At 39.2% G+C, this 288,358-nt stretch overlaps 2 protein-coding genes, 1 non-coding gene and 1 pseudogene across 11 annotated transcripts; 1 reads left to right on the forward strand and 3 right to left on the reverse strand.

Annotated features, from left to right (window-relative positions):
• Window positions 1–32,687: 32,687 nt before the first annotated feature.
• GOLM1 (golgi membrane protein 1) lies at window positions 32,688–93,243 on the forward strand. Of its 6 annotated transcripts, none has more exons than XM_057725049.1 (10): window positions 32,688–32,746; window positions 43,593–43,742; window positions 46,323–46,502; window positions 62,078–62,132; window positions 66,769–66,871; window positions 78,034–78,163; window positions 83,893–84,052; window positions 84,701–84,979; window positions 86,590–86,703; window positions 92,365–93,243. In XM_057725049.1, exons 2-10 carry the CDS (start codon window positions 43,614–43,616, stop codon window positions 92,439–92,441), a joined length of 1,227 nt encoding a protein of 408 aa, XP_057581032.1. In that variant the 5' UTR covers window positions 32,688–32,746; window positions 43,593–43,613; the 3' UTR covers window positions 92,442–93,243. The 6 variants fall into 6 exon arrangements, with proteins under 6 accessions (XP_057581032.1, XP_057581030.1, XP_057581034.1 ...); XM_057725047.1 differs by lacking the exon at window positions 32,688–32,746 and adding an exon at window positions 33,000–33,148; XM_057725051.1 differs by lacking the exon at window positions 32,688–32,746 and adding an exon at window positions 33,000–33,148 and having other exon boundaries at window positions 83,893–84,043.
• Window positions 82,905–82,977, reverse strand: TRNAW-CCA (transfer RNA tryptophan (anticodon CCA)). Its single transcript has one exon. It is a non-coding gene; the product is annotated as a tRNA-Trp (tRNA).
• Window positions 93,244–99,905: 6,662 nt separating the features above from the next.
• Window positions 99,906–198,376, reverse strand: NAA35 (N-alpha-acetyltransferase 35, NatC auxiliary subunit). 4 transcript variants are annotated; one of them, XM_057721309.1, is made up of 23 exons: window positions 198,214–198,376; window positions 197,227–197,355; window positions 185,904–185,937; window positions 180,493–180,607; window positions 179,569–179,643; window positions 177,539–177,706; window positions 159,796–159,862; window positions 159,673–159,716; window positions 158,417–158,467; window positions 157,667–157,750; window positions 156,679–156,793; window positions 130,622–130,800; window positions 123,982–124,041; window positions 120,552–120,658; window positions 112,504–112,570; window positions 111,038–111,136; window positions 110,220–110,398; window positions 106,703–106,839; window positions 105,773–105,840; window positions 104,394–104,534; window positions 103,749–103,871; window positions 101,112–101,192; window positions 99,906–100,295 (listed from the first exon to the last, which is right to left on the reverse strand). In XM_057721309.1, exons 2-23 carry the CDS (start codon window positions 197,348–197,350, stop codon window positions 100,236–100,238), a joined length of 2,178 nt encoding a protein of 725 aa, XP_057577292.1. In that variant the 5' UTR covers window positions 197,351–197,355; window positions 198,214–198,376; the 3' UTR covers window positions 99,906–100,235. The 4 variants fall into 4 exon arrangements, with proteins under 4 accessions (XP_057577292.1, XP_057577291.1, XP_057577294.1 ...); XM_057721308.1 differs by having other exon boundaries at window positions 198,083–198,375; XM_057721311.1 differs by lacking the exons at window positions 110,220–110,398; window positions 112,504–112,570 and having other exon boundaries at window positions 198,083–198,376.
• Window positions 198,377–272,638: 74,262 nt separating this feature from the next.
• LOC130844371 (2-acylglycerol O-acyltransferase 3-like) lies at window positions 272,639–273,890 on the reverse strand (annotated as a pseudogene).
• Between the last annotated feature and the right edge of the window lie 14,468 nt (window positions 273,891–288,358).

Genomic DNA, 288,358 nt, shown 5'->3' on the forward strand with positions numbered 1-288,358 from the left:
AACATATTTTTAAACTGTTTTCAGATATCATATAGTTGGTAGCATTGCTATTTTGGAACTCGTTTCAGTGGGTATTATGGGATAAAACAAATAGGCAAGTATATGGTATTCCAAATTCAACGTCTTCAGAGTTCTTAAGAACCAGGATTCTCAGGGTCAAAGAGAAGGGATACATCCGTAAAACAGGTAAAACTCTGTAGTCCTACATTTGAATTGGAAACATCAGTTTGAAACTACGATATATTTTTTTTATAAAACAAAACACTTTTTTCCATGTCTTTCCTCTGGAAAAGCTTTGAAAAAAATGACAATTCCAGTAGCAGTGAGGACTTTCAACACCTAGATTATTCTCCAAATCATCTTCCACTAAAAGGAACTAGGTATAACATAGGGAACTCTACTGCATACTCTGTAATGACCTATATGGGGAAAGAACCTAATATAAAGTGGATATATGTGTATGTGTGATTGATTCACTTTGCTATACACCTGAAACTAACACAACTTTGTAAATCAACTATACTCCAATAAAAATTAAAAAATAAAAATAAAAGGAACTAGGGCTCCTTGGAAAAATCACTGATTACAAGTCTGAGATAGGAAATGTACAAGATAAACCTGGACATCATAACATATTAGAAAGCAAGGAAGTTATCAAAGCTACAGGAGTCACATCTGAATGACAAGAAGCCAACTTGAAGGGCTCCCATTAACCAAAAATAGCTTAATTTAACCTCCTCCCCCTGCCTCCCAGCCCTCAGTACAGGATTCCCTCTAGTCAAGAACCATGGAAACTGATTCCTATCTCAATAGAAACCTCCCAGCTCCTGTGCTGAATATGGTACCATGTGGAATGCCAAGTTTGAATCTTTTTTAGGCTGTAGCTGGGGGAAGAGGGCACTAGCCAAAAAGGTTTCAGACTGACCCAGATCTACTAGGTTTTTCTATTCCCCACCTCCTCAACCTCACCACACCCCCCTCTCGCTCATGGCCATCCACTCACCCCCTCCCTCATTAGAAAGGCTTTCTGCATTCTTGCCAGGTGAGAATGGCTTTACATGATATTCTTTCCTTATCCTCTCAATGGCTAAAGTGATCTGAGTCAACGAAGTCTTGCCACTTCAAGGGATGGTTTTTGAAATTCAGAAAGACCTTTTATCTCTCAGCTGAGCCTTTCAACAACCATTGATTCAATGCTCAGGAAGTCAGAGGGAAACCCAAGACTTAAGAGTCAGAGAAGAACAAAAGGTTTCTGTCTTCAAACCTCTTATTCTTCAACTCCTGGGCCCATTGGTCCATCTCAGAATCATTGAAAGTAGATCAAGCAGATATTATGTGCTCCTGATAGGATGCAATGTGACTTGCACAGCACCAACTATGAAGCATTCATACCTTAAACTTTGAACCTCAATCTAATCCAGCTTTCAGTGCAAAGGAAATACAAGGGTGGAACAAAAGTTAAATAACACCTTGAAAAAACAAACAGATAAGTCATGGAACATTCTGAGGGACAAAAGCATATATAAAAAAGGAGGGGGGTAGTTGCTACAGATTCAAAAACTTAAGAAATAAAACAACCAAATTTAACATGTGAACCTTGCTTGGGTCCTGACTCAAATAAATATTAGAAAAATACATTTTTAATGCAATCCCTGATTTTTTTATGCAATTAAGAAAATTTGAATACAGATTAGATATTACCCAATATCAAGGAATTACCAATTATGCTGTTAGAAGTGCTTTTTAATAGAAAAATGTTCTAACGTTTTAAAGATTCATATTGAAATATGTTGGGATAAAATAATATGATATTATGGATTTATTTTAAAGTAGTTCAGGGACTTCGCTGGTAATACAATGGTTAAGAACCTGCCTGCCAATGCAGGAGACACGGATTCGATCCCTGATCATGGAAGATCCCACATGCTGTGGAGCAGCTAAACCCGTGCACTACAACTATTAAGTCTGCGCTCTAGAACCTGCAAGCCACAACTACTGAAGCCCGCGTGCCTAGAGCCTGTGCTCTGCAACAAGAGAAGCCACAGCAATGAGAACCCCGCGCACCGAAACAAAGAGCAGCCCCTGCTCACCACGACTAGAGAAAGCCCATGTGCAGCAACAAAGCCCCAACGCATATTCCTGCCACAAAAAAAAATAGTTCAAAAAAAAAATTCAATCTAAATGTACCAACCTGAGAAAATGTCTATAATATAGTAAATGCAAATGCAAGTTGAATATAAAAATATAACAGTTATATTTCACCACTATAAAGTTTTGTGATTAGATGATATACATAGAACTGGCCCTATACACGTGAGTAAAATTTAGGAATAAAATGCACAGAATTTAAATAACAGTTACCTTGGGGGGAAGGCCTTGCTTGGAAAGAAAGAGGACTTTGAAGTATAACTTTTTATAATTGTTTACAGTTGTAATGAATGAATATTTACTTTTTGTTCTTTGTTTTAATCATTTGTGAAATAAAAAATTAAAAACCTTAAAACCACAAACTTAAAATTTAAACCTATTCTATTAATTACATACATAGAAAAATGAAGAGCAAACATCTGGAAGGACAAGAGTTAATGGTGATTACCTCTGAGGACTGGCATTTGGAGGAGTCAGCCAGACAACAAGAAATTTCACCCTGCAGACTTCAGTACTGATTGAACCTTTTATAACAAGCATGAGGTAAATTCACCACTGAACAAAAAAGAAATAAAAATTACTGCACAAACTCAAAGCCTAGAGAAAACTAAACCAAACATCTTTTTATATACAACCCATCAACTTCTTAAGAATACATATTTCATCAAATATTTGCTCTTAAAAAAAAAAAAAGAGAAGAAACACTAAAATGTTACCAACTGGTTAAAAACAAACACCAACATGGGTGTGATCAGCTTTAGGTTTAAAATCCTGGATTTGAATCCCGGAATTGTCACCACAACTGTATGACAGTGGCCAAATTACGACCGACCTCTCTCTTAGCCACATGTCAACTATGAAAAGGGCTAAACAACAGGAGAAGCCTGCACCCAAATCCTTGCTCGGCCATTTACCATTGTGTGTCCTTGGCTGAGTGATGGCTTCCCCATGCCTCAGTTTTCTCATCTGCAAAATGGGATTACAACCTCCTAGGATTGTGGTGGAGTTACATACAGAACATTTAGAACAATGCCAACCTCATATAAAACCCTCAGTAAGTGGGGTTATTATCACCTACCACACAGTAACTACAAAAACTTAAATGAGGTTCTGTACATTGAGCAGTTTGCATAGCACCTTGGTAGCTGTTCGTATACTTATCAGTCCAGGATTAAGTGTATTTTTTTATTGGAAAAAAAATACATAAACTATTTCATCTTAACCATTTTTAACTGGACAGTTCAGTAGTGTTAAGTACATTCACACTGCTGTGAACCAAATTTCCAGAACTTTTTCATCTTGCAAAACTGAAACCTTGTACCCATTAAAACAATTCCCGTTCACCCCTTCTCCCCAGCCCCACCGTTATACTTTCTGTTTCTATGAATCTGACTATTTTAGATACCCCAAACAAGTGGGATCATACGGCATTTGTCTTTTTGTGATTGGCTAATTTCACTTAGCATAACGTTCTAAAGGTTCATCTGTGTTGCAGCATGTGCCAGGATCTCTTCCTTTTTGAGACTGAATAATATCCTGTTGCATGTACATACCACATTTTGTCTATCTATCCATCCACTGATGGACACTTGGGTTGCTTCCATCTTCTGGCTGTAGTGAATAGTGCTGCTATGAATATTGGGTGTGCAAGTATCTCTTCAGCACTCTGCTTTCAATTCTTTTGGATATATACCCAGAAGTAGGATTGCTGGATCATATGGTAGTGCTATTTTTAATTTTGTGAGGAACTTCCATACTATTTTCCCTAGCAGCTGTACCATTTTACTCTCCCACCAACACTGTGCAAAGGTTCCAATTTTATCACATCCTCTCTAACACCTGTTATTTTCTGTTTTGTTTTAACAGCAGCCATCCTACTATCAGGTATCAGGTGACAACTCAGTGTGGTTTTGATTTGCATTTCTCTGATGGTTAGTGATGTTGAGCATATTTTCATGCATTTACTGGCCATTTGCATTTCTTCTTTAGAGATATGTCTATTCGAGTCCTATTTTTCTTAAAAAAGAAAGAGAAGAAACACTAAAATGTCACCAGCTGATTAAAAAAAAACAAAACAAATATGATTATGATCAGCTTTGGGGTCTCTCTTTCTCTCTCCCTTTCTCTCTCACTGTGTCCCCACATGGCAATCGGAGAGAAAGAGAGGGAGACAGAGCTCTTTGGCATCCCTTCTTATAAGGACACTAATGCTATCAAATCAGGGCCCCACCTTTAGGTTCTCATTTAACTTTAATTAGCTTATAAAGGCCCCATCTCCAAATACAAGCACATTGCAGGTTAGGGCTTCATGAAGTTGGAGGGGGACTCAACTCAGCCCATAGCACTGAGTAAGTGCATCCATGTTCCATAGATCTGCTGTGGCTTGTCACCCTTGCCATGAACTTCCTCAAGCCATCTCATGATGCCTGTATCACTGTAATCATCACCCTCACCTTCATCCGTATCTTCAGCAAATTGTAGTTTTCTTCTCAGGGAGATTATTTCAAGTCCCTTGATGGAACTTTAGCAAGACAAATGTCTAGCATTTCAAGGAAACAGTCTTGTGGACTTTTACAGTAACCAAGAAGAGGTGGATCCACTAGGCCTAAATTGAAATTCTTCAGTAACCTGGGTCCTCAGCTAGAGCCAAATTTTCTACTGCCAAGCTGCTCTCCTCTTTGAGCAGGGGGCTGAATACTGAAGGTCATAAAAAATTCGACAGGTGCAAGTACTGCTCATGAACTCTAGTAATTTATTTTGCGTTCATGGTGCATTTATGATTTATAGGACACTGTCAATAAATTGTGATGTGCATTTATGTTTATGAATTTATAAGTATTGTAAATATTGTGATAATTACTGAAAGGCATATTGCCAAATCTTACTGATTACCAACGTTTAAATATGTCAGTTTTGTTTGAAAGGCAAAAACTGTCCATACTTTGTAATTCTCAAGGCTCTTATCTCTAAAGTGGATGCATGTCTAGAGATTATCAAGTAAAACAAGATTCCAAATATGAAGGAAATGGTCCCCGTTCTTGTGACAGCTACTTAATAAAGAAATAGGGGGAAGGGGAAGCTGGGACATAGTGGGAGAGTAGCATTGACATATATAAACTACCAAATGTGGAATAGATAGCTAGTGGGAAGCTGCTGCATATACAGGGAGATCAGCTCGGTGCTCTGTGATGACCTTGAGGGGTGGGATAGGGAGGGTGGGACGGAGGCTCAAAAGGGAGGGGATATGGGGGTATACATATACACATAGCTGATTCACTTTGTTGTACAGCAGAAACTAACACAACATTGTGAAGCAGTTATACTTCAATAAAGATGTATTCTAAAAAATTAAAGTAATAAAACAAAGGTAAAAGCTAGACAATGTATAAAGCTTACCACCAAGAAAATAAGTCACAAACTGAACACAGCATTTTCCTCCAGGCTAGATGTTACATACATACACAGTATCGGTTCCCAAACCATTTTAGAAGAGACTCGGAAAACCGCCCTCACTCATCTGTAGTTTCCTTAGCTTCAAGGGTCCCACTTGCAGTGGGAAGCTGACCCAGGTCATGCCTATTTCACAGCCCTGCAAGCACTCAAGGGGCCCAATTAAAAGCCACAGGCATGATGGCCGCCAGGCCAGGAGACCCAAGGGCCACTCAAATATCTTGACGGAGTCAAGTTAACATTGGTTGTTATGGAGACAGCCAGCTTTCTTCATGAATGAACAGCTGTTCCATCACTCTGCCCAAAGGAACACTGCCAATGTCTGGGGCCCAGCTGGCTCCCAACAAGTGCACATATTGCCAGAGACGGGGCTCAGAGGGAGAAGTGCCCCAGCCTCCTTTGTCAGTCAGTTGAGCTCTGCTGTAGAAAATGCTGCACACAGCCTGTTTTCTCTCCACCCCACCCCCAGCACAAACATGGCTTGATTGTTAAAATGACCATGAATAACTATGCCTGGCTTTTTGCCCTGTTGGCGGCTGCACATACCGATTTTTCTACAACTTTCAAAATCCTTTCTAAAGGGTGTTGTGAGGAAATTCTAGAAGACAAACACTTCGTATAAATGAACCCCCAAGCAGAGGGAAGGGTGTCGTCACAGACCTCAAAGCAGCCTTTCAAGTATGCAGGGTTTGTCCGTAAGATACCATCTTCTCACTAATTGAAAGGATGCTAATTCTTGCTGAGTCCTTCTTGCTTACTCTACAAAGTTGAAGCTGGTTGATGTAAACCTTGCGCTGTGTTCTCTCTTTGTATCTGCTCTTTGCAGATCCCTGCCCTCAGTAAATTCACAATCTCTTGGACCCACAAGTCAGCACACAGATGGGGTGGAATAGAAAAGTGGCACCTAGCTGACACCCTGCCTGCCAAAGTCAAGCCTGTGTCATCACACACTCCAGAGCTAAGCAAATGGAGGATGGATCACGTACGTGCACAGCCTTAAAGCGCTGAGGTCAGAACGGTGCAGCCATTAAAGAGAACACGTCCAAGCCACACGTGCTGACAGGGAACAAGCTCAGAACACACTGGACACTGACAAAAGTAAGGAGCAGAACAGTGCCTATGACCTGTTCCCATTCACATGGGGCTGGGGGGGAGGGGATGGGGCGGAAGAGTATGTAAATATGCAGAGAATACACACGGAAACGTTCCCAAGAAACTGGTATCAGAGATTTCCTTTAGGAACAAAACCTGCATGGCCAGGAGTTGGGGTGGGTGTGAGTGGGATGGGACATACTTTTCACTATATTTTGAGTTTGTTATAGTATGAATGTATTATCTTTCGATTTTTTTTAATTTGACTTAAAATAATTTCTAAATCACCTATGGGTAGCATTATTCATTTGAGGTATAGAGAAGCAACAGTGTGTGTGTGTGTGTGTGTGTGTGTGTGTGTGTGTGTGTGTGTTTATTCAATGCAATCTCACTCCAAATCTGAGCATGCCTTTTTCTGATTCTAAACTGATTCTAAAATTCACATGGAAATGCAAAGATCCTGGAAGAGCCAAAACAAGTCTGGAAAAGAATAAAGTTGGAGAACTAACAGTATGTGATTTCAAGAAATATTATAAAGCTATGCTATTTAAAACACCATTGTATTGTTGTAATGGTAGGCAAAATGATTGATGGTACAGAATAGAGTGCACATGTGTAAAACACTCTAGAAGGATACACAAGAAATTAATGACAGTTATCTTCTTGCAGGTTGGGAGCTGGCTGGCTGAAGAGAAGGAGGGGGTACTTTTCACTGTATACACATTTAATGTGTGAATCATGTGAATGTGTTACCTATGCAAAAAATGAAATTTGAAAGCACTTATGCCACTTCTTAAAGTACAGTTTATGCTAATTTTCCAGAGCAAATTATCAGGAAGTATTGCAAATCTTCCATTTTGGTAAGCAAAAAAAAAAAAAATCAAATTGTTCATCAGATCAATTTAAACCATGGTTTGGATCTCCTGGGGCTATTGGTGTTTCCAAAAACACTAAGTCGTTTCTGAGACCATTAGGAAAGGTTGTGTCTGAGCTAGGTATTGTTTAACCCTATGCTCTGGTCACATGTGGTCCTAAAAGCCAAGAGACTGTTTATCAAGAAAAAAGCCAAATTTCTTGTTCCCTCCTCCATCTGAGATCTCAGCCAACAAGAAGACTTCTTCCTTTTCCTTTTTATCTTTTTTTTAATTGAAATATAATTTTATGAAGTTGTGTTTTCTTTTTAAGGCAGTTTTATTGAGGCATAATTGGCAGACAATAAACTGTACACACTGAAAGTGTATAATTTGATGTTTGACATATGTGTTGAGAATTGCAAAGACTGCATACAACCCCCAACACTGAGAAACTTGATCAGACTCTGACATGGCTCCTAGTAGCCTAAGGCTGTGTCCCTGTGTTGACCCAACGCCTCTAAGTTCTGGCCTGGAGAAAGCCCAGGGTGCCAAGAGAATTTACTGTTTGTTCCAGCCAAGACCTGATGAGTCCCTGACCTCCCTTTTTCTCGAGCATTTACTCTAGAAAATCTGCAATTGTAAGTCCTTCCTCCTGTCTCTTTGAGATTTATATGGATCTTCCACAATCCCGGAATGTCTTTCTCAAAGGGAACTTTTCCTTTGAAATGTGACCATCAAAAAGGATAAGGCCCCTGTCATGCAGTCTTTGTGGGAGGGTAGGAACCAACTTCAGTAAGCATTCAGTTAGCAGACACAGATGGCCTATCGCATCTCTTTAATAGACATTTAAAATGTTTGAAGATTTAAGTTCTAACTTTTCATGAAGATGCATTATAATTACAAGGAGTTTACAAGAATTATCTTCCTATTAAACATCTCCTAGAGGGGACTTCCTTGGTGGTCCAGTGTTTGGGACTCCATGCTTCCTCTGTAGGGAGCACGGTTTTGATCCCTGGTCAGGGAACTAAGATCCTGCATGTTGCGCAGTCAAAAAGATTTTTTTACATAATAAATACATAAATAAACATCTTGTAGAAAATACATATTCCACTGGGACTTCCCTGGTGGTCCAGTGCTTAAGACTCTAAGCTCACAATGCAGAGGGCCCAGAAACCAGATCCCAATGCCACAACCAAGACCCGGCGCAGCCAAATAAATACATAAATATATATATATATATTTTTTTTTTTAAAGAAAATATCCCACTAAAGGAAAGATTGCTAGCTACCCTCCAAAGTATGTGCTATTATTTTATTTTTTTATTTTTTTTAATTTTTAAATCATTTTTAATCATTCACTTTTTATTTTCATATGTACTTTCAATAGAGTATGTGTGTGTATAGCAAACACACATACAGCTTTTAGCATATATCTTTTTTTTCTCTTTCAATTGGTATCTTTTTAGGCTCTTTATTGGAATATAATTGCTTTACATTGTTGTGCCAGTTTTTGCTGTACAACAAAGTGAATCAGCTGTATTTATACATACATCCCCATATCCCCTCCATCCCGTGGCTCCCTCCCACGCTTCCTATCCCAGCCCTCTAAGTCATCACCCATCATCGAGTTGATCTCCCTGTGTTATGCAGCAGCTTCCCACTAGCCATCTATTTTACATTTGGTAGTGTATATATGTCAATGCTACTCTCTCACTTCATCCCAGCTTTCCCTCCCCACCCCCGTGTGTCCTCAAGTCCATTCTCTACACCTGCATCTTTATTCTTGCCCTGTCACTTGGTTCATCAGTACCATTTTTTTAGATTCCATATATATGAGTTAGCATATGGTATTTGTATTTCTCTTTCTGGCTTATTTTGCTCTGTATGACAGGCTCTAGGTCCATCCACCTCACTATAAATAACTCAATTTCATTCCTTTTTTATGGCTGAGTAATATTTCATTGTGCCATATCTTCTTTATCCATTCATCTCTTGATGGGCATTTAGGTTGTTTCCATGTCCCGGTTATTGTAAATACTGCTGCAGTGAACATTGTAGTACATCTTTCTTTTTGGATTATGGTTTTCTCAGGGTATATGCCCAGTGGTGGGATTACTGGATCATATGGTAGTTCTATTTTTAGTTTTTTAAGGAACCTCCAAACTGTTTTCCATAGTGGCTGTACCAACTTACATTCCCACCAACAGTGCAGGAGAGTTCCCTTTTCTCCACACAATCTTCAGCATTTATCATTTCTAGATTTTTTGATGATGGCCATTCTGACGGGTGTGAGGTGATAGCTCATTGTGGCTTTGACTCACATTTCTCTAGTGATTAGTGATGTTGTGTATCTTTTCACATGTTTGTTGGCCATCTGTATGTCTTCTTTGGAGAAATGTCTATTTAGGCCTTCTGCCTGTTTTTGGATTGGGTTATTTGCTTTTTTGGTATTAAGCTACATGAGCTGCTTGTATATTTTGGAGATTAATCCTTTGTCCATTGCTTTGCTGGCAAATATTTTCTCCCATTCTGAGGGTTGTCTTCTTGTCTTGTTTATAGTTTCTTTCACTGTGCAAAAGCTTTTGTTTCATTAGGTCCCATTTGTTTATTTTTTATTTTATTTCCGTTATTCTAGGAGGTGGGTCAAAAAGGATCTTGCTTTGATGTATGTCATAGAGTGTTCTGCCTATATTTTCCTCTAGGGGTTTTATAGTGTCTGGCCTTACGTTTTGTGCTATCATTTTAATAATGTACTCTTTTATTTTAGGAAGAAGCTCATGAAGGAGAAACTTCATTTCCCCTTCTCCTCTTTTGTTTTCTCCACAAATTGTCTGTTTGTAACAAATACATCCATAATTATCACCAGTATAATTGCCCTAGCTTTTGGCATCCTCCTTAATAAGCACGTCAGGATGAAGAAATGCTAAGAAAGGCAAACCTTTGCCTGGAATGGCATTAGCTCTAATCATGTCTCAATGTCCTCTAGGACTTTTCCTTAGTTCACTCCAGGGTTTATTTTTAAATTTAGTTTAATTTTCACCTCGATGTTTAAAAGGCCCTCCCGACCTTCTCCATCCACTCCTCAACCCCAGGCAACCACTGGTGTGCTTTCTGCCCATGTAGATTAGATTGCATTTTCTAGACTCCCTCCCCCTCCCCCAGTTTTATTGAGATAGAGTTGACATACATCACTGTATAAATTTAAGGTTGTCAATGAAAATTCAATTAACTATCAAGTTAGGAGGGGAAAAGGGGAATTTTATTTGAACCAAACTGAGGATTATAACCCAGGAAGCAGATTCTCAGAGAGCTCTGAGAACTGTTCCTCCTGTTAGAAGTCAAATATATTTTCGAGACAAAGGATCACACATCAAAATTACATACTGATATTTTGCATAAAGTTCACCAAGAATACATAGTGACCCCCCACAGAGCAGGGAAAGAACTGCTATTCTTTAAGAAGTTACATTGCTAGCATCAGAAGAAAGAAAAAGTGATCTTTACGGTTGATCACCTCTCCCATCTCTGAGGAGCTCTGGTTAATATGTAATGCAAGTGCACATGCACATTAGGGAAGGAGGAGGCCCAAACAGAGACGCAGAGAATTTTATGTTTAATTTTTTCTCATCCTGTCTTAAAGTATAAATTTTATTTCATCAAGGCGCACAGTGTAATGGCTTCATTTACAGATATTGCGAAATGATTACCACAATAAGTTTAGTTAACAGCCATTATTCCACGTAGATATGATAAAAAAAAGAAATCAAAAGAAGAAAAAAAATTTTTCCTTGTGATGAGAGCTCTTAGGATTTACTCTTGTAACAACTTTCCTGCGTATCACACAGCAGTGTTAACTATAGTCACCATGCCGTACATTGCAGTCGTGGTAATTATTTCTCTTGCAACTGAAAGTTTGTGCCTTTTGATCACCTTTTTACAATTCCAATTCTAAAAAATGTAGGCTTTTAAAATATATGTGGGTAAGTCAGAAAGAGAAGGACAAATATTGTATGCTAACTCACATATACGGAATCTAAAAATGGTACTGATGAACTCAGTGACAAGAACAAGGACGCAGATACAGAGAATGGACTGGAGAACTTGAGGTATGGGAGGGGGTGGGGGGTGAAGGGGAAACTGAGACGAAGCAAGAGAGTAGCACAGACATATATATACTACCAACTGTAAAATAGATAGTCAGTGGGAAGTTGTTGTATAACAAAGGGAGTCCAACTCGAGGATGGAAGATGCCTTAGAGGACTGGGGCGGGGAGGGTGGGGGGGACTCGAGGTGGGGGAGTCAAGGAAGGGAGGGAATACGGGGATGTGTGTATAAAAACAGATGATTGAACCTGGTGTACCCCCCCCCCAAAAAAATATGTGGGATCAAACAATATTTATTCTCTTTTTGTCTGGTTTCTTTACTCAGAAAAATTATTTTGAGATTTATCCATGTTGTTGTGTGTGTCAATAGTTCTTTCCTTTTCATTGCTGAGTAGTTTTCTATTATGTAGATATATCACATTCTTTCTTATCCATTTACCCACTGATGGGGGTAGTTTCCTGTTTTGGGCTATTACAAATAAAGTGGCTATGAACATTTGTGTACAAGTCTTTGTATGGGTGAATATTTGCTTTTCTTTGGGTTAAATATCTAGGAGTGGAATGGCTAGATCAAATAGTAGATATATGTTTAGCTTTTTAAGAAATGGCTAAATTCTTGGTTCTAGTTTTTCGTTTGTTTCTTTTTTCAAATTCTATCTGACTTTCTGAAGGAATGTTCTAATTGATGCATGCCTGCAAATAAAGTTTTACTTGTTCTTTTCCAGTCTGGATACCTTTTATTTTTCTTGTCCAGTTGTACCCCTAGCACAATGTTAAATAAAAGCGGTGAAAGAAAACATCCCTGTCCTATTCCCAGTCTTAGCGGGAGAATACTCGGTCTTTCACCATTAAGGATGATGTCAGACAGGTTTTTTGTTTGTTTGTTTTTTGTTTTAATTTTTGGCTGCATTGGGTCTTCATTGCTGCTCAGACAGGTTTTTTGTAGATACCCTCCATCCAATTGAAGAAGCTCCCTTTTACTATTAGTTTGCTGAGAGTTTTTATAAGAAATGAATGTTGGATTTTGTCAAACACTTTTTCTCCATCTATTGAGATGATCATATGATTTGTTTGTTCTTGTTTTTTAGCTAATATAGTGAATTATAATAACTGATTTTCTTCCCTTCTTTCTTCCCCTTTCTTTCTTTCTTTCTTTCTTTCTTTCTTTCTTTCTTTCTTTCTTTCTTTCTTTCTTTCTCTTTAATCTTTGGTCATGCCACATGGCATGTAGGATTTAGCTTCCTGAGTAGGGATTGAACCCATGTCCCCTGCATTGGAAGCGCTGAGTCTTAACCACTGGGCCACCAGGGAAGTCCCTATAATAACTGATTTTCAAATGTTAAAATAACTCTATATTTCTGGGATAAACCCCAGTTGGTCGTGTTTTATTATTCTTTTAATATATTGTTGAATTCAACTTGTTAAAATGTTAGAATTTTTGCACTGACTTTCATGAAGGATATTGGTCTGCAGTTTTCTTTCCTTGTGTTAGCTTTGACTGGTGTCAGAATCAAGGTAATGCTGGCCTTGTATTGTAGAATGAGTTAGGAAGTCTTGCTTATTCTTCCTCTTCAATTTTTGGGGAAGAGTTTGTGTAGAATTTTTATTATTTTTTCCTTAAGTGCTTTTTAAAATTCACCAGTAAGTCCATTGGGGGTTGTGTCTTAGTCCATTCAGGCTGCAATAACAAAGTAGACTCAGTGGCTTATAAACAACAGGAATTTCTCTCTCAGAGTTCTGGAGTCTGGAAGCCTGAGATTACAATGCCCTCATGGTCGAGTTCTGGTGAGAGCCCTGTCCTGGTGCACACTGCTGACTTATTTTATCCTCCTATGGTGGAAGCAGCAAGAGAGCGTTCTCAGGCCACTTTTATAAGGGCACTAATCCCATTCACAAGGGCTCCACACTCATGACCTAATCACCCCAAAGGTCCCGCTTCTTAATATCATCACCTCGGGGGCTGGTTTCAACATTTAAATTTTGGAGGAACACAAACATTCAGACCATAGCAGCATGGAGTTTTCTTTATGAGCTGGTTTTTAATTACAAATTCAATTTCTTCCATAAATACAGGGTTACTCTGGTTATGTATGCTTTTCTTCAGTGGGCTAGGGTTTATGTCTAGAGTTTCTATCTCTCAGGCATTTTCTCATTTTATCTAAGTTGTTGAATTTATTGGCATTAAGTTGTTTCTATTATTCTCTTGTTATCATCTTAACATCTTTAGCTGTTGCCCATCTCATTCCTGATCTTAGTAATTTATGTCTTTTCTTCTTTCCTTGATCAGTCTGTCTAGAAGTTTATCAGTTATCAATCTTCTCAAAAACCAGATTTTCACTAATTTTGTCTATTGTTTTGTTTTCTATATCACTGATTTCCACTTTGATATTTATTTCCTTTCTTCTGCTTCATTTGGATGGAAGAAAGTTGAAAGAAAGTATACATCCCCTCCTTTTAAGGATATGTCTCAGAAACTATTATACATCAGCACTTTCCCTTACATCCCACTTGCTATAAGTAACTTAGCAACATAGGCAGGCTTTGCTTCCAGGGAAGCTAGGAAAATGGGGAGTATATTCAGGGTGGTCACATGTCCCACTGAAACTCAAGGTTGCTACTGCTGAAAACAAGAGAACAGATAATGGGGGACAATGATTAGTCTCTGCCATCTGTAAAACTAAATTCAGAGCAAATTCTCAAAAGAATCTATTGCTATGGGGTTAGAGAGATGATTCCAACTGGATAAATGGAATCTAACTGGGAAACCTAGCACTTCTCAAACTTTAATGTGCAGATTAATCACCTGGGCATCTTGTTAAAAATGCAGTTTCTGATTCAGTAGGTCTGAGGTATAGCCCAAGATTCTGCATTACTGACAGCTCCTAAGTGAGACCAGTGCTGCTGGTCTGAGGATCATATTCTGAGTAGCGAAGTACAGAACGTGTAATGGGGTGAATTGTGTCCCCCAAAAAGCCCTAACCTCCAATGCTCGTGAACGTGACCTTATTTGGAAATAGGTTTTTTGCAGGTATATAACTAAGACATAAATTAAGATGAGGTCCTGCTGGATTAGGGTGGGCCCTAGATCCAATCACTGGTGTCCTTCTAAGAGGAGAGGACACACAGGCATCCACAGAGGGAAGAAAGCCATGTGAAGAGAGGAGGCGGAGACTGGACGTGGAGTAGCATAAGCCAAGGACTGCCAGGAGCTACCAGAAGCTAGAAGCGGCAAGGAAGGATCCTCCTTTAGAGTCTTCAGAGGGAGCATGGTCCGGCCTGCAACTCGAATTCAGATTTCTAGCCTCCACAGCTGTGAGAAAATATGTTTCTGTTTTTTTTAAGCCACACAGTTTGTGGTAATTTGTAATAGCAGCCCAGGAAACTAATACACACCCGTTGATTTGGTGTGTGTGTGGGCTGGAAGACTCTCTCAGAGTTGCACATTGTCAAAATTGTGTCATACTTCCTTTCTTTCACTCCCAAGGCAACATTTCTCCAAGCATAGAGTAATGACTTAGGATCTTCATTTAAAATCCAGATATATGGGCACCAGTCTAGCCACGGAATCAATGTTCCTAAAGATTGGGCCCAACATTAGCTTTTCAAACAGGCACCCCAGGTGATAGCCTCTGTGGCTCTTTCCTTGAGGTCCTGCAATGTACACAGCTTCATCATGTGACATGGATTCAAGGTCAAGATGCTGACAGCTGCCTCTCCATTTAAGGTCTGCCCTGAAATCTCACTGTGAAGACCTCAGTCCTTCAGCTTAATGGGTAAAGGATTAAAAAGCAAATGCCTCATTGTTACCAACCTCAGTTCTTGGACTCTTTAATCAATAGAAATTGATAAGAGGCCAGGCAGGATTTCAGGCAGGAGGGAATGAAAACAAGTAACAGGTTCCCTTACTCGCTCCGGGAAGGGGGTCAAGCTGTTTGCTTAAATGGGGTGAGGGTAGGGATGAATCGGTGGGCTGGGCCGGAGGGGGCCCTCAGGTGGTCTGCCCACCCCCTTGGTGGTGCTGTGTGCAGGGATCAGGCATCATGCACAGGACCCTGCTTTTGCTCCCTGCGTCTCAGAAGTGACACTGGGTTTTGGCCTTTTTGTATCTTGTTGTTCATGATTTGTCCCAACTGTGCATGCATGCAGCTGTTTTTAGCCCCTTATATAGTTTCTTTGTATTCTGTTGCTTGAGGTGATGTTTGTCCAGGTGCAAGCACTGCAGTAAGGAGTTCGGGGTCCCAGGTCCCAGCCTAGCGCATCATCAGTTGACCCAGGTGTTTTCACTGTCTTCCCAGAGAGGCTCTATCTTGCATTCATCCAAATTCTTATAGCTCTGTCTCAAATCACTTGATGCAAATACAAATGGATAGGTCTCTGTTTTGAGAGATAAACGGCAGGACTTGACTTGGCTACCGGTCAATGTTGGGGTCTATTCGGTGACAATGTCTAGTGCAAGCTATTATCAGCTGTTTAAACCTGCTGTGTGAGCAGGCGTCTACTGCTTAAGCCATCTGAACCTCAGTTTACTCTTCTGTGAAATGGGACTGTAGTACTTGCCCTCCTACCTGGCGGGACTCTTGTGACCACCACAAGGCTACAGGGAATAAGAAGCTACTTCTGATGAAGGAGGAAGGTCAGGAAGATAGAATAGGAGCAGGCTGGCCATCTTGGGTGAGCCTAGATCCTGCACTGGCTGGTGGTGTTTTGGAAATAGCTGTTAATTAACCGTGGCTGACTTGGTTGGCTGCCCTTTTTAGTTATTTTCTTGTGGGTGACTCTTTTGTTCTATGTAAAATTAGTTTAAGTACTCAGAATAATCAGCCTCTATAGATTAAAAAAAAAAAAGCACACTATGAAGTGCAATTTTCCTTCCTTATCTTTCTTCCTCAATCCCCAGAACCACTGACCTTTGAAGGAGGTTGATAATGATATAACAAATGACTTAAAGTCCCCTGGGAAACAAGTGCAAATAAATTTAAAAAAAAAAACAACAACAAACAACCCAAGTGGAAAAAAAAAATCAGAGCTGTGGTTTCCTTTCTGGGATGGGCAGGGATTGACTGGAAAAGCTGTGTGAGGGAAACTTCCGTGACAGTAATATTGTGTGTCTTGATAGAGTTTTGTGGTTTACACAGGTAAGTGCATTTATCGACCCAACAAGTGTCTGTGCACTTCAGTGTATCTAAATATTCCATACAAGAACTTGATCTACCAAAAGTTTCATTTCTACCTCGTGAAAACACCACTTTTGACACATAGGAAAACAATACCATGCTACCAAATGGTGGCCCAGGCTTGAATTAGGAAGCAGAGCCTGACCCAAATTTATGATTTCTGGTCACCAAGAGGCCTTGATCACAAAGGCTGTGGCTGGTGTCTATGAACTTGGAGCACCATCAGAGTATGAACTATGTCCAGTAGAGCACCACAGCCGCTCGTCTGGCTTCTGGAGCCTGAGGCACCTGGTGTTCCACCCTACCTCTGCCACTTCCTATGACTGGAGCCAGTCACTTAACTTCTAAGCCTATACTCATTTGTAAAATAAGAATACTGATTGTATCTATTTCATGGAGTTGTTGCAGGGAGTAAATAAGACTTGAACACAGTATGTGATAAATAGTAATCACTGGGAATTGTTGGCTATTGTCACAGACGTTTGCACTAGTATTTATCAGGCTCCCAGGTCTGTGTTCCTTTGAAACTTTGCTATTTGTTTTTATTTTTATTTTTTATAAGAGCAGAGCTCGCGACTGCTTGTTTTAGCATGAAGGGAAAGAATTATGTTTATTTAATTCTATGTTGCCACAACCATTTTCAGAAAACTGCTTACAAGTAACGAAACAGCTTTATTTTACAAACATGTCATGGGCTGAATTGTATTCCCTTAAAATTCATAAGTTGAAGCAGTAACGCGTAGCACCTCAGAATGTGACTGTCTTTGGAGACAGTCTTTAAAAGAGGTGGTTAATAAAATCAGGTCATTAGGGTGAGCCCTAATCCAATATGACTGATGTCCTTATAAGAAGAGGAGATTAGGACACAGACAGGTACAGAGGGAAGACCATGTGAGGACACAGGGAGGAGACAGCCATGTATAAGTCAAGGAGAGAGGCTTCAAGGGAAACCAACCCTGCAGACACCTTGAGTTCAGACTTCCAGCCTCCAAAACTGTGAGAAAATAAATTTTTATTGTTTAAGCCACCTGGTTTATAGTACTTTGTTATGGCAGCCCGTGCAAACTAATACATGTATATTAATAAATAATTCATATAAGGATGACGTATGATTAAGCACCATTTTAATTATGAGTACAACCTACCATTTTTTTATCATTATTTTTAAGACCTTATTTTAAAGAGCAGTTTTAGGTTCACAGTAAAATTGAAAGGAAGGTACACAGTTTTCCATATACTTCCTCCCCACCCCCGTCCCATGCATTGCCGCCTCCATTAACACCTGCATCCGTGTGGTACATCTGTCACAACTGAGGCACCTACAATGACACACCATGCCGAAAGTCCATAGTTTACTGAGAGTTCATTCTTGGTGTTATACATTCCATGGGTTTTAAAAACATGTACCCGAGTGAGTCAAAAATTATCCGCACTTCACTTATATTAAAACTTCTGTTGGCTGCGCTGTTTTATCAGCGCTTTCCATTCAAGGCTACCGTCTCCCCAGTCACTGCTGTGCAGGTGTGAACATGTTACATCCGTTCATTTGCAACTGTGGTACGAGCCAAAATGGATGCCCCACTTGTGATTTGCATGAAAGAGCGGTGTGCAATGATTTGTTTTTTGTGGTCTGAGGGTGTACCCGGTGCTGTTATATCGAAGACCTTGTGTGCAGGATGGGGGAAGTGTTTTATCACAAAGACGTGTGTAGAATGGATAAAGAAGTTCAAGGAAGGCTGCACAAGTTTTAGTGTTATTAAGGAGCAGGATTCACTTCCAATGGAGAAACGAAGACAGCGATGCATCCGTGGCTCGCAGCTCAGCCTAAAACACTTTCAATGAGGGACTACAAAAGCTTGTTGACAGATGGACACAGTGTATTGAAAAGCAAGGACAAATTTAAAAAAGAAGGAAAAAAAAGCAAAGAAAAAAAAGAAAAGCAAGGAGATTATGTCGAAAAATGATGTATTTGTCCTTTCTGTAGTTAATTAAAATAAATCCTACAGCCAGAGTGCCGGTAATTTTTGACTCACCCTCATATGACATGTATCTACCATTACAGAGTATTTTCATTACTCTAAAAATCCTCTGTGCTCCACCTACTCATCCTGTCCCAATCCCAACCCCTGGTAACCACTGATTTTTTTTTTTTTACTGTCTCCATAGCTGTCTTTTCCAGAATGTCATACTGTTGGAATGTAACCTTTTCACAGTGTGTATGAAACCTTTTTTCAGACTGGCTTATTTCAATTATATTAACAAGGCATTTAAGGTTCCTCCATGTCTTTTCATGGCGTGATAGCTCAGTACTTTTTAGCACTGAATAATATTCCATTGTCTCGTATGTACTGATGTTTATTCATCCTTTCACTACTGAAGGGTACCTTGGCTGCTGCTAACTTTTAGCAACTATGAACAAAGTTTCTACAAACACCCATGTGCAAGTTTTTGTGTGGTCATAGTTTTAAACTTCTTTCAAGTAAATACCAAGGACCGTGATGGCTGACTCCTGTGGGAAAGGTATATTAAATTTTGTAAGAAAATGCCAAACTGTCTTCCAAAGTGCTTGTTCCATTCTGCATTCCCTCCAGCAATGAATGAGAGTTTCTGTTGCTCCACACTCTTGTCAGCATTTGGTATTGTCAGTGTTCTGAGTGATTTTTTTCCTTGTCACTAGTCCTGGAATCTTAGGCAATTCACAAGCCCATCTTCAGCAACCCCCTCTCCGTTCTCTCTTCCTCTTCCTTCTTCGCCATACGTGCCCCTTTCTAGCTGCCCCATCCATATGTGAATGGTGCTCTATTCTGCTGGAGGAAAAGAAAAAGATCTTTTTAAAACTCTTAATTATCAAATGTCTTCCTGTCTTGATATATGTATTTTTCATCTCTGGAGGATTTGCTTAAAAATACGCATAGTATTAGGGAGAGGATCATGTAAACACACAAGGAGACACAGTATAAATGGTGCAAAATCAAGCGTCTGGAACAGTTTGGCTTTTTCAGGGAGAAAGTTGGGGGCAGGACAAGCTACTTCTGAGCCTCTCAGAATGTGTCCCTTCTCCTGTCCGTTCTCCTCCTCCCGAGTTAACCTGGCCCCACTGTTGTATTTCTCCCACCATTAATTCAAACCTTCCTGTCTCTCTACTCAGACTCCTTTCCAAATGTCAAACTGTAGCCCTGATTTATCCTTTCTTTTATGAAGGTTGCTCTTTCTGACCAGCTTGAAAAGCTTCCACGGCTCATTACCATAGCAATAGGAGCACGCTGCTGAAATCAGCAATCAATGAAGAGGCAGAGCACCTGCCCCCACACAACTGCAGATCTGGGATCTCAGCCAACTTCAGGCCTGCTAAAGGGGCAACTCCGCATTTCCTGACTCATAGACATTAAAAACAGGGAGAGATTAACTCCTGGGCAAATTACTACACACCTCCAGAACTCTTTCCTCTCTTGGGTATGATAGAGTTTTTCCTCTAACCCAGTGCAGAGGAAAACCTCAAGATGGTTCCACTTAATATCACTCAATACAGGGGTGACCCAGTCTGTAGATCAGGGGCCCTTCTGTTTCACAATGTGTCACCCCTCTAAGGGCTTAGACCCACCCTACAATTCACAAGGTTTATATCCTGGGCTATTGAAGGGGGAAGAAATGGGTTGTTTGGAACTGAACACAATCTGGTGGCTGACACAGGTAGCTAACAGGGGGCTACTGGTTGCAGAGGAAGGAGCCCTCACCCGTCTCTGAGAAGGTAGACTGAGGTGAGGCGGTTCTGTGGCTCACTCGGGTGGAAAGCAGGGGGGCTGCAGGCTGGAGAAGCCCCATGAACCCTCCTGGATGTCAAGAGGAGGCTGATGGCCTCTGGAGGTGACTTCATCAGTCTCACCCCTGGGTCCAATCCCCTCCCCCCCAACGCAGGGACTCCCTTCCAGATTCAGGTACAGAACGCTTTACTTCTTTCAAGGCATTTCTTCCAAAATACCTTTCTCCATGCATCCCTCCATTTCTCCCCAGAGCCGGGGCTTGGGAAATTCAAAGACCCATAATTGAAACTTTTTTTTCTGGTTTTCCTGTGCTATTCAAAGCCTTAGGCAATGAACAGAGTGCCTAGATCAGGAGTCTATGGACCTCTTCTTAGAATAAAAATGTTAAATGCATGAAAATAAAAGAAAAAGAAACCAATCATATTGAAATACAGTTGTTAACATATTAAAAAACAAATGTGTGATATAGTAATATATGTACTTGTTTAATACACCAATAAGATCAAATAACTTGATTTCAGGGTTGATGTGCATAAATGTTATTCAGAAATGTTTGATACAAATATGATATGTTATGAAAACATCTGTGTTTTCTATTGGTTACACAGTCATGGGTACTGTGAATGCAGTGAGGTCTACTGCTACCTTAAAATGGAAGTTATGTTGAGTCTTAGTTAGAGGTTATGTCAAGAACTGTGAAGGGCTGAGGTTCTGCCCTCCTTGGAAGGGTACAAATTAGCATGTCATAGTGCCATGGATGCTCATAGAAGACAGGAGACTGCTGAGGCAGAGTTGGTTAATCACAGCCAGAGCAGTAGGCAGAGGTATCAACACTCATGCCAGTCCCCTGAGCCCCATTTCCCACAGGGTAATATGAAGAGTGCCAGATGACACTGCACACACAGTGGGTTGTGTTATATTATTTATGTTAACATGTAATGAACTTACTGTTTTTAAATAAAGTAGTAAATATTTTTTAATTTCTAAAACATTGATAGTGGAGCTCACATGATCAAAAACTCCCTGGGGTCATCAAAAATTTTTAAATGTGTCTACTTAAAATTTTGCGGTCCTGAGCCTGAATAACCAAAAAAAATCTTGAGAAAAAAGAACAAAGCTGGAGGTATCACGCTACCTGATTTCAAACTATACTACAAAGCTATAGTAATTAAAACCATATGGTACTGCCACAAAAAGAGACACAGATCAATGGAACAGAATAAAGACCCCCCAAATGAACCCACATTTATATGGTCAATTAATCTACAACAAAGGAGGTAAGATTATACCATGGGGAAATGACACTCTCTTCAACAAATGGTGCTGGGAAAACTGGACAGCTACATGCAAAAAATCAAACTGGACTACCTTCTCACACAGTGTACAAAAATAAATTCAAGATGGATTAAAGACTTGAATGTAAGACCCGAAATCATAAAACTCATAGACGAAAACATAGGCAGTATGCTCTTTGACATTGGTCTTAACAATATTTTTTTGATATATCTCCTCAGGCAAGAAAAACAAAACCAAAATAAAGTGGCACTACATCAAACTGAAGAACTTTTGCACAGCCAAGGAAACTACTAACAAAATGAAAAGGCTGCCTGCCGAATGGGAGAAGATATTTGTAAAAGATATAGCCAATAAGGGGTTACTATCCAAAAGATACAAGAACTCATATAACTCAACATCAAAAAAAACCACCTGATTAAAAAATAGACAGAAGATTTGAATAGACATTTTTCCAAATGGCTAAAAGGCATATGAAAAGATGCTCAATATTATTCATCATCAGGGAAATGCAAATCAAAATACAATGAGATATCACCTCATACCTGTCAGAATGGCTATTATCAAAAAAAAAAAAAACAAACCACAAATAACAAGTGTTGGCGAGGATGTGGAGAAAAGGAAACGCTTGTGCACTGTTGCTGGTAATGTAAGTTGGTGCAGCCACTATGGAAAACAGTATGGTCCAGCAATTCAACTTCTGGATATTTTTCCAAAGAAAACAAAAACACTAGTTCAAAAAGATATATGTACCCCTACGTTCATTGCAACATTATGCACAATAGCCACGATATGAGAGCAACCTAAGTGCCTATCAGTAGATGAATGGATAATGAAGATGTGGTGTAAATATATACAATGGACAATATAATTTAGATTTTGGATTCTTGTCTTATTTCCAGTCACAGCCCCTTGGCACACATAACACTTTTTCCTCCTTTTCTTTGGCTCCAGCTTCCTCACTTTTTTATTCACATCATGTGGTTTCTTCTGGAGGTACTGTGTGATGAATTAGTGCCACCAAGGCTGATGTTGGAAGAAGATGCCCTTGGTGATGAAGAGCAGCTGCACCGCTTTCTAAGCAACATCCTCTCTCCCTGCAACCTCCACCCCACCCCCACAGCGCCCTGCCAGGCCCTGATTTACTTTGTGCTTATATTTCCCCTGATTGATTTCCACTCGCTGGCCTCAGGAAAGAGCTGGAAAACCAGTCAATACTAAAGTGTCAGTGTTCTGTAGGCTGTTCTGATTATATATTGCTGCATAACTAACCACCCCCAAGTGCAGTGGCTTAAGACAATAATCATTCTGTGATCCTCCCGAAAGCCCCGTGCTGACTGGATGCAGCCTGGCACTCCTTGCTCAGGGTCCCTCCTGGGGTCACAGTCAGATGGAAAACTCAACGGCTGTCTTAGTCTGTTCAGGCCGCTGTAACAAAACACCACAGACTAGGTGGCTTACAGACAATAGAAATGTATTTCTCATGGTGCTGGAGGTCAGAGGATCAGGTGCCAACACGGGCGGATTCTGGTGAGAGCCCTCTTCTGGTTTGCAGACTGCTGACCTCTCATTGTGTCCTGATGTGATGGAAGGATGAGGGAGCTTTCTGGGGTCTCTTTATAAGAGCACTAGTCCCTCCCAAAGGCCCCCTCTCCTTATACCATCACCTTGGGGGTTAGGTATCTGGTGGTGGGGCATATTGAGATCACAGCAGTGGGTGACTCCAGAATTTGAGGGGGAATCATCTGGAGGATTCTTCACTCACACATCTGGCAGTTGCTGGCTGTTGCCTGAGATCACAGCTGGGGCTGGTGGCCAGACATCCACATGTGGCCTCTTCACATGGCCTGGGCTCCCTCACAGCATGGTGGCTGGGTCCCAGCAGCAAACATCCCAGAGGGAGCCAGAGGGCAGCTGTGTCACCTTGTATGACACCAGTTGTACTGTACTCTATTTGTTGGAGCAGTCATAAGCCCCCAACCAGATTTATGGGGAGGAGACACAGTTCCCAGTCTGTCAAAGAATTTGGGGGCCAAGGCAAGTCAATACTTTTTTCTTTCCCTACTTAGTCAATAATGATGTAGGTTATCTGCCTTACTAGGAATGACAGAAATTGATAGCTGTTGCTAAACATTGCTTCTTCCTTTTCTTTTTCAGGAAGAGTACCCACAGCTGGGCGCATGGCTACCCAGACGAGGAGCCTCTATTCCCCAGCTACCTTGTAGCTAGGAATGGACATGAGACAAAGTTCTGGCCAAGGAATGTAATCAGAAATGTCATATGTGACTTCTCAGAGGTGTCCTCAATGGGAGGGGACAAGCTCTTCTTTCTCCTTTTCTCCTTCATCTGGGTGGAATGTGGAAGTGACAGCTTCAGCTTAACAGCTGTCTTGGGCCACGTGGATGAAGGCCACACCTAAGAGCAGTGGAGCCCAAGTCCTTGCTGACTCTTCAGACCTGCCACTTCAGCCAAGACTGTCTACTCAAAGACTTATCTGTGAGAGAATAAAACTTTGTGGACTTAAGCCACTATTATTTGGGTTCCTTGTCACTCGCGGCTGAACCTATCCTGAGGTGATAAACAAAGCAAAGCTCCCTTTCTGGGCTTGAAGTTCATGTCCCGTAGGGTGGAACTCTACAGGGAATAAAGATCTTTTCCAGGACCCTCCATAGGGTGAATATCCTTGTCCTACTCACTGGAGCATCAGATTCTCTGTTGAGACCAGTGTTTCTCAATTGGGGGGGCAGGGGGGAAACCCTATTGACATTGGGGGCAGGAGCATTTTTTGCTGTGTAGAATTCCCAATTAGAGGTCAAGAGCAGACTGCTCCCCCACCCCCACGAGTCGTTAAAAAACACACTTATAAGCAAGACTGATTATAATCATCAAACTTGCTAAGAGACTAAACTTCATTATTCCAACCACTAAAAGGAAATGATAATTACAAACCATGATACAGGTGCTAAGTATCACCACAACGGCAATCGTGTTACAATATACAAATGAATCAAAGTAGCATGTTGTACACCTTACATTTACACAACGCTACATGTAAAATATAATTTAGGACATCAAAATAAGTCCCCTCACATTTCCAAATGCTCCCTCGGTGCAGGATACCACCCTCAGCTGAGAACCACCGCTCCAGACCAAGCAGACTGACCCACCCACTTTAGACGTTCTTTCTCCCCGAAGACTATTACTGGGCACGAACCATCCCATACCCACAAGGGTATGACCTCACTATGTCACCCTAGGAGACACCAAGTGGTTCTTAACGCAGGTTGTGAAAAGACCTTGCTGGGTGTGGAGAACTTGCCAGATTTGCTAAGATGGAAAGTCAGTGGGAACATAAACAAAGCTAGGACAGCAGAATCAGATGCATGTACTCTACTCCACAGTGCTTAACTACATGCTTGTGTGAAAAAAAAAATTCACATCAAAACAAAGGGCAGAAGCCACTGAAATTCGATTGACATTTCAAACCGTATTTTCAAGAAATAGCCTTCTTTCTCAAACATCATTGAAAAATAAGCAACAGTGGAAGAGTCACTGAACCAGGCAACTTTTCAAGTTTGTAAGTCTTACAATTGCTGCAAGGTTAAAACAAACTGTGAATCCTTCATTCTAGATATACAAGAATGAATAAAAAATTATCCACACCTCAGTTATATTAAAACTGTTGGCTGCACTCTCTTACCAGCACTTTCTGTTCAAGGCTACTGTCTCCCCTATCACTACTGTGCAGGTGTGAATGTGTTACATCAGTTCATTTGTAACTGCAGTGCAAGCAAAAATGGATGTTCCACTTGTGATTTGCACAAAAGAAAAGCAGCGTGCAGTGATTTGTTTTTTTGTGCTCTGAGGATGTGCACATCCACACACTCTGCCCACACTGTCAACACTCTGCAAAAACTTCGTTTTGAGGTGTTAGAGCATCTTCCCTATAGTCCTGATCTTGCTCCATTGGACTTTCACCTGTTTGGTCCTCTGAAAGCAGCCCTAACGAGGACAAAAATTCACTTCTGATGAAGAAGTGAAGACAGTAGTGCATTCATGGCTTGCAGCTCAGCCTAAAACAGTTTTTAATGAGGGAATATGAAAGCTTGTTGACAGATGGACAAAATATATTGAAAAGCAAGATTATGTCAAAAAATGATGTATTTGTCTTTTCTAAATTTAATTAAAATAAATTCTACAGCCAGAGTGTGGATAATTTTTGACTCACCTTCGTATGTCTCAAGGTTGAAGAACTAATCTACCTCAGAAGTCGTGAAAGGGCGTTTGAGAACCAAAGAGATGCAAGCAGTAGTAAAGCAGAAGAACCTTCTTTTCTTGAACAACTGCATCTTAGTGCAAAAAACACACAACACTATTTCCATATATACTGCGCTGGGGTACTGTTTTAATAGATATATATACACCAGATTTCATGCCCTCAGACTGGTCTCCAGATTTCAGGACCCCCTCAGCTTGGCCACTTTTCTTCTCACCTGCTTAATGGGCATTGCCTGGCCCCCTCCTCTGCTCCTCCTGCTGGGTCTCCCATAATCCTTTGTATTTGGACCACGCTCTAACAGGTGCATCACACCAAGCAGAGGAAGCTGTGAAAGCAGCTCTGGGAGAGCATCAGTTTTAAAGTATGTTGTAGGTCTCTCAACACACTTAGGCACCTTTCTACTGCTTTGCTCAGGCTATTCAAAACATAATGTTTCCTTCTCAACTTCAAATCATATTAACGTTCATGAGGCTATGAGGCTATAATCACATTCTTTTCCAGTCCCAGTCAATACGGGAGACTGAAGATAGTTATTCAAATGCCTAAAATTACAAGAGGCATCTATTTAAAGATTATGCCTACCTTCCTTTGTACTATAATAACCCAGCCTTTCAAAGGTTTCAGATGATCAATAAAAAACCTTCTTTCAACACAGGGTTGCCAGACTCAGCAAAAGACAAAAACTCCCCAAACCAAAAAAAAACAGGATGCCAAGTTAAATTTAAATTTCAGTTAAACGACAAATATATATGGCTATGGTATCAGACCCATGCAATATTTGGGATAAACTTACACTAAAAACTTATTTGTTGTCTACCTACAGTTCATATACATCTAACAGCCCTATGCAGGTAATGAAAAGACTCTGAGCGAATTCTTTGGGCTGCTTGCAACAGAAACCCAGCTCATACTGGGTAGAATGGGGTATTAATTGGCTGATATAACTGAAAAGTCCAGGGATAGGACTGACTTCAGATATGGATGGATCCAGAAGATCAAATGATATCATCAACACTAGATTTTTGTCTCTGTCTTTTTCAACATACTGGGCTGACATCTCCACATGGGGACCCCAGGGAGCTCTAGGCTTACCTTTTCCTAGTATGGGTTGTCTTAGTGGGAAAAAAGAGCTTCTCTTTCCCAGTAGCTCCAGCAAATGTCCTGTAACAGAGTTTCACTGCACTACCTGGGTCATGTGCCCACCTGTGAACCAATCACTATAACCCCTGGAATTGGACACTGTATTAATTTCTAGTGGCTGCCGTGACAAATTACCAAAAGTGGGTGGCTTAAAACAACAGATGTTTTATTCTGACATGATAGTGAAGTAGGGTGGTGCTCTCTTCCAAGGCTCTAGGGGAGATCCATTGCTTACCTCTTGCAGCTTCTGGTGGCTCCAGGCATTTCTTGGCTTGTGGCTACACTGTTCTAGTCTCTGTCTCTGTGGTCACATAGCTTCCTCCTCTCTTCTGTCCAAAACTCCCTCTGCCTTTCTCTTATAAGGACACTTGTGACTGCATTTCGGGCCCACATGCATAATTCAGGATAAGCTCTTCCTCTCAAGATTTTTATGTAATCACATCTTTTGCCATATAGAGTAATGTTTACAGATTCTTAAGATTAGGACATTGAAACACATCTTTGGGGGTCACTGTTCAGTTTACTACAGACATTTAGGACTGAAAAGTCAGTGAGAAATAGTTCTCCAAACAAATGATGATGCTGGTAGCTGAAGAAGGGAAAAATGGATGCTGGAAAGTGCAGACATAGCAAGAGGTTTATGACAAGGACTTTCTATCCCATTCCACTGATTTCACGTATTTAATATCTGGAGAGTGCCTCCAGGGTCCTGGGCACTGTGCTGCCCTGAGGAGCTTGTAGTCCAGTCTGCAGTATTTACCCAGCACCCATCACATAAGTGCTGGGGAGGAAACCACGCTGAGGAAGCAGAGTCCCTTCCCTTGGGAACTTTATGGACGTTACACTGAGGGCAGAATGAGGTGGGTGCTATGAGAATTGGTTCTGACTGGGCCTTTTGGGCTGAGTTGTGAGAAAGAGAAGGGGAAAGGGGGACCTTCTAGGCAGGAGAGCAGAGCAAAGGCTGGTCTGTGGGGAGCAGAGGATAGCGGCCTGGAGTGGTTTGAGGAAATTTGGACACATAGCCTAGAATACTGAGATTCTATATAGGCAAGGAAAAGCCATGGAAAGTTATTAAAGGGAGGGGTGATGTGACCAGATTTGTATTTGGGAAAAATTACAATATTGTATAGAACGATGGGTTGAGTCTAAGGTAGAACTCATGGGCCTACCTTTCTATCGTACTACATTTCTATCTTACCCTCCCATCTACAACGATTCCCCAATCCAAACCAGTTCCCTTGCTGTTCTGCTTCATGCATTTCTCTTCCTAGGCTTGTCCTCATGCTGGCGTATTTCTCCACCCTTCCAGGCCTGTGTCAGGCTCCTGCAGCGCGTGGCGTCCTCCCCAGCACCCAGCCCCTGCAGCACACGGTGCCCAGTAGCAACCAACAGCAGCTTCCCCAGGCACCTGGAGTAGTTTTCTAAGAGAGCACCTCCAATGAGAAACCAACCCATGAACAGCTTTCCTGGGCAGCTTAGAAGATGATTTCCGGAAAGTTCCAGAGGGCAGATTTTCAGCAAGTTCTACTGATGCCACAGCAACTTCTCTGCCATTCAGGGAGCCACAGCCCTCTCCACGGAGGTGTCAACCTCATTCCAGGGGCCCCGTGGATAGACAGGCAGCTCTTCCTCAGATGCTCTATCTCAGCCCCAAGGGGTAGCAGCTACTCAGAATACCTTTCGTTCCTATATTCTTTAGAGTCCTCTCTCTCTTTTTTTTCCCCCACACTCTGTGGCTTGTAGGATCTTAGTTCCCTGACTAGGGATTGAACCTGGGCCCTTGGCAGTGAGAGCACAGAGTCCTAACCACTGGACCGCCAGGGAATTCCTCTTTCGACTTTTTTTAAATATAAATTTATTTATTTATTTTATTTATTGGCTGCGTTGGGTCTTCGTTGCTGCCCACGGGCTTTCTCTAGTTGATGCGAGCCAGCGCTACTCTTCATTGTGGTCCACAGGCTCCTCATTGTGTTGGCTTCTCTTGTTGCGGAGCACGGGCTCTAGGCGCGTGGGCTTCAATAGTTGTGGTACACAAGGCTCAATAGTCGTGGTGCACTGGCTTTGTTGCTCTGAAGCATGTGGAATCTTCCTAGAGCAGGGCTTGAACCTGTGTCCCCTGCATTGGCAGGCAGATTCTTAACCACTGTGCCACCTAGGAAGTGCCTCTTTCTACTTTTTTAATGCAGCTACTGGAAAATTTTAAATTATATATGTGGCTTGAATTCTATTTCTATAGGACAGCCCTGTCCTACACCCATTTTCTGTTCAATCTTTCCTGATTTTCCTAAACAGACATAACTTCTGCCTCCTCCACAGCTCTTTGAATTTCTCAGGATATTTGTGGGGAACATTTGTTAATTATTTGCCTGCCAGAATCCTATCTCCTTATTTTATAGGCATCTCAACCGCCTTTTGTGGAATTAGCAGCCACATCCAGCTAGAGAAACCAGAGTTGTCCCTGCTAGCCTGGGAGACAGGCATAGAACCAAATGCCTCCAACTGGAAGCTCCCTCCCGACACTTCATATCTCGAGCAAGTGTTGCAAACAGTTGGGGTCAGCTGGAGGTCCTCTCTCTTAAAAGACGCAGCAGCGTGGCACATATACTATCTTCACTCTATCTGCTGTGTCACTTTAGCAGTGATTTCTGCTGCCTAGCCCTCTGCAGCATCTAGGTTTCCCAAATTGATTGAAAATCAATATGATTTAACTGATTCTTACCATTGACTCTCTGAGACCCTGACATTTGTCCGATCAATTCCTTTTCTTCCCTTAAGATTTACAAAGGCTGTATCTGTTGTTTGCAACCAAGAACTCTGATTCTGCACTGTATTACATTTATTTCTAGCAAGTTCCAGCTATGGGGAAAGTCTCAGAACTGCAGGATAAACTGAAAAGTCAGGCTTTGAGAAACACAGAAACCAGCCTCACAGACCTACATGCCAAAAATGATGCATGCCACCATTAAGATAAATGCACCTCGATCTTTTTTAGTCCTTGGGTCATCACTTTGTTCACCCCAGGAATAGAGTGTAACAGATCAGCTGTGGGTAGGGGTCTGTAGTAGGCAGAATAATAGCCCCTCAAGATGTTCATGCCTTAATCCCTGAAACCTGTAAATGTTACCTTAAATGGCAAAAGGGACTTTGCAGATGTGATTAAATTAAGGACCTTGAGCTATGGAGATTATCTTGGATTATTTGGGGGGGACCAATGTAATCACAAGGGTCCTTAAAAGTGAAGAAACTTTCCCAACTGGATCTGAGAGATGTGACTATGGAAGCAGGATTAGAAAGATGTCACTCATTTGGAAGATTGCTAGTTTGGAAAATGAAGGAAGGGGGTTACCGGCTGAGGAATGCAAGTAGCCTCTAGAAGCTGGAAAAGGCAATGACATGGATCTTCCCAAGAACCTCCAGAAAGGAATGCAGCCTTGCTGACACCTTGGTTTTGGTCCACTGAGATTTTGTACCAACAGAACTGTGTTGTTTTAAGCTCTAGATTTGTGATAATTTGTTAGCGCAGCAAATAGAAAAATAACATCAATACAAAAGTCTATCCCTTGAGCTGGAGACGACATCACTTTGACAGTCCGACCAAGGCTATCCTTTGGAGAGCAGGAGGTAGGTTCCCGTATGAAAATTGGGTGCCATCAGCTAGTGAGGGAAAGAATGCTGAACATATAAAACGTGGGGGCCTGAGGCAACCAAACACCACAGCCCTTTGCACACTGTTTAATCAAAACCTACCCTAAATCTAGTGAATTTTTTAGGGCCAGCAACCGTTAGGTTAAACATTCTGGGTGAGAAGCCTTGAGGAAGTAGAAGAGAACTTTAAACGAAATGTAAATCCAAATTTACATATGCAACACTGCATATATAAACATTGCATCTTAAAAGAACTTTAAGAACTACATCTTAAAAATTCCAAATTTTGTCATAAAGAGTCTTATGAAACTTGGAAAGGACTGATTCCCCCTGAGTAAAGATGTAGTTAATTCAGCCAGCTTCCCTAGTACCTAGACATACGGACCTTGTCTATAAAGTGTTTAAGAATCACTGGCTTAGTCACTGACTAATTAGCTGTTGATATATCACAGACAATAATGGGAACATACTTAGAGGCAAATGAGATGGAAGTTATGGCCCACGGTCTAAGAAGGCAAAATATTGCTAGGAGAGCTAAAAGGAGCAATAAGGGACGTTACCATGCCTGTCCTAAAACCCTGATTGTGGTTACTGAAGGTCGGGAGAAGATCAGAGCCAACGGATGCAAGTCAAGTTTATAGAAAGCCAGGGAGATGGCCCAAACACACTCAGCTCTTGAACACTTAGTCTGATCAGGTGGCGTTCTAACAATGGGTAATGAAAACATCATTTTGGAAGGTACTAGAAAATCACTCTAAAGGGGTCATTACTGTCAGCTCATGATTCAGGTAAAAGGTTTTGGCTCATAAAGATACCTTTCCTGCAGTTAAGGCGATCCATGCTCAGGTAGTAGTAAAAAATCTTGGCCACCTTTTTGAAGGGGAGTCTGTTCTGGTTGAAAACAGTTTAGGCTGTGAGTGTTCCCTCAGGAGTTTGCGTGTGTTTCTGCTTGTTTCTTGGTGTTGGGGTTTGGGAGGGGGAGCCAAGGAGCTCTTTTCCCAGACACTAGAGCTAGGTAGGTTCGAAAAGAGATGATTCGAGGAAAACTCTTCTCAATCCTGGCCATATGTTAGAACTATCGCGAAAGCTTTAAAACAAAGAAAAATACCAATGTATGGGCTCAGAAGTCCAGAGGTGGGACCCCGGTATCTTAATACTCTAAAAGTTTCTAGATAATTCTAAGGTCTGGCCAGTGCTGTCAGGGTTAAGAACCACTGCTTTAGAATTTCGTAGTATGGTTATCCTATAGTCACCCGTTTTGTGGCATCTTCTCAGTGCTTCTGAGTGTGGCTCAACAGTGCTTCTCAAATTTCCGTGTGCCCAACGGCCACCTGGGAGCTGTTTAAAATTCGGATTCCCAGGCTCCATCCTTAGAAGGTCCTAGAGGACCCCGCCTGCGCAGCGCCCAGGAGTCCTCCTCTTCTCTGTTGCAAGCAGTCGGAGGGTCGCAACCCGACAAATTAAGGCCGAGAGATAACAGCTGTGGGAGATCAAGACCAACTGGGAAGGCCGAGTGGAAGAAAAAGGACAAATGTGTGAGTACAGATCCTTTAAATACGTTTTTCTTTGGCTCCTCTACTCTGGGCAGTTTCGGCCAGGACTACGGAGAAGGAGACGTGAGTATGACCAGGAGTGTGGTGCTGGGTGTGGTCGACTGTGGGTTCCCGAAAATTCCTTCGGGGCGGGGGCGCTGAAGGACGGGGGTGTGTCTCCCCGGGCCCCTTCTCTCTGCCGCCGCTTGCCACCTTACGCGCCTCCTTCGGAAGCATCGGGACCGCTCGCCCCGCTCTCCGAGCCGCGTGCAGGAGGTGCGCTGGGAGCCGCTGGGGGGAGGGCAGTGCGGGGACCGCGGGGGAGGGGGCGCGGCGGGGGGCTTCCGGCTCCCGCCGCAGGGCGGCCGCGGGCCCGGGCGCGCGCACCGTGGGCCCGGGCGTCCGGGCGCGGCCCCGGCCGGGCGTCCGGGCGCGGCCCCGGCCTCGCCTCCTCGCGCTCGCGAGGCCGCTTCCTCCGCGCGCTGGCGGCGCTGCCCGGGGGCGGGGACTCGCCGCCGCGGAGGCCGGAGACGCGGCGGCGCTGGACGTTGCGCGGGGCGCGGAGCGCGGGACGCGGAGCGGGCGGGAGCGCGAGGCCGGCGGCGGTGGAAGAGCGGCCCGGGAGGCCTGGGAGCCGGGCCCCGCAGCGCCGAGCGGCCGCCGGAGCCGCGGCAAGAGGTGAGTGGGCGGCGCGCGTGCCCGGTGCGCCCTCCGGCCGCCTTCCTTCTTCTTGTCCTTCCTCGGCCCCGGGCCCGCGCCCAGGGACCCGGCGCCGGACCCTGGAAGCAACGCCCGGCTTGCGCCCGGACCGCAGCCTTTTACCGAAGTCGACTCGGGACCGACCCCGCACCTTCCCGCCCCGGAGCCTCCTTCTCGGGGCCGCCCCGACCCGCCGGGTTCCGTCTCCCGGGCTCTCCTCCTTTGCTGGGCTCCCCTGCGGAGGCTGGTCCGGGGCGATGCGGGGGCCTTTCTTTTTGTTCTTAGCTGTGGCACGCGCGTCGGCATCCAGAGTCAAAAGCGAGCATCCCCAAAGTCGCGCTCGTGCCAGCCGTGCGGGCGTGATTGGCAAGCGGGAGGGATGGCTGGCCGGCCGCGCCGCTCATCTCTTCCTCCTCCGCCCCGGGCGCGCTCGGGCCGCCGCGGTGCCCACGTTGGCGGCGGTCGCGTCCTGGCAGGTGACCCAGAGCTTGACGCCGGGTCCTCGGTTTGCAAGCCGCCAGAGCTCCCCCGAAGCCCGTCTCAGGGATGCTCCGGGTTTCCTCCTGTACCTGTGTTTCCCACCTTTGGCGGCGTGGAGAATCCACGGAACTTTTGCTCTGCTGTTAAAAACAGTCTCTTGGGTTTACATATTACATATTCTTTATGTGTCACACCCTATTTAATATTTTTAATGGTTTTTTTTTTGTTTGTAAAACAGAATAGGCAAAATACCTATTTTGATGAGTGTTCTTTTTAGCGGAATTTAAGAATCGTTCTATTAGGCAAGTCATGGTGGTGCTCAAGATATCCCGTTTCCAAATTTGCAAAACCAAACTTGTGTGGCTTTCACGGTTTTGAGATTTCCTTTGGTTTGTGGTCTCCAAGGCCCAGTTGCCCTAAATTATGCAAATACTGAGGGTCATTGCTAGGAGCAGAGTAAGATGTCCAGTAGCCTGATGAAACATTTAACAGCTCTAGAGTGACTCTGTTTCGTTCATGGCCATCAGATTGACTCAAATTTAGGTAGTTTTAGTATTTCTGAGTTTTTTTGTAGCATGAGACCCGAGAAGTGGAATCTCTTGTTAGTCCTTGTGGGTCTCCTAGGGCATCCGTAACTCCTACTTGTGTTAGGGAAGATTAAGCTAAGCTTTTGCTATTGGGAAGAATAATTTTACTTTATTTGTAAATGGAAACCAGTAACTTGCTAGGACTTGCTGTTCTTAGGTCAGAACTCAATTTTTAAGGTGTCAGTGGTGAAAAGACATTGAATTCTTAGGATGTTTAAGGAAAACAGGTTAACTCTTCAAGATGTATTTTGTTCTCCTGTGGAGATGTCACCTTTTTTTCCCATTGGTTTTGCTCAGAAATGAAAGGCCAAGGATGAGAGGAAAGAATGCTGGAGGGGTGTCACATTTCAGGGCATTGCTTTTAAGAGCTAAGGATGCCATCTGCTTTCTAATTGCTGGCCCTAAGTCCAGTTATTGATGGGGGAATGAAAAGATTTTGCATTTATGTTATTTTGAGGGGTGGGGCCGAAACACCGTATGTATGGTTGACCATGTCAGGATCAGGGCTACCTTCACTCCATTTATATGGCCACCTTCCCCCAGCAGGAGGGAACTGCTAACCGTACTGAAGATCCTGTGAATGTTGCAGGCTGGCTTTCTGCATCCGAAGCACAAAGAATAGCCAGGCAGAGCGGGGGAAACTGCTTCTGCAGGGAAGAGTTGGAAGGTAGGATGTTGATTCAAGGTGGCTGTGCTGGGAACAGGATCCCATCATTGGCAGTTTAGTGAAGGCAGGGTGGTCCCTGAAGACCAGCCCTGCTTCTAAACAGCCCTGGGATGGCCGTGAGGGTGGAGACGCAGGGACAAGGATGAGAGGCCCTGTGATTAGGGCTTTAACTCAGTTGTATTATTGTTATTGTTGCTTTTGTTTAGAAAAAAATAAGGTGGCTTAGGAAAAGATTGATTTCTTTTTTAATGACCTAAAATGGGAAATAACATCCATAATTGGGATAAGAAAAAAAAAGCACTTTTCTTTTGTTCAAAAAAAAACTTGGTTAAAATTATTTTCTAAAAATTTGCAAAAGTGGAAAGAATGGTCTTGATATGCTCATGCTTTCACCTTAAAATGTGAATGGCATTTCACTTGCTCCCCCAAGATGGTCCTAGATTGCATTTGTTTTCTTTGTTTTCAAGTTACTGATGAAATTACATTGAAAGAGAGACTTGGCTTGAAGTTTAAGGATTATTTCCAAAATTCTCAGAGAGTCTACTTTGCTTTGCAAAGAAGTTTCCCGCACTTTCAGGGGGAAAATGCATGCCTTCAGATTTTTACAACATTTTGATCTTATTTTGCTTCAAGTCTGCATTAATGGAACTTCCTCTCACTAAGATTTTGAAGACTAATTAGTGCCTGACTGGAAGAACATCTTTGTAAAGGTACTATATAATAGGATTATAGTGATATATATTGTAGTTTGCTGTGGTTTCCAAGCTGTTTTGCTCATTTTTAGCACTCCTTTGTATGTGTTTGTTACTTAATTATAAATTATATACATGTGCCATCATTGTTGTATCTCAAGACCCAATATACACGTAGGGCTGGATTCATTGTTAATGACAGTGGAGGTAAAACCCTCTTTCAAATACTCCTTGAATTTTTAGTATTTTTGGCCTGGCTCTCGTCAGATCTGAGTACATCATCATTGTTTTTACTTGGTGATGTGGCTCAGGTGAAGCTGCCTCAGGGCAGGAAGTGTTCCCAACCTCGGGCTTGTGTTCACCTGGGCTTGTGTTTGTTAGTAAAGCTTAAATTTGTGCTTTCTATAGGCATCTTAAAGCTTCATGTCCTCTGTGAGGTTTGGTTTAGTTATAATTTGTCCATCTACCTCATTGTGCACTTGCCCAAGTCAAAGGAGTGTGTCAGGCAGCTCAGAGGACTGGTGACAGGTGACTCTCGACAGAGGGACTTTGTGAGGATGCAGTCAGTTCCTGCTTTTATTAGCGCTGTTAGTATTTCATAATAGTATAATTAGTACAGTGTAACACAGTGTAAAATGATTATTATATACATAATATATTTAATTTGTATGTAGTATTTATATTACTGAAACATAGTTGCTGTTCTACTTTTTGGATAAAAATAAATGTAACTTCTAGAATTAACCGCCGCCCAGGTGGAGCATCTTTTACACCTTCTGGGATGCATGTGCCCTGCTGGTAGACAGCTGGTTCTCTCACTTTAGCCTCAGATAATTCTTTCATTTAATCCTCAGAAGAACCCCACGAATGCAGGTCTAATTGATCTCACCTGCCCTTTCTTTAAAATGAGTAAACTGAGACTTTAAAAGGTGAATACCACGCAGTTCCTTTCAGTTAAGTATTTACTTGGTGACAAGTAGATGTTCTCATTTAATTTTCACACCAGCCTTAGAAGACAAACCCCAAGGTTATCCCTTTACAGATGAGCCCAGGAGGTTGGGAGGAGATGAAGAACTGCCACATCATCAAGTCAGAAACGGGTCCTCACACTGCCCTGCATCTCCTTTCAGTTACCTGCTCAGTCTCAAGATGGGGACCTGGGTCTTCTTCGTGTCCCCAGTGGTAGGGTCCAGCACAGAAGGGAGCCTTGGAGTGTGTTTGAAGGAGTTTGTTTCAGTTTCTCTGCTTCATAATATTGATACATACATATGATATCATTGTTTTGAATTAGAAGAAGCTGTAAAATACTGATTTCATCTGGGAATGCTAGAAATACAGCTACAAAACTTTCTAATGTTACCATTATATGTCTTCCTAACATCTTAGGTTTTTATTGTTACTGTTTGCCTTTTGTATTAAAGATATGCTTGTTGAGGGAAAAAAAGATGGTATAAAGCAAAAAAAAAAAACAAAAATGAAAGCTTCATTCCTTCTCTTCCTCTATACATTCTGCTCCCCTACTACAACTTGTAAATATCCTTCCTTATAAACATTTACTGTACATTTTCTATGGCAGAAAAATATGTTGATTTATGGAGTGTATTTAAAATTTTTTTCCAGCAAATTTGGGATATGATAATTACTATTTTGTAACTTTTTTCATGTAACAATTTGTATTTTGATCATCTGTTGCTCCATAACAAATCATCTGCAAGTTTAAAACCATCATTTTATTATTGCACCTGATTCTGTGAATTGACTGGGCTGCAGTCTTTTGAGGCTCTGTTGGTCTGGAACTTCAGGATGCCTCATTTGCTATTAGCAGTTTTTTTTTTTTTTAAAGCATAAATTTATTTATTTATTGGCTGCATTGAGTCTTCGTTGCTGCACACAGGTTTTAGTTGTGGTGAGTGGGGGCTACTCTTTGTTGTGGTGCATGGGCCTCTCATTGCAGTGGCTTCTTTTGTTGCGGAGCATGGGCTCTAGGTGCTCAGGCTTCAGTAGTTGTGGCATACAGGCTCAATAGTCGTGGCTTGCGGGCTCTAGAGCACAGACTCAGCAGTTGTGGCGCACGGGCTTAGTTGCTCCTTGGTACCTGGGGTCTTCCCAGCCCGGGATCAAACCCATGTCCCCTGCATTGGCAGGTGGATTCTTAACCACTGCACCACCAGGGACGTCCCTATTACCAATCTTTCCTTTGTGTTTTTTGTATCAGTGAGGGAGGGTCCTGTAGAAGCCATGTTGCCCTGAAATTAGTGATCACTTCTTGTAATTAAAGAGGAGATACCTTCATCCACAGGTGAACAGTGACTTTAATTGTGATGCCCAAAGAGAGAAAGGACCCTAGACTGAGAAGTTACTTTAAATGAAGTCCATTCAGGGTTACTCTTCACCTCTTAGGGAAGTAAAAAGAAACCTTATTTCTCTGGAACACACAGTAGTAGATAGGTTTAGGGAAGATGTTTACAACTGCAGATGGGAGGTGTGAGACAACAGAATACAACCGAAGGCCAGAGGCCGAGGAAGAGCCCGGGGCGGGGGAGAAGAACTCAGACTCAACCTTTAAACCGTAGGGAAATACACATATTTCTCCGAAGTGAAACGACGCACCCCCTCCAACATGCCTTTCTGCTTCTTGGAAATAAGAGTGCGTCCAGAACAAGATTCACCTGTCAGACGTGTCCAGTGAGCTCGGAGAGGACAGTGGTTCTCAGCATTGACCGGCACCAGCATCACCTGAAGGGCTTTGAAACACAGACCCCGACTCTCTGACTCGGTAGGTCTGGGGTGGTGGGCCAGAACATTCGAATTCCTGACATTCCCACATGCTGCTGCTGGTCCAGGGGACACACTTAGAGAACCATTGAGCTACAGCAGGGGTCAGCAGACCTTGCCTCTAAAGGGCCGCGTGGTCTTTTAGGTTCTGGAGGCCCTGTGGGCTGTGTCACAGGGACTCAGTTCTTGTAGCCTGACAGCCATAGACAATACGTACATGAATAGGAATGGTTGTGTCCCAATAACACGTTACTTAGGGACACCGAAATTTTAATTTCACGCATTTCAGTGCTTGTCATGTCATGAAGTATTATTTTGATTTCTTCAGTGAAAAAACTTAAAATTTGAACTTTCAGGTAGTGTACAGAAACAGGTGGCCGGCAGGATTCAGCCCTTAGGCTGTAGTTTGCCAACTCCTGAACAGGGGAGGGATTTGGGAATGCCTGCCAAGGTGTAGTCTTGGTGTCTGTAGGGAAGGTGGCCCTTTTTCAGAAAATCAAGGGCTGGAAGAAACACAGTGGAATTTGGTTCTCCTCATTCATTTTCACGCATCCATTTCAGTTTTTGGTATTTTCACTGTATAGCCGTAAATAGGCAGATGAATTTTTAGTTTTTCTTTTTAAAACATTTTATTGAGTATAATAGATATAACATGTTAGTTTCAGGTGTACAATGTCATGATTCGATACTTGTATATATTGCAAAATGCTCACCACAGTAAGTCTAGTTAACATTGGTTACCATACAGTTACAATTTTTTTTTCTTGTAATGAGAACTTTTAAGATCCGCTCTCTTAGCAACTTGCAGATGTGCAATATAGTATTATTAACTATAGTTACCATGCTGTTTTTCTTTCTAAACTGTTAGCTTCTAGAATTGGGAGGAAATTGGGGTTGGGAGAGTGAGAGAAGGATAATCTATGCTACTTCCTAGAACGTTTTTAAAGCAATTTAAGGAGAATACAATGGACTTGTCATTTAACCCTGATGGTTTAGAGCAGGAGGTGACAGACTTTCCCTTAGGGACCAGATAATAACTTTAACTGGTTCAGTCTTCGTAATAACTATGAGTAGATGAGTAGATCCCCGTTTCGACTATTCAGGAAAGCAGCTGTGGGCAGTACTTCGAGGGCTGGGCGTGGCTGTGTTCAGCAAAACCTTATTTACAAAGCAGGCCCCCGTTGGCCCGTGGGCTTGGTATGCTGACCCCTGCTTTGGAGACGTTCTTCGGACAGAGTAGAATATCTTTCAACCCTCCAAGACAATGTTGGTGACGACGTCCTTCAGAGGCCCCAGCGCTGAGTGGGGCGGCGGCCTCCGGTCTGTGTGCTCACTGTGGTGGCTTCTGAACTCCGTGGGGGGCACCTCCGGCTCCGGCCCCCCACCATCCTGGTGAGGCCATTTCCTCTGAAAAGAAATAAGGTGCGGTCCCCTGCTGTTTGGAGACGCTGTGTTGTTTCTGCAGTGATGGCATTGGTCAAACAAGCTAATCTGATTTGGTTGCTCCCGTGTATTTATTTGCCTATATGATTAGAAACCTCTGTGTGTAAATAAGGAAATGAAAACATTATTTAACTAGGAGGTTTAAGTGGCCAGTTGCCCATTTTCTTATGCTTTTTCTTTCTTTTTTTTTTTTTTTTGAGATAGAAGTCTGTTCTCTTATAAGAGTGTATGTTTTAAAAGCAGATGATAATTTTAACTAGTAGATTGAATTTTTTAAATTAATTAAGCCAATAGAATCTGCAGGTTTTGTTTTTGTTTTTTTAGTGACTTGCAATTTACCAAGAAACTTTTAATGCAGACACATACCACTTTCTTTCACTCCAGGGAAACCTGGAATTTCATAGAGTTTAGCTGATTTAGGTTAACCTTTTTCAGTGTGTCAGGTGACTATAATCAAATATGATACAAAACACATTCTGAAGCCTAAATTATGACTGTTAATCTATCTGACACAGTCTGTCCCCCACCCACTTCCATCACCCTCCAGCCCGCGTGAATTCTAAGGTGGAGGAGAGGAGAGCATTTGAAATATTTGACAGCTTGTCAGCCTTGGCTCTGAATTCCTGCACTCAGTCTTCCTCAGGCTTTGGCATTTCCCACTTGCATCTGTCCCTGCGTCTTCAGCAGCAGGGTTCCTGCAGTCCTGACAGTCTGTGGTGAGGCACGTGCAGCCCAGAGGCTCACTGTTGGCCTTCCCTTCCTCTTGGTCATCTTCTTACCTGGGCAGCCCTCTGTCCATCGGGAGCCCAGGGCTCTCCTAACCATGCCCTGTGGCTGACTGCACACTGGCCGACCGGCCAAGTGCCGGCCAAGTGCTGGGTCATGGCGAGGGGCTTCTGAGAGTGTACTCAGCTTCCCGGAACCTCTCTTTTACATAATACTGTCTTTGTCTGGGATGTCTGCTGCTGCAGCGGCATCCGTGAGTCAGTCCCAGGTGATGGCAATTACTGCTGCTTCAGTTGACAGCAGAGTCAAGGGAGGAAGGCAGATGGCTGGTTCCTATGAAGTAGAAATATTGAGGAAGGAAAACACTCATCACCTTTTTAAAATGGGAGAAGGTCCAGGTCTGGAAATGATTCGTTATTCCTCTTTCCATCTCTAATGATGCGAGTCAGCATTTGTGGAGCAGTTGGCCCTATGCACCTGCTGTGGTTCTACGCACTTCTCACATCTTCACTCATCTGTTCTTCACTGTAACCCTCTGCGGAGGACGCAGAGGCACAGAGGGGTCCTGTGGCTCCGAAGAGGTGGAACCAGGATCCAGCTCTCGCCATCGGGTTCCAGAGTTTGTTTTCTTAACACTGCCCTCAGCTTCCTGGTGCTAACACAGCACCTGTCCCATAGTAGTTGTTCATTAAATTTTTTATTGACTGACTAAAGGAAGGAGAATGTTAAATGATTATCTGTGCACTTCCTTGGAGTGAGAATTGAGTTATATTGTCTTCAAAGTTATAGTACAGACACCCTGACTTACACCTGCAGGAATAACAAAAGGTCAGGTGAGGGTCAAGTGACATCATCTAAAAGTTTATTGTTAGGGAAATAAGCATATAACAAAGATGGCCTTTCAAAGAACTAAGTAAAACTAGATTACTCAGTAAAGGATGCCTAAAGAACTGGCTGGCCATTACGGAAAAAAAAAGTTGTTTTCTTTGTATTTCCTTACTCTTTATGTCAAAAAGGAATTACAAGTAGTGAAAGATTTAAATATAAATATGAAATCATAGCTATGTTGAGAGGAAATATGGGTAATTGTTTATCGTAAGTTAGAGTAGGAAGTATCTTTCTAAATATGAGCAAAATCTACAAGTAATAAAAGAGTGATGAGATTACATTATTTTAAAAACACCGCCAACAACCAGAAATTATGGGCAGAAAATTTCACAGAGAAATGAGGAGTGGTCCCACTTGTTGGTAATTTAAGAAGTGTCCTAGGTTACTCTGATGCCTTTTGAAGGTTAAGAGCAGCTGGAATAGAAGGATACAGCAAGTGGAGTGGGAAGAGGAGGACTTTTAGTTTTATACTTTACTGTGTGTGGTTTTTCTCCACAATTGTATTTGTATTCTTATATTTTAAAAAGGTAAGAAGAGTGTGTATAATTGACTCACTTTGCTGTACAGCAGAGATTTACACAACATTGTAAATCAACTGTACTTCAAAAAAAAGTTACAAAGAGAAAAAAAAAGACTGTTTCATGGTCAAAATCAAACCTGAGAAGGCAGTGGAGACACATTTTCAGCAGATCTATAGAATTTTCTAGAACTTTAGGATTTCTGAGTGTTACTCTTCGTTAGTACATACAGTGCTTGCTGATATCAAGTGACAGTTGAATTTAAAACTTTTTTTCCTCTTTCATCCCGAGAGACCAGAAGCTGGTAAAAAAGGCACCAGCCAGCGGAGGCTGGACTCAGCCCTCGGCTCTATGCATGAGAATTCTGGGGGTGCTTTGTTTTAGGTGATTCCCTTAGATGACTCATTCATCCCCGTCTAGGCTCCCACACTAGTACCTAAAGGGAGAGGGTGTCTCCCAGGCACACACTTAGCTGCAAGTACCACCAGGGGAGAGCCAGCTCTGTCAGCTCTCCTGTGTTCTCACTCGCAGGAGCTTGACTCAAAGCTGAGTCCCCGGTGGTCTCTCCCCCCGCCCACCTCCTCTTCCTCCTTCTCCATCGCTGGCCACACCTGGCATAGAAGCACATCCGTTCTGAGGGAGACCATTGATAGTGTTTATTGTGGGCACTGCCCTGCCTCTGATAAGGTCCTGTTGATCTGGCGCAGCGAAAGCCCGTGGGAGAAGTCCACTTCCCTTGTCCGTGCTGACCAGGGCCGGGATCCAGCCAGGCCTGACTCCGGGCTGAAGCCCATGAGCAAAACATAGCCCTTTTCTGGTCAGCTGTGCTTCTTTCCAGAAGCTTGATGCTGCCCGCAGCGCTTGAACTCTCCTGAGTCTACGGTGCTGCACAGATACGGGCGTGGAAGGGAGAGAACAGGGTTCAGAGGAAGTCGGGCGTGGAAGGGAGAGAACAGGGTGCAAAGGAAGTCGGGCTTGGAAGGGAGAGAACAGGGTTCAGAGGAAGTCGGGCTTGGAAGGGAGAGAACAGGGTGCAAAGGAAGTCAGGTGAAATCCTGTGTCTGCCGCAGGCGGGGCACCTCTGGTCCTGGCTTCACACGCCTCCAGGAGGCTTTCCTGCTTCGCTCAAGAAACACTTCCCTTGGGTGACATTGGCAATTCTGTTAAAGGGTAAAAAACCCTCTCGTTAGGAATCAGATCAAAAACAGTTCTTTGGGGAATAATGAGAAATGGAGTCTGTCTTGTGTGATGTAGAAAGCACCAATATTTGCTGTTGCCGTTTACAGAGATGATGGTTTCTCAGACTGGACCGGGAGGTAGGAACTAATTATCCCCACGTTTCAGACGAGAAAACTGAAGCTTCAGAGAAATTGTTACCTGCCCGAGGTGTGGAGCCGGTGTGTGGTGGGTTTCTTGCTCCCACAAGCACGTCCCAGGGACCTGGCCACACTGCCCAGGGCACACACCGCTGGCTCTGGGCTGCTTACAGGGTCTCCTCCGCTGACAGCTTCGCGTTTCAAGGAGAAAAGGCCAGCCCGTGTTTCGAGGCAGGATACCTTCGTCTGATTTGTGATGAGGGATGTGGTGTGCCTGGGGCATGGTAGTACTGGTGGTACTGAGGCCTGTGTCTTTGTTTTTATTTGGCAGATTCTCAGCCCAGCCTTTGAGATGATGGGATTGGGAAACGGCCGTCGGAGCATGAAGTCTCCGCCCCTCGTGCTGGCTGCCCTGGTGGCCTGTGTCATTGTCCTGGGCTTCAACTACTGGATTGCGAGCTCCCGGAGCGTGGATCTCCAGGTGTTCTGTTGGTTTTGTTTGTGCGGGTGGCATGGAGGGTTTAAAGCTGCTGGGTGGTGGGTCTGAGGGTTTTGCTGTGTATTGCCTCTTGAGGCGTTGCACTCCGCGGTGCGTGCTGTAATTCGCCTGCAAGGCTCTGCGTGTCCCCACACCCAGCCCCGGGCCTGACTGCACACCAGCTCTGCTCTCGGGTGGGAGAGGACCCCCTTGTGACTTGCAGAATTGCTGCCTGGACATCCCTCTCTGTTCTTCCTGTGGATTAACAATTTTCCGTCCAGCCTTTTGGGCCGGTTCTGGGACGACAGCTTCCTTAAGTACGCTGCCCACAGCCCGTTCTGGTCCGCCAGTCCACACTCAGTATCAAAGAGTGGCATTGACAATGTATTCGGAGAATGGGTGTGAGAAATGTCTTTTTATTTTTTAATTTATTTTTTTAATTTATTTTTTAAGTACCAAACTTAAAAAAAGATTTTTATTGGAGTATAGTTGCTTTACAATGTTGTGTTAGTTTCTGCTGTACAGCAAAGTGGATCAGCTATACATATACACATATCTCTCGTTTTTGGATTTCCTTCGCATTTAGGTCACCACAGAGCACGGAATAGAGTTCTCTGTGCTACACAGCAGGTTCTCATTCGTTATCTGTTTTATACATAACAGTGTATTTATGTCAATCCCAATCTCCCAGTTCATCCCCAGCCGCCTTCCCCCCTGCTATTCGTATGTCCATTTCTACATCTGTGTCTCTAAGGAATGTCTGTTTAGAGGTACCAGTCTTTATCACCAGCATTTGCTGATAACAGTAACTTTATCGTCCCCATTCATTGCTGCCCTCCGTGGGTCAGGCAGTGCTGAGCAGTGACAGAGACTCTCCTTGACCACAGTTTAGCCTCCGAGGAGCCCCCTTCCTGGTCCCCCGTCCTGTTTTTGGCCTGCCCATTCCAGGCTTAGCAAAGAATCCCTCTAACTCGTCCCTCCACCCCTGATATCTGAGCAGGCTGCTCATCCCTTATCTTCAATGTCTAGCCCCGGGCCTGCCTTTAGCAAAACTTCTGTTAGGCCATTTAGCTAGAATCCCCCTACCCTCTTAGTACTTTTCCACCTTACTCTGCTCTTTGACTATAAACTCTCATCTGTCTTGCTGTACTCAGAGCTGAGAACAGTCTCTCTCCTGACTGCAGTAGTCATGCCCCGTTGCAGTAGCCTTGAATACAGTTTTCCTTATCATTTAGCAAGTGTCCGAATAATTTTTCTTTAAGGGTACATTGCATACATTACCTTCTTTTGTATAAAGACTGTCAGTTTGGGATTTTATGTTGCCCATTTCACAGGTGGGCAAACTAAGGCTCAGAGAGGTTAAGGAAGAGGGCAGCCTGGATTCCAACCCAGTCTTTCTGATGGCAGAGTTTGAGCTCTTACCATGGAAATCCATCCCATAGGGGTGTCTTGTCCTCCTGTTGTGCTTACCTCTCCATGGTTGTAGTGCTTTTGTCTGAGCTTCTGCTGGACCCGTGTTCTCCGGGCAAATGGGGTCATGGTGTTCAGAGAACTGAATCTGTTTTCAGAGATTGTATCTTATGAAGAGTGTTTAAGTGCTCTGTTAGTGAGGAAGAAGAACTAAATATTTGAGCACCAGCTCATGTCAAGTAAAGCATAAGGCATTTTATTACAGGCAGACCTTGATGATATCATGAATTCAGTTCCAGACTGTCGCAATAAAGCCAGTAGTGCAGTAAAACAAGTCACGTGCGTTTTTGTTCTCCCAGTACATATCAAGTTATATTTACACTATACTGTAGTCTCTTAAGTGTTCCATAGTGTTATTTAAAAAAAAAAGTACATACCTTAGTTTAAAAATACTTTACTGCTGGGACTTCTCTGGCAGTCCAGTGGTTCAGACTCTGCGCTTCCAATGCAAGGGGTGCGGGTTCCATCCCTCGTCAAGGAACTAAGATCCCACATGCTCTGCAGCACGGGCAAAAAATTAAAAAATAAAGAATAAAAACACTTTATTGCTAAAAATGCTAACCGTCAGCCTTCAGGGAATCGTAGTAGTAACCTCAAAGATTATGATTACGGGTCATCATAACATATAATAATAATGAAAAAATTTGAAGTATTGTAAGAATTACCAAAATGTGACACAGAGAAATGAAGTGAGCAAATGCTGTTGGAAAAATGGTGCTGAAAGAGTTGTTCCAGGCAGGGTTGCCACAAACCTTCAATTCCTAAAAAACACTGTATCTGTGAAGCTCAGTAAAATGAGGTGTGCCTCTGCCTGCCTTATTCAGGCCTCCCAAAATCCCTGTGAGGGGTGTGGTGGTGTTTCCATGAGATACGTCTAGTGGAGAAACAGATGCTCAGAGAAGTGAATTCTACCATTTCTCTAGAATAACCTGTGGGAGCATCTACACCACTGACCTAAAAGATTGAGCCCTGGGGACACACCGTGTGTGAGTGAACACACTGTGACCACACTCGATGCTGGCTGGGGGCCCCGGCGTGGTCTTGCTGAGGGAGTGCAGGCGGTCAGGTCTGGGGTTGCTTTGACACGGTCCTCGTGCTGTGTTGTCCTTGCAGACGCGGATCGTGGAGCTAGAAGGCAGGGTCCGCAGGGCAGCCGCGGAGCGAGGGGCCGTGGAGATGAAAAAGAACGAGTTCCAGGGGGAGCTGGAAAAGCAGCGGGAGCAGCTGGACAAAATCCAGTCCAGCCACAACTTTCAGATGGAGAGTGTCAACAAGTTATACCAGGATGAAAAGGTGAGACTGGCTTGGTTTTCCTCTTAATTCTTGTCTAAATGCCATTTATACCCTGTCGAATTCTCAGTCGGAGGATAAGCAGCTGTGTGTGTCTGTGTGTAATGACGTGGAATGAGCATCTTGATCAAGCTTTGGGCGTCTCCCCATCTCCCCATGAGCTCCTGGCTGGGCTTGTCGGAAAACCTTTTGCAGTGGTGTTAAACGGGAGAAATGCGAAAGAACTGTCTTAGCAGCAGATTCATTCTCCTGTTACCTTTTTTTCTTACTTTCTACAAACATGCATTGAGTACCTGCTCTGTGCCAGACGTGTATCTGTGTCTGGACGCTGGTACTCGCAGAGGAATAGCATTTGTGCCCTTAAGTATCTCACAGTGAGAGGAGATGCAGACCTCCTAATGAATACTAACAAAGTAGCAGACCCAAAAGTGCTGGTTTTGAAATTAAAAAATATCAGATCCTGCACAGATTAAAGAAGGGGGCTTCCTGTTAGTGAGCATATCTGAGCTTTACGTGTTTTGCTTTTTCTGGTTTTCTTGGAACTGCATGACTCCACTTTCCTGTTAAATTGTGTAACAGTGCGAGTTACTGATGTCTCCTAAAGTACATCAAACTCATGACCATTTATTTCCTCCAGGGATTTGGTGCTTACTAATCCACGTGCCTCTCTCTGTGAAATGCTTGATTTATTGGAAGGAGGTTGTATCCTGAGATTTGTTATCTTGAAGGTGGACTTGGTTTTATTTATTTTTAAAAATTTTATTTTTTTAAGGATTTGTTATTTATTTATTTATTTTTGGCTGCATTGGGTCTTTGTTGCTGTGCTGGCTTTCTCTAGTTGCAGTGAGCGGGGGCTACTCTTCATTGTGGTGCACAGGCTTCTCATCGTGGTGGCGTCTCTTGTTGTGGCGCACGGGCTCTAGGTGCATGGACTTCGGTAGTCGTGGCTTGTGTGGGCTCTAGAGCACAGGCTCAGTAGTTGTGGTGCACGGGCTTAGTTGCTCTGCTGCGTGTGGGATCTTCCTGGACCAGGGATTGAACCCATGTCGCCAGCATTGGCAAGCACATTCTTAACCACTGTACCACCAGGGAAATCCCTGGACTTGGTTTTAATAGGGACTAGCACCTAGCACTTCACCAGATGTTGAATCATTTCTAGATAGACTTTTCCTGTGTAACTGGTTTAAAAGGTGAGAAATATCTTTTTTTATTGGCAGAGTACTTTCTCATATTCACAAATGTGTACTTCTCTGGTAATTGTTCCACTTTTAAGGCTGTTCTAGGAAAGTGCTCCCTAAGTTTTCTCCCCTTTTCTCATATGTGGGTGACACTGTGCTCCCAAAATTCCCTTTAACTGAGTAGAATGGGGCTTCGCCATGTCTCACAGTGCGTACACATTCTTAACCCCTCGAAGCATGTTTTGGGAGCAAGTAGTGTTTATTCTCAAGGGATAGAGTTGGCAGAAACTCCATCTGGGGTTAGCAGGATGTGCAGAGAAAGTCTCTGGCACCCTGGCCCTCTGCCCAGTTAGGAAGGAGGCCTGTGATGGGACCTGGGGAGTGTTAGGCTGGGCAAGTGGACCCAGCAGAGACCGGCAGCCTTGTCCCATTGGGCCTGGGCTGGACAGGGCAAGGTAGGAAGGACCATTTGTGCTGGTTTAGTGCTTCTTCAGTGCCCAGCTATGGTCTGGGACCCCCAGAGCAAGGTTTTCCCATCTGCAGAGAGGGAGGCGAAAGGAGGCTGTTTTGTGTATCTGTCTGCCTCTCCACGTCTGCGTGTAGGTGTATCATACCCTGAAAATTCAGCTCTTTTCCCTTAGGGAGAACTGTCCTTTAGTTTGAGCCTCTGGCCTTTCCACATTTTGTTTTTAATGTTTTTTCTTTTTGAGATGGTAGTGATAGAGGATAGAAGGGCTGTGTGTGTCTGCGTATTTGGTTGTTGCTTTTAACTGTCCTTGTTTTCTTAACTCCATCAGTCTCCCAGATGCCTCTGAAATTTTACTGGCTCATGAAATCCAAAATTCTGGGAATGGCTAATCTCTCTTTTCATACTCCTCTAAGCTTCTGGATATTTTTTTGCATTGCACAAATTATAGGTGCCTGTTTGGGGTAGAGAGAAGGGAAAGAGGTGGCAGGGTAATTTCTGCTCTTGGGGCCTTCTGCCTCAGCCTGTGTATGCTGAGAGGCTCCAGACTCCTATAGAACAGGCTGCAGACAACTGGGCTTCCCGTATCATGTGGGCAGAATCCTCAGAGAGCACACTGCACAGAACTATTTGTTCTAACGAATTCACAGTCACACGGTCAGTGACGCTTCATCACCACAGGCAAGCCCTAGACATAGAAATGCTTGTTATTTGAGTGTGAGCTGTTGTGGAGATAAGATTACAAACTTGGAATTCTTTGAAATGTGATTGACTGTTTCCTAAAAACACCTGCCTGTATAGAAAGAAGTGAGAGGGAACATCTTCCAGCCAGAAACCAGGAGACTGTTACACCATGTTTCTGAATGCTTCAGTTTTACGGCATCTTTCATTTTTTATTATTTTAGGCTGTGCCACACAGCTTGTTCCCCGACCTGGGCAGTGGAGGTGCGGAGTCCCAACCACTGGACCGCCAGGGAGTTCCCTTATGGCTTCTTTTTAAAAAGGGGGACATAATGCAGGATTGTAGCCCTCCTGCCCCACCCCCAAGTTCAAGAACTGTTTGAGCATCCAAGGGGAGGGAGGCTCTCGTAGTCACAGCAGACGTCCTAACGGTGGATGTTGACAGTCGAAGAGTCCCAGTATAGAAGGTCAGGTACACATGGGAGAGTCAGACAGCCACTGGGAAAGGGTGAGTGTCCCTTTTCATTTGGAGTTTTAAACTTTTAGGATATGTGATGTAAAGTTCTTTCCATTTGGGGGTGAGGGTGGGGACTCGTTTCTTAACTCCAGTGGCAATGAGTGGCATGAGCTGGTAGGCAGCGCTAGGTTTGAATCCTTGTTTTTCTTAACTGCATGATTTCAAGCAAGTCAATTATGTTCTCTGGGCCTGTTTTCTCAGCCGTCAAGTGGAAATAACAACAGAATCCCCCTTGCAGGGTGGCTTCAAGGATTCAGGGAGATAATACTTACAAAGGGTTTAGTATAGTGCCTGACGTGGAGCAGGAGCTCAGAACACAGTAGCTAGTATTATTACAACTAGCTGTCGTGGTAGTAATAGTAATAGCATAGAAGTAGAGGTAGCAGTATATCACAGCATCAGTAGTGGTAATGTTATTGTTATTTTTGTATGGACTCATTTTTTCTTCTAAGTTAAAACCATGAAACCAGATTGTCCTGCCTTTAAGAAGAGATTAAGGAGATGCTGGGGTGTCTGTTAGAGCCATGACTGAACAGTGCAGCTGAGCTGTGGACAGAGTACTAACGAGAGCCACCACAGCAGCCACCAGAGTGCATGTTTTTCACGTCTCTGCCGAGCCAGAGTTAAGCTCAGCATTACAGGGGGATGGTTTCCTGTCTTCCTCTCAGTAGCCTCACAAGGTTGGTGCTCATTGTGCAGGGAGGGAACTGAGGTCCAAAGGGAATTAGTAACTGTCACCTAGGATGGGACCTAGACCTTGGATGGCTACCAGCAGGACCTCCATCTCTGCCCCCGGCCTCTCTCTGCTCTGTACAGACACATCTTCTCTGGGCCGCAGGGGGCCTCTCCAGAGCTCTCCATCACCTAAATCACGCAGGGGACTGCCTGAGGACACAGGGGAAAGCAGCCTGGCCCAAGTCACTGAAGCTGGGCGATGGGATCACTTTTCCGTCTCCTTGCTTCGAAAGACTGCTGTATTGCCAGTAGCTCTCCTTTGTCCCCAGTTCCACATTCAGAGGCAAAAATACCTGATCGTTTCAGTCTGGCTAGGAAGTCCCCAGAGAAGTCGGGCTGGTCTGTCACCCCAATATTTGACTCCTTCTTATCCATTTTTTAATCTTAGGAAGTTAGCACGTGTGCTTTGAATTGGAATGAGGCTCTTTTTCAGAATTTTAAAGACTCTTCCCTTGGTCTAACACTGATTCTCGGTTGTGGGAGGAGCTGGCTTGCTGGCATCTGTGGGTGCAAATCTCACATGACCTAGAGAGTTCCAGCCTCGGCCAGCACCCCCACCGCAGGCCGGCACTGCTGCTGTGGGTGGGCATCAAAATCCCCAAGTGGGGGCCTGGGTAGGAGTTTCAAAGCCAGACCTATCAGGGACAGCGTGGTAATGAAATTCATGCTTCGTTTGGGTCACCACTAAGAGAATTCCCTGTGATGGTGGAAACGGTTCCTGTTTGTGCTCTGTGGTGCAGCAGCTGCTGACCATGTGTGGCTGTTGAACACCTGAAATGCGGTTAGTGGGACTGAGGAACTGAATTTTGAATTTTATTTAATTTTAATTAACTTAAAATTAAATAGCAAGATATTGGACAGCTCAGGTCTGGATGATGGAGACAGAACAAAAGCAAAAATAAACAAATGGGACCATCTCAAACTAAAAAAGCTTTCGCATAGCAAAGGAAACTATTAACAAAACAAAAGGCCGCCAGATGAATGGGAAAGGATATTTGTAAACTATGTATCTGTTAGGGGTTAATATCTAAAATTTACAGAGAACTCATACAACTCAACATCAGAAAAACAACCCAGTTAAAAAATGGGCAGAGGATCTGAATAGACATTTCCAGAGAAGACATACAGATGGCCAACAGGCACATGAAAAGATGCTCAGCATCACTAGTCATCAAGGAAATCAAAACAACAGTGAAATGTCACCTCACAACTGTCAGAATGGGTGTTATCAATAAGACAATAAATAACAAGTGTTGGAGAGGATGAGGAGAAAAGAGAACCCTCTTGCACCGTTGCTGGGAATGTAAATCGGTGCAGCCACTATGGAAAACAGTGTGGAGTTTCCTCAAAAATATTAAAAATAGAACTATCATATGACCCAGTAATTCCACTCCTGGATGTTTATCCAAAGAATACAGAAACACTAATTTGAAAAGATACATGCATCCCTGTGTTCATTGCAGCAGCATTCACAGTAGCCAAGATATGGAAGCAACCTGAGTGCCCATCAGTAGATGAATGGATCATGATGTGGTATATACATGTTGATACAATGGAATACTACTCAGCCATAAAAGAGAGTGAAGTCTTGCCATTTGCAAAAACGTGACTGGACCTAGAGAGTATTTTGCTAAGTGAAATAACTCAGAGAAAGACAATTACTGTGTAATTTCTCTTACGTGTGGAATCTAAAAAACACAACAAACGAACCAAGAGAACAGAAACAGGTGGTTGGTTGCCAGAGGGGAGAGGGGAGGGGGGTGGGGGGAGGAAAGAAATAGGTACGGGAGATTAAGAGGTACAAACTTCCAGTTGCAGAATAAATGAGTCACAGGTATGAAGTGTAGGGAGTGGCGAGTAACTATGTAATATCTTTGTATAATGGGAGGTGGTAACTAGACTTACCATGGTGATCATTTTGAAATGCATGGAAATATTGAGCCACTATGTTGCGTGACAGGAACTTACATCGTGTTGTAGGTCAATTATACCTCAAAAACAGACAAAATAATAGAAAAAGAGATCAGATTTGTGGTTACCAGAGGCAGGGCTGGGGGTGGGGGGGAGGGGGAATTGGATGAAGGCAGTCAAAAGGTACAGACTCCCAGTTATAAGGTAAATAAGTACTAGGGGTGTAATGTACATGATAAGCATAACTAACACTGCTGGGTGTTGTATATGAACATTATTAAGAGGAAATCCTGAGCTCTCATCATAAGGAAAAACTTTTTTTGTTTCTTTAATTTTATAAGATATGATGTTCACTAAACTTATTTGTTAATCATCTCATAATGTATATGTCAGATTATTATGCAGTACCCCTTAAACTTATACAGTGCTGTGTGCCAGTTATATCTCAATAAAACTGGAAGGAAATAATTAAGTAGCCAAATATTGGACAGCACAGGTTTGGATGACAGAGCCAAAACGCATGTAAAACCCCAGATTTTTTGGCCTCTGAGTTAACAGGCATGTTCTGTGGGGGAGCAGAAGGGCCAAAGCTGAGTCTCCTTTGCTTCCGTGATGCTTTTTCCCTTTCTCTGTAGGGTTCAGAATTGGGCGATGAAAGATGAGGTCACCTGATCAGGTGGCTGTGCTCCCCATCAAAGCCTCTGTCGCTTGCTAGAGTTCAGTGGTTCAGAATCATCGTTCAGCTTATGAAGGCGGCTGGTGTTTATGCCTCATCTTGGGGTTTTGAACCTGCTGGTTATGGAATTTGTTTCAGAGCAATCACTCTTCGGCTGGCTGCCCATCACAATCCCTGGGAGCTTACCCAAGCGATACAGAGTTTTAAAACACACTAGGTCAGGAATTCCTTGGCAGTCCAGTGGTTAGGATTTGTGCTTCCACTGCAGGGGCCGTGGGTTCGATCCCTGGCCGGGGAACTAAGATCCTGCATGCCGCTCGGCTTGGCCAGAATAAATAAATAAACAAAATAAAATAAAGAATCAATATATACTGATAGATAAAATATACTAGGTCAGAGTCTCTGAATGTTAGGCCTCAGAAGTACAGAATTTTTAAAAGATTGGATGCACTCGCACGTGTGCACACACAAGATGGTCGCCATGCTGGCAGCTAGTCCAGAGATGCTGATGGAATAAGATGTTTCGTGGTATTATACTTTAAAAAATAAACTTGTGTTCTCAGGTTTCTCTTTTCATTTTTTGACCCTTCCTCAATGAAATGATTTTAAAAGTAGAGGGCATTATAAATTGAGATATCATTCTTTTAAAAAAATTGTGGCAGTGCTGTTACAAAGTAATTGATGTTATTACTTTCTCCCCCTAAGATACGTTTTTCATCTTCACCCACATTTACTGGAATCTTTGAAAGTTTTTAGGAGATAAGCCAAATTGGAAAGGTACTGCTCACTACTGTTTTCCTGAGATCTCTGTCTAGCCCAGATTTGGGACATAGGTGTATCAGGTCCTCAGGACTGAGACCAGCTTGCTCAGATGTCCCTTTAGATGTCACCAGGAATGGGGAGCATGTGGGTAACATCTCGTGAGCTTCTCAACAGCTGCACTACAGTGATGTTGTGACACTTAGAACAGTTCCATTATGAAATAGCTGGACGTGCAGAAAGGTCAGAAGAATAGTAAGTTAATACCTCTGTACTCCTCACTCAGGAATTATTTAAAACAAAAACATTATAAATAAAGTTGTGGTCCCCTGTGTTTTCCTGCTCAGTTCCTTCCCTCTTTCCCTCCTGCTCAAAGATAGCCACTGCTGTGAATTTTAATGATTGTGGTTTATATTTCCGAACTTTTACTGCATACGTTCACAACGGTGCATGTTTTTTTTTATCTTGCGAGTTTTTAACTGTATCTGTTTGGTTGCTCTCTCACTCTGTAACTTGCTTTTTACAGTGAAGGTTGTTTCTGAGGTCTCGGTTGGTTTATATAGACCTAGTTTGTTCATTCTCACTGCTGTATCCTGTTTCTTTGTATAAATATACCAGTTTAGCCACACCCTGCAATGGGCCGTAAGTTGTTTCTAGTGTCTGGCTGTTGCAGAGAATGAGCTGCTTCTGCAGGGCTTCCTTGGCACGTGTGAGTTTCTCCAAGCTTGCAGTACTTTTCCGACTACAGTTTGGGACCCATTAATGAGCTGTGAACAATAATTTATTAGGTTATGACACACATTAAAAATTTTAAAATATTAGAGTATTATTATATCATTTTGTATTGTTTGCTGAAAACATTGTCAGTTTATATATAAAAATACATGTGTGAATGTTTACAGTGTATTATAAGGTAAAATTTGTCATTGTGGGTCATGGTCAAAAGAGTTTTAGGGATAAACTTACAAGCTGAATTGCTGGACCATAAGTCGTACATATATATTATTACATTTTTATTAGCTGTTTCCAACCTTGCTCACCAAAGGTGGTCCAGCCGTTGTCTTTATTTTTCCTTTCTGCACCTTCCTGGCCTGTTCCCTTTTCATGGAGCCACCACCCGTTGGATGCAGGGCGAAGCCTGGACGGCGAGGTGCACCCAATGCCAGGGCACTGGCTGATCAGTCAGCGTCTCTGTCTTGACAATTCGAACCAAGTCCCACAGACGCTGGTCTCTTGATGGTAAAGGCTGTGGCTGATTCTTGGAGATTGAACTGTCATTTTCCTGTTCTTTCTTTTCTGTATTTCTGCCCGTTGCATAAATAGGTGTGGTTAAGATGATTTGACTGCAGAAATGCGGTCATGCAAGTTCATGTGTATTTATATAGCTGGGTGGAAGCTCACCTCCTGAGTTGTATGTAAGTAGGGATATTCAGCTTTGTTTTCAAACAAAAATTGATTGTGTATAAAAAAGTCAGCCTGAAGTAACTTTCAGAAAAGTTGTATTTTTCTTAATTACCAAAATATTGTTACTGTAGACAATTTTGGAAATACAAAATATTTCCCAAGTAAAATATAAATATTTATTATTGCATAACAAGTTGCCCCCAAACACAGTGGTTTAAAACCATGACAGGCATTTATTTCTCTCACTGTCTGCACTTTGGGAGGGCCCAGATTGAACAGCTTGTCTCTTCCTCATACTCTACCATCTGGGGTGCTTTGAAGGCTTGGGGTGGAGTCACCTGAAGGTTCCCTCACATGTGTGTCTTGTGGTCGGTAACCTGAGACCCGGGAGGGGCTGAGGCCACAACACCTACACGTGGCGTTTCCGCGAGGCCGATGGCTTCCTCGGGCACAGAGGCTGGGTTTCCAGGGCGATGGTCCTGACGGAGGGAGGGGGAGCAAGCCATTCCAGAGAAAGTTGTCATCTTTTGCAGGAGTTTCCCAGGACTGCCGAGACAAATACCACAAACTGTATGGCTTAAAAGGAAAGTTTGTTCTTCCGTGGTTCCAGAGGCTGCAAGAGCAAAATGAAAGTGTCAGCAGGGCATGCCCCCTCAAAGGCCCTAGGGGAGGACCCTTCCTTGGGTCTTGTAGCTTCTGGTGTTCGCGGGCAGTTTTTGACATTCCTTGACTTGCAGATGCGTTCTCCAGTCTCTGTCTCCGTCTTCCGTCTGTGTCTCTGTACCTTCACCTCTTCTCCTCTGTAGCCGTGCTGATTCGGGGCCCCCCTCTGACTTCATGACAGCTCACGTCTGCACAGACCCTGTTTCTAAATGAGGTTGTTCACAGCTTCATTCACAGGTCCCGGGTGGACATGAATTTGGGGCCACATTATTCAATCCCCTGCATCTCTCCCTGGCTAGGCCGCAGACGTCCACAGGCTCGCTTCCTGTGCATTCATCCTGGTCACTGAGGCCAGACGGATGGAGGGGGTGGGAATTAGACTCTATTTTGGGGAGCGATGTCAAGAACTTGAGGGGGTATGTATAAACCACCACATTTGCGTGGATACAAATAATCCTCACGTAAGCGCCCGGTGAAATACTGTTTTCTTTGTACAGGTGTATGTGTGTGTGTGTGTGGAAGACAAGTTTCTAAGGGTCCTCCGTGGACACAGAGCCTCAGGCTGTAGTTAGCTTTGGCAGAAGCCGATGGAGAGTCACTTGGAAAGGTCTGCATCGCCTCCCAAGGGTGGCACAGGGTGATTTAATTCATTCTTTTACTCTGTTGTCAGAGTACCAGTTAACGTTTGTGGGTCTAAAGACTTACCGAGATCTTGGGTAGCCTCCTGGCACGTTGCCCCGTAGCCACGTGGTGGCCCTCAAAAGGCGTTTGAGGGACTGTTACCTGCTTTCTGAGATGGCTGGGGGAAGAGTCTGGGAGACCCTGAATTACTGAATAGCACTTTGTCCAGGGAAGGTTGAGCTTCCCGCCGTTCCGTTTTCACTTGCCAGACGGGAGAGTCAGAAATAGCTTCATCTTCCATAGTTCTGTTGGCGACATTCTTTCTAGGCTGGTTTCTTGCAGCCGTTTATCTTATTGAGACGTTTCACTTCCTTGTTAAAATATGTAAATGAAGATGGAGTACTGTAAAGAAGATCATAATGGTTCATTTGTGGTGGAAACGCAGTTCTGGTGTCATTGCTGACCTAAAAGAAGAGAGATGGCGAAGTGGAAGGATGGAGGAGGGGGCGCTAGCAACACGTCACCTGTTTTGTGTCCAGGAGGAGAAAAGCTGAAACAGACGAGGCAGCTGGGAGGGCGGAGGGAGGACGGCCCCAGTCCACCTGCCTTGGCCCCACGTGGTCGCTCACCTTGGTGACCTGCGCCCTCACCCAGGTGGCCTCTGAGCGGCAGGTTCGTCTTCTCCTGCACGGTGACATGGGGCACGAAGGGGCTCTGGAAAGCATTATTTGAGGTGTGCGGCATGAAAATATCCTGCGATTCTAGGGCTTTCCTGTTGTAAGGGACGGGTAGGAGGCGTTTCTTTCTGGCGGTGTGGGGCGGTGAGGGTCAGGAGAGCCCCAGGCTGTGTGGCTCCTGGGTTCCTGGGCGCTGTTTGGCCCTGGGGTGGGGCTGCTCCCCTTGGGCACAGCAGTGTTGGTTTCTGTGAGTGACTTCCTCTGTAAGAGTCTGCCTCTTGAGAAGGAAATGGCAAACATTAAGAAGGCTGGCCATTTGTCCTGCTTTAGCGTTCTCAGAATGCTTTCACACACGTGAACGCATGTCATTTCTCAGCGTCCCAGCCTGGGAGACAGGCATGGTCACCTCTGAGGTGGAGGCGAGGACCGAGCCCCTGAGAGAGAACCCGGCTCTGGAGCCTGCAGAGTGGCTGGTGGGGGTGGGGTGGGCGGGCAGGGCTGCTGGTTCTTTCCATCCCTCTGGTCTCACCACACTGAGTTTTCAAACAGCAAGATACAGTTCTGAGTGTTCCAGTTTCTTCTTTCTAGGCCAGCCTTTCTTCCATACCTGGGAACAGTGATTATTTTCTTCTGGACAATGGGGTTTCTTAGGGACCCGGCGTGGGCTTGCACAGATAAAAGTAGTTTTTTTGATTGTTACCGCCTTTTATCCCTGTGGTTGACTAAAGGATCAAGGGTTCTAAAATAGCTTTTCTGTTTTTATTCCCATTAATTCTCCACATCTAGTTCTGTCCACCTGTTTGGTATTTATTCTGCCCGGCGCTGGACTTGAACCCTGTGGTGGGCCAGGCTGGGCCCTTTGTGCACTTCCCATCGATGGCAGCAGAAAGAGGAGTTAGTAGGTCTATAAGGGTCGATTTTTCAGCAGAAAGGATTTAGTACAGGGAAGCAGGTGCCTATAGGAAGGTGGGAGGGTCTGGAGGAGCAGTCCTGGGCCAGGGACAGCTCCCGAGGCACCAGGCAGGACTGGCCCCAAGGGCGTACTCTCTGTGCCCGACCCAGAGGCTGGACAGAAGGCTGCTGCTGCACCCCTAGTTCAGAGCCAGGGTACCCACGCCTGGCTGCATTCTGCACCTCCAGCCACCTCACTCTGTTTAGCATCCCAGTCTCAAGTGAATACCTCTGATCTCAGTCCAAGTGCTGCTGGGAATGAATCTGAAAAACGTGCTTTACAGTTGGAGCCTTTGTGGTTCAGGAGGGCACAGGAAGCGCTGCGCGCCTCACACACCTAGTGTGTCCTCCACAAGGCAGGCAGGTGGGGTGTGTGCACGCTGTGTGAGTCACTGTGTAAGGAGAGCCGTCTCAGGTGTCACCTGGAAGCAAGAGGTGAGTGTGTCCCTCCCAGGGTGCGGGAACAGCGCCTGGTGGCTGGGCGTGGAGAGAGTGGGGTTGGGAGCAGAGAGTAGAGAGGGGTGCAGGGGTCCTAAGAAGAGGATCTTTTAAGTCACTAAGGAGTTTGGACTTGAGTTCAAGGACAGGGGAACCATCACAGGGTTCAAACCGTAGGTCAAGGCTGTCAGGTCAGATCTTGGGGTTTAAGAGGCAGGCCCTGGCCCCTGAGGAGCCTGCTCGGGGTAGGGAGCAGGGCAGAGAGGAGGCAGACAACTCAGGAGGCTCTTGAAATATTTGAAGCAGATATTATGTTGACCTGAATTGGGGTAGGAGTGGAGTGAATTCTGTGAAGTGAGCGTATTCGAGAGACAGCCAGGAGGAGGAGTGGACAGGCCTGGGTGCAGGTGGGATGGGGAGAGGTGAGGGACAGGTCTGCACAGAGGCAGAAAGGGAAACCAGGTGAAATCATTCCACCAAAAATCTGTTTCCCTGAAAAAAAGTGTGTTTCAGAGGACTCGCGGTCTCTTCAGCTTCTAAGTTCTCTAGTTTGCTGCTTGAGTATAGCCTTCAAAGACAGCTTGGTAATTAAATTCAAGTAATTCACCCCCCACATTAAAAACAATAGTGTTTGTTATGGGAAACAGCAAAGTGCGTTTTCTGTGCTGTCCTGCGAAGGTGCCTGAGGTCTGTGGTGCTTGGTTCTGGACGTCAGGACAAGCTTACTTGATTGATTCGTGGCCTGATGAGATGTCACAGGATGTCCTGGGTTAACTCTTGCCTTCCCGTGTGTGAATCGCCCCTCACGGCCTTGGTCAGCAGACGGGCGTGTGTTTTCTGTCCTCTGCTCTCCTGTGTCCACAGGAAGGGAAACAAGCCCCAGAGGTGCTCGCCGGCCACTCGGCTTCATCCTCCGGGAAAGAGCCTTTCCGTCCTCATCTCTGTGCTCTGCGGGCCTCCTGGGTCACTTTTGTCTGGTTCTCCCCTCCTTATAGTTCCCCGACCCTCTGTTCTTCTAAGCCAGCACCGCAGGACAGGCGTTTGATGTGAGATACAAACAGGCATTTGACCTGGCTCTTGTCTTTCCATGTATTTCCCTTTGGTGTTGACGAGTGAGCTCTGCTGTTTCTTGTGTAAAGCAGTGTGGGCTGTGTTAGGAGCGCTGGCTGCGGGCCTGGATCCGAACCCTTCGTTTCTCTTTAGTCCCCAGGTGTCTGTACACCCGTTTGTAGAAAGTCAGGGCTTCCCAGACCACGGCTTGTCCCACAGGGGAGGGCGAGTTGTTGGGATTCCCAATTGGGAACAGGAAAACTGGCGCCCACGGAAGGGGCTCAGCCTGGCTCCTCCTGTGGCCTGGGCGGTGGGTGGGTCAGGGGAGGCTGGACCCCACGCTGCCGGGGGCGGGGCCACTTCCCAGCCGGATGAAGGACAGCCAGGGAGCGTTCGGATCGCTGATGCTGTATGTGCTGCCATCAGTGTTTTTCTTCCTCCAAAAACAGGGGTGAAGACTTTCCAGCTCCAGCCCCTGCGTGGGCATCTTTCCAGCGATGCCTGTCCTGGTGAGGGCTGGAGCGTGGTACAGAGGAGGGCACCCCGAGTGGGCTGCTCCAGGGGAAGGGCCCCAAGTCCCCTGGCAGCTGATGACAGACCGTCGGGAGGCCTTCTGCCTGAGAGCCAGCTGCTGGAGAGGCAGCAAAGAACCATCTGGGCTTCCCACTGCCTGCCCTGTTGGGGTCCTCCTGGGAGTTCTCTGTGACTCAGGTCGCGGTGGGTTAGAGGCTGGGGCAAGTGTGACCTTGGAGACGGTTCCTGCAGGTTCTCATTCAGGGCAGCCTCGGTTTGCCCCCCACCCCTCCTCTCCTCCTCCTCCCCTCTCTTCATCTTCCATTCTCTACCCTCCCTTCCTCCCCTCTCCCTCCCTCCACCCTCCCTCCTTTTTTTTTTCTTTTTTAAATTTTATTTGATTTATTTATTTGTTGGCTGTGTTGGGTCTTTATTGCTGCACACAGGCTTTCTCTAGTTGCGGCGAGCGGGGGCTACTCTTTGTTGTGCTGTGAGGGCCCCTCATCGCCCTGGCTTCTCTCGTTGCGGAGCATGGGCTCTAGGTGCGTGGGCTTCAGTGGTTGCGGCACACGGGCTTAATATTTGTGGTCACAGGCTCTAAAGCACAGGCTCAATAGTTGCGGCACATGGGCTCAGTAGTTGTGGCTCACGGGCTTAGTTGCTCCTTGGCATGCGGGATCTTCCCGGACCAGAGATCGAACCCGTGTCCCCTGCATTGGCAGGCGGATTCTTAACCACTGCGCCACCAGGGAAGTCCTGTCCATGCATTGTTGAGGGACGCCTGGATTGCTTCAGTTCTTGAGTATTGTGAGTAGTGCTGCTATGAACATGGGTGCAGATACCTCTTCAAGATCCTGCTTTGTGTTCCTTTGGATATATACCCCAAAGTGGGACTGCTGGGTCCTAGGGCGATCTTTTGCCTTTTTAATCGAACACACGCAGGCCTTTTCTGAGAGTAGCAGGAGCTGCTAGCTGTGTGAATCTGACTCCCTGCTGGCCCTCGTAGAATATCTGTAAATACTCCTCTTGGTGATCTCTCCCTGAGAGATTAATTGTACAAACAGTACCACCGTGACTTCTTTCCTGTCCTGTCAGGAAATGTTGCGCGTCCTCAGACCTCCTGAGATAAACACCATAGTCATTTGGCAGGATTTCATTTCTAAGCACACACTCCTGTATACGTAAACACTTTCCTTCAGAAAGCCCTATCCAGGGCAAAGAAAGAGCGAGGGCTGCACAGAGAGGTCTCAGAGGAAACAGAGGCACAGAAGGGCAAGGCGGCATGGTCCCCATCGTTCTCCTTTACCCAGCAATGGGACAGAAGCCTGTCTCCAAGTCACGGCCGGCAGGTTGACAGGACTTTGTTGATTATGACACAGAAGGAGGCTTTCACACTGTGGCCCAATACACACCTCTGTGTGTGTGTCCACAAGACCTCGCTCACCTGTGTGATGCGCGCTGGTATTTAATGTTCTGGTCCCCTCTTCTTCAGGTGCTTGTTTGCTTTAGCACCGGGCGCGGTCACGGGATTGCTGTCCTGCTGGGGTTCAGACCCCGAGTTGGCACGTATGCAGTGAGGAAGAGCTTCGTGTCTGGGGTAGGCCTGCCGGGCTGGGGCTTGGCCTCTGCCTGTTTGCTGTTGAGAAGGCCGCGTGACCGTGAGTCTCTAAAGCCACCTGTGCCTCAGTTTCCTGTCCCCTAAAGTGGGATCATATCGTGCGCCCTCACACAGCGGGTGTGAGGAGTCCCGGGGCCGTGGGTGTGGGGCACCAAGGGGGGCGCCTGCACCAGGTGGTGACTCCGTGCCTCTGGGCTGCTGGTTGCAGCCAGCCTCCCACTCACGTCTCTTACTTTCTGCGGTTTTTGGTTGTTATCCCGAGGCCTGTGTTGCTTCTTCCTCCTCTGTTGTCAGCATTCCCACCTTGTGTGATAACTGGGGTGACCCCTCCGCTTGCGGGGTCTGGGTAGAAGGAAGAGTGTTGGACGTTAAAGCGGATGAGGAGGCTCCGCAGGTGGAGCGGTGGCTGAGCCCCCGTCTGTTTTCCCCATCCGCCAGGCTGGAATCGAGTTTGATTTGTGGCTGAGACGGGGCCGTACCCGGGCTCCCCCAGAGGAAGGGCGCGTTGCTGCTTTGGCTGGCAGGGAGCTGAAGCAGGGGCCGAGGAGCGCCCGCCCCTTGCTCGGGCTGCAGGCCGGTGCTGGGGCGCCCTGCTGCTCCTTCCCCGGCAGCAGGCGGCTCGGCCCCGGGGTGCGGAGGGCCGCCCGCCACACGTCTTCTCAGGGCTCTTCTGCGTTGTCAGGTTGCCAGGGTTTCACTCTGTGTTTATCTTCCTTGCAGGCAGTTTTAGTGAATAACATCACCACAGGCCAGAGGCTCATCAGAACCTTGCAAGGTGAGTTCCTCTCCCCCCTTTACACCAGACATCCAGCCCGTTAGGGGACACCCACTTTTCCTCTGTCCTTTTCTGGGGTCTCTTAGTGAAACCTAGCGATGGGTGGTATTGCGAGGAATGGGGTAATCTTTACTTTATTCTTTTTGCCTAACTATGTTTCCTTAAAGAGCTTTACCTGTTAAAAATGTTACTGAATACACTGCAGGCTGTTATGTAGAGATTCAGATTCTCATTTTGTGATACATTAAGAAATATGTACATACATGATGTGTGTGATGTGTTTTATATATATATGGCATACGTATGCTCTTTTTTTCATTGGGTCCCCCTGAATTCACATTTTCTTCATGAAATTTATATAAAAATGATCCAGCCCAATTTAATTCCATTTCTTTGCTACTTTCATTCAGTTTGGCAGCCAGATTTTTGGGGGGGGGCCCTTCTGAAGCAGTGGGGGGAGGCAGGGATGGGGTGTGGTGTGGCTGGAGGAGTCCAGTGCAGCCTTAAAACCTGGTGAAAGGAGCACTGTGTCCTGTGATCCCTGACCTGACCCTAGTCTCACCTTTGCCCCCAGTTAGGAAACTCCATCAGCGTCCTCAGCCTCTGTTTCCACCTCTAAGGTGGGAAGGTCGATCTAGAACTGGGTCATCCAGAGTGGTAGCCACGAGCCCCCTGTGGCCAGTGAACATTTGAAATGTGGTTTCAGGGTGGTTTCAATCCAGATAGAAGAACTGGATTTTTAATTTTTGTTTAATTTTCAGCAATTTAAACTTAAAACTGATACTTGACTCAGTTATTGGGAAAGTTAAGTATCTTTCGGACAACTTGGGTATCTCAGTATCCTTTTTAACTGTAAATTTTATGAAATCTAAATTCAGATCAAGAATTCCCAGTTCCTGTTTAACACCTGCATTGAGATGTGCCGTGACTGTAAAATACACACCAGGTTTCAAAGACTTAGTATGAAAAAAAAAGAATGTAAAATGTCTCATTCATAATTTTTTACATTAATTCTATGTTGCCATGATAATATTTTGGATCTGTTGGGTTAAATGAAATATATTATTAAAATTAATTTCATCTCGTTTTATTTACTTTTTTTAAAACTCTTTATTGGAATATAATTGCTTTACACTGTTGTGCCAGTTTCTGCTGTACAACAGAGTGAATCAGCAGTATTTATACATATATCCCCATATTCCCTCCCTCCCGCGACTCACTCCCACCCTCCCTATCCCAGCCCTCTAAGTCATCACCCATTACCGAGTTGATCTCCCTGTGTTATGCAGCAGCTTCCCTCTAGCCATCTGTTTTACATTTGGTAGTGTATATAAGTCAGTGCTATTCTCTCACTTCATCACAGCCTCCCTCCGTGTCCTCAAGTCCATTCTCTACATCTGCATCTTTATTCTTGCCTTGTCATTGGGCTCATCAGTACCATTTTTTTTAGAATCCATATATATGAGTTAGAATACAGTATTTGTTTTTCTCTTTCTGGCTTACTTCATTCTCTATGACAGACTCTGGGTTCATCCACCTCACTGCAAATAACTCAGTTTCATTCCTTTTTTATGGCTGAGTAATATTCCATTGTATATATGTGCCACATCTTCTTTACCCATTCATCTGTGGATGGGCATTTAGGTTGCTTCCACGTCCTGGTTATTGTAAATACTGCTGCAGTGAACATTGTGGTACATGTTTCTTTTTGGATTATGGTTTTCTCAGGGTATATGCCCAGGAGTGGGATTGCTGGGTCATATGGTAGTTCTACTTTAGTTTAGGGAACCTCCATACTGTTTCCCATAGTGGCTGTACCAATTTACATTCCCACCAACAGTGCAGGAGTGTTCCCTTTTCTCCACAGCCTCTCCAGTATTTATTGTTTCTAGATTTTTTGATGATGGCCATGCTGACCGGTGTGAGATGATACCTCATTGTGGCTTTGACTTGCATTTCTCTTATTTACTTTTTAAAAATGTGGTTGCTAGTAAATTTTAAATTACCTCTGTGGCTTATATTATAGTTCTGTTTGGCAGTGCTGGTGTAGAATTCTAGTTCCAAATCAGCATCTAAGAATATTAATAGGGAAAATGCAGAGTTACACAAAGTTAAACTGGTTACTTGATTGCCTTGGGCTTCTCAGAGATGATCTGCTGGTGAGTCCTCAAGTAGAGCACACGGCCTGCAGCCTTTCTTATACTTAGTATTTTTACACAGCTTTAATCAGGTATAATCAACATACAATAAACTGCACATATTTAAAGTGCACAGTTTGACAAGTTTTGACTTCAGTGTACAGTTCAAGAAACCAGCACAAAAGCAAAACAGTGAACATACCCATCACCCCAAGGAGTTTCTTTGTGCCCCATGGCAGTCCTCAGCAGGCCCCCTCTGATCTGCTTTCTGTCCCTCTTGGTTAGTTTGTCCTTTTTATAATGTTGTCTACGTGGAATCAGATGGCATGTACCCTTTCTTGTCTGGCTTCTTTCACTTGGCATGATTATTTTAAAATTCATCTGTGTTCTTGTGGCTGCAGTAGTTCATTCCTTTTTTTTTTTTTTTTGTTATCAATGAAACAGTTTATTGGCTTTAAATATACATCAGTAAATTTTTAAATGTTTATGTTTTATGATAAAAGAATACTGAACCAAAACATCAGAGAAAATGGAGGCTCAGTAGCATGATTTCAATATATTTTCCTGGATAAAAAGATTTTTGTAAAAAGTATATGACTTTTAATATAAGAATGAAAGCTTCTTAAGTTCAACATTTTGAACTGGATTGTTTGTGACTAAATTAAAAAACTGGAGCTCATAAAATAAAGAAACAGTGTAGGCAGCAAGAGAAAAGAAAAATAGGGAAAAATAGATTTTAACATTAAGTATAACATCAGTCGGCTGCTTTTGTTTGTTTTTGTTTCAGTCTATTTAAGGCAGGATTCTCTCTCTGCAATCCTGCAGATAAATCCTAGTGTTTCAGCTATAAGAAAGTTTTCAGAGTTCAGATATACAGATAAGCCAGTTTAAAAAAAAAAAACAAAACCCTTTTCTTACAGTATTCTAAAGGCTTTTGAAGCATTATATAAATCTTTAAAATTCATATCACCCACATTTTAAGAAATAAATCTACACTTTAATAAGGCACTCTTAAGATATAAAACAGCTTTGAAGACAATTACATTCTACGCTAGGACTAACCCATTCTTTTGCCATAGGGACAGAGGGGACCGTCTGCCTGAATCTAGTCAATCTCTGCACCAACACAAACAAGCAGGTGCTCAGAGCATTCTGAATTTACCTAAATAGCTTACTTTTATCAGTGAGACTCTCCCATCCACTGAGGAGAGAGTTATACTAACAGAACTGCCCAAATTTAATGGTGAAATTTAAAAACAACATCCCCCTCTTTCTAGAAATGCTTCCTTTGAACACAGAACAGTGACTTCTATTAGCTCCCGCCCATAAAGGAAGATGGAATGGAAGAGAACCAACTGAGTTATTCCATTGCTCCATGCTTGGTTTGATTATGGAATTTATTTTTTTCGGTTTATTGAAGTATACTTTACAGACAGTAAAGTTTACCCTTTGTAGTGTACCTTTCTGTGTGTTTTGACACGTGCACGGTCCGCTAGATACCAGAATCAAGACACCGCTCCTGTCCACCACTCCAGGAAGACCCCCGCCCCGCCCCAGCCTCCGGCAGCCAGCGCCCAGTTCTCCACCCCTGTAGTTTTGACTTTTCCAGCCTATCATGTAAATAAATGCTTTGGGGAAGGATCTGTATTGCTGTGTGTATCAGCCGTTCATTGACTCCTTCACTTGAATTTTATCCACACCGCTCCTCCCCGCTCGCCTTGTAGGTCTAGAATTGTGAGGACAGACCTCGGGGAGACTCAGGTTTCTGTCCAGGGCTGTGTTCCCAGCCCTCGTTGCTGCCCTCGGCCCATTCTGCTGTCACCTTTGTGGCAGCTTTTCCTTCCACCCCCAGCTTGGTTCTTGGTCAGTGAGCTGCTGCTTTTTTCTGCAGAGTTTTCGTGAGCTGAGTCATCAAGGCAGCAGCCGTGGCGCTAATGGATTTCCTCAAAGAAAGCCGTGGTTTCCCAGATAGGCGGTTCGGGTGACTAAGTGCACACGGGGCCTCGGGAAATAACTGGGCTGTGACCAAATGACAGGAGAGGGATACTGGCAGGTTGCCTGGCGGCTGAGGACAGGGGTTCAGCTGGAGTGGTTGCTTATCTGCCTAGATGTCAACAAAGGACACGTCTGCTGGGGGCAGGAGACACGCTGATGTGTGTGCCCTTGTGGGACAGTTCAGGGTTTATGATGTCGAGGAGAGAAGTAGGCGCATGGAGCCTTCCGATGCATTGTGGGCCAGAAAGGAGACTTAGGAGAGAGGTGTGGAAAGGAATCAAGGTGTTGCCTCCCGTAGGATCGCACATCTTCTGAGCTGCTTCCAGGGCTGGGGTGGGGAGGCTTTTGGGGAGGGGCTGTGCTCTCATCCCTTCCTCTTTCCCCTCCTCACACTCTTGGTGCCACGGCCCATCATGTTCCCATGGTGGGTTTTGGTGTGTCTGCTGTTGTCAGGACGGCTGTGCCGGTGACCTGTGTCATTTCGTGTCCTCCTCTTGGTTTAGACCAGTTAAAGGCCCTGCAGAAGAATTACGGCAAGCTGCAGCAGGATGTCCTCCAGTTTCAGAAGAACCAGACCAACCTGGAGAGGAAGTTCTCCTACGACCTGTAAGTGTGTCCACATCGAGTGCGTGCCGCTTGGGGGCGGATGTGTTTTAAGCGGAGGGTGGTGGACGGGGTGCGGCAGAATCTCCATGGCCTTTTCTGTTGTAGAGCATGCAGGTCTCTGCAGGAAAGGTCCAGTCCCCTGTGGAAATCATTTGCTTTAGAAATAATGCATTTTATTTTTTAAGTGTCAGCAGTGCTTCAGAAAGCCCTGGAGAAGTGTTAGCCAGTGGGTTCATCACGCAAGAGGGCAGTTCTCCTTAGCGGGAGATGACTTAACTCAGCGGACCGTAAAGTATGTAACTGAGAGCTCTGTGAAGCTCAGGTGTGCTAGTTAAATCCACAATCTAAAGCCTTTAAAACTGTGTTCTGGAAGTGCTCAGATGTGACCTAAGTCAAACTCATAGACTGAAAGGAGTTTGGCGTAATATTAATATAATTTTTTGTGGGCATTTTGTTTTCTTCAGACTTTTAAGTGTCTTTCCAAATTTCTGCAGTGAGAATGGAGTACTTTAATTTTTTTAGCTTTATTGAGGTATGATTGAAAAATAATCATTGCATGTGTTTAAGGCATAAAAACATGATGTTTTGATATACATTTGTGAAATGATGCCCCCAATCAAACTAATTAACGTCCATAATCTCTCATCTTTACCTTTTTTTGTGTGTATGGTGGGAACACTTAAAATCTACTCTTTTAGCAAATTGCAAGCATAAAATACATTATTATTAACTATAGTCACCATGCTGTACATTAGATCTCCAACGTATAGCTAGGACAGTCTGTTTTAAGCTGTTGACTAGTCACATACAGAAACTCTATACTTTACATATCAGAGTACTTTTATGGTCAAAACAATAAACTTTAAAAAGTTTAAAAAAAAAAAAAAAGTTTAGCTAAACCCATTAGTAAGATAGTAAAACCAATTTAGAGGGCAGAGAATAAAATTGTGGTCTATGTATTTTTCTCCCCTTTTTTTTCTTCATAAAAACAATAACAAGCACAGGAAGTTTGGGATTCAGAGACAACTAGCCACCCTTGACCCCAGCCCTCTTTTTCCTTTGACTTCTCTTTAGTCCATGCCCAAGTTCATACAAAGTTTTTACATAATTGTAGTTGCCATTAAGATTTTGAAATTTTTTTTACTTTCTTGCATTTGTGTATGTAAAAATCCATATTGTTTCAAAATATTCAAAATATTAAATACACTGTAATGTGGAGATACCTAATTTAATTCACCATTTCTCTGTCGGATATTTAGGTTACTTCTGAGTTTTGGTTATTATAAAATGGCCTGACATCCATGCATATAACTTTTAGAAGTTTATTATTTTGGATTGTCTCCTTCTAAAAAAAGACTCAATTTTAAGTTTAGTGTGTCAGTTGGCATAAATTGCCAAATTGCCTTCTGAAAGGATTTTAGCCACCTGGTCCACAGCGGTGTAGGTGACCGCACACCCACTCCTAAGGATTCTGATGCCTTCTACTCACCAGAATATCTTTCTGATCACTTTAAAGCCAAATACTACTCAAACCAGGAAGCCTCAAATACTTAAATGTGCAAAGGACATGTGCAAACAATGCAAAGGAAATGTCATTAGAAAACATGCGTGTGGACCCTTCTTCAGCTAGGCCAGTGGCTCTCAGCGGGTGGCAGTTTTGCTCCCAGGAGACCCTGGGCAATGTCCCAAGACATTTTGGTTGTCACACCTCAGAGGAGGTGTTACTGGCATATCGTGGGTAGAGGACAGGAATCCTACAAAGCACAGTCCTGCTCCCACAATAGAGTTTCACCTGGCCCAGAGCACCGGTAGTACCTGAGTTAGGCTGGTGATCACTGGAAGGCATTCAGACCAACGTGAAGTGCTCCGTTCTTATTACTATTCATCCTTGAAAAACACCTCAGTGCATGTTATTTCCCTTCCATTGATTCAAATACAAGAAGCCATTAATGGCCTCACTTGATAAATGCTGACCCAGAAGATTTTGACCTAGCTGGAAATCGGCCAGGGCCCAGCGACCTGGAGGGCAGCTCTCTTTCCACGTGGGAGCATTCAGACAGGCAGTGAGCAGAGAGCTCAAGCCTGATGGCCACGCGCGCAGGACGCACCCATTTTCTCCTAGGAAGTTGGTAGGTAAATTGAAAACTCTGACCACACCTATTTGACTAGTTGTGCCCCAAACCTTGTACCAGATATAGGATGCTTCCCAGGGGTGATTTTTCTTTTTAATACTTATTTATTTGGTGGTGCTGGGTCTTAGTTGCAGCAGGCAGGTTCCTTAGTTGCAGCACATGGGCACCTTAGTTGTGGCATGCAAACTCCTAGTTGCGGCATGCATGTGGGATCTAGTTATCTGACTGGGGATTGAACTCGGGCCCCCTGCATTGGGAGCGCATAGTCTTACCCACTGCACCATCAGGGTCGCCCCAGTGATGTTTATAAAATGTTGAAAGCTGAAAAGAGTTAGTTTTTAACTTTCTCTGGATTAGAGACCCTTTTTGAGAATCTGATGAAAGGTGTGGATTCCTTGTTAGCAATTTTTTAAATGGATACGTACACAAAATTGCATATTCAGTTTGAGGGACCCCTGAAGCATACCTGCACGCCCTTTGTTAAAACACTTTCTCTAGTCTAATCCTTCTATAGAAGGCAGTGCTGAGAATGAAAAAGGTGATGAGAAGGCAAGGTCTCCTGCTGCACAATTTAGTGTTCTTTCTTCAGTATCAGAGCCAGCGCGCAATCCCAGTTCTTACTCCTGCATCTGTGGCAGACATCACTGCGTGGTCACTGTCTTTGGTCTAGCACAGCCTGCAGTCTTTCTCCCCAAAGCACTTAGAGTTGGTGTGTCACATGAACTTGCCATCTCATCCCCCTGCCACAGGGAGGTACTGGAATCTAATAGTAATACAGGTGGCCCTCCACATCTGGGGATGCAGAAGCCGCAGGTTCGCAGGGCTCACTGTACTGTGCCGCTTTATATAAGGGACTTGGGCCTCCTCGGATTTTGGTATCCTCAGGGCCCTGGAAACAATTCCCCATGACACCGAGGGTTGACTGTGCTCTGGTCATCAGCGTCCTGGATGGTCAGGTCAGCCATCTCCATAGACTCCTGTATTGAGCACCTTCACCATGTACATGTAAGGAAAAGGCAGTCTGAGGCCTTTGGGAAGTAACACTGTTGCAATATGAATGATGGTGTCTCAGAATTTTAGCATCTCACTGAGGTTGTTTCCTTGTTGCTGTTGATCTGGAATGTGGAAAGCTGACCTTCATCTGCAAGGCTTTTTGTACTTGATTTTGGAAGAGCTGAGAGCAGGTGAAAACAGTATTTCCCTTTTGTAGATTTACAGGTTTGGAAACGGCTGTGCACCTGCTGGTTTGCCAGTCCTGAGCTTCTGGGAATTTGTTTGGTAACAATGAGTCGTGCACATTTCATTCTTGCAGTATACAGACCTCTTTTCATTTGCTCCGTTTAGGCTACTGTGCACTAGTCTACCCCTTGTGGCTTGCAAGTTTGCGAGAATTTTATTTCAATGACTTTTTCACCAGGTCTTCTCCTGATCTATATATAAGCTGTCAGAGGTCAGGAACTCTATCTTCTGTTATTTCTACAGTAGCTGATGCCCTTCTGTGTGTGTAGGACTTTGAGATCCAGTAAGTCCTTTGAACTAAAGGGTTATTACAAGTGTTAGAGTTTAGTACACTTATACTTGTCTCTGAAAAGTCGGCAGATACAGAAGAGACAGCTGTGGGGTAGAGAGAGCACTGCACAGTCAGGAAGCCCCCAGTCTGGCTTCAGATTTCAGCCTTATCACCGTCTCTGTGACCCTGGTCAGTGTCAGTCAGGTCACCTCCTAGCTTCCTTATTTGTGTGTGTGTATGTACGTATATATTTTATTTGCTCTTTCTTTTTTTCTGGGAATATTTAAAAATTTTTATACAGTTTTTAGGTTACTTTCCATTGACAGTTGTTACAAAATACTGGCCATATTCTCCATGTTGTACAGTCCATCCTTGAGCCCGTCTCACACCCAGCAGCTTGTGCCTCCCACTCCCCCATCTCTGTATTGCCGCTCTGCCCTTTCCCTCCCCACTGGTGACTCCTAGTTTGTTTATATCTGTGAGTCTGCTTCTTTTTTCCTGTGTTCACTAGTTTGTTGTATTTTTTTAGATTCCGCATATAAGTGATATCATACAGTATTTACCTTTCTCTGTCTGACTTATTTCACTTAGCATAATGCCCTCCAAGTCCATCCATGTTGCTGCACATGGTAAAATTTCATTCTTTTTGTTATGGTTGAGTAGTATTCCTGTGTATATATGTATAAATATATTTGTATATCAGACTTTTTTATCTGTTCATCTGTCGATGGACACTTTAGGTTGCTCTCACATCTTGGCAATTGTAAATAATGCTGCTATAAACGTTATTGGGGTGCATAAATCTTTTTGAATCAGTGTTTTTTTTTTTTTTTTTCTGGCTGTACATCCAGGAATGGAATTCCTGGGTCATATGGTTCTCTTTTTAGCTTTTTGAGAAAGCTCTATACTGTTTTCCACAGTGGATGCACCAATTTGCATTCCCACCTGCAGGGTACAAGGGTTCCCTTCTCTCCACATCCTCGCCAACATTTGTTATTTCTAGCTTTGTTTGTACACGTGGGTAATTTTCTCAATTACAGCTGACACGTGAACTACTCATAAAATACCAGGCAGGACGCTGAAGGGATGTCTCAAAATATCTATAATTGGGAGCTCAGGCTGAATTAGTTGTATCTATTTTTTAAAAATAAACTTTAAAATTTTGAACAGTTTGAGATTTATAGACTTATTGCAGGGAGAGTGCAGGGCATTCCTGTATCCCCCACATCAGTTTTCCTGTGAACACTTTACATGCGTGTGAAGTACGTGTCACAATGGATTACTCAGTACAGATACATTATTATTAACTTGACGTTCATACTCTGTTTCCCTGATGCCCTTTTCCTGTGCCAGGTATACATGACATTGATGCACCATCTTTCCTTAGGCTCCTCTTGGCTGAGACACTGTCTCAGGCTTTACTTTTTTTTTTTATGATCTTGATAGTTTTGAGGAGTGCTGGTCAAATATTTTATAGAATGTCCTTCAGTTGGGATTTATCTGATGTTTTTCTCATGGTGAAACTGGGGCAACACATTTTTGGGAGGAAGACCACAGAGGTCAAGTGCCATTCTCATGGCTTCACATCAAGGGTACATGCTATCAGTATGACTTATCATTGTTTTTTTTTTTTTTTTTTTTTTTTTACTTTTTTTGTTTATTTTTTATTGGGGTACAGTTGTTTTACAATGTTGTGTTAGTTTCTACTGTACAGCAAGCGAAGTGAAGTTGCCTGTGCTATACAGCAGGTCCTCATTAGTTATCTATTTTATACATATTAGTGTAGATATGTCAATTCCAGTTTCCCAATTCATTCCACCCCCCTTTCCCCCTTGTGTCCATATGTTTGTTCTCTACATCTGTGTGTCTATTTCTGCCTTGCGAACAGCCTCATCTGTACTATTTTTCTAAGATTCCACATATATGAGTTAATATATGATATTTGTTTTTCTTTCTGACTTACTTCACTCTATGACAGTCTCTAGGTCCATCCATGTCTCTACAAATGACCCAATTTCGCTTTTATGGCTGAATAATATTCCATTGTATATATATATATATATATATATATATATATACACCATATCCTCTATATCCATTTGTCTGTTGATGGATGTTTAGGTTGCTTCCATGTCCTGGCTATTGTAAATAGTGCTGCAGTGAACATTGGGGTGCATGTGTCTTTTGAGTTATGGTGTTCTCTGGGTATATGCCCAGTAGTGGGATTGCTGGGCATATGGTAATTCTGTTTTTAGTTTTTTAAGGAACCTCCATACTGTTCTCCATAGTGGCTGTATCAATTTACATTCCCATCCACAGTGCAAGAGGGTTCCATTTTCTCCACACCCTCTCCAGCATTTATTGTTTGTAGATTTTTTGATCGTGGCCATTCTGACTAGTGTGAGTTGATACCTCATTGTAGGTTTGATTTGCATTTCTCTAATAGTCAGTGATGTTGAACACCTTTTCATGTGCCTCTTGGCCATCTGTATGAATTCTTTGGAGAAATGTCTATTTAGGGCTTCTGCCCATTTTTTGATTGGGTTGTTTGCTTGTTGATATGGAGCTGCATGAACTGTTTGTATATTTTGGAGATTAATCCTTTGTCCATTGATTCGTTTGCATTGTTTTCTTCCATTCTGAGGGTTGTCTTTTCATCTTGTTTATGGTTTCCTTTGCTGTACAGAAGCTTTTAAGTTTCATTAGGTCCCATTTGTTTATTTTTATTATTATTTCCTTTACTCTAGAAGGTAGGTCAAAAAAGATCTTGCTGTGATTCCTGTCAAAGAGTGTTTTTCCTGTGTTTTCCTCTAAGAGTTTTATATAGTGTCTGGTCTTACATTTAGGTCTTTGATCCATTTTGAGTTTTTTTTTTGTGTATGGTGTTAGGGAGTGTTTTAATTTCATTGTTTTACATGTAGTTGTCCAGTTTTCCCAGCACCACTTATTGAAGAGGCTGTCTTTTCTCCTTTGTATATCCTTTGTCATAGATTAGTTGACTGTAGGTGTATGGGTTTATCTCTGGGCTTTCTATCCTGTTCCATTCTATATTTCTGTTTTTGTGCCAGTAACATACTATCTTGATTACTGTACTTTTGTAGTATTGACCTATCACTGCTGGTCACCTGATTGAGGTAAGGTTTATCAGGTTTTTCACTGTAAAGTTACTCCTTGTTTTCTCTCCTTATGCTGTAATCTTTGGAAGAAATTCACTATGCTTAGGCTACGCGTAAAGACTGGGAAGTTATGACCCACTTCCCTAAGGATAAAGTGTGTACATAAATTGTTTGGAATTTTCCTGCACAGGAGATTTGACTCTTCTTCTCATCTGTCTGATTATTTATATCAGTATGGATTCATGGATATTTATTTTATACTTTGGGTTATAATCTAATACTATTTTATTTTTTTGCTTACATTTTTCCAGCTTTGGCCCTTGGGGACGCTTTCAGTGGATTCCTTTATCCAGTTGACATATCCCTGATACTGCGGGTTTGCCCCCCCCTTAAATTACTTTTTTATACTCTGGCACCAAAAGATGCTCCAGACTCATTTTCGTATATTTCCTGTCCTAGTCCTAGAATCAGCCAGTCAGCTGTTTCTCCAAGGAGCCCTTATTCTTTTTATTGGAGAATGGTATCAGAAACCAAGATCTGGGGACTAGGTGTACTTGTTGCTAGTAGGCCCTCTCAGATGAGAGAGCAAAGAGATATATGTGTGCATATTACTAACTTGTGTTATATATAGATACTGATAAATATTTATGTATGTATCCATCTGTATCTAAATTAAGTTAAACATGAATTCGTACTGCTGTCTCCACCTCTAATCTATTTAAATTAACATAATAGTATGTAATTGGTTATGTTCTCAGCCTGGGACACCATTCAATTATTTTATCGATGTTTTGTCACTCAAAACACTTGGAAACTGCCTATGGCGAAGACCAGTCAGTGCTTATCCAAATCCCATTCATCTTTTTGCCCAGCAAAAATACTGTTTCTGATCCTTCCTTGCAGTTAGGTATGGCCAATGGGGAAGGGAAACTGTGGGGTGGGACTTAAACGAAGGCTTCTGAAAATAAGGACAGTCCACTGCACATCCCTTTCCTTTATCTTTTCTCCTCCCTCCTTCCTGCTGCCTGGGCTTCACACAAGATGGCTGGACCACTAGCAGCCATCCTGGATCATGAGGTAATAATCATGGGGATAGAAACCAGTGCTAGAATATTGAAACAGAAAGAGAAGCCTGAATTATTTGATAACTCAGAGCTGTCACACTAACCCTGGATCTCTTTCATGTGAGGAAAAAATAAACTGCTATCTTTTGGACTTTTTGTTTCACCTGATGCTAACTTATATACTTTTTGAAAGTGCCTTTAAATATTGTTTCTTAAACTAGATCATTTTCATCAATGCTCAAAAATCAATACCCCCAAAAAAGACTTCTTAGGAAAGGCCATTTAGAATTGAGTCCTAAACAATAAGGAGTAGAGAAAGGAGATTAGGAGATGTTAGGAAAGCGGGGGGAGGGGGGGGGGAGCGCAGAGTGATCTGGGTGGGGCAGATAGTATCATATGGTCATGGAGGGGAGTGAGTTAGATTAGTATCTTGAGGATGGGTGTGGAAGTGACTAGTTATGTGGACCTTGCTGGGAAAATCTTCTCTTTCACAGATTCTGATGATGTGAATGTTAGGTCTTTTGTAATAGCCACATAGGTCCATGAAGCTGTGTCTTTTTTCTTTCCTCAGTCTATTTTGTCTCTGTGTTTAGATTGGATAATGTCTGTTGTTCTGTCTTCCAGTTCATTGATTGTTTCCTTCTCTGAGTTTTAAAATTTTGGTTCTTGCATTAAATTTCCTTTTGGTTCTTCTTTATATCTTCTGTTTCTTTGCTGAGGCTATTTAGTTTTTCATTTGTTTCAAACATGTTTTACTCATTGAAATATTTTTCTTGTGGCTGCTTTAAAATCTTTGTCAGATCATTTCACTTCTCTGTCATGTTGGTTTGGTATCTGTTGTCTCTTTTTGTTTAAGATCTTCCTGGTTCTTGATATAATGAATGATTTTTTTTTTCCATTTTATTTATTTATTTATTATATTTTTGGGGGGTACACCAAGTTCAGTCATCTGTTTTTATACACATATCCCCATATTCCCTCCCTCCCTCGACTCCCCCCCACCCTCCCCATCCCAGTGCTCTAAGGCATCATCCATCCTCGAGTTGAACTCCTTTTGTTATACAGCAACTTCCCACTGACTATCTGTTTTACAGTTGGTAGTATATATATGTCTATGCTACTCTCTCACTTCGTCTCAGCTTCCCCTTCACCCCCTGCCCCCTCCCATACCTCGAGTTCTCCAGTCCATTCTCTGCATCTGCGTCCTTGTTCTTGTCTCGTCACTGAGTTCATCAGTACCATTTTTAGATTCCGTATATATGAGTTAGCATACAATATTTGTCTTTCTCTTTCTGACTTACTTCACTCTGTATGACAGACTCTAGGTCTATCCACCTCATGACATATAGCTCCATCTCGTCCCTTTTTATAGCTGAGTAATATTCCATTGTATATATATGCCACATCTTCTGTATCCATTCATTTGTTGATGGGCATTTCGGTTGCTTCCATGTCCTGGCTATTGTAAATAGTGCTGCAGTAAACATTATGGTACATGTTTCTTTTGGGATTATGGTTTTCTTTGGGTATATGCCCAGTGGTGGGATTACTGGATCATATGGTAGTTCTATTTGTAGTTTTTTAAGGAACCTCCAAATTGTTTTCCATAGCGGCTGTACCAACTTACAGTCCCACCAACAGTGCAGGAGAGTTCCCTTTTCTCCACACCCTCTCTAGCATTTGTGGTTTCCATATTTTGTGATGATGGCCATTCTGATTGGTGTGAGGTGATACCTCATTGTGGCTTTGACTTGCATTTCTCTGATGATTAGTGATGTTGAGCATCTTTTCATGTGTTTGTTGGCCAATGAATGATCTTTGACTGAAACCTCTGAGCAGTGGTGGTGGAAGCCCTGGCTCTTCCTTGACATCCTCTGACACCACCACCTGGGGAGAGGGAGGGGGACCTCATTAGTGTCAGATGGGGATGGAAATGCAGGCTTCCCACATACTCTCCAATGACACCACTGTGTTCTAGATCCTGAGGTCCCTAGCCAGTCTGCCTCTTTCAGAGTCTTCTTAGGTTTGTTTTATTTATTTATTTATTTTTATATGTTCAATTCTTGTGGCAGACAATGTTAGTTACCTACCCCACTCTACTTCCTTTTTTTTTTAAATTTTTTTTTTGGGCTGCACTGCACAGCATGTGGGATCTTAGCTCCCTGAGCAGGGATTGAACCCACAACCCCTGCATTGGAAGCGTGGAGTCTTAACCACTGGACTGCCAGGGAAGTCCCTGTTTGTCTTATTTTTTAATTTTTATTTTATAAATTTATTTATTTGGCTGTGTTGGGTCTTCATTGCTGCACGTGGGCTTTCTCTAGTTGTAGTGAATGTGGGCTACTCTTTGTTGTGGTGCACAGGCTTCAGTAGTGGCTTGAAGGCTGTGTGGCATGTGGCATCTTCCTGGAGTGGGGATTGAACCTGTGTCCCCTGCTGCATTGGCAAGTGGACTCTTAACCACTGCACCACCAGGGAAGCCCTCCCTGTTTGTTTTAAACGTAATGTCCTGGGTCTCCTAGGTGGCACAGTGGTTAAGAATCCACCTGCCAATGCAGCGGACACGGGTTCGAGCCCTTCTCCAGGAAGATCCCACATGCTGCAGAGCAGCTAAGCCCGTGCACCATAACTATTGAGCCTGCGCTTTAGAGCCCATGAGCCAGAACTGTTGAGCCCATGTGCTGCAGCTACTGAAGCCCACGCACCTAGAGCCCGTGCTCTGCAACAAGAGAAGCCATGGCAATGAGGAGCCCATGCACCACAACGAAGAGTAGCCCCCACTCACCGCAACTAAAAGAAAGCCCGTGCACAGCAAAAAAGACCCAACACAGCCAATAAAATAAATAAATAAATAAAATGATGTGCTTTTTAAAAAAAAATGTAATGTCCCGAGTTCTAGTTGTGCTTGGTGGAGTAATAGTGAAAAATACATCTACCCCCCCTTCCCAGAGTGGAAGTCCAATCCAATTCTGACACTACCCAGAGTTAGCACGAACCCCACGTGTTATGGGGCTCAGGCCCACAAGACTGCCTCTACTTTGGATGCCAGCCGTAAGTTCTCGGTGGCCCCAGGCCACCTGCACTTTTTGCCTTGGCTGGCTACACATTCAGGGCTTCCCCAACCCCCTCAGGAGCAGTAATTCTCTAGGACTCACAGAACTCAGGAAAGTTCTGTACTTACAATTGCAGTTTTATTATAAAGGATGCAGTGTGGAAAGCAGGAAAGAGATGAGCTGTGTCTCTTTGGGAAGTGGATTTCACCGTCACAGCAAGGACAGACTTGCTGTATAGACCATCTCTAAAGAGCTGTCCTTTCATTTGCTTTCTTTCACTTTCACAGGAATCAGTGCATCAGTCAGATGAAAGAGGTGAAGGAGCAGTGTGAAGAGAGAATAGAAGAAGTCACCAGAAAGGGAAATGAGGCTGTAGCTTCCAGAGACCTGAGTGAACAAAAGGACCAAAGCCAGCAGGTAATCCTGGGTTTTTTCCTGCCAAAGGTCTTCCTACGCTCTCTTCAGGCATTTTCTTCCTTTATCTGCTGTCTGATTTGCTCTAGTTCCCTCAGACACAACAGCCTGGTCCTGGGATGCAGGGACTCTGACCAAGTGTGCTGGCATCCAGACCTGGTCCCCGTGTTCCAGGCTGTAAGGCGATTGCTTCATCACCCTGGGAGAGAGTTGTTGTTTTCCTGTTTTGAGGGCTGTGAGGCCCATGGAGATGGTTAGATACTGCCCCAAGGTCACAGCACCTGGTCAGTGATGGAGCTGATCAGAGCCATGCTCTCAGGCTGCCTCCCACATAAGCACAGCTCATGGAAGGGCTGTTCAAAGCCTTCTGGGGAATCATTGTTTTACATATGGCAGTTTTATTGAGATGTCGTTCACCTACCATACAGTTCACCTATATACTATTTACAATTCAGTGGGTTTTAGTGTATTCACAAAGTTGTGCCATCATTATCACAATCAATTTTAGAACATTTTCTTTACCCCCAAAGAAATCCCATACCCAATAGCTCACTCCCCTTTTACCCCCAATCCCTGGAGCCTTAGACCACCTCTGATCCATTCTCTGTAGATTTGCCTTATCTGGACATTTCACTTCAGTGAGATCATACTGGTTTTCACAGAGCATAAGGCTTTCAGGAGTCATCCATGTTGCAGCATGTATGAGTACTTCCTTCCTTTCTATGGCTGTTCCACGGTGTGGACGTACCACATTTTGTTTACTCATTTGTCAGTTGATGGGCATTTGAGCTGTTTCCACTTTCTGGCTACTATGAATAACGCTGCTGTGGACATTCATGAGCACATTTTTGTGTGAACATAAGCTTTCATATCTCTTAGGTACATACCTAGGAGAGGAATTGCTGGGCCATATGGTAACTCTCAATGTACTGAGAAATTGTCATACTGTTTCTGAAGGTGATCACACCCTTTTACGTTCCTAGCAGCAGCGTATGAGGGTACCAACTCTCCACATCCTTCCCAGCTCTTGTCCTTATCTGTCTTTTTCATTACAGCCCTCCTAGTAGGTGTGCAGTGATTTCCCATTGTGGTGTTGATTTGCATTTCCCAAATAGCTGATGACATTGAGTATCTTTTCATATGTTTCATTGGCCATTTGTATATCCTCTTTGGAGAAATGTCTGTCTGTATCCTTCGTCTATTTTGAAATTGAGTTACTTTTATTACAGTATTGAGTTGTAAGAGTTCTTTATATACTCAAATGAAGATATTGAAGATATGATTTGCAAATATTTTTCCCATTCTATGAGTTGTCTTTTCACTTTCTTAATGATGGTCATTGAACCGCAAAAGTTATTAATTTTGATTGTCTCGTTTATCTCTTCTTATGTTGCTTGTTCTATTGGTGTCATATCTAAAACCGCTTTGCCTAACGCAGCATCATGAAGATTTACTCCTGTATTTTCTTCTGAGACTTTTATAGTCCTTAGCATTTAATTCTTACATTTACTGCTATGATTTATTTTGAGTTTATCTTTGTATATGGTGTGAGTATCCAGGTGTCTCAACATCATTTGTTGAAAAAAAAGAAAAAACTATTCTTTTCCCCACTGTGAGCTGCCTTGGCATCCTTGTCAAAAAACCAGTTTACTATAAATATGAGGGTTTATTTTTGGACTCTCGGTTCTGTTTCTTTGATCTCTTTTGCTGTCCTTGTGTCGTACTACACAGTCTTAATGATTGTTCCAACTGTGTTCTTTTTCAAGATTATTTTGGCTATTCTGCACTGGTTGACTTTATGAATTTTTGGATCTGCTTGTCAATGTCTTCAACAAAGCCAGGTGGGATTTTGACAGATTATAGTCTGTAGGTCAGTTTGGGGAGTGTTGCCATCTTAACAACATTCAGTCTTCTGAGGTGTGAATGTGGGATGTCTTTCCACTTATTTGAGTCTGTAAAAAATCTTTTTCAAGGGAACCCTCCTGCACTGTTGGTGGGAATGTAAATTGGTACAGCCACTATGGAAAACAGTATGGAGATCCCTTAAAAAACTAAAAATAGAACAACCATATGACCCAGCAATCCCACTCCTGGTTATATACCCTGAGAAAACCATAATCCAAAAAGAAACATGTACCACAGTGTTCACTGCAGCACTGTTTACAGTAGGTAGGACATGGAAGCAACCTAAATGCCCATCTACAGATGAATGGATAAAGAAGATGTGGCACATATATACAATGGAATATTACTCAGCCATAAAAAGGAATGAAATTGAGTTTTTTGTAGTGAGGTGGGTGGACCTAGAGCCTGTCATACAGAGGGAATTAAGCCAGGAAGAGAAAAACAAATACTGTATTCTAACTCATATATATGGAATCTAAAAAAATGGTACTGATGAACCCAGTGACGGGGCAAGAATAAAGATGCAGATGTAAAGAACGGACTTGAGGACACGGGGCGGGGAGGGAGGTGAAGGGGAAGCTGGGACGAAGTGAGAGAGTAGCATTGACATGTATACACTACCAAATGTAAAATAGATGGCTGGAGGGAAGCTGCTGCATAACACAGGGAGATGAGCTAGATGATTGGTGATAACTTAGAGGGGTGAGATAGGGAGGATGGGAAGGAGTCACAGGAGGGAGGGGATATGGGGATATATGTATAAATACAGCTGATTCACTTTGTTGTACAGCAGAAACTGGCACAACAGTGTAAAGCAATTATACTCCAATAAAGAGCTTAAGAATGTTGAAAAAAAAAATCTCCCCCCCCCCAAAATTTTTCAGTAATGTTCTGTAGTTTTCAGAAGTCTTGTATTTCTTTTGTTCAGTTTATTTCTGAGTATTTTTTGATGCTATTATAAATGGAATTGTTTTCTTAATTTCCTTTTCAAGTGTTTATTGCTAGTGTGTAGAAATACAGTTCATTTTTTATATTGCTCTTGTATCTTTCAACCTTGCAGAACTTGTTCGTTTGAATAGTATTTTTTGTGATTCCTTATGATTTTCTGTATGAAGATATGTCATCTAAAAATAGAGTTTTACATCTTCCTTTCCAGTCTGCATGCCTTTTGTTTCTTTTTGTTGCTTAGTAGCCCTGGCTAGAACCTCTAGTATAACGTTAAATAGAAGTGGTGAGGGTGGATTCCTTGTCTCGTCCTTGATCATAGGAGGAAAGCATTGCGTCTTTTACCATTGAATCTGATGTTAGCTGTGCCGGTGTACCTCGTTTTATTGTGCTTCACAGATATTTGTGCTTTTTACAAATTGAAGGATTGCGACGACCCTGTGTTGAGCAAGTATATTGGCTCTGTTTTTCCAACAGCACTTGCTCGCTTCATGTCTCTGTGTCACACTGTGGTAATTCTAGCAGTATTTCAAACTGTTTCATTATTATATTTGTTACAGTAATCTGTGATCAGGAGTCTTTGGTGTTACTGTTGTAATTGTTTTGGCATTTTTTTAAGTAATAAAGTATTTTGTAATTAAGGTAGTACTTTTTTTGACATAATGCTGTTGCGTACTTAATAGACTACAGTATAGTGTAAACATAATTTTATATGCACTGGGAAACCAAAAAATTTCTCTGACTTGCTTTATTGCAATATTTGCTTTATTGCAGTGGTCTGGAACCAAACCTGCAATATCCTCAGAGTAGGCCTATATATTTTTCTTAGATGCCCATTATAATAGAGGAAGTTCCCCTCTGTTCTTAATTTGTTGAGCGTTTTGTTCAAGAAGAGCTGTTGCATTTTGCCAGTGTTTTTCCTGCACTGAGATGATCATGTGTTTTTGTGCTTTATGCTATTAACATGGTATTATTACATTAATTGATTTTTAGATGTTAAACTAATGTTGTATTGCTGAGAGAAATGCTATTTGGCCATAGTGTATAATGCTTGTGTATGTTACTTGATTTGATTTACTAGTATTTTGTTGATGATTTGGGGGTCTAGATTTATATCAGGTCTATAGTTTTATTTTCTTATAGTGTCTTTCTCTTTGTTATCAGGGTAATTACTGGGTTCATAGAATGAGTTGGGGAGTATTCCTTCTGTTTTTAGAGGAGTTTGTGAAGAGTTAGTATTATATGTTGGGTAGAATTCACCAGTGAAGCCATGTGGTACTGGGCCTTTTTTTTGAGGGGTGGTGGTGTTTAATTACTACTTCAATCTCTTGTTCTAAGTCTGCTCAGATTTTCTACTTTTTCTTGAATCAGTTTTGGTCTTCCTAGGAACTTGTCTGTTTCAACTAAGTTATCAAACTTTTTGGCAAACAGTATTTCCTTATTAAAAAATTTAATTTTTATTTGTATAAGGTGTTAGCCTGTTTCATTTTTCAATATTTTTAGTTAATTATATACATTTTAAAATTTTTATTGTAGTTGATTTACAATGTTGTCTTAGTTTCAGGTGTACAGCAAAGTGAATCAGTTATACATACACATATTTCCACTCTTTTTTAGATTCTCTTCCTACATAGGCCATTACAGAGTGTTGAGTGGAGTTCCCTGTGCTATACATATAGTAGGTCCTTATTAGTTATCTGTTTTATATATAGTAGTGTGTATATGTCCATCCCAGTCCTATCCTCTTTCATTTTTTAAAAAAAAAGTATGTATTTATTATTGATATTTATTTGGCTGCACTGGGTCTTAGTTGCAGCACGTGGGATCTTCGTTGCCATGTGCACGATCTTCATTGTGGCGTGCGGGATCTTTAGTTGTGGCATGTGGGATCTAGTTCCCTGACCAGGGATCAAACCTGGGCCCCCTGCATTGGGAGCATGGAGTCTTAACCACTGGACCACCAGGGAAGTCCCCACTTTCATTTTTGATTTTAGTAATTTGAGTTTTTTAATTTTTATTCTCAGTTAATCTAGATAAAGCTTTGTCTATTTTGTTCATCTTTCAAAGAACGAACTTTTGGTTTCATTGATTTTCTTGTTTTTCTTTTCCATATGTCATTAATTCCTGCTCTAGTCTTTATTATGTTCTTCCTTGCTTTAGGTTTAATTTGCTCTTCTTTTTCAAGTATCTTAAGGTGGGAGATTAGGTTATTGATTTGAGAGCCATCTTTTTCTTGAGATAGGCCTGTAAATTTCCCTCTAAGCACTGCTTTAACTGCCTTCCAGAAGTTTGTTGTGTTGTGTTTTCATTTTAATTTTCCTCAAGGTATTTTCTAATTTTTCTTGTGATTTCTTTGGCCCATTGGTTATTTAGGAATGTGTTGTCTTATTTCCACATATTTGTGAATTTCTCAAACTTCGTTGTTATTGATTTACAATTTCATTCCATTGTGATTGGAGCCCATACATTTGTATGATTTCATTACATTGTATGATTTAAAATTTGATGAGGTTCGTCTTGTGGCCTCTGTCTGTCCTGGAGAGTAATCGTGTGCACTGAAGACGTGTGTGTATCTCGCCCTTGTTGGGTTGGGTGTTCCATAGATGTCTGTTCAGGTGGTTTGTCGCGTTGTTCAAGTCTTCTCTTTCCTTGCTGATCTTCTACCTACTTGTTAATCCAGTATTAAAAGATTTTTCTGGGAGATCTGGACCCAACCTCAGGTCTTCTGCTTTATGCCAGGTGGTAGGGCATGACTGGGGTAGAGCGTGGCATTTCTCAGGGTCTTACTCATCAGGAGGATGTAGTGGTCCGTTGCATTGCTCAGGGTTGTTGAAGTTATGGTCACAGAGCCCCCGCCCTGGCTGCTTGTGCTCCTGTTTCAGCTCCGAGCCCCCAGCGAGCCCCAGCCCAGGCCGCAGGAAGCAGTCCCACCCCAGGCAGAGGTGCCACAAGCAAGAGGAAACGTGCCCAGCCACAACGAGCCCCAGACACCAGCCCCCAGTTCGGAGGCGGCTTTGTATTTGAAGAAACAAGGTGAGAAAGGTAAGTGAAACTTGGCAATGACACGTTTAAGCCCTCTTCAGGGTCCTGTGCCAATAAAAAGTACAGCCGCGTGTCATGCCCTCTGGTCCACACAAATACACAGGGCAGAGTGTGCTGCTGGTGGCGGCTGGGGAGCTCGGCAGCAGGGCTACACGTGGCAGGTGAGTGTCTCTCTGGGCACCTGGACGTGGGGCCACGGGCTTTTTCTCTGCCTTACTGATGTCTCACACTTGTAAGTGCCAAAGGAAGGTCCAGGTGGTGCCTTAATTCAGAACAGTGGTGGCACTGTGGGATTAAGGGGACACGGCTGAGTCCTAGGCAGCTGTCATGGGCTCCCAGGCACTCGTCTCAAATAGGACGATCAGATAACCTCAGCAGTTCAGCCTCCTCCACTTGCAGGGTGTCGCTGCAAGCCAGATAACTTAGTCTGGAATTTTTTTCTAAACCATTTCCTCTTCCTCGTGGTTCTGAAGATGAGCTGCAGGCATAGAGAGGCCTGGAGTCTGCTGAGGCCACAAAATAAATGATCCAGCTGCCCCATTGGTCCACCGTCCTTGGGAAGGCTCTGGGAGTTGAGTGGTACAAGGGTTTTTGTTTTAATGAAATTCATTGCGGGTGAGGTCACAACCAACTATGTTCTTTGCACAGAGGAAACCAAGGAGATTCAGGTTGTCAGTGAGGAGGAGCTTCAGAGGGACAGCCTGGGGCTGCCGAAGGAGCCAGGGCGAGAGCAGGTCGTGGAAGAAGACAGACATGTGGGCAGAAAAGGCGATGGAGAAACCAGAGATCTGGGCCAAACCCCACAGGTGCCAGCTGCCCTGTTGGCAAGCCAGGAAAATGAGGAGGCAGAGGGCCCTGAGCGGGACCAGCTCGTCATCGTCCCCGATGGGCAGGAGGAGGAGCAGCAGGACGCCCCTGACGACGAAGGTGGGTGAGAGGCTCCCTGGGCTGCCCGCTGACGCCTGTCCCTCAGGCACTGGCCTCCTTAGTCTCCTTCCTGATGCAGGATGGGCAACCATGAGGATCACCAAACAGCAGGTCACCGTTTGGTGGTTCATTTTGTTTGTTTTGTATCTGTTACCAAGCAGGAGGCAGGTCAGAAGAGCCATGCACTCCCAGCACTTGGAACTTTTACAAATAATACTTACAGGGAGTCTGGGGAGCTTTCCAGATACCAGACCTTGGGATGGAAGCTGAGCATCAAGTACAGATAGGTCATAGGTCCCCTGCCAGGCGGACCGCACGCCTTGTTTTTGTCACTCCACTTCTGCATGCAGTGTCACCAGCATTGCATGGTGAACGGACGGAGGGAGGAAGGAGGGATGGAAGGACTGGATAGATGGAGTTTCACACATGTTTGAGCATTGCAGAAATGTGATGTGGGAATCCCACCTTTCTGGTTTGGTTGACTGTTTTTTAAAGAAAAGTGTGGGAAACTGAGATTAGCAGAATATTCTGGGATGTATTTTGGTCTCTGAAAGATGGGGAAAATTTCAATCCTAGCTAAGCCAGGAGTGCTTAGACAGAAGACATCTGTCTTCTGAGCCTGATCAAGTAACAGAAGTTGGGGAATGTACTTATTTGCAGAAGTTATCCTGATTCTATTTAAATTTAATTTTCACTCAAGCTTTTGAAGAGTGTGATCTCACAAGTTTCCAGTTAAAGAATGGGGAGGAAAAAAGAAAAAGAAAAAAGGAAACTCCGGGGGCCGATCAGATTGGCACTCAAGTTTCAGACCATTCAGCAGCTGGTCATCAAGTGTAACAGCGACCAGTAGGCCTGAGCTAACTGCTGGGACTGTGTGTCACACCGCATCCTAGGTCAGCTGTCATGGGCTGATTAGTGGAATAAAGCTACAGGGCACAGAGGCCTGGGCTTTGTTTCCACTTCAGGCAGTGAATGCCAGGAAACAGAATTAGAGCTGATTTTCCAGGTGTGCTTTTTTAACAAAAGATTTTGTATAGCTACCTATATACAAATATAAAATGTTTACATTAAACCCTGTGTTTTTTGCATTCTGTCCTGATCTTTTCTGGTTGCTGTCCTCTCCAGGGATGAATGCAGTGAAGAATGATCTAATTCTGTATGCATGATGGAAAATTTTATCCGTTGGCTCACAGCAGCCACTCCATCTCTCAGGGCGATGAACAGAAGGAGGTGACTGCCATTAACTGGAAACCTGTTTTCAAAACAGTGGTGCCTTCCTTTAACCTTGAGTTGATTGTCTCTTTAAAAAACTGGGATTTTGGTTTGGTGAGCTAGTTACCCCGTTTCCAGTCTGGAATATAGCCCTTTATTTAGGGCCATATTTTGTATAGATTCAGAGCTGGAGCAGGGGCATACATAAGTAGAGAGCTCCTGCATGGTATTCACTCTGGAAGCAAGCACGAGTCCCTGTCGTTTCCAGAGAGGAAGCAAAAAGACTGGATTGTTAAACCAGGACTGCAATAACCCCAGTACCTGTGCTCTGGTGCTCCCAGGGCATCAAGGGAGAAATGATGTAGTGTATGTTTTATGGCTCTGTGCCAACTTTACAGGGCGAAACCAGCAAAAACTGGCAGCAGATGATGGCTACAACCTGGATGAAAATGAGGCAGAATCTGAAACAGACAAGCAGGCAGCCCTTGCGGGGAATGACAAAAACAGAAATGGTAATTAGCAGTGGTGGTGGTGGGGGTCACCTTTCATTTCCGCTTTGTGGTCCTTCACTTTTGGAGTGACTATACACCGATTCCCAACAATAATATTGTAAACAATCCATTATTAGAAGACTGTTTTCTTCGGAAGCCTGAGTGTAGGGGCAGTGGAGGGAGGTGAAGGGTTGAAAAGGCCACGATGGAGACCTTTCAGAAAGTCTGTATGTGTGATGTGGGGCTCAAACCCTCAGGGATCAGTGAGGATTGTCTTCAGTGACATTTAGGGATTTCCCAACAAAATGATAGGTGACTGCTTCATCACTCCACGGCACCAATCTTAAAGCCCTGAGACATGCACAGAGCTTCCAGGCAGCTTTTTAAAGTAGCACTTTGTGTTGTTGTTATTTTGAATTTTTGAAGAGTCCAGGCCAGCGGGATGATCAGATGATGGATTTGTCTGTCTCACTGTGATTGGATTCAGGCTGAACATCTTTATAGCTGCAGTTGTGTTCCTCTAGCTTCACACTAGGAGAAACGGAATGGCAGGTTAACCCTTGGTTAAAGTGGTGCCCACCAGGTCTCTCTGTTGCAAAGGTCCATGTTCCCTATGTAACTAATACATTGTCTAGAGGGGGATGCTTCGAAATGGTGTGGCTTTGCCATCCACTGAAAACCATGGTCCGAGTGGGCACTCCTCACATTTATTAACTGCCATTCTTTTAAGGACCCCCTCACCCCCAGTGTGTATACATGCACACACTCGCTCTCTCCCCCTCCCCCCACTGCCCCCCTTGTTTTAGTGTCACTGTGGACTCAAGGTTTCCTTTCTCAAAATTAGTTTTTCCATCAGACTCTTGGTATTTCTTTCTGTTTTTAAGAGTTCTTTATATGCTGGGCAGGTTGGCCTTTATCTGTGATTTAAGTTGCAAATACTGCCTGGCAGTGTGTCTTGGTTTTGCTTATGGTTTTTTGCCATGTGAAAGTTTTGGAATTTTTTGTCTTTTCTTTTATTGCCTCTAGATACTGAGTCATAGTTTTCTCATCTAGAGTTGAGATAAGAAGCTCATCTCATCTAGAGTTGAAAGGAATTCACACATGTTTTTGTTCAGTATGCTTTCAAATTTTTCTGTTGGTTCTATTATGAAGTAGAACAGATTCAGAAAACCACACAAAACAAATGAGTTTTTAGAAGGTAAACACGTTGTAACCTCCCCTGCCTCCGTGGTCAAGAAATAGAACTTGGCTGGCCCTTCAGAGGCTCCTTCTCTGCTCGTCCTGTCCCAGCACCTTCCCTCCCTGTACTAGAAGTGCCTACCCTGACCTTTCCAGTTGGCGTTTTCTTGAATTTCTTTTTGGGTTTATCACCCAAGTGGGCATCCCTGGACACCACAGTTTAGTGTTGCCCATTTTCTTAAATTTGGTGTGTCTTTCAGTAAGTCTCTCAATCTCCAGGTACCCCCTGCATTCCTTTCTCTTTTTTTCCCCAGTCTGTTACAGAGCCATAGCCATTTGACCTGGGAATTTCCCACAATCTGGATAGCGTTGTGTATTCATGGTTCGATTTAGTGTGTTGTTCCCTTTCCTCCCTGTTTCCTGCAGATCGCCAGCTGATATCTAGAGGTGGTGTTTTAATTCAGCCATTCCTATTTCATTTAATTGGAATATTTTTATAAATAGACAAATCAGTGGTATTGTTCATATAGCATAGGATAAATGCTTCTTATTATCAGTTTTCACAATAAGGAATTATTTCCTCTCATCTTCTGAAGGTGACCATTTAAAAATATAATTATAAGCTTGAGAATAAACCTTTTTGATGGGTTTCACTCAGTTGCATTTATTATCCTTTTTGAAGTTCACATTGTCCCATCTTCTTTGGCCAGTGGGGTCTTCCTCACTTTTATCTGACCTTTGGGTTCCTATGTCTCTGTCCTGCTCAGCCACTGCTTCATTCCACACAGTGCTTTTTCTCTGAGGGGGTCTACCTGGGAAGGACCCAGAAAGGAGCCCCTGGCCAGTTTCAGAAGTTCACGGACCTGCACCATCTCCTTTGTCCTTACCATGGACACTCTGTGGTCACCTCCTATGAGAGCAGCAGATATTCTGCCACTTCCAGGTGGAGTTCTCCCACTGGCCCAGGTACTTTCAGGTGTAAACCTGTGCCTGTTAGGGGTTCTGTTGTTCTTAGGTCCATCAGATGCTCTGTTGCTTCCCTCTCTTCTTTCCTGATGCTGCGATCTTGTGGGGTGCTGTCCACGGTTTGTTTGTAACTGCTTGTATTTGGGGGTCTGTGGGACTCCTTGTCATCTAGTTTTGTTGTAAACGTTCTCTAGTTTTTGAGTTTTTTAGTTGCTTTTTGTAAGGGCACTGAGAGATTCAAAAACTACGCCACTGTTTCCACCATCTTCCCAGAATCATCCTCTGCTTTCATATTTTACATTTAGGTCTCTTGATTCATTTGACTCATTTCAAATGTATTCAGGTGTACGGCATGAGGTGTGGGTCCAATTTCCTTTTTCCAAAGGTGTTTCCAGTTGACCCAACACAGTCTCAAATCACCATCTCAAAATCAGTGATTTGAGTTGCTGCCATCATCAAACACTAAATTTTCACATGTACTTGGTCCAAATTTTTGGATTTTCTATTTCTGTTCCATTGGTTTCTCTCCTGATTCGCAGTGTACCACATTATTCTAAGTAAATATAACATCTTCTTTTAAAAAAAATTTATTATTTTTTGGCCACACTGCATGGCATGTGGGGTCTTCATTCCCCAAACAGGAATTGAACCCGTGCCCCCTGCTGTGGAAGCATGGAGTCTTAACCACTGACCGCCAGGGAAGTCCCTAACAGCTTTTATAAAAAACATACCTGGCAAGTCTAGTTCCTCTGTAAAATCCCAGCCAACATCTCTGAATAATACTTTTTTTTGTTTTTTGAGTCCTTCTTAAATTCAGATCAGAAGTGTGTCAGATCTCCTCAGTCTATTCATGTCTCTTACCCTGTTTTTCATATTTTGCATTTCTGCCTTTCTGATCTGTGCTGAGAATAATCTCCTCAGAAATATCTTCCAGTTCAAAAAATTTTCCTTTAGCTATGCCTTACCTGTTCTTTAATTTTTCATTTCTAAACTTTCTACTTGGCCATTCTTCATGGGCTCTTATTCCTTGCTCATGTTTTCAGACATCTTTCATTTCTCTCACTATATCAGAGTTGTTTCATATTCCATGTCTTCCAGTTGCAGTATCTGAAAGCTTTTTGGGTATTTGTTTCTGCACATTCTCCTCATGATACCTTGTTTCCTTGTGTGTTTTGTGCTGCTTAACTGCCAGCTACTTTATCTGTGGGAAGTCTCTGAGGACTGTTACAGTTGTATTGACTGGAGAAGGTTGTTTGCCTCTTGCAGTCTCAAGGAAGGTACTGCAAACTCATAACCCCTTTAATAGATTGTTGTCTTCAGGGTGTCCTTTTGGATCACGTGGAAAAATGTGAGTTCAAATTAGGCATCTGTGCAATCATCTCCTGAGGTTAAGAATCCCGCAGTCCACACACTAGGCCTTCTAGCTGTCCCCTTTTCATTGCAGGTTTATTTCCTGTTACCTTTAAGCCAAGGATGTGAACCTTTGGGGTTCTGGCTTTATATAGGCATCCCCTGCTTGACTTCCCACCTTGCAGGGAGCCCTTCTCTTTAGAGCCCGTCCTCCTATACTTTTTGAAGCTGTGAAGGGAGAGGCCCAAAGTCTTCAGGCTTCAGCAGAAGTCCTCACGGCAGAAGCTGGCACTGATGCTTATTACCTTCAGGAGTTGTTATTTCCACTTCATTTTTGGCTTCACAGATTCCTCCTTTTAGTGTCATTCACAGGCAGTGCATTTTAATGTTTTAATTTTTTTTCACTTTTCATTTTGAAATAATTTAAAGAAAAGCTAGGAAGAATTTCCATAAACCCTTGATCCAGGTCCCCTAAATGTTAACATCTTATGTAACCACAGTACAATTATCAAAATGAAGAGATTAATATTGATATATTATCTATAGACATTCAAAATTCTTGAATTGTCCAACTCATATCCCTTTTCTGGCCCAAGATCTAATCCAGTATCATACAGTGCATTTATCATCATACTTCTTCAGTGTCTTTTTTTTTTTTTTTTTTTTTTTGCTGTGTGCGGGCTTTCTTTAGTTGCGGTAAGTGGGGACTACTCTTCATTGTGGTGCACGGGCTCCTCATTGCCATGGCTTCTCTTGTTGCGGAGCACGGGCTCTAGGTGTGTGGGCTTCAGTAGTTGCAGCACATGGGCTCAATAGTTGTGGCTCACGGGCTCTAAAGTGCAGGCTCAATAGTTGTGGCACACGGGCTTAGTTGCTCCGTGGCATGTGGGATCTTCATGGAGCAGGGATTGAACCCGTGTCCCCTGCATTAGCAGGCGGATTCTTAACCACTGTGCCACCTAGGAAGCCCTCTTCAGTATCTTTTAACCTGGAACCCTCTGTCTTTATCTTTTGTAACATTGATAATTTTTGAAGTGTTCTGGCCAGTCTGGTAGAAGGTTCAGTTTGATTGAACAATGCATCCTTAAAAAATATCTTTCATATTTTTTCCAGCATGTCACTTAAAATTGGCAGAGTTGTTTGGGGTTTCTAAAATTGGGTTTCTAAAATTGGGGTTTCTAAAATTTTGGGGTTTCTAAAATTGAAGTCGTGAAACCTGTGTCCCCTGCGTTGGCAGGTGGATTCTTAACCACTGTGCCACCAGGGAAGTCCTTTCATAGACTCTCTAGGTAATTTTTTTAATGCAAAAGATGAACACATTAGAGTCAGAATTTTAAGCAAATACAGGCTAGATGTGTGACTTGGCCAAGATCTTTCATCCCTTACACCCAGGTGTCCTTCTAAGGGTTTGACCTTGTACCTGCTAAGGCTTTAAACAAATTGAGGAGGTAGGCAAAGTAAAGAAGGTAAATGTTCTGTCAGCTCTTTCAAGAAAGAATTTTAAGTTGAAGAAATGTCATTTTAAAATTATGTCATCAGGTAGTTTAAGACCCATTGCTCCAGAGAAATAAGAAAAAGGCATTAGCTCCCAACTTTGTAAGAAAACTTAAGGCAGTCATTTATTTAATAAGATCATTAACCATTTAACGTGCGGTAGTTGTAAATGAAGACCTTGGTTTTAGGTTTCATTTGTGATGTCTTTTTACGTCCTTTGTGTATCCAAGGTGGAGTAAGGAGGGTAGAAGCCACACATAGACATCAGCTCTGTAAAGGAGGAGCTTTGGAGTCACAAAAGCTGACCTAAGTTGCAGATGGCGTTTAGGTGTGCTTCCCGTTGGAGGTGCAGTAACAGAGTCATGCAACACACAAGGGACGTGATCATATAAAACATTCTCTGAGGGCGCATTTTATATTGTATATTTCATAGGACGTTATTTCACTATTTCATAGTTACGGGATTTTTAGAAGTTTTCATTTTGCTTCATGGTATCTTATTGGCTATACACAGGGACTCTTTCACTATCTTGTCCCTGATTAGCAATGCCGTTCCCCTTACAATGCTACTGTGGGAGACACAGTCCTCTTTATGACACAGTTTCTAGACACTTATGTCAAATGGGTCCTGCCTGGGCTGGTTTCTCAAATTGTTTAATACTAGAACATGATGTTGTTGTTTTCCTTTTTTAGTTCTTAATGCTGAAAATCAGAAAGAAGACACGATAAATTTACTTGATCAGCGTGAAGAGAGGAATCACACACTCTGAATCAAATTGGAATCATATCTTTTGTGTCAGAATTGCAGAGATCACTACAAAATAATCATGAGGGATTGAATACTGTGAAATGTACTAAGTAAAAAATTTAAAGATGATTATTGTGGAGTTTTAGTTTGTATTTACTATGTGGGAAAATGAGATTGTCTGAGATTTTAGGGGTACTTCTGAAGTGTCTATATTGAAGTGTCAAAATTGTCGAAATTTGTTGGACAGTGGGTATTTCATGAGAAGATCAACATCAGAAATAGAACACAGATTCTCCTTCAAGTATGGCAACAGTAGGATTCTGTCGTGGAAGTAACTTCTGACGTGGAGACCCACCGCACTTACAGAGCTCCTTATCCTCAGTTCCCTCTGGAGTCCTGCTCTTCTCCTTGCGCTGTGCTGAGTGATGGGTACCAGTCCCTGTTATTTTTGTTCCCTCCAGTCAGCACTGAATGATTTTTGGTTTATCCTCCTGTGCTCACTTCTGGTTTTGACAATCAGTGGCCTAGAGCACTAACTGTTAACACAAAAATCACTAGCAACAGTGTTAAATCTAAACACAAAGATGTTTTGTGTGAGAATTTTTTAAGACTACTTGTGTGATAACCCTTGTCATTAATGTATAAAATGCTTTTAAGTGACTTGTAATTTGAATACTTGTGATCTATACTTGCTTTGTTTAATATGTATAGGCAAAGCAAAATCTTGTGTAATAAGTTCTTATTACCAAGAAAAGCCACATGTGGATTAGACTTTTGACCCAACAGGGGCCAAAGCAGAGCTGACCCTGTGCCTGCGGCAGAGAAGTGGCGGGGGGGGGGGGGGCGGATTTGTTGTGGATGAACTGCCTACTTCACTATTAGAAGAAGAGAAAGTTGATGTTGAAGGATATATACAGCATTACAGATTTGGAAAGTTTAGAAAGTCAAGAGAAAGGCAGTAGTTGCTTTTGTCAGTTTACACATTTAGCTTGTGGTAAAGGAGTGTCACAAAGCTGATTTAAAAATCAAAAGTTAACGTGAAAATGATCATAATTTACATTAATAATGAAATCTGGTTGGACTTGAGTTGGTTCTTAACATTTAAGGTAAGGAGGCTGTTTGCTGGGCTTGTGAATGACTGGCAAAGTCACACTAGTGACCTTTAGTGAGGCCTTCTAAAGGGTAGGTGGCTGGTGATGCTTATTAAGATACATTTTGAGTCATAGGATTTGAGATGGAGGGGCCTCAGGTCATTTGATACAACCCCCTCATTCACAGAGAAGAAACTGGGGCCCAGAGGAGTTCTTTAGCTTCTCCAGGCCATCCCCCAGGAGCTGGAGTGCCTGCCTCACAGCGAGTTGTGGACTCCTAGTGCCCCCGGCAGTAACTGAGGGACTGAGGGCACCACCTGGTTTGCATTCAAGTTAAGATCTCCAACTTGAATGCTGTGTAGTATTCTCCTACCTAATCACTAAGATTAAACTTTCCACCCAAAAAAGGCAACTGAAGAAGGGTGTGAAAGTAGCTTCATAAGATACTTATCTAAGTCCTTGCCCAGCCTCCCTGTGTCTGAGTCTTAGGGTTGGTGTTCTCTCTTGCTTAGCCTTTATTCATCTCATGTTTAATCAGTGCGCTTAGAGTTGCTGAGAAATAAAATACTCTGCTAGCTCAGTTTTTAAAACTGCTTTGTTTTCCCTTCATATCCCCTATTGGGTCCCTAAGGAATCAGCTTCTAAATTGTGGATTAAGGATGGTGCTTTGCCTTATTAATTAAACCTTTTGTGGAATGAGATATGTCAGTATAGATAAAAAATAACCATGATTTCATCTTCCTGTACAGAAGCACCAAAAGGCTATTTGTTTAGGAGGTGTGTGTACTATTTCTTCAAGCAGTCATGCTTTATTACTGCTGACTTCCCTTGGGATCACAGGCACCTATTCCAAGGAACAATCTAGAGGTGTCACAGTTTAAAAAACAAAAAAACCTGTGTAATAAGCAGCCAATAGATATCAAACCCCCGACCTTGGTCTTTTGGGTTCATCCAAAATTAAACCAGTAGCTAGTATAATTTTTAATAAGTATAAACTCTGATTCATACCCTCCTCTATCCTCTTAAAGTATGTGTGGACAGGAGTGATGATTCATTTGATCTTTTCTCCTGCAGGCAGGACTGCAGATGAAGATTCCCTAAACAGCTTTGGATTGGATTTTATGAATAATCTAATCACTGCACATAATATACCTTTGTGTGATGCAATTTGAGAAATAAACCATTACCTGTTAAGTCAGTATGCTGTTATTAAATAAGTAGATAACTAGCATGATTGTTTTAATTGGCACCTTTGTTTTAAAGGTGGTTATCTATTCATAGTAGAACTTGGAGTGGTGGAAGAGAATTGTGATTTCAGGGTCCTTTAAGGTCCATGGGAAATTGGTCTCCTCCCATTATGTATTTTAGCCTAAAAGATTATTATAAATAATAAATGATAGTTTATAGGACACTCAACAAACTAATAACACTTGTCTTTGAAATGAGTTTGATAACAAATATATACATTTTTAAAAATTTCCATTAACTGGGTTATAGTAACATTTTTTCACATAGTTAGCTTAGGCTTTGAAAATGTTCATTGGTGTTAGAAAGTTGGGGAAATGGCTTATCTTGTGCATTTAAATGTTTGTATGTTTGTGTACTATTTCAGCTCAGAGGGTAACACTTTATTAAAGTGTACTAACTAAGCGACTGTTCCTTAGCAATTGGTTTGTAAATTTCTGGTAATGTATATACTGAAGGATTACTCAAAAGTACGTATCTTCCCACACACTTTAAAAAAAAAACCAAAACTAATATGCTTCTATCCTTGTTGGTGCACCTGTGAAACACATCTCTGGGAAAGTTACATGACTTGAAATACTCATCTGTAAACTATATATAAACGTAAGATAATGACTTTTTTTTTTTTTTTATAAACCAAGACCCTAACTGACAGAAATGCCTGTTTTTTATCCTTACTCCTTAGAATAAAAATAAATGTTTTAAAGTGGAATAAAAATCGAGTCAAGTGACACAGGCTTACACTTCATACCCCTAACAGAGATTCTAATACTGTGAGGGGTTCTTGGTACATATTTGGCTAAAGTCCAAATAAATGATTGTGACTGATCAGAGATGTGGTCCTAGATAATTTTCCATATAACTGAAGTTTTGCCTTTTAAAACCTTTATAAACAGATTCAGATGAACAAATGCCTTTTTAGAATGAATGTTAATAAACATGGGAATTAGGACGAAAACTCAAGGCTTAAGAGGTGAGCCAGCCTTTGTGGGAGAGCTCCTGATGTCAGAACTTGCTTTTTACTGATTTGTCTCTCTTAAAGCTGTAGTAAAATGACAGTGGAACCTCCAGTATGATGTAACATCTCTGTCTTTATCCAGGACTCAAACCTTCACCTGAATGTTTTAACTCACTTCAAAAAAGCTGCTACATTATCAACATTTGTCTGAGTATCATTTAAGAGCAGTTCTGTGACCTTAACCAGCAGTCTACAGCTGCCAGTTTTTTTCCTGTAAAGGACAATCCTGGTATAACATCCTTGCTCTGGTTTTTTGAGATGGGTTCATTCAAAAGTTATTTTGGAAGCCAACAGATGACACATCTGTGATCAAAACAAAGCACCACACTTTCCTTTAAGCTTGACTTGTTTGAATTCTAAAAAGAAGGTTTGCAGGTATTGCATCTTTCTTTGCAGTAGTTTAGAAATTCAGTTTTTGTATAACTTTATGTGATCTTCCCAAACCTGACAAATTCTCTTTTTAAATGGAAGGAATAGAAGGCAATGCTAGCAGAGGACTGCAGAAAAAAGTCTTACAGTGTAAGTGAATGCAACCAATTTCTTCAGCTGAAGCAAACTGTTTAGGGGCAAGGCTCCAGACTCCAACTTGCCACTCCCAAGTTCCTACTTACAAATTCCTCTGCACTCCTAGTGTCCTGTGTTCTCACCACCAAGTGTCTCTGCTACTAAAGGGAGCGTTCCTACTGCCCTGGAGGCCTTGTCTTACCTTCTCTACTCAGTTTTCCACCTAACTGCCTCCAGGATGTCTTTTACATTTTTACAAGATCCACATCCCATTAACTGAGCAGATTCTGGAAACATGAAGGCCTTTTTCTCACGTTTATACTACAGTTGGGAAGATAGAAACAATTCACTATTTAAATTACAACTGAAAATGCTAAGCACTTTTAAAGGGTTTGTCCTAAACCAGGAGAATGGAGGAGCTTTCTCTGAAGATGTAACATCTCAGCTGAAACTTGAAGGATAGAGAGAAGCTGTCCAAGAGAAGAGGCTTACTAGTCAAAGGAAAAGCAACATAGCTGCAGCTTGAGAAGCCAAAGGGAGAGGGCAGAAATGAAGTGGCCAAACGGCGTGGCTGGGTGAAGACTATATCATTAATCAGAAAATAGTGGATCTTTTACAATTATATCAGCTCCTCCAACAGGGTGGGGCAAGGATGAATGTGGAGAAACCAATTCTTCACAATGACTCTGTCTCCTTTATTTCACCCCACTCACTAACACCTCAATTTACTCTCCAGATTCTGCCCTATGTCTTTAAGAAAGTTCTCAATATTGTCACCAGCAACTGTTGTCAAATACAGTGGGCTCATTTTGGTCCTTATCTTAGGCCTTTTAGCTGTACGTGGCCGTGCATTGTTTATTTTCTGGCTGAATCTCCTTTGCATGCTTTTGCATAGCTGAAAAGGAACTCTCCTGAACTTTTCTAAACAGGGGGCTCTTTGACCAATAACTAAGATATTGTCTTAGAAAAGTCAGAGTATTATGAAAATAGTGATACAGAAACTTTGTCAGAGGGTGGCATGGCATGGTTTTAAGGTGCTTGCTTGTTTCATCTCCTACCTGCTACCCCCACCCCCATTCCTTGGCCCACTGTTAGAACTTGGCTATCCCAACTCTGTTCTTGGGACTGATCTCAGGCTCTTCCACATGCTCCCTGAACAGTTGCAACTCCTCAGTCCAGGCTTTAATTTACATCTCTGCAGCCTCTTAGTCCTCAGTTCATCTCTATCCAAGAATGCACTTTTCAGCTCCACACCAAACTACCTGCCATCCTCACTAGAATGTCTTTTGAAGACATCTCAATAAGGAATTTCCTGGTGGTCCAGTGGTTAGGACTCCGCCCTTCCACTGCCAGGAGCCTGGGTTTAATCCCTGGGCAAGGATCTCAGATCTTGTAAGTGGCCAAAAGAAAAAGACATCTCAACATCTAAAACAATTTTATCCCCAAGCCTCATCTATTTTGCCTATAAGCAAATGGCACCACTCCTCTAGCTGTCAAAGCCATAAAACCTATGACTCATCACCCCTGGTTCCCACAAGCTCACCCAATCATTTACCAAGTCCTGTACCTCCTTTACCTTTTGATTCCATCCACTTTCGTCTATTACCTCTGCCACTACCTTAAGACCAACTATCATTTCCTCTCACCTAATGAGCTTCCCTGCCTACAGCCTTGTCCCCTTTTGAACCAGCCAAAGTCTTGAGCAAGCAGATGGATTTGATCCTATCATTTTGCTGAATCAAACCTTTCAGCAGTATCCACCACCATCAGACGCCAGTCAAATTCATTCACCTGGCCTCCCCTTACCTCTCAAGCTCATCTCTCCAGCCCCTTGCCTACACTTTAGTCAAACTGCCACCTTCTCACCTTAGGCCTGTGCACATCTATGTCCCTGTCTAGGACACCTTTACCAGCTAATGCCCCTTTATTAACCTTTGGGACCCGAATGTGATGGTGACTTTCTCCATAGATCTTTATGTGAGGTGGTTCTCCTACACCAGCATACTGCATTTTCCCCAGGGTATGCAAGATAAAGACCTGTCTGCTTTTCTGCATTCTTAAGGTTGTTAGATCTGTGAGGGGAGAAGTAGTCTTTTTACCTCCTTTATTTTTTTAGCACCTTGAATGGCAGATTTTTTAAAAGTTCTAAAAAAGGTAACTTTCAGCTTTTCTGATTAGAAACCTGCAATTAAAGCTTAAGAACACTCTCTGCTCTTAGGAAGACCCATTCCTGAAAAAACAGCCTTAGGTGCCCTATAATTAGGCAGAACACTTGCTCAGTAACTTTCATTTACATTAGCTGACCTAATTAGACATCAGTCTAAAAATGCCAGCGTGCCCTCTTAATCCACAGTCCCTGGTGGCCCTGATGATCAAGTCTTCTAGCTTGCTTCAGGCTCTTGGCTGTTTGCCAAATCTTGCTGTCTTTTATCTTTGCATTTTCTCTTTTGATTCTTCTATTGCCTCTTTCCTACCATTTGTCTCTTTTGTTTACAGTGTTCACAAATTACCAGCCAGGAAGTATTTTCCTTCTGAAAACACACACCAAATAGATAATAACAGGTATATTCTTTCTCTCTTCATAGCTCAAGTTTCTACAGTACATACTACTTTATTTTTTTTAAAAAAGACTTCTGGATTCTGAGATTTCAGGATGCCTAATGGCTGTTCCTGGATAACACATGTGTCACCACTCTTGGTTAAGAAAGCAAGTCTACTTCAATAGCTAAGAAAGGAGTCAGGAAAGTTCTTACTCTACGGTCAGCTCTACTATAGCAGGCAAGATTCACTCAGATTAGCTGCTTTAAAATACTTCCAGAAAAAAAGTTTTAATAATCACATCTGCAAGAAAGGTGTCAAATAAGAATTAGGATATTTGAAACTCAGAACCCTTTCAACCACAGAGCAAATATAAAACCGTTGCTAATCTTAAGCCAAGCTGGAAGTCAATTTAAGGCACAGTATAGCTCATTCTGCTAATAGTATTGCCTCCTGTGGAGGACAAAAGGAAAGGCCCCCAAAGGCCACGGCAGCTTGACACAGAACAGCAGAGCAGACACAGGAAGAGGAACTGGCAGCAAAGGAGGCAGAGTGGGGGCCACTGGCACTAGGCACTTGTAGGTATAGGTGAATTGAAGTTAAATTTCAAAGCCAGAGGATACTGGAAAGACCCCATTGGAAAATGTTTCATGGGTTAAACTGAATATGAAGTAATAAAAAGGAGTATGCCACGTTTAAATCTAACCCGAAAAATGAACAACCTGCACAGTCTTACCTTTTGAATAATGTCACTAGCAAACATTATGTATAATGTCTTAAAAGTTCCAAAAGTAACAGTTAAAGGATTTTTTCAAAAAATCTCTATTCTGACAGGTATATAATTTAGGTTACCATGACACAAAATCACAATCCCCATGTAATTCAGTCTCCCTATATAGCTAGGAGGTCCCCCCAGAATCCCTTTTAAATGTATTTTGCCCAAATTCCATGAGTGTTTGATAAACCCCTTGGTTTGAAACTTCTTTTGGATAATTTGTTTGAACTACTCAAATACTGAGTAAACACCTTCAGTTCTTAACATGTATCAACAAATTGCTATTGTTTTTCATCTCCAGTAGTGTATTTTTTGTCAAGAAATTTATTAACCTTTACAAACACTATTTTCACTCAATCATTCATAAAAAATGATTTATGATTAAATCTGTAATAAAACCATATAACGTTCATCAATGCATTCAATATGACCAGTTTCATCCATAGAACATAATAAACCACTTTAAAACAGCAGTTTTCATTCACGTCATATAAGGCTGTCAAATTAAAAGTATTCCTTATAATGGGTTGTTACCCAAGAAATCCATTTCACTTCACGTTATGTGGTAAGACTGATGGATAGATCCTCTAAGAGTAGAATCTGAAAGCAGACGCCACCCCTTTGGTCACCTTTTCAGTCTCTCTCTCAAACAAGTTTCACAACAGGAAAATATTTGTGAGCAGAGAAATCAAATTCAGGCGGAACCTGTGAAGAAAACAAAGTCAATTAATGTATCTTATATTTATACAGTAAACAAAATAAAGACTATTGTAATTTTAGAGTTTCTCATCTTTTTAGAGACAAGACAGCACAAAAGAGATTTAAAAGAAAACGATTTAGCTTCTCTCTGGATTTATGAAGGTCATTAGAAAACATGCTGGCCAGTGGTTTTCTATCTTCAGAGAATAGTTAACAAAGAAAATGGACTTAAATTACAGGAAAAGGTCAGCAATATTTTTTAAGTTCCAGGGTCGCTGACACTCCTGAGCAATAAATGAGTCACTGATAAAGCAAAGCAGGAGCTAAGGGAGGGAGACAACAGAAAAGCAACAGAAGTAAACAGAGGTATGTATACAATGGGCAAATGCCTCAGTGGTTGGCCTCTTACTTCTGCACTGAATGTTGACACGGTACTAATGATACAACAACATTACCAAGGGAAGCTTACAGAATCTTCCATCTCCTGAGCCGTTAAAGTCTTTAATTATTGAAGCATTCACTTTTCTAAGGGTAGATGATTTTTTAAATAATTCTCCCATAAATTTGTTTTTACATATTTTATTACCTCAAGTCATTCAGTAATTTATGTAGAAGGGCAGACTTTACAGATTTTAAGTCAACAAAATGTGTAAGTTTCAAGGCAAAATGTTTGCAACCTCTAATTTATTTTCTGCCACTGAATCTCTTTCAGAGTAGTTTTTAAGAGCGTTTTAACTTTTTTGTAATATTTATTCATCTTACTGAAAAAAAATGAAGTTTTACGATAAATTAAGACCATTTATTTCCCTACAATATACTTACCTTAGAGTCCTTTTTGTGTCCTCCTGCCAATAACTTCATAACCACAAAGTTGGGTTTGGCAACCTTTAAAATTCTATTGACCTAAACAATGAGTAACATTAAGCTATCAAAACATAAAATTCAGTCAAAATATATTGATTTATAGATAATAGAAACTTGGCACAACATAAGTGTTGATATTTTATTAAAATAAAGGCAATTTAAAAACATGAACACCATCATATGTCTTTTAGTAACACAGAACTCTAGTTTAGTCAACCATGAAAACTTGAAAGGGCTACTGCATTTTGTTTTAATTAACACAAAAGAATATTACACTGCAAAGTCCCGCAAAGACAATGCAAATATAGCATTTGGGGCATGGACTCTGGAGTTAAGCTGTCCATTTTCAAATTCCAGCTTTGCCACTTACTAGCTATGAAACCTCTGGAAGTTTTATGACCTCTCTGTTCCTCAGTTTCTTCATCTGTAAAAGTGGGGATAATTTACCTATCCTGCAAAGATCTGTTCTGAGAATTGAGTTAATACACATTATGAGCTGAGACCTATACCAGACAGGTGATAAGTGACCTTTAGTGTTAACTGTTATTTCTGACAACCATTTGTCTAAAAGGCTTCGCCTGAACACATGAACAACAATGGAATGGAATAGTCATATCTCTTAAAAGAGGGAGTAATGGGCAACATGAAGAAAAAAAAGTTCCCACTGCCCCCTTCTTACTGACACATCACCACAAGTTCAGGAACCACTCTCTCTTCAGCTCCAGATCACACATCCACTTACCTATATGACAACTGCATTTGGGCATCCAAAAGCCACATCCAAAACTGAGCTCCTGACTTTCCCAGCCCTGCCTCCCCACATGCTCCAGCCTGCAGTCTTCCCTACATGACTCATTCCACTCTGGTGGTGCTCAGGCCAAAACCTCAGAACCATCCTTGATTCCTCTGTTTCCCTTACCCCACATCCAATCCATCAGTCAATCCCATTGGCTAGACTTTAAAATTCACAGAGAACACAATCACTTCTGATCTCCTGGTACCACCACCTGTCACCTGGATCACAGCTATGGCCTTTAACTGGCTCTCCTGCTTCCACCCTTGGTCCCACCAGTCTATTTTTAACACAGTGGACAGAGTGATCCTTTAGAACAAAAATCAGATCTGGTCACACCTCTGTTCAAAATTCTTTAACAGCTCACCCCCTTGTTCACCTCACTCCAGCACAAAGCTGTTGGCTATTCTTCAAATACTCCAGGCACACTACTGTCTCTGCACCTTTACACACAGCGGATCCCTCTGCCTAGAAGGCTCCATCCCCAGATGGCCACGTGACTTGCTTCTTCACCTTCTTCCAGGATTTGCTCAGAGGCCAACTTATTTCTAATCCCCTCCACCTCCCTATCTCCTGTAGCATTCACTGTCCCTATTCCCAGCTTGATTTTTCTTCACAGTACTTATGATTTTCCAATAGACTGTATAATTTACTTATTTAAATTACTGCCTGCCTCCCCTGCCCCCAGGAGGGCCCAGATTTCTGTCTGTGTTTTTTCCCTGATGGAACCTACAACAGTGCTTAGGACATAGTAGGCACTCAACAATATTTGTTGAGTTAAATGAAGTCCACTAAAAGAAATATGCCATCTATTACAGGCACCTTCCTCTAATTTTTACACTCCCTTTTATTTTCTTTCATTACATGACTATATATGATTTTTAAAAAAGTTATCTCTCTCCTACCCCTGTTCCCTAAGGCACTCAGCAACCTTCCTAAAAAGCAAACACTGTTATGAATTCTTATGCATCTTTCCAGAGCTATGCTATACTCCTATAATACTGGCACTATTACAAATTCTGCTGCAATAAATACTCTTGTATAGTCATCATTTTCCATGTGTGCACATATATCTATAAGATAAATCTCAAGAAGCAGAATTTCTGGGCCAAAGGACCTATGATTTTTGATAGATTGCTAAAATACCCTTCTATGGAGGCTGTACTGAGATACACTACACAAAATGGTCTGTGTGTTACAGATAACTCTCATTTACAGAATAAATGCATTTCAATAAAAAAGGTATAGAGTAAATTATGAAACTAACAAAAGGCTGAAACAATATATTTTACAAGTTCTAAGCTCTGCAGAAAATAGTCTTCAGAAATAACAGTCTTTATTTTAAATGGTCATGTAGAATAAGGTTGTTTTTACTTCCTGTGATAATTGACCAGATCATTTTTTAGATTTGAGATTTACATAATTATATTTTAATTATATTTTAATACAGTAAACTATAGATTAAAATTTTAAAATTTTAATGTTAACATAACTGAGATGTAGATCAATCTGGATCTTATTTCTATTCTTCCTGCTTACTTTGTGATTCTAAGTCCTAATTTCTCTTTGCACTGATTTCTAAATTTACACAAAGGAGATATTTACATAACTTCTTTCATTAAATAATTTTAAGTCTGACAAGGTTAGGTTAGCAAAGCTATTTAAAATAAAATCCTTAGCAGAAACATGACAGGGTTCATTTATTAATACTATAAGGTTCATTTTATAAACTGTCATCTAGTAGTAAGATATGTACTGCCAGTCAAGCTTTTCCTCTAGAACTACTGTGACTGTAGTCTTACCTCATGGTCTGGGTTTGGGATATTTTCCAATATCATTTTTGCCTGCTGAAAGTGCTTACTAGCTGCCACATACAGTTCTGGAGACTGAGGAGGAGGGCTATATTTATTGAGGTCAGACATTTCCTAAAAAAAAGAAATACTATTATTTAACACATGTTTAATATGAAAACCTCTAAAATACCTTTTTTTTTTTTTTGGGCACACGGGCTTAGTTGCTCCGCGGCATGTGGGATCTTCCTGGAGCTGGGATCAAACCCGTGACCTCTGCATTGGCAGGCGGATTCTTAACCACTGCGCAACCTAGGAAGCCCCTAAAATACCTTTTTTTAATTAAAGACTTCTACACTGATTATCCATTCACATATGGACACTAAAGCAAATAACTCTGCTTGTCCCTATTTTTTTCCTATTCAATTTTCAACCTTCATATACCATACCTCATATTATTCTCATATTTTAATAACTACTCATGTGATGAGTATATCCAAAGTCAAATAATTTTCATACTATTTAAAACTGCTGTTTTATCCCTTTATCCCACGGGTCTGACTTGACTTTTTTAACAAAATGGCTGGGCACAAACAACACAACTCCAAGTAGGTCTAAGACTAAATATTTTACAATTATTTTAAGGAGCAGGTTCACCTTGAACTGCAGATAGTGCACTGGTGGTGGCGTCATGACACTGTTGAACGGAGCAAATCTGTGTTCATATCGAACTTGTTCACTATCAAGCTCAAACTTGGGTTTTCGTACTTTGCCATCCATGTCAAATGCTACCATGGTCTACAGGAAAAAGAGAGAGAGATAAAAAGATGGTATCAATATGAAAACGTGAATATCCTCATTTATACAGAATAGAAAACAAGAAACAGCTATTTACACATAGTTTAATCAAAACAAGGCTCAGAAATCAGAAACAGGAAGAGAAAAACTGGTTTTAGTACTATTCATTTTGATATTCTGTGCCATTTTTATACAAAAAATGTTCAAGTTCCAGTGTCTAATATATTACTAATTTTCTCAGTGAAATTATACCACATGCACATTATTCTTCCTAATGCTTTTATAATAGCTTTGAAACCTTCAAGTAAAAGCTCCTGAAGAAAAAGCAGCATATAATTTTTATAAGAGAAGCACTGGTCTTGTTTTTCAAACAGAGGTCCATGTTCTGTTTTATGTATTTTAATATAAGTTGCCTCAAATCATTTCTTTTTTTTTAAAATTTATTCATTTATTTTATTTATTTTTTGGCTACATTGGGTTTTCGTTGCTGCACACGGGCTTTCTCTAGTTGCTGTGAGCAGGGGCTACTCTTCATTGTGGTGTGCGGGCTCCTCATTGCCGTGGCTTCTCTTGTTGCAGAGCACGGGCTCTAGGCAAGTGGGCTTCAGTAGTTGCAGCACACAGGCTCAACAGTTGTGGCACACAGGCTTAGTTGCTCCGCGGCATGTGGAATCTTCCCAGAGAAGGGCTCGAACTAGTGTCCCCTGCATTGGTAGGCGGATTCTTAACCACTGTGCCACCTAGGAAGTCCTCAAATCATTTCTTGAATCACCAATTTAAGAGCTGAATCACAACTTAAGAGTTACTCACTACCTCCTGAAAATGCCTGCTTTGCTTAAGCCACTCATTGTGGAGCTTGCCCCATTCATAATACACTTCTAAAAAAACCCAGACCCCAGCTCTTCCAAGAAACCCTTCCTGATCATCAATCAGAAGTAAACTCTTCCTTCTCTTAGTACTGATGCCACATATACATCATCTGACCTGTCATTAACTAGGCACTTGGCACAAGGATCACATCTGATTAGACTTGGTATCCTGCAATGCACCCATTATAAGATATCTGACACTTGACAAGGGTTCAATATTTCTTAAACAAATCAATAAAACCCACTAGACTGGGATAAAAGGTAATTTTCAAGCAGATAGTAAAAATAAATGTGAAATGAGAACCTGAAAAGAATCACAGAAGACAGTTCACTTTAATTAAACAATATAATAGCAATGTAGCATCTTACTTTAAACATTCCAGCGCACATGTTCTGATATGCCTGGCTCATTGTGATCTCTCGGCTCAATGGGCGAACTGTAATCGGAAAGAAAATCATTCAAATTCTTTTCCTCCTCCTCTTGTGTTACTGCAGGAGAAATCTAAATTTAAAAAAACCTTCTACCTTGTTTAGTAGATTAAAATTTCAAACAGTTTGTTCCTATAGGCTAAATTTTATTTTATGGCCCAAATGTACAAATAATAAATATAGCAGAAAGGTTAAACAATAATTGTGTTCCCAAATAGCTAATACCATAAGATTTTAGTATGAATTAACTGTAATTTCTTCTCAAGTCATGATACTGGGACAACTTCCTATATAGGAAAGCCATGGATACTGTCATTTAATTACCCACCCAAACTACTGAAATCTGAAGGGAACCAAAGCACTATTTTGTAACGATTGTAGCCTATCTATACCCTCCCATGAGTGATTAATAGGGGAGTCCCTTTGAAACATTTCTTTCTCCTTATGGTCCTTGGGCAGTACAATGAAGCACTCTGTGATTATCCTTCTGTGCTGACTGTCACAGCACAACTCCCGACTTCCTTCCTTCCTGAGCTGTCAGCCTTCTGTCCAAAGAGTATCAAAAGTCTCCTGCTGTCTTGTTCCTTAACCTATCTTATTCCACGTGGTTACTTCTTCTTGTCCTCAGGTCCTCTGACATATGAAATAGCAAAGGAGTAAAAGAAAAGCAAGGAAAGGAACCAAAAGGTCTGTAACACTAATATTATGACTCTGTTTCTACCCTTATACCTTCTGAAGAGAAGATGGGTGAGAATTAAAATATAATGACTATTCACCCATTAAAATGCACAGGTAGCTCTCTATTTATTGTATTTGTTGAAATTAAAGTACACTCCAATGTTACTTAAGTTTAAAAATAATTCACAGCACCTTTCTTCTTTTTTTTTGTTTTTTTACTACTACGGCCTTTCTGCTGCTCTTCCATTATCCTCTCCTCTGCCATCTGAGAGCCATCGGCACGACTTAATGTCGACATCAACCACGCATAAAGGAATTCAGAGAGATACCTTAATGGAAAGAAAATGTTAGTTAATGGCAGGTGTCTAAATGAGATAGCTTGGTCAACACAAGTACTAGCATTAATATAGAGATATTTTTTATAACACTTTAAAAGTTTTTTTTTCAAAAATAAGATTATTCAGTTAGATAATTGATATATTAGATCTTATTGGAAATGAGCATTACAAATGATTAATTTTCCCTTTCTTGTTGCCATACAATATGGAAAATTTTGTTTAATTTACGACAATGATATGAGTTTTACAACTTTTCCAAAAGATTTCTGGTGTGGGGGGTGGGGCACAAATTAGGGGTATTGGATTAACAGATACAAACTACTATATATAAAATAGATTAGCAATAAGGGTTTACTATAGTACAGAGAATTACACTCTATCTTGTAATAACCTATAATAGAATATAATCTGCAAAGGTACTGAATCATTATGCTGTATACCTGAAACTAACACAATACTGTAAATCAACTATACTACAATTGAAGAGATTTCTTGATAATTATATATACATATATGTAAATCAAATGAATGCACATTAAATTGTTTTTACTGTATCAATATAGGCACATTCCACCTAAAACTATTAAGTACACATCTTATGTTCTTATTAAATTACAAAAGAAAACTAACAAATACAGAAAGTAAATAATTATACACATTACACAGAACAATTCTAAAATATTTAAAAAACCTGCAGGCACATAATTTACTTGAGTTTACTCAATAAAGAAGTGTGAAACATTATTCCACCAGATACTAAATTTTCATAAGTTTAAACTAACAAACAATACTTTCTCTTAAGCCAGAAAAACAGTTTAAATCTAGGATATGAATATATAGTCTTTAAATAAAATTAAGGACCACTACTACATTAAATGAAAATCAAAGATTTATAAGAAATTTTATTATGATCAAGTTGGAGTGACACCTATTCCCAAAATTTCTCAAAAAGTTATAAGGCAGGTTACAATATTAAAACATAAAAAAAAATAACATTTTAAAGCAAAACAAGGGAATTCCCTGGCAGTCCAGTGGTCAGGACTTCGAGTATTCAATGGGGTGGCCCAGGTTCAATCCCTGCTAGGGAACTAATATCCCACAAGCCACGTGGTGCAGCCAAAACAACGACAACAACAAACAAACAAAACAAAACAAAACAAATGAAAAGATATACCTAGAATGACTTAGGTACTGTATTTTAAAGCTAAACTGAACACTATGCTTCTCGGCAACCAGGAAGGTTTGCTTTTCTAAAGCAAACCAGGAGATACACATATTTTTACTTGATCAAAAAAGTATATAATTTCACATGGAGAGAAAATAATTCCTGGCAATGAATTTAAGAAATCATTCATTACAGTATCCTTTTACAGGATACAAATGAATTTTTCCCCCATCACACTACAAAATGAGGGCTTGTAACCTATCTTAGCTCAAAGAGAAGATTTCTTTTTTCTTTTCTGGCCTCACCATGTGGCATGGGGCATGTGGCATCTCAGCTCTCGACTAGGGATTGAAAGCCATGTCCCCGGCAATGGAAGCGCAGAGGCTTAACCACTGGACTGCCAGGGAATTCCTGAGAAGATTTCTATAGGGAACTAATGCTACCTTTTACCTTTTGACTATCTAACCCAAGTACAGATGAGTAAAGGGGATAGCTGGTACAATTCAGGCCTTTCCTTTCAAATATCAGATATTTCAATAAGCTTTTATTAAGTGCTTTATCAAAATTAATACACAATTGTATCTAAGGAGAGTCAAGAGTGTTAATATTCTATACCAATTCTTAATTGTGATCTCAAGACCAGCAGCAGTCTCACCAGGAAAGTAGTTAGAAATGCAAATGGTTAGGTGGGTCCTACCCTAGACCTATTAAACGAGGAACTCTAGGAACAGAGCCCAGCAAGTTGCTTTCCGAGTGATTATGATGCATGCTAAATTTAAGAATCACTAATTTCTACTGATTTTAAAAGGGTCCACATGCTTTAGGCATCACATTCACAAAGAAAAACAGTGTATATCTTATGAAAATGTTGGAGCCCAATTTGTAATTTTGAAACTAAAAAGCAGTTAAAACATGAAAGTAGACCAGAAGGGTACTTATAAGCAGAACTAAAATTTCTTTTTTAATAAGAAATGAATCTGCTCAAGTACACAAGTAAATTGCTAATGGAGTATTTATCTGAATATCATTCATTTGCCAATTCTTTGTGCCAAAAAGCATACAAAAATTGTATTTTGAGACATCAAGAGCACAAAAGCTTCCAATTAGTTGCCTCAAACCACAAAACTTGAGCACATTCCCCTATAAAATGCCTTGTTTGAATAGGGGTGTCTAGTGTGAATTAATAATAATAATAAAAAAAACCCCAGTAGCTATAACAACAACTGTTGGTAAGAGTTATCTGTATAAATGCTGGAGAATATGTAAAATATTTTTCTCATATAACTATAGCTGATGCTCCAATTCAATTTTCATAACCAAGAATTACCAGTTAGCCTGTTAATGGTGTAGAAAATAATTACTTTCCTGCCTCCATAGCAATGACTCCAGGGAATATACAATATCTTAAATACTAAGTTAAATAATTTAAATATGAATTAAAAAGATGAACTATGTTAAGATCTAATATACTAAACTTAGCTGTGTGTGACAGGCAACAATAGGTCATTACTATTTTAAACTTACCACAACTGAACTACCATACTTTGCTAGACTAAGAAAAAGATGCAAGATAACTGAGTTCATTAGATCTCAATTTTCTTATTTTATTTCTGTGACAGCTTTTTCATGCCTAAAATATTCTCAAACATCCTCTTACTAGGTTTTTCTCATCTCCAACTGAAAGCAAAGAACTACTCTGCTGAAGAGCACCTCTTATCAACTCCTTCAAAGCTCCTGAGACAAATCCTCAGGGCCACAGTTTGCAACAGTTAAGTTGCCAATGATAATCTTAGTCATAATTTCTTCTCAGAAGAAAGATGTGGTTCAAATTTTGAACTTTAATTCAGTTAAGTACATTCCACAGCTAGTACCCAATGCCACTGAAGTCAGGGCAAAATATATGTTAATTTTTCTCTTTGGAAACAAATAAAAGCTCAATTAATCCATTTACTTTGAAGCCATTTTTATTAGTAAATTTTAAATAAATATTCAGATGGCTAGATAAAATATATTTGTTTTACCTTGTTATTGACACAATGTTTAAGATGATCGAGCTCTAATTTTCAATAGGTATTTTTCAATTGTCCCACAACTAAGGTTCAAATACAGTACATAAAAAAGTACCCTAAAATTACACTCTATAGATACTCTCTCAGATCTTATCCATCCCACCCACCACCAATTTTAACTCCAATCGTTCTCTTACCAATATATGTAATAGTACTCGTGCATGCTGTAGAGTTCCAATTCAAAACCACTTAGAAGATACTGTATCATAATTCGAAGGTTATGGTAAAGGACCCAGGTACCTAAACAGGCCAAATGTTGCCTTTGGGGCTCTTGTTTCAACAGCATAGTGTGAAGGGCTGCATCAACCTTCTCTGCCTACCACAACAAAATGTCATAACATTAACTTTCTTTTTAAGGTAATAAGAGAATTATAACCCCTCCCTGCCCCACCCCAAGACCCAAAAAACCAGCTAAAAATAGCATATGAGCAGAAAAAGTAAATCTCACCAGCTCGAGAATTCATACTTTCAAATGCACCTTTGGTTAAATGCAACTTTGGTTAGGTCTACATTCAAACTTCTCATTTCTCAACACTTCCTAAAGTGTTTATCTAAACACTTCCTAAATTAAAAAGATATCCATTTAATAGTACAAAAATAAAAACAACTGACTTCAGATCTTTAGTTGTATTATTAATATTGCTGTTGCTCACAAATTTACTTGAAGATTAATACATTTTTATACTAATGTAAACTTTAATTATAACTACAGCTCTACACATGTTCATCCCAATTATCAAAGAAAATAATTTAAGGTGTTTTTTGTTTTGGATTATTGTTTCTGTTTATTTTTGTAAACCCTTTCTTTGATATACCTGTTAAATTTTAAGTAAAAAGGAAATTCACCATATTGAAAAATTAAGTACTCAAATTATTGTTTCAAAGAATCGTTTTTGAAAATCTGGTCAATGGATTGCTTAATTTTTGGAAAGGAGGGCAACTTGTTGGCTCTTACCTCATCCTGCAAGGTAGCAAATTCCTCAAGAATATGACCGAGTTTATCTCTCTGTCGAGCCCTGTTATGTCCATGGATCTGAATGAGACTACAGAATGGCTGCAATACACATACAATTTGTTAACTGTCAATATGAAATTTGCTTATACTAAAGAAAATTAACATTAAAAAGTTAACAACTTTTCAAAATCTTGCTTAAGGGAAAAAAATGTTGTATATAAGAATCATGTCTATGTATGCTTTTTACATAACTTTCTTTTTAAGGAACTCAATATTAGAATTTATCGATAGCTAGAGGAGTGCTGTTTATGAAACTTATTTTCATATGGCAAAAATATCTTCCTTCAATCTTTATGGATATTTTCCCACTCATTAAAGAGGACAGTTTCTTTTCTGATTATTTCAAGCCAAAAGCCAATGTTCAAGGCTGACACTTCTGTGCTGCTTTAAATATACCAGAATGCTTAATAATTAGATAATGGCTAATACCTACAAACCCTAAGGTTCTTTATTCCTATTCTCATCTACACAGAATTCTTATATAAAATAATGTAACATTTCATGAACCAGACAACAGACAGGAACAGTAGTATGTCCTGATTTAAGAAGTATGCATTTTATGATTCTTTAAGGATAATAATGTTTTACATTTGTATACTTTGACAGATACCTCATTTAATCAATAAGTAGCCGATAAGAGGTACAGAGGCAGTATTAACGTTTCACTTTTTAAAGATTGGGAAGTTTATAGAAAAGTAAGTGATTTGCCCAATAATGATAAAATGTTAGTAATAAAAGTAAAATCTGGTCTTTTATTGATTTTCCTTTCATCAAACCATGCTGTCTTTATACACACACAAACACACTACACACACACACATTTAGTAACTGGAATTAGGCAAAAAAGAGCTGTCTATAAAGAGCTTGTAATTAAATAAGAATGATTTATAATTAATTTAATCAACTATAAGGTTTTTATTTTTCCAAATTACTTGGGATTTGAAAAAAGTTCGTGATCTCATCTAAAATTGATAATTTTAATTTTATTATAATCCTGTTCATTAAAGCAGTAGAAAGATAAGTGCCTGGGGATGTTACCCACATTCTTTATTTATGAGGTCAAATATGAGTAAAGTTTTTGCATCCATTTACCAAAAAAAAAAAAAAAAAAAAGTGAACTCCTTTCTTCCCAGATGGGGGTCATAGCTTCTTCTGTTTCTGTGGTCCCCAAGGGTTACAGTGAGAGGGCATCAAAAGGTGCCTTAGTATCTAACAACCTTCCAGGAAGACTACAGGTTATGAAGCTATCCACTCTAGTGTAAGAGGAGACAGAAATTTCCTACGAATTTCAGGGAAAATGAATAAGAAATGTTAGATGAAAAAATAGCACAAATTAATGCCACTGAAGATACTGCATGCCACAATTTTTAAGTATCCATCACAATGATCCAAATTGTAGTTCTTACCCGAACACAGTGAGTAACAAAGGAATCAATACAGTCCTTAGCCTGGTGATTATTATATAGGCAGCACCTGTAAGATAATATTCTTGTTAAAATTAAACTTTTTGGCTTACAAAAAAAGCAGCAGTGATTACTGTAGGTGCTACCAACACATAGGGAAGGTGGAAAAGTGAGAAAATGGAACCAAATACATTACTAAGTTGAAGACTGCTAGCATTAGATTAAGAAATATTTCTAGAGACACAGATGTAGAGAACAAACATATGGAACACCAAGTGGGGAAAGCGGAGGCAGGAGGGTTTGGGGGGAATGAATTGGGAGATTGGGATTGCCATATATACATTACTAATAAGAAAAAATATCAAATTGTACATTTTAAATATATGCAGTTTATTGTACGTCACTGTATCTCAATAAAAGTTATTAAAGAAAAAAAGAAATAGTTCACTATTTGTTAGTCACATAAAAATGTGCAGTATTTCCAAATCCTTTTAGTTTTATACTTGGACAATTAAGTGTTGAATCCAATAAGATCAACAAAGAGAAAAGGAAAATTCTAAAGCTCCACTTTTTCCTGATCCTATTCCAATATGATTGATTTTCATATAGTTGGTACCCTTGTGGTCTGTGCTCACAATGGTGATTATTTAAAAAATACTGTACAGAATCTAATTTTTTTCAAGATATACCAACATTTCCAACCACTGGCCAAAATCATCACCTATACATCCCACTGGTATCTCATTTTCTATCCTCACAGAGCAGCTTCCCTGTGGTGCTCCTTATCTCAGTTAAAAGCATCACTTATTGAGAAAGTCTTTCCTGTGCAGTCTGGAAGGATCTGCTACCTACCTGGCCCTGGAGGAAATACAAGGGCCAAATAGATGAAAAGATTTCTTTTCTTTCCCTAAGGTGGGAAGACAATAGCCTTTGCACCTAAGGAGATGGGAAGAAGTAAGCACTTTTCCAGGTGCACTAAAAGGAGATGACAACTTGCTACTCCTAAAGTGTTTGCCATAACTGAGCAATGTGACCAGAACCTCAAAGATAAACAGAGCCATGATCATGCAACAGATAATGATAGAACATGCAGCAGCCAGGAGAAAGAAAAGGCAGGACACCTGGAACAGGTGGCAGCAAAACAGAAGTGTTGGAAGGTCCAAAGTAAGAAAATTACCTAAGATGACAAAAGTAAAGCACTTTAAAAAAAGACTTTCTGGATCTGAAAATTAGAATTTTCAAATTACAAAATTTAGTAGGTGAAAGATGCTCATAATAGCCTTGAAGATCAAGGGAATAACTTGCTTAGAACACTGCAAAAATAAGAGATAAATGTCATGAGGAATACAGGGGAAAAAAATCTACAAGACAGTATATAAGGAGCTCTTAAAAAAAAACAAGAAAATGGATGAAGGTGAGGCAATAATTAAATAAATAATAATACAGGAAAAATGATCTGATTTGAAGACTTGAGGCTTTAATGACTGATTTCCAGATAGTAATAGTTGAAAATCATACTTGAACATTATGGTAAAACTCTGGAACTCCTAAAATAAAGAAAAACTCTATAATCCTCCAGAAGAAAGTGTCAAATCACTCACAACGGAAAAAAAGAATCAGTTCGGTATCAGATTTCTCATCTGTGACATTTGAATTTTTAAAACAGCAGGATAACATCTACAGGGTACCATACAATGAACTTTGCTATATACACAGTCGATTCTTGGTATTTGTGATAGTTATGTTCTATAAACTTGCTGTGGATGCTGAATTAGAGAATACTGAAAACACTGCTGCTAGGGTAAAATACAGGGTTAGGGTCCTGCCAGCCTCTGGTTCTGACATTTTAATCAACTGATCAATGTATAACCTTGGTTTACGTGTATTTCTTTTTAAAGGCACTATATATAATGTACACTGTTAATTGATTAGCAACAAACTCACTCCTGAGCAAACCCTATCTAACATACATATAATCTCTCTGTAAGGCACACTGCAGCCTTCTCGTGCCAGAAACACTAGACAGCACATGACTACACTTGGAGGCCATTAAGCTACAAAATCACCAACAAAAAGCACAAAAACAGGGGCATCTAATAGCCCCTGTTTACAATATAAGGCACAAGAAGGCAGAAAGTTGTCTTATTTGACCTCAGCATTGGGTGTCTCAAGTATTTTACACTCTGCACATGTCCATGAAGACAGCAGGAGCAGAGTGAGTATTGATTTGAAGGTTAACAAATACATTCTAGCAAGCAGACAGATTAATACAGAATCTGCAAATAATGAGGCTCAAACTGTAGTTAAATCTAAATGGATAACGATAAGTGTGACAATGTGGAATCTAAGTATAAAAGATTGTTAGAAAAGACAAAATGCAAATTAAGAGGATGTAGACACTATTTCATATACATCATATTGTCAAAAATTGAAAAGTCTGATGACGCCTAAACTATGGGGAAATTGGAATCCTTATATACTGTTGGCTGGCATACAAATTGGTTCAATTATTTTGGAAAGCAATTTGGCAAAACTAGTAAAGCTGAAGATGCACATGCCTATGATCAGTAATTGACTATTTTTAAGTATACAGTCTATGTGCAAAAGGAGACATAATTCAAAGATGTTCACTACAGTACTGATTTCAGTAGTGATAAATTAGAAACGGTAAATGTCCAATTGTAGAGAAACAGCAAAATAAACTGCAGTACAGTTAAAGGATGGATTTTAATGCATAAAATAAATTTGCTGGATAAACTTGGCAAATTTCAAAACTTGAAGGTTGAAGGAAAAAATCATGTTGTAAAAGGATATAGTGTGACAAAATTTATGTGAAGTTTAAAAACAAAATAAACTGATATTATTTATGGACACATATATTTGGGTAAAGTGTACAAGCATTATAAAAGTGAAACACATAAACTGTAATGTAGTGGTCACCACTAGGACCAAAGTAAGAGAAAAGGATGGGGTGAGGGAGGAGGATATGAAATTAGAGTCACCAGTTCTCAAAATGTGGCCTCGGTTCACCTGTGATGATGGTAGGGGTGCCCTTGAGATGCTTCTGGGGGGAAAACTAGGCAAAACTATTTTCATAATAATATTAAGATGTTATTTGCCTTTTGCACGCATTCTCTCACAAGTGTACAGTTGGCTTTTCCAGAGGCTATGTGGTGTATAATACTACAACAGGTTGAAAATAGAAGCAGGTTAAAATAACCCAGCTATCTCCTACTAAGAAAGACATGAAAGGGATTTGCAAAAATGTAAAACAATTCCACTTTTCTAATTTTTCTTAAAAAGTTATTTTCCATAAAAATGTTATTTACGTTAATATGTGATTTATAAATGTTATATATGTATATTAACATGTAATCAATTTACTCTTTCAAAAATAATAAACATTTTTAAAGTATTTTTAAAAATTTCTAAAATAGTAAGTATCAATATAAACAAAAGCTATTTGGGTCCTTAATATCTTTTAAGAATGAATCTGTTAAAATTAGCTTGCTCCTTAATACCTAAGCTCAGCCCTACTCTTGAGACCTTTCAGTTATTGATTACTGTCAGGAAGCTTCATCCCCTGATTTTGCATAGCTCACTCTCTTCGTTTATTCACATATATCACCACTTTCAAGAGGCCTTCCATCTTATGTTACCTTATCTTTCTATACAGTACTTATGACCTGATAGTATGTGTTTGTCTAGTGTTTAGTCTCTCCCACTGGAAGTTAAGCTCCTTGTCCGCCGGTGTGTCCTTTTCTCGAGAATCCAGAAAGGTGTCTGGCAATACTAATTTATTATATTTATTAAATATGGGAATTAATAAAATTTATTAATTCATATTAATATATTCAGCATTTATAAAATTTTATCAATTTCCTTACCAGCAATGAAATTTATAAAAACAAAATAAAAACTCTGGTTAAAATGAATGGTGGTACAGGTGTCTGTCAGTTTATACATCTGAATATATATTTAATCCAGAAATTTAAAAATAATTTTCAATGATCTCTATTTGCAGATTACATGGTACTTCATGCAGATTTCAATTATGTATTGAAAACCTTAAAGATTCCACCAAAAAAACTCAGAACTAATAAATGAATTCAGTAAAGCTGTAAGATACAAACTCAGTATAAAAACTCTGTCACACTGAACTATCAGAAAGAGAAACTAAGAAAACAACCCCATTTACAATCGCATCAAACAGAAAAAAATATAGGAATAAATTTAACCAAGGAGGTGAAAGATCTGTATACTGAAAATTGTAAGACAATGATGAAAGACACTGAAGAAGATACAAATAAATAGATATTCCAGGCACACAGACTGGAAGAATTAATATTGTTAAAATTTCCATATTACTTAAAGTGATCTACAGGTTCAATGTAATCCTTATCAAAATTCAAACAGCATTTTTCACATTTTGATGTGACAAAGATTAGGAAAAAAATAATCTGCAATGCCTATCACAGATAAAGGATTAACTTCTCATAACACAAGTTCTTACAAATTTTCTGAAACAAGTAAACCACTTAATGAAAGTCAATGGGCAAAATATGTAAATACGCAATTCTGAGAAAAAACATTCTAAATGTCCAATAAATATCATATTAAGTGCTAAAATTAAACTAACAATGAGATATCACTTCTCACTCAACGCACTGGAAAAAAAGAACGGTAACACCTACTGCTGGTCAGGATGCATGGAAAGTATACTTTCTTATACTGCTAGTAGAAATATAAATTGTTAAAATCTTTCAGAATACAATCTGCTAATATATATTAAAATTAAAACTATACATGTCCCCCCCCCACCCAGTAACCCCTCCCTATAAAATACATTCATAATCATAAAACATTTGGCAGCCATTAAAAAGAACTAACTAGGTACTTTGAGACATAAAGTCATGATGTATTTTTGTGTGGAAAAAAGATAAATTTTAAAATAAAAAACTTTTTAATTAAAAAAAGCAATGCATAAAAGAATAATTAAAAGTTCATGATAAAAACAGACTGTTTAATGTGATCCCAATATATATAAAGTCATACATGTATGTATCTTTACACACAAAGATATCCACGCTGATGGTCATCAAAATGTAGTTATCTCAGAGGTAAAATTTTGGCTGATTTTTATTATTTTCCATATATTTTTATACCCTGTTTAAATTTTCAGTTTGTATTTCAATTTAAATACAATTTAAATATTTATATTTCAATACTGAAATACAATATTATTTGTATTTCAAATAATACGTTGCCATGTATTATTTATATATAAGTTCCTGTTTCTTGTTTTAAATCAACTTACTCCCCCCGCCCCTTCCTTCCCCTATTAAATCAGCTTCCTATTAAATTTTACTACTGAAATTCTTCTCAAATCTATCTTCTTCATATTTCCAGAGTTTAATAATTCCTCATCTCTCACCTGTACAATCGAATCAGTCTAAACACTTTACCTCCATTATTACTACCAATTTGCCTCTAATTAAAAAAATACATATTTTACTATGCCTATTCCCTCCTAAAAACTCAATCAGTTCTTCACTGACCATAAAATAAAGACCAAACTTCAGCAAACCATTCAAAACTCTCTGGAGTCTAACCCCAAACTATCCTAACCATTCAACTTTTGTTTATTCATTTATTTATTCAATGTAGATTTATCGTGTGCTTACTGTGTGACTGACACTGCTCTAGCACCTACTATACAACAGTGAACAAGCAGCCAAAACAATCTGCCCTGACCTTGTGGAATTTATATAGTTATATATATGGGGGGGGAGGTTTGGAAATAAACATAAACATAATGAAGAATTATACATGCTATTATAGAATTATATAGGCTATTACAGAAGATGCAAATTATATAGTGCGATATTATGATTTATAATAAATATGTATTCTGTCATTCAGATATATATTTTTCACATACATGTGGGTCTTCATCAAAGTTCCTGGCTCACAGCTACCAAAATTCTTCAAATTTCCTAAGTGTTGAGAGTGACAAAGGTGTCTTTTGTTATGTTTAGGAGGAGATTGGAGTGCATCTAAGGATGGGGGCTGGTTACCAGAACCTTGTGATTAGAGGGCTGAAAGTTTCAGTCCCATCCCTGGACTTCCAGAAGGTGAGAGGGGCTTGAGGTTCAACCAGTCACCAATGGTCCATGATTTAGTAATCGTGCCTATGTATGAAGCCTCCATAAAAAACAGAAAAAGAAAAGTTTTTCGGCCCTTTTCCAAGACCTTCCACATTGGGGAACACGCTTCCATGTGCCACCATTCAGACCTTATGCATCTCTTCATCTGGCTGTTGATTTGTATTCTTTAATATTTTTTAATAATAAATTGGTAATCTAGTCAGCAAATGGCTTTTCCTGAGCTCTGTGAGTCATTTTAGCAAATTAACTGTATCTGAAGAAGGGCTGGTCAGAACCTCTAATTTGTAGCCGGTCGGTCTGTCAGAAGCACGGGTAACAACCTGGGAAGTGGAGGGTGGTCTTATGGGACTGAGCCCTTTACCTGCGGAATTTGACTCTATCTCCAGGTAGACAGTGTCAGAACTGTGTTGAATTCTTGGGCACCCTACTGGCATCTGAGAACTACATGTTGTAGGGAAGCCTATACACGCATACACTCACACTAACTCACACACACACACACACACACACACACACACACACACGCTGTACTTAGATCTGGGAATCCCTCCACATATAGTATGTAAGAAGATAATTGTTATGAAAGAGAGAAATGGAGTGCTGAGCAGGCTGGGAGAATGGGAAAGGTTTACATTTTTTAAATTGACTGATGAGGGTAGCCCTCACTGAGGTGACACTGACAAGACATAAAGCAGTGAGAGAGTCAACCCTAGGGAGTTTTGAGGAACATACCATCTACCCCAGATCATGTGTAAAGGCTGTAGAGTGAGAGAGAGACAGTACGTTCCACGAATGGCAAGGAAGCCAGTTTGCCTGAAGCAAAGAAGGTGAGGGGATGATGGTTTTAAGAGATGAGGTCAGAGAGGCACCAAGACAGGGATTCAACCCAGAGCATATGGGGCCTCATACGTTCAACAATAAGGACTCTGACTTTTACTGTGAATGAAACTGGAAATGTAACCAACACTGAGGATGCCTCCCAGGGGCAGTCCTTAACTGACAGATGTGTAAATTCTCAAGCTTCCTTGTCCCTGACAGGACAATTGTGAGATATAATCAACGCAGTCTCCGGGGTCCCTAACAGGAGCAAACCAAAGTTAAAACTGTGAAGCACACCTTTATGTGGCTTTCTTCCTTTCTATGTCCCACCTGCCTACAACCCTGCAAATTTTCACGCAACTACTTTCTAAATTACGTTTACATGAATCTTTGTATCAGGGTCAGCTTCTGGAGAACCAACCTAAGACAGGAAGCTACCAGAGTTTTATGTGAAATGTGGCACAATTTATTCAACAGATTGAATGTTGAACCACTAACTTTTAAAATATATGATTTCATACACCAGGTCTTCACACATGCTGGTTTCTTGCCTAAGAAATAACATCTCCTTTCTTCCCTCCCTGAGAGAAATGCCAATGAAGTTGGCATTATTTTCCAAAATACCAACTCAAACGATCCTTTCCAGCATTTTACAGCAGCATGTTTTGGGGGAAATGACTCTACCAGAATATAATTTAAGGATCAATTATCTGCATTTTCTATTTCTATCTAGACTCAGATATTGAGAAGAAATCTTATCTTTTCATAATTATTCCCCAAAGTGCCTACTTAGCACAGTGCTTTTACAGTAAGGGTCAATACAACTTGCTGAATTTCTGCTAACTTCTTATAAGCTTTTCTTCTCATACAGGACCCAATCTCAACTTCACAAAAACCTCACTTTAAATCTAAATAATATGTGGCTGAAATCAATTAATTTTAATATGATTTATCATTTATATGGAGACTTGATTCCAACAGTTTTTATGTCTTTGTCATAAAGGAGCACAGAGAATTTGGGCTTTTAAGAAACATACACACTATACAATGTTTTATGATACTTACTTTGGGGAGAGCACCGGAGGACTGACAAAAGACCGAAGTGCATCTTTCACCATGTCTTGCATGAGATGGGTTCCAAAGACCTTTTTGTTATCCACCAGGAAAGTGGTCTTAAAACAAATGTTATACATATTAGTAACGCTGTCACAATCTTGACTTATTGTACATGTAGTTGTCATTACTGTGACATGAACACACTTCTTATTATACTACAGAATATAAAAAAGATTAAAATGTAAAAAGCTGGTGGAAACTTTTAATAACTCACAGCCTCCACAATGGGTACTACTTATTAATCCCTATTTAAGGTGTATTCTCATGCAGGGGAACAAAAAATGTGCAGAAAAAAATCTCTCAGGTCAAGAGTAGTAATATGGAACTAGTGAAAATGAACTGACAGGTCCGAATATGTCAAATGAGCTAATATACAAGAAAGGGTTTCATAAATTATGAAATATTTAATGGTTATAAATATCAAGTCAGTCAATAACCTTATCTCTAATAAACACTTTGGAATACAAACTTTCTGAAATTGGAAAAAATATATTTAAAATAATAAATTATTAAATTAAAATACACTATTATTTAATAATAATTTACACTTAATTTTCTTCCCTTAACAATTTCAATGTATTTGAATATTTACTATACTATATGTTACTTGATTTCCTAACACTTTTGAGTTGTTTCCAGTTTTTGGTGCTCACGCATGCATACAGGTTTCTAGGAGGATGTCAGATTCCATTTCTCTTGGGTAAATAAGCAAAAGTAAAATTTGTATATTTGTTTTTATAACAATCTGCCATCATTTTTCAAAGTGGCTACAGCACTTCATATTCCTATCAGTAATGCATCCTCTCCAGCGCTTGATATTTTCAGTCATTTTTCTTGTTTTATTTTAAAGATATTCTGAAAGGTGGATAGTGGTATTTCATTGTGGTTTTAATTTATATTTCCCTAACACTAATAATGATGAATATCTTTTCATATTGAAATGGTTTTTTTTAACACATTTGAAAAACTGAGTTGTCTGTTTTCTTACTGTTATGTTTACAGAATTCTTTATATGTTCTAGACACAAGTCCTTTGTCAGGCATGATTTGCAAATATTTTCTCCTACTCTGTAGTCTCTTTTCATTTTCTTAACAGTGCCTTCCACAGAATTAAAGTTTCAAATTTATCAACTTGCCATTTTTTTGTTTGTTTTTATGGACTGTGCTTTTGATATTATACCTAAGAATTCTCTACCTTCCCCAAAGTCACAAAAATTTTCTCCTATCCTTTCTTCTAACACTTTTATGGTTTCACATATAGTACTATATAACAAAGGATCAACTATGGAACAGAACGGCTCTGGACTTTCCCCTTGGTTCTGCTGATCTACGTGTTCATCATTTTGCCAATAGCACACCTGTCTCATAGTTAGGTAGTGATGAGTTCCGCAACTTTTTTTTTTTCTTCCAAGTTTGTTTGGGTGTACTAATTCCTATGCCTTTCTATATAAATTTTAGAAGCAGCTTGTTGACATCTACAAAAATTTCTGCTATGATTTTGGGATTGCTCTGAATCTGTAGATCAATTTTGGGGAGAACTGACATCTTAAAAAAATATCAATTTTTCCAATCCACAAATAAGATATATGCCTCCATTTATTTGTCTCCTCTGATGTCTTTCATCAGTACTTTGTAGTTTTTCAGTATACAGGTTCTCCAAACAGGTGTTAGACTTATACCTACATATTCTACTCTTGATGTTATTGTAAATAGTACTGCTTTAAATTTTTTGATTTGCATTGTTCATTGCAAGTATATAGAAATACAATTCCTTTTTGTATATTGGCCTCATATCCTATGATCTTGTTAAAGTCATCCATCAGGCTAGGAACTTCTTTGCAGATTCCTTGGTACTCTACACAGATAATCATGTCATGTGTAAAGAAACATTGTTTCTTACTTTCTCAACTATAGGCCTTTTATTTCTTTTCCTTCCTTTTTTCACTGGCTAAGATTCCCAGTACTATGTTGTGTGAAAGTGAAGTGATAGGACTGCATATCCCTACTTTCTTCCCAATCATAAGGGGAAAGAATTTCATCTTTCATCATTAAGTATGATGTTAGCTATAGGTGTTTTGCACATGCCTTTTTCAGATTAAGGAAGTTCCCTTCTATTCCTAGTTTTGCTGAGAGTTTTTATCATTAATGGATGTTGATTCTGTCAAATGGTTTTCCTGAATCTACTGAGACCTTAGATTGTATAGTAAATTATACTTTAAACATTGAATCAACCTTGTGTTCCTGGGATAAAATTCACTTGATCATGATATATTCTCTTAAAATATTGCTGGATTTGATCTGGTAATACTTTAAGATTTTTATGTCTGTGTTCATAAGGGATATGGGTCTATAGTTTTCCAAGCCTGAAATGTCATTGTTTGGTTTTGGTACTGAGGTAATGGAGGCCTCATATGATGAGTGCCCTTGTCTCTTCTATTTTCTGAAAGAGACTGTGTGTAGAATTGGCCTGGAATTTTGTTGGAAAGCTTTTAACTATGAACGCAATTTCTTTCATAGATATAGGATTATTCAAATTATATTTCATCTTGAGTGAGTTTTCATAATGTCCCTCACGGAACTGGTCCATTTCATTTAAGTTTTTGCATTTATGGACACACAGCTGTTTAGAACATTCCCATACTATCCTTTTAATTTGTTTAGGGTCTGTAACAATTCCTGATATTATTCATCTGTATCTTCTTTTTTTCTTGTTCTGTCTAGTTAAAGGTTCATCAATTTTAGAACCAGCTTTTGGCTGCAATGATTTTGTCTATTGTTTGTCTGTTTCCTATTTTACTCACTTCTGCTTTTACCTTTATTACTTCCTTCTGCTTGCTGCTAAGTCTGATTTGCTCTTCTTTTTCTATTTTTTTAAAGTAGAAGCTTAAATTATAATTTCAGAGCTTTCTTCCTTTTTTTCATATAAACATTTAATACTATAAATGTCTCTCTAAACAATGCTTTAATTGTATTCCACAAATTCTGATATGCTATATTTTCATTTTCATTCAGTTCAAAATATTTTCTAATTACCTTCAATACTTCCTCTTTGATCCACAGGTTCTTTAGAAGTGTGTTAATTTCCAAATATTTGGAGAATTTTCCAGATACTTCTGTTATTGATTACTAATTTATTCCAAAATAGTCAGAAAGCATACTCTGTATGATTTCAATTTTTTTAAATTATTAAGGCTTAATTGCCCAGAATATGATCTGGATGAATGTCTAACTGTAAGTCAATACTTCTATTACAAAAATATACCACTAACTGTGGAATATTCTTTAAAAGCATCTACCTTTTGTTTCATCAATCAATAAAACAATGTCAATACACATTATTTGATGTTTAAAGAAATATTTTGATACTAAGTGGAACTTACTTGTAATAGAGATCTTGAAAGAACACAAGGTGATTGTTCACTAAATTCACAGAAAAAATCCTAATAGATACACAGAAAAAAAGTAATGTCATTAATAGATTAAATAAAAGCTGAAAATATTTGTATACATAGTGTAATTTTTACCAGACCTTTTGGGAATGATACATTACCAAAGTTAAAATAAGACAGATAGCTAAAGGTCATTTCTATAAGAACTGTCTAATTGTATGAATGTAACAATGGATAATTTTAGAGTCTAAAATTTTTTTTTTAACAAACTGATCAGTCATAGTATTATGTGGATACCAATATTAAATTTGTACATCATGAAAATAACAGTATCAATAATAATTTGCTAACTAATGACAGAGATTTACTTCTAATTTCACAGAAATAAATACCAAGTAACCATGGTAACTGAATTCACATTCTTTTTTTTCATAATTAATTTTTATACCTTGCACGTACTCCTCAAAGCAAATATTCTCCACCAGAGAGAGGTTCATACTATTCCACATTACAAAGAAAATTAAAATAATTTACCCCATAGAAAATCCCTCAGGACTTCCCTGGTGGCTCAGTGGTTAAGAATCCGCCTGCCAATGCAGGCAACATGGGTTTGATCCCTGCTCCATGAAGGTCCCACATGCCAAGGAGCAACTGAGCCCATGTGCCACAGCTACTGAGCCTGTGCTCTAGAGCCCGCGAGCCACAACTATTGAGGCCACGTGCCACAACTACTGAAGCCCACGCACCTAGAGCCTGTGCTCCGCAACAAGAAATGAGAAGCACAAGCAGCACGATGAAGAGCAGCCCCCGCTGGGTGCAACTAAAGCCCGCATGCAGCAACAAAGACCCAATGCAGCCAATAAATAAATTAATTAAAAAAAAACAAACTCCCTCAACTTCAGCCTCTAAACTTCTAACTGTATCCACATCTGTACCCAGATAGTTTCCTTGCCTACTCAACAACAGATGTATTTATTAAAGACTCCATTGCTTCTGGCTTTTTCACAAACATTACACACTGTCAATTATCCATCCTTTGCTCTACTAAATATTAAAATTCTTCCTTTCTGCCAGATAGTTCCCATTTTAACAGTCAGGTTTCTCTCATCTTTAAAAAGAAAACAAGATCAGTTGATTGAACTTGGCGTACCCCCCCCAAAAAAAATAATTAAAAAAAAAAAAAAAGAAAACAAGATCATCACAATTTCACATTGTCCTCTTAAATACGGCCTTCTCAGCCAAACTTTCTGAAGAAGTTGGCTGCATCCAGTCTCTACTCAACTCTCTCTCATCTTCAACACAAGTAACCTGGCTCTTTGCTCTAGTCACCACTTGTCCCCTATTACTAAATCCAATGGACACTGATTTTGGACTTTACTCATCTCTTTCATTTGACCTCTCAGCAGCACGACTTCCTTCTTGAAAAACCTTTTAAATGACTTTCATGTTTCTTCCTCTGGCTACTTCTGTTTGTTCTGTAGGTTCAAAGTTTAGTTCCAGAAAACCTCCTTTTCTTAATCTATACACGTTTTTCCTCATAAATTCTGAAGCATAAACAGTCATGCTTCAATTACTACCTATACTGTAATAATTCTAAAATTTTAACTCTAAGCACAGACCTCTAAACTCTATCCATATAACAAATACCTGTTCAATATCTCTACTGAAATATTTTAAAGATACCTCAAATTTTACTTCACTAAGACCCTCATTCGACTCTCAAAGGTCCTTTGAGAATTTCCCCCCTTCAGTGAACAGCACCAAATGTGTATGTAGACTTGCAAGGCAGAAGCCTAGAGACCTTCCTGAGAGCTCTCTCATGCCCCATACTTAATTCATCACTAACTCTATCAATTTTAGCTTGCACACAGCTCTAACACTGACAACCTCATCACCTCCCTGCCATCCTAGTCCAAGTGACCATCCTCTCTCCCTTGGATTGTAATGGTTTCCTAATTTATCTCACTGTGTTTACTCTGGTCCCTTTCAATCTTTTCTCTACAATGCCATCACATCTGCAAATTCTGAATCATATTATGTCTTTGCCCCACCCATACTGATCTTGCTTGATAAAACTAATGGTTTTCCTTTGCTCTGTGATAAAGACAGAAATCTTTAATGTTGCTTAAGTCGCCTTGTCTAGCCTGCCTAGCACCTCTCCAGCCTCACCAAATCCTCCATCCCCACCACTCAATACTTCATTCTGTTACTTTTCTTTTAGTTTCTCAAATGTATTATGTTCTTTCCCATCACACGGAGGAGCATTCAGATTCCTGCACCTGGAACTGTCCCCCAACTGTTCCAAATGATGTTTACCTGTCATCTTAGCTTTACTTTCACTTCTTTGATCATTTAGGTCAGTTCCTTCATTATACGCTATATGGTCTAGTTCCTTTCCCTCATTCTGCTTACCCTGGTTTGTAATTCTACAATCATTTTTATGATTGTTTGATCGATTCCTAGCTCACACTATGGTGTGAGCCAGATGGATGACATGCTTTTTGCTCATCACTGTGCGCTAGCCACAGCACAGCGCCTAGCACAAAAAGCATGCTGGCTGAACTGATGAATGTACATACACATTAAGTCCCCTACATGTGAACGAGTTCCATTCCGAGAGCATGTCTGTAAGTCCAATTTGTTTGTAAGTCCAACAAAGGTAGCCTAGGTACCCAACTAACACAATCAGCTATATAGTACTGTACAGTAATAGGTTTATAATAGTTTTCACACAAATAACACGTAAAAAACAAACAAAAAATAAAGAAAATATTTTTAATCTTGCAGTACAGTACCTTGAAAAGTACAGTAGCACAGTACAACAGCTGGCATACAGGGGCTGGCATCGAGTGAACAGGCAAGAAGAGTTACTGACTGGAAGAGGGAGAGGAGGTGGGAGATGGCAGAAGTGAAGGATCATCAGCAACAGGAGACGGAGGGCAAGCTGCAATTTCACTCACTCCTGACGCTGATGGCACAGGTGCTGGTTCCTTGCTGGATTCAATTCTATCTACCCTTTTGATAAAATGATCCAGTGAAATCTGGGTAGTAGTTCTTTTTTTTTCTCGTCATAGATGACACAGTAGCACTGGATTGCATTCTGAACGGTTGCTGCAACCTTCATGTACTGTTCTATGTTCGGGTCCTGTGTCTCAAAAACTTATGGTGCCTCCTCAAATAAAGAAAATCCCCTTGCCACGTCCTGCATCGTGAATCTCTTCAGTTCTTCAGTTACTTCTTCTTCCTCTTGTCTCTGTTTTTCCTTTTTCTGGGCCTCCAATTCCATCAAGTCTTCATTAGTAAGCTCCTTGTGTTGCTCAGCAAGGTGTTCAATGCTATATGAGAACAAGCGATGTCTACCATCTTTTTGCCTTGCTCTACTCTCTCAATTATTTTCACTTTTATTTCCATCATTATTGCTTGGTGCTTCTTAGCAGTACCAGCTACATTACTGCTGCTTTTACACTTGCCTCCGGACATCCTGGGCTTGAAATAAAGATACTGTACTACTGTACTCCATACAGTACTGCAAAGTACACAAAGCACAACCACTTGTAGAGGATGCACATACGTGACAATGTATGCCAAACACGTGAACTAACTTACATGACTGGACACATGAATGCATGTTCACATCTTTGAAAATCTGCAACCTGAAGGTTCATATGTAGGGGACTTATTGTACTATCATAGTTTGTCTGTACTCAATTTTTATTGCCGTATATAACTCTGACAGGATATATTCTATAAAGTCCATTATTTACCTCACTTAAAGTAGGTATATCTTCCTAATTACTCCACAGCTGTCAAAAGTATCATCTTATGGGTTCCTAATCTCTATGAGTTTCCCTTTACTAGCGACGCTGCCCTCCCCCTTACCATTGGTTCTTGCCCTATGTGCAATATACCAAAAACTGAAAACGCAGAAAAGCAAAAAATAAATGATCATATAGCATTCCACTATCTACAAACAGACATAATTAATATTTTGGTATTCATTATTCTAATCTTTTAAGAAACAATTTGGTTGAATTTGGCTGTCTCTGAATATCTTTTCTGTGTGCAACAACATACATAAAAAATATATTTTTAAACATAACTTGACATTCACAAGCATTTCCCAATGTCAATACTTCCCACGTCGATAGTTTTCTATAACATAATTTTTATTGGCTGTGTGACATATATTTTAAACTTACCACAGAATGGATATTGTCACCATTCAGCATTTAAATTGTTACCAGTTTTTCAACACTACAAAGGATGATGCAACAAATACCTTTTCAGTACATCTATGCACATGGCAGATTATTTTCTTATTCTAAATATCTAGAAGAGTTCCTGGGCCAAGTATACACATTTTTAAGACTTTTGAAAGAGAGCCACTGGAATATAGGAGAATGACTATTCCCCTTTATCAACATTAAATATTACTATACTTTTCAATCTAGCTGTTATAAATTGCATTTCTTTACTTACTGGTAAGGTGAAGCATCTTTCATGCTTATTTCTTTTTAAATGTGTATGCTCGTGTCCTTTCCCAGTTTTTCATTGGGATGTTTATTTTTATCTTACTGATATGTAAAAGCACTCTCTAGAATCTGGCACTTTATCCTAATAATAATAGGATTCTTATGCAGATCCATCAGACTATTTGGTCCCTTATCCTCCATAACTTTTAATCTTTTTCTCTCTACTCTTGGCCCCTGCTGCACTCCCCCCACTACCACTCTGTCGCACATCTTCCAGAGATCCAAATCCTTCCATTACTATGCCTTCTCCATGTCCAGTGACAGCAGTCCAGGCCTGGCCCCCCCAGCTCCCCTCTATTATGGTGTGTCATTATGCATTCATCCCCCCGACAACGCAATCCATACTTGAGCCAGAATATCAAGTTCCAACTGTTGCATTATACTTTCTTATTCTAATTCACACTGATCTTTTCTAAAACGCTAAAATTAATCTAGCGAACACAAATATATATTCATATATCAATTAAGGATTAGAAAGGTAGATACAGCAGAATAAGAAAATCTATGTTCTAATTCCAGATATGACACTAACTAACCATCTAATTTGGTTATAAAGCTTGTAAACATTAGTTTGTTCAGCTGTAAAATAAACTGCAAAATGAACTGGCTTGTTCTACCTTTAAAATTCTACAATTCTTATGACAGACTAAGGGGAAACTACTAAAAAGGAAACACAGGGACTTCCCTGGTGGCCCAGTGGTTAAGCCTCTCCGCTCCCAATGCAGGGGGCCTGGGTTCCATCCCTGATCAGTGAATTAGATCCCACATGCCACAACTAAGACCCCACAGGCTGCAACTAAGACCCAGTGGAGCCAAATAAATAAGTAAATAACTATGAAAAAAAAAAGAAAGAAAGGAAACACAAAAGGAGGTAATAAAGGCATAATCAATGAAAGTTTTACTAAGGAACAAAGACTTAAGCTGGGTTTTAATGATAAAGAATTAGTGGAAAGGAAAATAGTTACTATAAGAAAGAACATAACAGAAACACAAATCTTTATTGACTACTTATCAATTACATCTCAAAGGCTACTGCTAAATTCTAGGAATATAAACCACATAATTTGTCATCTCAAGGACCACAGGTGCAGAAAAAACCTAAAACCAAAAAAGAAGACTTCACAGAGGAAATGACATGGGGCTAGAAATTATGTACCTCAACATTGAGGGGGAACAACAGTCAAATGCATATTTATATATAGTCATGCAAAATAAATTGGTGTGCTTATGTCTAAATAACAGTATTATTTTGCCTGTTTTCTACCTTCCTAATTGTTAGTATATGTCATCAAAGTCTTACCAATAAAACTCCATCTCTGAATGCTTTAATATTCCCCAAATAAACCCTGTTTTTCTATATTTTAAACCATAAAAAAAGATTAATCCAAAATATGCTAGCTTAAAAATGTACATACTCTTTTACCCAATAACTTCACTGTAGCAATTTATCTTAAGGGGTAAGGAAGCACATGATATAAAGATTTACCTACAAAGATGTTGATCTTAGTATTGTTTATAAGAGTAAAACACTGAAAATGACCTAAATGTAATTCAACATGAATGGACTAAAAAAACCTCTGGTATATACTTACAATACAATACCATGCAGCCATTAAAATAATGTAAAAATATGTATATTTGTTGACATGAAAAGATGTTCATGATATAGGGATTAGTGATGAAAAAGCAAGTTACCAAACACCATGATCCAACCTCTGTATGAAAAAAACTTATACATATGCACATATATATGTACATGTATATGTACATATGCATGAACACAAGCATTTATTTACATAAAAGGTTCTGAACACAGAATTGAGGATTCAAACCCCCATTCTTAAAACTTGGGTGAATTATCAAAGTTCTCCACACTTAAAAGTTCTTAATCTCTAGAATGGGTAGTATAAAACCCTTATGAGGATTAAATACAGAAAAAACATATATGTACACACACACACACACCACTTAACTCTCCAGATATCACAGATAATAGGTGAGCAGGATTATTTAACCTTGGGACAGTCAGTTTCTAAAAAGTAATAAACTATTCTATTGTTAAATCAAAGTTACATTCCAGAATAGAGATTTGTACTTACCAGGATACAATGTAAATTTGTTAAATTAACCACCTCACAGACAGTTTTTATTCTATCTATTAATCTTGCAAAATAGTTGACCATTTCTTCCCTTTTTATTATTTTTGCATATCGAGGGAAGGTGGGTGGAAGTAGTCTCTGGTTAACAAGAGGCTCAAAACCCATCATAATGGGGTGATCTAAAAAGAAAAAAAGTAACATTTTCAATGTTTCTCTGAATTTTAAACCTCAAATACTACCAAATATAAAAAGGCCAGTTTCAAAAGCATCTCTAAACTCTAATCACAACATTCTCTAAATGGATTTTATAATTTACAATCAATATATCTATACACATGCATTTTTAAAATGAGATAAGCAGATTTAATAACCTAAAATTGTACTTCCTCCCTACATGGTGGTGGTAGTGGTGACAGAGAGAGGTTTCTACCTCAAAATTAACTCCAAGCCAAGAATGGGATAAAACGTTAACATATTCTCTCAAATAAATAAATAAAAGGGCAATGCTGCATTAACCATGAGACTGTGAAGAAAGGTTTCAAATGGGAATACCAACATAGGCTTGTCTTCCCTTCAATTTCTGAACTGCAGAATCAATTCACACTCAACTACATAGTAATGTAAAGCAGCAAAGGAAGACAGTCCCCACCCCATCCCCATGAGTTTGGAATGCATTTGGCACTGAGATGTAATTCCAGAAATTCACAATGAAAATAACATATCACGAGACCTAAGGTTGGGTTCTTCTCTCCCATTCTTTGTCCTCTGGTGATCTCACTTTTCACACTAGTACAAAGCTCCAAACTAAGTCTTTCTCAACTTGAAATTTCCTGCCACTTTTAGAGAAAAAAGTTTTGTACTCCAATGGAGTATGCATTGTTGGATTGATTCTATGGGAGCTATTTTACAAATCTAGAAATTGTAGATAACTGATAAATATGAAATTCTGTTCTGTCTGGTAGAGATTCAATTGACTTCTACACTCTATAGAAAAAAGTTTTGCCTCTGTTTATAATTTCAGTATTCCACTACTCTGTATAAATGTGTGTCTTAAAACTTTTCATGTCTGGTTATGCCATTGAATGAGTTTAACAAAATCCTTAACATACTGTTCACTTTTATATCTGTATGAGAGTCATGGTTTTACCTTTGTCTGAAAATCATCTTTTAATACTTCCTATAAGCAAGCATTGTGACTTAAAAATATCATGTCCTTTTACGTCTCTTTACTTAACCTATCCTCTCTACCTGTAAAACCTACCCCCTGTTCTTAGCCCGAACTTGATATAGCTTGAATTCTCTCTCATCTTTGGTCCCCTCAATGATGTATATACAATGTATGTACAGTTCTTTGTATATATGTTACTATACTGGCTGTGTAGGATTACATCATTTGTCCCTCTATCTGAGTTCTTTTGAAAGCAAGAACAGGGTTAGATCCGAAACACCAAATGCCTGGCTCATAACAGGTATTGGATACTTGTTTGCTGACTGATAAGATATACATGCTCAAAATGAAATGAAAATAATAGTTTGAATTTCTGATTCATAAGATAGTAGTAATGATGCTATAAGAAGCTTCTTTATCATATAACATGAATACACTTCAGACTTTAATGATAAATGCACAAAATCCAGATAGTTAAATAGTACATTACACTTATTTTCTCTCAAAGTATTCTAATACGCACCTAAAATTAATACCCAGGAATATGCTTTTGTCCTTAATAAATCTATTTTTAGGCTTTAAACCACAAGTAGAAGATAAATACATAGCAATCACTCATGAAAATTTATATTACCACGGAAAGAAATATTAATGGAAAATGGATGACAAAATATATTCTGAGTTCAATTTCATACAAAGTGCAATATAAAGCAGTATTAACTTTTGAAACTAACTCAGCTGTTCTACACAGCTGATGTTTTAGCAACATCCCTGACCCCTACCCATTACATGCCAGTAGCAACCTCCTAATTGTGAAATGGATCCAGACACTGCCAGATGTCCCTGGGAAGCCCCAGTTGAGAAATACTGGTCTAGATGAACCCAAGAAGCAACTACAATTCAGTAAAGATAAGCTCAGGATGTAATAGGAACGTCTTATCCATGCAAAAATTAGATGAAAGACTTTGTAGAAGTGAAGTCTAAGAAAAGACCTAAATGATCAGTTAGTCAAAGGACAAGACATTAGTCAGGACAAAGCATTCCAAGCATATCAAAGGTCTGGAGGACAGAGAATATGGCTCCTTTTCTTTTTCCCTTAGGGAGCTGCAATTTTCTAAGTCACAGCTTCTCTGATCTCAAAAGTAAAAACAGATGCATGTAAACAAAGTAGGGACAAAAGCCCGAGGCACAAAAGTTAGAAGTTATCTGCATGCTTTTCCCTATTCTCTACATACATTTAAACTTCCCCTCAAGTTTTTCTGGACAAGGTCCTTACTAATGCTTAAGTGTTAAAGTGGTTCCTAGCAGCTATTTTTAAGTCTCAGCTGTTGTTGAATCTCTTGCCTAAGCACTTTGTAACCACCCTATACAAGACATAGTAACTTGTCTAACTAGAAAAGAGCATAAGAACTGAGATATAATAAGAGATCAAAGCCATTATTCACGATATAGAAGAGTTAAGGAGAAGTGGGGATATAAGCTAGGAAGGAGTTTGCATCTGATTTCATGGCAATATAAACTACAAAAAGTTAAAGACAGCCACTATGGAAAACAATTTGGAGGTTCCTTAAAAAACTGCAAATAGAACTACCATATGATCCAGTAATCCCACTCCTGGGCATATACCCAAAGAAAACCATAATCCCAAAAGAAACTTGTACCATAATGTTTATTGCAGCACTCTTTACAATAGCTAGGACATGGAAGCAACCGAAATGCCCATCAACAAATGAATGGATAAAGAAGATGTGGCATATATATACAATGGAATATTACTCAGCTATAAAAAGGGATGAGATGGAGCTATATGTCATGAGGTGGATAGAACTACAATCTGTCATACAGAGTGAAGTAAGTCAGAAAGAGAAGGACAAATATTGTATGCTAACTCACATATACGGAATCTAAAAATGGTACTGATGAACTCAGTGACAAGAACAAGGACGCAGATACAGAGAATGGACTGGAGAACTCGAGGTATGGGAGGAGGCGGGGGGTGAAGGGGAAACTGAGACGAAGCGAGAGAGTAGCACAGACATATATATACTACCAACTGTAAAATAGTCAGTGGGAAGTTGTTGTATAACAAAGGGAGTCCAACTCGAGGATGGAAGATGACTTAGAGGACTGGGGCAGGGAGGGTGGGGGGGACTCGAGGTGGGGGAGTCAAGGAAGGGAGGGAATACGGGGATATGTGTATAAAAACAGATGATTGAACTTGGTGTACCCCCCCCAAAAAAAAAAAAAAAAAGTTAAAGACAGCTTTACCACACCCAAACCCCTCCCAGAATAAACTGCTCTAACATTTTCCCACTAAATTTCATATATCTCTAACACACAATTTATCTCAGGCTGTCTTATATTAAAATAACCTGAATAGCCCTTACTAAATGAACCCAGAGAACAAGCTAATTCACATCACTTTCTACCCACTGTGTGCTATGCTTAGTAAAGATTTCCTAAATTAAACTAGATACAGATCAGACAACTTCTAGACTCTCTTCTGATTTTACAAGTCTGTAGGTGTACAAAAATTATCTTGGTTTTCCAGTAAAAATACTTCATGATACATAAAATGCTTCTTTAATGCCAAAAAAGATGATTTCCCCTTCACACTAGCACTCTTTAAGGATAAAATAAAGTATAATTACTATATTCAAAACATTATGGCACATTGGTTTAGAGAGTTTTAGTTACTAAAGTTCTTGCTAGATAACTGACCTTCACTATCAATAGCAGAAAAGTGTAACAAACAGCACAACGTTCTTGGATAAAAGATTTATAGTAACAATGTGCTTTGATTTAACTTAACTAAGTTATTTGAAAATTAATTAGATGCCAAAATTAAAGATCTGGAAGTGAGTCAAAACAGAGATATTATATCATTTTGGACAACACATCTCTCCCAAGTTACATAGGCAACTTACAGTTAGATTTACTGAAATAAGTTTTAGATGCCCTGAAGTTGGAAGGAATTCTAGAAAACAATATAGAAACTGCTGAGGTTTTGTTATATTATACTGTACTTGTGGCTACTTGATTTCCCTTTATAAAATGTTATAAAATTATGTTACATGAAATAAGCCAGACACAAAAGGACAAATATTGTACGATCCTGCTTACATGAGGTACCTGGAGCAGTCAAACTCTTAGAGACAGAAAGCAGAATGGTGGTTGTCTGGGATGGGAGGAGGGGGAAATGGAGTTATTTAATGAGTATGGAGTTTCAGCTTGGTAAGATGAAAACTTCTGGATATGGACAATGGTGACAGCTGCACAATAATGTAAATGTACTTGATGCCACTGAAATGTACATTTAAAAATGGTTAAAATGGCAAATTTCATGTTATAAATATTTCAACACAGACACACACAAGTTATAAATAGGTATTTAACCACAAAAAGCATAATCTCAATGAATAATCTATCCTAATCACTGGTCAGAGTAAGTTAAATAAGCAATATAATATGCATATAAACGATATTATAGGCACATCTACATATTTTGAAGTGTTTTTGGTGTGTATTTTTGAATAGGTATCCATGCGACAGATAAAAACAGTTTCAAATGTAACAAGAAGTTATACAAAGAAAAGCAAATCTCCTGCTCACCACTACTACAAGCTTCTTCCACATGTGGTTATTTATATATATCCTTTATTTTCAACTTTGAGGTATACTATACATATTATACAATACAAATATTAAGTTTATAGCTCATTGTTTTGAAAAATATATACAATCATGTAACTAACACCACAATCAACATAAACATTTTCATCTCCCCAAAAGGTTCTCTGTGCCTCTTCCCAGGCAATCACCCTCATGCCCCGCAACCATGGAACTGTTTTCTCCATGAATAAATCAGTTGTTCCTAGTTTTATACAAAAAGAGTCACATAATTTGTACTCTTTTATATCTGACTTCTGTCAGCATAATGTTTCAATGATTTATCCATTATGTTGTGTCAACATTCACTCTTTTCTATTGCTGAAAACCATTTCATTGTATGGATATACCACTGTTTGCCCATTTACACGTTACTTTCTTAAAGTATCAACATATTATACATGCTGATCTGCTGTTTTGCATTATTTTTTAAGGTGAACTTTTTTCTTATGAAACGATTTCAAACTTGTGTACCTTTATATATTCATGATACTAACAATGATCAATTACTATCATCTAATAATCAGACATTCAACTTTTGCACACTGTACCAATAATATGCTTCAAATCAACATCAGAATCACAAGTTGCATTTAATTTTACAGTCTCTTAGTCTCCTTCAATCTGGCACAGTTCTTCAGTCTTTCCTTGGCTTCTATGAATGACCTTGACAACGCTGAAGAATAACACACTGATAATTTCATTCACTGCCTTTCAATGTGGTTTTCTTATTTCCTTGTGATTAGATTCAAATGATTAATCTTTGGACTATAAAAAAAGTGATGTTACATTGTTCTCACTGTAACCCATCACCAAAGTGGAGGTTTTCACCCACTGATGGTAATGTTAACTTTGATCCCTTGATTAAGTTGGTATCTGACACGCTTCTTCACTATTGTTACCTTTCCCTTTGTAGTTAATAAATATTTGGGGGATGGGGGAAGGACACCTAAATACACTCATTATCATCAACTATCCACTCCATTTATTTATATCAGTATGGAAACACAGCTTCTTTTATTCAATGAGTTATGATCAGAATTATTTATTTTGATGCTCAAGTTGTCCCCAACTTGAACTGTGTAAATGCCCCTTCAAGCTGTTTTCTGTGTTTAACTGACCTGTCCCACCATTCTTTGAACATTTACTCACTTTTGGCTAATTAGATGTTCCAGGTTCATCTTCTTTTCCTGCCCTATTCCTGGAATCACCCATTCCTCCAAGATGTACTAGGTTCTTTTTATTTTTTATATTTTTTTCCAGCTTGAGGTGTTATTGCCCATTAAAATGTAAGATACTTAAAGTATACAATGTGATGATTTGGTATATGTATACATTTTGAAAGGATTCCTCCCACTGAGTTAATTTAACACATCCATCACCTTGCACATTTATTTTTTTCCTTTGATGAGGACATTTAAATCCTACTATTTTAGCAAATTTCAACTATACACTTCAGTGTTATCAACTACAGTCACCATTTCATACATCAGATCTTCAGACCGTATTCATCTTCTAAGTGAAAGTTTGTAACCTTTTACCAACCACTCCTTATTTCCCTCAGCTTCTGGCAACCATTTTTCTACTGTTTCTATGATTCAGACTTCTTCTTAAAATTCCACATATAAGTGATACCATGCAGTATTTATTTTTCTCTGTATGGCTTATTTCATTCAGCACAATGCCCTGTGGGTCCATTCATGTTGTCACAAATGACAGGATTTCCCTGTTTTAAGGCTGATTAATATTCCATTGCATATATATTATATTTTCTTTATCCATTCACCTATCAACGGACACTTAGGTTGTTTCCATACCTTAGTTATAGTGAATAAAGCTAGAAAAAGCATTAATTGAAAAAGCACAGTAAAGGAAATCAAAAGAAGTTGAGAAGTAGCTAAACTTATACCAGACTAAATAGACTTTCAGCCAAAGAATAGAACAAAAAACAAAGAAAGTTATTATATAATAAACCAGTCAATTCATCAAGAGTATATAACCAACGTGAATATTTATGCATCCAACACAGGAGTGCCTAAATAAATAAAGCAAATATTAAGAGCTCTAAAAAGGGAAACAGAAATTCAATAATACCAGACTTCAATATCCCATTTTCAACAATGGATAGATCATCCAGACAGAAAATCAGCAAAAACAAAACCAAAACAAAAAAACACTGGAATTAAACTACACGTTATACCAGCTGGACCTAACAGACATATAAAGGAATGTTTGATCCAAGAGCAATAGAATACACATTCTTCTCAAAGGCACACTGAACATTCACCATGATAGAGCATATGACAGGACACAAAACAACTCTTAACAAATTTAAGACTGAAATCATACAAACTATCCTTTCTGACCACGATGCTATGAAACTAGAACACAAGAAGAAAGCTGGAATATCTACAAATATGTGGAAACTAAACAACACACTCCTGAACAACCAATGGGTCAAAGAAGAAATCGAAGGAGAATTTTTTTTTTTTAATATTCAAACAAATGAAAATTTAAAAAACACACAAAAAGCTATAGGATACTACAAATACAGTTCTGAGGGGAAAGTTTATAGCAATAAATACATTTATTAAAAAATTAGATCTCAACAACATAACTTTACACCCCAAGAAAACTAGAAAAGAACAAGTTAAGCTCAAGTTAGCAGAAGGAAGGAAATAAAGATCAGAGTGGAAATAAATGAAAAAAAAAAAAAAACAAAAAAAACAGAAAAGAAAAAAACTAAGAGCTAATTTTTTGAAAAGATAAAATTGACAAACCTTTAACTACACTTTATACCTTTTGACTGGAGAATTTAGTCCATTCACATTTAACATAATTATTGATAGGTATGGATTTACATTTCCAGTCTGTTGTTTTCTGGTTGTTTTGCAATTCCTTTGTTCTGGTTTTCCTTCTCTTGGTCTCTTCCTTTGTTATCTAATGATTTTCTGTACTGGTATGCTTCCTTTCCCTTTTACCTTTTGTATATCTACTATAGGCTTTTGCTTTGCAGTTACCATGAGCTTTGCATAAAACATATTTATAAGTCTAATTAAAGCTGATAATAACTTCAAACACATACAAAAGCCACCCCTCCCATATTTTATGGTTTTGATGTCACAATTTGTACATTTTTATGCTGTGTATCCACTAACAAATTATTAATGTTTTTAAAATACTTGTCTTTTTAACATTTGTACCAGAGATACAAATGGTTTACCCACCACCATCACATCAGAATATTCTGAATTTAGCTATAAATTTACCTTTACCAGTGAGTTTTACACTTTCATGCTTTCCTGTTACTAACTAGTGTCCTTTTGTTTCAGCTTGAAGAATTCTCTTTAACATTTCTTGTGAAGTCAGTCTAGTGGTGATGAACTCCTTCAGCTTTTGCCTGGAAATTTTTTTTCTCTTCCTTAATTCTTAAAGACAACTTTGCTGGATATTCTTGGTTAGCAGCTTTTTTGTTTTATTTTCCCTCAGTACTTTAATATCTGATCCCTCTCCCTCCTGGCATGAGAGGTTTTTGCTGAAATAGCTACTGACAGTCTTATGAGGGTTCCCTTGTATACAACCAGCTGCTTTTCTTTTGCTGCTTTTCAGATTCTCTCCTTGTCTCTAATTTGTGACAATTTAACTATAATGTGTTTGAATGTGGGTCTCTTAGGATTCAACTTCTTTCGAACTCTCCAAGCTTCCTGGATCTGGATGTCTCTTTCCCCAGGTTAGGGAAATTTTCAGCCATTATTTCTTTGAATATGCTTTCTGCCCTGCTCCTCTCTCTTCTCCTTCTGGAACCCCTATCACACATATATTGGTCTGCTTGATGTTGTCCCACAAATCCCATAATCTATCTCTTTGCTTTTTCCCTACTCTGTTTGAATGAATTTCACTGCCTTGACAAGTTTGCTGACTCTTTCTTCCACTTGATCTAGTCTGCTGTTGAACCTGTCAATTTTTCAGTTCATTTTTGAATTCTTCAGCCGTGTGTTTTCTCTTATGTACTTTTAATATTTACTATCTGCTTGTTGAAATTCTCACTTTGTTCATGCACTGCTTCCTAACCTTGGTGAGCATCTCTGTAACTGTTGTTTTAAACTCTCAATCAGGTAACACACTTATCTCAATGTCATGAAGCTCTGTGTCTGGATATTTACCTTGTTCTTTTGTTTGGAACACATTCCTATGTTTCTTCATTTTTCTTGACTCTCTGTATTGGTTTCTGTGCATTAGATAAAACAGTCATACCTTCCAGTCTTGAAGGAGTGGTCTCATATGAGAAATAGACCGCGTCGATCAGCCCAGCCCAAGCTTAGTTTTCTCTCAAAGTTTTGTGACCATCCAAGCTTCCTCCTTTGCTCTTAGTGGCTCCTGGTAGTTGAGGGTATGTCAAGACCCAAGAGTGTCCCAAAGGGAAGGATCACAATCAGAACCTAGATGCATGCTTAGAAGCTGGACCCTCTGGTCAGAAAGTATGCAGTTAAACTTCTTCCAGGAAGTAATTGGGAGAAGGTTGTTTTTGCCTAATCCATCTTTACTGGACCTTGGTGTATGGTCATGGAAGGGTACTCCCTCACCCATTAAAAACTATTTGTTTGACACAATGCTGTAACACTCTTGAATGCAAGCCCCACTGGCTATTAGAGCCAGATGACTTGGGGGCTCATCCCTCAGATGGCAGCTGCAAAAGGCTGGACACCAGATGTGTGTACAAGCTCCTTTTTGGAAGATGCTGTCAACTAGTTTTTATTATTGCAGCAGGTTAAAGGGGAGAAGATGGCAGAGGTGCCATTTTCTGCTGGCTTCCCCTGTCCTTGGGGAATAATTCAGGTGGCCCCTGGATGCCTGCTATATTAGAAGCCTGGCATGCAGGCAGCAGCTTTTAAAGTACGGAGATAAATGTATTTCAGGGAAAGACTGGGAGATGGGTGATTTTGCTTGCTTCCTGTGTGCTGAGCCCTGGAGGGTAGAGCCAGTTAAGGAAAACTTCTTTGGTATAGTCTTCCAGGACTCATGAGTGGAAGTCCCTTTGGCTATCACAGCCAGGAGATCTAGGTCCCATGCTTCATGAAGAAGCCACAAAAGCTGGGGTGCAAACATATGTGTACAAAATTTTCCAGGGGGAGAAGCCAGTAAAGGTGTCCTCCAGCTTCGCTGGACTCTGGGGAGGATTGCAGCCAGCTCCTAATGCCTGCTAAATTGGAAGCTTGGCCCTCAGACAGCAGCTTTTAAAGTATACAGATACAGTAAAACCTTGGTTTGCAAGCATAATTCATTCCAGAAACAGGCTTATAATCCAAAGCACTTGTATATCAAAGCGAATTTCCCCATAAGAAATAATGGAAACTCAGATGATTTGTTCCACAACCCCAAAATATTCAAATAAAAATGATTACAATACAGTAATATAATACAAAATAATAAAGAAAATACAAAATATAAAGAAAAATAAAGAAATCAACCTGCACTTACCTTTTAAAATCTTCATGGCCAGTGTCAGGGAGATAAGAGAGAGGACGGTTACTGTGTAGGATGACTTTCACTATCACTAACGGAATCACTGCTACCTATTGGTTCAATGGAATCTTTTTCTTTTCATGCAACTTTAATGAGGAACCTATCCAATGACACTTGCTTTTGCCTCCTTTTGAGGATTTTGTGGAAACGTGACGTTGCATTGTTGTTAAACAGATTCATTGCTCACACTGCTACAGCCTTATTCGGGTGGTGCTTTTCCACAAAATTTTGCAGTTTCCCGCATCATACATATCTCGTTGATCTCATTTGAAGTGAGGGATTCCTCTGCCTTTTTCTCCTCCTCCTCCTCTGCAGACGAGATCTCCTCCATAACCTCTTGCTCTTGCTCACGATGCAGATCCATCAGTTCATTGGTGGTCAGCACCATTGGCTCAGTTGTGATCATGTGATGTCTGGCGTCATGTACTACTTGTATTGGAAGACACTGCTCGTTTATCAAGTTAAAATTTATTAGAAATGTCTGCTCGTCTTGTGGAACAAGTTACTCACAATCCAAGGTTTTACTATAAACCTCTTTCAAGAAAAGACTGGGAGATGGGCAATTTTGCCTGTTTCCTCTCAGCTGATCCCAGCAGGAACAGTCATGGCAAGTGACTACATTTCCATTAGGAACTGCTCCTTTGGGTGCCATAGTCGTATAGGTCTCATGGACACAAGCCCCACTGGCTTGCAGAGTTAGGTGTTTGGGGAGCCTATTCCACTGGAAGGAGTCTTAAAGTTGGGGTGCTAGATGTAGGGTCCAGAAAGAACCTGAGAGTTGGGGGTTCTCTTCCAATTTTATGGTACTATATCAGGAGTGGGGTTTATAACAAGTGTGTTTCAGCTTTTCCTACCCTCTTTGATGTGGGTATTTCCTCAGTTGTCCAATGTGTGTAAGTTGTCCAACTAATTTCTGGATCTCTTTTAGAGCGAAGTGTTATACATGTGGTGTGCCCATGGGAGGAAGCTTCCTATGTCACCATCTTGGTTGACTCTCACCCCCAGTTCCTTTTAGCAGACAACAGTATTTAGGAAGCAAGATCTAGATGTTAAGTGTGCTCACTGCTATATGGACATACAAATATGTTTACATACACACACGTGCACATTCAAACATATGCATATTTACATGTACATTTATTTCTATATCAACCTATATATATATTAGAAACTATGAACTTATACCCATATCTTTAATTTCACTCCAACATCACAGAGTTCAATCTAGTTTTCTTCCTTTCTAGAAATTAGTGTCAGTTCCTCAAGTCTGAGAAAAGTGTCAAAGCATAATTACCAATACATTTATATATACGATCAATTCCACTGTATGCAATCAATCTTTGTATTGGTTTCTAGGGCTGCTGTAACAAATTACTACAAATTGGGTGTTTTAAGACAGACATTTATTCTCTTACAGTTCTGGAGACCAGAAGTTTAACCTCAGTATCACTTAGCTGAAATTAAGGGCTGCACTCCTGAAGGCTCCAAGGGAAAATCTGTTCCTTGCCTCTTCCAGTTTCTTGTGGCTATTGGAACTCCTTGGCTTACAGCTGCATCATGCCAATTTCTATCTCCATCATCACATCACCTTCTCCTCTGTGTGTGTGTCTAATCTCCCTCTCCCTCTCTTTTAAGAAGGACGCTTAGGATGATATTTAGGGCCCATCCAAAATTATCTCCTCATGGAAAGATTCTTACTTAATCACATCTGGAAATATCTTTTTTCCTCAAATAAGGTAACAATTACAGGTTCTGAGAAATAGGACCTTGATATCTTTGGGACTACCATTCAGCCCATTACAATCTCCTATCACTGACACCCACCTTGGTCCTGATCTCCACATTCTTCACAATTTTTCAGCAATGCTTAACATACTTTTTGCTACTTTTAATTAGGTTTTTCACTTTCAGGATTTTTCTCTCCTTCTTTCCTGAACTCTGCCTGCTCACTTGTACTCTGTTATTCATTATTTCTTCCTTTGGATCTAATATTTCTGGTTTGTGCTTTTGTTTTACAGAGGTCATTTTATTTTTAAAAATTTTTTGAAATCTTGAAAGAAAATGTTTCCGATCTGTTTTTCATCACCTTCTGCCTCTTGTTTTCATTCATTAATTTCCTGGAATATTTGTGTGTAAATACTACCGTGCAGTTGCTTTTTTATTATTATTAAATCATTCAGTGAATGCTTTCTGTGTCAGTTTTTTGGGTGTGGTGTTAGAATAACACTTTAGACTATCAGGAAGCCTCACTGACTTGCAGTTAAGTCACATGTGATGTGCCTGTGTGAGTATGTAAGAGAAGCTACCTTTCTATTTCCTTTACTGACAAAGATTACCAGTTATTAAGCTGCTAACATCTACAGCATCTCCTCTCTTTTACACGAGTAACAAAGATAGCATTTTTACATGGTTTCTGGGAGAGCCCCACCTCCTCTGCCTCTCCAGGATATTAATGAGGCAGTTTCCCATAGCCTGCTTGTGTGTCCCACTCTTAGCTGTTATTCCAAAGGAATCCCTGCTTTTGTCCTTCATAGCATGCCAACTACTTTGGGTAACACTGTGCTTTTGATGGTTGACATGTTTACACCAAGAAAACCTTGGAAACCATTTTCAATGTCCTCCCTCATCAGAGTCCTACTGTTACAGTATTTTGTCACCCTTCTTTCTTTCTTTCTTTCTATCTATCTATCTATTTTAGGTTATAAGGGTTTCCTATTTTTTAAGAAGTTGGGAGGATTCTGTTTCTCATATTCTTTATAGTTTTCAGTTGGTTGCAGACAAGAGAAGCAAACAGCAGAAACAGCTTTAACTCTAAAAACCAGAAGTCCTCTAGATTACACATATCCCTTACATGTATGAGGATGCATGTTTATTTTTTGTGAAAAGAAAATATTTAAAAAGAGTAAATCCGTCTCAATTTCCTGGCACTAGCACATCATGGCATAGGCCTCTCTAATGGGTGGTGATTTTAAAATGAAGTCAGCTCCCACCTCTCCTGTGCACTGCCAAACCAGCCAATGATGTCGACTGGGTTGAGGCAGCATAATTTCTGCTTTAGCACCAAGTACAGCCTTCAGGAGGTTAAAGGTACAATATTACCAGACAATAAACTATCATAATTCTAAACTATACTTTAATCTACTTTTAATTCACATTAATTTTTAATTTAGTTTCTTTTACTTCGTCATAAATGCACTGCCACTTGAGAATCAAATAGCTAAATTAAGGTTTTTATTAAAACAATCTTCTGCCTGCCCTCCCCCCAATTCCATTATTTCTCTCTTCCTAGAGGAGGCTGTGTCTTCCATTTCCTCTTAGCTCTTTCTTTTGGTATTTACCTCCAAATCACCAAATAACACACCTACAGTGCTACGTACTTCATATATTTTCAGTTTCATACATTATCTGACTTACTCCATCTTCAAAAGGAAACGATATGTGTAAAAAGAGATACAGAAAAAAATATGAAGTACCACCACAAGCACATATAAATTATATGCATATATACACTTCTGTCCTCTCACTCCAATATAGTTAGATCAAAATTTTGATTATTATTAGTGTTCAGCACTATTAAGATTAAGTAACTTACATTCAGATTTGGGCATTGGATAATGTTTTCAAACATGGAAATAAGTTTTACTTTCATACATATTCTAAAGTAATCACTGTCTGGCTTTTTGTTTGCTTTGTTTGTATGTACTTAACACTTTAATTCAACCCCAAATCCTTTGCCAATACTCTAAATCTCTTCTTTCTACATTAAAGAGAACAGCTATTGTATCAATTTCATTGGTGACAACAGATCTTGTATCCACTTTGAGCCATTTACCCTAGAGCTTTATGACTTTCTTCATCCAAACTCCATGCATTTCTTTATCTTGATTTATTCCCTGTTTTAATGGAGTACGTTCCAGTAGCCTTGAAAAACTTTAAGGAGGTTAACTTTGTAAGACTTTAAATACCTGAAGTTATCTTTCTTCACAATGAAATGATAGTTTTGGAAAAGGATTTGAGATTAGAAACCATTCCCCCCCCCCCAATTCTTTTTTTTCTCCACTCTACCCCCGCCATTATGAAATTATTTTCTTTTAATAACTCTACTGAGATATAATTAACATACCATATAATTCACCTATTAAAAGTGTACAGGGGGCAGAGTCAAGATGGCGGCATGGGAAGATGCAGAGATCACTTCTCCCCACAAACAGAACAGTTACCAGAGGCCAGGGGGGGACCTGAGGCCCAAGCAGACCACAGGAACCCCGTAGCAACTGGGTAGGACCTGGGGGAAGTCAGGGGGGCGGAGAAGGGGAAGCCTGACCAGACTGCCACCCCTCAGGGGTGGCTGGGGGAGGGGAGAGGTTCCTGCCTGGAGGGTCTGATGGGGGCTGGGGAGATCGGGGAAACCGCGATTGGGTTTCTCCCGCCCAGGAGGCCGGGGCCTGTTGGGCTCCACAGAGGGGTCCTCCATCCTCCAAGGTCCCCTCCAGGCTGCCTGGGTCCTGGGGGTGTGGGAGGAGGGAGGAGGGGCGAGGAGGTGGAGAGGCGAGCAGGTGGAGAGGGGTGGGAGCTTTGAGACTGGGGGACGGGGAAGGCTGGAGGGCATTTCGCCTGCTCTCTTGGCCAGGGAGGCCGACTGGGCTCCCGGACCTGGTCCTTCATTCTCTGGACCCCCTCCAGCTGCTTAGAACCTAGGAGAGTGGGGGGTGGGGGAGAGGAAGAGAGGCAGACAGGGACCCTACCAGACTGGGAGATCTGGCGCAGTGTGGCAGGCATTACCCTAGCCCAGTTGGCCCTGGGAAGCCTGCTGGGTGTCAGAGTCTGGTCTCCTGCCTTTCAGTGCCCCCTGCAGCTGTAAGGGTTCTAGGGGAATAGGAGAGAGGGGGTGGGAAAGAAGAGAACCCAAAGGGGAGGGACTCTCCGAGACTAGAGGACTAGGGGAGGTGCTTGCATCTCTCCCACCAACTTGGGCCCAGGGAGCCCCTGAGTACCTTGACCTGGTCCTTTGCTCCCAGGACCAGAGGCATTTCCGGGCCCCTCTACCTGACTGGATCCAAGCCCCATTCCCCACCACCCCCAGGGCCTTCTCTAAGGGTAGGCTCTGCCCATTGCCTAACATTCCCCCCACCCCCACCCCCGCCCTTGTCTAAGCCCTGTCCCCACAGCCAAGGCCTTTTCTGGCTTTTCTTTTTTATTCATTTTTCTTTTTCTTTTTTTTTTCTTCCCACTCCCTCACTTAAGATATTGCAGTTGTTTTACGATCCAGTTGTTGCTCCATCATTTTTTTTAAAAATTTTTTCTAACACATCTGTTAGTTTCCTACTATTGTAATTTTTAGCTTGCTATTGTTCTCCTGTTCTCCTACTTTTTTTTTTTTTTTCCGTTTTCCCTGCTCCACACAGCTTGTGGGATCTTGATACACAAACCCAGCATCAGGCCTGCATTCTTGAGGTGGGAGCTCTGAGGCCAAAACATTGGACTAATAGGGAAACCCAATTCCCAGGAAATATCCTTTACCGTGAGGTCTCCCAGAGGTTCTCAACTTAACACCAAGACCCAGCAGGAACACAATCCCGCCCATCCGAAGTAGGGGGAAAATGAGACAACAAAAAAATATGCCACAGATGAAGGAACAACGTAAAAATACACAAGAACAAATAAATGAATAGGAAATAGGAAAACTGTCTGAAAAAGAATTCAGAGTTACGATAGTAAAAATGATCCAAAATCTCGATAACAAAATAGAGAAAATACAAGAAACAGTTAAAAGGAATCAGAAGAACTAAAGAGCAAACAAACAGTACTAGATAACAAAATAACCAAAATTAAAAATACTCTAGATGGTATACACAGCAGAATAACTGAGGCAGAAGAACGAATAAGTGAGTTAGAAGATAGGATGGGGGAAATAACTGCCACAGAGCACAAAAAAAAAAAAAAAAGAATAAAAAGAATGGAAGACAGTCTCAGAGATCTTGGTTGACAACATTAAGTGCACAAACATTCGAATCATAGGCATCCCAGAAGAAGAAAAAAAGAAAGGGTCTGAGAAAATATTTGAAGAGGTTATAGTGGAAAACTTCCCCAACATGGGAAAGGAAATAATTCATCAAGTCCAAGAAGCACAGAGAGTCCCATACAGAATAAACCCAAGGCACATATTAATCAAACTAACGACAATTAAACACAAAGAAAAAATATTAAAAGCAGCAAGAGAAAAGCAACAAATAACATATAAGGGAAAACCCATAAGGATAAGAGCTGGTCTTTCTGCAGAAACTCTGCAGGCCAGAAGGAAGTGGCAGGATATACTGAAAGTCCTGAGACAGAAATACCTACAGCCAAGAATACTCTACCCAGCAAGAATCTCATTCAGATTTGACGGAGAAATCAAAAGCTTTACAGATAAGCAAAAGTTAACAGAATTCAGCACCACCAAACCAGCCTTACAACAAGTGCTAAAGGAACAATTCTAAGCAGGAAACAAGAGAATGAAAAGACCTACAAAAACAAACCCAAAACAATTAAGAAAATGGTAATAGGAACATACATGTCAATAATCACCTTAAATGTAAATGGATTAAATGCTCCAACCAAAAGACACAGACTGGTTGAATGGATACAGAAACAAGACCCTTATATATGCTGCCTACAAGAAACCCACTTCAGACCAAGGGACACATATAGACTGAAAGTAAGGGGATGGAAAAAGATACTCCATGCAAATGGAAGCCAAAAGAAAGCTGGAGTAGCAATACTCATGTCAGACAAATTAGACTTTATAGTAAAGACTATTACAAGAGACAAGGAAGGACACTACATAATGATCAAGGGATCCATCCAAGAACATATAACAATTGTAAATATCTATGCACCCAACATAGGAGCACCTCAATACATAAGGCAAATGCTAAAAGCCATAAAAGGGGAAATTGACAGTAACACAATAATAGTGGGAGACTTGAACACCCCACTTACATCAATGGACAGATCATCCAAACAGAAAATAAACAGAGACACACAAGCTTTAAATGACACATTAGACCATCTTGACTTAATTGATATTTATAGGACATTCCATCCAAAAACGAGAGAATACACTTTTTTCTCAAGTGCACATGGAACATTCCCCAGGATAGATCACATCTTGGGTTACAAATCAAGCCTTGGTAAATTAAAAAAAATTGAAATCATATCAAGCATTTTTTCTGACCACAATGCCATGAGACTAGATATCAATTACAGGAAAAAAACTGTAAAAAATACAACCACATGGAGACTAAACAATAGCTATTAAACAACCAAGAAATCACTAAAGAAATCAAAGAGGAAATAAAAAAATACCTAGAAAAAAATGACAATGAAAACATAGTGACCCAAAATTTATGGGATGCAGCAAAAGCAGTCCTAAGAGGGAAGTTTATAGCAATACAGTGCTACCTCAAGAAAAATATCGAATAAACAACCTAACCTTACACCTAAAACAACTAGAGAAAGAAGAACAAAAAAACCCCAAAGTGAGCAGAAGGGAAGAAATCATAAAGATCAGAGCAGAAATAAATGAAAAAGAAAGGAAGGAAACAATAGCAAAGATCAGTAAAACTAAAAGCTGGTTCTTTGAGAAGATTAACAAAATTGATAAACCATTAGCCAGACTCATCAGGAAAAAAAGGGAGAAGATGCAAATCAACAGAATTAGAAATGAAAAAGAAGTAACAACAGACGTCACAGAAATACAAAACATCATGAGAGATTACTACAAGCAACTATATGCCAATAAGTTGGATAACCTGGAAGAAATGGATCAATTCTTAGAAAAGTACAATCTTCCAAAACTGAACCAGGAAGAAATAGAACATATGAACAGACCAATCACAAGTATGGAAATTGAGACTGTGATTAAAAATCTCCCAACAAACAAAAGCCCAGGGCCAGATGGCTTCACAGGCAAATTCTAGCAAACATTTAGAGGGGAGCTAACACCTATCCTTTTCAAACTCTTCCAAATTATAGCAGAAGGAGGAACACTCCCAAACTTATGCTATGAGGCCACCACCACCCTGATACCAAAACCAGACAAAAAAGTCACAAAAAAAGAAAATTACAGGTCAATATCACTGATGAATATGATGGAAAAATCCTCAACAAAATACTAGCTAACAGAATCCAACAGCACATTAAAAAGATCATACACCATGATCAAGTGGGGTTTATCCCTGGGATGCAAGGATTCTTCAATATACGCAAATCAATCAGTGATACACCATATTAACAAATTGAAAGATAAAAACCATATGGTAATATCAATAGACACAGAAAAAGCTTTTGACAAAATTCAACATCCATGTATGATAAAAACTCTCTAGAAAATGGACATAGGAGGAAATTACCTCAACATAATAAAAGCCATATATGAGAAACCAAAAGCCAACATCGTTCTAAATGGGGAAAAACTGAAAGCATTCCCTTTAAGGACAGGAACAATACAGGGGTGTCCACTCTCATCATTATTATTCAACATAATTTTGGAAGTTTTAGCCACAGCAATCAGGGAAGAAAATGAAATAAAAGGAATCCAAATTGGAAAAGAAGAAGTGAAACTGTCACCCTTCGTAGATGACATGATATTATACATAGAAAACCCTGAAGACTCTACCAGAAAACTGTTAGCACTAATCGATGAATTTAGTAAAGTAGCAGGATACAAAATTAATGCGCAGAAATCTCTTGCATTCCTATACACTAACAATGAAAGAATAGAAAGAGAAATTAAGGAAACTCTCCCATTTACCACTGCAACAAAAAGAATAAAATACCTAGGAATAAATCTGCCTAAGGAGGCAAAAGACCTGTATGCAGAAAACTATAAGACACCGATGAAAGAAATCAAAGACGATACAATCAGATGGAGGGACATACCATGTTCTCGGATTGGAAGAATCAATATTGTGAAAATGACTATCTTACCCAAAGCAATCTACAGATTCAACGCAATCCCTATCACATTACCAACGGCATTTTTCACATAACTAGAACAAGAAATCTCACAATTTGTATGGAAATGCAAAAGACCCCAAATAGCCAAAGCAATCTTGAGAAGGAAAGATGGAGCTGGTGGAATCAGGCTTCCTGACTTCAAACTATACTATAGGGCTACAGTGATCAAGACAGTATGGTACTGGCACAAAAATAGAAAGGTAGATCAATGGAACAGAATAGAGAACTCAGAGGTAAACCCAAGCACATATGGACACCTTATCTTTGACAAAGGAGGTAAGAAAATACAATGGACAAAAGACAGCCTCTTCAATAAGTGGTGCTGGGAAAATTGGACAGCAACATGTAAAAGAATGAAATTAGAACACTTCCTAACACCATACACAAAAAGAAACTCCAAATGGATTAAAGACCTACATGTAAGGCCAGACACTATAAAACTCCTAGAGGAAAACTTAGGCAGAACACTCTTATGACATCCATCAAAGCAAGATCCTTTTTGACCCACCTCCTAGAATCATGGAAATAAAATCAAGAATAAACAAATGGGACCTCATGAAACTTAAAAGCTTTTGCACAGAGAAAGAAACCATAAACAAGACAAGAAGACAACCCTCAGAATGGTAGAAAATACTTGCCAACGAAGCAACGGACAAAGGATTAATCTCCAAAATATACATGCAGCTCATGCAGCTTAATACCAAAAAAGCAAATAACCCAATCCACAAATGGGCAGAAGACCTAAATAGACATTTCTCCAAAGAAGACATACAGAAGGCCAACAAACACATGAAAAGATGCTCAACATCACTAATTATTAGAGAAAAGCAGGTCAAAGCCACAATGAGGTATCACCTCACATTGGTCAGAATGGCCATCATCAAAAAATCTAGAAATAATAAATGTTGGAGAGAGTGTGGAGAAAAGGGAACTCTCTTGCACTGCTGATGGGAATGTAAGCTGGTACAGCCACTATGGAAAACAGCTTGGACGTTCCTTAAAAAACAAAATGCAACTACCATATGACCCAGTAATCCCATTACTGGGCATATACCCAGAGAAAACCATGATCCAAAAAGAAACATGTAGCATAATGTTCATTGCAGCACTATTTACAATAGCCAGGACATGGAAACAACCTAAATGCACATCAACAGATGAATGGATAAAGAAGATGTGGCACATATATACAATGGAATATTACTCAGCCATAAAAAGGAATGAAATTGAACTATATGTCATGAGGTGGATAGACCTAGAGTCTGTCATACAGAGTGAAGTAAGCCAGAAAGAGAAAAACAAATACTGTATGCTAACACATATATATGGAATCTGAAGAAATGGTACTGATGAACCCAGTGACAGGCAAGTGTGGAGATACAGAAGTAGAGAATGAACTTGAGGACATGGGGCTGGGGTGAGGGGTGAAGGGGAAGCTGGGACGAGGTGAGAGAGTAGCATAGACGTATTTACACTACCAACTGTAAAATAGATAGCTGGTGGGAAGTTGCTGTATAACAAAAGGAGGTCAACTTGATGATGGGAGATGCCTTGGAGGGCCAGGACAGGGAGGGTGGGGGGGAGTCGCGGGAAGGAGGGGATATGGGGATATATGTGTAGATGCAGCTGATTCACTTTGGTATATCTCAAAGACTGGTACAAGAGTGTAAAGCAAATATATTCCAATAAAGAGTTAAAAAGAAAAGTGTACAGCGTAACAGTTTTTTAGTATATTTAGAGTTGTAAAACCACCACCACTATTAAAAACAGAACATTTTCATCACCCCAAGAAGCAACTTCATATACATTAGCAGTCCTCCTTCTTCCCACCCTCCTCCAGCCCTAGGCAACCACTGATCTACGTTCCATTTCCATGAATTTGCCTATTCTAGATGTTTTATATAAATGAAAATCATATATGATCTTTTGTGACTGGCTTTTTCCATTTAGCATGTTTTCAAAGCTTATCCATGTTGTAGCAGATATTAGTACTTCATTTAATTGCCAAATGCTACTCCATTGCATGGATACACATTTTATTTATCCGTTCATGTGCTGATGGACATCTGGGTTGTTTCCACCTTTTAGCTATTCTAAATAATAATGCTGTGAGCATTACTGTCAAACTTTGTGTGTAGACAAGTTTCCATTTCTCTTGGGGGGTGTGTGTGTGTATCTATCTAGTATTAGAAATGGTTGGGTCACGTGATAAATCTACATTATACCTTTTGAGACACAGCAAGATTATTTCCAAAGTACTTGCATTATTTTACATTCCCACCAGCAGTGGCTGAAGTTTCCAGTTTCTCCATAACCCCACCAATACTTGTTACTATCTTTTTTATCACAGCCATCTAGTGGTTGGGAAGTGGTACCTTCTCATTCTGATTTGCATTCCCCATGGCACATCTGTTTCTTCACATGCTATTGGCCATGTGTAAATTTTATTCAGAGAAATGTCTAATTTAGATCCCTTGCCTGTTTTTTCATTGACTTAATTTTTCTTTTTATTTAATTAAGATTTATGTCTGGGTTTTAGAGTTTCATATTTTTAGTTCTGTTACATTTATGTCACTGATTCATCTTGAGTTGATTTTTGTTTATGATGTGAAGATGGGGTGGGAGAGGGTACCAAACTTTATTCTTGTGCATGTGGTTCTCCAGTTGTCCTAGTGTCATTTGTTGGAAATACTTTTCTTTCCCCATGGAATTGTCTTGGCATTCACGTCAAGTATCAACTGACCACAAACACGAGGGATCATTTTTGGATTTTCAGTTTTAGTCCACTAATCTATGTCTACCTTTATGCTAGTTCCAAACTCTCTTGATTAATGTAGCACTGCGGTAAATTCTAAAATCAGGAAGTGTGACTACTTCAACTTTGTTCTTTGCTCCACTGATTTCTGGCTTCCATTCCTGTGGTTCAAAAGTTTGATGACATTCTGTCTTGATTCTGTGTATTCTATTTTTCTCTTTCAAATCTCTTAGGATCATCTACTTATCCTTCATTTATCTTGTTTATTTATTATGTATGTTTATTAGATAATGGACCTTCTGGACTGATCCTGTAATATTTTTACCTTTTTTCTCCTTATTTTCAGCCTATCTTTATTCTACTTTCTCGAAGATTTCCTCAATTTTTGTTCTATGTTTTCTATTTTTTTTAATGATTTCTGCTCTTACACTGTGAATCTCAAAAAAATTTTTTTCCTTTTTTCTTTTTAATAATATCCTATTTTTGTTTTACACATGCATTGATTTTTTTTTTTCTTTTTCATTTTTTAAAGGTATTTTGTTTGCTTGCCTGTTTTGGTCTTTATAGGCTAAAGATTTCCACCCATGACTAAATACTCAGGCTTGAAACCATAGGACCAAAAACCTCATTAAGAGCCTCTATGAATAAAATGGTTTGGTAGCAGCACTGCTAATAACAATAAATTTAGATTCTGCTGATGTTTTTCTTCATCTCTTGGGCTTGCCAGATTTCCCTAAAAGTCTTCCAAATTCTTAGGTGGAATGCAAGAGCCAGGATGCACTGTTTTGGAAGCTGAGTAGGTGGAAAAAAATGGCTAGTGCTTGAAGTGGCATGCAGGAAAGGGGACAGGTGTTACAATAAGTATTTAAATTACCACTTAGCTCCCCCATAGTGTGTACCATTCAACAGTGCCTGGTATCTCCTCAGTTCAAAATCTCTCTGTTCCCCTATTCCAGAGAATAAACTTATAGTATTCTGAGGCTCAGGAATGCTATCACGGAGAAAATGGGGAGGAAATCTCTGTTTCTAAACAGATTTTCAACCAGTTCTCATCTTATCACCATAATTCTCATCCTCATTTCCAGAAATACATGGTATACTAAAAATGAGGCCCTTCAGAGGATCTGCAATATAAACTGGATTGTATCTTGACTTTCCCTATCAGTGGCTAAGAATTCAGTTCAATGTCCTTCTGTTTTCCAATTTCTAAAATTTCGCTGCTATTGTCTTCTTTCCCTATCTTTTTCCTCTTTATTGATTATACCCATTTTTTAAGAAACCCAAACACTTCTTCATTTTTTCATTAAGGTTTCAGAAGGTAAATACATGTGTTTAAGCTACCACTTGAATCAGCCATCTTTTTTTTTTTTTTTTCAAAAGGATGACAAGGCTTGTTTTTATTTTTTATTTTTTGGCTGTGCCATGCAGCTTGTGGGATCTTAGTTCCCTGCCCAGGGACTGAACCTGTACCTTTGGCACTGAAAGCTCAGAGTCCTAACCACTGGAATTCCCTAAGGCCTCTTGAAACTGAACGTCAGATTTGGAGCTACACTTCAAAAGTACCTACCAATTTCAGGCAACATAAGTTTAATTAAATTTTTCACTTCCATCAGCAACTGTTAAAGATGCTTGCATTCTAAAGAGTAAACCAAATCTAATCCAGATAACTATAAAAGAATACGGGAAAGAGAAATAAACTTTGACAAGCAGAACACGGAAAAATCTCATTGGAGGAAATGATCTGAACATCACTTTGAAGAATTCCACAGACACATAAAAAGAAGTATAGACTTCACAAGCAATAAAACAGCACAGTCAAAGACAAGGAGCAATATGTATGCCACTGGATCCTCTTGTTTTTTCAACAAAGATTTAACCCAAGGTCCTGACCTAGCAAGCCCTGAGTAACCATATCTACTCCTTCAATTTCAATTAGCACTTAACATGAAAATAACTCCAAAACCTGTTCTTCCATCCATTTTCCATAGCAAATTACTTACTTTACTAGTGGACTCCTCCATGTCACCACATCAAAAAATCCTATTCATTATACCTGAGCTGCCTTCCTTAAGCATCTCCTGTTCCCAAACAATTTCTGCCTCCTTCATCTTCAAGACATCACATCTACTGAGAAACCCACCGGCACACCAGCAAGTAATCCTTGAATCAAGTTTGATTCTTCCTACTTTCTCCCTTTACACCACTGTTTCCAAGCTCCCACCGATTACATATCTTTTCAATGAGAAGCTAAAATTAATGCTCAGCAATTTCAAAATTTACAGTTATTTTGTTACTAGCTAGAGTTGTAATAATATTAAGAAGGCAAAATGAAAAATCTGAGACCAAAACTAATCTACCCTATTGCTTTATCATCATTTTCTTGCAGTAAACATTACCAGGAAAGCATTCACTTTTTTATTATAGAGCTATTTAGCTTCATGCTCCAGTTGCATAATTACAAAGTTAAATTAAGTGAGCTTAAACAGTGTTTAACAGAAAACTAAGCTCAGAGTGAGTACTCCCTAAATTTAAAACTTCACTTGCTTAGTTTATTCAAACTAACTTTATGCCAACCATCTTCCTAAAGCTTACTCATGAACAGCCCATAAAACCAGAAAAATAGTTGAGAATACACACACAGGCTTTTTTTTTTTTTTTAAAACTGCTGACTGATCTGAACTACAGGGAAGCCACAAACCACATGGATAACTAATGATCCCATGGCAATTATTATCTTCAGTTACAGACCCAGAACAGCCCACAGTAGCCAGGATATGGCAAAAAGGAGCATCAGAGTTGAGTCATTTGAAATACTCCTGTTTTGTATCATAATACCCTGTTGATACAAAACCAATCAAATTACTTGGAAGCAATGTATTTTACAGTGGTTTTCATAAAGTATTCTTGTACTAGATTTTAAAGTATTGAAGAGTTGTAGATATGTTTACCTCTCTGTAAACATGTACTAGATAGCTTGTTATACAGAAAAACCTTTTTCTTTTTAATGTCCCATGGTTGCAGAATGCCACCTAGTCAACCATCTAATAGTCACCTAATCTTTCCCTCTCCTGGAGAAAATGAGAAAATGTTAATGAATTAAGAATTAATTTATAAGTTCAGTATAATTATTATCCATAAAGATAATACTGAGTTCCTAAACCAAATTACCTTCTTAACTGCTCCACTACCTAACGCTTGAGTAAGAAAAAAAATTCATAGGAAGGGGAATACCACAACTTCTGTCCCTGAAAGGAAAGGAAGGGGTGAAAAAGGAAAGGAGTGTGAGTCAATAAAAACTGGACTTCCTGGTCAGAGGACCAACAACTGTGAAAAACTAATTTTAAAAATACACATATCATCTCATTTTACTGGTTTTAAGGATAACAAAAATTGCTACATATTATTACTAAAATGTTAACTCAGTTGGAGCTTTTAGAATAAAGGTACACTATTCCTTTTATTTTTAAGGCAGAGTTCATAAATAAGATCTACTGCACGTCAACAATGTGCCAAGCACTGTAGAGATGCACAAAGAAGAGACTTTGGCGTAAAAGGTAAACTATAATATGATATACTAAAAAAATTTAACAGAGGCATGTATGAGTGCAATGAGGCCACAGAGGGAATATCTAGGCCTAATGGAGGTGATTATATCTCAAAAGAGTTACTGAAAAAGAATGATGTACTGCAGACATTACAGCATGATCACCACACAGGATAAATATTCAGAACCTAAACAATAAGATACAGGAGATAGCCAACTGGTTTTGAAAAAATTTAAAATAAGGGACCATGAATACTACGTAAGTCTATGGAGCAAAACATTCCAAAGTCTGCATAGACTGACTTACATGATATGTTAGAAAAAACCAAACACTATAAACTCTGGATGGGAAAGAATTAAAAAAAAAAAGAGAGAGTAGGAGCAAAACAGACAATTACCTCCTTTTGTAGTATCATTCTGGGCCTGGATGCCATGATGCAATGAATTATGAATGGCAGAAAGAAGATCTGCTGCTTGAACCATCAATTTTTGAGCTTCTGCAACAGCACTGGTCTAGCAAATAAATCACCAAAAACATTCTTACATATTCTTTCACTGAAAGATATACATTAAATAGGAAAATCCTATAAACAATAATGAAATTAAATGCTTGCTGTAATGACATTGGTTTTCACAAACTATTCACTTAATACAGGATGCCCAGATCCTGTTAGGATAGAAATAATTTTTTTACCCATATTTATACCTTATAGGAGCCATTAAAAAACTACAGGGAACATTTCTGGTTTAGTCTACTAATCTCATGTTTTTTTTAAAAAAAAAAAAAGAAAGAGAGATGCAGTCAACTAGAAAAAGGGAAACAGCAACTTCTCTACTAAGTTATTCATCAAGGTGAAATTTTTAAAAAAAGAACAGAATTACAGAAGTTAATAAAGGTGGGATCTCTACTCACCACTTATTAACTATTCACAAATTAGTCTGTAATTTACTTCAGAGTTAATGCAATATACACACAAAAATTTTCACTATCTAAGGTTTGCTTTGGTTCTACACAAATCTAAGTTAATTATTTAACTGAATGAAAGACTGTTACCTAAAGTTCTCACTTTTAATTTCTCCAGTTCACAATAACTACCCAGAAGCAATTTCAGTTTCTATTATTTTATTCGCTAATAAGTAATATAAGATATTATTTTTATATCAACAAGACATGGATATGTTATGGAGCAGAATGTAAAATTCATGCGACTTCTGGAGAAAATCTGGGATACTCTGATGTAAACACACAAAATGTTGTGTGCTGTATGTATATGTATATGTGTGTCTTGTGCACATATATTTCAATGGAAAAGTCTCAGAACTACCAAAATAAAGCATTCCATTGAAAACAAAAACACTAAAATAGATTATAGTAAAAAGCCTTACCTCTTTCTTAGTAAAGGCTATAAGCACTGTCAGTAACACTCGAGTAAATTTCACTCTGCTGAATACTGCTAAACATTGTTGGTGCTAAAAAATAAGAAAGGACTAAAAGTTAAAAGATGCAAAGTCCTTCAAAGACATTTCATTTTAAAATATAGTATTTTAAGTCCTAATCCCAGTGTTAATAACTTACTACATTACAAACACCTTCACTTATAGTCTTTTAAATGTCTGAAAATGAGCTGTAGAAAACAATAAAACAAAGCCTATTTTATTGAAATAGAAATATACAATAAAGCTTCTGTATCAAGAGGGGGCTGATTTTTCCCTAAGTCAGGAGTTATACTATTATTTCAAAACTGATTTAACTAGCATTTTTTAAAAGGATTGATAAGAAGGTGCTTTAAGCAGTCAGAAAATTTAGGATTTCAACAAAGGTTTGACAACTTTTGATAATTGTGTAAGTTCCTAAATTCTGCCAAGTTTTGATGGATCACCTGTTGAAAAAAAAAAAAGTCATTTTTTTCTTCCTACCTCACAGGAATATTGAAGAGCTTTGAACTCATGTATTTGAAAGAGCTGTATTATAATTCTATCAAAATAAATACAAGGGAAATAAACTCCCTTGCAATGTCCAATTTTTAAAGAAATACCTTAAAAAGGGCTTCCATAAATTATAACGCAGTTCATAAAACTACAATATTAAGAGGTAGACTTCTCTGATATTATCTACCAGAAAATAAGTTCAATTACTTCTAGTTCAACTTCTGGATCTCTTTCTTCTCCTTGTCGACTTCGAGTACTCTAAAATTTTAAAAAAGGTGAATTAAAACAAACACAAACCTATAAAAGCATTAGATTATAATTATACAAGGTAAAGTAATAAATTAACTTGTTAAGCATATGCAAGAATCTATCTGAAGAAAAATATTTGGAAGAAAAAAGCTGTATTAGTTATTTTCCTATTAGTACTATATACAGAAAGTTCATTTTGATGTAAATTATAAAGATCACACAAAAGAATAAGGTATTAAAAACAACAAAAGCAAAACAATGAATAACATAAGCAGAAGCACATGGTACACAGTACTTCTTTCTTTTAAAACATCTATTAACTGAAATTTCTGATGCTCTCAAAACTAACCCTGTTAGAAAAAAAGTAGGCTTTACAAAATCACATCATAAAGTCACATGGTAAACATTGATCAGGTCTATACTAAAATGCAAAAACATCTTGTTAAGACATGTGTTACATATGGTTGACTATTTTCACAAAATCCCAAGGCAGTACCACAAGAAGATCTGGTAGATCTGGATTCTAGCCCTGGAGCTGCCACTTACTTAATGGCATGCCCTTAAGTAAGACTCAAGACAGGTTACTTAACTCTTTTGAGCTGTATTTTCTTCATCTAAAAGTGCATTTTACTGCCTAATGCACTGAATAATTATAAATATCAAATAAGACAATAATGCAAAATTGTTTTGATAACCATGCTATTATACAAGTATAAAAAAATAGTAGAAATAAAACTGTTCTTCATTTTTAATCTCTATGAGAACAAAATCATCCGGGTCATCTAGCCAAAGGATGTCATTCACAGAAGGCTTTTATCACATATGAAGAACTACCATTTACTGAGCTCTTCTACTATGTTTTAGACACTGTCCTAACTATTAAAGATACAAAGGTGAGGAAGACAGTCCTTACTTTTGAGGAATTTAAAACTCTAGAATCTTACGCTATTCTTAAAATAGCACACTAAAATTCTAAAACACTGGCAAAAATTGAAAAAATCTGAAAGAGTTAAATTCTCAACTCTTGAAAGTAACATGAACTCATCAGAAACCCCTCTAGCAGTCTTCAAATTCACTACCAAAAAAAGGCACAACATATATAAAGGAAGTTGCTGGTCCTACCTACACTAGCTATTCGTAATTAGCTACAGTTAACCTGACATTTAGAAGAATATAAATATCCTATACCAAAGAAAGGAGAAAAAAATATATACCTTTACTCTTCTTTGCATGTCATCCTCCACATCTTTTAGCATGCCTAGAAAGAGAGACAATGATTTTAAAAGGAAACAAATTCAAATGTAAAACTTGTGAATTATCTTTATAAATGGTTTTACCTGTAACTCGAAGATCTGTCACACTGTTAGCCATTTTAAATCCATAAGTCATTGACTGAAAATCTTCCTGTACAGAAAAGCAATAATTAGGCCCTTGAATAGTAGCAAAACCTTTCATTATATTTCCCTTACAAAATCACTAGTTGCTAATAAGAAAACAGTAATGGAATGTCACCCTGAACATTGCTATCATGCATCCAAGCTTTCTTTACAGGCATACTATTAAAACGCCTCATTCTAATGCTGCCTCTCTTCCCTTAATTTCAATTGCTTATCCTTAGGCTATTTAAACATACTTGGATTGAGTATGCTCACTTGCAAAATAATGCTTAATCACAAATAATTCCCACTTACAAAGAATTCTCACTTTCACAGGTGAACAGTAAATATATAATAATTACTATTTGATGATAAGGTTGCAAAATTTAGCCAAGACTTCAAAACTCATTATATGTCATTTTACACACTGTTAGGCTACAAAGGTTAAGCCTTCTCAAACAGCATTACTCAAAGTGACAGCAAAACCATAGTCCCACTTCAGCCCATTATAAAGAAAAAAATGATTCATACATGGATTTCCACTCTCCAAATCACTTAAAATACTGCTGAGATATTAGCAAATTAAATGGTTTGCTGGATTCACTATGAAGAGCTTAATATCATCTGGCTGATTTTGGCTAAGAAGTTGTTAGAAACTCTATTAAAGGACAGTTTCTGCCATATTACAATTCTTATAAAAATGTACATAAAAACCTAATTAATGGAATAATAGATATTCACAGCAGTGGCCAGAACTACAGTGAAATTTCTGGACTCTTAACAAAAGTATCAGTAAGCATGCAATTCATGTTAGGTACTAAATCTTCCAAACAGAAAGAAGTACAAACAAACAATGTCCCTAGTCTCAGAGAACTCAGTAGAATTGTATGCCTCACAGAACTGGGTCTTTTTAAAGTCTCAGGTTGTATTACAGGGCTATAAACCTACCCTCTAGATGAAGTTTATATTCTATCTCTACTTAGACATCAAATAGGATTCTCAAATTGTACATGTCTGAATAGGAACTCCCCTAGTGTTTGCCACATTGCTAAAAGGCACTTCCATCCACCCTGTTACTCAGGCTGAAAACCTGCATTTCAAGTCCTCTTCTTTTCCCACAACCCATATCAAATCCATCAGAAAACACTGTCGGCTCTACCTTCAAATTCTAATCACCATGTCTGACTACCTTCAGTTCAAGGATCCACCATCTCTCACTTTCATAACTGTCTCCAGACAGGTCACCCACCTTCCACAACTGTCTGCTATGTAATTTCCTCACCAACAGAAGCCAAAGGGATTGTTTTAAGATAAGCCATTTCAAGTCACTTTCTACTTAAAACCTTTCAGGAATTTCCTTCCTCACAGTAAAATCCCAAATTCCCCCATGGCCTCTAAGGCCCTCCATCATGTGGCCCTGGTCCCCCTCTGCAACCCCATTTCCTACCTATCACTCATCTCCATGTTCACAGCACTGTAATCACACAGGCCTTCTTGTCCTTTAAGCATATCAAACACATACTGTTCTCAGGACCTCTGTTCCTGCTGACCCCCTTCCCCAAACCGGTTTTCTTCAGAAGATTTACAAAGCTCCACCCCTTACTATATTCCAGCCTCTGTTTCAATGTCAATTCCTCATACAGAGGTTTTCCCTGTGTGTTCTCTCTAAAAGAGTACCCTCTACCACTTTATATCCCCTTCCCCAGCTTTACTTTTCTTCATAGAACTTATCACCACCTGACGTTAGATATGTATTTGTTGACTTACACACTGACTATTTGTCCCAAGGAACGCATTATCTCTGAGCTCAGGGCTTTGTTTTGTTCACTGCTTTATTTCTAAAGCTTAGAATAGTGCTTGGCACAGAGTACAGTTCAACAAATATTTGTTGAATGAATGATGACCCACTGCAGGGCAGACGCCATTTGGGTGTTCACCTTACTAAGTACATCAGGCTGGCTACAAGATACACTGAGGAGTGGTGGAAACTGTGGCAAATGAGAGAACATATACTTCATCTAAAGGAAGTAGGCCACTATGTACCCTCTTGTGGCCATGAATGAATACAGGGCTAGTCTGGTATAGTCCCCTAGCTTTTCAGAACAAAAGTATCACAGGTCTGTATAATAAATATAAACCTCAGTAACAAGAACTTAAGCTAAGTCATTGGAGGTCTGAAGCAGAGGAGTTACGTCAACAGATGCTGCCATTAAAATATCACTACTATAACTTTGTGGGCTTAAGGAGGACAAAAATCAAAGTAAAACCAGAGAGACCAGATACTGGACACCACCCAACAGTCTAAGCAGGAGCTGATGGTGAGTGGGACTGAGATTATAACCAGAAATGATGAGTTTTTGAAATCAGGATATATTTAAAAGGTAAAGCCAACATGATGTGCTGAGAAACTGAGTATGAGGTAAATCGTAGTACAATCAAGGATCATTTTTAGGTTTTCAGTCTGAGCAACTGGTGGGTAAATGACAATGCCATTTACTCAGATGGGGCAGTTTGGGAGGAGCAGGTTTAAGGGCAGAAATGGAGAACAATTTTAACTATATTAAATTTGTAATTCCTTTGGTTATCCAAGAGATTTCAGGAAGGCACTTGCTTGAGCTGAAAGTCAGGGGAGGAAATCAGGATTAGAGATATAAATTTGGACTTCATCAGCTTATAGTTGGTATTAAAAGCCACAGAACTAGAGGAAATCAACCTAGGGAGAGCCCAAGAGAACTGGAACATCTACAGGAGCAAGCACAGGAAATGGACTAACCAGTGAGGAATAAAGAAATCCAAGAGACTGTCGTATCAGGAAGATAAGAAGAAAGTATTTCAAAAAGTGGTCAATTAAGTCTAATGAAGCTGACAGGCTGAAGAGGGAGGAGTGAGAACATTGGATTTAGCAAGATGAATAGTATTAAGGAGTTTGCTAAGACCAGTTTCTACCACTGTGTAGTGGTAGAATTCCAACTGGTGTGGGTGAGAAGAGAATGAAAGAGAAAGCAAAATAAATAAATATTACCAGCTCATTCAAGGAGTTTTTGGTATGTATAGGTAGCAGGGAAATGAGACTGTAGATATAAGGAAATGAGACTGTAGATATAAGGGAACTGTGCTGTTTTGGTTTTAAACTGAGTCATATACAAACATGTTTACATGTCAATAAGAATAATAGTGAAGGATACAGCCGCAACACAATACTAAGAAAAGGTTACTAACTACAGTAGGCTGGAGGGGATAGAATCTAGAATACAGTGGAATGGCTGAGAGCTTAGACTGTTCCAGGGATACTTTCACTTGAACAAGACAGAGTGCGTGGATACCATCACAGGCTAACACTTGTGATAATGAAAAGATAGAGTACTTCTAATTACATCTGATTGTATCTAATATTCCATTAAGGTAGAAAGCAAACTGACAGTGAGGGTTGGCACTGGAGGTCTGAGAAGTAACAGATGTGAAAAAGTCACCTTAGAGACTGGAAAAGCAAGTTCGCTATGGAAGTGTTGTAGGATAGGACTGTCTCTAGTGATGAGTGCCCATCTGAGATTTGCAGTACTAAAATTAAAGTGAGAACAGACACACAGATGTGAATTTTCCCTAGCTACCTTCTGTTGTTTGGGTGCAAGCAGCAAGCAGGCTGGTGGCTGGGGTTTTGCCAGATAAGTGACACATTATTATGAGATTAGAGGGGAAAGGGTGTTTGAAAAGTGATTTTAGCACTAACTGGGCCATGGAAATGAGAACATGAGGAAAGTAACAGAGAAAAATAAAGCAATCGTACCTATGAAATGGAGGTCTCTGTGGAACTAAAGGATAGAGGGAACAAGGGAAATCCAAGTAAGTGGTATGGATCAAAGGACAGTATACTTGATATGAAGATTTTAGAGGTGAGTAATTTAGTAGGGAAAAAATTCTGTCCATTTCTAAGCAATGGACAAATCATTTTCTGAGCACCCTATGGTGGCTGGTATGGGCTAAATACCAGGGATACAATGGTAAAATACTATCACTGCCATTATAGAGCTTATTATCTAGGGAGAGAAGATGTCTTGACAGATAAAGCCCATGTTCTTCACTGCACTTCACAATATGACCAAGATTTAACTGCAGAAAATTATAAGGGATATTTAGGGTTCTATAAAACACAGCATTTAAAACAATGCAGCACTGCAAAGAAATTTAGAATAGTAAATATTTACAACCATAACAGAACAGCCAATATCAGAATTGAATGTGATTTCACCAAAGCAGTATATACTAATATTTTAATAAAGTAAAACTGTTTCAACCTCTTCCAAAACTTAATAGTCACAATGTATCAGCTGTGATTTATTACTGCTTTAAACATTCATTTCACAGATAAAATGCTTTGTATAAAGATTTCAGGGGCTCCTAAAATGATGATTCATTCAACTAAAATTTGAGTACCTATCACAGATCAGATACTGGGGGGTAACACAGTAAGGGTACAAGTAAGGATAAAACATGCACACAGATAATTCAGATTAGGACTTGAAACAATTTAAAGGTCCATTAGTAAATGGCTTGTAATTTACGGTACATACGGTGGAATATTGCTGCTGCTGCTGCCGCTACGAGCAGCTAACGTTATTAAGTGCTTACCATGTGCTAGGCATGGTTCTAAACATTTTATTTGTATTAACTTTGTTAATCCTCACAATAATGCTCTGAGGTGGGTACTTTTATAAACTACATTTTATAAATGAAAAAACTGAAGCATAGAAAAGTTAAATTCCCAAAAAACACAGAGCTAGCAAGCGACAGAGTAAGAACACAAACTTATGTGGTCTCACTTCCCAGAGGCTTTTTTAACTTCTATTTTCAAAAAAATTCAGATTACAAAAATAGAGAGAAGTCCCATATTCCCTTCGCCTATATTCCCCAAATGCTAACATTAAACCAAATGTACCTTATAATTCTCTATTTTTTCCCTGAAACCTCTGCGACTAGGTTGCAGACTATTGATACTCCTTCAACTGTAAATGGCAGTGCGATTTTATAAAAACAAAAATCATTCTCTTATAAAACCACAGTACAATTATCAAATCAGGAAACTGATGTCTCTTTACTCTGGAACATTTCCTTTGTCCTTGTCTTTCACACCCTGACATTTGGGAACAGTACAAGCCACAGTTATTTTATGTATGTCCCTCAGTATGGGTTTGTCTTACGTTTTTCCAAAATTCAATTCAATTTAATATTTGATAGGATATTTGACAGGAATACCACAGAAGTGATGTTGTATCCTTCTTAGATCACAATCTGGAGACACACCATGTTGACTTATCCCATTATTGGTGGTTAATTCTGGCCACTTTGCCAAGACACTAAGTTTCTACACTATAAACTTATTTTCCCTTTGTAATTAATAAATGTCTTATGGGATGATATGTTGAGGCTAAGTACAAATCTTGTGTCTCGTTATATTTGTGTCTTCTAGTTTGAGCATCCTTTGATGATTCATGCCAGAAATAATTCTTCAAAACCTGTATTCTCAACATGATGCAATGCAAATAAAAACAATGAGGTATATCTACCTATATGTGTTTGTATGTGCAGAATTCTATTCTCTGTTCTCTGGGAAAATTCAAGTTGCAAACAGTCTACATAATTCCAACATGTTAAGTAAAATACACATGGGTACATATCATAGAAAATACTTGGAAAGTTACACATCAAATGGATAATAGTGTTTACTTTTTGCCAGGCAAACCAAGAACCTTTATAGTTTCATTCATTTATTGTTGTATTAGAAATATGCTTGGCTGCGAGTACAAGAAAAATCCAACTACACTGACTTAAGTGATACAGATTTATAGCATGCCAAATAACATGAACATTAGAACACTAGAAAGTAATCTTTCTTCTGGCTCCACTATCCTAAGTTTTTAGATTTTTACATCTGTCACTTCACGTTCACAAAATGAAGCAGCACCTCCAAACATCATATCCATATTCAAGCCAGTATACTACTGAGAGTAAAAGGAGATGCTATAAGAAGTATACCAGGACAAAAGGTGTCAGGCAGGACTCTTCTATGCAAACCAGCATGCACAGATACTAGCGATGACAGAAGAACACGCTAAAGAACAACAAAGAACAAAACTGAAGTCTGGGGAAGTCAGGAGATTGGGATCCAGGTTTAAAGATAAGTAAGACCCTGGCCCTAAAAGGGAAAGGAGAAGAAAAAAGGCCAAAGAGTCAGAAGGAACATCCTGTGCACAAACATGGTATAATGAAAGAGAATAACATATAGGACCAGCTGAAGACTAAAATGTCAGGGGAGAAGAAAAAGGTATACAGGCATACCTTATTTTACTTTATTTCACTTTGCAGATAATGCATATTTTTTTAAACAAATTGAAGGTTTGTGGCAACCCTGTGCTGTCAGATGATGGTTGGCATTTTTTTAGCAATAAAGTATTTTTTACTTAAGGTATGTACATTATTTTTTTAGATATAATGCTGTTTCACTTAATAGACTACAGTATAGTAAACAACTAACATGCACTGGGAAACCAAAAAATTCATGTGACTTGCTTTGTTGAGATATTCACTTTGTGGTGGTGGTCTCAAACCATACCTGCAACATCTCTGAGGTATGCCTGTAATAAATACCACAATGAAGTATCATCTCCCACCCATAAGAATGGTGATCATCAAAAAGAAAAGCGATAACAAATGCTGGCTAGGATGTGGAGAAAAGGGAACCCCTGTGCACTGTTAGTGGGACTGTAAACTGGTTCGGCCACTAAAGAGAACACTATGGATGTTACTCAAAAAATTAAAATTAGAACTACCATCCAATCCAGCAATCCCATTAGTGGGTATATGTATATCCAAAGGGAATGAAAACAGGTAACTGAAGAGACATGCACTCTCATGTTTATTGCAGCATTATTCACAATAGCCAAGGTATGGAAACAACCTAAGTGTCCATCAATGAATGAACGGATAAAGAAGATGTGGTATATTTATGTGGTATACAATGGAATAATATTTGGCCTTAAGAAAAAATGGAAACTCTGCCATTTGCAACAACATGAATGGACCTTGAGGACATTATGCCAAGTCAGACAGACAAAGACAAATACTGTATGATCTCTCTCATACGTGGAACCTAAAAAAAAAAAAAAAAAACCAAAAAAGCAGAGAGTAAAACAGTATTTACCAGGGGCTAGGGGTGGAGGAACTGGGGAGACTGGATACAAACTTACAACTAGTAGATTAGTAAGTCCTAGAAACCTAACATATAGTATAGTCATTACAGACAGCAAAACTGTTATAAACATTAAACTTGCTAAGAGACTACATTTTAATTGTTCCCAACACTAGAAGAAATGATAATTATGTGACACAACAGAGGTGTTAGCTAATGCTACTATGGCAATCATTCTGCAATATAAATGCATCAAATCAATATGCTGTACTGCTTAAACTTTTACAATGTCATATGCCATATAACAATGAAAAAATTAAGAATATAAAATGAGTAATAAAGTTGGGGCCAGATGATAAAGAGAGTTACTCGAAGGGTTTTGAATTTTATCATGTAGGCAGTAGAAACACTGGACTTTGATTAAATGTGGTTATTTCCACTACGTCTCTTGAAATTATACTAAACATCAGCAAAGGAATGAAAAGTTTGAATTCCAAAGGAAAAAGAAGACAGAGAATGGAAGACAACATTCAAGACACAAAAAGCAATTTTTGGAAGATGCCAAGTAACTGGACAAATGATAACTGACTTATGCAAGTGAAAAACCTAAACCAATGCCAATGAAAAGCAAAAATGAAGAAAACATTCAGGAATTAGAGGCATCAGACACCTCTGAAGGTTAAGATGTGGGGCTAGAGGAATGTCTAACAAAAGGGGCTCTTAGACTCTCATCCTCACTCTGCAAAGCACAATGACATGTCTATCATTTTATTCTCAGCACCTGCCACAATGTCTAGCATATGCTAATGAAATCAATAAATAGATAGTATAGGTTAAGGATAGGCAAATTTTTTCTTAAAGGGACAGATTATATATATTTTATGCTTTGTAGACCAAGTGGCAAAATGGAGAATATTGAGTAGGCACTTATATGACTATTTAAATGTAAACCTTTAAAAGGCAAAAAATATTCTTAGCTCAAGGACCATAAAACAAACAAACAAACAAAAAAACAGGCAGCAGGGTTGGTCTCTAAGCTGTAGTTTGCCCAGGATTTCCTGAGGGTTTAGATGTGGGGTATGGGAGAAAGAGAAGAGTTAAAGATGATGTCAAAGTTTTTGGTCGGATGATGCCAAAGTTTTTGGTCTGCACAACCAGAAGAATGGAGTCCCATTTGCTGAGACTGAGAAAACTACAGAAGAAAGAAGTTGGAAGCAAGGGGAAAATCAGCAGGTTCATTTCGGAAATGTTATGTTTGACATCCTAGTGAGAATGTAGACTAGGCAGCAGCATATATGAATATGACATTTAGGGAACAAGCCTAGGTTGAGAATATAAATTTGGCCTCATTAGCAGAGACAGAATTTAAAAATATGAAACTGCATGAGATCATCAAGAGGGCAGATAAAGAGGTGTAAAGACTGAGCCTGAACACATATGCAGAGAATGGACTGGAGAACTCGAGGTTTGGGGGGGCGGGGGTGAAGGGGAAGCTGAAACGAAGTGAGAGAGTACCATAGACATATATATACTACCAACTGTAATACAGATAGCCAGTGGGAAGTTTCTGTATAACAAAGGGAGTTCAACTCGAGGATGGATGATGCTTTAGAGCACTGGGATGGGGAGGGTGGGGGGAAGTCGAGGAAGGGAGGGAATACGGGGACATGTGTATAAATACAGAATAATTGAACTTGGTGTACCTCAAAAAAAAAATAAATAAATAAATAAAATGAAAAAAAAAATAAAGTCACACTATAAATGCCAAAAAAAAAAAAAAAAAAAAAAAGACTGCGCCTGAGCCACACCACTGTTTAGAGCTGTGTGCCACATAACTACCAAGCACTTGAAATGAGACTAGTTCAAACTGGGATATGCTGTAAATGTAAAATATATACCAGACTGAGAATACTTATTACAAAAAAAAGAATTTGAAATATTTCATTAATATTTTTTCCCAAAATATTTGGACCAATTTATTCTCCAACAGTGAACAGAAGTGTCCATCTTAGGACTTCGCTGGTGGTCCAGTGGCTAAGACTCTGTGCTCCCAATGCAGGGGGCCAGGGTTTGATCCCTGGTCTGGGAACTAGATCCCACATGCTGCAACTAAAAGTTCGAGTGCTGCAACTAAAGATCCTGCATGTCGCAATTAAGACCCTGTGCAGCCAAATAAACTAATAAATATTAAAAAAAAAAAAAAAAGTAGTGTCTATTTTATTGCTTTGTTGCAAGCTTCAGGTTGTCTCTAATTTATACTCATTTATTTCACAGGCCAAAATAAATGACATCTAGTTGTTTTTTTTAAAATGTATTTATTTATTTATTGGCTGCGTTGGGTCTTCGTTGCTGCACATGGGCTTTCTCTAGTTGCAGTGAACGGGGGCTACTCTTCATTGTGGTGTGTGGGCTCCTCATTGTGGTGGCTTCTCTTGTTGCAGAGCATGGGCTCTAGGCTCATGGGCTTCAATAATTGTGGCTCATGGGCTCAATAGTTGTGGCTCATGGGCTCTAGAGCACAGGCTCAATAGTTGTGGCACATGGGCTTAGCTGCTCCATGGCATGTGGGATCTTCCTGGGGCAAGGATCGAACCCATGTCCCCTGCATGAGCAGGCAGATTCTTAACCACTGTGCCACTTAGGAAGCCCAATGATACCTAGTTTTAATGCATTTTTGCATCACTGGCGAGTTGTTTAAAAATTCTTTCCCCATAATTTTGTAGGCCATATGCATTTCCTGTTTTGTAAATTGTTGTCTCTTCCCCTACTTCTAAGGTCCAGTGGTGGGCAGAGAATACCCTACAATTAGTGTCTTGCCCAGCTTTACACAGAAGTGGGTAGTAATATTAAATAAAAAACAGACTGTGCTAGTACTATGGATTGGTATCGTCCACACTTCATTTCATCCAAGTCCCATGCAGCTAGCTAGGGTCATTAATATTTTTAAACTGATTATATACTGAAGTATTATTTTAGATATATTGGGTTTAATAAACAAAATGTCATTAAAATTAATTTCATCCATGGTTACTAGAACATTTTAAATTATGTACGTGGCTTGCATTATATTCCTATTGGATGCTGCTGGTTTAGAGAATGAGATGACAAACAAGAACAACCAGTGACATGGGAAACCAAGAATAAAGGACATATTAAATGCCAAGAAAATACTTTGTTTCAAAGATGGAGTGATCAACTATGTCAAAATCTTCTGATACGTCAAGTTTAAGACCAAACATTAACCACTGGGTTTAGCAACACTGATGACCATAATATCACAATTTTGGTGGAACACATGTTCAAAGCCTGACTGGATTGGATTCAACAGAGAAAAGAGGAGAGAACCAGAGATAGTGGGTATGAATACCTCTTAAGGATACTGACTGAAAAGAAGAACTGAGATATGGGGCAGAAGCTGAAGGACAAGGTTATGCCATGAAATGGTATTTTTAAGAGAGTAACATAAATAAAGCATGTTTGTATGCTGATAGGAATGATCCAGTAGAGCAGCAAATTCATTATGTAAAGGATAAAGGTGAGAATTGGTAGAGCAATATCTTTGAATATAACACAGAGTATGGAATCTAAGGCACAAGCAGATGGGATCACCCTTAGGCAGCAGAAAAGAGGTCACATATGCAGGTAGGTGGGAAGACTGCTTCTATTTATTCAGCGTAATAGGAAGGTAGGTAATCTGCTTCAAGTGAGGATGGTCAAAGTGTTGGAAGTCTGAGGAGAGGGGAGTGAATGAACTAGGGAAATATATGACTGCTAGGGAGCACTCAGGGCCTAACTGCAGTTGGTGGTGATGAAATGGTAGTAGGACCAATCAGTGGAAATACATCTTTTTCCAGTCACACTGAGATGTGCAGGTTTAAAGGCAGAATAGGCAAAGGGTTAGATTCAACTAGCATTGAGGTATAACAAGGCAAGAGAGGAAGGGAGCTGGAAGTATATGCAAGGGAATGACTGTAACAAACGAAGATGATATTTAAATTTGGAAAAGAGGGTCAAGAGGGTAATGACAATGAAAAGGTGATATAAATAAACAGAAGTCCAAGTAGGAGTGAAGAACTGTAGGAATCAGAACACAAGTAATTTAGAAACAGAGGTGGTTGTCTAAGAATGGGATGCTTCACACTTCAAAGATCATTAGAGGGTTACAAAGACTTAGTCTAAGGTATGTCATTAAAAGGAGAAATCCTAAATGCTTCTAAAGAGAAAACATGAGTCACATATAAAGAATCAGGATGCTAATACTGGGATTACAAATCAATGGAACAATGCCTTCGAAATTCTGAGCAAAGTTATTTTCCAGCCTAGAAGTCTATTACAGGCAAACCATCAATCAGGTGTGAGGGTAGGGAAGACATTTTCAGACATGTAAGGTCTTAAAGAAAAATTTCCTCCCTGTCTTCCCGAAGAAACTGGAGACACTGCACAAGCAAAGTAGTAAACTAAGAACAATAAAGGCATGAGATCCAGGTAACTAGGGATCTAACAAAAAGAGAGAGAAATGGAATTCCCAGGAGAATGGTACAGAGAAACCTGGGATGACAGCTGTGCAGTGGGCCTAAAAAACAACTGACCCAGTCTAAAGCTAGAGAACAAAAAAGTTCAAGAAGAGCATTTCCAAAGAAAATGATAAATTACCTGACGTATATATAGATGTTTATACACACAATGAAATATATGAATTACCTGGTGTTTAATAATAATGGGAAAGGTAGAATTAAGAAGTACACAGAAACTAAGCAAACCAAAAAGAAGAGGTAGTTATTATCTTCAAGAAAAAAAAATTTGTAGGAGGAAAAAAAAGCATACACTACTCTGGTTCATCTGTCATTAATATTTATACAATCACAATAATGTCAGCACTGAATGATTTAACCACAAACTGAATTACTACTTGGCATGAGGGAAGAGGTAATGTATGAATGCTAAATATATGCTAAAAATGTGCTGCTATACCGTAGCTAAAAATTGATAAATCCTTATACCCAGAAACTAGAATATAAGCCTATTATAAAGAAATATAGAAACAGAGAGTAGCAAAAAGCTAAAAGAATTGAATACTATTACAAATGGATAGGAAAGATCAGAGCACTATAATATTTTCATTGTAAGTCTCATGGACTATTTGATTTTGTATACTATGTAAAGATATTATAACTTTTATTAAAATACACACCCTAGTGAAATTTTCAAATACCAAAATTGAACATGACCTGATTACTTTTAAGAAGATAACTGATGGTCAAGTGCAGAATGAATTAGAGGGAAAAGACTGGGCCAGAAAGAAGAGTTCAGAAACTCTCACAGGATCCTAACCTAAAACAAAGGCATGAACTAAAGCAGAAACAATGAGAGAGAAGGAAAAACAGTTCCCAGATGCAAGACACTTGCAAGGTAAAAGAATCTGGATGTAGGGGGTTAAAAAAAGTAATCAAAGATAACACTAAAGATACCATTTTGCAAGATACAGAATCCAAGAGGAAAAGCCATTTGATGGGGGAACTGTGGTTCCCATTTTGCACGTGAGCAAGACACTGAGAAAGAAACATCTTTGGGCAACTGAAAATATCTCCAGTTCAGGAGAAAAAACAAAGCAGAGACAAAATACATAATCACTTAGGAACTTTGGAAGCATCCATTTCAAACAAGAAAATTATTTACTTTAAGTCATTCTTATTTATTCATTATCAGGCCTCTGGATTTTACTAGGAGATCATTTTTTTTAATTATGAAACTGACACAAATTTATCTGGAAAATCTGAAAAGTTTAGCAAAACAGGAAAAATATCTTTCCAGCCTAGGAGCTAAATTTTGCTTATGTTTCTTTCCAGTTTTATTTTTTTATGTAATTGGTTACACTGTGTACTGCCTTCTTAACCTTTTATAGTATGCATTTTCCCATGATATTAGATACTTTGTCATCACTATCTATTCATTACATGTCATCAATTATGTGTACTAAATTAACCACCATTTATTTCAACCACAACCTTAATGGTGGCAGTTTGACTGATACCAATTTTCACTATTAAAAATTCTGATTAATGTATTTGGGCATAAAGCATCCACATTTCTAACAATTTCTTTAAAGCTAAGTTCTAGAGGTGAACTAACTAGTTTAAATGGTGTCCATACGTTTAAGACTCTTGATATACACACTGCTAAACTGTTTTCCAAAATAGCTATGCTAATGCATACTCACACTAGTAAAAAACCAAAGTGCCAACTTACTGCATCCTTACCAACACTGAATATTCTCATTTTAAAAACTTTGTAGATGAAAAATGAACTAATTATTATTTTGTTTTTCTTGGATTAGACTAAGCCTAAGTTTTAAAAATATTACTGCCATTTGATAACCTTCCTCTATGAATAAGCTATTTATTTTACTGCCCACTTATTCATTTGGGTTTTAGTGTTATGCTTTATTTGAATGGGATCTTAATACATAAAAACTGATTATTTTTGTTGTCTATATTTTTCCTTAGAATTTTTTCTATCAGTTTTTTTCCTATTAGTCTTTTCCTTTAGGATTTCTCCTGTTACTAAGTCCTTCATCCAGAGAATATACAGCAATTTGATTACGATTACTTCTATTATAAAAAATTTTAGTTTATTTAAAAATAAAGTAATACAGGCATATAATAAAAATTCCAATAGTACAAACAGGTATATACCCCGACCCTCAAATTCCCTAGTTATCTTCTCGTGTACAAAGATTTAACTACCTCTTTTGAAAAAAGAAAACAAAAATGGTAGCGAGCTACACATGCTTTTCGACACCTGACTTATTTTACATTAATTTGGAGATCTAATCTCATCTGTATAAGTAAACCTACCTCCTCCTTTGTTAAGGGTGCACAACACTTACTTGGCTATGAGTGTAGCGTCATTTAATGAGTCTCTACTGAGGGACATTAGTTTTCAGACTTTAGTTACTATAAACAACACTACAATTAAGGTCCTTGTACACAGACTTCTGAGGATAAGCACAAATATATTTATAGACTAAATTCCTAAAAGTGAAACTGCTGAAACAAGACATGCATTTTAAATCATAGATATTACCAAACTGCTTTTCTAAAAAGTTGTATGAATTTATACTCCCATCAAAAAATGTATGAATCCTGCTTATAGTGAAATCCTGTCCTAACTAATAAATGTGGAGGGAGTGCTAGAGTTCAAAATCATCATTTTGCAACCAACACAGTAAAGATTAGTCCAAGCAAGTACCATGAATGGATACTCAATATATAGGGAGAAATTTTAATGAGCAGGATATTTATATGATCTTCAAGTGTTTCCCTAGAGATGCTTATTAAGTATAAAAGGTTAAAAACAGTAACCATATGGGAATGTAAATTGGTACAGCCACTAAGGAAAACAGTACAGAGATTCCTCAAAAAACTAAAAATAGAGTTGCCATATGATCCAGCAATCCCACTCCTGGGCATATATCAGAGAAAACCATAATTCAAAAAGACACATGCACCCCAATGTCCACTGCAGCACTATTTACAATAGCCGAGACATGGAAACAACTTAAATGTCCACCAACAGATGAACTGATAAAGGAGATATAGAATACTACTCAGCCATAAACATGAAATAACGCCATTTGTAACAACATGGACTTAGAGATTATCATACTAAGTGAAATAAGTCAGAAAGAGGAAGACAAATACCATATGGTATCATTTATACGTGGAATCCAAAATATGACACAAATGAACTCATCTATGAAAAAGAAACAGACTCTCAGACATAGAGAACAGACTTGTGGTTGCCAAGGGGTTGGGGGTGGGGGAAGGAAGGACTGGGAGTTTGGGATTAGCAGATGCAAACCATTGTATGTAAGATGGATAAATAACAAGGTCCTACTGCACAGCACAGGGAACTATATTCGATATCCTGTTACAAACCATAATGGAAAGGAATATGAAAAAGAATGCGTATATGCCTGAATCACTATGATGTACAGTAGAAATTAACACATAAATCAAATATACTTCAATAAAATAAGTTTTTTAAAAAACGTAACCATATTGTAATCATAAAACACCTTGCTGGGGTGATAAAATCACATCACCATTGAGGGGCAGATGGACACTGTATGCCTCAGATGTGATACCATAAGAAGGACACTACATCACTCATGTCATATTCCAGCCAGGACTGCATAATATAAATCTAATCATGAGGAAAGAACAGACAAACCCCAAGCGAGGAACATTCAATTATAAAGGGAAAGCAGGAGAGGGCTGTGTTTTCCAAAAATATCACTGTCATTAGAGACAACAGGATGAGGAACTGTTGTAGACTGAAGGACACTAACGAGATATGCAACTAAATGCAGGACATGATCCTGGACTGGATCCTATACTATGGGGAAAAACACTAAGAAGGATATTACTGAGTCAACTGACAGAAATGGAATATAGGTAGTGGATTGGTATTAAAGATTTATTGAGGGTGATAACTGTGCTGTAGTTGTGTATGAGAGTGCCCTTTTTCTTACAAGGTGCATACTGATGTGTTTCAGGGAAGAAGATCATAACGTACACAACTTATTCTCTAATGATTCAGGAAAAAAAACCATATATACATGCATGAGAGAAAAAGTGAAAAAACAAATGAGACAATAGGTTAACAGCAGCTGAATCTGGGTGTTCTTTGTGCTGTTACTGTAACTGCTGTTATTTGGAAAATATTTCCAAACAAACTTTTTTTTTAAAGATTAAAAAGAGGGAAACAATGACTATTCATATCCTACACACATACACAGAGCATGTGAGTGCCTGTTACAGGTAAAAAATGGTATCTCACAGTTTTAATCTGCATTTCTAAAGTGAGTTTAAGCATCTTATGTTTAATGGCCAATTTATTTCTATACTGTCTTCTGATTTCTAAATAACCTTTTACACTTGAAATATTTTATTTATCTACAATTGACTCTGATGTTGTTATAAACTGATGTTTGTGTCTGGCCCTACTCCCAAATTCATATGTGAAGTTCTAATGCCCAATGTGATAGTATGTGGAGGTGAGGCCTTTGGGAGCAACCCACAGAGTTGTTTAACAAAGAGTTGTAAGGCTTAAAAAAATAAAAAATAAAAAAGAGAGGGAACCTACAAATCAAGACTTAAGACATATCAATCAACTGCAATAAACAGACTGAATGTGTCCCCTCGAAATTTATGTTGAAACCTAACCTCCAATGTGATGGTACTGTGAGATGGAGCCTTTAGGAGGTGATCAGGTCATGAGGCTGGGGCCCTCATAAATGGGATTAGCATCCTTATAAAAGAGACTCCAGAGATCTCCCCATCCCTCCTTGTGCCATGTGAGGCCACAGTGCAAAGATAAACTACGAAGCAGGCCCTCACCAGGCACCAAATCGCTGCTGCTTTTATCTTAGACTCCTTAGCCTCTAGTACTATGAGAAATAAATTATTGTTTATAAGCCAGCCAGTCTACGGTATTGTGTTATGGCAGCCCAAATGGACTAAGGCAGGTGTAAAATGCTGATGAAGTAATTTTCTAGGGTGCTAACCAATCGTCACAGTAGTATCTGGTAAATAAATCCTTTCTCTGTCCCACTGATTTTTGATGTCTTTTTGGGTATACTTTGAGAATATATTTAAAATAATTTCTATATCTCTTCTCACTTTTTAACTCTAACTAATCTTTTAAAAAATTCCATCCAAATGGATAAGATTTTCCATAATGACACCCATATCAATTCAAATACGTAGCTAAACAACCAATGAGTGTATAATAAGTACACACTATTTCACAAACAACTCATAAGCCACACATTCAAATGTGAAAATCATATATTTAATTATTCTCATATACATAATATAAATTTAGAAATGGTTTATACTGAACCATTGCTGGAGCTTAAGATATTTATTTTGGATCAGTAACAGTGTAGGAAAAAAAAAAACTTAACAGTTTCAACAAAGGAAAGAAACAAAAATAATTACTTATCAATAGTTTCAAATACTATTACATCTCTCTTTAAAATATCAGTATCTGAAATCCTTTTTTTATGATAAAGAGAAAAAAATCTTTCTATGTCTAAACCTGAGAAATGCACAACATTTTCTCAGGGTGAGGTACTTCGTACTAAGTGGAAGAAAACATTTATACTCTAAATTATTCTTTGTAACTTTGTTTTCCTTAGCTCCCTCTTATCCAAAGACTGAGATTAACTTCTGTGTTATAATTTATACGAGACTTGAGAGATAAGGCTATTTCTTCTATTTTCTTTGTGAATCCCCACAAACACCCAGAATAAAGTACCTCTGTACATAATGGACATTCAATGACTGGTACTGACAGAAAGAACACACGTTAAGATGAAGGTCCCTTCTTGGAGAGAACTGGATTATTTTAACCAATACATTTGTAAACATCAACAGCATATTACTTTAAAAAACTATTTTTAACTATAAATGTTGACAAAAAACATATATCACACAATCATTTAAATAATCTTACCTCTTCAAAAACAGCAGCTTTATTTACTTTTTCCCTTGCAATGTCACAGATTTTCAAGATACCCAGAGCAAAAGCTTTCATGGCAGGATCTTCTATAAAGTCTGGATTATGAATGTAAAGGCACGTAAATACTGTCTGTGCCAAGGAATGGCCTTCTAACCATGTTATCTATAAAGAAATAAAAGAATGTACATGTTTAAGGTGATATACAAAGTCTGAACAGTCTGATCCAACAGTCAAAGGACAGAGTGCTACAGGCCCAAATAAATATGACTAATGACAAGATTTAAAAGGAAGGTCAGAAAAGACAGAAGAGAGTTAGAATTCACTTTCATTAAAGTCTTTCAAGAATTAAAAATATGATTACCTGAAAGTTATAGATATGGGAAGCATTCTTTTATATAATTCAGTTTGTGAAATATTTAGAGATTAATGAAATTAGAGGGCCTCCTAACATCACATCCAAAAGCTATCAATTATACAATGTAGTCAATAAAAACCCAGAAATTAAGGAATTCACAGCTTTAGAGCTAACCAGGTTCTTAGCCACTCATTCAACTCTTCTTTTTCATCACAACTACTACTAATCCAGTCAAGCGCATCATATCTCACCTAGATTACAAGAAACTATGCAACTGTTTTCCTGCCTCCCATCTCTACTTCAATACCCCCAATCAGAGGGATCTTTCTAAAACACAAAAATAATCATGCAACACTATTTTATTCAGTGACTACCATGAGCCAAGTACCATGTGCTAGAAGCTAGAAGAATAGCAGCCAAAACTGAGTAATTATGATATCCATGTACTATGCTAGGTATTTTCAAATATCTCATTTTTTTCCTAACACTGAGGAAAGTGTATATTTCTCATCTTACATATAAAGAAATAGAGCATAAATAATTTGCCCAAGTTTATTCAGTTATAATTTATGCCAAGTCCAAGAATTCTGCAATACAGCAAAAAAAAAAGAAAAAAAAAAGCCACTACATTACAAAATGAGAAATGCACATGAAAGCTGCTCTAATTAAGATGTGTATTTCCCATTACTAGCGTGCAGAAGAGAGACTTTCCAGACTAAAAATCATCTGCCTATTAAAGTCCAAACTTAGCTACAACCAGGAGTCTCAAAGAACTGTTTCTCAACTTTGACAAAAATTCTCCTCTTGCCTCCTTTTATCCTATTCCACTAGGACTGTAAATGGCTAAAGAGTAATAAAAATCATCTCTGAGTGAAACAGGCAGCTTTGGAGGAAGAAGGATCAGGATCAGGATTCTGGTTATGCCCCTTCCTAGCAACGTAACTCTAGGCAAATAGATAAGAGTGATACCAAATAGCTCCCAGACCTAAGTGAAAAATAAACACAAAAAAATACATAACAGAAATACTTCATACGCACTGGCAATCAATGAATATTTTACTGGATGCACAAATGAAGAAATTTTACATTATTCCTAAGGACAATGATTTAACATCAAGTTTAAAAAAGAAATGGACAGTCAGAAAGTAGGGGGGAAAAAGAGCTGTACAAATGAGAATTTCCCCACAACTGCACCACATTGTCTAGGGAAGACAACCTACCCAGCATACATATATAAATCACTAAAAAATTCATAGTAGAAAATGGCCAGTTTACTTCAATTTACCTTAGATTAGGAAAAAAAAATTATCCAAAGCCAATCCAAAATTTTCTTTGGTTCAATTTCATGCTTATTTATGGAAACTTCCAATTACAGATTTGTTTCCCTAGGTAACTTGAGAATAAAAAGGGCACTTTGGATAATGGCTATATATTATTATCTTCCTTGGAAAGAAAATATCCTTCCAGAAAATGAGAATCTAAAATCACCCGGATGAAAAGATAAAATGCTGTTTCCTACAGCATAACCTGGACTGCTAACCTTATGTACATCTTACTAGATCAAGCATTACATATATTTCATATTCAGTGGTGGTGTATACACTTTCAAATTGAAATTCAAGTAAGTCACAGTTTTTAAATTAACCAATAGTGTTATCTTAACTCTTACCAAACAGCAAAAACATGTATCCATTATCCCTATCAATTCAGGCAAGGTGAGGTCTTTAATTTTAATGGTGCCATCCTAAAAAGAAGGGGAAATGTGACATACAAGTTTTTAAAAAATTTATGGTTACTATACAGTAAATATTTTAAAATATCAACTCTAAGAAAACTATCTCATTATCTGATAAAACTAAGGTGCCAAATTAACTCTGTATTCTTAAAAATAATGTATCTTAATGTGTCTTCAATATGAAAAATCAAAGCCTCTGTAATTTGAAACAGAATAAAGGCCTTTATAATGAAATACAGAGTCAAACCAACAAGCATTTTAAAAGCAAAGTTCAAATTAGTTTCAAACATTAATAAATATGAAGCATTTTAAAGAGCTGAAGCCACTAAGAAAATAAAACTACTTACAAAGAAAAAAATTTTAAAAAACATTTCCCTTAAACTGATTAACTCTTCTATTTGCAATTTTCTTTTAAACAGTATCCATTTACTTAGCAAATCTTTCTTCATGAAGTATGCAAAATTAAACTCTGAGGCAACTGTCAATGAACTTCTAAATCAATTCTCATTGAGTAAACTTCTGGTTCACTACCACAAGCATTTTACTTACTATATTAACATAAAATTTAATCCCTAAGCCAATCATCCTGGTATGTGAATAAATACTCAAATGCTTTCAAAAATTAACTTAAAAAAATGTGTACGCATCCAAATTTAGAGCAGTTTTTAATGAAGACCTTAAACAAATAAAATTTTGATAAAAAGAGATAACTAACTTTTGTTTACATAGCTGAGATACATTGAAGAAAATTACACTTTAAGTTAATATACTAAGTTTGATTTCCATTATTAATCAAAATGTTTCAAGATACAAATAACAAACAATAAAAGAAAACACAAAAGGCACAACAGTGACTACCTTGATAGCTTGCTCAAAATTGAGAACTTTTCGATTAACTTGGTTTCCAATCATGCCAGCATCCATCTTGGGATCCATCATTTCAATGGCAGACATAGCTTCAAAAAGACCAAATCTGCGAATAAAAAAATTGACTCTACAAATTGTTTTTGAACCAATAAGCTTATTCAGATTCCCACAATGGTACAAAAACTATTATAGTACTTTAAAATAACTACCCTATTTTATGTATTTAGTCTTCCCAACTTGTTATCACTTCTACTTCAATTAGATAATCTTCCTTTAACACAACAATTCTTCCATGTACCTGTCACTCAAATTACTCTATATGTACTATGTGGGAAGAAAAGAATTAAAAACTGATTTTGTTCTTCCTTCAAAAATTTTGCACATTAGAAGTTTTTGAAAAAAAGAAGTCAACTGATCTACAATGGATTTCATCTTGGCTTCTTTAAATAATTTTCTCTAACACTTAGAAAGTAATGTTTGGATAACCATTATCAAATGTAACTTTTAGACTTTTTCATTTTCTTTGCGTTTTGGAAGTCTAAAAATCTGGCACATTACCATCTATAATGCCCAAAGTTTTGGTAATTACATATGGAAAACAAAATCCAGAAATCTTGATGGTCTGGTATCTGTGGCTTCTTAGCCATAGAAGCAGATAGTTGTGATGTAGTTGGACTGATTTATTAGTATATCTTTAATTGAGATATGAAAAAAGAAAAGCCTAAAACAAAGTCTGACTGGCCATCAAGCTACTGACTTCCTATTTTGCTTAGTCTAAGTCATTAGATTACCAGGAAAATAAAGACATCTACCCTGTTATACTAAATCATTTCTCTTAGAAAAGCAGCAGCAGTAAGACATCAAGAAAAATAAACAAATAGGACCTAATCAAACTAACAAGCTTTTGCATAGCAAAGGAAACGATAAACAAAATGAAAAGACAATCTACAGAATGGGAGAAAATATTTGCAAATGATGCAACCGACAAGGGCTTAATTTCCAAAATATACAAACAGCTCATACAACTCAAAAACAACAACAAAAAACAACCCAATTGAAAAATAGGCAGAAGACCCACATAGACATTTCGCCAAAGAAGAGATACAAATGGCCAAGAGGCACAGGAGGATATGCTCAACATCTCTAATTATTAGGGAAATGCAAATCAAAATTACAATGAGGTACTACCTCACATTAGCTAGAAAGTCCATCATTAAAAACTCTACAAATAACAAATGCTAGAGAGGATGTGGAGAAAAGGGAACCCTTCTGCACTGTTGGTGGGAATGTAAGTTGGTACAGCCACTATGCGAAACAGTAGAGGTTCCTGAGAAAACTAAAAATAGAATTACCATATGATCCAGTAATCCCACTCCTGGGCATATACAGACAAAGCTTTAATCCAAAAAGATATATGCATCCCTATGTTCACAGCAGCACTATTCACAGCAGCCAAGACATGGAAACAGCCTAAATGTCCATCAACAGATGAATGGATAAACAAGATGTGGTACATATATACAATGGAATACTACTCAGCCGTAAAAAGAATGAAATAATGCCATTTGCAGCAACATGGATGGACCTAGACATTACCATACTAAGTGAAGGCAGACAGAGAAAGATAAAAACCATATGATATCACTTATATGTGGAATCTAAAATATGACACAAATGAACCTATCTACGAAACAGAGACAGACTCGAGGACATAGAGAACAGACTTGTGGTTGCCAAGATAGTGGGGGAGGGTTGGGGGAAAGATGGAGCGGGAGACTGGGATTAGCAGATGTAAGATATTATATAGAGAATGGATAAACAACAAGGTCCTACTGTGTAGCACAGAGAACAATATTCAACGTCCTATGATGAACCATAATGGAAAAGGATACATTAAAAAAATAATGTATACATATGTATAACCGAATCATTTTGTTGTACAGCAGAAATTAACATGACATTGTAAATCAACTATACTTCAATTAATCAACTATACTTCCATTAAAAAAAAAAAAGATCTTTACGGAGGCACTCCTTGAAATCCCTCAAACCTCTTAATGCTTCAATTTAAGATATCCTGACAATATGAGCATATGATATTACTGAAGAAAACTCTCATCTATAAATCTGATACAATGCTACAAATCAAAACCCAAATGGTATTTTTCAAGGAGCTTGTCAAGCCAAAAGAGAAAATATGCAAAAATGGAAAAGAACTTTCTCAATAAAACAACAGGGATTCACCAGATATCAAAGATACTATAAATCCGTAATAACTGAAAGCATTCTAGATACACACATCAAGAGAAAACAATCCAAACCCATGTTTTTGTAGGAAGTATGTATGATAAAGGTGGAATTTCAAATTGGTGGAAAAACAGTGTATTAGTCAATAAATACTATTAAGACAAATGGCTAATCATCTTGAGAAAGTGAAATCTTTTATTTACACAATTAAAAAAAACAAACTCCAGGCAGATCTAAGTTCTAAACCTAAAATAAGCAAACAAAAAATCTTTAATAATTTACAAAGCTACAAAGAAAAAAGTGGATAACTCCAACTGTGTAAAACATTAAAAATTTATATGCAACAATAAACCAGTCAGTTAAAACACTGACAACTATCTGGGGGAAATATTTTTAATACAGGTAATTTTGAAAAAGTTAATATTCAGAATATATAACTCATACAAATAGGAAAAAGCAAATAATCCAAAGACATGAATGGAAAAAACATGATCCAAAGACATGAATGGAAAAAACATGAATGGACAATTAACAGAAGAGAAAATATAAACTGTTAATAAAGAAGTAAAAAGCTACTCAAATTCAAATGTAGTCAAGTAACACAAAACAAAATGATGAAGTTTTTTGGGGATAAGGAAAATTTTTTTAAAAAAATTAGCATACTCTCATATACTGCTGGTGTTAGTATAAATTGATAAAGACTTTTGTGAAGGAAATCTGGCTGATTCCATTAAAATCCAGTTATTTGATTTCTAAGCTTCTATCCTAAAAATTATTTGTACATGCATATGTATAAAGAGGTTTGTATAAATTAAATGTTTTCAATTTTCCCATGTTACCGAAAAATGTTGCAATCTGAATGTCCATCAACAGGGATACCATAGAACAAATTATGGTACAGTCATTTTATAAAATAAAAAGCAGCAGTTAAAATGAACAAGATGGAGCTAACATGGAAATATCTCTAAGATATATTGAACCGGAAAGAAATCTGCAGAACAATACACACAGCTGACCCTCGCTATCCTCCAGGAGCCTCCACAGATGCTCAATTCCCTTACATAAAATGGCATAGTTGAATACTGTACTGTATATCCCCATTTACAATTAACTAGTTTTATAGATTTTATTCATGTATATAAGTGTATTTTGTTTTTAATAGGTCCAGGACATGTAACAATCTGATGACTTGTAACAATGACTACTTCCAAGCAAAAAACAGAGATTGTATGAGAGAGATGGTGTCATGGGAAGTTTTGCTTCCATTACTTATATAAAAACAACTAAAAAGTTGTTAATGGCACAATTGGAATCCTAGATCAATAAGGTATTTGCCTAATTAGTAAAATTGCTCACAGAAACCAGAGTAGCAGTAAGTTAGCTATTCCATTCATTCAACAAATACTGCCTACTACAGGCTAGGTACTGTTCTAGGCACTTGAGATATGAGTGAGCAAAAAAAAAATTGCCTGCCTCATGGGACTTACGTGCCAGTGGAAGGAAACAAACAATAAAGAATACAATGACATAGAAGCTAGAAGACTGTACATGCTAGGGAGAAAAGAAATGACAGTTGAAGAAGATATGGATTAAAAGGATACAACTTTAATAGATGGTCAGGGTAGACTGCTGGAAATCATAATCCCTGGGCTCAGTGTTTAAAACCTTGGGGAAATGAAGAGGGCTATGTCCCTCTAGCAGTCCTCTCGCAAATGCTATTCCACAGTCAGGAGCCACATTCTTTCCTGCATTAGCTTATGGTTTGATTTCATTATATCCTTCCTATAACTGCCCATGGCATCAAAACATTGATCTACAATGGTTCTCAGAGTGTGGTCCCTAGATTAGCAGCATCAATCTCACCTGAGAACTTATTAGAAACGCAATTTCTGTGATCATACGACCTACTAAATAAGGAACTCTGGGGGTAGGTCCCAGAAATCTGTGTTTTGAAAACCCCTTCAGATGATTCTGATGTCACTAAAGTCTAAAAAGAACTAAATTTCAAGTTTCTACTTTCCCTAACAAATGTCCAATCTTGTCCACTGACTAATTTAAAATTTCATGCTCCCGACCTTGAAAATTGAGTCTAGCCACAGCAGTATGGGAAATGAGGCTATCTGTGGGAGTATAAACATAATCCAGCATCTCCTTTCATTTACCTTTCTAGGGATTCTCAACCTACTTTCATCCAGGCATTTAGTCACCTACCACTGGTCATCAACCAGCTATCACATAGGACATGCAACCAATACCCTTTCTCAAGAAATTCTACATCCTGTACATCTGCCCTCAGTTTCACTAGGTACAACCACTTCCTATCACAACTAAGGTCAGCTGACCAAAAATAGCTGACCAAGGTTAAAAATATATAATTAGTGTTATTCAACATCACTAATCATTAGAGAAATGCAAATCAAAACTACAATGAGGTATCACCTCACACTGGTTAGAATGGGCATCATCAGAAAATCTACAAACAGTATTTGCTGGAGAGGGTATGGAGAAAAGGGAACCCTCTTGCACTGTTGGTGGGAATGTAAATTGACACAGCCACTATAGAGAACAGTATGGAGGTTCCTTAAAAAACTAAAAATACAACTACCATATGACCCAGCAATCCCACTACTGGGCATATACCCAGAGAAAACCATAATTCAAAAAGACACGTGCACCTCAATGTTCACTGCAGCACTATTTACAATAGCCAGGACATGGACATATATACAATGGAATATTACTCAGCTGTAAAAAGGAACGAAATTGGGACATTTGTAGAGACGTGGATGGACCCAGAGACTGTCACACCGTGAAGTAAGTCGGAAAGAGAAAAACAAATATCATATAGTAACACCTATATGTGGAATCTAGAAAAATGGTACAGATCAATCAGTCTGCAAGGCAGAAATAGAGACATAGATGTAGAAAACAAACATTTGGACACCAAGGGGGGAAAGTGGGGTTGGGGTGGGATGAATTGGGAGATTGGGATTGTCATATATACATTACTAATAAGAAAAAAAAATCAAATTGTACACTTTAAATATATGCAGTTTATTGTATGTCAATTACATCTCAATAAAAGCTCTTAAAAAAAAAAGACAAAATAGATGGAAATATTACACTACACTATTTCAAAGGACACAAATACTTACAGCTTATCATGAAGCAGTTCTCCCAACTTTAATTCTAAAAGAAACAAAGAGAAAAATCTTTTGAACAATACTGTATTTACATTTAACTGTTATTTCTAAGAAAAAAATGAAACAAAATATTAGCACCTGAAAAATGTGCTTGCAGTCCTTTATACTTCATTTTCTAAGAAATGGTCATATTATTTCAATTCAGTTACTAATATAACATCTTCTACACAGTGAACATTTAAATACTAACTATAAATTGAACTTCTGAGAATTAACAAGTGACCCATTACAGGCCACCATAATACAATCAGAATTATCAGCCTCATAAAAAAATAAAAAAAAAAAAACACTAATATATTTCTCCCTAAGCAAACTTTTCACAGAAATGTGTGTTATTTCTCAAGTTGTTTTTAAACCACTTGGCATCATAATCTAATCTGGTTTTGTCCCAGGAACAGTGTCGAAACTATTTTTTAAATTACATTTGATTTAAATAATGTAGAAAACAAGTAAACAGCTGATCAAAAGTGTTCATCCTCCATAAAGCAGTAGTTTTCAACCTTGGATGCATATCAGTATCAATTGGGGAGCTTTTGAAAACCCCAATGTCCAATCAGTACCCCAAACCAATTAAATTCTAGGAGTGGACCCTATAGAGTGGTTCTAAAGTATTCTAGATGAGTTCAGTGTGCAAGGAAGGTGAGAACCACTACTGTATCACTTTTAGTAGCTTAAATATTGATTGTCAGCTCCTGTGGAAGATATAAAGAAGCATTTTTCAGAATTTTACAAATCCCCCTAGCTAATCATAAGCTAAATAACATTCATTTCTTAAAGTTCCATGTTCCAAAACAGATAAATCAATCTGAAGCATTTATCAAAATACTATAATAAAGCACAATAGAACACACAGCAGTTCTCAAAGATGGCTTGGGAACCCAGGAGTCTATGATGTTAAAGTCACTTTTGCAATAATACTAAAACACTCTTTTTTTCATTGTGTTGACATTTACAATGATGATGCAAAAGCAATGGTGTAAAGAGGAAAGGGCAAAACTGCAGCTTCAGCACAAATCAAGACAGTGGCCCCAAGCTATACAGTGTATTCTTCATTTCCACACACTTTCACTTAACAATTCCTTGATGGAATAGTAAAAATTATATTAATCTCAGGGCCAGGACCAGAGTGCAAGTGAGGTATGTAGGGTACAAAATTAGAGGAGGAACTTTCAGGTAGTGCCTTCTTAAATTTTGTACCCTGTGTGCCTTACTCACTTCATCCTAGGGCTGGAACTGATATACCTAATTAAGTTTCAATCTTTGAGTACATCTTTTTAATATTCTATTTGACAAACGGGAAGTATATATAAACACTTCCTCTGCTCACCAAAGAGGTTGTCTCAAGGAAAAGCTCTTGCACAATTATCATGGAATGCTATTTTTACTTGTAAGAACAGTGACAAATTATATTCAGACTTGACAATATGGCATTTTCTTGAAAATAAATGAATTTGTCACTTTAAGAAAATAATTGATAAGGTGTACTGCCAATGATAAAATTTGAGCTTTCAAGAAAAAAATTAGAATGGTGGAAAACATGTATCTGCCCCTGTGAACCTGATAGTGTCCCAATACCTAAAAAGGCTTTGCTAATGATACTGGTGGTGATATTAACAAATGTGCTCACTATATTTGGTGAGGCCAGATTTACTTCATATACTTCTATCCAAACAACATGTGGCAACAGATTGAATACAGAAGCAGATATGGAATTCAGGTGCCTTCTATTATGCCAACATCAAAGAGATTTTCAAAAGTATCAAACAATGCCACACTTCAAAGTTGTTGTTTTGGAAAATACATTTTTCATTTTTAAAATGTTATGTTGACATGCAATGGGTTTATTACCATTTTCAAATGAATAAGTATTTTTAAAATTTCTCAGTTTTAAATTCTAACACAGTAAACATCAATATACATATAATACACATAAACAATACTTCTTAAAAGCATAAAAGGATATTTTTAAGAGCATAATGGGGTCCCGCTACCAAAAAATTTGAGAACTGCCGTAATGATTTACCATATACTTAGGGTAGATGTGGATACCAAAGAGCTTCACTGAACACTCCACAGACCTAGAAGTAAGTCGATCACTCTGGGACCTGATTTTATCATCTGTAAAATGAAGGGCTGTACTAGATGACTCTGTAAAGTTCCTTAGCACATCCTCCCTTTTGCCTTGGAAATGAACAATGAACAATAACTTGCAGCTGGAGTTTGGGTTTGCAGCAGTGCTAAGCACTTGAAGCATATGATTATTCTCCTGAAGAAATGTAATCTAATAGGATGAGAAAAACATGCAACTATTTGACAACACAAATACATTTTACCATCTTATAAATGAGAAGATCATTTGAAAACTAGTGTTACAGATCTTTGAATATATTTCTATACATAACATTATAAACGATGGTTAAGTTCACTGCAAGGGTTGAAGTATGAACGCCCTACTAAATTAATGATATAGCTGGAATCCAATACCATTGTACAGTGATAATTAAACAGATGAATTAAAGTTTGCCCCTGGGTAAAGGTGGCCAACGGAACACATGCCAACAACCTTTAATTCTCTCCTAAAATCTCATTTAAACAAAGAGAAAAAAAAATTTTTTAAAGAAAGCTATGAACCTAAAGGAAGATGAAAAGTAGATGCAGAAATAATACAACAAAATTTGGGAAACTTGGCAACAGAAAGACAAGTAGTTTCTTACCAAACCCAAGAAAAATAAAACCAGTAGTGGAGAAAGCCAAAACCAACCTGATTTAACACTTACCTCTGAAAGTGAGGATAAAGATGGGCTAAAATATGGAGAATTGAGCCATCAGACAGCCCAGAGCCCTGCCCTAATTTACACAGAAGGATAATTACCCCTCCCTCAACCTGCATGATAATGAAGACTTTCTTTGAAAAGGGCAAACCAAAAAATCTCCAGGGACAGAGGTTATTTGAAGGCTAGGGTTCAGCACTGGAAAGAGGAGGCATTAAGTGCATATGTGAAAACTCCAGACCTCTTCCCCCACTTAACTGTTAAATCACAGGCAAACAAATCTTCTCCTTCCTCAAGCAGATTAAATTTTCTCTATAATCTTTCCAAAAGGAAGGAGCTAAATAACTGACACCAGAGGTTCTCCAACACAAAAAGCCAAGTCAGATCACCTGACACTAACATTCACAGTAGAGACGTCCTGCTCAAAAATTCAGAGCTTCCTGCTAGCTTTTTGGTACCCCCACCCTCAGACAGGCAACAAAGGATTCTTAAGACATCTGAAGTAATCCCCTAATATTCAAGACAGAAACCAAAGAAAACAAACTAAAAAAGGCAGGTTGGAGGAAAGACACTATGTAGGGAAACAAAACTTCAAAAGAACTATTATTATCCTCAGACAGATAAAAACAGTGCAACCCTGAAACAAAAACAGAACACTCTACTTTTATTAAAAAAAAGAAACATTCAGAGGGGGGAAAAAAATCTTAGAAATTAAAAACACTACAGCAGAAAAGAAAAATTAAATTGAGAGATTTAGTCCACTCAGGCTGCTATAACCAAAATACCATAAATTGGGTGACCTATGAACAAACTTTTATTTCTCACAGTTCTGGAGGCTAGGAAGTCCGAGATGAAGGCACCAGCAGGTTCAGTGTCTGATGAGGGCCCACTTCCTACACAGCCATCTTTTTGCTATAACCTCACATGACAGAAGGGACTAAGGAGGCTCTGTGGGGTCTCTTTCATAGGAGTATAAATCCCAAACATGTGGGATCCACTTTGATGACCTAAGCACCTCCCAAAGGGCCTACCTCTTAATACCATCACATTCGGCATTAGGTTTCAATATATTATTTGGGGGGGACACAAACATTCAGTCCACAGCATTGAAGGAAAATACAAAGAGATAGAAAATGGGCAAGAAAGGATAAGAAAAAAACTGATAATCAACCTAGACATTTTAATATCCAAAAAGTAAACACTCCATAATGTGACTACAGAAAAATACAATGAAGAAATAGAGTAATTCAAGAAAGTTCCCCAGAACTGAAAGATCAGACAAAGTGAAAGGGCTCCAGAGTCATCAACAAAGCAAACCACTGTGAAACTTCTGAGCACAGGGAACAAACAGAAGATCCTAAATGGTTACATATGAAAGCTCAGTAATCAGGATGTCATCAGACATTTGAGGAATGCCCTCAAAATTCTCAACCATACCCAGAAGTATTATCAACAAAGTGGGAGAATAAAGGCATTTTCAGACACCCAGAGCCTCAAAAAACTGCATCTCCCATGTGCTTTCCTCAGGAAGGTAATAAAGATATCTAAACAAAACAAGCAAGAAAAGTAAGAAACCCCAGGATGATGATGAAGTAAGATCTCAGGGTCACACCAGGTACGAGAGGCAAGAAGTCCACACAGGAGAAAAGTAAGAGACTTGAGAAGAAACTTCTTTATGGAGATTAAAAACAATAAGGGTGTGTGATGCGTCTGAATGACTTAAGAAGATTTAGACAACTGGTGAAGAATGTAAGGAAGAATTAAATAAGCACATGGTTTTAGAGTAAATATTTTTTTGCATAAAACAGAACTATGTAGGAAGGGAAAAGCAACAACAGTTTTTTACTCTTGGGCTCAGCTATGAATAATGTTTACATAGCTATAACAATATGGGGGGAAGGCCTAGATAATGCCCAAAATGAAAGTGGGGAGAATCAAGAAATAACAATAAAAACATGCTATCTAGCAGGGGCCCCCCCCTGGTCCTGGTCCCTGGCATGTTAGGAATCTGGCCATAAAGCAGGAAGTGAGCGGTAGGCCAGTGAGCGAAGCTTCACCTGTATTTACAGCCACTCCCCATTACTCGCATTACCGCCTGAGCTCCGCCTCCTGTCAGATCAGCAGCAGCATCACATTCGCATAGGAGCACAAACCCTACCGTGAACTGCACATGCGAGGGATCTAGGTTGCATGCTCCTTATGAGAATCTAATGCCTGATGATCTGAGGTGGAGCTGAGGGGTGATGCTAGCACTGGGGAGCGGCTGCAAATACAGATATCATTAGCAGAGAGGTTTGAGTGCACAGAGACCATAACAAATCAGTTACTTGCAGACTCATATCAAAAGCTGCATCTGGTGGCAGGCTTTATGGTGGCAAGTGAGTTGATGTACTTCAACTGTACAGTTGCATCTGGCAGGGTTTAAATCAGAATCCAACACTTATTTTCGTCTGCGCGTGGCCCGCTCATTATTTACCATTTCCTTCAGTGCCTCTTTCCTGCATTGCGTACTTGTCTCAGTCACAGTTTTGGTAAGCCCACAAGCTAACCCTAGCCAAAACGAGTAAAAAACAAACGTCGCTGGAGGGTTTCTCTGAAAAGGGGGAAAGACCCAATGATTAGACAGCAGAAGATTCTAAGACTGCCAACAAAAAGAAAGCTTCATTTAAAAGAAAATACCAAGAATCCTACTTAAATTACAGGTTCATTGCAACTGGTGATTCACATTCTCCAAGTTCGCTTTTTATAATGAAAGCTTCAAAACTGCTTTGCCACATGGAGACCAAGAACCCTACGTTAAAAGACAAGGCTTTGGAGTTTTTCAAAAGAAAAAAAAAAAAGAATACATGAACACGAAGAACAGAAGCAATTACTGAAGGCCACTGCTTCATCAAATGTTATCTACTCTGAGAGCATCATTCATAGTGCCTAACCACATTGCTAAAGCTAAGAAGCCCTTTACTATTGGTGAAGAGTTGATCCTGCCTGCTGATAAGGACATCTGTCACGAACTTTTAGGAGAGGCTGCAGTTCAAAAGGTGGCACGTGTTCCTCTTTCGGCTAGCACCATAACTAGATGAACTGATGAAAGCAGATACCGATGTTGACGACAAGGCAACAATGCTTGTTGTTGTGCGATATATTTTTCAGGAGGATGTGCATGAGGATATGTTGTGTGCGTTTTTGTTGCCAACCAACACCACAGCTGCAGAACTATTCAAGTCTTTGATTACATATCAGGAAAAATGAATTGGTCATTTTGTCGGTATACGCACAGATGGAGCAGCTGCCATGACTAGACGGCTCTCTGGTTTCACTACTCAGGTCACTTCTGAACATGAGTCTATGCACTGTCATCCACAGAGAAATGCTGGCTTGCCAAAAAACGTCACCTGAACTTAACAACGTTTTGTAGGATGTGATTAAAATTATCAATCATATTGAAGTACATGCCCTTAACTCATGTCTGTTCACGCAGCTCAGTGAGGAGATGGACGCAGAGCACACATTATCTTCTCTTATACACAGAAGTGAGATGGCTTTCTAAAGGTAGATCACCGGCCAGAGTTTCTGAGTTATGAGAGTTGCTCCAGAGATTTCTTTTAGAAAAACAGTCACCACTGGCAGCACATTTCAATGACACAGAATGGATCGCAAAACTTCCTTACTTGTATAACATATTCAACCTGCTCAACAAACTCAATCTGTTACTTCAGGGGAAAATGACAACTGTGTCAAGTCAGCAGATAAAGTGGCTGCATTCAAAGCCAAACTGGAATTATGGGGGAGACAAGTGAACACTGGTATTTTTCACAGGTTTCAAACAGCAGAGATTTTGAAAGACTGAATCAAGGCCTTCTTTCTGCCAGCTGGTGCATGATCACCTATCTCAGCTTCCAAAAGAGTTTGAGCGTTACTTTCCAACCACAAAAGACTCCCAAACTGGGAAGCAATGGATCTGCGACCCATTTGTGAATAAGCCAGGTGAATCGACTTTGTGCTAGAAGAGGATCAACTGCTTGAGATCACAAATTATGGTGGCCTCAAAAGTATGTCTGAATGGACCTAGAGACTGTCATACAGAGTGAAGCTAAGTCAGAAAGAGAAAAACAAATATCGTATATTAACACACATATGTGGAATCTAGAAAAATGGTATAGATAATCTTATTTGCAAAACAGAAGTAGAGACACAGACATAGAAAACATATGGACACCAATGTGGAAAAAGTGGGGTTGGGATGAATTGGGAGATTGGGATTGACATATATACACTATTGATACTATGTATAAAATAGACAACTAATGAGAACCTAAAATAAAGAAAAAAAATGCATGCTTGATATAACTGCAAATCTTCATACATTCTGGATTAATGTCAAGGTGGAAGATCCTGAGATTGCCACAAAAGCACTGAAAAGCTTGCTTCCATTTCCAACATACTACCTTTGTGAAGCTGGGTTTTCTGCAGTGACAGCAACCAAAAGGAGATTACAGAGTAGACTGGACATAAGCAACACACTTCGGATGTCACTGTCTCCCATCACCCCCAGATGGGACCATCTAGTTGCAGGAAAACAAGCTCAGGACTCCCACTGACTCTGCATTATGGTGAGTTGTATAATTATTTCATTATATATTACAATGTAATAATAATAGAAATAAAGTACACAATAAATGTAATACCCTTGAATCATCCCGAAACCATCCCTCCCACCTTGATCCATGGAAAAATCATCTTCCGCGAAACCAGTCCCTGGTGCCCAAAAGTTGGGAACTGCTGTTTCACAGGTTGCCCCGATCTTTCACCGGGACAATTTCTGTTCCATCTTCTTCCTCTTAGAATAAGATGAAAACAAACAGTACAATGATTCTCAAACTAGGGTTCGTGAATTGATGGAGTGGAGTGAAAGTTCATTAACAAGAATTTATACTTCTTTTATAATAATTGATAAATAATATACAATCAGTTCAATGATCTTTTTGAAAGATTATAGAAACATATTCAAGACCAACAGGATGATAACATTATAATCAAGTATTGCTACAGTGTCAGTGCCCAAACATGTGTTCATAATTATGCTGGTTCCAAGCAATCACCCACAATGGCAGCATTTCATTTAATACAGGTTCTTATACTTCTGAAGTACAAGACCCAGATATTCTCTGATCTGAAGAAACATGGCATTAGAATTTTCATTTATTCTTAAAAACAAATATATTGTTCTGGGTGAGAGAAGACAGAATAGGAAAGAAGAGAAATAAGAGGCTTAAGCATCCTGGATTTTAAATGAGGGAGGAGAAAAAAATGAAAGGAGTTTTCCAAAAGACCTAAAGAAACTGGACGGATAAGGGGGTCCTAAACAGTGATAACTGTTATAAAGACTGACTAAAGAAGAATGAACTAAGCCATCAAAGAGAGAAGAAAATAGGATAAGAGGATGGGCCCATATCCTCCTAGAGTTTAAAAAGAATGAAAGTAATGATAGCTGACCATGGATTACCTCTGGGCTCTAGACACCTGGTAGTGTATCATCCTAGGAGAGGTTGTTGACTACCCAGAGCAAGTGTGGAAGAAGGGAATCTAGCAGGCAGAAGCAGCAGCAGCAGTGTATCGTCTATGATCATTTATGTTTAAGTGAAGTTTCTAAGTTGTGACTCTATAGTTCAGAAAGTGCCTAAACATAGACAACCAAATAGAATATAAAGAGTGAAGGCTTTACGGGTAACAAAATGAGATGGTTCGAATTAGGCAAGGTGTCCCAGAGAAGCAAAGCTTAGAGGTGTAATTTAGAAGAATGACATATCACATATCAGGTAAAATAACAGTGATGGCTCTATACATTCAAAATAATTTGGAAAAGAGGAAAAAAAAAAAAGGCCTCAATGTCAGCTAGAGGAAATGTAGTGGAAATTGTGCCACCTGACAACAGGAAATAAAAGAAATGATGAAAGTCAGAATTTGATCCAGAGGATTTTGAAGAGCCACTAAAAGAATAAGTAGAAATGTGCATGAAAAATGCTGTCATCAGTATGTAGATTATTTTATAGTACTCTTCCCGAAATCACCAAAGTCTAGCCAAATGCCATCAAACTGTTAACAAAAAGAAACCACTGTGACAGTTAAGAAAAAGATGTAATGATATATATATTAAATTTAGTTTTCTGAAAGTTGTTAGAAGTCTAAGCTATAATCAAGGCTATGAATCTGATTATTTCAAGAAGAAAAAACAAATTATTAATACCATGAACTCAAGACTGCTAACAGCCTTCAGTCCTAAAATCATACACAAAAGATTAATTCTATATCAACTTTTTAGTTTCAAGAAGTATACCTCAGGACTTCTTAGGTGGCGCAGTGGTAAAGAATCCACCTGCTAATGCAGGGGACACGGGTTCGAGCCCTGCCCTGGGAAGATTCCACATGCCACGGAGCAACTAAGCCCGTGCGCCACAACTACTGAACCTGTGCTCTAGAGCCCGTGAGCCACAACTACTGAGCCCATATGCCACAACTATTGAAGCTCACATGCCTAGGGCCCGTGCTCCATAACAAGAGAAGCCACTACAACGAGGAGCCTGCGCACCACGATGAAGAGTAGCCCCTGCTCACAGCAACTGGAGAAAGTCCATGTGCAGCAACAAAGAACCAATGCAGCCAATAAATAAATACAATAAATTTATATATATATAAAAAAAAGAAGTATACCTCACATTTGAGCCACTTGAGACAGTACAAGGGCTAATTATGGAGGAGTTAATAGGATAGTTTGATGCTGGCAACAAAATGATATGCCACCCTCTCTCTATCCACACTGAAGCAGGAATTAAATCATATTTCCTACTCAAGGTTCCTTTCCCGGAGAAGCAGAATTATTCACTGTTCCTCAAACATAAAGGTCTCACTGAACTTTGGCCCTAATGGTTCATCTCAGTTTAGAGTAATCCCCTCACATTCACTTAACAGAAGCCCACTCCTTTATGGCCCAACTCAAGCCATATATACTTCATAAAACTTTTCCCATTTAGGTTCATGATAGCCCTCTAATATAGATTACTTAAAATCAGTGCAAAATCATAGGTGTGATCCACTTAATTTAAGAACAATGAGCACAAAAGCTTCACTGTGACTTACACTTCTTTCTCCCTTAGACATATATGGGCAGTCACCAACTCCCAATCCAATGTTCTTTCCACTATCTCACTGAGACAGAAAATGTATTTCAAAACAGTCAAAGGGTAAGCACATGATTTATCACTTTGCTTATACTCAGCTGGCTCCCTTTTCCCCTGCAGCTACTCCAAGTCTTTACTCCTCTCCCTAAGAGCACTATTCTAAACACACATCACCATCACTAAATGCCTATCCCACTTGTTCACTAAGAAAATAGAAGCCATCAAGCTGTGAATCCCTTCACCATTCCTTCCCACACACTTAGACATATACCTGCATCTCCACTATCTTAACTTCCATTCCTCCTATCTCATAAGTCTCTATTCTTTTCCTGAGGTTAATTTCTCTACAATGTTCTTGATCCCATCCTTTCTTAAAGCTCAAGTTTTTACTCTACCATTTGTTCCTTTCTCTCACCTTCATTCTCTCCCTAAGGGTCTTTCCCCTCAAACAACAAACATGCTTATTTCTCCGATCATTTATGGTCAAGCATCTACTGAACTTACTAGGTACCAGGCACTGTTCTGTGTGTTAGGATTATCGACAGGATCTCTGCACTCACAGAGCTTATATTTCAGTGGGTGAGGCTAACAATAAACAATAACTGAAATGATGGTTTCTCATAGCAGACAAATACTATGAAGAAAATAAAATAAGGTGAGTCAACTGAGATGGAGTTGGATAGAAGAGAATGAGGGGATAAATCTGTTTAGATTGCCTGTTTTGAGACCTCACTGGGCCGGTAACATTTAAGTGGTCAGGAAGGAGCCAGCTATGTGAAAACCTGGGGACACGACCTTGGTGTGTTTAATGAGATAAGGACCTCATGACTAAACATAATGAGTCTAGTGGAGCAGTGGTACAAAAAAGGTCTGAGGCAGACACCAGATCACATAGGCCATGGGGAAGAAGTTTGAATTTTATTCTACATGCAACAGGAAGCCACCAGAAGATCTGAAGCAGGGAATGACATAATCCGATTATTTACAAACCTCAAATATACAATAATTCTCCTGTCTTTAGGGCAACAGAATTTGTGTTCCCAGTTTGAAATTATTGCAATGTGCTCTCTAACCTGTTACTTAAAGTTAGAAAATTTTAACAGAAGAAACTGCCTAAACATTTGTACTTATTGCTATATCCTATATAAACTGGCTTTAAATGAAGGTTAAAATCAGAGGACAGAGAATGAATAAGTGTGGTTAACAAACTCGATAAACCACACTTACATGTTTTTTTCCATTTATTGAGATAGTTTAGAGATCACAATCCACATTTTTATTGTATCCTTTCCCAAAATTTGAACTTCTAATTCAAAACTTCAAACTCACCTCGACAAGCTTCTTCAAAATCTTGGGTTATGTCCACCCAGTTTGTATTGCTTTTTTCCATCTTTTCTGGTATACTGAGCTCCCATCCTGAATCATCATCTTCTACAGAAGCTTTCATAACCATTATGCCTATAAAATTAATAATGGTGTAAAAGAGAGGATGTAGCTTTCAGGGCAACAGTATTTGCACACCATGTGTGTTGAAGTATTGGATGAAAGTCTTAGTAAACTGTTTAATCAGAGCTCTTCTGAGTCTGAGGATGGCACTGTAAAAAACTACCTTAATGCAATTAAATCTCACGTTAATTAACACTGCTGCTGCTCATTTAATAATAGCCCACCACCTACCAGGATTCAAACAGTTTGCCTATTTAGGAAGAAAAATCACAAACCATCCCACCACTGGCCCAAAGAGAACCAACTCCAGAGTTTCGTACTTTCGACACTGGCCACAAATAACCAAGGCAATCTTCAGGGTCCCCTCTCGAAGCCCAACATCCCATGCAGCAACTACTCAAGTCAAGGTGGTCCCTCACCCGCCTGGAGCTCGCCGGGACCACCTCTCCCGGCCCGGCCGGACCCCCGCACAGCCTGTCCGAGGGGCACAGCGTGAGTGAGCGCACCGCCGGGTCCCAGCCACCCGGCCCAGCGCGGGGGCGCACCTGAGGCGGGGACCCGCCCCACCCGGGTCAGCCCCGCCCGGCCCCGGCCCCGGCCCCACGGGCACGGAAGCAAGGACACGGCTGTCGTCGCGCGGGGGGACGGGCACGCCCGGTGCCAGGTCGTCGCCCCGGTAACACCGGGTAAGGCCAGGGCCCCGGCGGGCACCGGGCACGAGGAAGCCCGCAGCTCCTACCTGAAGCGCGGCGGGAGGGCCGGGGCCGCAGGGTGACCTGGCGTCCCCAGGGTCTGCCACACGCGCGGGGGGCTGCGGTTCTCGGGCGCGGGAGGGAGGAAGTCTCAATGGCTCCGCGCGGCGGTCCCTACCTACTTCTCCCGTGGCCACCCGCGCCGCCACGGACCGTCGGAACCGCGGAAATAACGACGCCGCCACCGCCGCCCCCTCCCCTCTCAGCCCTGCCCGACCGGCCGCGTGCGCGCATGCGTACGCCCGGTGCGCGCGACCCCGCCTCCTCTCCCTCACGCCTGGGGACTTCGCGCTCCCCGGCCACACCCCCTTCCTCGCCCCGCCATCATTCGGCCGTTGGCGGTCATCGTCTCTTCTCGCGGGATTAGAGCCAATCGCGAGACCGGAAGCTACCTTCCTTCTCCTGCCTGCGACCGAGTCTGGACTAGTAGGTGGGTCTCGGTAAGGGGCGGAGCCTGGGGGCCCAGAGCCCGCCCCGCCTCGCCCCGCTCGGCTCCCTGGGAAATTCTTAGAAAGGTGTCAGGAAGGCGCGAGAAAGCAATGGAAGTACCCACAGACCCTAGATGTGGAGGCCTTGAATGAAGAACCCAGCTCCGAGAGTTCCACGAGCTGGTGCTGCCTGTCACCGGTTTTATGTTTCCTGGAGAGCCTGGGGATTTCGTGAGGAAAAATGGAAACAAAATATCATTAGAATCAAGCCAGTTATTTTCTTTTAGACCCTTTACATGGTTTAGATTTTTCCTAAAATTAATAAAATTGTCAGTTTTAAAAATGGTGGTAGATAAGTATACTAGTACGGGTAGGAAACGAAAGGCATCTTTACCACTGCATAGCTGTTCAGATGGCCAAAATTTAAAAGATGATACCAAATGACGACAACATGGAGCAGCTGGACCTCTCATATGTTGCTGATGGGAGTCCAAAATGGTACAACCACTTTGGTAAACAGTTCGTCTTTTACTATAAAATTAATCATGCTTTTGCATGATCCAGCAATTCCACTCCTAGGTATATACTTAGGAATGAAAATGTGTCCACACAAAAGCTTGTACGTGAATTTTTATCACTTTATTTTTAATGATCAAAAACTGGAAACAACCCCAACGTTCATCAGCCGGTGAATGGACAAACAACTTGTGTCATATCCATACAAAGCTAGGTAATTATCCATATAATGAATAGTAATTACCAACAAACAAGGATGATTACTTGACATGCAAAAATATGAATCTCATAAAACATTATGCTGAGCAAAGGAAATCAAGAGTATGAGCAAACGAGTATGATTCCATTTACATGAAATTCTAAAAAAGATTAATCTATCATGACAAAACAGAACAGTGACTGCCATGAGGGAAGGTGGATGTCAAGGAAGGATTAATTGGAATAGGGCTAGGTGATGTGAGGTGATGGAAACGTTCTGTATCTTGATTATGGTGGTGGTTATATGGCTGAGTTCATTTGTAAAAGTTCACTGAAGTACACCCTTACAACATGTGCATTTTACTGTGCAAATCAAACCTCAATAAAGTTGATTTAAAAAAAATACATCTTTATGTCTTATATATAATAATGTTTCCTAAGGGCAGGAGCTTTGTCTAATCAAAGTTCTATCCCTACCATTAAAGGCAGTGATGGGCATATAGTAGGTACTCACTAAATACACTCAAGATGAGACTATAGAAAAGAATTACAATAAAACAAATTTATATTGTTTCTCCAAAAAACATTTGATGATCTTTGCAGAGGCCATAGGAAATCTAGAAAAGGATGAACTGACTGCATCTGAGTTATTCAATATTATATGTAGATTGTGACAAAAACCAAGACAGCACACAAAAAAAACAAAAATAAGATGCCAAATTTTCAAAAGAAGACTGCTTCCAAAATAACTCAGAAAAAGAAAGAAAGAAAAGAAAAGAAAAAGAAAAATCATCAGAACAAAGTAGCCAAGTGAAACAGGATTTTCTCAATTTCTTTACTAAAATTGTAATTTATTTGAAATTCAAATTTATTTTCACAAGTTCTAATTATCTCTCTGCTTTAAAAAGCATTTTCCCTGAGAAAGAGAGGCTTAACTTATGATGACATCCATATACTTCATAGTGTTAAAAATGAGCATTTTACACATTAGGTAGACTACATATTGAATAAACAAATGCAAAGGAACTGATGGACAAATTGTTGGTCTACCTAAACAAGCCTGCAGAGGTAGAGTAAGCTTCTGAGGGTGTACCAAAATAAAGGCATGACCCTCAACTAACTTCTGATTTCAAGGGAGAGAGTTGTATGTTAACAACTAAGTAGAACCATTAACAACTGATGTCTCTTAAAAAAAAAAAAGAAAAAAAGAAAGAAGGAAAGAAAGGAAAAGGAAATAGAGTAAAAATATCCTACTGTGTCACCATGTTTCTGTGACAAAAAGAAACATGGCATTATTTTTTCTTAAGTATAGGTAATATCAGTTTAGTTAGTTCTATCATATTTACATTCTCATTTTTAAAAGTCTTACATTTTATGTAATGAGAGAGATGTTAATGCCCATTTATCCCTTTCATAAATACACACATACATGACTTATTGCTTTCTTTGTAAAAAAAAAATTTTTTTCAAAATTCCTTTTTATAGATGATTTTCAAGCAGTTTTCTGGGACCTATCAAGTCAATTTTTTACTTAAAAAAATTTAACTACTTAGGTAGGTTGCTTACAAGGCCATCAGTAAGTTCTCTGATGCATAGATATTGAAACTCTTAAAATTCTATCAAAAGGGAAGTGAGCATAGAAGACATAACCAATTGCAGATAAAATATGAAATTAATGAATTAGAAGAGAAGGTAAAAGAAAAAACTACTGGATAAAAGCATGAATTATATAAACTTTAGACCTCAATTGAAATATATTGTAAACAATTTGAATCTATTGAGCAAATCTGAACACTGACTGGATATTTGATATTATATTTTTAAAAATTTAGGTAGTATAATGGTATTGTAGTAATCTTTTAAAAATAACAGTCTTAACTTTTGTTAAGAGATCCATATTGAAATACTTATAAGTGAAAAGATTTGAGGCCTGGTATTTGCTTCAAAATCATCCAGTAGGTTTGGGGGTAAATGGATAGAGAGAATTAGATTTGTTGATAATTGTGGAAAATGGTGATGGATATAAGGGTTCATTATACTATTCTCTCTACTTTTGTGTATGTTTAATTTTTTCATAATAAAAGTTTTCTTTAAGAAAGAAATTAATAGCCAAATGTCTGTCCCTAATGGCTTTATCTCATTGAAAGACAAAATGGTCCTTCTCTTCTGTGTTACCATAGTCTAGCAATATGAGTAACTGAAACATTGCAACAAGTATGTTGCTACAAATTAAAAATGTTTGTGTGGAAACTGCAAAGTAAACTGGGAAATTTAAAATTGTCTTCCCTTAAATGTTACACTAAACAGGTACTGTTCAGTGACCTAAATTCTTTAATATTTATTAAAATTTTACTACCATAACCATTGGGTATTTTTCTTTTTTCTTTTTCTTTAAAGTAAATTTCTATTTATTTATGTTTGTATGTATGTATGTATGTATGTATTGACTGTGTTGGGTCTTGGTTGCTGCATACGGGCTTTCTCTAGTTGCAGCGAGCAGGGGCTACTCTTCATTGCAGTGCGCAGGCTTCTCATTGCGGTGGCTTCTCTTGTTGAGGAGCAGGGACTCTAGGCGGGCAGGCTTCAGTAGTTGTGGCATGCAGGCTCAGTAGTGGCTCGCGGGTTCTAGAGCACAGGCTCAGTAGTTGTGGTGCACGGGCTTAGTTGCTCCATGGCATGTGGGATCTTCCTGGACCAGGGGTCGAACGCATGTCCTGTGCATTGGCAGGTGGATTCTTAACCACTGTGCCACCAGGGAAGTCCTGGCTATTTTTCATGCTATAAAACCAAGATAAAAAATTACCTATGCATGTAAGCCAACATATAAAAATCATCCATAATCCCAGGCTGAATGATGACCTTTGTTCATACTGTTCATTCATTTTCCATGCATATATATGCTTTTTGTTTGTTTTGTGTGTTAAAAGTGGGTTCTCACTGTATATATTGCTTGGTATTCTGTTTAACTTCAAAGTGGATTATATCTTTCACATTAATAAAAATTATCGTGGAACACTCTAGCACACAAGTATTTTTCCCACTCATAGGATTCTTTTAAATCTCACTCATATCTGTGTTTTTTCTCCTTTGTGATTTTTCTGATCTTGATCATTTTTTTTCTTATCAGGTTCATAAGAAGTTTAACTCATAATTTTTCCATTTGTGTTTTTTCCCCCAAAAAAGCAGCTTTTAATTTTCTGTCCTTTTTGTATGCTTTCTAATTAATTAATTTCTTATATTTTTCCTCATTAATGCCATCTCAGGCTCTTTTGGTAGTCCTTATTCTAATTTCATAAGGTGAGTTTCATAGCAGCTCTTTACTATAGCCAAGACATGCAAGCAACCTAAATGTCCATCAACAGATGAATGGATAAAGATGTATACACTCAGCCATAAAAAAGAATGAAATAATGCCAATTGTAGCAACATAGATGGACATAGAGATTATCACACTAAGTGAAATAAGTCAGAAAAAGAAAGACATACCATATCATATCACGTATATGTGGAATCTAAAATATGACACAAATGAACTTGCCTACAAAGCAGAAACAGATTCACAGACATAGAGAACAGACTTGTGGTTGCCAAGGGGGAACAGAACAGGGTAGGGATGGATTGGGAATTTGGGACTAGCAGATGCAAACTATTATGTATAGAATGAATAAACAACAAGGTCCTACTATATACACAGGGAACTATATTCAATATCCTGTAATAAACCATATGGAAAAGAATATGAAAAAGAATGTATAACTGAATCACTTTGCTGTACAGCAGAAACTAACACAGCATTGTAAATCAACTATACTTCAATAAAATGTTTTTAAAATGAGTAGTTGGTTCCTTTAATTTTCATTCTTTGTATTTAATAATGAGGAAATGTGAGATGATTTCTCAAGAGGTCTTTTTTGTTCCCTAAATGTTTCTTCTTGGAATAGAATATGGTCTTCCACATATGCATTGTCTTCTTCAGTCTGGCTGGAAGCTCATATTGAAGCATGGTGCTTCAAAGAGTAGATCTAAAGTTTTGTGCTCCCAGCAGGGGCTTGTCAAATGTTGCCTTCACTATGAGAAGACCTGGCTCGCCATTCAGTTGGTGAATCTCTGACAGCATCATCTTCGAGTCTTTTGTCTTGGACTGGTCTGATTTCTCAAAGGTGCTTCTGATCCAGGGCCTTCATGTATGGCTATGCAACCTGGGCACTGTACACCAGGGGTGTCTTTCACGTAAACTGTGTGTATGAAAGGCTCCCCCAGAGCTGTGCAACTTAGCAGCTTTGCTCCAAAAATCTACTAGCTGAGTAGCCATTTGGAGTGGAGGAAGAAGCCTGGGAGATGAGGGAGGGAGAATCAATATCCATTATAACATTTTCACTTAATCTCCCTTTTTCATAAGATACCACCCTCTCTCATCTGTCCCAGTATCCCTTCCCTACCCCATGCTAGCACCCCCTTTGCCAGAAATTCTCTCCTTTACCTTTTCCAATCTTCTTTATGGCTTGAGGAGGGGCAATCACAGGCATACAGAACTGGGGAGGAGATGTCAGGTCCTGGTACTTCTGAAACATATTCCCCTTCTTTTAGTCTCATCCTAACCTCCACCTTGGGAGATAGCTGGTTCCATCTGTTCCTGGGTCTTCTAGGTGTTTCTGTGGTACAACATAGGTGGTTTCTTGGCTTTTCCCATCACTGGCTCATGACCCAACTCTTTTGGGTCTGCTAAGTAAGTGCCCTCATCCATCTGCTTCATGTCATCGAAACCATGGTTTTTTCTTCATCCATTTCTTTTGTCCTTGTGAGTGTATGCCTTTTCACTTTCATTTCCTGGAGGTTGATACCTGTGTCCAGTCCTCCGTATTTAACAGGAAGTCTGACAAAAGGATCTGGAGCAAGTCTCTTGAACATGCTAAATTCCATGTCCTCATTCGTACAACAATGACTTCACATCACTTGCAGAGTTGTGAGAATCAAAGTTTAGAGAATTGTAAAATTACATAATGTAATCCTTTTTTTCTCTTTCTTCTGATACCTTGGTTATTTAGTACTACTTGACTACATGGTCGAGAAGGTTATTTATCTAGTACTGAAAGTTAAGTTCCAGTACTTCACTTTTGTCACATTCAGATTCATGGCTGCTTATTCCATCTTTGAGGAAAAGGATCTTTATTTTATACCCTCATCTCTTCAAAAATCCATTTCAATGACCTGAGTTTATAAAACTATAAAGCACTCATGCTTCAGCTTCAGCACTTTGCAGAAGTACTTTTTAGTTGCCTAAAAAGCAGCCTTTCAGAAGCTCGAAGACTTACGTTAAGCCTCTTATGACTGTCAGCCCTGGGATAAAAGGTAAAACCACTTTTATTCTAAACTAAATTGAGCCAAAAATATAGATGCTTACATGAGACATATCCTTTAGACATGACTTTTTAAGAGCTATAAATGGTCATATTTACCTTTTAGAAATGAAATATGAAATAGTAATTTAAACTGCACTGGCCCTAAACACCTGAAGTCCTTGGGGAGTTTTGTCAAAGTTTAAAAAAACATGTTTCTGCAACTCAAATGCAGAAAATCACGAGAAGAGCATTGTTATTTATAGAACAGCATATTTCCATCTTTTTATGCCAGTTATTCTTTAAACTATGCTTAAGTACAAACAAACAAATATTCATTGGTATTATAAGTAGGAATATAAAATATGAAGTTAATACTAATAATATGATTCATTCAAAACTAGACAGCAAAGCCAAAAAAGAATGCAAAATGAAATCTATGCTAACAATCTTTCTTACAAATTATTACCAAAATTATTTGAAAATAATCCAGATATACTGGTAGGAAAAAAAGTATGTAGGGAAAAAAAAAGATCTGTTATAAACTAAGATTGTTAGCTTTTCCAGTACTGTTCTATTCTTTTTCTCCTTAGAGACCTTCAGGAACTAGGAATGTCCTCAGGGACATTCAAGAACTAGATATGCTCATATATGAAATTTAGAGTTATCATTATGATGTCAACACACAAATGCTGGAATACCTGGAATTTTACTAAAAAATCTGAAGAAGCATCATAACTTCAAGGTTCTTCAAGAATCTAAGCTATGAGATATACCGTTCTACACACATATGTATTACAACCAAACAGAGACAACTTAAAGATGTCTGCAAGCACTTCTCTTCTTTCATTATTTGCTTATCCTTTCTGGAAATTAAAGTAGACTGAGCAAGATAGGACATGCCTATTTCTTAGGATATTTGCATACAATTTTCACTTCTGCACATCCTGTTTGTTCTGCTAAGACTGCATTCATGTTGTGGACTCTTTCTCCACAACACAGACCTTTAAAAACTATATGATTCTTTGCATCTTCATGTGGTGCTGGTCTCTCTTTACACCATATGAGAAAAATGCAAAGAAGAAATATTATCTCTTTTACCATCACTGCATTCCAAACTTTTATTTTTCAGTTCCATAACATTTTAATTGATTACTTATATAACACAATATTCATTAAGTGTCTTTTTTTGCACAATTTACTCTTCTTTGCAGTGGTGATATCTCTGTATGTAAGACAAACAAGATCCCTGCTCTCACAGAAATTATGACTGAAGTGAAATTATTCTGGTGTTTTATTGTGAAGCAAATTAAGCAAATTACAGGTAATTGAGAAGAAAGAAAAGCAGGAAATTAATTCAATGCAAGCACAATTATTGTTAGCATTTTAGTCTCTTTGTTTCTTTTTTTTTTTTCTTTTGCCAGAATTTGTTGTTGTTTTCCCTTTTGGGTGTATTGCTGGGGGGAGAGGCAGGTATTGTTTAACATAGCAGAGCCTACATTTTTGCACTTGTAAACATGTGTATCTGCATAACTTTCACGGCAAGCATTTTGAGAGTCTAAAATATTCAAATGTTTACTGTTTCTTGGCATTGGCAATTGAGTAAGACCCTAGGTTCACATATCCCATCCTTAGGAATAACTGGTCTACTCTGGAGTTTGTGAGAATGCTCCTTACCTCCAAATGTTTTTTTAACTTCAGACTTGCTGACGAGAGGTCACTGAGTCTATAACAGATTTACACAGAAAGGAGACAGGTATTTATGCTATTGACAAATACTATGACACACTTTCCCATAGAACTAACATGCTGAATAGACCAATCCAGATCAGGATCATGAGGGGGTTTTTTTTGTTTGTTGTTTTTGTTTTGCCCTACGATGTACTTAGTGAACTCTTGGCATTATGCTTCTTCAAAAATTTAATTGGCTTTGGGTGTCAGAATTATAAACTTAACCATTGTTATCACATTGGCACTAGGTGAAAATATATTCAGCATTACAAATAACTGCCATACAAATGAATTTTTGGAATATGACTTATTATAAAGTGTTGACTGATACAGCAATGCTATTTTTCCTTGTTAAGGAGAACGATTGTCAATGGATAGAATCAACTGTGTTCACCTATTTATTTCATCCAGTTACAGGCAATTGGGTTATCTTTGCTTGGAAAACAATCTCTGGCTTTAGTGATATTATTTGAAGCACTTCAGATAAACGGACCTAGAATTTAAGCCTCAAATCCCAAATATGTGCAAAGAATTTTCTAAGCTTCTGTGGCTGTACCAAAATAAAGGCATGACCCTCAACTAACTTCTGATTCCAAGGGAGAGAGTTGTACGTTAACAACTAAGTAGAACCATGGAGCTAGGATGAAGGAAAGTGCCACAACAGTCGCAGAAGCTTTGAAGAAAATAAAAACACCTCAAAGTATGGAAGAAAATTTTGTAAGCCATATATCTAATATGGGACTTGTGTACAGAGTACATTAAGAACTGGCACAACGTTATAATAAAAAGACAAGTAATTCCGTTTAAAGATGGGCAAAGGATCTGGACAGTTCTCCAAATGGATACACAAAAAGCCAATAAGCACATGAAAAGATACTCAACACAATAAGCCATCAGGAAAATGCATATCAAAAACCACAATGATACCACTTCATACCAATAAAAGGGACCCATAATAGCAAGGGTTAGTGAGAATGTGGAAAAATTAGAACCCTCATACATTGCTAATGGGAATGTAAAATGGTGTAGCTCCTTTGCAAGCAGTCCAGCAGTTCTTCAAAAGGCTAAACATGAAGTGACTCAGCTATTCCACTCCTAGGTAAATACCTAAGAGTAATGAAAACATATCCACACAAAAGCATGTATATGAATATTTACAGCAGCATTGTTCACAATAGCCAAAAAGTGGAAATAACCCAAATGTCCATCAACTGATGAATGGATAAATAAAATGTGGTATAACCATATGATGGAATATTATTCAGCAATAAAAAGAAGTGAAGTACTGATTCATGCTACAACATGAATGGACCTTGAAAACTTAGGCTAAGTGAAAAAAGCCTGTCACAAAAGACCATATATTATATGACTCCATTTAAATGAAATATCCAGAATAGGCAGATCCACAGAAATTAGGAAATAGATTAGTGATTGCCTTGGGCTAGAGTTAGGGGTGTGATGCCTAAGGGGTACAGGATTTCTTTGAGGTAATGAAAATGTTTTAAAATTGATTGTGGTAATCGTTGCTCTGAATATACTAAAAAGTCATTGAATTGTACACTACTTTTATTTTTTTATTTTTTATTTTTTGGCACACGAGCTTAGTTGCTCCGTGGCATGTGGGATCTTCCTGGAGCAGGGATCGAACCCGTGTCCCCTGCATTGGCAAGCAGATTCTTAACCACTGCGCCACCTAGGAAGCCCTGTATGCTATTTTTAAATGGGTGAATTTTATGGTATGTGAGAGCTCTCAAAAAAGCTGTTTTTAAGAAAGAATTTGGGGTATTTGGAGAGTGACTGCAAACCATCATGAAGAATATTTGAGAGTGTTGAAAATGTTCTAAAATTGGATCATCATGATGGTTTCACAACTCTAAGTTTACTAAAAATCATTCAAGTATACCCTCAAAATGAGTGAAATTTATGGTGTGTAAATTACATATCTGTAAAAGTTTTTTTAAAGTAAACTCTTAGAGGATTTGAGATTCCAACTCAGAGAGGCAAGAAATATTTTTGGTCAGAACTCAAATTCCTGGAATAATCACGCTTCCTGAGGCAGAAGTCAAGCTCCCTGTAAGACAGCATTGTTTGTGGCCAGCCTGGTACCACAGAGAGATTTGTGGCCACCCACAGGGCCAGAAGCAGAGTTGCTAGCAACAGTATCTCACAAATTCCAGCTAACTAGTCGTGTGTTGATTTTCAGCTCTAGGTTAGGTGGCAAAAAATGGGCAACTTGTGAAGATGGGCATTTCTGCATGGCTCCACCTAAGCCCCTAGACACAGACCTCTATGCGCTTCCTAGTAGAGCTTAATCATCCATCATGACTTCTTTTTTTTTTTTTGTAAGGAAGAAGAAAGTTTTTGTTTATCTCCACAATGAAATTTTAATAACATCTATTTTATAAGAGCATTTATTTATTTTTTATATAGCTTTATTGGAGTATAATTGCTTTACAGTGTCACGTTAGTTTCTGCTGTTTAACAAAGTGACTCAGCGATATGTATACATATATCCCCATATCCCCTTCCTCTTGAGCCTCCCTCCCACCCTCCCTATCCCACCCCTCTTGGTAGCATCATGACTTCTTATATGGGAGTTATTCTTGGGACAGTATTTATCTGAGCCCCTGGATTGGTTCCTGGTAGATGAAATGCCCTAATACCCCTAGAGAACTCCATAGGTCAAATAAGTAGAGGAGATGTGATGGTGGTTGGGGTTGGGGCGGGTGGGGGGTATTGTCCACCTACACAACTTCAGGGTGAGTCAGAGTTCAGAGTTTTCAGCAGTCAGGGAGAAAACAGAGAAGTAGAGCAGCATCTGACTGGTACCTCTGTGCCCTCCCATGCCTGCCGGGCCAGAACACATCCATAAGGTAGTCACCCATGCAGGCAGAACAGCACCATAACCCAGAGACAGGCGTGTCTGACCCTGGACAGTGCCAAGAGAGCGTCACCCGGTTACCTGGTTTCTCTGACAGTCAGGCACAACAGGATTTGTCTAAGACCAATGAGCAGGTTAAAAACTTGAAATCTAGCTTCTGGTCAAACTTGTAACAGTGGTCACTATAAGCTTAACTACCTATTGTGGTATTCATAACAAACTCACTCCAGAGGGATCCCACCAAACCCTTCAAGCAGCACCTGGATGCAATGCTGTATATATCAGCCTTGGTCTTAGACCAGGAGCTACCATCCACTGGGAACCCAATTAATGTGGCCCATTGAATGGTACCTCATCCAAGATTAACACCATACCTGGTGATAGTAAACACACACACACACACACACACACACATTGATGGAGAAATTAAGTTGAAGGTTTACACACCCAGACAGCCTGTCTAATCTGGGTAAGTTAAAGCTCTCAGGCTGGGCTAGAGACAAGTCCTTAAGGCAATAAAATCTCCAGAGGGGAAAAAATCAGAAGAGCAGGATATGTTGCTTTGGGGATGATCTGCAAAGGGTAAGCAGTAGAGATGGCATGGTCACTGGTTCTACAAGAAGCTGGGCTTAAATTCTTTTTTTTTTTTTTTTAATTATTTTATTTTATTTTTTTGGGGGTACACCAGGTTCAATCAACTGTTTTTATACACATATCCCCATATTCCCTCCCTTCCTTGACGCCCCCCCCCTCGAGTCCCCCCCACCCTCCCTGCCCCAGTCCTCTAAGGCATCTTCCATCCTCGAGTTGGACTCCCTTTGTTATACAACAACTTCCCACTGACTATTTTACAGTTGGTAGTATATATATGTCTGTGCTACTCTCTCGCTTCTTCTCAGTTTCCCCTTCACCCCCCGCCCCCTCCCATACCTCGAGTTCTCCAGTCCATTCTCTGTATCTGCTTCCCTGTTCTTGTCACTGAGTTCATCAGTACCATTTTTATATTCCGTATATGTGAGTTAGCATACAATATTTGTCCTTCTCTTTCTGACTTACTTCACTCTGTATGACAGATTGTAGTTCTATCCACCTCATTACATATAGCTCCATCTCATCCCTTTTTATAGCTGAGTAATATTCCATTGTATATATATGCCACATCTTCTGTATCCATTCATTTGTTGATGGGCATTTCGGTTGCTTCCATGTCCTGGCTATTGTAAAGAGTGCTGCAATAAACATTATGGTACAAGTTTCTTTTGGGATTATGGTTTTCTTTGGGTATATGCCCAGGAGTGGGATTACTGGATCATATGGTAGTTCTATTTGCAGTTTTTTAAGGAACCTCCAAATTGTTTTCCATAGTGGCTGTACCAACTTACAGTCCCACCAACAGTGCAGGAGACTTCCCTTTTCTCCACACCCTCTCCAACATTTGTTGTTTCCTGACTTTGTGATGATGGCCATTCTGATTGGTGTGAGGTGATACCTCATTGTGGCTTTGACTTGCATTTCTCTGATGATTAGTGATGTTGAGCATCTTTTCATGTGTTTGTTGGCCATCTGTATGTCTTCTTTGGAGAAATGTCTATTTAGGTCTTCTGCCCATTTGTGGATTGGGTTATTTGCTTTTTTGGTATGAAGCTGCATGAGCTGCTTGTATATTTTGGAGGTTAATCCTTTGTCCGTTGTTTCATAGGCAATTATTTTTTCCCATTCTGAGGGTTGCCTTTTAGTCTTGTTTATGGTTTCTTTTGCTGTGCAAAAGCTTTTAAGTTTCATGAGGTCCCATTCGTTTATTCTTGATTTTATTTCCATGATTCTAGGAAGTGGGTCAAAAAGGATGTTGCTTTGATGTATGTCAAAGAGTGTTCTGCCTATGTTTTCCTCTAGGAGTTTGATAGTGTCTGGCCTTACATGTAGGTCTTTAATCCATTTGGAGTTTATTTTTGTGTATGGTGTTAGGAAGTGTTCTAATTTCATTCTTTTACATGTTGCTGTCCAATTTTCCCAGCACCACTTATTGAAGAGGCTGTCTTTTTTCCATTGTATACTCGTGCCTCCTTTGTCAAAGATAAGGTGCCCATATGTGTTTGGGCTTACTTCTGAGTTCTCTATTCTATTCCATTGATCTTCCTTTCTATTTTTGTGCCAGTACCATACTGTCTTGATCACTATGGCCTTGTAGTATAGTTTGAAGTCAGGAAGCCTGATTCCACCAACTCCATTTTTCCTTCTCAAGATTGCTTTGGCTATTCGGGGTCTTTTGCGTTTCCATACAAATCGTAAGATTTCTTGTTCTAGTTCTGTGAAAAATGCCATTGGAAATCTGATCGGGATTGCATTAAATCTGTAAATTGCTTTGGGTAGTACAGTCATTTTCACAATGTTGATTCTTCCAGTCCAGGAACATGGTATGTCCCTCCATCTGTTTGTGTCATCTTTGATTTCTTTCATCAATGTCTTAAAGTTTTCTGCATACAGATCTTTTGCCTCCTTAGGCAGGTTTATTCCTAGGTATTTTATTCTTTTGGTTGCAATGGTGAATGGGAGAATTTCCTTAATTTCTCTTTCTGCTCTTCCGTTGTTAGTGTATAGGAATGCAAGAGATTTCTGTGCATTAATTTTGTATCCTGCTACTTTACTAAACTCATCAATGAGTGCTAGCAGTTTTCTGGTAGAGTCTTTAGGGTTTTCTATATATAGTATCATGTCATCTGCAAAGAGTGACAATTTTACTTCTTCTTTTCCAATTTGGATTCCTTTAATTTCTTTTTCTTCTCTGATTGCTGTGGCTAACACTTCCAAAACTATGTTGAATAACAGTGGTGAGAGTGGACACCCTTGTCTTGTTCCTGTTCTTAGAGGGAATTCTTCCAGTTTTTCTCCATTGAGAACAATGTTGGCTTTTGGTTTGTCATATATGGCTTTTATGATGTTGAGGTAATTTCCTTCTATGCCCATTTTCTGGAGAGCTTTTATCATAAATGGATGTTGAACTTTGTCAAAAGCTTTTTCTGCATCATATGGTTTTTATCCTTCAATTTGTTGATATGATGTATCACGTTGATTGATTTGCGTATATTGAAGAATCCTTGCATCCCAGGGATAAACCCCACTTGATCGTGGTGTATGATTTTTTTAATGTGCTGTTGCAGTCTGTTAGCTAGTATTTTGTTGAGGATTTTTGCATCTATATTCATCAGTGATATTGGTCTGTAGTTTTCTTTTTTTGTGACATCTTTGCCTGGTTTTGGTATCAGGGTGATGGTAGCCTCATAGAATGAGTTTGGGAGTGCTCCGACTTCTGCAATATTTTGGAAGAGTTTGAGAAGGACAGGTGTTAACTCTTCTCGAAATGTTTGATAGAATTCGCCTGTGAATCCATCTGGTCCTGGGCTTTTGTGTGTTGGGAGATTTTTAATCACTGCCTCAATTTCTGTACTTGTGATTGCTCTGTTCATGGTTTCTATTTCTTCCTGGTTCAGTCTTGGAAGATTGTATTTTTCTAAGAATGTATCCATTTCTTCCAGGTTATCCAATTGATTGGCATATAGTTGCTTGTAGTAGTCTCTCATGATCTTTTGTATTTCTGAGGTGTCCGTTGTGACTTCTCCTTTTTCATTTCTAATTCTGTTGATTTGCATCTTCTCCCTTTTTTTCTTGATGAGTCTGGCTAATGGTTTATCAATTTTGTTAATCTTCTCAAAGAACCAGCTTTTAGTTTTATTTATTTTTCTTATGGTTTCTTTCCTTTCTTTTTCATTTATTTCTGCTCTGATCTTTATGATTTCTTTCCTTCTGCTCACTTTGGGGTTTCTTTGTTCTTCTTTCTCTAGTTGTTTGAGGTGTAAGGTTAGGTTGTTTATTCGATCATTTTCTTGTTTCTTAAGGTAGGACTGTATTGCTATAAACTTCCCTCTTAGAACTGCTTTTGCTGCGTCCCATAGGTTTTGGGTTGTTGTGTTTTCGTTGTCATTTGTTTCTAGATATTTTTTGATTTCCTCTTTGATTTCTTTAGTGATTCCTTGGTTGTTTAAGAGTGAATTGTTTAGCCTCCATGTGTTTGTCTTTTTTGCAGTTTTTTTCCTGTAATTGATATCTAGTCTCATGGCGTTGTGGTCTGAGAAGATGCTTGATATGATTTCAATTTTCTTGAATTTGCTGAGGTTTGATTTGTGACCCAAGATGTGATCTATCCTGGAAAATGTTCCGTGTGCACTTGAGAAGAACGTGTAGTCTGTCGTTTTTGGATGGAATGTCCTATAAATATCAATTAAGTCGAGATGGTCTAATGTGTCATTTAAAGCTTGTGTGTCTTTATTTATTTTCTGTTTGGATGATCTGTCCATTGATGTAAGTGGGGTGTTCAAGTCTCCCACTATAATTGTGTTCCTGTCGATGTCCCCTTTTATAGCTGTTAGCATTTGCCTTATGTATTGAGGTGCTCCTATATTGGGGGCATAGATATTTACCATTGTGATATGTTCTTCTTGGATGGATCCCTTGATCATTATGTAGTGCCCTTCCTTGTCTCTTTTAATAGTCTTTACTTTCAAGTCTAATTTGTCTGATATGAGTATTGCTACTCCAGCTTTCTTTTGACTTCCATTTGCATGGAATATCTTTTTCCATCCCTTCACTTTCAGTCTATATGTATCCCATGGTCTGAAGTGGGTTTCTTGTAGGCAGCATATAGAAGGGTCTTGTTTTTGTATCCATTCAGCCAGTCTGTGTCTTTTGGTTGGAGCATTTAATCCATTTACATTTAAAGTGATTATTGACATGTGTGTTCCAATGACCATTTTCTGAATTGTTTTGGGTTTGTATTTGTAGGTGTTTTCCTTTTCTTGTGTTTCCTACTTAGAGAAGTTCCTTTAGCACTTGTTGTAAGGCTGGTTTGGTGGTGCTGAATTCTCTTAACTTTTGCTTGTCTGGAAAGCTTTTGATTTCTCCCTCAAATCTGAATGAGATTCTTGCTGGGTAGAGTATTCTTGGCTGTAGGTTTCTCTCTTTCAGGACTTTCAGTATATCCTGCCATTCCCTTCTGGCCTGCAGAGTTTCTGTAGAAAGGTCAGCTGTTATCCTGATGGGTTTTCCCTTATATGTTGTTTGTTGCTTTTCTCTTGCTGCTTTTAATATTTTTTCTTTGTGTTTAATTGTTGTTAGTTTGATTAATATGTGTCTTGGTGTATTTCTCCTTGGGTTTATTCTGTATGGGACTCTCTGTGCTTCTTGGACTTGGTTCATTATTTCCTTTCCCATGTTGGGGAAGTTTTCCACTATAACCTCTTCAAATATTTTCTCAGACCCTTTCTTGTTTTCTTCTTCTTCTGGGATGCCTATAATTCGAATGTTGGTACGTTTAAGGTTATCACTGAGGTCCCTGAGGCTGTCTTCTAGTCTTTTTATTTTTTTATCTTTTTCCTGCTCTGTGGCGTTTATTTCTCCCATTCTATCTTCTGGGCTTAAATTCTTGCTCTGCCACTTATTAGCGAAATATCTAAGGAGCGAAGTGAAACTCAGCAAGTCACAATGTCCCCAGGCTTCAGATTTACCATCTTAGAAGTGGTCATAACACTGCCCATCTTTTAGGTTTGGGTTAAGAATTAAATGAGGCCTCATAAAGATGTTTGTAAACTTTAATCTACAAAATGACAGAGGCTTCTGTCATGAACAAGAATCAGTTATTAAACATTTATTGCTTTTCTGAACCCAATTTGTCAGATAGGTATATATACCACAAGTAAAGGAATGTTGCTACCCACAACTGTAATTTAGATAATGTTTGGTTTCTAGCAAATTTGGGATGTTCTGGATTCAGAGGTTAAACCTTGGCTGCACATTGGATATCACCCAAGGGGCTTTAAATATTGATGTCCATGCCTCCCCTGCAGAAATTCTGTTTTAATTGTTCTGCAGTATGGTTAGGGCAATGAGATTTCAAGAAACTCTGAAGGTGATTCTAATGTTCAGCCAAGCTTGAGACCTACTACTCTAGAGAAAACTGACAAAAATACAAGTTGAGGTAACCAAGTCATTGAACTCTATTGTATATTTACCTAAGCTAGCCTGGGTCTAGACTAAAGTGAAAATTAAGCTGGATGAGCACTGATATACTGAAGACAAGCCTCAGATTTTTGTTCCAAGCCCAGTCCATCCTCAAGATGTGAAACTTTATGGGCTCAAAGCATCTTCCTCTTGCTGGTCTCACTGAGTTCCCTCAGAAAAATCTTCTATGGCCAGACTATGCTGTGGTTGGGGCCATATGTTGTTGTACTATAGGGTTCTCCAGAGAAACAGAGCCAATTGGATGTGTGTGTGTGTGTGTGTGTGTGTGTACATATATACTAATTGTAAGGAAATGGCTCTTACCTTTATGGAGACTAACAGTCCCAACACCTGCACTGGTAACATGGAGACCCAGGAAAGCCAATGGTGTAGTCCTAGCAGGCCTGAGATTCAGGAAGAGCCAATATTTCAGTTAGAATCTGAAGGCAGGGAAAAAAAAACCCTAATATTTCAGCTAGAAGACAGCCAGGCAGTAGGAGTTTTCTCTTATTCACAGGAGGGTCAGCCTTTTTATTCTGTTCAGGCCTTCAACTGATTGAATGAGGCCCACCCAGATTTGGAAGGCAATCTGCTTTACTCAGTTTACCAAGTCAAATATTGATCTTATCCAGAAACACTCTCACAAACACATCCAGACTAATTTATATATATATAAATTATTAATATATATGTAATATAATATATAATATACACTTTATATATAATTTGTATATATATAATTATATATATATATGTGTGTATATATAAAATGAGGGGTTTATTTTAATGAATTGGTTCATACAATAGTGGAGGCTTGGTAAATCCAAAATCTGCAGGGTAGGCTAGCAGGTGGAAGATCCAGGGAAGAGTTACATCTCAAGTCCCAAGGAAGTCTGCTGGTAGAATCCCTTTTTGCCCCAGGAGAAGTCAGTCTTTGTGCTCTTAAGGCCTTCAACTGATTGAGTAAGGCCCATCCATATTATGGAAGGGAATCTGCTTTACTCAAAGTCTACCAATTTGTTATTTTTTTCCCAGAATAATTTTTGACCAAATATCTGGGCATCCTGTGGCTAAGTCAACACATAAAGTTAACCATTATAGTGGTGCTTGATCTTAAGAAGCCCCATCTGCTGCTTCTACAGGAAGCACAAAAGGGCACTCAGGAGCAGGGATAATGAGACTCTGGGACAGGTGTCTGGAGCATAGTTTCTTGGCAATTGATAGGAAGGAATGAGAAATTCATAAACTGCCATGTCGTTGATTTCTGTATCTGTGTTTCTAAATTATTTAATAGTAATGGCTTCAAGAGCTGCTACAGCCAATTCTGTTTCCTTCCCAAGCATTTGGGTCATTTAAAGAGGAAAAAAACAAGTAATTGGCAAGATACAAATGGAGTTCTCCCTCTGGTGTAGAGAATGTTCACTCAGCATCTTTACTTCAATATTACTGAGTTACCATAGTCTTAAATATTCTGTTTTACTAAAAGTATTAGGGCTATTTTAAGAATCTTCAGCACTACTCCATCCCATTCCTAGATAATTCTGTTTTCTACTTTGCTTTGGTTCTTAAAGTTTTACATTAGTTTTTCCTCTCCCTACCTCATCTACCATGTCATTGGAACTTATCACTGACACTAAATGCTATGTTCTAATTATTGTAGAGAAGCTTCTCTTTGCACTGTTACGTTTCTCAAACTCCTATCATTTAGAAATGATACCCACCCTTTTAGAAGCTCAGTTCTTCTCAGGGTAAGCCAAAGTCAGCTGAAATCTGATTACTTTCTAAAGTAGGAACCAGAAATAGGTTTATGGTGGTGGGCGGTGGGAGGGTGGCAAGGAGGGAAGCTATCAGGAAAGAGAAAACAAATGAAAAACAACCCCACCCCTCAAACCCAGAAGAGAAACAATTGCTGTAAGTATCCATGAGTTCAAACATTTCTCCTCCAGGAGGCTCTCTCCAGCCCCTACATAAGCTCCTGCCTCTATTATGTGTGACTTTGTGCACTCAGTGGTTCTCAGTGTGCTCCCTAGACCAGCAGCCTCAGCCTCACCCGCGGACTTGTTAGAAACACAAGTTCTCAGGCACCACCCCAGACCCACTCGATTAAAAACTCTGGGTGGGGGCTCAGCTCATGGTGCAGGTGGGGCTGATGCCAATCTCTGTGAAGCTTCACTCTGATAAACCATACTCCACTTCCTCGGAGCTGGACCGACAACATCCAAGTCAACTAAAGTTCCCTTCTCTTCCAAAGCGTAATATGGGGCAGACAGTCTCAGATCCCTCTCTGTGGGCTCTCTCTGCATCACACACAAAGGAGAGACACATCAGTTGACTCCTACCTGGATTTCTGAATGGCGCACAAGTGAAAAGGAGGACGGGATGAAGAAGCAGGGGGCAGGAGAAAACCTAGAAAGTCCAAGTTGTGGGGTGAACCAGCACCTCTTTTACTCTGACAAGACATTACTATGGCTTTTGGCAGATTAGATTGTGAACATTTATTTTTGAGTTTTCTTCCACATTGGTTTACCAGACTGAAAGCCACAGATGCAGAGATTTTCAAATCTGAGTGTCTATTACCTGGTGGTGGTGGAGTTTGTTAACGTGAACAGTCCTGCCCCAGATCCTGGTTAGTAAGTTGTGGGTGAGGCCCATAATTCTGCATCTCCAATAAGCTTCCAAATCATATCTTGCTACTGGTCTTCAGATCACACCTTAGCACTGCACTGGAGGGCAGAACCCATGCCTCAAGAAGTTACATGTTTAATAAGTGCCCAGTATGTGCAAGACACTACATTAGCTATTTAGAAAAGAAGAAATATAATCTGTTTTCAACAGGTTCATAGTCTTGCAGGAGCAAAACGATATATAAAGAAGTTTTTGGTCTTTTGTCAACTTGAAATCTCTTAAAGAGAAAATTCTCATCACAACATGAGGATGATAATAATAGCATGATTGAGAAGATAAAAAGATTATATATGGAAAGCATGGAATATAAAAGAATTATTTTCACTAATGCCTGGCTCTAGTGGATACCTAAGTCTTGGCCCTTTGAGGTGGTTGTGTGGGAAAGGGAAACTGAGAGGTCACAGCCAGTGGTGGAATTCTGAAGAGTCCATCAGGGAAAGAGGGCCAGGAGTCACTCACCTGAGGCAATCACTGATGTCCACAACAGGCAGAGGTTGAGGGAAGCAAAGTGCTGTTTCAGATAGGTATAAAAGCTTCCCCAAACCAAGAGGTGGAAAGCACATCTTGAATATCCAGAGACAAAATGCAGTGGCCAAGAGGAAACAGAAACAATTGAAAGAAGGTAAAAATATGTATTCTGGGCAACTCCCAGAAACACCACTGTAGGCTATAGCCTACCCTCATATACCAACTGCAACATGGAAGAGAGTTGGGATGCCTGCTTTTAAAAGATATATGCCAGGGCTTCCTAGGTGGCGCAGTGGTTAAGAATCCACCTGCAGTGCAGGGGACACGGGTTCTATCCCTGCTCCAGGAAGATCCCACATGCTGCTGAGCAACTAAGCCCACGCGCCACAACTATTGAGCCTGCACTCTAGAGCCCGTGAGCCATAACTACTGAGTCCATGTGCTGCAACTACTGAAGCCCACGGGCCTAGAGCCCATGATCCCCAACAAGAGAAGCCATGGCAATGAGGAGTCCACGCACCACAACGAAGAGTAGCCCCCACTCACCGCAACTAAAGAAAGCCTGCGCACAGCAAAAAAAGACCCAATAAGGCCAATAAAATAAATAAATAAATTTATTTAAAAAATTATTTAAAAAAAAGACATATAACAAATGAACTAAATAAATCCATGATCAAGGGACTTCCCTGGTGGTGCAGTGGTTAAGAATCCCCCTGCTAATGCAGGGGACACGGATTCGATCCTTGGGCCAGGAAGATCCCACATGCTGCAGAACAACTAAGCTCGTGCATCACAACTACTGAGCCCATGCATTACAACTACTGAAGCCTGCAAGCCTAGAACCTGTGCTCCACAGTAAGAGAAGCCTCCACACTGAGAAGCCCGCATGCTCCAATGAATAGTAGTCCCTGCTCTCCACAACTAGAGAGAAAGCCTGCGCACAGCAACGAAGACCCAAACACAGCCAATAAATAAATAAATAAATATTAAAAAAAAAATCCATGATCAAGAGTGGAAGCTGGCGGAAATTATGTTTGATCACCAAAAGTAGTTCTTTGTTTCTACAGAAGCAGCAGTTCTCAATCTTGATTGCACATTGGAACCACCTAGAGAGCTTGAAAAACATACTGATGCTTGGATCTCATCTCCAGAGACTCTGATTTAATTGGTCAGGGTATAGCCAGGGCACAGGGATGTTTAAAGTCATCTCTAGTGATTCTAATGACCAGCTAGAATTGAGAACCACTTTCAAAGTCTTCATGACTCTTCCATGCTCAGTTTCTATAAAGAAAAAAGAAAAAAAGATTGTATTTAAAGAATCCACTATGCAAGAATTTCTAAGTAGCTGTCAAAAATAATTGAGGCTATATGAGGTCAAAAAAGAATTTGTTAGGAAGATTTCTTTGGATAGAGTTGTTCTGTAAGTCTTATCCCAAGAATGGAGGTATAGGGAGTGCCTTCACCTTTACCTTAGTTAAGAGAGGGTCTTCAGCAAGATTACTTAAGAGAGTTTTATATTCATCTGACACAGCCAGGGAGACACAATGCCTGGTATCTGACCATTGGAAAAAAGTAAACGCAAAGAGACTCACTAAATGCTCCAACCTGAGAGGCAATAAGAGATAAGCTGATTTGGGATGGGCCAGCACTTTCAGATTGTCAGGGCAAAGGGTACCTAAGCAAACTGCTCAGGAGAGATAAATTTGCATGGCCTCTGAGGTTCATTCCCTCCACTTTTTCAGTGGCTTAGCACAGAGCTGGCACACCAAATCTGAGCCCACTCAAAGAGAAAACAAGTTAATATCGACAGCTGATCTCAGAAGGCTTCCTCTTTACATTTTATTTTTTATTTATATCTTTCATCTTTTTATTTCCTAACAGTAAGAGAAATGTCATGGGAATGCCTAAAATTTCAAGTCAGAGCAGGGAATAAGTTAAAGGGAGAGTGGAAGACAAGAAAGAAAAAAAGAATGTGATGTCAATAAAACAGCAGACTAAGAGACCTCATCTCCCTCTTTACACATACCAAAAACAAACACACAAACAAACAGAAACCACAAACAATTTAATGACTATCCATGAATGAAAATAGCTCTGGGAGAGCTCTGGATTACAATTAAGAAGCTGCAGCAACCCAGTGGAGCAAAAAAACTGAGGATAAAAGGTAGGAATCATTTTATCTGCATCACCTCACCCCCTAGACCAGCATAGTTCAGTACCAAGAGGAATCTCCTACACTGTGAGTTCCTTTGAGGGGGAAAAAGAGAGCAAAAGTATCCCAGAAGCCCTTACACCAAGGACCCCAGCAGCCCTTGTTGTTATCTTGGATCCCCACAGGCTTCACTACCAAGAAACCCCATGATCTTAGCTAATGGGGGCCTCAGGTGCTTGAGCCACCAGGAGCCCATGCCAATGCACCCCCTCCCTAAAATCACCCCCAATGTGCCACCCCTACAGCCCTGTCACCACCTCATGCTCACCCACCTACTCCAGACCTGGAGCTGCTGCATGCCCACCAGACCCAGTAGCACCATGAACCCATGGAAACTCAGAATGTGTCTCCAGAACAAGCATCACCACATGTCCCAGATGTGGCATCAGACCAGGTAGCACCCTTGAGCCCACCCACAGATGAAGGTCTTTCCTTACTGAAGGAAATTCTAAAAGGCATGACTGCTTCTTCAAATGCACAGACAGGAATACAAAGCTACAAGGAACACAAAGAAATCAAGGAAATATGACACCACCAAAGAAACATAAAAATTTTGTCAGAGACTGACCCCAAAGAAATGGGGATTTGTAAATAGACTGGCAAATATTTTATAAATAGTTGTTTTAAAGAAGCTTAGTGAGCTATAAGGGAACACAAATAAACAACTAAATGAAGTCAGGAAAACAACACATGAAACAAATAGGAAGTTCAACAGAGATAGATATCATAAAAAAGAACCAAACAGAAACCTGGAAACAAAAGAACATAGTGAAGGAAATGTAAAATGCAACCGAGAGCTTCAACAGTAGACTCAATCAGGCAGAAAAAAGAATCAATGAATGAAAAAACAAGACATTTGAAATTATCCAGTTGAAGGAGAAAAAAGAAAAAGAATGAAAAGAGCACTTTAGAACTTAGGGAACAATATTAAACAAATCAACATATGCATTTATGGGAGTCCTGGAAAGAGAAGGAAGAGAGAAAGGGGGGCAGAAAACTTATTTTTAAAAATAATGATCAGCAACGTCTCAAACCTAAGGAAGAAAATAGAGATCCACATCCAAGAAGCCTAAAGAATCCCAAAAAGGCTGAATAGAAAGAGGTCTACACCAAGACACATTATACTTAAATTGTTAAATTCAAAGGCAAAAAGAATTTTGAAAGCAGGAAGAACAAAGAGACTTCTCACATGTAAGGGGTTCCCCCACAAGGCTATCAATGGATTTCTCAGCAGAAAACCTCAGGCTAAGAGAGACTGGGATGATACATTCAAGTAATAAAATAAACTGTCAACCAAGAATACAATGCCTGGAAAAATAATCTTTAAAATGAAGGACTGATAAGGAAAAACTTTTCCAGGCAAGCAAAAACTGAGGTAGTTCAACACCTTTAGACCTGCCTTACAAAATGCTTAAAGGAGTTCTTCAAATTGAAACAAAAACATGCTAAACAGAAATGTGAAAGCACAAATCTCACCAGTAAAGGTATATATATATATAGATAAATATGGAATAATGTAACACTGTAATAGTGGTGCATAAATATAAAAATTAAAAGACAAAAATATTAAAAATAACTATAAGCACAAAAATTTGTTAATGGATACACAATGATAAAAAGAAGTAAACTCTGATGACAAGAACACAAAAAGTGGTTGGAAAATAAAAGTGTTGAGTTGTTTTATACAACTGAAGTTAAGTTGTTATCAACATAAAATAGTCAGTTATAATACAAGATACTTTATGCAGCCTTGAGGTAACTACAAGAAAAAACATATAATAGATACACAAAGACAGAAAAGAATGAAAGCAAATTATTACCAAAAAAATTCTCAAATAACAAAAGAAGGCAGCAAGAGAAAAAGAGAACAGAACAACTACAAAAAATACAGAAAACAGCTAACAAAATAACAATTATAAGTCCCCAACTATCAATAAATACTTTAAATGCAAACGTATTAAATTCACAATCAAAAAGTGGCTGAATGGATTTAAAAACAAATAACAACAAAGAAAACAAGTTCCAGCAATATATTATCTACAAAACAATCATCTTAGATTAAAGAGCACACAGAGAATAAAAGTGAAGAGATGAAAAAAGATATTCTATGCAAGTGGTAACCTAAAAAAAAAAGGAAGGTGGCTATATTTATATTAAACAAAAGAGACTTTAAGTTAAAAACTGTCTCTAGAGATAAAGGAGGTTATTGTATAAAAATAAAATGATAAATTCGACAGGAAGATTTAACAATTATAAATATATACACATTCAAAAACAGAGCACCTAAATGTATGAAGCAAATATTAACAGATATGAATGGAGAAATTTGCTGCAATACAATAATAGGAGACATTAATACCACACTTTCAATAATGGATAGAACTTTCAGAAAGAAAATCAACATATCTGACTGGAAAGTATTGTAAACAAAATGGACCTAACAGACATACAAAACTTTCCCCGCAACAGCAGCAGACTATACATTCTCCTCAAGTACACACAGAACATTATCCAGGATAGATCACATGTTAATTCACAAAACAATTCTCAACACATTTAAGATCAAAATCATTCCAAGTATCTTTTCTGACCACAATGGAATGAAACTAGAAACTAGTAAGAGTAAGAAAAACAGAAAATTCATACATATGTGGAAACTAAACAACACACCCTTGAACAACCATTGTGCCAAAGAAGAAATTAAAAGTGAATTAAAAAATATCTAGAGACAGACAAAAATGAAAACATAACATACCAAAACTTATGAGATGAAGGAAAAGCAGCACTAAGAAGGAAATTTACAACAATAAATGGCTCACTTAAAAAAAACTCAACAAACAAGCTAACTTTACACCTCAGGGAACTAAAAAAAGAAGAACAAACTAAGTCCAAAGTTATCAGAAGGAAGTAAACAATGATGATTAGAGCAGAAATAAATAAAAGAGAGAATAGAAAAACAATAGAAAAAATGAAACTGAATTGTTTTTTTTAAAGATGAACAAAATCAATAAACCCTCAGCTAGACTAAGGAAAAAAGAGAGAGATAAACAAAATCGGAAACAAAAGACATTACAACTGATGCCTAAGAAATAAAAAGAATCATAAGGGACTGTTATGAATAATTATATGCCAACAAATTTGATAACCTAGAAAAGATAGATACATTCCTGAAAACATACAACCTACCAAAACTGAATCAAGAAATAATAAGCTTGGACAGACCGAAAATAAATAAGGAGGTTGAATCAGTAATCAAAAACTTCCCAACAAAGAATGTTCAAGACTGGGTGGCTCTGTGGCTGAATTCTACCAAACACTCAAAGAAGAATTTATACCAGTCTTCATCCCTCTTACACTGTTGATGAGAATGTAAATTGGTGCAGGCACTATGGAAAACAGTATGGAGGTTCCTCAAAAAACTAAAAATAGGGTTGCCATATGATCCAGCAATCCTACTCCTGGGCATATACCAGAAAAAAGTATAATTCAAAAAGATATACACACACCTATGTTCATAACATTACTATTTACAATAGTAAACAACCTAAATGTCCATCAATAGAGAAATGGATAAAGAAGATGTGATATATGTATGATGGAATATTACTCAGCCATAAAAAAGAATGAAATAATGCCATTTGCAGCAACATGGATGGACCTAGAGATTATCATACTAAGCAAAGTAAGTCAGAAAGAGAAAGACAAATCTCATATGATATCACTTACGTGTGGAATCCAAAATACAACACAAATGAACATATCTACGAAACAGAAACAGACTCACAGACATAGAGAACACACATGTGGTTGCCAAGGGGGAGGGCGGTTGGGGGAGGGAAGAACTGAGAGTCTGGGGTTAGCATATGCACGTAGTATATAAAGGATAGATAAACGACAAGGTCCTACAGTGTAGCACAGGGAACTATATTCAATATCCTGTGATAAATCATAATGGAAGAGAATATGACGAAGAATATATACATATATCTGAGTCACTATGCTGTACAGCAGAAATTAACACAACACTGTAAATCAACTTCAAAAAAATTTTAAAAAATAAAATATTATAAAAATACCAAACTTCCTTAAACTTTTCAAAAAAAATAGAAGAGAGAACACTTCCAGACTCATTTTGTAAGGCCAGCATCACCATGATACCAAAGCTGGACAAAGACACCACAAGAAAACTACAGACCAATATCCCTGATTAACAGAGATGCAGAAATCCTCAACAAAACACTAGCAAACCCAAATTTGACAGCACATTAAAGGGACTATGCACCATGGCCAAGTGGGATTTATCCCTGGGATGCAGCAATGGTTCAACATATGTAATTAATCAATGTGATACATCACATTAACTGAATGAAAGACAAAAACCACGTGATCATTCAATAGCTGCAGAAAAAGCATTTGACAAGATTCAACATTCATTCATGATAAAAGCACTCAACAAAATAGATGTAGGAGGAACTTACATCAACACAATAAAGTCCATATAGGAAAAGCCTGAAGCTAACATCATGATCAATGGTGGAAAACTGAAAGCTTTTCCTCTACGATCTGGTACAAGGCAAGGATGCCCACTCTCACCACTTTTATTTGGTATAGTACTGGAAGTCCTAACCAGAGCAATTAGACAAAAAAAAAAAAAAAAAAAAAAAAAAATAGATTAAAAAAATCCAAATGAGAAAGGAGAAGTAAAACTGTCTCTGTTTGCAACTGCCGTGATCTCACATGTAGAAAACCCTAAAGACTAAATACAGAACTGTTAGAACTAACAAATGAAATCAGTAAAATTGTAAAACATAAAACCAACATGCAAAAATCAGTGGCATTTCTGTACACAAATGATGAATTACCTGAAAAGGAAATTGAAAAAACAATCTTATCTACAATAGCAACAACAAGAATAAAATACTTAGGAATATACTTAACCAAAGAGGCAAAAGACTTGTACACTGAAAATTATGAAAGCATTTATGGAAGAATTTAAAGAAGACACAGATAAAAGAAAAGACATTCCATGCTCATAGGTTGGAAAAATTAATATTGTTTAAATGTCCATACTACCCAAATGACCCATCTATAGGTCAATGCAATCCATATTAAAATCCCAATGGCATTCATTACAGAAAGAGAAAAAACAGCCCTAAAATTCATATGAATCACAAATGAACTGTCTCTCTAGTTGTGGTGAGTGGGGGCTACTCTTCGTTGCAGTGTGCTGGCTTCTCATTATGGAGCAAGGGCTCTAGGCACATGGGCTTCAGAAGTTGCCGCACGTGGGGTTTAGTAGTTGCGGCAAGTGGGCTCAGTAGCTATGGCTCGCAGGCTCTAGAGCACAGGTTCAGTAGTTGTGGTGCATGGGCTTAGTTGCTCCGAGGCACGTGGGATCTTCCTGGAGCAGGGATCGAACCCATGTCCCCTGCATTGGCAGGCAGATTCTTAACCACTGCACCACCAGGGAAGCCCCCAAAGCAATCTTGAGCAAGAAGAACAAACCTGGAGGTATACACTTCCTGATTTCAAAATATGTTACAAAGCTAGAGTAATCAAAAGAGTATTATACCAGCATAAAAACAGACATACAAACCAGCAGAACAGAGTAAACAGCCCAGAAATACATCCTTGCATTTATGGTCAACTGGTCTACAAAGCTGGCAAGAACACACAATGGGTAAAGGAGAGTCTCTTCAGCAGCATTGGGAAAATTGGATATCCACATGGAGAAGAATGAACCTGGACCTTTATTGCATACCATAGAGAAAAATCAACTCAAAATTGTCTTAAACATAAGACCTGAAACTGTAAAGCTACAATAAGAAAACATGAGGAAAAGCTTCCTGTCATTAGTCTGGGCCATGATATTTTGGAAAATGTCACCAAAAGCAAAGGCAACAAAAGCAAATATAGACAAAGGGGATTTCATCAAATTAAAAAGCTTCTGCACAACAAAGGAAACAATAAACAGAATGAAAAGACACCCTACAGAATGGGGGAAAATAATTGCAAATCATGGATCTGATGAGGGGTTAATATCCAAAAAATATAACTCATTCAACTCAACAGCAAAAGCAAAGAACAAACAAAAAAACCCCAAACCCCCCAAACACAAACCAAACCAAACCAAACCAAAAGAAACAAACAAAATAATTATCTTCAAAAATGGGCAAAGGACCTGAACAGACATTTCTCCAAAGAAGACATGCAAATGGCCAACAAGCGTATGAAAAAGTGCCCAACATCACCAATCATGCAATCTGAAACCACAAGACATCATGGTTACATGTTGTCACACATGTTACAATGGCTTTTATCAGAAAGACCACAAATAAGTGTTGAGGATGTGGAGAAGAGGGAAAACTTGTACACTGTTGGTGGGAATGCAAATTTGTGCAACCACTTGAGAAAACAGTATGGAGTTTCCTCAAAAAATTAAAAATAGAACTATCATGTAATGCAGCAATCCGACTTCTGGGTATATATCCAAAGAAGATGAAGTTGGGATTTTGAAGAGATACCTTCACTGCCATGTCCATTGCAACATTACTTACAATAGCCAAAATATGGAAACAACCTAAGTATCCATCTGTGGATGAATGAATAAAGAAGATGTGATAGCTATATATATACATATATATATATCATGTGATATATGTATACACACACACACAAATATATATATGAAGATATATATTGTTCAGTCATGAGAAAGAAGGAAATCCTGTCATTTGAAACAACATGGATAGACCTTGAGATCATTATGCTAAGTGAAATGAGCCAGAATAAAGACAAATATTATATGATATCACTTTTATGTGGAATCTAAAATAGCTGAAACCGAGACTAGAATGGTGGTCACTTGGGGCTGGGGAGGGTAGGGGAAATCGGGAGATGTTGGTCAAAGAGTACAAACTTCCAGGTTTAAAATGAATACATTCTGGGGATTTAATGTACAGTATGATGGTGATTATAGTTAATACTCTATTGTATACTTGAAATTTTCTAAGTAAGTAGATCTTAAGTGATTAAAGAATCACAGAAAAAAGGAGAGAGAAGGTGAAAAAAGAAGCAAAGAAGAAAGAAGGAAGGAAGGAAAGAGAAAGAGAGAGAGAGAAAGAAAGAAAAAAGAAAGAAAGAAGAAGGAAGGAAAGAAGGAAGGAAGAAAGGGAGAGAAGAGAAAAAAGAAAAATAATGGTAACTGTGAGGTGGTAGATATAGGTTGATTGTGGTGATCATTCACAATTTATACATACGACAAAACATCAAGTTGTAAACCTTTTAAAGAAAAACCAAAACAGAGGTCACAGTTTGAATATACCCCTAGAGCAAACATTGAGTCACATAAGCAAAACATAAAGCTGTCCCGATTTCCCTAAAATGCTAACTCTGATCTGAAACAAAACACAAGCTTTCTTCATATCAGCATGACCTTACAGCTTCCTAGCTAATCAGCTACAGATAAGTAAGCTTATACAAATGAAAAAGAATTTTGGTTTCTAGTAACAAATCACAATAGAAAACAATGTACTTACTAATTCATGCTTTATAAACAGAGTTGTAACTACTGAAAGCTAAGCTTCTTAACTATTTTTGTTTGGGAAATTTCCTTGTTCCCCAACAGTTTGTTACTCAATAAAAACGTTCATATCAAGTAAAACTCTCTGAATTTTCTTCTGACAACCTTAAATATATGCAATTCTTATATGTTAACTATACTTCAATGAGCTGGGGGTAAAAAGAAAGTGGGAAAGGAAGGAAGTGTTTTCTGATTACATTCCTTGAATCAAGTTCAGTTTGTTCAATGTACTGGTTTTACCACTTTACACCCATCAGACTGAAAAAAGTTAGAATATTAGAAAACACCAAATATTGGTGAGAATGTAGGAAAATGAGACCCTCATACATTTCTGGCAGAATCACTCAGTCACAATCATCTGGAGAGTAATCCAACAGTACTTAGTGAATTGGTTATATGTGCTATATCCCCTATGACCAAACAACCCCATACTGAGTACACCCAGAGACACAAACTCACAGGTCACAAACAGCACATGTGCAAGGATGTTCATTGCAGCGTTGTTTGGGATAACCAGCCGTTGTAGGGAATGAATAAATAAAAAAGTGTATTTTCTAGCTTCTGTATAGAAGACACTTAGAAAAAAAGGAAGGGATGTTGAATCAAGCAACCTTACAGCCTCCACACGTCACTTAAGTTTGATTTAAACTGAAATTCTTAGGATCATACCAGAACACCTAAAGAACCTTCGAGAACACCTGACTTCTGGAATCCATGTCAGATCTAGACATTGGCAGTTTCCTGTGTTTTCCTCCAAACAGCAATCTTTATACTATGACTAAAAAAAATACCAATAATGTAATCAGTAACTTTGTTCTATTTTTATACAAGTTGTGCACTCTCTGTTCATTTTATTTTATTTTTTTGACTGATTCATTATTTATTGATCATCTGTTCATTTTAAATAGTTGTGTCTATATTTTCAGAGCATGCTGCTGCTAGATATTGTACTATATCCCTTATTAGTATCACTTTGTTTTGGTTATACAGAAAATGCATGCTTAAAATTCTTCACAGTCTTTATTTCATTTCTCTCTTCTTTTTGTTTGTCTGAAGCTCTTTATCTCCCAGGTTTCTCACTATGGGGCCATTGGAATGATATTTTCCAAGTTGTTGCATGTTCATTAAAATTTGTCACTAGCTTTAGTTCTTTTCTGTTTTAATTGAGGTGAAACACATAGCAAAATTAGTCATTTTAAAATGAACAATTCGGTGGCATTTAGTACATTCACAGTGTTGTTAAACCACCACTTCTATCTAGTTCCAAAACATTTTCATTACCCTGAAAGGAAACTGTGTCCATTCAGCAGCTACTCCCCATTCCCCTTCCCCGGAGTCCCTGGCAAACACAATTTGCTTTCTATTTCTGTGGATTCATCTACTGTGGATAGTTCACATAAATGTTATTATGCAGTATGTGATTTCTGTGCCTGGCTTCTATCACTTAGCATAATGTTTTCTGAGGTTCATCCCCACTGTAGCATGTAGCAGTACGTGATTCCTTCTTATGCCTGAATAATATTCTATTGAATGCATATACTACATTTTTTTATCCATTCGTCTCTTGATGGGTGTGTTGCTCACTTGCAAGTGAAAGGAGGTATCCTGAAATCGTAGGAGAGTGGGAGGAGCCTGGACAGATTTTCTAGGTTCTTGGCTTTTAGAGTTCCCTCTGCTGATATTGTCATGAGGTGATCACAAATATGGCACCAAACTCTGTGAGTTCTGCCTTCTCTGCTCCTCTCCCCAACTTTCATTTATGAGGGGGAGCCAAAAATTATCCGCACTCAGGCCGTAGTTTTAACTGAAGTTTTAATATAACTGGAGTGTGGACAATGTTTGACTCACCCTCGTAGATCTTCGTATGTTTGCCCTATATTAGTTTCCCATTACTGCGGTAAAAAATTTAGTGGTTTAAAACAGCAGAAATGTCCTTTCTTTTACAGTTTGCAGACCAAAAGTCCAAAGTGGATCTTATGGGGCTAAAAATAAAAATATGGAGGCTCTAGAAGAGAACCTGTTCCCTTGTCTTTTCCAGCATCTAGAACTGCTTTCCTAGGCTCAGGACCCCTTCATCTTTTTTTTTTTTTTTAAGATTTTTTTTTTTTATGTGGATCATTTTTTTTAAAAGTCTTTATTGAATTAGTTACAATATTGCTTCTGTTTTATGTCTTGGCTCTTTGGCTGCGAGGCATATGGGATTCTTGCTCCCAGACCAGGGATCAAACCTGCACTCCCCACAATGGAAGGGAAGTTCCAACCACTGGACCATCAGGGAAGTCCCAGAACCCCTTCATCTTCAAAGCCAGTGGGATAGCATCTTCTCTCTGACTCTGTTTTCCCTCACATGACCTTCTTCTCACATAGTCTAGTCTCACTCTGCCTTCCTCTTATAAGGACACTTGTGATTGCATTTAGAGGATACCAAATGGTGCAGCATAATCTTCCATATCCTCAAAATTCCCTTTGCCACAGAAGGTGACATTCACAGTTTCCTTTCCAGGCATTAGCATGTGAATATATTTGGGAGTCATAATTCAGCTTACCACATACCCCTATGAACTTTTGCTCCACTTGTATTCTATTCTCAGCTGATACCTTTCAGTGCTGACATTTGTTTTTGAAAGGAGCATCATTTAGCCAATTTCAAGAGGTAAAGGACCCAGCCTGGTCCAGCAATGATGACCTTATTACATATCATTCCCCTTGCACTTGCCCACAAATTGGGCACCTGGAAAACCTCACCCAGTTCCTGATACCTTTCTCAGATCAGCCTATTTCACTTTCCAGGGAATACCTGCTGGTGATTTGGGGGTTTTCAGTTCTCAGAGCCATCAGAAGCCTAGTTGCCTTTCTCCTGCTACCTGCTACCTACTGCACAGCTGTGGATACCACATGGTTCTTTAACCTGTCAGTAGATTGTATCCACTCACTCTTATTTTGGATACCTTGTCACTTAGTTTCATTGTTGTAGATATTTTTGTTTTGCTATCCTAGCTGCTCTGCCTAGGGAAGGATTTGGGAAGATTAAACAATTACTCCATCACTATCATCTCCCCAGAATCCCTCAATTCAATATTATTTTTTAAATAAAAATTTGGCCCAGAGTACTTTCAAGTAGAAGATTTGTGATATACTTTAGCAATTGTCCACCACGACCCCCACCACCCATTATCAAAGGCATCTCCTACAAAGATGTGATCTTTCTTCTTTGGTTTGCTGTAAAATCCTCTCCTAATCTGAATTCTTTTAACAATCCAAACTCACCAAATTAAAGGAAAATTTCTTTACTAAAATATGAGGCAAGCATATTGGGATGTTGACTGCAACATTGTTTATAATAATACAAAAACAGAAAAAAATCTGTGAATATAATCCATCAAGGGATTCTTTCATCCTAGGGCAATGAAAATAAAACAAAAATGAACAAATGGGACCTAATTAAACTTAAAAGCTTTTGCACAGCAAAGGAAGCCATAAACAAAATGAAAAGACAACCCACAGAATGGGAGAAAATACAAACAATATGACCAACAAGGGATTAATTTCCAAAACATACAAACAGCTCACACAGCTCAATAACAAAACAACTAACAACCCAATCAAAAGATGGGCAGAAGATCTAAATAGACATTTCTCTAGAGAAGACATACAGATGGCCAAAAAGCACATGAAAAGATGCTCAACATTATTAATTATCAGAGAAATGCAACTCAAAACTACAATGACATATCACCTCACACTGGTCAGAATGGCCATCATCAAAAAATCTACAAACAATAAATGCTGGAGAGGGTGTGGAGAAAGGAGAACCCTTCTACACTATTGGTGGGAACGTAAATTGGTACAACCAATATGCAGAACAGTATGGAAGTTCCTTAAAAAACTAAAAATAGAGTTACCATATGATCCAGTAATCCCACTCCTGGGCATATACCTGAGAAAACCATAATTCGAAAAGATACATGCACCCCATTGTTCATTGCAGCACTATTTACAGTAGCCAGGGCATGGAAGCAACCTAAATGTCCATCAACAGAGGAATGGGTAAAGAAGATGTGGTACATAAATACAATGCAATATTACTCAGCCACACAAAAGAACAAAGGGACGCCATTTGCCGCAACATGGATGGACATAGAGAGTGTTATACTGAGTGAAGTAAGTCAGACAGAGAAGGACAAATACAGTATGATATTGCTTATATGTAGAATCTTAAAAATGGTACAAATGAACTTATTTACAAAGCAGAAATAGAGTCATAGATGTAGAAAACAATCTAATGGTTACTGGGGGGAAAGTGTGGAGGGATAAATTGGGATATTGGGATTGACATATACACATGACTATATACAAAATAGATAACAAATAAGGACCTATTGTATAGCACAGGGAACTCTATTCAATACTCTGTAATGACCTACATGGGAAAAGAATCTTAAAAAGGGTGGGTATATGCATAACTGATTCACTTTGCTATACAGCAGCAAGTAACTCAACATTGTAAAACAACGATACTCCAATAAAATTTTTTTCTTTTTTAAAAAATTTTTATTGGCATATAGTTGCTTCACAATGTTGTGTTAGTTTCTACTGTACAGCAAAGTGAATCAGCTATACATATACATATTTCCCCTCTTTTTTCAATTTCCTTCCCATTCAGGTCACCACAGAGCACTGAGTAGAGTTCCCTGTGCTTTACAGTAGGTTCTCATTAGTTATCTATTTTATACATAGTATCAAAAGTGTATATATGTCAAACAGATTTCCATTCATCCCACCCCACCCCCTTGATATACATAGGTTTGTTCTCTATGTCTGCATCTCTATTTCTGTTTTGCAAATAAGATCATCTACACCCGTATTCTTTTTTTTAGATTTCACATATATGTGTTAATATATGATATTTGTTTTTCTCTTTCTGACTTAACTTCACTCTGTATGACAGTCTCTAGGTCCAGCCACATCTCTACAAATGATCCAATTTTGTTCCTTTTTATGGTTGAGTAATAATCCATTATATATGTATGTACCACTTCATTTATTTGTCATGGGACATTTAGGTTGCTTCCACGTCCTGGCTATTGTAAATAGTGCTGCAATGAACATTGGGGTGCATGTGTCTTTTTATTTTATTATTATTTTTTTTGGCACACGGGCTTAGTTGCTCCGCGGCATGTGGGATCTTCCTGGAGCTGGGATCGAACCCGTGACCTCTGCATTGGCAGGCAGATTCTTAACCACTGCGCCACCTAGGAAGCCCCTATGTGTCTTTTTAAATTATGGTTTTCTCTGTATGGAGAGTCCTTAAAAAACTAAAAATAGAACTAACATAAAAGTTTTTTGAAAATTTAAAAAAGGGATTCTTTCTTCTCTCTTAAAATATTTGCTGTTTTGAGACCTTCTGCTTTCTTGCAAAGTTAAAATTCTGCAACAGTAGCAGTTCCAATTCCCATATCTTATTTGAGGTGCATTTTTTCTCACCAAGTATTTTCAAAGCTTCTTAATATCCATTTCCCTTGGAGATTCAATGTTGAATGCAGGACAGAATGTCCAGTCTAAGAAATGGTCATTCCCAGGGTTAAGCCATAGTATCAATTTCTTAGGCCTATTATTAAGAAACTGTGAAACCAAGAAGTCTCTTAAATGAGATTTCTCCTCTATACTTAGGATGACCACATGATTCATCATCCAAACCAAGACATATTTGAGAACAAATGGAGCTCTATTAATAATTATTGGAGGACCGTAGGTGAAAATTAGGACTGAGACAAATTGATATGATGATCAGCTTACATGTAAATAACCAATCCAGAACAACCAGAGACCATCTGGCTGTGGGAAAACTCTTGAGCCCGTTGACAAGCAACATGAATCCAGTGTTAGACCCTCCACAATTTCCTACTAGGTTCCGAAAGCATAATGAAATTAGGGATAGCTGATTTATTCTGAGGGCCACGGATAGAGAGTGAAACAGCTGCTTTGTGATTTTATGTTATTTTGTTTTCAGCTAGTTTGTGATTTTAAAGCAGCAAATATTTTTCTTTCTTCCATGAATAGTTTTTCTAGAAAACACAAATAACCGAATTTCAGAAATAAAAATCAGAATAAATCAATTACCAATATACCAAAACCAGTTTTCTAAAAGGCAGTGATAATAAAACAAAAACAAAAACAAAACCTTTCTCTGACTTAAAAGTGCCAGGTACAGACTTTTTAAACTAAAGGCTCAGCTTCATTTAAATATTTTTATTTTAAAACTTGATATTTATTCATTATAATTTATATTTTGCCCTTTAATTTTCTTAAATGAGGCATGATCTACATTGAGTTAAATACACAAATCTTAAGCTCACAAGTTGATGCATTTTGACAAGTGCACCCACACATGTAACCTTACATGTTTGTTTGTGTCCCTCCCAGTCAATTCCTACTTACCCCCAGAGGTGGTAGGTTTTTATTTCTATCACAGTAGATTACATTTCCCTCTGTTAGAACTTTGTACACAAGGAATCATAGAGTATGTACTTTTTTGTGTTTAACTCTTTTCACTCAGCGTAATATTGTGAGATTCATCCCTGCTGCTGCGTGTACCTGTAGTTCAACCTTTTCTTATTGCTGAGTAGTACTCCACTGTATGGCTATACCACAATTTCTTTCTCCTTTCTAACCTTTCTCAACGGTTGGGTTGTTTCTCCAATTTTTGGCTATTATGAATAAAGCTGCTACAAACATCACTGCACATATTTGTTTGTGGACATATTTTTTCAGTTCTCTTAAGTAAATACCAAAGAATGGGATTGGCATGTTTAGGAAAATATGATCTGGGAACAGTTTCAGTGCTTTGAAAATCCATTATGTTCATCCTATCTTTTAATTAAAGTATTTTGCTTTTACATTCAATGTAACTATTAATATGATTGAGTTAAGTCTACCATTGCTAATTATTTCCTATTTGTCCCATGTGTTCTTTGTTCCTCTGTAATATTTTTCCTGCCTTCTTTTGGGTTAATCAAGTGGTTTTGGGGAGTTTTGTTTCTGTGTTTGTTTGTTTTGTATTCCATTTTATCATCTTCCATTGAAGTTATTCTTTGAGTTATTTATATAATTGTTGCTATGGGCAGTATAATACATATTCTAACTTGTCTACCCTCAAGAAATATTAAACTACTTTACAAACAATGTAAGAAACCTACAATAATGTAATTCAACTTACCTCCCGCTCATCCTTTATCCTCTTAGTCATATAATTTTGTCATAAACCCCACAATGTATTGATACATTTTATTATTTTTGCGATAAAATCAAGATATTTTCTAAGGATTAAAAAAATGTGTGATATAGTTAGATGCAAATTGAAAGGTTTTTAAAATATTTGTATAGATATTTACTCTTTCTGATACTCCTATTCCTTCATACAGATTTGAGCTTTCATTTGGTATAATTTCCCTTCAAACTTAAAGAATTTCCTCTAGTATTTCTTATAGTACTGGCTGGGAATAAATTCTTTAAGTTTTTGTTTGTAAAGGTAGCCATTTTACCTTAATTTTTAAAAATTTATTTATTTGGCTACATTGGGTCTTTGTTTCTGCGAGTGTGCTTTCTCTAGCTGTGGCAAGCAGGGGCTGCTCTTTGTTGCAGTGCATGGGCTTCTCGGTGCGTTGGCTTTTCTTGTTGGAGAGCACAGAATCTAGGTGCTCAGGTTTCAGTAGTTGCAGTACTCAGGCTCAGTAGTTATAGCACACAGGCTTAGTTGCTCCGCAGCATGTGGGATCTTCCCTGACCAGGGATCAAACCCGCATCCCCTGTATTGGCAGGTGGATTCTTGACCACTGCACCACCAGGGAAGTCTCCCATCTACCTTAATTTTTGAAGGGTATTTTCACTGATATAGAATTGTACATTCACAGATTGCTTTTTCCTTTCAGCATTTTAAAGATACTGTTCCATTGTCAATATGAAGGTTAGAATGGGATTGGTCTATAATTTCTTCATTGATTCATCTATCTACCACCTAAAAATTATTCCTGGGGAAATACTTTTCAGAATTTGGAATTTTTGTAGGTGCAGTTTTGGCACAGCTTCATCAAAGCAAGTCTACATTTGAGTTTGGGAGTGAAAAAATTTCAATGAACTAAAGTTTATTGAAAGCCAGACACTTTGCATACATTTATTTAAGATTCGCAGGTTTATAAGTTAGGCGTTATCTCCATTTTACAGAAATTAAGTAACAGTCCCCAAAGTGAGAGTGAGAATTTTAAACCAGGCATTTTGACTTGTGCAGTTATTTTTACATAAACCAGGCTTCTTCCTATAAAATATACAAAGTTTAGAAGACTCTCAAATCAAGAGCTTATTTCTAAAGAATCTGTATTCACTTTGGCAGAAGAAATGTAAATACTGAGGCATACCATTTCCATTCATTGGGGAGATGAATGAAGGTCAGAAGAAACATACTTTGACAATAACAATCACAGAAGCTCAGATATCAAGTGTCATGTTAAACAACATTGGCTTGACTGGCCAAGATGTACCTCTGTCATTTTTTTCCTTCAGTACATCCAGAAGGAATCAAAGGATTGGTTGAATTGGATAAAGGATATTTTTACAATCCATGGGGAGAGGGATTCTTACTGAATTTTTGGGTCCCAGACAGACCCTGTTTGGCTAATGAGTGATCTGTATATTATCTGCAGGAGAAACCAATAAAAGCAGCTACCTCTGTGACAAAAAAAAAAAATCCTCCTGGGGGGATGAGTCCGTTGGAGCCCAGCTCTTCTTATCATGACTCCTGGTGGGGAAAACCAAGAGTGAAACTTCTCAAAAACTGACTTCCTGGGAGGTGAACCAGTTTAGTCAATATTATGTTCGAATGGGGCTAGCATGGGATCCCAGTATTTCATTTTGGAATACTACAACGTCTCCTTTGAAGAAATCTTATTTAGAGATTTAACATTACTTCGTTGCTTTTATAGGCAAAGGTCCGTGTCCTCCTTAACAGCTTCCTGGAGTTTCCAAAAGATATCTTAGATGCAAGACACTGGGAAGGGAGAGAAAAAGAAACTGACAAATTATCACCCTCCCTGTGTCCCCAGTCCTAATCTTCTGCTACCTTTGAAAGACTGACTAGGTGGCTGTGGCTAATGGGAACAAATCTTTAGGACCGAGGGGAGGGAGCAGATTTTCAGGTTGGGCATGTTTTCAAGCTGGAGAGAATTAACTCCACTCCTAAACGGCGTGATGCCCCACCCAGCTCCCGTCTTGCTGCAGCTGGTGGGAGGATGAAGCATTCTGTTCTTGGCTGTGTCTCACGGCTGGACCAAGTTCTTGTAGTGATGCCCACAGCTCAGCTACTCAGCCAGGGCTGGGGATGTGGGTAGCCTCAAGGTAAATAGTGTTAAGAGCACTGCTTTTGAGTCTGACATTTATTACTTGTATGTCCTTGGGCAAGTTACTTGTTGAATGAAGAAACTGTTGTTATTTCATTCCCCAGCTTCCTGCCTCCCACTCTCCCCTCAACAAGCAAGTTTGCAGTGAAGAGGTACTTTGGGTGAATTCTGGCAGTACCAATCCCACAGCATAAAAGATGGAACCAAAGAACATAGCAAATGAGATAGAATTTGAGGGTTGCACGTGAATGAGGAAGTATGAAGTGGACAGACAGACAGAAGTTTGTAGTAATTCTGAAGGACAGGTGCGACAGCTGCATAAAAAGTTACAACATGGACATATTTGAAACATTGAAAATGGCCAATGCAGAGAGTTCTCCTGCAGATTGGAGGGTGGTGGAGAATAGAATTTTGGTCTGTAGAAATACAGGATTCCTGTTTAATGAGTGAGAATTTAAATGCTCATCTGATACCTTAGAAACAATTAAACAAAATGCAAAGCCTTGTCTGGATTATCAAGGGAGAGATTCATGGCAGTAACCATGCCAATCATTTTGGTTCATGTTTTCTATGATCTTGATGTGACCTATGTCAATTAAAGCAGATTTAAAATAATTTACAATAAGCAGTGAAATTTTTGAAGCTCTTTCTCCAAAGCCAAAATTCTTTGCCCTCTGCCTTCAAAATATGAGATGACCTTAACCAACTGATCGTAACCAACCTCACCAATAACGGGACCAACATTGTTTCCTGATACAGCACACTGAGAAGACTTTAACATCATTTCTCTGATGTTCTTGCCAAAAATGCATAACTTAAATTCATAACAAGAGGGCTTCCTAAGTGGCACAGTGGTTAATAATCCGCCTGCCAAGGCAGGGGACACGGGTTCGATCCCTGCTCCAGGAAGATCCCACATGCCATGGAGCAACTAAGCCTGTGTGCCACAACTATTGAGCCTGTGCTTTAGAGCCTGTGAGCCACCACTATTGAGCCCATGTGTTGCAACTACTGAAGCCCATGCGCCTAGAGCCCGTGCTCCACAACAAGAGAAGCCACGGCAATGAGGAGCCTGCACACCGCAACAAAGAGTAGCCCCCACTCACCGCAACCAAAAAAGAAAGCCCACGCACAGCAAAAAAGACCCAACACAGCCAATAAAATAACTAACTAAATAAATAAATTTATAAATTTATAAAAAAAATTCATAACAAGAAAACATAAAACAAACCCAAACTGAGGCATATTCTCCAAAAAAAGAATAAACAAACAAAAAAATCCCCCCCAAAACTCAAAAACTGGCCTGTACTCTTCAAGGATATCAAAATCATGAAACACAGGAAAGATTGAGGACTATGTCTCCAGATTAAAGGAGAAAGAATAACTAAGTGTGATCCTAGGCTGGATCCAGGGAGAGGGGCTTCCTACAATCTCTACAAAAGATATAACTGGACAATTGCCAACAGTTGAATATAGACTTTGGATTAAATAATATCATTGCATTAATGTTAATTTTCCTAATTTCTTATTTTATTGGAATTATATAATATCCTTGTTCACAAGAAATAAACATTGCAAATTTAAAAGAAGCATGATGTCTGCAATTAATTTGAAAATCATTCAGCGAAAAAAAAGATGTGTGTGTGTGTATGTGTTATAAAGAGAAAAAATTATAAAACAGGTGGGTCAAAATGTCACCAATCAGTGAATGTAGTTAAAGGATTGCAGGTGTTCTTTGAAACTTTCTTGGAACTTTTCTGCAACCTTGAAATTATAACAAAGGAAAGAGTTACCAAGAAAATGAACATACAACTCTCCCCTCCTCCTCCTGCAAATAAATTCAGAATGAAGTGAAAAATTGAGTTTAAGCTTCAAGATTTCAAAGAAGAGAAAATCTTTTGCCATTTCACAGTAAAAACAAAACAAAACAAAACAGGAAAGGCTTCATCAAAGCTACAGACTGTTTAGAACCATTGACAATACATCGGAACTTAATTTTTAAGAAATGTGCTATGGAGGTTGAACTGGTCACTGCAGGCCTAACTCAAGAGACATCAGTCGTCCCTTCTTTAGGATGAAGAGGGACCTCACACTATGCCCCTTGTGCCTGGGCTTCCTGCTTACCATTTGTAGAAGCTGGGTAAAAATAACATACAAACAAACAACACAACAAATGCGTGTGTGTGTGTGTGTGTGTGTGTGTGTGTATATATATGTATATACACAAAACTACCTAAACAACATGCTGTGAAGCTAAAATGACAAGAAAAAGAGAGACACAACAAAAGATAGAATGACAGAAGAGATGTAAAAAATAAGGCAAGAAAAAAGACATAATTTTAATTTTGAAGTCGAAAAAAAGGAGAATAAAATAAAAAGTGATTATATAGTAAAAATAAGAGAAAGTAATAAAAGCAGATCATGTAAAAAGCAACAGTGGAAGTCTATAAATTAAACGAACACAGAATAATTAAACCACAGCTAAGAGTGTGTACAAAAAAGAAGAAATATAGAGTGTTTACAGTGCCAAAGAACTGTGGCACAGGGCCAGGCATCAACAGGTCTGTGATCCTTTGGAGTAACCAGCAGTTCAACTGGTTTTCCATTCCATGTTCTTTTGGTGTATGGAGTAGTTGAAGGGGAGAACCTAAGATTTAGAGCTTCAGGGCACTGAAAAGTCACCATTCAATCAGGCATTTCCTTGAAGGGGTTAGAAAAATGACAGGTTAATCATAGTCTTCTTCTTGATGCATTAAGTGACCCCTGAAATTTCTTTTGGCTTGTTGAATGCTTGCATGTTATACAGGGCAACAGACCTGAATCAGGATTGTTCAGGCCTGTTGTTCTCTAGGTGTATAAAAATAAATACACCATGCATTTATAGAAGAATATCTTAAACTACAGGCAGGATAGTAGAATGAAAGGAGTAAAGATTAGGGGTTAGGAGAACAGGCTCTGGAGTCTGAAACACCCTGGGTTCAAATCCCAGCTCCGCTAGTAACTTGGTCTGTAGATGTTTCTGTAACTAAAAAGTTCAGGCGGGACTACCCTGGTGGCACAGTGACTAAGAATCCGCCTGCCAATGCAGGAGACACGAGTTCGAGCCCTGGTCCAGGAAGATCCCACATGCCGCGGAGCAAATAAGCCCGTTCACCACAACTACTGAGCCTGCATGCCACAACTACTGTGCCTGTCTGCTGCAACTACTAAAGCTCGTGCTCCACAACAAGAGAAGCCACTGCACTGAGAAGCCTACACACCACAACAAAGAGTACCCCCCGCTCACCACAACAGAGAAGGCCCACATGTAGCAACAAAGACCCAAGGCAGCCAAAAAAAAAAAAAAAAAAATGTAAAAATTAAAAAAGAAAAATTAAAAGTGCAGGTAATAACAACAATACCTACCATGTAGGGAAGTTTTGAGAATTAAATGAGTTAAAGCAAGCTTGTAGCTAGTGTTTGTTAAAGTAGAAGAAAAGCCCCAAAGAAAGCAAGGAAATTAACAATACCCAAAGGAGCTGTATTTGTCCTCACCAACATAAAACCTATGAAAGACATAGAGACGGTTGCATTAAAAATAGGAATGTGACACTTTCCTTAAGTCAATGCACAACTTCTTCTGGTTCTGATGTAGGGGCCAGCCCCTGACACCAGTGGAAAAGCCCTGGGCGACAGGCAGAATAGGTGGAATCAGTGGCTGCGTTGAGATAGGTTAGGATGGAACACAGCACAGTGCATGGTAGCCTTGAGCACACTGGCTTAGCTCTTCTAATCCCTGCTTGCTAGCCCTGTGTCGGGAACGACCCATCTTAGCAGCTGCCTAGGTAACTTTGCCTTAGAGGACCCCATCCTTAGGACCTCCAGCCTGGCATGGCATCACTTTTGCAGAAAGAAAGACCCTGGAACAAGACGTCTTTTGTGTGGGTGCCTCGGTACCTGAGTGTGAAACCTGTTTTCTCCCTTTCGGTATTGACCCTCGCTACTCAGAGACGCTCTTTGAAACTTGGTCATTTTAATTTGGATTTGAGTCTGATTCAGAGCTGCCAACTTTGTCTGGAAGCGAGGTGTGTGAATGTGGGTGAGTGATATATATAGTCATCTATTACTGTTATTTGTTTAAACTGAATTGGCTATCTGGGGACTGAGTTTCTGCGTGACCGTGGCCAACTCCATCTAGGAATTAATTTCATGAGGGTCTTCTGACTCTAAAGAAAAAGGGCACTATTCCCTCCTGTCCTTCGGGATGCTCCAAGGTGATTGGGGAATTTACGGGAGTGTCAGGGCATCTGTCCATGATGTGCAATGGCCTCATAGGCACCCACTTTTAAAAGAGCACATCTTTTCAGACCTTCATTATTCTTGGTGAAGCAGTGGACTGCAGGCCCACCCTCCCCACCCTAACCCCTGTCCCCAGAGCTTACTCGCCTGAATTTTGCTGGCACTGGAGAGGGATGGTTCTTGCAAACACACCCTGGTCAGACAGTGACTTAACCAGTATCCTTAGAAGGACTTCATTTGCTGTGGCCAGCTGGACAAGCCCTCTGAAATGGGAAATGCAAATGGTATACCAAACTGCAGTCTATTGGGATGCCTTCTCCAAAACTGGGGGGCTTTTAGTTATGAGCCTACAAAAAGGAAAAAGATGACATTCTTTTGTAGCACTGACTGGCCACAATACTCTCTAGACTCAGGGGTGGGGGCATGGCAGTGGCCTGAGAATGGATCATTGAAATATAACACCATCTTACAGTTAGAATTATTTTGTAAGAGAGAAGAAAAATTGGATGACATTCCTTTTTTTTTCCTTTTAAAAAGAGTTCTATTGAGATATAATTGACATAGAATAAACTGCATATATTTAAAGTGTACAATTTGATTTTTTTTTCTTATTAGTCATCTATTTTATACTGGATGAGATTCCTTATGTGCAGTCTTTCCTGTTGTTATACCAGTTTAAGGTAATTCAAAAGAAATGTAAGGTTATGGCGCAATGAGAGGAATCCCAAAAGAAGTCATTGCTATCGGAGTCAGACAAGGGAAAAAAGGATGAGTTCCTGATAATCCAGTTAAATTCTCTCACCGTGCCCCCTCCCCACACTGTGGGGGAGCAGAGGCAGCTGCCCTGCACCTTTACCCCAGGACATAAGAAGGCCAGAAGGAATGGTCTCCCCTTCCCATACCTGGCAGAGTACTCAGTTTGGACAGGGGGCTATTCAGATCCAGGGAGGGCAATTCTCTTTGAGGCAAGTGCCTATAGGAGGAACTGATGCGGCAGGACAGCCTCAAGCCTGGGTATACCTTCATACCCTGTTTTCAACATCTTGTATACCTGGAAGAATGATATGGCCTCATACTGGGATGATGCTAAGAAAATGGAATATCTTTTCTTCTCCATTTTTGCTCCCCATAACCCAACCTGGGGAGACATACAAACCCTCCTCAACATGCTCTTCACTTCTGAGGAACACAGAATGGTCTTGGAAAAGGCAAGACAAGAGGCCAATAGGCTTCAAGAGGCCACTTCGGGAAACCCAGTGAGAGCAGGAGCTGCCCTAGCTGTCCCCATGGCTGATCCTGGATAGAATCTGAACAATCCCAGACACAAAAATAAACTTGACTGACTTAGGACCTCATTACCTTAGGTCTGCAGAAAAGAGCCCCAAAGCAGAATTACATTAACAAAGTTCACGAAGTGAGGCAGAAACCTAATAAAAACCCCTCAGAATTCTTGGGGAGAATCTTCGAGGCATATAGACAATATACTGATGTAGACCCAGAAGATGCAAATGATACTAAGATGGTAAATATGACTTTTATTAGCCAGGGTGCCCCAGAAATCCAGAAAAAACTACAAAAGGTGGATTATGTACTAGGAATGCCTATGTCAGCCTTGGTTGATGTTGCTTAAGGTGTTTAACAGCCGAGATGAGGTCCAAGAAAAGAAGGAACACGGAAGATGAAACAACAAGCCTCCTTCCTGGCTACAGCACTGGCCCAGGCATGGTCTAAGAACAAACAAGGTCAACCTCGAAGAGGAACGCGTCCCAAGGTAAGGTCCCTCATCAAAGCAAAAGAGTTGCACTGCTGTAGCCCCCATTAGTGCACCTACTGTAAACAAGGAGGACACTGGAAAAAGGAATGTCCTAGCTTAAGCAGCGTGGGGAAAGAGAGGGCCCTCAGGCCTCCCGATGCCCCCAATGACTGGTAATAATCAAGAATGACTAGAGGGGCTCCTCTGGAAACCATTGGTTCATTGATGTTTTCCACACAGAGCCCCAGGCAAAAATGACTGTGGGAAATGTTTATTGATTTTTTTGGTTGACACTGAAGCTACTTTGTGTTGAACGCTAAGCTAGCCAAATTTCCTCACAGACAGTGACTCTCATTGGGGTCTCTGGAGGACCTCTCCAAAAGCCCTTTTGGAAACCACTGGCATGTCCAACGGGAAAGACTTATTTGAGGCACAGTTTCCCATACATGCCTGAGTGTCCAATACCTCTGCTGGGACAAGACCAAGAGTAACCTTTTCCCAGGAAAAGATGGATGTGAAAGGTGCCACTGGAACAAGACTGTGCATTTCAAGTGATGTTACTACAGCTGGGAAAGCCTGAGTCCCTGGAAATACCTGAAGAGACTCTGCAGAAGGTAAGATCAGGTGTTTGGGTAGATGGGAGGTCAGGGAGACCAAAGACACACACGTGTACAGGTGAAACTCTGTCCTAGGTGTAAGATCCCAAACCTAAGACAATATCCCTTAAAGGAACAGGCCAGAAAAGGAATGTCACCAGTAATGACTGCCTTCCTTGAACAAAACCTCATCTGCCCTGCCAGTTACATACAATACTCCCATCCTACTGATCCGGGCACCCAAGAGTATCACTTTGTACAGGACCTGAGAGCAATAAATCAGGTGGTTGAGGACATTCATTTGGTGGTACCCAACCCCCACCCATTGCTCACCACTTTATCTGGAAATGTCTACTGGTTTACAGTTTTAGACCTAAAGGATGCCTTTTATTGCATACCTTTAAGTCCTGAATCTCAGGAATTTGTTGCTTTTAAATGGGATGAGCCAGAGACTAAATCAGAACAGCGGTATTGCTCCCCCAGGGATTCAAGAATGCACCCACCATTTCTGGGAAAGCCCTAGGCAAAGACCTAAGAGACCTACAGTTATATGAGGGAATCTTACTTCAGTATGTAGATGACAGTTTGATTGCCAGTAAAACCAAAGAGGTCTCAGACCAAACTCAATCTTGGCTTAAGTTCTTGGGTGATTGAGGATACTAAATATCAGAGAAAAAGATCCAGATGTCTCAACCCGATGTTAAATATTGGGATTTGAATTATCTAAAAGACAGAGGAACTTGCTCCCAGACTGAAATGAAGCCTTGACAAGGGAGACAATATCAACACGTTGAAGGCAGTTACAGGGATTCCTGGGTATGGCAGGATTATGCCGTATCTGAATCCCTAATTCTGGACTCATTGCCAAGCTCTTGTATGAGACCCTTAAAGGGGGGAACAGTGATCCTCTAGACTGGACTAGAGAATGCCTGAAGGTGTTCCTCACCATCAAAGAAAAATTGTTAGCGGCTTCAGCCCTAGGTCTCTGGACCTCAGAAAACCCTTTGACCTCTTTGTCCATGAGAGACAAGGGATGGGCCTTGGAGTAGTAGCCCAACGTTTGGGAAACACCAAGAGCCCTGTCATGCACATACTTTTCAAAGCAATGGAACACAGTCACAAAAGATGACCTGTCTGTCTTCGAGTAGTAGTGGCCACTTCTGACATCTTACAAAAAGCAGAGTTCACATTGGGACAACCCACCACAGTGCACACTCAACACTGTGTGCTACCCCTCCTAGAGCAGAAGGGAGGATTTTGGCTGACATCTGAGACCCTAGGGAAATAACAAGCTATATTATTGGATAGCCCAAATACGAGATTAAAGACAGAGTCAGCATTAAACCCTGCCATTCTCCTGCTGAGTAACACAGAGGAACCTACACGTGATTGTGTTCAGATAATTGAATAAGTTGACTTTAGCAAACCTGAGTCGATAGACTAGCCTCTGTTGGGCTCTGACCTGAAGATGTTCACTGACAGAAGCACTTCGTGGACCAGGACCACACAAGGCTGGTTTATGCTCTGTTGACACTGAAAAACCTTGGAAGCAAAGGCACTCCCTCCACATACCTCAGCACAAAAGGCTAAACTGATCACTCTCACCAGAGCCCTGCACTTGGGTAAGAACAAAAAGGTAACCATCTACACAAATTCTACAGAAACTTTTTCTGTGGTACATGCACATGGAGCTTCTTGGAAAGAGAGAGACTTTTAACCACAGGTAAGGAAGAAATTAAACATGCGAAGGAAATTCTTGAGCTGTTAGAAACAATAATGGGGGCTTCCCCGGTGGCGCAGTGGTTAAGAATCCACCTGCCAATGCAGGGGACATGGGTTCGAGCCCTGGTCCAGGAAGATCCCACATGCCAAGGAGCAACTAAGCCTGCTCGCCACAACTACTGAGCCCACGTACCTAGAGCCCGTGCTCTGCAACAAGAGAAGCTACCGGAATGAGAAGCCTGTGCACCGCAGTGAAGAGTAGCCTCTGCTCACCGCAACTAGAGAGAGCCCGAGCAGCAGCAACGAAGACCCAACACAGATAATAAATAAATAAATAAGAAAGAAACAATACTGAAACCAGCAGAAGTGGTCATAGTTTGTTTTCCAGGCCACCAAAAGATAAACTGCTCCCCACCAAGAGGAAATAATAAAGCTGATTGAGCTGTTAAACATGCAGCATGGATGAAAAGCTCACAGACTCAAGCCCAGGAGAGGACTGGCAAACAGACCAAATAGACTTTGCCATGATGCCCACGGCATATGCGAACTTCTGGTATTTACTTGTACTAGTGGACACTGTTACAGGATGGGTAGGAGCATTCCCCTGCAGGTCTGAAAAAACCTCTGAGAAAGCCTCTGAAGCCTCTTTATTAAAAGAAATTACACTCAGGTTTGGACTCCCTTATTCGATACAAAGTGATAACAAAGGAAACTATGTGGCAGAAGTCCGGTAGGAAGTCTTTGGGAATCAAATGGAAACTCCATGCATCTTGGAGGCCATCGTCAGCAAGTAAAACAGAAAAAATGAATCATACCTTAAAGAAGACTTTGGCAAAGATTCATCAAGAAGCTAACCTGACCTGGGACAAGGCCTTGCTGGTTGCCCTGCTTAGAATAAACGTGGCTCCCCCTGAAGCAGGCTCCAACTGAGCCCCTGTGAAATGTTATATGGGAGACCCTTCCTTTATGACAAATAGCATTTGCGGAATCCCAAGGACCAACGAGTTAAAGAGCTTGATTTTGTCAGGTATGTACAAACCTTGGTCAGTTCATTAATTGTTATCCATAAGTTTGCTTCCAGTAGATTAATGTTTCCCACAGACGTGCCTCTCCATCATCTGAGTCCAGGAGACTGGGTACTATTAGAGTCCTGGAAGAACAAGCATCCTGAGGACCAGCTCTATCCATGTGAAGCGGGATCCTATGAAGTACTCTTCACTGATCTGTGAAACTGAAGGGAATTAAGCCCTGGGTGCACCATGGGAGATTTAAGTTAGTTCCTGTCTAGCCCACTGAACTGCTGAGACCACTCCAACAAAGTAAGACGGAATGGGAATGACGCGGCGAGGATTATAGACCATTAGAGCATTGGAGGTGGGTTGGTGGCAGACTCCTGACACTGACTTTTCCACTCCCCACTGTGACTGTGAACCCTTAACTGATCTTAAATTGTTTTTCAGAAAGAAATCACATGGAGAAGTATCGGCTTTGAGCCAAACATATCTTCCAGGCCTTCCATGAGAGAGCCCAAAATGCTCCATATTTTCCTTTGCTACATCCTCTTGTTCACCCTAGTCTCTCATAAGCCTTAATTACCTCATTAAGATTATTCCTTAATAAGAATTTCACAAGCTCTTTCAAGACCAGGGAACCCAACTGACGGCTGGGTATATCATCCCAAGCCCCACTCAGTACGTGATCATGGTGACCCAATAGTGATGCCGGTAACCAAGTTCTCAAGCATAACTGATTTCCCCATGACATGTCATGAAAGCCCCTCAGATGTAGTCTATCAGGGCAGGCTAATCAATAGAAATTTTCCTGTCCCCTGTTTTTTTCCTTGACCAAGCCTTTATTTGGTCCTTTTCTCATGTCTTCGGATGGAAAAGGTGACTCTGGCCTCTGCCCCGTCAGGTTTCTAGTCATAGTGGCAAAATTTGTACTTATCTTTCTCAGCCTGTTTCCCTCTCATTTGTTTCAACCAAACTGCTAAAGATTGAGACACTCAAATATGCATGATGGTAAGACAAGAAAAAACACATGCTCAAGAGTTCTCATCCTCTGCCTACCTGCAGATTAAACTATTCCTCTTGGACGCTGCCTTACACTGACCCCTGGCTTGACCATATGTAAGATAAAATCCCCCAAAATGGGAGCATAAATTATAACAATATATCCCACATTCTGTGTGCCCACTTAGGGTACATTTTGTCTGCAGTTCCAATGGCCAATCTTAGGCCTATGAATGTCTTAACAGCTGGTGTATAGGGGGTCTTTTCTTGCTAGTGTATTTAATCACTCCTTTCTCTGTCCAAAAGTCTAATAACTCTCAACTCTGGACTAGTTCCTTAAAACTTTTCTCCAGAACTAAAAAGCCTAGAGTAGATGGTGATTCAACCTGGGGAGTTACAGATAAGTATTTGCCCCATGGGCTACTGGACTCCACTGAGTATTTCTTTGGATGACTTCTAAAACCTTGATGGGGATTTGACACCCATGAATATATGATTAGAAATCTCTCCCTTACCTTGGGAATAGTAAAAAAAGAGGCAAGTCAAGCCACAGCCATCCAGCAGAAGGCACTAGATTCCTTAGCCAGGGTAGCGTTAGACAACAGAATTGCTCTAGACTACATTCTAGCTGAACAAGAAGGTGTCTGTGCAGTAGATAACTCCTCATGCTGTGTTTACACTAATATTTCCTAGGAAACAGAAACTCATTTGGATAAAACTAGACAATAGGCAACTTGGCTCTAACAAGTGTCATCATCACACAACTTGGATTCAACCTTTTAGAAAATATCATCTCATGGATCCCATCAGGAATGAGGTCTATATTTGAGGGATTATTTGAACTGGGTATTATTGTTTTATGCTTGCTAAGATTTATATTCCTTTCTGTCAAACTCTGTACTTGCTGCTTGTCATGTATCTTTAAGTCCAAAACTCCAACCCATATGATGATCATTCAACACAGAAGCCCAGACCCAAAGCCTTGACCTTATCTTGGAACCTGTAAGTATTTACAATTGAGTGTGAAACAGTTTCACTCCTCAAGCCCTTGTTAGGCCTATGCTCCTTAACAGCAGGAAGTAGCCAGAGCTGTCTTTGCCTGGTATCCCTCAAGATTAAGGAACGATCAAAAGATGGGGGACTGAAACCATACCCTGTACCTTATAACCTTAAGGCCCATAAGGTAGAAACAAAAGACGATAAGCTAAGACCTCTAGTTTGTTTTGCAGAATATCAAGAAAACTGCAGGTAAGGAAGTAACTTGCTGATGGTCCCATTGACTGAACATCACACAGGAGCCTTGAAGGACTAGAATGATTGAGCAGTGAACTCTGGACATCACAGGCTGAAAATCCACCTTGTGTAACATATGGAAACTCCCCGAATTTGCACAGTGCACCCATGAAGAGACATAAAAGGCAGCTGCACCTGTGGAGAGGACTCTTGAAACTTCCCTTTAGGGAATTCCCTAGTGGTCCAGTGTGAAACTAAGATCCCACAAGCTGTGCCGTGCAGCCAAAAAAAGAAACTTCCTTTTACTCCTCCACCAATCATCTCTTAGCCTCCAAACCCTCCTATTCCCTACTCCCACGATAAATATCCCACTGAAAAGTCAATGGGGAGATAGATCTGACAGATCTTGTCTCCTTGCTTGGCTGCCCTGCAGTAAAGCCTTTTCCCTCTGCAAAGGATTGTTGCCTCAACATTTGGTCTTTTCGTTATGTAGAAGGCAATAAGTCAACTTGCTTGGTTATGATAGGGAAAAAGGGGGGTTAATTGGAAATTTATCCTGAAACATAAAACTAAAAATGTAAAAACTTTATCTTATGGTAAACAAAATTTAGATTATAATTTTAACAAAACATCAAATGATAGAACAAATAAAAAATAATGCAAGTATTTTTACAGGATCATAGGAGATGCCATCTTTTATAACTGATTTTCACAACACAAGTGTTTTAGCAAAACACTTAAGGATGTCATCAGGTTTCTCAAGAGACCTTTCTTAATCCTTTGATGGTTAATTTATTCTCTTTTGAAGCTCCTCTCATGTCTTAATCACCCTCATTAATTTTTTCCCTCATTCATTAACTGTCCTAGATTTCTATGCCAGATCATGTGGCATCGCTTCTCTTTTATATGAATTTTGCTTCCCTTTACAACTTTTGTAACTGCAGGAGTTAAATGAGTTTGCAGAAAACAAAATCCTCTGAGAATAATTTTTGGTCTCATCTTCTGAGGAAGTGTAAATAACATTGTGTTCAATATGACAATTTCATACTTTTTGAACCATTTAAATATTTACAAAATGAAACTATTTCCTGAAATTGCTTTAAAGTTTTGTCTTAAAATAATGCTAGAGAAAGGTTTAGGGGTAGGAATGTGCCCTGGTACATACATTTTTTGAAAGTTTATCAACTGGCATATTTTGCACAACAGCATATTGTAATTCTCTTTTTGTTTTATCTATAATTTCACAGTTACAAATGAAAATACTTGAGGAAGATGTGTCTGAATCCTGTGAAAGATCATCGACTGTCCACTTTTTTGTTATCGTTAAATAACTTGTATTCCAACTTAAGATCAAACAACAAAAAGCAGCCAAAGATACTCACATTTGTACAAAGAGCATCTGACCATGCTATGGAAACTGAAATTGACTAGTAAAACTGGAACTAGAAGTTAGCAATTCCTACTCCTTCCTTTAGTTCTCAGTGACGCCCCCAATACAGACATCAGACATCTTGAGACAGCTGCTAAACTTGTCTGTACTTTGCACAACAAATTATCTACAATTGTAAGTATTTTATTAACATCTAAAATTGTAAGTATTATAAAGTGACAGTTTTTCAATGAAGCAAGTGTTTGAGCACTGACCCGCTGTAAGGAGTAAGACCTTGTGCTCGTGCTGCAGTATCACTTTGTATATATTATTGATATTGTTGTGGATGAAGATTTTTGTGCACATGGCTGCCTCCCTTGCATCATTTCTGTCTCAGCTCAGCAATCTCTTCCTCAAAGGCCTACTCTGATCAGCTCATATTGCTTTCCTATATTACTCTCTATCCTATCATCCTGTCCCATTGCCTAATCACTATTTGAAATTATCTTGTTCATTCATTTGCTTAGTTATTTCCTACCTCCTCCCAAGAATGTAATCTCCCCAAGGACAAGGATTGTACCCATTTTGTTCTCTTTTCTGTCCCCAATGCCTGGAGCAGTGCCTGCCTGGCAGATATCAAATTTGTTGAACAAATTAATAAATTATGAAGTGTCAAAAGGATAGTCAGCTAAATTAATATATAGGAGGCTGGTAAGTCTCAAAGTTTCATTGAAATATTTGCATCAAAATATTAAATTGCAAAAAAAATTAACTTGTAATTATTTATAGAATGCAATGCAGGCATCAGGTAGAAATACATGGTCTTTTCTAATCCCAAGATGCCATTATTCAAGTATGTTTTATCAGTTCCCGAGATAGCTTTCCTGCATTGGATAGCTACATTTGGCAAAAGCACCAACATTTGTATGCAAATCCAGCATTCTCCCTGTCTATTTAGAAATTTATATGCTAAGTCTCTCCAAAGGTAGGAAGACTAGACAGAAAATATGTGGCTTGAATGAGAGTTGCTTCAACTAGAGGCAATTTGTATTCTTAGTCAGCAGAAGTTACACATTCATCTTCCCCTAGAAATGAAATTTTCTTCCTTTCAATCCTCTTATCTTTGAAAGAGCAGTCCACATGACTGAGACAAATGTACATGTCCAAGAACACCGAAATCATTCTATTGTAAAATCACTGTTTCATTTTCAGTAATTTAATAGTTTCTCTTTTTAGCATACATTGTAAAGTTTAGTATATGTAGTAAATTGGGCTGTCAAAAATATTTTCCTGTTTTTAAAAACTCTTCAATAAATTAGATCTAAATTAAGAAAAATATTCTTGGGAATTGCCTCGTGCTCCAGTGGTTAGGACTCCACGCTCTCACTGCCGAGAGCCTGGGTTCAATCCCTGGAGGGGGAACTAAATTCCCAAATCCTACAAGGCACACAGTGAGGCCAAAAAAAAAAAAAGAAAAGAAAAGAAAAAATGTTGTTGCTCATATTACATAGCTAGCTAGCTCATATATTCCTGATCAAAGGTAAGGATAGCACATATTAATGAAGTCAATGCCCATTTCTTAGTTTATTCATTAGTTCCGATTTCTCTTCACTAAATCCATTATTGAATAGCCAGTGAAATACAGAATCATCCATCAGCTTATGTTTTGTTATTTGTTAAAATTAAGCTAGGTGTCCTTCCCCTCTGGTAGATTTTCTGCCACAAGCTTGCAAAAGAAAAAACGGGCTTCTTCTCAAGCATCATGTCTTTGGAACTCGTGCTCTCCCACGACACCTCACCCCAGGCCTCTCTTTAGAATTCAAGAACAATGTTAGCACCGTGTTGGAGTGCCTCCATAGGACTGTATTTAGGTAGGTAGATGGGGGTAAAGTTATAGTCTATTAGATATTCTCAGGCCAGCCAGTTTACACCCTTAACTTCAATTTTATTGCTCTATCTTAAAAGGAAATCCTGGATTAAAACTAGGAGTTCTATTTTACAGTCAGTGTTCAAAAACCCTGTGGTGGGCACTGGGTGATGCATCCACATCCATTCAATCCCAGAAAAATAGTCAAAGTCAGTTGCAGTAATTCTATTTCTCTTCCAAATCGGAGTGATGAAAAGTTTCTCAGGTTGCTGATAACAGTGCTTCCCTAAAGAATCCACCAACCCTGAAGCCTGCTCTGCCTCTTGGAGTTTGATTTGGTGGAATAATTAATTTCTTTATTGTTGAAGCCAGTTTGAGTCAGGGTTTTGTTACACAGAGCAGAAAGTATTCTAATGCATACAGGTCCTCTAGGAAAAGAGTCCATCGCCATGGTTCCAATTCACTAAGAAGGACTTCAGAGTTCTGGTATCACATAAATCAAATGCTCCATGGAGCATCTTCACCTACATTCTGAGACCAGGGCCCTCTGAGCCTCAGATGAGCCTCTTTGTAATTTCTGGACTGTAGGAGACCTTAGTCTAGCTTGACAGTCTTTGCAATAGTCCCTGGAGCCTCTGAAAACTATGACTAGTTTTACTTATTGATTATTCATGCTTTGAGACAAGCTGGGTTTCTCCAGGGGTTCAAAGATCCAGTATATGCCAATGTGACTTCTTCTTAGAAAAGTAATATCCAGCGGTTTCAGTGCTTGTGGATGCATGAGGGGCCAGATTATTATTATTGCACTAAAATAATTTAAATCTGCAGGCTGCATTCTCCAGTTGCCTCTCTGTCCCCGTAAATAAATGGGAATGAGATTTACCATCCCTACGGAAATTGCTAGCCCTTCTCTGATGAGTAGACCTAGGGTATCTGAATTCCAGCAAGATGTCTAACAAAGCCTTTGGTGCTGACTTTGAAGACAAATTGGAGAAAAGCGAGCTGGCTACTCATTTACATTTGTTATTGCTATTATTGATTCAGATTTGGTATTAATATTTAAATGCTGAGACTTTCAGAATGCTGATTAATGGATGAAACTCAACTTGGAGAAAGTTCTCCAATCCCTGCTTTAAAGCACTGTCATCAGATATGTTCTATTCAATATTTCCCTCATTGAATAAGATGAAAACACAGAAAGCATGCCTTCATATCATTTCCCAATGACATGAAACTGAAGAAAGTGCCAAAATGACGGAGAACTCAAGCAGAATCCAAAGATGACTCAGCAAGCTGAATCAATGAGCCAAATTTAGAGGAGGCTGTTTTCATAAACAATATAAAAAGATGGTGAAGATCATGTAAAAACTGTTGAAAAGAATTTGGGATATGCAAGCAGAAAAAGTTGGTAGCCATATTTATATATTTGAAGGACTGTCATGGAATTCCATAAAGTAAAACTAGGATGAATTTTCTGGCTCAATAATGAAAAGACAAATAACGAAAGGCAAAGGAGCTTTTAGAAAAGAATTAGAAAAGAATTATCTGGATCAGGACATAGTGATATAGTGAGATTCCTGTAGTTTACAAGTTCAAACCATAGCCAACTGGTTTTAAATATACATGAAAGGGTGAGTCAGAAACTATTCATGCTCTGGCTGTAGAATTTATTTGTTTTAATTTATTAATTTATTTTAATCAACTTGTAGAAAAGACAAATACATCATTTTTTGACATAATCTCCTTGCTTTTCTTTTCTTAAAAATATTTATTTATTCACTTGGCTGCATTGGGTCTTCGTTGCTGTGTGCAGGGCTTTCTCTAGTTGCAGTGAGCAGGGGCTACTCTTCATTGCAGTACATGGGATTCTCATTGTAGTGGCTTCTCTTGTTGTGGAGCACAGGCTCTAGGTGCGCAGCCTTCAGTAGCTGCAGCACATGGGCTCAGTAGTTGTGGCTCACTGGCTTTAGAGCGCAGGCTCAGTAGTTGTGGTGCATGGGCTTAGTTGCTCTACGGGCATGTGGGATCTTCCCAGAGCAGGGGTCGAACACGTGACCCCTGCATTGTCAGGCGGATTCTTAACCACTGAGCCACCAGGGAAGTCCTCTCCTTGCTTTTCAATACACTTTGTCCATTTGACAACAAGCTTTCGTATTCCCTCATTAAAAAATGTTTTAGGCTGAGCTGCAAGCCACGAATGCACCGCTGTCTTCACTTCTTCATCAGAAGTGAATCTGGCTCCTTCTTGATGGCTAACACTTGTGTGACCTTTCTTGAAGTTCTCTTACACACTTCTTCGCGACAAAACACTTTCTCCATACTGTGCACAAAGTCTTCGATAAATAATGGCACCAGGTACACCCACAGACCACAAAAAATGAATCACTGCACGCTGCTCTTCTTTCTTGTGAATCACAAGTGGGACATCCATTTTTGCTTGCACCGCAGTTACAAATTAACTGACGTAACACATTCACACCTGCACAGCAGTGACTGGGGGAGACAGGAGCCTTAAACGGAAAGCCCTGACAAGACAGTGAGGCCAACAGAAGTTTTAATAATAACGACAGGGCGGATAATTTTTGACTCATCCTCATTTATAGATAACTTGGAAGATGAAATCTGAACTCTCTTTCTTGCGGTTTATTTTTTAAATCAGCCTCTCATTCTTTGTGTTTTAATTGGAGCTTTTAATCGCTTTACATTTATTTTAATTATTGATATATTTGATTATGTCATTATCCATCTGTGTAATTACTACGTGATTTATATTTTTTTCTGTCTGCTCTATGCTTTACTGTCTCTCCATTCTTACCTCTTTTGGATTGATTGCTTTTTTTGTTTTCTAATTTTACTTTTATTCTCTATTTGCTAGGAAGTTAGACGCATTTTACTCTTCTTTTTCTGGTTGCTTTAGAGATGACAACATCAGTTTTTGGCTTGTTAGAGTTTAATATTAACTGGTGCCTTTACCCTCTCTCAGTACAGTGGGAGGTTATCTGGTAACTGTAATTTCACTGAGGTCTTATTAAATTCTACAAATATTTAAAACTGCACAAGACATTACTGTTTTATACAGTAAATACATGTTTAGATTTATTTAACAGCACTATTTTAATCATTCTTTATTCCTTTCTATATCTTTGACCTTCTGCATCAATTCATTTTCTTTTTGCCTGAAGTACACACTTTCATACTTATAGCATGCACTTGCTGGTGATGAACTCTAGCTCTTTTTTTTCCTGAAAAGGTCATTATTTCTATATGTTTTTTAAAGGGTGTTTCCACTATTTACAGATTTTGCCAAGTAACTGTGGCAGTTATTTACTTTCAGCCAGTTGAAGAGGCCATTTCATTGTCATCTGACTTCCATTATTTCTATTGAGGTGTCAACAGTCATTTTAGTTGTTCATTTTAAAGATGATCTGCCTTTTTTCTCTGGCTTAAGATTTTCTCTTTTTCCTGGGTTTTGGTAGTTTCACTTCAATGTGCCTAGGTGGGCTTTCTTTTTCTTATTCTGCTTGAGGTTCATGGGACTTCTTGAATTGACTGGACTGATATCTGTACGAGAGTTACTTTGTGTGTCACCCTGGATCCATGCACTAGCCTTTTGGTCACAGATTCAGGTCAAAGCCCCCAGTGCCACCCCCACCCCTGCGCTCTGTGGTGGCTACTCCCATCCCTTGTCACACTGGAGCACGGTCTGCAGGGGTCTTACCTCATGCACGCACTACGCGCTCTCACCTCCTGCCCTGGGGCTTTCCCAGTGTGGCTGAGGTGAGATAACATTGTACCCACTGGGCACTCACACATACACACCCTCAAGTTTGTGAGTTATCATCCCTGTGGTGGACTCAACCCAATGCAAGAGGAGAATTGGTGGATAATTTTCTCTTCCTTCTTCCTCCCAACCAGATTGCTGTAATAACAGATGCTCATGTACCCTCTCTGAAGATGCCCTGTGAGACTAATAATAAGCTTGTCATGAGTTTATGGCCACATTGGTAAAAGCACAGTCCTTATAGTTGTACTATTTCCTTCTTTGTCTCACACCACTTTTACCTCCTTCCTGCTCCTGTGGGATAACACACCCCAATAAAGTGTTCAACCAAATAAGCATTTGCTTCAGGCTCTGTTTTCTAGGTGATCTGGGTTATGATAATGTCTTCAATCAGCTTGGAATAGTCTCAACTATAATCCCTTCAAATACTTCTTCTGACCCATATCCTCTTTGCTTTTCTTCTGGAACGCCAGTGGAATGCATGTTAGATTTGTTTTTTCACCATCTCCTCTGGGTTTCTTCTTCTCTCCTGTAATTTTTATCTATTTTTCTATCTGTGCTTCACTCTGGGTATTTTCTTTTTCTTCTGTCTTACCTTGTAGTAATTCTCTATTCAGCTGTGTCAAATCTGATGTTAAACCCACTCACTGAATTTTTAATTTCAGTTACTGTACTTTTTCTGTTCTAAAATATTTGGGTACTTCTTTCAAAAAGTCTTCTATGTCATCTCGCTACAGTTTTCAGGGTTGAATTTTCTATCTTAAGGTTTGTTTACTTGCATATAGTAAGCATGGCTATTTTAATATCTCTACCTGTTAGTTCCAATATCTGGAATCCCTACAGATCTAGTTTTGTTGCTTATAATTATCACTGGTCTTCATTCATGTTGTCTTGTCTCTTTATGTGCCCGGTTCTCTGAACATTTTATTTGAATGAGCCTAGGATGTTATATTTCCCCAGGAAAGATTTTCACTTATTTTGAGCTGGTGCCTATGACCACTGCCATCTTGGATCACCAATTTCAGAGACTAAGATTTTCCTGGGCCACCTAAATAACTGGGAGCTGTGTTGTACTCCGAGTAAGGGGTTTTATGCTTTGGATTCACCGTTACTCCTAGGGTACCATCTTTTATGATACTGTCCGAGAGTGGAGGACTTAATCAGACTTCTCCCTTGGTGAAACTCTAAATTTGTCCTTATTTTACATAAAAGCTGTCAAAAGCACCACTCAGAATTTCAAGTGACAAATGTCCCAGAAGGAAATGACTCCAACTACCAAGATTCCTGTCTTCTCTTGGAAGCAATTCTTTGGCCCAGCAATTCTTTACCATGTTATCTTTCTGATGCTTTCAAGTAGATGTTTTCTATATTTTATCCAGCTTTTCTGATCACCATCAATGGCAGTATCGGTCAAGTAGGAGAGAAATTCCAAGTCTAGCCTACAGATAAACTGAGCATCTTCAATTCTGGGCTAAAATCAATATTTTTGATTAGTAAACTTAACTTGGTACAGGTATTTTGGCTGTATGTATATGATTTCAAACACTTTATGAGTAGTGAAATGGTAGTAATGTGTGACTTTTGATGATAACAGAGTACTTGAACTTCTTAATTTCTCAGAACATAAAAATTCTATTTTAATTTTCAGAATAAACAAAGTTGGAAATTTTTATTTTACCAAGTACATTAAAAATAATAAAAATTAATGATATCATTTCATAAAAGAGAATTTTGATATCAAAAAATCAGTAAGGACATAGTCTCATAAAAGATGATCCTTTAAATTGGATAAATCATTATTATGTAAAGTTTACTATTTTGTTATTATTTTTCTCCTTTCATCAAGAATCAATGAAAATTTGACTATCTGGAAACAAGATTAGTGTTTTGGAGCTATTGCCTTATACTATTTAGTTTATTCTCTAAAATGGTATTTTTAAAATAACATAAAAATCTAAATATAAAACATTATTGAGCACCATGGCGGACCTGGGAGCCGGCGGCGACCGCCACACGGGCGGCGATGGCGCTGCGCAGAGCGAAGCAGCACGTGCTGTCTTAAAGTAACTTTTCGCTGATGCTGACCATAACCAGCAAACCACAGCATTCAGGCATCCTGTGAGTGGGCAGTTTTCTCCAGAAAATAGCGAATTTATTCTTCAAGAAGAACTGAATATTCGTCTAATCCAATACTTGGACATTAGTCTGAGGCTTGGACAGTCTTCTATAAACACCTCTATCGCCAGGACAAGCAACCCCAAAAGCTTGGACAACCATGAGGAAACAAAGAAACACCATGCAGGCAAAGGAGCAGGAAAAAAACCCACAAGACCAAATAAATGAGGAGGAAATAGGAAAAATGCCTGAAAAAGAATTTAGAGTAATGATAGTAAAAATGATACAAAATCTCGATAACAAATTAGAGAAAGTACAAGAAACAGTTCATAAGAACTCAGAAAAACAAACAGCAATGGATAACAAAATAACTGAAATTAAAAATACTCTAGATGCTCTAACCAGCAGAATGACTGAGGCAGAAGAACGAATAAGTGAGTTGGAAGATAGAATGGAAGAAATAAACGCCACAGAGCAGGAAAAAGATAAAAAAATAAAAAGACTAGAAGACAGCCTCAGAGACCTCAGTGATAACCTTAAACGTACCAACATTCGAATTATAGGCATCCCAGAAGAAGAAGAAAACAAGAAAGGGTCTGTGAAAATATTTGAAGAGGTTATAGTGGAAAACTTCCCCAACATGGGAAAGGAAATAATGAACCAAGTCCAAGAAGCACAGAGAGTCCCATACAGAATAAACCCAAGGAGAAATACACCAAGACACATATTAATCAAACTAACGACAATTCAACACAAAGAAAAAATATTAAAAGCAGCAAGAGAAAAGCAACAAACAACATATAAGGGAAAACCCATCAGGATAACAGCTGACCTTTCTACAGAAACTCTGCAGGCCAGAAGGGAATGGCAGGATATACTGAAAGTCCTGAAAGAGAGAAACCTACAGCCAAGAATACTTTACCCAGCAAGAATCTCATTCAGATTTGAGGGAGAAATCAAAAGCTTTCCAGACAAGCAAAAGTTAAGAGAATTCAGCACCACCAAACCAGCCTTACAACAAGTGCTAAAGGAACTTCTCTAAGTAGGAAACACAAGAAAAGGAAAACACCTACAAATACAAACCCAAAACAATTCAGAAAATGGTAATTGGAACACACATGTCAATAATCACTTTAAATGTAAATGGATTAAATGCTCCAACCAAAAGACACAGACTGGCTGAATGGATACAAAAACAAGACCCTTCTATATGCTGCCTACAAGAAACCCACTTCAGACCAAGGGATACATATAGACTGAAAGTGAAGGGATGGAAAAAGATATTCCATGCAAATGGAAGTCAAAAGAAAGCTGGAGTAGCAATACTCATATCAGACAAATTAGACTTGAAAGTAAAGACTATTAAAAGAGACAAGGAAGGGCACTACATAATGATCAAGGGATCCATCCAAGAAGAACATATCACAATGGTAAATATCTATGCCCCCAATATAGGAGCACCTCAATACATAAGGCAAATGCTAACAGCTATAAAAGGGGACATCGACAGGAACACAATTATAGTGGGAGACTTGAACACCCCACTTACATCAATGGACAGATCATCCAAACAGAAAATAAATAAAGACACACAAGCTTTAAATGACACATTAGACCATCTCGACTTAATTGATATTTATAGGACATTCCATCCAAAAACGACAGAATACACGTTCTTCTCAAGTGCACACGGAACATTTTCCAGGATAGATCACATCTTGGGTCACAAATCAAACCTCAGCAAATTCAAGAAAATTGAAATCATATCAAGCATCTTCTCAGACCACAACGCCATGAGACTAGATATCAATTACAGGAAAAAAACTGCAAAAAAGACAAACACATGGAGGCTAAACAATTCACTATTAAACAACCAAGGAATCACTACAGAAATCAAAGAGGAAATCAAAAAGTATCTAGAAACAAATGACAACGAAAACACAACAACCCAAAACCTATGGGACGCAGCAAAAGCAGTTCTAAGAGGGAAGTTTATAGCAATACAGTCCTACCTTAAGAAACAAGAAAATGATCGAATAAACAACCTAACCTTACACCTCAAACAACTAGAGAAAGAAGAACAAAGAAACCCCAAAGTGAGCAGAAGGAAAGAAATCGTAAAGATCAGAGCAGAAATAAATGAAAAAGAAAGGAAAGAAACCATAAGAAAAATAAATAAAACTAAAAGCTGGTTCTTTGAGAAGATTAACAAAATTGATAAACCATTAGCCAGACTCATCAAGAAAAAAAGGGAGAAGATGCAAATCAACAGAATTAGAAATGAAAAAGGAGAAGTCACAACGGACACCTCAGAAATACAAAACATCATGAGAGACTACTACAAGCAACTATATGCCAATCAATTGGATAACCTGGAAGAAATGGATACATTCTTAGAAAAATACAATCTTCCAAGACTGAACCAGGAAGAAATAGAAACCATGAACAGAGCAATCACAAGTACAGAAATTGAGGCAGTGATTAAAAATCTCCCAACACACAAAAGCCCAGGACCAGATGGATTCACAGGCGAATTCTATCAAACATTTCGAGAAGAGTTAACACCTATCCTTCTCAAACTCTTCCAAAATATAGCAGAAGGCGGAGCACTCCCAAACTCATTCTATGAGGCTACCATCACCCTGATACCAAAACCAGGCAAAGATGTCACAAAAAAAGAAAACTACAGACCAATATCACTGATGAATATAGATGCAAAAATCCTCAACAAAATACTAGCTAACAGACTGCAACAGCACATTAAAAAAATCATACACCACGATCAAGTGGGGTTTATCCCTGGGATGCAAGGATTCTTCAATATACGCAAATCAATCAACGTGATACATCATATCAACAAATTGAAGGATAAAAACCATATGATCATTTCAATAGATGCAGAAAAAGCTTTTGACAAAGTTCAACATCCATTTATGATAAAAGCTCTCCAGAAAATGGGCATAGAAGGAAATTACCTCAACATCATAAAAGCCATATATGACAAACCAAAAGCCAACATTGTTCTCAATGGAGAAAAACTGGAAGAATTCCTTCTAAGAACAGGAACAAGACAAGGGTGTCCACTCTCACCACTGTTATTCAACATAGTTTTGGAAGTGTTAGCCACAGCAATCAGAGAAGAAAAAGAAATTAAAGGAATCCAAATTGGAAAAGAAGAAGTAAAATTATCACTCTTTGCAGATGACATGATACTATATATAGAAAACCCTAAAGACTCTACCAGAAAACTGCTAGCACTCATTGATGAGTTTAGTAAAGTAGCAGGATACAAAATTAATGCACAGAAATCTCTTGCATTCCTATACACTAACAACGGAAGAGCAGAAAGAGAAATTAAGGAAACTCTCCCATTCACCATCACAACCAAAAGAATAAAATACCTAGGAATAAACCTGCCTAAGGAGGTAAAAGATCTGTATGCAGAAAACTTTAAGACATTGATGAAAGAAATCAAAGATGACATAAACAGATGGAGGGATATACCATGTTCCTGGATTGGAAGAATCAACATCGTGAAAATGACTGTACTACCCAAAGCAATTTACAGATTTAATGTAATCCCGATCAGATTACCAATGGCATTTTTCACAGAACTAGAGCAAGAAATTTTACGATTTGTATGGAAACGCAAAAGACCCCGAATAGCCAAAGCAATCTTGAGAAGGAAAAATGGAGTTGGTGGAATCAGGCTTCCTGACTTCAAACTATACTACAAGGCCATAGTGATCAAGACAGTATGGTACTGGCACAAAAATAGAAAGGAAGATCAATGGAACAGAATAGAGAACTCAGAAGTAAGCCCAAACACATATGGGCACCTTATCTTTGACAAAGGAGGCACGAGTATACAATGGAAAAAAGACAGCCTCTTCAATAAGTGGTGCTGGGAAAATTGGACAGCAACATGTAAAAGAATGAAATTAGAACACATCCTAACACCATACACAAAAATAAACTCCAAATGGATTAAAGACCTACATATAAGGCCAGACACTATCAAACTCCTAGAGGAAAACATAGGCAGAACACTCTTTGACATACATCAAAGCAACATCCTTTTTGACCCACCTCCTAGAATCATGGAAATAAAATTAAGAATAAATGAATGGGACCTCATGAAACTTAAAAGCTTTTGCACAGCAAAAGAAACCATAAACAAGACTAAAAGGCAACCCTCAGAATGGGAAAAAATAATTGCCTATGAAACAACGGACAAAGGATTAACCTCCAAAATATACAAGCAGCTCATGCAGCTTCATACCAAAAAAGCAAATAACCCAATCCACAAATGGGCAGAAGACCTAAATAGACATTTCTCCAAAGAAGACATACAGATGGCCAACAAACACATGAAAAGATGCTCAACATCACTCATCATCAGAGAAATGCAAGTCAAAGCCACAATGAGGTATCACCTCACACCAATCAGAATGGCCATCATCACAAAATCTGGAAACAACAAATGTTGGAGAGGGTGTGGAGAAAAGGGAAGTCTCCTGCACTGTTGGTGGGAGTGTAAGTTGGTACAGCCACTATGGAAAACAATTTGGAGGTTCCTTAAAAAACTACAAATAGAACTACCATATGATCCAGTAATCCCACTCCTGGGCATATACCCAAAGAAAACCATAATCCCAAAAGAAACTTGTACCATAATGTTTATTGCAGCACTCTTTACAATAGCCAGGACATGGAAGCAACCTAAATGCCCATCAACAAATGAATGGATACAGAAGATGTGGCATATGGAATATTACAATGGAATATTACTCAGCTATAAAAAGGGATGAGATGGAGCTATATGTAATGAGGTGGATAGAACTACAATCTGTCATACAGAGTGAAGTAAGTCAGAAAGAGAAAGACAAATATTGTATGCTAACTCACATATACGGAATCTAAAAATGGTACTGATGAACTCAGTGACAAGAACAGGGAAGCAGATACAGGGAATGGACTGGAGAACTCGAGGTATGGGAGGGGGCGGGGGGTGAAGGGGAAACTGAGAAGAAGTGGGAGAGTAGTACAGACATATATATACTACCAACTGTAAAATAGTCAGTGGGAAGTTGTTGTATAACAAAGGGAGTCCAACTCGAGGATGGAAGATGCCTTAGAGGACTGGGGCAGGGAGGGTGGGGGGGAATCGAGGGGGGGGCGTCAAGGAAGGGAGGGAATATGGGGATATGTGTATAAAAACAGTTGATTGAACCTGGTGTACCCCCCAAAAAAATAAAATAAAATAAAATAAAAAATAATAATTAAAAAAAAAATCAGCCTTGATGATGAAGATGAAACATAAAAAAAAAAAAAAAACATTATTGAATAAAATGCATGTAAATTACCAATGAAAGTCTCTCCAAATCACCAATCTCACGCTAAAATAAGTGAAAAACAGATTCTCAATTATGTGCTAACAGAATCAAGCTGGCAATGATCTTCTGCTTTGATAAAGAAATCTGACAAGCATTTTTATACTTTAGGAATATAGAAATGTTCCTTAAAAAGCAGCCACATTGCATCTTCAAGTCAACATGACACTCAGAGCTATAATTTATCAAGTATGAAGAATAATGAAAAATATGGAATAGTTTGGAGGTTATTTTCAAAGGATATTAGTGGGTTTTTCAAAAGGACTCTGGTCAAATAATATTTCCTGGAAGAATTTACATTAATAGAGGACAAAACCTAGATAATGTTAATGCAAATTCACATAAGTCTACATATTTCACAAGGAAAACAAGATGGGTGCTTTTCTGAAAGTTTCAATTTAACATCTTATTAAATAAGATTCTTTGAATTTGATTTATGATGCAAAATAAAATTCTGTCTTTATAGCTGCAGAGGAGATGGTACATCACTTTTATTTTTTAAATACTTTTAGTTAATTATGAGAATTCAAATTAATTAACATGTTTTTTAATTTTTATTTCTATTTTTTAAACAAATTTATTTATTTATTGGCTGCTTTGGGTCTTTGTTGCTGCATGCAGGCTTTCTCTAGTTGCGGTGAGCAGGGGCTACTCTTCGTTGCGGTGCACAGGCTTCTCATTGCCGTGGCTTCTCTTGTTGCGAGCACAGGCTCTGGGCGCGCAGGCTTCAGTAGTTGTGGAATGTGGGCTCAATTGTTCTGGCACGTGGGCTTAATTGTTGTGGCTTGTGGGTTCTAGAGCACAGGCTCAGTAGTTGTGGCTCATGGGCTTAGTTGCTCCACAGCCTGTGGGATCTTCCTGGCCCAGGGATCAAACCCTTGTCCCCTGCATTGGCAGGCAGACTGTTAACCACTGTGCCACCAGGGAAGTCCCACCATGTCTTCAAAAAGCCCATTTTTTTAATTTGCTTCCAGATATGGAGAAAAGATGAATAGGATATCACCTACTAACAACAAAATGAGGAGCTCATGGCATTTTTCTTTGCCAGTCTCTCAGTTTTGATTTTTTTTATCAGATTTAAATCTGCATGAGATATCTTATCATTTGAGCCTCAGATTTGCTTTCTCTTAAATACAAAATGGGCCCTTTTCAATCCTTAAAAGAAAGCTTTTGAAGTGTTCCTTCAAGATTACAATATATGCAATATTTTATCAGTATTATCACTATATACGGGCTTACCATAATTCACAATATTGTTAATATTCAATTTTTACCCTTAAATTTCCCCCAAAGTCTACAGGTTTATGTAACTAGGTCCCATCTCTCAGACTGTTGCAATGTATCAGCTCCTTTTTTTGTATGTGAGTACACAATAATCCTAAACAAATTCTAATTAACAAGAATATTGGCAGGCTTCCCTGGTGGTGCAGTCGTTACGAGTCTGCCTCCTAACGCAGGGAACATGGGTTCCAGCCCTGGTCTGGGAAGATCCCACATGTCGTAGAGCAACTAAGCCTGTGCACCCCAACTGCTAAGCCTGCATTCTAGAGCCTGTGAGCCACAACTACTGAGCCCACGCACTGCAACTACTGAAGCCTGAGTGCCTAGAGCCTGTGCTCTGCAACAAGAGAGACCATGGCAATGAGGAACCTGCGCACCCCAAAGAAGAGTAGCCCCTGTTCTCTGCAACTACAGAAAGCCCATGTGCAGCAACAAAGACCCAACACAGCCAACAAATAAAATTAATTAATTAATTAAACAAAACAAAACAAAAATATTGGCATCATATTCCTTGCCAAACAACAGCACATACTCATCCTTTGTTGACAAAGGTGAAATCTGGAGCCACGAAATTCCAAAGGAATATGACCACCATAGCAGTAGTGAGCAGATTTTAGTTGTAGCCAAGGCATTGCTTCCCTGTTCCAAAAAGGCCAGCTTAATCCGTAATCTTTGAATAAGATGTAAAATCCATATGGTGGAAATTGTACCATTTTATTCTTCCAAACTACAGTGTTTCATTTATGTTACGGAAGCTGTGAACCTTTTCAACATGGGGAGTTGGGAGATAATTCGTGTTGGAGATATTATAACATTTATGCATAAGGTGAACATATAATTTCTCATCCAAACTGTGACAATTCTGAGAGTATAAGGGGGTGCTATTAACAATTATACCAAAATATCAGGTGTAAACTGGGATGACACTGTACAAACTTAAACCTATAAGGCAAGAAATGGACCAAATGCATGGCAAGTATGGGAAAGTGTAGGTTCCATGTATAAAATAGGTACCCTTATGAGTTGTAATTTTTTTCTTTAAGTTGAAATTCCTATCAAAATCCCAATGGCATTTTTCACAGAAATGGAAAAACCAAGCCTAAAATTTGTATGGAACCATAAAGGACCCCAAAGAGCTAAAGCAATCTCGAGCGAGAAGAACAAAGCTGGAAGCACCATGCTCCCTGGTTTAAACTATATCACAAAGCTGATTCTGGCATGAAAAGAGACACATTGACCAATGGAACAGAATAGAGAACCCAGAAATAAACTAACGCATATATGGTTAACTAATTTTCAACAAAGGTGCCAAGAATATTAAATAGGAAAGGATATTCTCTAATAAGCGGTGTTGGGAAAACTGGATATCAACTTGCAAAGGAATGAAACTGAACCATTATTTTCTACCATACACAAAAATCAACTCAAAATGGATTAAAGACTTAAATGTAAAACCCAAACTGTAAAAGTCCTAGAAGAAAACATAGGCGAAAATTTGCTTGACATTGATTTTGGCAATGATTTTTTGGAATTTGCACCCAAAGCACAGGCAACGAAAGCAGAAATAAACAAGTGGGGAAGCTGCAAGTTTCACCACAGGAACAAAGTAGAAATTTGCAGGGGTCATATCTTTAGCACAGCCTAGGGCCTGGTGCTGCTCATGACATAGCACAACAATACAGGAACCCAGTATTTTCTCAGCAGCATAAAACAGAGAAGTACCAGTCTGCAAAGTTAGAACTCTGCCATACCCAACTCAATATTCAGCTACATGTTTGCCTTCATCTGCTCAGTCATCACACCTATCATCCCAGGTGAAAGACAAAACATCTTAGTGATTCTTCGCACAGTGATGAGTGGTGTGTAAAAACAGATACAGAAATGAGAGATATTTACATTCTTTGTACGTTGATATAATAATCAAAAAGGTATTATTATTGTATTCTTAGGCTACCGAGTCATGCAGAGTCACAGTTACCTGTTTGGGCCTACCATTTTTAGCGAAGGTCAGTTTTACTCTTTTCTTGACAGAGAACCCTGTTCATTTTAAAATTGCAACTTAAAGTCCAGGTACAATGCTGCAGTATTGATCAAGCATCAGGTTACTGGATTACTCTGGGTTACTGAAACACACTTTTAATTCCAGTAATGATCTCTGTTCCAATCTTTGTTGATACAAAAGAGAGGATTAACAATCTTGTTCAATCCTGGCATTGGGTAAAAGTTCCCCAGGAAGGGCTGATGAAAATGAATATTAATCAAAAAAGGGTTACCAGTAAATCAGGCTACCTCAAAAATTTTTGTGACTTCTTGTCCCAGTTTATGGACAAGGAGGGCAGCTTTGACAATACCGTAGAGCAGTTAGAAAAAACAAAAGTACAAAAGAAATTCAGTGGAGGAATGGTAATCTTTTTGGCAAATGGCACTGGAACAATTGTACACCCACAGGCAAAAACAAATGAACCTCAACTTCAGATTCACACCTTATATAAAATTGAATTTAAGTGGATTACAGATTTAAAAATAAAATATATTTTAAATAACTTTATTTATTTACTTATTTATTTATTTTATTGGCTGTGTTGTGTCTTTTTTGCTGTGCACAGGCTTTCTTTAGTTGTGGTGAGTGGGGGCTACTCTTTGTTGTGGTGCACAGGCTCCTCATTGCCGTGGCTTCTCTTGTTGCAGAGCATGGGCTCTAGGCGCGTGGGCTTCAGTAGTTGCAGTACATGGGCTCAATAGTTGTGGCTCACGGGCTCTAAAGCACAGGCTCAATAGTTGTGGTGCTCAGGCTTAGTTACTCTGCAGCATGTGGGATCTTCCTAGAGCAGGGATTGAACCTGTGTCCCCTGCAGATTGGCAGGCAGATTCTTAACCACTGCACCACCTAGGAAGCCCCTAAAATAAAATATTTTTAAGAAAAGCTTTTAGAAAAAAAGCATAGCGGGAAATCTTTGGGATTTAGGACTAGGCAAGGAGTTCTCAGACTTGACAATAAAAGCATGATCCAAAAAAGGAAAAATTCACAAATTGTATGCCATCAAAATTAAAAACTTTTGTTCTGTAAGAGACCCTGATAAAAGGATGCAAAGACACTGTGACAAAACAGTTGCAAACCACAAATCTGACACAAGACTACCATTTAGAATATACAAAGAATTTTCGAAACTCAACAGTACAAAAAACAAACAATACAAAACACATGGGCAAAAGACATAAAGAGACATTTAAGTGAAGAATATATGCAGATAGTAAATAAGTACTTGAAAAGACTTCAACATCATTACTGACTAGGGAAATGAAAACAAAAACCACAATGAGAAATCACTATACACGTAAGAGAATGGCTAAAATAAAAAATAGTGATCACGTGCTGTTGGAGATGCAGAGAAACTAGATAACTTGTACATTGCTGGTGGGAATGTAAAATGGTACAATTACTCTGGGAAACTGGCAGTTTCTTAAAATGCAACTAGCCTTCAATAACCCTGTACATAAATATTTATAGTAGTTTATCCATAATAGTTGCAGACTGGAGACAATCCAGATGTCCTTCAAGAGGTGAATAGTTAAACAAACTGTGATACATCTGTACTGTGGAATACAACTCGGCAATAAAAAGAACTATTGATGCATGCAACAATCTGGACCAACCTCTAGAGAATTGTGCTGAATGGAAAGAAGCCAAAATAGTTACATACCATATGGCTCCACTTATATAATATTTTTGAAATGACAAAATTATAGAAAGGGAGGGCAGAGTAGTGGTTGCTCAAGGTTGAGAATGGGGTGAGGGCTGGAGGGAAGTGGTTGTGGCTTTCAAAGTGCAACGTGGTGGTGGAACTGTTCTGTATCTTGACAGCATCAATGTCAATATCTCAGTTGGGGTACTGCATTGTTATCTGCAAGATGTTTCCATTAGGGTAAAGGATACATGACACCTCTGTTTTTTCCTACAACTGCATGTGAATCTACAATTATCTGAAATAAAATGTTCATTAAAACACACACAATAGACATAATTTATCTTTTCTGTCCCTTAAAATGTTACCTTTAGGAAATTTTCTGGCAACCTAAGAATCCTCACTATTTACTTCAATTTAACTCTGATCTCAAAGCCAGTTAGAACCTATGATCTAGGTTGACATTAAATCATTTAATCACTACTAATATTAAGAACATATCAAAAAAATAAAATACCTTAAAACATCACCCGAATAGTGTAAATGGAAAATCTCTGTAGGTTCACATAGTTAAATAGTGCTGGAAATTTACCAGAACCAATTGTATAACAATGGTTTTAAAAATTCAGTTTAATTGAATTCATGTTTCCTTTTATATAGAGCTTTTAAATAACGATTTAAAGAATAAGTGTAACAAATTTAGAAAGTTACAGTTGATTAGCCCTTTGCCAAAAACAAATTAAAATTTTGCGTAAACTACAATGTCATGTTTGCATTTAATTTTTGCACTGTGATAAAAGTCAGGGAGAAGATGTCTATCCATCCTTTTACTCAAATTCATAAAAATAAATTTTTTAGGAGTTTTTCAGTATCAGAAGATATAAATTTCACTAATGCTTAAAACAAAATTCTTAAAATTTAATTTTATGGTCTGGTATTAAAGCCTTTTAAATTATAGTAAAAGATCTTAGTACGAGGAAATTTCCTTAAAGAACTTTAATAACTACTGATTGTCTGTCCAATGCCAAGGGTGCCAATTTGTATCTCTTTGGTCCTAACCTTATAACTTGGTAGCAGGGGTACTGAGGAAAACCAAAGTTACATTTTTATTTGGTAAAGATAACATTTACCTTTAAGCAAAGCTTTCATAACTCAATTGAGTAATTGATTTTCAATAGGAAAGGAAAAAAAATATTTTCCAAGCAGAAAACAATTATAAAATTTAGTTCTCTAAAGACCTATCTCTTTAACCTATTTCAAAGTGTTTGTGCAGGTTATATAGTGTATAATTTATTGCTTGGCTGTTTCATGAAGTCCACACTTTTATTTCTATCATCCTGAAAAGTTTTTCTCAAAGTTACACTCATATAAAGCATAAATATTTTTGGCTTCATTTGTTTTATTTACTTTTTTTTTTCTGGGAGTCTCTGACACCTCTTATTTTAGATTTGTGTGTGTACTTGGTAGTGTCTAGAGCCAATAAAAATAAGAGCTGCACTAAGTTTGAGACTATACAACTTTACTTGCTAATTCTTTGTTAAGTTTGGCATCTTACCTTATTCAAAGATAGCTTTCAAGGGAAACACATTTCCTTTACCAGCAGTGTGGCATAGCCATTCCAACCCTGGAGGAACAGATTCTTTACCCAGGTGGGGAGAAACATTTACAAAGCAGAGGCATCCTATCAACATCTGACTTTAAGGAGGCCTTCCTTGGAGGCCAGGAGTCTCTGTCCCTAAGTCTGGGAGAATGATTCTTGAGTGGGGATCTTAGCAAGGGTGATATTAAAAATGTTTGACTATGTAAATGGCAGATGCCTGAACATTCAGATAGATGCCAAAACAGCATATAATGGCCGCACATCAGAGCTGGATCCTTGCCCAGTACAGGTCTCTGACTCAGGGAATTCTTAAATGAGCAGTTTATAGCAGAACTTATTTCTCTCTATTTCATTATGCACTTAAAAAAAGGAAATGAATCTGACCAATTAAATAGTGGGAGAGCCAGGTCCTGATGCGAAGATTTCAAAGCCCTACAGCAAAACCTTGGTACCAGCACTCAAAGCTTTCCCCTCACAGCTTGACTTGGCTCATGACTGTATTTCCCTGAGATTTCTCTATTTCTTCTAAGGGAGAGAAACAGATTAGTCCTGAACCAACTTCAGGTTGCTTGGGTAGAGTTTAGGAAGGAAAAGTCTTTGTGTGTATGTATCACTTCACCTGAAGTTCAGATTTTAAAACATAAGAGCATGCATTCACACAGCTGTTCTGAGCTTCCCAGGAACTGGATTTTCAGTCTGGTATTCATCCTCCAGGTGGCAGCAATCCCTCTTACCAAAGAATGACCACCTCAGCTCTGGTTTTGCATCTGTCTGCGTGTCTCTCCATTATATACATCCCAGTTCCAACAGCGAAAGCAAGCTCACCGTCCCAGGCTCAAATCTTACAAAGTGAAAGGCTCACCTAAATCCTAATCTGAAGAACTCTCAAACCTAGAAAATAGTCTCCCAAGTCACTGTAATTGTGCGTGATTTTCTGACCTGATGTAGCCAGAACTACTAGCTATTCACAGAAAATGCATTTCCCCTCCTAAATGGCATGGTTAGATTACATTTCCCAGCCTGCCTTAGGTGTGATTGCGTGACTGAATTTAGCTGGTGGCTTATGAGTGGAAGTAACTTTACAGAAACAAGCGTATGTATGCCTTCTGCCCCCTTTTCCCACTTCTACCACCTGGTTACAGACAATGAGCGCCTAAGAGCCACAAGATGGAAAGAGTCTGGGTTCCTGAGTCACCTCCTGGAGAAAAAACATCAGAGTCCCAATAATCAGAACTGTTACACAAGTGAGGAGTCTAATTCTATTGTGCTTGAGCCATTGCACGTCTTGGGGTTTCTTTGTTACAGTACTTTCGCTTACCCTAACGCCATACTTGCTAAAATATTACTCTGAAGGTAATGTTAAAATTGACATTTCTAAATTTTTCTTCTGCATTTATAAGTGTAATCAATATGAACATCTATTGGATATCTGAAGTCTTGAGTAAATTAAGATATTGATCTAAATCTCTTTTATAACATAATACTTTTCAAGTAATGCAAAAGAATTTGTTTCAAAAGAATGGTAAAACTTGGGACTTCCCTGCCAGTCCATGGTTAAGACTCTGTGCTGCCAATGCACAGGGGTGTGGGTTTGAAACCTGGTTGGGGAACTAAGATCCCACACACCACTGTGGCATGGCCAAAACAAAACAAACAAAAAAAATGATGGTGAAACATATTTTTACTTTGGATGCTCTCAATTTTTATGAAGGAGTTTCCCAAATATTGTCAAGCAATAGTCTAGAGTTATGTTTATGCTTTTTAATAAATGAATATTCATTTATGCATGACTGAATGAGCATTCATTAATTTATTGTCAGGTACAGTACAGGACAGTACTTCTTAGTTTGCTTATATTCTAACACCAAAGAAATAAAGATACATGCATGTATGACTTAGCACAATAGTTAGTGATAGGTTCCAAAAACTGGTCTAGAAGTTATTAGATTTGAAAATATCCAATACCAAGAAAGTATGTGTTTATGTTTCTGGGTGACTAATAATTGTCTCAGACATGCAAAAGTTAATAACTGAAATAAAGTGTTTGCTATAGAACCAAGGTTAAATCATTTCTACTTTTAGTTTTGGGAACGGAAAGACAGAAATAAAATTTTTTAAAAAGGTACAAATGTTTTCAGTGTTCAAAGACCTCACGTACTACTAAAACGAACAGCTGTCTTAAGACCTGTGGAGAATATCAAGACAAAACCACCAGTCTTGAATTTAATCAGGGACGCTTTAGAAAGACTTAGCATTACAAAAAAAGATGGGGCCAATGTTGTTGCAGCCAAAGAATGACAATTTCTCTCTCTCTCTCTTTTTCTTTTTGGTGTCAGAGAACTAGCTTTTATTGGTGCAGCAGCTTGGCATCAGGTGGGGGTTCTTAGGGCACTGGGATCTGGGGCTGGTGGGGAGTGCTGGCGGGTGGTATGGACAGGTAAGGCCTGGGCTTGGTGAAGCTGAGGCAGCTAGAAGCTGGGACACCACAGCTGTGCTTCTGCTCATCAAACACTTGCTCCAGAGCCTTCAGGTAAGCATGTGATAGTGGTCAACGTGCACCCAGGTGGGCCAGAGGCCCTGGAGCACGGGAACATGGTGGCCCAGCATAGTGGTGATGGGCCTGGCCAGGGACCCCAGGCCTCAGGACTTGGCTGAGAAGAGACCACGGCCCCAGAAGATGCAAGGAGAAAAGCCCAGGAACTTCTTGAAGGTGATCTGGCACAGATGCTGCCAGGAGTCTGGGGCGAAAGCCTTACCTCTGAAGACATCATTCTCCCCAAAGGAGTACAGGCGCACCAGAGAGGCGCCGTCCCTCAGTGCCAGGCGGACGAGGCCTTTACGATTCCGGAAAGTGAGGCAGTGCTCCCCTGGGATGGCACACAGGGACACGTGCCCCGCAGCCGCGATGACCACAGCCTGCCCGAGCTGGGGCTGCGACAATAACATCCAGGCCCCGGCGGTTCACGGAACGTCCTCCAGGGGATCGCCTGTAGTCTGCATAGACTGCGAGGTAGAAGAGGCCGTTCAGCACGGCCGTCGAGGGCGGCAGCTCAGGGACCTGCTGGGAGAAGCCGGTGCTCTCGGTGGAGAAGTTACAGAGGTTCCGAGGAGCAGGAGCCCACGTGGCTGAGAGACCCGCACGTAGTTCCTGTCGGGGGGCAACTCCACTGTCTTCACCAGCTGAATGGGATAATAATCCCTTAGGTGTTTGAGCGCCTTCCGCCTTGGGGGGGGTGGGGGGGGGTGGGGTCCCGGTCCAGGAATAACCGTACCAAGCGGAGAACAGGGAAACACCAGAGCAACGTGAAGAGGAGGAAGAGCAGAAGAAGGGAAAAGAAAGGGTCCACGAGAAGGAACGTGAGCAAGTACGGCTGGGTGCTCAGTACTTCTAGCCGCTGTTTCTGCGGGGGTTTCATTGCTGCGGGAGGGTGACAGGGCTTTGGACACTTGCAGTCGATTCCCTTCTGCCAGCAGGGCTCCAGGACCGGAGAACAAAGGTTTCGGTAGAAGCCCAGGAAGCCCGAGTGGCCAAGCCCTCGGGGCCTCCCGGGATTGCTTGTCGGGGGCTGTGTGGAGGAGGAGACCCTTAGATCCAGAGCCCCAGAGGTCGTTCCTTCTCTCAGACAGTTTCTCATTTCAACACCTTCAGGTTCTCAGCGGTATAGCTTTGACGACGCTGTGTCAGTCATACTCCTGCATGCACTTGAACGTGAATTGCAACTGGTTAAAGACAAATACTGTCTGATATCACTTACATGTGGAATCTAAAAAATACAACAAACTAGTGAATAAAACAAAAAAGAAGCAGACTCATGGCTGTAGAGAACAAATCAGTGGTTCCTGGAGGGAGCAATATAGGGGTGGAGGAGTGGGAGGTAGAAACTATTGGGTGTAAGATAGGCTCAAGGATGTATTGTACAACACAGGGAATAGAGCCACTATTTTGTAATAACTGTAAATGGAAGATAACCTTTAAAATGGTATAAAAAATTAAAAAATTTACATAGAAATGAAAGATCCCAGTATAGCAAAGGCACTAGAAGAATAGGTAGGAGGGACTTGCTCTATCAGTTATGAAGATACTGCTATTTCTACTGCAGTTAATACACTGATATTGTCATAAAAACTGGAAAATAGATCAAAAGAAATAAAAGTCCAGAAAAAAACAAACACACCCCAAACTGGTTTTACTAACAGTCAGGGTTAACCATGGATTGCTCTCTCCAGCTATTAGATGATGTCTGGTAGTAGGGCAGCTGTCTAGTAATGATTTCAGAAAAGCTCACTGGTGGACAGCAGGAAATCCTAAATGCTGGGTTAAATTCCACTCTTGACTTTGGTAAGGCTAGTAAACCATTTAAATGCATATTTTATCTTTTTATAAGGACTATGATCATTAAGGCAGGATTTCATGGTCAACAAAACGGGTTCTAGATTTTCAATGATCATTTCATAGCTCATGTCTTCCCCTCCTATGTGAGCACATGGATGTGTGTACCATATTATTGTTCAGATCCTTTGAGGTCTTCCTAATTCATGCCCCAATGCACATAATCTTAATATCAGGGAATGGAGGAATATTTTTTTCTAAACAAGAAGAGCTTTTCTTCTTTGTTGTCCATGCTAGATTTACTTCCCAAATGACTAACAGCTCTTTGCTGCTCTGAACAAAAACAGAATAAATTATAAATAGATATTAACGAAATACATTTTTAACATTCTTATTTTCCCAGTGGTATACAGTGGACATCTAGTTTACTGCGTGAATCTAAATTATGTGAACTCAACTACGTGTACTTGACAAAAAAGAAAATTGATTACAAATTATACATATAATATATCTTACTGATGTTATAAGGATTTTAAGGAGGAATTTGGATTAACCTCAATTTTGGTCTTTTATATTAGAACTTAACTTTCATGTATGTAACAATTCTACTATACCTCATTTTTTGAAATACCATTGCTAAAAGAAAACTGAAGCTTGGCAGCTTTCTGTAAGTTATAAACTAACGTTGATAATATTTTTTTTAAATTAGCATGTGATAACTATCATTAGCTTTACAGTCTTTACAAGATGATTTTAGATTTACTGAAGATAAAGTCTTTTAGCTGTCTTAAAGGTTAAATGCTTAATTACCTAAACAACCCTGGACTTGTTTCAGCTGAATCATCCTTATTCCCCAAGTCGTGAGAACATTTTCTTCTGTTGCTTAGAGAAATTTCCAGCCAACAGTTACTGTTTTCATTTTTGTTTTTTCAAATGCTTTTTGATTAATGCTGGATTTCATGACATAGTACTTAGCTTTTGAGATACTATTCTTATTCTGTCGCTCGTCTATTTTAAACCAATATTTTCAGTTCAAGGAGCAATCACCAACTACTTTTCTATGAATCACTTTGCTTGGGGAAAAAGAGAGGAGATAACCACATCTCTGCCATTATAATAAATAATTGTCATAGGGGAACAAAATTTGCCACCCTAAAATGTCTATTTGGTGCATAAATTATTTCAAACTGAAAACAGTCAAGGTCCAAAAGGACCTTTGACCTTCCCCCTAACTGTCTAAAAGAATGTAGATATGGGACCTTGTTCCAGGAAGGGCACTATCACCATAGATACAACTATAGTATGAACTAGGTGTGTAGACAAGGAGGAACCTAGCAGAGTCTGTTTATTAAAATTCTTCTCTGTGTCCCATTGCCTGTGCACGGCCCAGCAAGCATTTGTTTACCAAACATTTGCTTTTCCGTCTCCACATGAATTGCCTTCCTCCCCTTGAAGTCCCAAACCACTACCCCCAACATCCTCTTTTGTTTTTAGCTGAAGATGGTCTTTAAAGTGAGGGTTTCACCCATTTGGAGGAGTTAGTTCAGTTTTCCTGGGTCTCTCCCTTGTCTATATGTTATTAAACGACTGTTCTATTTCCTCCTATTAATCTGTCTCATGTCAATTTAATTCTTAGATCAGCCAGAAGAACCTAGAGGGGTAGAGGAAAATTCTTCCCCCCCAACACTGATGCATGAGATATGTGGAATATATACTAAAATGAGTTAAAAGAAACATGATGTCTTATAGTCAGCTTGGGCTGCTGTAACCAAATACAATCAACTGGATGACGTTTCAACGATAGAAATTTGTTTCTCATAGTTCTGGAGGTTGGCAGCTCCAGATTAGGGTGCAGCATGGTCAAGTTCTGGTGAGGATCCTCTTCTGGGTTGCAGACGACTCACTTATTGTATCCTCACATGGCTGAAAAAGGGCAAGCTGTGCTCTTCGGCCTCTTCTTATAACAACACTAATCCCATTCATGTGGGCCTCACCCTCATAACTTAATTACCTCCAAATACCATCACATTGGGGGTTAGATTTCAATGTATGGATTTGCAGGGGACACAAACATTCAGTCCCTAACACATGAGAGGTGAGTTTTCAAGAATACTTAATCCCAACCAGGGAAATATATGGAAAGACTTCAGGGAGGAGAGCATATTTGAATTGGACACTAAAGAGTAAAAGTGAGTCTGGATTTCTCAAGTCATAAAATCAGGTGTATAAAAATGGAACTTTTTTTCCCCTAAAACTGAACTTCTATCTCAAGCCCCTCTTTCTGCCTGATATCAGAAAATTTAATCTAGACATTTCCAGAGAAACTCAGACAAAGGTAGAGAGTTCTTATGAATTTCCACTGCAATTCAGTCAAATACAGGTAGTCAAGGTATAATCCATGGACTTTTTTTTGTTGGAAATGCACACTCTTGGCCCCAACCTCAGATCTTCTGAATCAGAATCAAGATCTTATCAATAGTCCCTGAATCAGAAGCAGCAGTTTAACAAGATTCCCTGGTGGTTTGCATGCATATCAAAACTTGAGAAATCCTGAAATACAGTGTTTGTCTCTCCCTTCCTCTTATGTGCATTGTCAAGGTCTGCTGCTGAATGTGCTGCGAACCAGACTGCCTCTTCAAATGGCTGAGCCCTCCACTGTGGCCAACCTCAGTTGAGATGAAAGCTGATCTCCATCTGAGGTCTGGTCTTGCTTTCCTCCTCTCCCCTTGTCCTGGTGGTAAGGTCTTTAAGGATCTTCCACATTCTCTCTTTCTACTGATCTCACATTTCTCTGGCTTTTGGAAAATTCCTCCATTCTCCTAGAGTCTTTCTGGCTAGCATGATCTTTGTGGAATCCCATTAGCCCATGCATCTGTGTTCAGGTAGTCAATTACCACAGGCGCTGTGGCTTTCTCGTGGTTGGGGGAGTAGGCTGTACAGGTTGTGTTTGACTATACATTACTAAGTTCATAAGAGGCCATAAATACTGAGTGGAAGTAAAGTGTAAAATGTGCTGAGTGTGGAGTCACAGATTCGTCAACAGTTTCCTCATTAGTTCAGACTCCACTGATTTAGAATACATGATAGTTCAGGAAAGGTCTGGGATGATGATTATTTATCTGAAAGATGCCCTGACTCACAAAGTTCTTTCTAACGTCAAGATCATCCATCCATCCTCCTAATGAACGTGTACTAAGTAGGCAATATATGCCAGATTGAACTAATAATTAGAATTGAAAAGATTATAGTCCCTACTTCAAGGAAATTAGGAGGAGATATATAACATTAATTATGCATAAGGGAAATAATGGGAGCAGACTGTAGGCCATATTCTAACCCATCAGTGGTGGGGGAGAGAGAGAAGAGGCAAACTTGTTATCCTAATACGAAGAATGCTAGGTACACGTTAGTAAGAATATTGCTTTCATATAGTTTTCAAACTACACATATTGTACTGTGATCATTCCTATCTGTTAGTGAAAAGCAATTCCTTTATTAGTAAATGAGAACTTCATTAGTCAGTGTAAACTTGGCCATTAATTTCTTAAGTCTACATATGTGAAAGTAATGAAACTATTTAAAAAATATATCTAATTCAGAGTTTTTCTTATTTCAGATTGGGTCTTCCAAATGGGTAAGATTTTATTGCTAATGCAATAAAATGACATGGAGGATAAAAAGCACAGAGAAGATAATCAGATGCTGAAACATAGAACCTGGATTCTCTTACTTAAAAGAGTAAGGCTATCATTGAAATACCTTTCTTTTCTAGAATAAGAATACCCATAAAAATGATACCCTCAGACTAAATATAATCTTACTATATGATCCCGCAATCACACTAGTAGATGTTTACCCATTTGTGTTGAAGACCTATGAGCACACAAAAACAGCTATGCTACAACCATACAATAAAATATTATTTAGCAACAAAAAGATATGAATTACTTAGCCACAACAAGACATGGAGGAATTTTAAGTGCATATTGCTAAACGAAAGAAGCCAGTCTGAAAAGATTATATACTGCAGGATTCCAACGATATGACATTCTGGAGAAGGCAAAACTATAGAGATTGCAGTAAAAAGATCAGTGGTTTGCAGGGGTTTGGGGATGGAGTGGGATAAATAGGTGAAGCAGAGGGGATTGTTAGAGCAATGAAACTATTCTCATGATACTGCAATGGTGCATACATGACATCATGTATTTGTCAAAACCTACAGAACCTTACAACACAAAGAGTAAACTGTGATGTATGCAAATTTTTGTTTTTTTAATTTGAGAGGTCAGGGTATATCACGAAAAAATGCAGACTAATGCAGATTCAAGAAAATCTGACTGTATTACAAATGTATGAAACAACCTCACTGAAGGAATTGGGGGGAAACGTTGCTGGCAAGTAACTTTGGAAATGAATGGAGTCTGTAAGCTGAAGGGCAAAAGGAACTGCGTGTGGTACCGTACCCTGGTTGATAAAATTGTTCCCTTTAGGAGAATGGGAATTGTGATACTGCTCTACATGTATATTGGACTTGGAGAGTTTAATGAATTGATGACAGATGTTGGAGCCAGGTTTCTCACCACTGAAGTGGGAATTTATAAATCAGCAAGGGTAGGAGGCTAGAATGACCCACGTAATGGATTAGAGTTGGAGACATCAGTAAGAACTCATGTTTCACTTAATGTAGTTACAGATGATAGAGATACACACCTATGGATATATATAGGGTTTTAGCTTGCTGTGGCTGTGTAACAATTACAACTCGGTTGCTTAAAGCAAGCAAAATTCTGGGGGCCAGAAGCCTGAAATCAATGTGCCATCAGGGCTGCCCTCTTTCTGGAGGTTCCAGGGGAGCATCTGTTCCTTGCCTCTTCCAGCTTCTGGTAGCTTCAGGTGTTCCTTGGCTTGTGGCTGCATCAGTCCAATCTCACCTCCATGATGACAGCGCCATCTCCTCTTTGTATGTCTCTCCTCTTTGTGTCTCTTTCATAAAGATACATGTGATGACATTTAGGGCTCACCCAGATAATCCAGGATTATCTCCACATTGCAAGATTCTTAACTTAATCACAACTGCAAAGATCATTTTCCCAAATAATGTACATTCACAGGTTCCAGGGATTTAAGGTAGATATCTTTTCATGGGAGGAGGCAGGATTTTTGGCCTACCACACACAGATTAGTATACACACACATATAATATTTCTTGTCTCTGTCAGCTGAGAGGGTCTAAGCAAACAACACCTGGTAGCAACAAGTATATTCATTGCCCAAACTTTGATTTCTAATACCATCATCCAGTAGAAGGATCTGGGGCTCTTCGGAACCATGGCTGATTCTAGGACTGGGGTAGGATATATACAAGCCTGGGACATCTTATAGCACCAGAAAGTAAGGAGGTTCTCAAAAACAACAACAACAACACATTTATGGGAGTATTTAAAAGCGGCAAAGGAGACAACTGAAAGGGTTCTCAATGGCCAAAGCTGGAAAACTTTGAGCAAGAAAAGCAATAAAGTAATATTGAATTATAACCCAAACTATAAAATAACTATCCATGAGTTCATATTGATATAAAGACATGGTTGAGTAAATGAATAAGCAGGGACAAATCTCCTATGAAGGACAATTCCAAATAATTTGTGTAGATACTCCACCCTAAAGGAGCAGAACATGATGACACATCCCTTAAGTGTGGGCTGTGCAGAGTGGTTTCTTTCTAAATAGGGCACCATAGAAACGGGGACAAAAAGGGTCACTCTGTGCTGGAGAAACCTGACAAATACTGTTTCAGCTAGGTGAAGAAGGTCAACATCAATGGTTACGATTCACGCTGCTCATCTATGCTGTTGATACGATGTGATGAAAATGACACTTCACCTCTGTGGTCTTCCTCCCAGAACCCAGAATCCTCGTTATCATGATAAAAACATCAGGCAAATTCAAACTGAGGGACATTCTACAAAACACTTCACCGGTACTCCTCAAAACGTCAAGGTCTTCAAAAACAAGGAAAGTCTGTGAAACTGTCACAGCCAGGAGGAGCCTAAGGAGGCATGACAATTAGATGTAGTGTCTTAGAGGAGATCCTGAATGTTAGGGAAAAACTAAAGAAATCTGAATAGAGTATGGGCTTAAGTTAATAATAATGCATCAACATTGGCTCATTGTCACATATGTACCACACTAATGTAAAACGTCACTAAATAGAAGCAGTGTGTGCAGACGTGAGGGGTAATGTATTGGTACTCTTTGTACTATATGCTCAATTTTTTCTGTAAATCTAAAACTGTCCCAAAATAAAGCCTGTTGATATAACATATTTATTGCTATTTTACTATCTTCATAGTCAGATGTTTTTTGTTTTTGTTTTTCAATTTAAAGAGCTAAACTTCCTAAGGAGCCCACCCCAATGAGCAGAAGTATTATACATGTGGGTGGGTTCTGGAGTGAGCTGCAGATCCACCTCCCTCCGTGATCTTTGAAGATGTGACAAGAATTCACTTCAGTTGCCTTGTGGGCATAATAACAACATGTCTCATAATTTCATGGAGGTAATGATAATATTGTACCTTCTCCCCTAGAATTGTTGTGAGGTTTAAATGAGATAGTATCTTGGTGGTAAAGTCCATGAGGCAGGGGATTTTGTTTTTTATGACACATCAGTGTATCCTTCACCCCTATTGTGCCTGGTACAGGGGTTGGTGAACTTTTCTGTAAAGATCCAAACAGAAAATATCTTAAGCTTTAAGACCTGAAGGGTCTCTGATGCAATAACTCAGCTCTGAGATTGCAGCATATAAGCAGACTTAGGCAACATGTAAATGAATGGGTGTGATAAAGTTCCAATTAAACTTTATTTATGGAGACTGAAATTTAAATTTCATATATAATTTTCATGTGCCACAAAATATTACTCTTCCCTTGATTTTTTTCCCCCAATCATTTCAAGATATAAAGCCATTCTTGGGCAGGATATGAAGCTCACTCCAGACCCCATGCGTATCTACTCCCACACATCAAAGTTAGCTAGCCAGAAAGTTAAGCTCTTTAAACTACTAAGGAAGAAAAAGAAATTAACAAATTATGAAGAAACTGAAATAGTAAAGAGGATAGTATTTTTAAGACTCTAAATCCAGACAGTGAGTTGGAGTTAGCCTAGCGGCCATAGCTTGCTGATTCCTGGTACAATGCAAGGTTAATATTCACTAAAAGTGAATGTTTATAAAATCATGCAATCTGGATTGATAATTTCAATTATATATTTGCATTGACCTCCTTTTTAAAAACACCAAACAACACCTTCCTATCCACAGATCCTAAATTTTGCAGTGACAGACCTTTGCACCCTTAACTTTCTAAAGGGTTGATAGATGGAAAATAAGAGAAAAAAGATTTGCTTTTTCTTTGGTTTCTTTCTTAATTATGAGGTTTGGGTAATAAGACATGAAGTAAAAAATTATTTAGTGAATTCATTTTTTAAGTGCATCCTTCATGAAACTCTTTCAACCAGCTTTGTAATAGAGAAGATTCTCTGGAGATTCTGGTCTAAAACCTCAGAGTGAAAACAGCTGCTGCTGTGTGGAAATGTTATGTAAGTCTTTTTGACAACATGGTTGGCTTGTTTTTTCCTAAGCTCTGTTCCCAATGGGAACGTTCTGTGTTGGAGGGAGCCACTGTGGTACCTTATTGCTACCACCCTGCACAGAAATGTTGAAAACCCATGGCTATACTTTTACAGAACCATGGGTATGATCCTAAAATCAGAAGGTGGTTTTTCCACAATCAATATGGAGAAAAATAAAGAAGTGGTAGCATTTAAAACTGTTCCCAAACTCTGATTCAACATTTGATGAAGCTTCCTAGAAAATAAATTCTATGTGAAGTAGGACTATTTTCTATGAACAAAAATTCTAGGAGGTTGCTGGAATTGCTTTTTAAAAATCCACTTGATTCCTAGTTTTGGAGTCAGCCATTGGTCCTTCCTTGCCTTTTCTGTTGTATCTCCACATTACTTAGCAACCACCTTCCAAATTGTATGTGCTTCATTGTGGAAGTGAATTACAATTTCTTATTCATTTAATTCAGTTGTTGGAGTAGGACCAAGAGAGAATAGAGGGGCCTGAGCCAAATAACACTTGGAAAGAAGACTGCATCATCTGTCAGGGTGCCACTCTGATATACTGGCATGCATACACCTATATGATGACTTGGATCCAAAAAGTACAAATTGCCTAAGTCTTTATAATTTTCAGGAGAGGAGAATGTGTGTCTTTTAGAAGTGCATCCCACTTGATAATAGGTCTGTAAAGAGACTTAATGGTACATTGTCTTCTGGAAGCCCTTTATACAATGCAATCATGGATCAAAGAAGACTTCTGTAAACTGAAGTTATAGGCAAATGTAATTAAAGACATTACTCTAATTACCCAATGAAATGATTTATTTAAAATTGCTTAGTGAAATGATTTAGAGGTAACAATGAAATAGTAGGACAAATCACTAAATTTAAAAAATAGGTTACCTGTAGGACTTTCCAGATGGTGCAGTGGTAAAGAATCTGCCTGCCAATGCAGGGGACACAGGTTTGATCCCTGCTCCAGGAAGATCCCACATGCCGCAGAGCAACTAAGCCCATGCACCACAACTATTGAGCCTGTGCTCTAGAATCCATAGGCCACAACTATTGGGCCCATGTGCTGCAACTACTGAAGCTCCCGTGCCTAGAGCCCATACTCTGCAACAAGAGAAGCCACCAAAATGAGGAGTCCACACACCACAATGAAGAGTATCCCCCACTTGTTGCAACTAGAGAAAGCCTGCATGCAGCAACGAAGATGCAATGCAGCCAATAAATAAACAAATACATTTATACATATTAAAAAAAATAAGTTACCTGTAAGCTGAGAACAGAGCAAAAAGTTAGATTTCTTCAAATATATTTTGTTCATATATTTGATTTTGGAAACATGTAAATGTCTTACATAATCATGATATAAAATTAAGTGTAAAAATTAAAATTTAAACAAATAAACTTAAAAGAAGATCCAGTTATTAGCATTAACTACAGACAGAGATATTATTCCAAATGTCTTCAAAATACAGTAATTTGATTGCATATACCTAGCAGTATATATCTAGGGAAAAAAGGAACTATAAACATAATCCTAAACTGCTTTCAGCAATCATATTGCTGGAGGTTGTGGTAGACATGGAAAAGTACTGCTCAGATCCCGCTTGAGGGAAAGGACTATGGTCAGTGGACAGCTTTAGGCTATCAGCTCCTTCAGGGTTAACCTCAAGTTCAGAATCACTGCCTGGTACATGCCCTTCCTGGTACAGCCCACATCTGGTGACCAAGCAGGACAGGAATATAAAGTTCTGGCCACTTCAGTCGAATATGAGACATCTGTGATGGGCATTACCCATCCCATATTTCCTGTGGATTGGCCGAGGTTTAGAGGGACCTGATCACATCATGTCACATTGATCTGGCTTCTGTCCAATTCTGTCTCCTCCCGGCTTACTTTCTCATGTTGTATCCTAAATTCCATCTCAGTATCTGCTTCCAGAAAACCCAACCTGTGACAAAGCGGTAGCATTACTACAGTAGGCCTTTAGTATCTACGGGTTTTGCATTCATGGATTCAACTGCGGTTAGTTGAATCTGCAGATGCAAAACCCGCAGTTATGAAGGGCCAACCGTATTCATTGTACTACACCATTTTATATAAGGGATATAAGTATCTGTGGATTTTGGCATCCATGGGGGCTCCAGGAACGAATCCTCCAGGGATACTGAGGGATGACTGTACTATTTCTCTGAGACCTTTAGAGGCATAGTTTGGGATAAAACAAATAACTAATCATGTTCATCTTGTTAAAAAAAATGAATTTTTGGAGTAGGAGAAAGAAGTTTCAGTGGAAGATCAAGGTTTAAGTAAAAGCCCTGTAAAATTGGATTTTAGCTTAAAGTATTAATGTGAACACATGATATATGTTAGCTTTAAAATTCATATTTTTGTATGAGTTGGCTTTACTGCTTAACAAAACCATTCTAAAATTTCAGGGATTAAAACAACAAATGTTTTTATTTCTCATGATTCTGTGGGTTAGCTGGGTGGTTCTGGTTTGAGAGGCTATTTTGGGGAGGGATTGGGTAGGACAGCATAATTCACATGTCTGGGGTTTTAACTGGGACAGCCAGGATGGTGGGTGCTTCTTGCCATGTGGTCTTTTACTCTTAAGGAAGCTAACTCAGGCTTGTTCCCAGAAGTATCTCATCAAGCCCCCATTGCACATGTACTTTTCAAGTGTATGTTTTTGTTACCTCTCCTGTTGTCCATTAGCCAAGGCCAGTATCATGGCCAAACCCAAATTCTAGAGTTAGAGAAATAGATCCACATCTCAATGGGAAGAGCGTCAAGGTCAGAGACATGTTGTATACAGGAAGGGGAGGGATTTGTGTGCATTTTTTGCAATTTACCATAATTTCTTATCACTACTTAAAAGATCTGGAAACAATAATCTACTGAAAAGTGCTAGTTTGAGACCACAATATGGTCACTACAGGTCCTCATTGCTATCCAGTTGGTTAATTTTTTTAGGTATTTTCAACTGAGTAGGAAATAGCACCAGGATTCCCTGGAGAAATGGCTGCTTCCAGGTTTGGGACAAGAAAAGTAAAAGCTGAGTCTGGAATATTTTTTAATACCAAACAATAGAAAAACTACCAAAGACTACCAGGGTTGTATCAAAGGGACTTAGAACCAGGTTGAACAGATGTCCACTGGCCAAAGATGGAGAAATTTGAGCACTAATAAGGATAATAACTGCAAGGTATAAAAATACTTCAAATATGTTTTAAATCCTTGAGTTCATAATGACACTGGAGCTTCACCCTGAGGGAGAGGGTATAGGTATCACACATGCCTACAGGCTAAGAAGGTGCTCCCAGGGAATGTAAGCAGGGAGATACTACCCCTGTGCATTCACTCGGCATCACTATAGCTTGATAAGACTTGCCAGAAAAGAGCATATACACTTGTCAGGAGCCCTGATTTTTGCAACTCTTGCCCAGGGCCACCTCCTGATCCTGCTGGTTGGCAGGCCAGCAGGATTACAATTGCAGTCCCACAGGACTGTACATATCTGTACACTTTAAGAGCTGCCTAAGGGTCTGTCATCCAATCAGCCTGAAAGTAGGTGCAAGATGAGATTACGCTCCTTGGAACACTGACAGCACACTCTCAACAACAGGGGCATATTCAGAATAAATCAGGTAGTATAGACAACCACAAAGATTTGAGAGACAACCAAGAGCTATGGTTGAATGAGAAAGATCATCACCTACACAAGGCTACTTCTTCAAGACTGAGAGGTAGCAGTTTTTCCTGCTACACAGAAATAAACAAATAAATAAACTTAAAAAAAAAAAAAGAGAACCAACCAGAGTTGAAGAATACAATAACTGAAATGAAAAATGCACTAGAGGGATCCAAAAGCATATTAGATGATACAGAAGAATGGATCAGCAGTCTGGAAGACAAGGTATTGGAAATCACCCAATCAAAACAGCAAAAAGAAAAGAGAATTTCAAAAAATGAAGATGGTTTTAGGGACCTCTGGAACAACACCAAGTGTACTAACATTTACATTACAGGGGTCTCAGAGGAGAAGAAAGAGAGAAAGTGGTAGAAAACTTATTTGAAGAAATAATGGATAAAAACTTCCTTAACCAGGTCAAGGAAGCACAGTGACAATCAAGATGAACCCAAAGAGATCTACATCAAGACACGTTATAATTAAAATGTCAAAGTTAAAGATAGAAAGATAATGTTAAAAGCAGCAAGAGAAAAAGCTAGTGGCACATAAGAGAACCTCCATTAGGCAATTACTGCATTTTTCAGCAGAAACTTTGTAAGCCTGAAGGGACTAGCAAAATATATTCAAAGGGCTGAAAGGAAAAAGCTCACCACCAAGAATACTCTATCTGGCAAGGTTATCATTCAGAGTTGAAAGAGAGATAAAGAGTCTCCCAGACAATCAAAAACTAAATGAGTTCATCACCACTAAAATGGTCTTGCAAGAAATGTTTCAGGGGCTTAAGTGGAAAAAAAAGGCCAAAGTATAAGCTAAAAAATATATGAAAGAAAAAAATCTCACTGGTAAAGGTAATGGATTAACCACGCATAAAGCTAGTATGAAGGTTAAAAGACAAAAGTAGTAAAAGCAACTATAACTTCAATAAATAATGTATACATAAAATAAAAATATGTAAATGATGCCATAAAAACATAAATTGTGTGTGTGGGGGGTAAAATGTAGTGCTTTCAGGATGCATTTGAACTTAAGCAATTATCAACTTTATATATAGATTGTTTAGATGAACCTCATGGTAAACACAAGCCAAAAACCTATAATAAATAAACAAAAAATAAAGAGAAAGGAACCCAAACATAACACTAACAAAGGAAGAGACCAAGAGAAGAAAAAAGGAAGAGAAGAATTATGAAAACAACCAGAAAACAATTAACAAAATGGCAATAAGTACATATCTATCAATAGTTACTTTAAGTGTGAGGACTAAATTCTCCAATCAAAAGACATAGGGTGGCTGAATGAATAAGAAAAAACAAAAACAAGACCCATCATGTGCTGCTGACCAGATACTTACTAAATCCAAAGACACATCAGGCTGAAAATGAAGGGATGGAAAAAGATATTCCATGCAAATGGAAATCAAAAGAAAGCTGGGTAGCAATACTTATATCAGATAAAATAGACTTTAAAACAAAAACTGTAACAAAAGACAAAGAAGAGCATTACATAATGATAAAGGGGTCAATCCAACAAGAAGATATAATATTTGTAAATATTTATGCACCCAACATAGGAGTACTTAAATATATAAAGCAGATATTAACAGACGTAAAGGAAGAAATTGAGAGCAATACAATAACAGTATGGGACTTTAATGGCCCCACTTACATCAATGGATAGATTGTCCAGACAGAAAATCAATACAGAAACATTGGCCTTAAATAACACATTACATTAGATAGACTTAATACACAGAACATTTCATTGAAAAACTACAGAATACATATTCTTTTCAAGTGCACATGGAACATTCTCCAGGATAGAACTCACGTTAAGCCGCAAAACAATTTTCAATATATTTAAGAAGACTGAGATCATATCAAGCATTTTCCCCAACTACAACAGTATGAAATTAGAAATCATTACAAGAAGAAAACTGGGAGAAACACAAACATGTGGAGGCTAAACAACATGCCATTAAACAATCAATTAGTCAATGAGGAAATAAAAAAATATCTAGAAACAAATGAAAACAGAAACAACTGTCTAAAATCTATTGGACACAGCAAAAGCAATTCTAAGAGGAAAGTTCATAGAAATACAGGCCTACTTCAAAAAAACAAGAAAAATTTCAAATAAACAATCTAACTTTACATCCAAAGGAACTAGAAAAAGAACAAACAAATCCCAAAGTTAGTAGAAGGAAAGAAATCATAAAGATCAGATTCTGCAAATAAATGAAACAGAGACTAAGAAAATAATAGAAAGATCAATGAAACAAAGAGCTGATTCTTTGGAAAGATAAATAAAAGTAGCAAACCTTTAGCCAGAATCACCAAAAAAGAAAGAGGAGGGCCCAAATAAGTTATATCAGAAATGAAAGAGGACAAGTTACAACTGATACCATAGAAATACAAGTGATCGTTAAGAGACTACTATGAACAATTGTAC

The sequence above is a fragment of the Hippopotamus amphibius genome, chromosome 2 (genome assembly GCF_030028045.1).
Source record: "Hippopotamus amphibius kiboko isolate mHipAmp2 chromosome 2, mHipAmp2.hap2, whole genome shotgun sequence".
In the NCBI taxonomy this organism is placed as follows: Eukaryota; Metazoa; Chordata; class Mammalia; order Artiodactyla; family Hippopotamidae; genus Hippopotamus; species Hippopotamus amphibius.

Bases quoted from the DNA above. Each gene is read 5' to 3' on its own strand.
- GOLM1 (XM_057725049.1), top strand. From the start codon at position 43,614: ATGATGGGATTGGGAAACGGCCGTCGGAGCATGAAGTCTCCGCCCCTC. The intron at 46,503-62,077 runs GTGAGACTGGCT...TCTTCCTTGCAG, and splicing joins AGTTATACCAGGATGAAAAG to GCAGTTTTAGTGAATAACAT. The intron at 84,980-86,589 runs GTGGGTGAGAGG...CCAACTTTACAG, and splicing joins GGACGCCCCTGACGACGAAG to GGCGAAACCAGCAAAAACTG.
- NAA35 (XM_057721309.1), bottom strand. From the start codon at position 197,350: ATGGTTATGAAAGCTTCTGTAGAAGATGATGATTCAGGATGGGAGCTC. The intron at 130,801-156,678 runs GTAATTGTCTGT...TTTTCTTTTTAG, and splicing joins GAATGATACTACAAAAGGAG to ATCACCCCATTATGATGGGT. The intron at 105,841-106,702 runs GTGCTGTGAATT...TTCCGATTACAG, and splicing joins AACAAAAAAAAAGAAGAAAG to TTCGCCCATTGAGCCGAGAG.